Source organism: Phyllostomus hastatus, unplaced genomic scaffold, assembly GCF_019186645.2.
Source record: "Phyllostomus hastatus isolate PE091 unplaced genomic scaffold, TTU_PhHast_1.1 phas_contig_90, whole genome shotgun sequence".
Classification (NCBI taxonomy): Eukaryota; Metazoa; Chordata; class Mammalia; order Chiroptera; family Phyllostomidae; genus Phyllostomus; species Phyllostomus hastatus.
In genome coordinates this window covers 13,197,038-13,455,876 of record NW_025333984.1, presented here as the reverse complement: position 1 = coordinate 13,455,876, position 258,839 = coordinate 13,197,038, and the positions used below count along the sequence as shown (strand labels likewise).

At 39.6% G+C, this 258,839-nt stretch overlaps 4 protein-coding genes, 1 long non-coding RNA gene, 1 other non-coding gene and 2 pseudogenes across 16 annotated transcripts; 2 read left to right on the top strand and 6 right to left on the bottom strand.

Moving 5' to 3' along the window:
* Nucleotides 1-15,711: 15,711 nt before the first annotated feature.
* On the bottom strand, nt 15,712-16,249 carry LOC123827802. The gene is made up of 2 exons (XR_006787341.1): nt 16,182-16,249; nt 15,712-15,859 (listed from the first exon to the last, which is right to left on the bottom strand). It is a non-coding gene; the product is annotated as an uncharacterized LOC123827802 (long non-coding RNA).
* Nucleotides 16,250-28,029: 11,780 nt separating this feature from the next.
* Nucleotides 28,030-28,132, bottom strand: LOC123827864. The gene has a single exon (XR_006787362.1). It is a non-coding gene; the product is annotated as a small nucleolar RNA U13 (small nucleolar RNA).
* Nucleotides 28,133-34,349: 6,217 nt separating this feature from the next.
* ZBTB33 (zinc finger and BTB domain containing 33) lies at nt 34,350-42,048 on the top strand. The gene is made up of 2 exons (XM_045852256.1): nt 34,350-34,547; nt 37,125-42,048. The coding sequence occupies exon 2, from the start codon at nt 37,127-37,129 to the stop codon at nt 39,143-39,145; it is 2,019 nt and encodes a 672-aa protein (XP_045708212.1). The 5' UTR covers nt 34,350-34,547; nt 37,125-37,126; the 3' UTR covers nt 39,146-42,048.
* A 732-nt stretch (nt 42,049-42,780) lies between these two features.
* On the bottom strand, nt 42,781-145,789 carry TMEM255A (transmembrane protein 255A). Of its 3 annotated transcripts, XM_045852230.1 has the most exons (12): nt 145,734-145,789; nt 132,708-132,806; nt 92,270-92,440; nt 85,694-85,758; nt 76,431-76,493; nt 74,223-74,312; nt 69,287-69,355; nt 67,799-67,870; nt 67,303-67,391; nt 58,916-59,078; nt 52,029-52,172; nt 42,781-45,182 (listed from the first exon to the last, which is right to left on the bottom strand). In XM_045852230.1, the coding sequence occupies exons 1-12, from the start codon at nt 145,783-145,785 to the stop codon at nt 45,024-45,026; spliced, it is 1,236 nt and encodes a 411-aa protein (XP_045708186.1). In that variant the 5' UTR covers nt 145,786-145,789; the 3' UTR covers nt 42,781-45,023. The 3 variants fall into 3 exon arrangements, with proteins under 3 accessions (XP_045708186.1, XP_045708185.1, XP_045708187.1); XM_045852229.1 differs by lacking the exons at nt 67,799-67,870; nt 145,734-145,789 and having other exon boundaries at nt 85,694-85,836; nt 132,708-132,785; XM_045852231.1 differs by lacking the exons at nt 67,799-67,870; nt 69,287-69,355; nt 145,734-145,789 and having other exon boundaries at nt 85,694-85,836; nt 132,708-132,788.
* ATP1B4 (ATPase Na+/K+ transporting family member beta 4) lies at nt 127,358-145,754 on the top strand. Of its 4 annotated transcripts, none has more exons than XM_045852235.1 (8): nt 127,358-127,506; nt 131,657-131,906; nt 136,443-136,571; nt 136,826-136,930; nt 140,702-140,898; nt 141,507-141,563; nt 143,741-143,836; nt 144,549-145,754. In XM_045852235.1, exons 1-8 carry the CDS (start codon nt 127,444-127,446, stop codon nt 144,708-144,710), a joined length of 1,059 nt encoding a protein of 352 aa, XP_045708191.1. In that variant the 5' UTR covers nt 127,358-127,443; the 3' UTR covers nt 144,711-145,754. The 4 variants fall into 4 exon arrangements, with proteins under 4 accessions (XP_045708191.1, XP_045708190.1, XP_045708189.1 ...); XM_045852234.1 differs by having other exon boundaries at nt 131,657-131,918; XM_045852233.1 differs by lacking the exons at nt 141,507-141,563; nt 143,741-143,836; nt 144,549-145,754 and having other exon boundaries at nt 140,702-141,498.
* Nucleotides 145,790-154,459: 8,670 nt separating the features above from the next.
* LOC123827766 lies at nt 154,460-154,996 on the bottom strand (annotated as a pseudogene).
* Nucleotides 154,997-170,580: 15,584 nt separating this feature from the next.
* LAMP2 (lysosomal associated membrane protein 2) lies at nt 170,581-211,046 on the bottom strand. Of its 6 annotated transcripts, none has more exons than XM_045852161.1 (9): nt 210,853-211,046; nt 200,759-200,877; nt 199,434-199,647; nt 195,280-195,438; nt 194,116-194,303; nt 193,332-193,454; nt 189,007-189,073; nt 185,238-185,402; nt 170,581-172,999 (listed from the first exon to the last, which is right to left on the bottom strand). In XM_045852161.1, the coding sequence occupies exons 1-9, from the start codon at nt 210,914-210,916 to the stop codon at nt 172,857-172,859; spliced, it is 1,242 nt and encodes a 413-aa protein (XP_045708117.1). In that variant the 5' UTR covers nt 210,917-211,046; the 3' UTR covers nt 170,581-172,856. The 6 variants fall into 6 exon arrangements, with proteins under 6 accessions (XP_045708117.1, XP_045708118.1, XP_045708119.1 ...); XM_045852162.1 differs by having other exon boundaries at nt 189,007-189,070; XM_045852163.1 differs by lacking the exon at nt 170,581-172,999 and adding an exon at nt 175,458-175,975 and having other exon boundaries at nt 210,853-211,045.
* Nucleotides 211,047-253,906: 42,860 nt separating this feature from the next.
* LOC123827764 lies at nt 253,907-256,972 on the bottom strand (annotated as a pseudogene).
* Between the last annotated feature and the right edge of the window lie 1,867 nt (nt 256,973-258,839).

Sequence of the window (258,839 nt, the reverse complement as noted above, 5' to 3'; positions counted from 1 at the left end):
GGTGTACAGGGTGGAGGGGAGTGAAGGGTGCAAAAGGGGACAAATGTAATAGCATAATCAATAAAACATATTTTTAAAAAATCATAAAAAGAAAGAAAAAAAGTGAGAAAAATCTCAAACAATCTAACTTACACCTACAGGAACTTGAAAACGAATATAACCCAAAGTGAGTAGAAGGGAGGAAATAATAAAGTTCAGAGCAGAAATACATGAAATTGAGTTTTTTAAAAAATAAAGAGAATCAATAAACAAAGAACTGGGTCTTTGAAAAGATAAACAAGATAAACAAATGTTAATTTAACCAGACTCATCAAGAAAAGAAGAGGGAGGACACAAATAGATAAATCAGAAATGAAAGAAGTAACAATTGACACCACTGAAATACAAAGGATTATAAGAAAATACTATGAACAGCTATGTGCCAACAAACTGGACAATCTAGAAGAAATAAAGCCCTAGAAACATACAATCTTCCAAAACTGAATCAAAAAGAAACAGAAAATCTGAACGGACTAGTTACAACAAATGAAATCAAAGCAGTAATCAAAAAACTCCCAGCAAACAAAATTCCTGGACTGGATGGCTCCACAAGTGAATTTTGCCAAACATTCAAAGAAGAATTAGCACCTATTCTTCTCCATTATTCTAAAAATTCAAGAGGAGGGAAGACTTCCAAGCTCAATTTACAAGACCAGCATTATTTTACTTCCAAAACCAGATAAAGACATTACAAAGAAAAAAAATATGCCAATATCTAATGAACATAGATCCAAAAATCCTCAAAAAATTAGCAAATCAAATCCAGCAAAATGATAAAAATACATTCAGTGAACTATCAGAATTAAGTGGGATTTACTCCTGGGATACAAGGTTGGTACAATAGCTGCAAATCAATTAATGTGATGCACCACATAAACAAAATGAAGGATAAAAATCATAGGATTCTAGCAACAGATGTAGAAAAGTATTTGAAATAAAAAATCCAGCACCCATTTATGATAAAAAAACTCTTGGCAAAATGGGAATACAGGGAACATACCTCAGCATAAGAAAGGACATGTATGTCAAGCACACAGCCAACATCATACTCAAGGGGGAAAACTGAAAGCATTTTCCTTAACATCAGGAAAAAGACAGGGATTTCCAATTCTACTACTCTTTTTTTTTTAATATATTTTATTTATTATGCTATTATAGTTGTCCTGTTTTCCCCCTTTATTCTCCTCCACCCTGCACACCCCTCATCCCACCCGCATTCTCCTCCCTTAGTTCATGTCCATGGGTCATACGTATAAGTTCTTTGGCTTCTACATTTCCTATATTTTTAACCCCCCTGTCTATTTTCTACCTACAATTTATGCTACTTATTCTCTGTACCTTTCCCCCTCTCTCCCCCGCTGATAACCCCCCATGTGATCTCCATTTCTGTGATTCTATTCCTGTTCTAGTTGTTTGCTTAGTTTTTTTTTTAAGGTTCATTTGTTAATAGCTATACATTTGTTGTCATTTTATTGTTCATAGTTTTGATCTTCTTTTTCTTAGATAAGTCCCTTTAACATTTCATATAATAAAGGCTTGATGATGATGAAGTTTTTTAACTTGACCTTCTCTGGGAAGCACTTTATCTGCCCTTATAAATGGTAGCTTTCCTGGATGGAGTAATCTTGGATGTAGGTCCTTCCCTTTCATTACTTCAAATACTTCTTTCCAGCCCCTTCTTGCCTGCAAGATTTTTTTTTTTTGAGAAATCAGCTGATAGTCTAGTGGAAACTCCTTTGTAGGTAACTCCTTTTCTGTTGCTGCTTTTAAGATTTTCTCCTTATCTTTAATCTTGGCTAATGTAATTATGATGTGCCTTGGTGTGTTCCTCCTTGGGTCCAACTTCTTTGAGATTCTCTGAGCTTCCTGGACTTCCTGGAAGTTTATTTCCTTTGCCAGATTGGGGAAGTTCTCCTTCATTATTTGTTCAACTAAGTTTTCAATTTCTTGCTCTTCCCCTTCTGGCACCCCTACAATTCAGATGTTGAAACATTTAAAGATGTCCCTGAGGTTCCTAAGCCTCTCCTCACTTTTTTGAATTCTTGTTTCTTCATTCTGTTCTGGTTGAATATTTCTTTCTTCCTTTTGCTCCAAACTGTTGATTTGAGCTCTGGTTTCCTTCCCATCACTATAGGTTCCCTGTAGATTTTTCTTTATTTCACATAGTGCAACCTTCATTGCCTCCTTTGTCTTTTTTATGCTGTTGAAGTACCCAGTGAGTTCCTGGAGCATCGTGATAACCAGTGTTTTGAACTGTGCATCTGATAGTTTAGCTATCTCTTCATCACTTAGTTGTATTTTTCCTGGAGCTTTGATCTGTTCTTCCATTTGGGACATTTTTTTGTATGTGTGTCAGTGCACCTGTTACATAGTAAGGGGCGGAGCCTTAGGTGTTCACCGATCTGTAGTGACACTGTATGTGGGGGAGGGGTCAGAGAGTGAACAGTTGTGCTTGCTCCACTCTCTGCCAGTTTTCAGTCACTTCCCCCACTACCCACAATCAAATTGGGCCCTTCTGGTGCTGATTCCCAGGTTTGTGCACATTCTGGGACCCTGTGGGTCTCTCTAACAACCTCTCCTGTGAGGCTGGGAGTTCCTCCTGCTGCTGCCTCAACCCCCATGGGTGTTTTCAGCCAGAGGTGTTGAGGCTTTATTTCCCCACACTGGAGGCCTGGGTTGCTTGGTCTGTCTTGCTCCCTAGTTGTCCCTCCTGGCTTACCTGCATCCAAATGTGGAACCGCCCAGTCTACCAGCTGCCGCCTTGCCTGCCCAGGTCCTCCAGCTGTTGCCTTGCCGCAAGTCCTCTCCAACCAGCTGCCCATCTCTGCCTCTCCTACCAGTTTGGATTAATATTTCTTCTTTAACCCCTTGGTTATTGGACTTCCATACAGTTTGATTTTCTGACAGTTCTGGTTGTTTTTTGTTGTTGTTGTTTTTAAATTTGTTGTTGTCCTTCTTTTGTTGTAGGAGGAGGCACAGTATGTCTACCTTCGTGTCCATCTTGGCTGGAAGTCCACTTCTACTTCTGTTATTCAACATAGTACTGAAAGTCCTAGCCACAGCAATCAGACAAGAAGAATAAGTAAAAGACATCCAAATGAAAAAGGAAGTAAACCTGTCATTATTTGTAGATGACATGTGACTGTATATATAGAACCCTAAATACTCCATTAAGAAACTACTAGAAATGATAAGGGAATTCAGTAATGTAGCAGGATATGAAAATAAATATTGAGAAATGGGTTGCACTTTTATACACCAATAATGAACAATCAGAAAGGGAAACTCAGAAAACAATCCCATTTATAATTAATAAAAAATAAAATATTTTGGAATAAATTTAACCAGCAAGGTAAAAGACCTGTATTCAGAAAACTACAAGACACTGCAGAAAGAAACTGAAGAAGATAAGTGGCAGCATATGCAGAAATTAAGTGGAAGTATATGCCATACTTATGGGCAGGAGGAATCAACATCATTAAAATGTCCATACTACCCAAAGCAATCTATAGATTCAACGCAATTCCTATCGAGGTACCAATGTCATATTCACAGAACTGGAACAATAATCCAAAAATGTATATAGAACCACAAAAGACCCCAAACAGCCTCAGCAATCTTGAAAAAGAAGAAAAAAGTTGGAGGAATCAGGTTACCTGATATCAAACTGTACTACAAGGCCATAGTAGTCAAAACAACATGTTACTGGCATAAAAAAAGACATATAGAGAGACACAACAGGATAGAAAGCCTAGAAATAAACCCAGGCTTATATGGTCAATTAAAATTTGCAAGGGAAGTAAGAACATACAATGAGTTAAAGATGGTCTATTCAATAAATGGTGCTGGGAAAACTGGAAAGATATATGCAAAAATGAAACTAGACCACCTTCTTACACCATAAGAAGAAAACTCAAAATGGATTAAAGACTTAAATGTGAGACTTGAAACCATAAATTCCTAGAAGTAAACATAAGGAGTAAGTTCTCAGACATTTCTCTTAGGAATATTTTTTCTGATATATCTTCTCAGTCAAGGGAAACAAAAGAAAAACTAAACAAATGGGACTACATCAAACTAAAAAGTTTTTGCACACCAAAGGAAACCATCAACAAAATGAAAAGACAACATACTGGATGAAAGGAAATATTCAGCAATGATAGATCCAATAAAGGGCTAATATCAAAAATGTATAAAGATCTCATACAAGTTAATACCAAAAAACAAACAATCCAATTTAAAAATGGGCCTAGGTCCTAAATAGACTTTGCTTCAAAGAGTACATACAGATGACCAATAGACAGATGAAAAGATGCTCAATGTCCCTAATCATCAGAGAAATGAAAATTAAAACCACAATAGGATACCACTTCACATCTGTCAGAATGGCAGATTAATCATCAGATTAGTGACCACAATGAGGTATCATCTCACACATGTCAGAATGACTATCATCAATAAATCCAGAAACTGCAATTGTTGGCAAGGATGTGGAGCCAAGGGAACCCTTGTGCACTGTTTGTGGGAATGCAGACTAGTGTAGCCACTATGGAAAAACAGGACTGAGGTTCCACAAAAACTTAAAAATGGACTTCCTTATGACCCAGCAATTCTACCTCTGGGGGTTTATTTGAAGAGACCCAAAACACTAATTCGAAAGACTATATGCATGGGAGTAAAGGACAGAAAACTGTACTTGAACAATGATTAAAATAAAATTAGAAAAAAAAAGAAAGACTGTATGCACCCCTATGTTCATTATAGCATTATTTACAATAGCCAAGATATGAAAGCAACTCAAATGCCCATCAAGAGATGAATAAGCCCTGGCTGGTGTGGCGCAGTTGGTTTGGCATTGTCCCCCAAAGAGAAAGGTTGCCAGTTCAATTCCCAGTCAGGGCACATGCCTGGGTTGCAGGCCAGGTTCCACAGTGAAAGGTGTACGAGAGGCAACCACACATCGATGTTTCTCTCCCTCTCTTTCTCCTTCCCTTCCCCTCTCTCTAAAAATAAATAAATAAAATCTTTTAAAAATAAAAATAAAGAAAGAAAATCTTTTAAAAAAGAGATGAATTAAAAAGTTGTGTGGTATATATATACAATGGAACATTCCTCAGCCATAATAAATGAAATCTTGCCATTTGTGACAGCATGGATGACCCTAGAGGGTATTATATTATGCTCAGTAAAGCAAGTCAGCCAGAGAAAGACAAATACCATATGATTTCACTCATATGTGGAATCTAATGAACAAAATAAATGAACAAACAAAATTGAAACAGACTCAGACACAGAGAGCTGACTGGTGGTTGCCAGAGGGGAGGGGTCTAGGGAGACTGGGTGAAAGAGGTGAAGGGATTAAGTACAAATTGGTAGTCACAAAATAGTCACAGGGGTATAAAGTGCAGCATAGGGAATATAGTTAATTTATTGTAATAACTATGTATGGTATCAGGTAGGTACTAGAAATATTGGGGTGAACACTTTGTAAAGTGTATAATTGTCTAACCACTATGCTGTACACGTGAAACCAATACAAAATAATATTGAAAGTAAAGTGTAATAAAAAAAAAGAATCCTGCTTTTGTCTCACTTTAGGATTAAGTAACTCTAAACTGACCTTTGCAGACACCAGAATCAGCAATCCTCAGTAGTTAGAGATAGTATTTTGTAATGATGGTAATTCACTTGGTAAACTTGCTAAAATCCCATTATCTTTGGGGACACTAACCTTTCTTTCTAAGAGCTTGGTGTCTGTGGTCCACATCTCCTAGATTAGTGGTCCCCACCCTTTTTGGCATCAGGGACTGGTTTCGTGGAAGACAATTTTTCCAAGGGTTGGGGGAGGGAGGTGATGGTTTCAAGATGATTCAAGCACATTATATTTATTGTGCACTCTATTTCCATATTATTACATTGTAATATATAATGAAATAATTATACTACTCACTATAGTACAGAATCAGTGGGAGGCCTGAGTTTGTTTTCCTGCGATTACACAGTCCCATCTAAGGGTGATGGGAGACCGTGATACCTGAAGTGTGTTGCTTATGTCCAGTCTACTCCATAATCTAATTTTGGTTGCTGTCACTGCAGAAAACCCTGCTCCGCAAAGATAAAATGTTGGAAATGGAAGCAGGTTTTTCTGTGCTTTTGTAGGAATCTCAGGATATCCCGCCTTGACTTTAATCCAGAAGGTATGAAGATTTGAAGTTGTCTCAAACATACTTTTAAAGCCACCATCATTACAATCTCAAGCAGTTGATTCTCTTCTAGTACGGACAAAGTTGATTCACCTGGCTTATTCAAAAACGGGTTGTGGATCTTTTCTTTCCCAGTTTGGGGGTCTTTTGTGGTTGGGAAGTAATGCTCAAACCTTTTGAAAGCTGAGATAGGTGATCATGTGTAGGAGACTGTTCTGCAAGGTGTGGGCCCAGCTCCCACTCAGAGATGCACAGGACCCACGCCCACAGATAGGTTCTCCCATAGGAAATCAGGACTGCAATGTGCCTAGGCTGCTTTGAGTCTTGCTCTTGCTAAAAACTCCCTCACCGTGAATTGAGGACATTTACTGCAAAGTAACTTCCTAAAATCCATGCTAGACCTTCCAAGGATGAGTGTAACTGGTTCAACCACTTTTGCCTTTTCATTTGCAAATATCCGTCTTCTGTGATGTGACTAGCAGCAGTAGCTCCTTTGTTTTCTGTAAAAGGTAACCACCTACAGCGAACCTGTGCATAGTAAATGAAGACCATCACGTAGTGGACAGAAGAGAGAAATAAAGGCCTGTCATGGTGGAGGCCACGGCTTTGCTCCCCTTGAGGGAAAAGCTGTGCTGTCCCTTTTTCCTCCATGGGATTCGGTAGTCTATGTGAATGTCTCATTTCATCCATAATGACGTAGACACTGCGGGCCTGTGTCTGCATCAATCATGCACCAGCTGGGAGAAAGAAGGCCCAGGCTCAGGTTCTTTCAAAATCTCTGCTAATGTTTGAAACATGTCAAGAATCCCAATGTTCATTTGTTTCCCCCATAATTCCAGTTGGGTTTGAATGCAGCCACTTTATCTGCCAACTTGAAAACAGTTGTTCTCCCCCTGAAGTGACAGATTGAGTTCACTGAGAAGGTTGAATATGTCACACAAATAAGCAAGTTTTGAGACCCATTCTGTGTCACTGATATGTGCTTCCGGTGGTGATGTTTTTCTAAAACAAATCTCTGGAGCACCTCTCATAACTCAGAAACTGTTAAGTTCAGGTGACATTTTTCGGCTACCCAACATTATAGATGACACAGTACATAGACTCACATTCAGAAGCGACCTCTTTGACCCCAGTAGTGAACCAGAAAGCCATCCAGTCCTGGCAGCTACTCCAACTGTGCATATACCAACACAAAATGACCAATTCAGTTTTCCTATGTAATCATTCAAAGACTTGAATAGTTCTGCAGCTGTGGAGTTGGTTGGCAAAAAAAGTGCACATAACATATCCTCATGCACAGCCTCCTGAAAAATGTATTGCACAAAAACAAGCATCATTGCCTTATTGTCAACATCAGTAGACTCATCAACCTGGATTGTGTACCACAGTGACTCATTCATCCTCTCTAACAATTGTGCCTCAGTATCCTCTGCTGTTCCATCAGTCCATCTAGTTATGGTGCTGGCCAAAAGAGGAACACATGCCACCTTTTGAACTGCAGCCTCTCCTAAAAGTATACTACAAATGTCCTTAGCAGCAGGCAGGATCAATTCTTCACCAACAGCAAAGGGCTCTTCAGATTTAGCAATGAGGTTAGCCACTAAGAATGATGCTCTCAGTGCAGACACATTTGATGAAGTGGTGTCATTCAATAGTTGCTTCTGTTCTTCCTGTTTATGTTTTCTTTTTCCTTTTGAAAAACTGCAAAGGCTTGTCTTTTAGTGTAGAGTGCTTGGTCTCCATTTGGCAAAGCAGTTTTGAAGGTATCATGGCTTCATTGGATAGCTGGTCACCACACACTACACAAAGTAGGATTGGAGAATGTGAATTACTGGTTGCAATGAACCCGTAATTTAAGTAGAACTCTTGGTACTTTCTTTTAAATGCAGCTTTCCTTTTGCTGGCAATCTTAGAGTCTTCTGCTATCTTGTCATTGGTCTGTCCCCCTTTTCAAACAAGCTCTCCAGTGATGTTTGTTTTTTACTCAATTTGGCTAGGGTTAGCTTGTGGGCTTACCTAAACTGACTGAGACAAGTGCACAGTGCAGAAAAGAGGCATGGACAGAAGTGGTAAATAAAATAATATGTGGGCCACATGCAGACTAAAATAAGTGTCAAATTCTAACTTAAATTCTGCCACCAGATGCAGCTGTACAATTGAAGTGCATCAGCTCACTTGCCACTGTAAAGCCTGCCACAAGATGCAGCTTAATTTTCACTTGACACTCACTGATAGGGTTTTGCTATGAGTCTGCAAGAAATTGATTTATTATGGTCTCTGTGCACTGAAACCTCTCTGCTACTGATGATCTGTATTTGTAGCCACTCCCCAGCATTAGCATCACAGCCTCTGCTCCACTTCAGATCATTAGGTATTAGATTCTCACAAAGAGTATGCAACCTCGATCCTTCACATGTGCAGTTCACAGTAGGGTTTGTGCTCCTATGAGAATCTAATGCTGCTGCTGATCCGACAGGAGGCAGAGCTCAGGCAGTAATGTGAGCGATGAGGAGTGGCTGTAAACACAAATGAAGTTTTGCTAGCTCGCCTGCCTGCCACTCACCTCCTGATCTGCAGCCTGGTTCTTAAGAGGCCATGGACCAGTATCAATCCATGGCCTGGGGGTTGGAGAACCCTGGCCTAGATGGATTAAATTGTTTATTTACAGCATTTAAGCAAAGAACCAGCACACTTGGGTGCAATTTGAAGTGAGAGGGTTTTAAGTGTCTTTGAGCCTGAATTGGCCCAGAATCCTAAGGATTTCCTTATGTTGTAGAATCAAGGTCAAAACTGAATGGGAAGACACCCACCTTTGTTATGCCTTCTGCTTCCTTCCAGGTTAAATAGCTAGTATAATCCTGGCTAGGTTGCTCATTTGGTTGGAGTGTCATCCTGTACACAAAAACGCCAGGGGTTCCATTCCTGGTCAGGGCACATACCTAGGTTGTAGTTCTGATCCTTGGTCAGGGCGCCTATGGGAGGCAACCAATCAATGTATCTCTCTCACATTGATGTTTCTCTCTCTCAAATCAATAAGAATATTTTTAAGAAAAAAACTAGTGTAAGAGGAATAATTTGCATATTATAACCATTCTTCTCCAGTCCTCCTTGGACCTGATGGAAAATGTGGTAACTTGCTAATGGCCATGCTGTCAGCTGTGATAGAAGAGCCAGCTCTACCATGGGAATGTGTATCAGCTGCAGTTATGACTTCTATATTCTGTTCTAACTAGCCTACTGTAGTCTCTCCTTATAAGATGACTGCAGGTATGTTGAGATGTGTGAACTTGACAAACCAGAAAGAAAGCCCCTTCATTTTAATGATAATTCCATTGCAACATATTTGTGTGCCAAGTACGGTTCTAGGTCCTGAGGAATATGGTAGTAAACAAAAGACACAAAAACCTCTGTTTGCATGGTGCTTACATTCTATTGGTGGGGACACAGGCAATAAACAAAGTAAATAAGCATATTGTGTGGTGATAAGAGCTAACAAAAAAATGGAGCAAGGACATGGTATAAAATGTTTCCAGGAGAGGGAAGAGGGGCATGGGAGATGAAGTCTTGGTGTGGACAGAAAAGCTCCCTGTGAATTGTTTTTTGAGTAACAGCCTGAAAAAAGTGAGAGACAAACTACTACACATATGGGTGGGTGCATTCCAGGCAGATAATTTTCTACTCCTGAGCATAGCATGTAGATTATGGGCAACAAAGAGACCATACAAGCCACCTCTGTCTTGTTCCCATGACACGTATCTTTTGATCCTTAAGTACTTTCCCAAAGTCCCAAATATAGTCTCAGAATCTTCTTGAACACCCATATATTCATGTGTTATTGTGGCCAGAAGAAAATAACACAAACTTAGTCACTTAAAACAACACAAATGTATTATCTCCCAGTTCTGCAGTTGGCACTCTATGTGAAATGTAGCTCAGCTGGATCCTCATTTAGAGTATCACAGGGTGAAATCAAGGTGCCAGCAAAACTGTGTTTGCTCCTTACTGGAGGCTTTGGAGATGAATATGCTACAAAGCCCATTCAGGTTTTTAGTCAAATTCAGTTCATTGTAGTTGTGGAACTCCGGACCTTGTCTCCTTGTTGTCTTTCAAGTGAAAGTAAGTTTTTACTCCTAGAATCTGCATTTATTCTTTCTCATGCTTTGCATATGCCCTTCCTTCAGCAACAGCTGATGGAATTCTGCTAACATTTTCAAACTCTCTGACTGCTCCTTCTGCCACATCAGTCTTGCCTCTACTCAGAGATAGTTTTCTGCTTTTAAAAGTTCACATGCACATGGGCCAGGTAGCTCAGTTTGTTAGAGCACTATATAGCATAATCAATACAATATGCTTTAAAAAAAGACCCAGGCAGAAATGAAAGTTACACTAAATGAAATAAAGAAAACTTTACAGGGAACCAACAGTGAAGTGGATGAAGCCAAGAACCAAATCAATGACTTGTAACATAATGAAGGAAAAAAAACATTCGACTTCCAGCCAAAATGGAGGCATAGGTGGACGCACCGTACCTTCACGCACAACCAAGATTGGGACAACAACAATTTAGAGGCAGGATAACACCCAGAACTGATAGAGAATTTATCTGAATGGAAGTCGGACAGCCAGGAAGTTGAAATAGACCTGTTCATCTACACAGGTAGGAGGGGCAGAGACCAGCAGCCGGGCGTGGGTCGTGGCATGGAGAAAAGGGAGAGTTGGGCGCATAAGGCAACTGGGAGCACGTAAGGCATCTGGGGCGTGCAAGATCGCAGTGGGTGGACCCTAAGTACACAAGCGGCAGCTGGCAGACCCAGTAAGGCAGCGATTGTGGAGCAGGGCAGAGCGCGCAACCCAGGATCCCAGGGAAGGGACTGAGGTCCCACGGAGAACTGAGCTACCGCCATTGTTCCCTCTCGACCCTGCCCTCATACACGTCACAATCCAGCGACAGGGGTGCCCAGCCCTGGTGAACACCTAAGGCTCCGCCCCTTCCCATAATAGGAGCGACCAGACCAAAAAAAAAAAAAAGAAAAAAAAGAAAGAGAGAGAAAGATGGCTGAAACAAAAGAACAAATCAGTGCCCCAGAACTCATCCTATTGAGCGACCAAGAGATAGCTAACCTATCAGATGCACAGTTCAAAACACTGGTGATCAGGAAGCTCACGGAATTGGTTGATTTTGGTCACAAATTAGATGAACAAATGCAGGTTACCATAAAAAAAATGAAGGAAAATGCACAGGGAACCAATAGTGATGGGAAGGAAACTGGGACTCAAAACAATAGAGTGGACTAGAAGGAAGAAAGAAACAACCAAACAGGAAAGAATGGAGAAATAAGAATTCAAAATAATGAGGAGAAGCTTAGGAAACTCCAGGACATCTTTAAACGTTCCAACATCCGAATTATAGGGGTACCAGAAGGGGAAGAGATAGAGCAACAGATTGAAAACGTATTTGAGCAAATAATAAAGGAGAACTTCCCCATTCTGGAAAAGGAAATAGACTTCCAGGAAGTCCAGGAAGCTCAGAGAGTCCCAAAGAAGTTGGACCCAAGAAGAAACACACCAAGGCGCATTATAATTACATTAGCCAAGGTAAAAATGAAGGAGAGAATCCTAGAAGCAGCAAGAGATAAGGGGACAGTAACCTACAAGGGAGTTCCCATCAGACTGTCAGCTGATTTCTCAAAAGAGACCTTACAGGCAAGAAGGGGCTGGAAAGAAGTCTTCCAAATCATGAAAGACAAGGACCTATATCCCAGATTGCTCTGTCCAGCAAAGCTTTCATTTAGAATGGAAGGGCAGATAAAGCGCTTCTCTGATAAGGTCAAGTTAAAGGAGTTCATCCTCACCAAGCCCTTATTTTATGAAATGTTAAAGGGACTTATCTAAGAAAAAGAAGATAAAAACATGTATAGTGAAATGACAGCAAACTCACAATTATTAACAACCACACCTAAAACAAAAACAAAAAGAAACTAAGCAAACAACTACAGCAGGACCCAAAGCACAGAAATGGAGATCACATGGAGGGTTAGCAACAGGGGAGTGGGAGGAGGAGAGAGGGGGAAAAGGTGCAGAGAATAAGTAGCATAGATGGTAGGTAGAAAATAGACAGGGGAGGGCAAGAATAGTATGGGAAATGTAGAAGCTAAAGAACTTATAAGTATGACACATGGACATGAACTAAAGGGGGGAGAAGTGGGTGGGAGAGGGTGTACAGGGTGGCGGGGAGTGAAGGGGGGAAATGGGACAACTGTAATAGCATAATCAATAAAATATATTTAAAAAAAGAAAAAATCAATCAGAGCAGCAAGAGGAAAAAAGAATCCAAAAAAACAAGGATAGGCTAAGGAATTTTAGGACAACTTCAAATGTATCAACATTCAAATCATAAGCGTGCCAGAAGGAAAAGAGAAAGAGCAAGAAATTGAAAACTATTTGAAAAAATAATGAAAGAGAACTTCATTAATTTGGTGAAGGAAATAGACATACAATTCCAGGAAGCACAGAGAATCCCAAAGAAGATGGATATAAACAGAACCACATCAAGACACATCACAATTAAAATGCCAAAAGTTATAGATAAAGAAATAATCTTAAAAGCAACAAGAGAAAAGTAGATAGTTACTTACAAAAGAGTTCTCATGAGACTGTCAGCTGATTTCTGAAATCTAGCTGATTTGCAGGCTACAAGGGACTGGCAAGATTTATTTAAAATGATGAAAAGCAAGGACCTACAGTCTAAATTACTCTAGACTGTAACACTATCTAACAACGCTATCATTTAAAATTGAAGAGCAGATAAAGCGCTTTCCAGACAAGGTAAAACTAAAGGAGTTCGTCATCACCAGCCATTATTACAGAAATGTTAAAAGGACTTAAAGAAAAAGAAGCTAAAAACTATAAACATTAAAATGGCAATAAATTCACAACTATCAACAATTGAATCTAAATAACAAACTAAGCAAACAAGAAGAACAGAGATAGAATCATGTCATCAAGCGAAGTTTACCAACTGTCCATCGAATGAACTGGGTAAATGAAGAAAGTCAGTGAACTGTGTTTTTTAGGGCAAGTTTATGTATTTTCAGTGGAGATGTGAATTCTCTGTGTTCCTGATTTTGTGTGCCAAGTGAGGTTCATAGTGCATAATAGAAATTGCTGAGGGATGGCATGGAGGTGACATCCCTAAGTCGCTACCAATAGGCCCTCTACTTCTTGGATACATACATGTGCAAGATCTTGCAAGGTAAGACCCTAATGAGAGAACATTGTGTTCCAAGTAGGGGCACAGCTCCAGTCATGCTGAGGAGCTCAGACACCATCCTGGACTGTAAAGGAGTTTTCCTAAGAAGCTACTCATAGATCTTTATGAAAAAGTAGCATCCATCTCCCTAGCTGGTGTGGCTCAGTGGACTGAGTGCTGGCCTGCAAACCAAAAGGTCGTCAGTTTGATTCCTAGTCTAGGGCACATGCCTGAGTTGCAGGCCAGGTCCCTAGTAGGAGGCACACGAGAGGCAAGCATACGTTGATGTTTTGCTCCCTCTCTTTGTCCCTCCCTTCCCCTCTCTCTAAAAATAAATAAAAACCATTTTTAAAAATTGAAGAAAAAAACGACGATCTCTGTTTCTTCTTTTCATTTTTCTTGGCTTTCTTCGATCTCCTTTTTGTATCTTCATGTGCAAATTAAAGCAATTAGAAATTAAAAAAAATTTAATTCTAATTCCCCAATACTTTTGAGTACATAAATATCACATCACTGTTCTATTTGTTGTGACACAGAAATTCATTCATTTATTGCTACTTGTCACTGTACGAAGCACCGGGGACACAGATATTAAAGTCACATTAGGTATTTGCTGATATAGGGCATTATTATTAATTTTATCACATGAAATAATAGTATTGTGATTAAGTAGGAAAATGTCATAAAAGAGATGTATACAGAAATCCTTAGAGTGGCAGTGTGATGTTTATAATTTATATCGACTATCTCAACAACAAGAAAATACCGTATTTTGCTATGTATAATGCGCACCCACATTCTTGTGCGCATCTTACATGGCATTATTATGCCCATGGCATGTAATCATTATACCCATGTATAATGTGCACCCTTATTTTTCCCTCAAAAATTTGGGCAAAAAAAAAGTGTCCACTACACATGGCAAAATACAGTATTTGAAACAAACATGTGGAACTACTAACAATCGTTAAAATCAAGGTGATACGCATATGGTACTATACTGTTCTCTTTACTTTTCTGAATGTTTGGGTATTTTCAAGATGGAAAGAGAGAAACCTTTGTGTGTGTTTGGGGGGATGCTTTCCAGCAGCACAGTCTATTGCAGGAGACAGAGGTAAAGAGATAACCAGCATCCCGAGTGACAGAGGAAGCCCGGGGTGCTCTAGGCCTACAGAGGAGTCTCACAGTCAGGCTGATTTGGGGAGGGTGGTTGAGGAATGGCTGACCACGCAAAGGTGACCCTTAAGCTAGCTCTTTTTAAAATCCGTTCTATTACAAAAGTAATGCCTGCCCATTGTTGCAATGAGTAAGCCAAGCCGCATGCCGGGAGAGACTGGCATTGCAGGCAGACGGATTATCTGCATCAAGTAACAAAATCGAGAGAAGGAACATGGAACACGGAGGAGACAGAAAGTAGTCCTCAGGCTTGTAACTGAGGACATCACGAGAGAAAGTGACAGGGTATGTGTGATTAGAGTGGATCAATCAGGGTGTGAACTTTACTGTGAAGGCTATGGAGCACTACTCAAGGGTTTTAAGAAGGGGACTGACATGCTCAGATTTGTGCTTTAAGAAAGTTGGGTCTTCCAGCTGTGAGGAAGAAAAGTGACAATGGGGGCCAGGAAACCCAGGTGACATCAGAGGAGGGGACACCTTTATGTAGTGTGTCCCCAGAGGAGTCACCCTCTGCCAATCATCAGGCAGGACTAGATGCAAACAGGTGGCTTTTGTGCTGTGCCAGCCCACAGGGTGTCTTCCTTAAATGAGCTGCCAGCCTGAAGGGGCCCTTTATGGTGTGGCTTTTTGAAAATTGCACAAAGGTGCCCACTGAGTGTGAGAATTACACAAAAGAGCTGCTCCGCTGGGCTGAGGCAGTCCCGTATGGCTTGGTTTGGTACCACGTCTTGCAGCCCCACCCCAACTTGGTTCGGTGCCACATGCCTTGGACACCTGCACACAACCAATCTAGAGTCACCCTGCTTAGGTTTGAATCCCAAATGTGTGACCGTGATGCTCCATGCCTCCTTTTCCCCATCTCAAAGAACTATCCTACAGTTGCTGTGTGGATGAAATAGCAAGCACATAGCAGGGTGCCCATCCCAAAGTCAGTAAGTGTCCAAAAACTCTTGACTGTTATTGTTGTTTTTAAGAGCATGCTTCTGAAATGAGCTTTAAAATGTAAAAGAAGTTTTGAAGTGAGGCTTGCAGAATGATGTGACCATCTTACCAGAGGAGTCTGTTTCAGAATCAGAGTCACTGTCACTATCGTCAGAATAATTCTTGTGTTTTCTTTTAGATGATTTTTTCTTCCTTCTTTTCTTGGACCTTTCTTTTGAGTGACTATCCTTCTTCTTCTTCTTCCTTTCTTCTACAGAGAATACAAATAAAAAACTAACTTCTAAAGAAGTGTTTCTGAGTATTAATTTTATTTTATTTGAAATACTGAAAAAAGAGTATGTGATAGACGATTTGAAGAAAAGCAAAGTCTAATGTTTAACTATTTATAAACTTACTTTTTAACTTGTAAATAAAGAAGCTCCGTATTTGAAACATACCTTCTGAGGCAGTGGGGCCGGGATTTGGTAGCTGGTGTTGAAAGAAAAGCCCTTGGGTGCATCCTTGCCCTGGGACTGTGCCAGTGGCAGCTGTCACTCAATGGCACAGAGGAAAAAAAACAAAACAAAACATACCTTCTGAAGTAGAAGCTGAAGTGGTGCTTTTCTTTGGTTCCTCATCCTCTACTGGTGTATGTTCATCAGAGCTGAATTTAAAGAACATGGTTATTGTAGTGATCATATACTGCAAGTTTGAAAACATGTGGATTATACCTGGAATGGATGATTTCTCTCATCAGCAAGTATTACTTAAATAAAATAGGAGGTGCTTAAGATAAGATACTGCTCTATAGTAGTTTGCTTTTGAAGGATGGAATGGTAACTATTTTTTCCCATAGCTCTTTCTTTTGAAAGAAGAAAGTATTAACTGACCTCATCTTGAAAAGTACATTTCTGATTGCACATTGACTGGAATATTTTCTTTGTGCATATAGACTAATGATGTGATTTGTAAAATGATGGTTGAGGACTGCTCATACACAGACTTATGTCCTTGAAACAATTCTGCCACTTGATAAAATTCTCAAGGGCTCTGACAGTGTCCTTTAGAAGAACCAAGAACTTACCTAGAATTCATCCTTCACTGGGAAAAAATAAGTTACAAAAGCATTTCCCTCCCAATCTCACTCACAAATCTGCAGAATTATTTGTAGTTAGTACTATAAGGATGGCCAAAAGAAGACTTGTAAATAACATACAGTGATGTCTCAATGACTAAACAGTGGAAGGTACACATAAAGAGGCTCTTTGAAGTCACCAGATCAGCTGAGCTCACAGGCCCGAGGTTAAAAAGGCATCAGTCTCCCCCCACACTTTAATACTGTACAGTCCAAACCCGTAGGACTCATGAACATCTAAGCAGTTTTTGCTCTGAGCCACTTTTGGACAAAAATGGCTACATTTTCCCACTCTGTTGTTTTCTTAAACTAGTTCAATGTTTTATAATCTCCTAGTAATAAAGCAGCATTGTTTTCTAAGCTGTAACAGTTGACTTTATTCTTCTACTTTGAAAAATCTTGACTTGTTTGAATGTATATTATATATAAAAGGAGCCTTAATGTATTTGTTTTCATAATTAATATTTTTTGTATTTGTGCTTATATAAGTTTTTAATATAAAGTATTATAGAATTGAAGGTGGAATGCTTAGAATCAAACTTATTCATTTTTATTTTAATCCTCACCCAAAGGTATGTTAATTGATTTTAGAGAGGAAAGGAAAGAGAAAGAGAGAGAGAGAAAGAGAGAGAGACAAAGACAGAAATATCGATGTGAGAAACCTTAATCAGCTGTGCCCTGACCGAGGACTGAACCCACAACCCAGGTATGTGCCCTGAGCAGGAATCAAACCCACAACCTATTGGTGTATGGGATGACATCCCAACCAACTGAGCTACCTGGCCAGGGCAAACCAAAGTTATTCTTTTAAAAAAATTCCCCCTAATTTTTTTTTATTGATTTTAGAGGGACAGGAAGGGGGAGAGAGACAGAGACATCAATTTGCTGTTCAACTTATTATATGTATTCTTTGGTTGATTCTTTTATGTGTCCTGACTGGGACCGAACCCCCAACCTTGGTGTATCAGGACCATGCTCTAACCAACTGAGCTACCAGGTCGGGGCTCAAACTTATTCTTAATAAAAATCACTACATGCTTGGACCATGAAAAAAATAAAGAGCATGGTTATAAGAATCAGAAATGTCGGGGGCTGGTCAAGATGATGGGAGTACCTAAACACGGTACTCAGAACCTCACATGATCACATCAAAATTACAACTAAACTATAGAACAACCATCATTCAAAACCACTTGAAATCTAGCTGAAAAGAAGTCCTATAACTAAAAATAAACTGAAGAAGCCACATTGATACTGGTAGGAGGGACAGAGACACTGAACAGGCTGGTCCCACACCCACATACAGCGGTGAAAAACCGGGAGGGATATCTTCGCTGCAGAGGTCCCTCTCTGAGGAACAAGTGGTCCCAGCCCCACCCAGGCACCCCAGCCCAGGTTCCAGTACCAAGAAGAGAAGTCCCATAACTTCTGGGTATAAAAACCAGCAGGGATTGTGGCTGAGTGTGACATTCCTCTTAAATGGCCAGTGCACAGACTTACTCAGACTCACTCCCTCTGAGCTCCAGTGCTGGGGCATCAGGTCAAAAGGCACCAGAGGCATACGGGGAGGAACTGAACTGACTGGCATCACTGGCATCAGTGAGAGGGCTGGAGGGGCAGCTTTCTCCCAGACAGAAGTGCTGACAAAAGTCATTGTTTCTTTGCTGAGCCCTCTCCACACAGAGCTGGCAGGTGGGTGCCATATCTGAAAAACCATCAATATTTAACAAAATGGACTTTGAAACAAAAGCCATTAACAAGAGACAAAGAAGGATCCAGTACCTCCACTATTGGGTATTAATCCAGAGAAACCCAAAACAGTGAATTGAAAAAACATATACATCCATATGCTTACTGCAGCATTATTTACAATCACCAAGATATGGAAGCAACCTAAGTGTCCATCAATAGATGAATGGATAAAGAAGTGGTACATACATACAATGAAATACGATTCAGCCATAAAAAAGAATGAAATCTTGCCATCTGCAACAACATGGGTGGACCTAGAGGGTATTATGCTGAGTGAAGTAAGTCAGACAGAGAAAGACAAATGCCAGATAATTCACTTATATGTGGGATTTTAAAAAACAAATAAGCAGAACAGAAATGTACTAATAGATACAGAAAACATTGATAGCTGCCAGATAGGAGAGGGGGTTGGTGGGGGGTGGGTAAAAAAGGTAAAGGGATTTAGAAGTACAAATTGGTAGTTACAGAATAATCACAGGAATATAATGTATAGCGTAGGGAATAATGTAATACTATATATGGTGCCAGATGGGTGCTAAATTTATTAGGGTGATCACTATGTAAATTATGTAAATGTCTAATCATGGGATTGTATACCTGAAACAAATATAATATTGTATGTCAATTGTAATTTAAAAAGAAAAAAAAGAATCAGGAAAGTGATAAAATATGGACCACAGAGTATAAAAATATAGAGTTAAAAAGTTTTAGTATCAAACGATTTCCAAGAACTATTAAAAGCAAGCACTGGACTGCTTTTCTAAGAGTATCGGTTAAGGATTTACCACCTTCATGATAATATAGTAATCATTTACACTTGCATAATGCTTTAGAGTTTACAAAGTGCTATTCAAACTGAAATAAGCATGTAAGATTCATATTTTCAGAAGAAAGCACAGGACGAAAGTAAGGCAATGGGAGCCATAAGGAAAGATGAAAGAAAGTGGGGATAAGAAGGCTGTGGGAAGATGTCATAATTTTATTTCTATGTGTGTAAAGGACAAATGGCAGAGCAGCAACTGCTCTGTCTCCCCAGAGCAAGAAGAGCCTCACACACTATGGTATAAACACATTTCTTTCTGTTGTAGAGAATTCTGAAAATGAGTTATTAAAATTATATAACAGTTTAAAAATGAAATTTTCATATCATATACTCTTTTCCTCTGGTGGTCACACTTGAAATAATTTAGGTATCACCTAGAAAATTATTTTTAGGGTTCCTTCCAAATCTAATTCTATTTCAGGTTGTTATAAGAACATCTGTAAGAACAAGTTTCTGAAAATAATGCTTTATCACCCTGTTACAAATTACAAAGTTTACTTGTGAAGCACACTGTCTCAACTCAACCTAAAGTAGATACAGCAGTTTATGAACAGCACCAAGAAGAAAAGAAGTAAGGAAAAAGAAGTATTAAACCTTCAGATAATATTAGATATAGGAAAATTAACTAAACAAAATCATACTGGTATATTAATTTTTAATATTCCTTTGTAGCCCTGGCCAGGTTGGCTCAGTTGGTTGCAGTGTCATCTCCTTTGGATTCAACTCCCTGTCAGGGCACATCCTTAGGTTCTGGGTTCAATCTCCAGTTGGAGCACAAATAAGATGCAACCAATTCCTCTCTCACATTGATGTGTGTCTCTGCTTGCCCTCTCTCAAAATCAATAAACATATCCTTGGATAAGAATTTTAAACATTCCTTTGTAATGCTAAAATCTGGCATGCAATCTGCCATTGAGTTAGTTGAGAAAAAATAATTTAAAATAATATAAATATATTATTTACTTTAATATTGAACCCTTTTATGAATAAGAAATTAGCATCCCGTGAATTACAATGTAAAAAGAACAATTAGCATGGTAAAATCCATTGGCAACATGTTTTAATTCTTAGGTATGTTTCATGTTTTTAAAACTTAAGGGATAGTCCTGACTGGCAAGACTCAGTTGGATGGGCATCCTCCCACAAAGCAAAAGGTCACTGGTTTGATTCCAGGTCAGGGCACATGCCTGGGTTGTGGGTTCAGTCCCGGTCAGGGTACATACAAGAGGCAACTGATCAATGTTTCTTTCTCACGTTGATGTTTTTCTCCCCTTTCTTTCTCCCTCCCTTCCCCTCTCTAAAAATAGATAAATGTTAACAAATGTAAGGGATATAAGAGAATAAATCACAGGAAAGAAGAAAGTGTAAGATATACTTAAAGCTCTTCACTGAATAAAAATTTATCAATAGATTCTGGATTTAACAAATGTTTAAAATTAAAAAATAATTCCACAAATTAGTCTGGTTTAGGATCATATTAGTTAGCTAGGGTTGCCATAACAAAATACCACAGACTTGAGTTGTTAAACAACAGAAATTATTTTTCCTACCATTCTGGAGGTTAGAAATAAAAGACTAAGGTGCCATCAAGGTTGATTTCTGGTAAGACCTCTCTTCCTGACTTGTAGATTCTGCCTTTACCCTGCGTCCTCATGTGGTCTTTCCTCTGTGTGTACCTGTTGACGGGAGGGGTGGAAAGAAATATCTGTCTCTGGTATCTCTTCCTTTCCAGATAAGGATGCCAGTCCTTTCAAATAAAGCCACATCCTTATGTCATCATTTAACCTTAATAACCTCCTTAAAGGCCCTATTATCAAACCCAGTCACTTTGAGGGCTACAGCTTCAACATACTGGGGATGGGGGTGGGGGGGGCACATGTCACAATTCAGCCTTTAACAAGAATTTTTTGGAGAAAGTCCCCATACTTCAGGAGCTCCCAATTCTCCAATCCTCTCTCAATATAGGCTTGTCAATAATTCAATGGTTGAATTCTGTTTCATCCATTTATGTGTATGTGTGTGTGAAACTCAACAGGTACAGTTAAGTTTCCTTTCATATTTTAAACTTTAAATTAATAAAACTTGGTATAAATGTAAACTCAACATTTAGGATTTGATGTTCTGATATCAAATTGTACAGACTACAGGCAGCCCGAGAGGCTGGGCCAGATATGCAGCATGGGAGGCTGTCAAGTGCATCCTCTCTGTGGCATACATGACAATAGTGCCCAACTGCTCATGCCATCTTCTGCAATGTATGACAGAAACAGTTTTACATTGGGAAATAACTTCATTTGTTTATGCATGTTTATAAAAGAAAAAAGGGATCTTTTCAGTTTGGTTAAAACTTCAGTTTTCAGAAACCTAGGAATTAGTAAAGATAGCTTTTTTTTTTTTAAATGAAGCATTAGAAGTAGTAGAAAATAAACGGAGCTCTAAAAAAAAAGTTCCATGTGACAAAAACTGAATTCTATGAGATTCAGGGTTTCTTTTCTTTTTTTCCTTTAGCTCCTTTATGTTTGTCATTTTTTGTTTTAATTTTTGCACTTATTCATAAACCAAAAACAAAACAAACAAAAAAAGAACAGGGGCTCAATTCTCCAAAGTGTAGCTGTTCATGTCTTGTTTTTTTTTTAAATCTTTACAAAATAAATGTATTTGGTTTCATTGTTTGAATACATTATTTTTACTTCTTTATTCAGGAGAAAAGGTACAACTATGCACAGCTGGAACTCAGAGCAATTCCTACCTCAAGAAGCAGGCAATCTCCTCCGGGGGCATCTACTCCCTGCAGTCTCAGTTCTGGAGAAGTGGTCTCTCGCAGTCTGCTCTGTAAATGGGTTCCTTGGTCTAGCTCCCAGTCCCTGCCACCGTGAATGCACCCACAAGAGGTCACTGCAGCTGATGTTTTCACCAGCCCACAAATAAGAGCATGACAGCTATCCCCTCCAGTGGCTTTCTTATGGCCACCCACAGCTACTACCAGCACTGCATGGGCTCCCCTTCCAGTAACAGCTCCTGTGGAGGTGTGAGTCCACTGGGGAAGCCAACCTCCACCACCCTGGTATTCCCAAGGATGAGCTGGATTACTGGTGGGCAAGCTTTTTGGGGATGTTCACCCTCCAGTTCATGACCATAGTGTTGTGAGTCCCAAGAGCATTCAGAATCTCCTCAGGACTCTAGCAGCATGATCACCTGTGACCTGGGTTGGGAGGCCAGAACCCAACAGCCCAAAGGCCAGCCTGGCAAAAACAAAGCCAGGCCCCCATACTGAGCGGCCACCACCAGTCACCAGACTTCCAGAGGCGCTAGGCTCCTCCCCCACTCTCCTCTTCTACCCCCTTGTCCCTCCCCACCCCAGCATAGACTTGGCAGGCTACAGCTGGCGGAAACAGCTGGGTTTTTTTATATCAAAACAGCAAAACACCAAAAAGGAGGTGAGAGAGTCCTGTTCTTTGCTATCCAAGCCACATGTGAGCCTTCCTGACACCCTGTAATGGTGTGCTTTTCACCAAGTGGAAAATAAATGACAAACAGCCAGCAAAGAAAAAAAAGAAGGAAAAGTAAACACACAAATAACAGCACTTCTAATATATGAGTATAAGAGCCAATGGAACCTACCAGACTGTAAAGACACAGAGTCCTTAAGGCATAAAGCATAAAATTAAGGCACACTATTATGTGCTGCCTACCTAGACATTTGCAGTCAGGGCCTCCAATGGCCTAACTGCAAATTCCCCTCCCCAGTCAGCTCCTGCAGATGTGGGCCCCTAGCCAAACAACCCTCTTTATCAAAGGAACCAGGAATAGTTCCAGATTATCCTTGGGTAGTGAGTCTTAATACCTTGCCAGCCTCTGGATCTCATTGGTCGAGTGTCAGGTGTCCTGTGTTTAGTCTCCCCATAACCCTAGGGAAGTCATCCCTTCCTCACCAACAGGGTGAATAGGACACCATTAAAATGGTCCTTACTACTAACTGGTTTCATCTGTACTCTTAAGATAAATTATTTATCTTCTACATGCACAAATGCAAATTTCATACATGTTGTTCTTACATATTTTGGTTAAGATTCTAAAACAAGTTGTTTGATTTTTGATTGACAGACTGGGGGCAACTTTCTGAAACATTTAACTTGGAGAGGTGGGTCTCCACTAATTGAGGGCAGTTTTTACCATTTCTGCTCCCAGGCATGAAACCCTAATAGCTAATGTGCAACCTCCAAAAGCTAAGGAAACCATGGAAACCTTCCTAGTACATTGGCAAAACCCTTCCCCAGGCCTGCGTGGCTTGCAGCCTACCTGACAGGAGTGTGGGTATTAGTGTAAACAAGCCGCCATTACAATTGTGGAATATGTATTACGTTCCAGGTAGTAGATAATTACAACACTAAAAATGTCAGCACTATTTTTATCTCCTTTTTACAGGTGAAGAAATGAAGCTTAGAGAGGTTAAGGAACTTTCCCAATGTTTTGACTTTGTTAATTAACATTTGTTAAGTGGATGGTGAGGCAAAGTTCAACAACAGACCATAACAGTAACTGAAATAGTTTTTATTACTCACAGATCTGGGAGGAAGTACACAGTGTGACTGGAGGGTCCACATAGGGAGGTCAAGACAGAGTGTAGGCAGAGAATGGACCTGGGCATATACCTTTATTAGGGTCTATGAGTGGCGTGCTTTAGGCTTCCCAGGCTCGGACCAGATCAGCCCATTTAAACCAAAAGAGTGAGATTTTGCTCAGCCCTGGGGGATCATATTTAAGGGGCCCATACAGCATACAGGTGCTGGGAAGCAGTGGAGACAGTTGACCACAAGGGTTGCTGGGGAAGTGGTATCAGGAATTACATTTGCTTGTGACTCTGGCAAGCTGCTATCTAGGGCATGTGGTTGCATGAGGGAGGTAATGTCAACGTAAGGTCCCTGAAAGTCACTTGGCCAAACAAAATGGATGCCAAAGTAGCAATACCATGGAGTAGCTTAGCTAAACTGTCCACACCCAGTCACACAGGTATTAAGTGGCAAAGCAGGGCTTCAAACTCAGTTATAAACCTGCAACTATCCTTTTTCTCACTATGCTTTATTACCTCTCACTGACAGAAGAAAAAAGAACCATCAAGACATGTTGCAACTGCTGTAATTTCAACCTACCCCTCAATACCTGGAATGTTTTTAAATTTCTCATTTTTAACACATTCAAGGCACTTAGTATGCTACCTGACACATTCAATAAACATTAGATATGAATACTTACACAGCAATAATTATAACTCTTTCTTCTCCTTCTTAAACTATTTTTCCACTCCAATACTCACTTTCATTAAAGAAAACTAATCTCACCCTCCCCTCCTTCCTCTAGTGGAAGATAGAGACAACTTAACAAGATCTTTCTCAGGGTAGCCTCCTCTGCATTTTAGCACATCACTTTCCCAACATTCATCCAATCATGTCTTTAGAGGAAGGTTTTTCTACTTTCCAATTTAAACCTTTAACTTCAATTCTTCCCAACTCTCTACAAAGAATTTCCATTTACACATCCTGTTATCATCTGCAACCAATCAATATTCATTCAACAAGCAATGGTTGAGCTCTTACTAAATGATAAATACAGCAAATTTTATGATGAATAACTCACAGAACTCCTCCTTTCCACTAAGTGTAGTGGAAAATAAAAACTTGTTCAAAAATAAGAACACAAAACAAATAAATGCTATACATAGGTCTGCAAGCCTTGTCCATGTCTGCTGTAAGACCAGAAGTGGAAGGGGGTGAAAGGAGACCAGGGCACTGTGTGAAGAAGGGGACCATGGGTAAGTGAGAATTAAGGAAGGAAAAAGGCAAATAAAGGGCTGCCATGGACAGACTGAAGAAAAAAATGAAAACGGGTGCAAGGAAGGTAGAAGGAAGCGAAAGGCAAATGGTCCAAAGTCGGGGGAAAGATGAAACAGACTCAGAAGGCAGGTGCACTGAGCAAAGGCGCATCATTCTCACCGACCTCCTCCCTGTCCTGGTCCAGGAGGCTAGGCCAAGGCTTGTAGCTCCTGCAGGGATCGCAACAGGCAGTCGAGGAGGCAAAAGCGAAGCAGGTGTTGCTCGACACTAAGACCTATTCTCCCTAAAGATAACTTGAACCAGGGCAGTAGAGCCGGTTTTGGTAACCTTGGCTGCAGCCACCCAGCTGAGGCCTGAGGCCATTTGGATCCCTTGACCAAGAGCAGGAGTGCCTGGGAGAGTGGTAGCTCCCTCAGGGGAACTCGTGGACTTGTTGCACTCCAGGTTCCTGGACAAAATGCGACACTTTGCCCAAACCCTGGAGCCCGGAGCCCTCCCACTATCCCACCGGGCAGCGGGCAGCATACCAGCGCCATTGTTGTTGCGAAAATAGGGAACCGCCTCCTAAGCCTGGGAACACGCCTAATTCTCAGAACCCACCACTGCGCAATCTCATAAAGCTAAGGAAGCCGTGGAAGTCTTCCCGGTACATCAGGAAAACTCTTCCCCAGGCTTACGTGGCTTGTAGCCTACATGAAAGGAGTGTGGGTATTAAACAAGCCGCCTTTACAATCGGTTCCGGGTATCCTTTTGGTTCCACCTAGGGCCCGCTAGCTCCAAATTGAACTGGAGACTATGTCTTCTGAGACTTGTACTTGAAATAACTGAAGAGAAGGATGATCACAGAATGTGTTTCACAGAATGGCCCTATCAACAATACAGTCAATTTTGCTTGTGTTTCAGGTGCTTTCTGTGCATACATGTGTTACATATTCTGTACTATTGGGTGCTTACTGTGTCTCATATATGCATATTTATATATATGTATGTATAAATAATATAACAATATGTATAAATAAAGTATGTGCATACATATATACATGGTAGAAAACAGGATGGGGCAAAAGTAGTTTTACAGTTGTTTGTATGGAAAATAATACAATAATTAGTAACTAATACAAGAATAAACTGTGTGTTTCATGTATTCACAAACTGTAAACCTACTTTTGCCCCACCCTGTATATAGTAATGGCTCAAATCTAATTACTTATACGTGAATTTCAAAGTGCCTGGGAGGTCCTTACCCCCATACTCCCCACACATTGTTCAAGGGTCAACTGTACATATTTTTAAAGTCTATCTTTAATTAAAAGACAAATCTAAATGGGATAAGAAAAGCCACAAAGTATTCAAAGTATTTCCTAAGCAGCTGACAGTGTGTTTTAGTGTAAAATTTAGCAAAAAGAAATAATACAGTAGGCCCACTTACCTTTCAATTTCAGGCATACAACAAATAATGTTTCAGTATAAGTATTCCCATACAATAATAATGCAACATGACATTTGCACTGGCTCTTTCCCTTAGTTCACTCTGTTCTCAGCTCATACATCATCTTTTCAGAGAGGCAGTCCCTGAACACACTATCTGCAATAGCATCCTCATCATTCTCTATTACTTTACACTGTTTACTTCATAGCACTCATTACTTTCTATATTTAGGTAATATGTGTATTATATGTCTCCCTAAGTTTCATGAAGACTGAGAGTTTATTTTGATGACAACGGTATCCACAGTGCCTAGGACATTGTGTGGCATGGAGTAGATACTAAGTGATGTGTATTTAATGAATAAATGAATGGATTTTTGTTGTGTCAGGGTTTATAGGAGTTTCATTCCGTCACATATTCATAATCAACCTTGTTGTTTAGTTTTAGCCCTTCATTTAAATATATTGACTCACTGTAAAATGTCCACTCTTAATTCTTTATTTTGACTCATTTCTTATTTTATTTCATATTATTAAGTAATTTTTTCACAAAGGACTCATGGGTATTATAGTCCCTCAATTTTTTTTCATAACTGAAATATCAAACTATTTGCTTTTTTAGATAGAATGCATTATTACAAGCAATCATCAACTCCTTCTTTACCAGAAGGGTTATATATCCCTATCCAATTGACTCCGGAATGTTTTAAGATGAAAAAGAGAATTAATAATATTAAACAAGTCGCTTAAACAGAGAGTTGTTGGGCTTAAGCAGAAAAGGGGCTGGTGATGAAAAAGCAAACATATTTAGCACTTATTGGGTTCCAGACACTCATTCATTCAACATCAGGTAACCATATCTGTCTACCATTTATTGGGTCAGGATAGGCTTCACAAATAAGATAGTGCTTGAGTTGTGTCTTTACAAAAGATCAGACACTTACCAAACAACAGGAGAGGTAAAATGTTGATACAAAAGGAATGGTTATTCCAGGCTCAGCTGCCAGGTACAGACACGGAAGCATTAAACACCATATCATATTTTGGCAATCATAAGCAGTTTGGCACTATATGTATCCTCAAAACAACTCTATAGGAAAGAATTATTACTCTGGCTGATGTGGCTCAGTGTATTGAGTGCTGGCCTGTGAACCAAAGGGTTGCAGGTTTGATTCCCAGTCTGGGCACATGCCTGGGTTGTGAGCCACGTCCCCAGTGGGGGCACACGAGAGGCAACCAAACATTGATGTTTTTCTCCCTCTCTTCTCCTTCCCTTCCCCTCTCTCTAAAAATAAATAAACAAAATCTTCTTGAAAAATAAAGTGTTATTATCCTTATTTTATAAAAGAAGAATCAGGCCCAAGGTTATACTGCTATTGACAATACCAGAATCCCAACCAACATCTGTTTCTCAAGTCTTTGTTTTTTCCAATATGCCCTACCGTGGTTTCTTTTTTTTTCTTCTCCTTTTATGCCAGACCGGTAATATGCTAATGTCATAACAAGGTTTGAGAGAGGCACATCCTACACAGATCATTAACATCTAACCATCATGCTTATGAATTAGAAAAGGATCATAGTTTCTTCTTATACTTGTGTAGTGGCCCTACTAAATCTGTGAAGCTAAGTATAACTCAGAGGAAGGTCTTTAGGATGAAATGAATGTCATTTTTTCTCTATCATCATCAATTAATATATATTAAGCACCCACAAGATTCCTGACATTTTAATGTAGGAAAGGACAGTTGCCACCTTCATAGAATTCATAACAAAGTTCAAATAAGGCAAGGAAACACATGGTTCTGAAACAGATTTCATTATTAGCCAGTCAAAAACCTTTCTAGAATGTCAATTGATACTTCCAAATCTATTTGATATAGGTTCTTCTTTTTTAAACCTACTGAGTGTGAAGTGGGGCTAAGCCTGAAGATAAAAAGAAAATGAAAGGCGAAATTAACTTCTTGATAATCAGAAAATTAATGAAGCTTTCCAGAGACCTTGTCCCAAAGGCAAATATTAAGGCCACTCAAGTTTCTTGGACTACTCTGCCTTCCTACAAAAAAATTCGTTTCCTACTCATTGGATCCCCTTTAATTATAAGTAGCTTTTAAACTTTAGTTTAGTTTTTGCTAAGTTATGGGTGAAGAACATGGATAGAAGGGAAAAGAAGGTTTCCTGTGCTTTGAATTAACAAGTCTTCATCATACTTCAGCTGAGTCTCCACACTTTTAAAGCCTATTCAGAAAAAGGACAAAAAAGCAAGGCAATCCTGTGGGTGGTCTTGGTGCTGTTCATGCTGGTCAGCAAAAGAAGTTGTATTGTGTCTTCAAATTTACTGAGAGGTAAGCAACACAATTTGATATCAAGAGTGGCAGCTGCTGCCACTGTGATCTGTATTTCAAAGTTAAGTCACGTTTTAGTTTTAGTCAACTTTGCATTTTAGTTTTAGTCAACTTAGCTGCTTAAAGATAAATAGATCCTAAACTTTTGAGATGTACTTTATCCTAATACCATATGATTTCACATATATATGGTATTTAAATAATAAAATAAACGAACAAACAAAATTGAAAGACTCATAGACACAGAGAGCAGACTGGTGGTTGCCAGAATAGAGGGGTGTTGAAGAACTGGGTGAAAGGTGAAGAGATTAAGAAGTACAAATTGGTAGTTACAAAATAGTCAAAGGTATGTAAAGTACACCATAAGGAATATAGTCAATAATACTGTAATAACTATGGATGGTGCAGGGTGGGTACTGAAAATGTAAGATGGAACACTTTGTAAAGTATATGATTGTGTAACCACTATGCTGTATACCTGAAACTGATACAAAGTAATATTGAATGTAAACTGTAATTGAAAAATAAAATTTTAAAGTTCTTTTAAAAAGATGTACTTTGTTTTATTTCCCTTTTTTGCTACTAAATTTTGGGGGAGTATGACTCAAGAATGGTTATTAATCTTCTAAGTAGTTTTGTTAGGTACTCAGTTGTCAGAAAAATACTACCATTTGGTTTAGTTTCCTTTATAACAGTACACTCTTATTTCCCATGAAATGTGTTTATATTCAACAATGAAACTTTCATAATTTTAAGTCCTCATAAAAAAAACCAATGATACAACAATTACCACATGATTTTTCCCAAAATATAAAATTTTGGAGAAGAAACTAAAGAACATTATGTGAATTTTTTATTTCTGTGTGAAAATGCAACTGTATTATACTACTTTGATATTGTGCTATGTGGATTTACTCTATTGAGGAGAATGTAGAATACACTGGGTATGGATAGATGATTATATCATTGTCTGATTTTATGCTGAAGAAAATAAGATATAGTTAGGTTTGTTTTTATCCTGATGGACATTTTCAGTAAGGTTTTTGTAGGAAAGAAGCACAGGGATTGACTGAAAGGTAAACAGGTGCAAATTCAAGTTTTTAGAAACTGATGCAATATTATTCTATACATATTTTTTAAAAAGAAAATGATACCAATGAGTCCTTTTATTGTCAAAGAAAAAAAAAACTACTATTTTGGTTCCTTAGTTGAATATGATCATTAACCAACCTAAAGGGAACTATTTTACTCTCCAGACACCAATCCCCTTGCATCATTCATCTTAGTACTCAGTTGGAAGGGTATTACTTAAAGATTTTCTTAAAATTACCATAACTCAGTTATTCATTCATTAAACAATATTGAACACCTACTATGTGTCTGACACTAAAGCTCTCTGAGGAGGAATGCTATGTAAATAAAAATAATAAATCAGGACTTCCTGTCAAGAGGGCAGTATAGGTAAACACGGCTTGCCTCTCCACACAACCACATCAAAATTACAACTAAAATATGGAACAACCATTACTCAGAACCATCAGAAATTGAGTCAAATGGAAGTCTGGCAACTGTGGAATTAAAAAGCCGCATCCATCCAGACTGGTAGGAGGAGCCCAAATGCAGAATGGGCTTGTCCCTCTCCCATGTGTGGTGGATAAAAATTTGGGAGGGATATCTCAGTAGTGAAGAGTCCCAACCCCACAACAGGGCCACCACCCCAGGGTTCCAGTGCCAAGAAGATAAGTCCCTACAACTTCTGGCTGCAAAACCAGCAGGGACTGAGTTGGGGAAGAAATTGCTGGAGCCCCAAGCAGTTTCTCTTAAAGAACCCACACATGGACTCACCTACTCAGACTCATTCCCTCTGAACTCCAGAATTGGAGTAGCAGCTTGAAAGGTACCAGTGACATAAAGGGAGGAACTGAAGTGTCTGGCATCAAGGCAAACAGAGGCCATTGCCCTTTTTCTAAACCCTCCGCTCCCACAGAGCCAGTAAGCTGGTGACATATCTGAAACTCTGCCAATCTTGCTAACACTGTTTAACCCACCTTGGAGATCTCCAGAGACTCTGCCCCACCCAAGTTATGGCCCACCCAAACTGCCTTTCCATATGAATGGCTGGTCTTGGTTCATGCTTCACAACTTTCTAAATCCTCTCAAACAAGGAACAGCTGGGCTCAGTGAGACCCAATCCTAGCATTAGCAGCAGCCAGCCTATATTCACAGCTTGATTTGCCTGGGAATCTCCAAGACTCGCAGAAGCAGCAGCCTTCTCAGATTGTTTTATAGAAGGCAGGGTAGCCCTGGGAAGAACACAAGTTAGGACTGACCTTGGTCTGCACCACTCAGGAAACCCCAGGGCCAGTGCACCCAGTGGACAGCTACAGACCATGTCAGAGAACCACCACCCTGCCCCTACACAGCTGATCCTCCACAAAGGGCAGAGGTTGGTGGTAAGTGGTCACAGTCGATCCTTGCATCTGACTGACCTGGGTAAATCCCTCTCCTTGACCTGCCAACACCAAGGCTCAACTACAAGAGGAGGGTACACTCAGCACGCAAAAAGGGCGCACCTTGAGTACCCAGTTTGGGTGATGGGGAGGCTGTGCCACTGGACCCTACAGGACACGTACTACATTAGACCCACTACCAAGACACAGAGTCATAGCTGCTCTACCTAGTACAAAGAAATAAACACAGGGAGGCTGACAAAATGAGGAGACAAAGAAACATGGCCCAAATGAAAGGACAGAACAAAACTCCAGAGAAAGAACTAAATAAAATGGAGATAAGCAATCTATCAGATGAGGAGTTCAAAATGTTGCATCCAGCAAATGCGAGAACAAATATTGGAGACTTTCAGGGTATCAAAGATGTTGCTTTATTGGCCAAGTTTAACCTGCGCAGGGGCGAACTCTCAAAGTGTCCGGAGACACGGTACCCACAAGGGCTGCAGACGAGAGTCGCGCCAAGCGCTTACAGCTAAGTCCTTATATAGGGGTTTTGGCACGAGCAAGCAAGCGTTTCACAGAAGCTGATGTGGCAGTTAGCTATTTGCTTACAGAGACCGTGCGCGGGAACAGAGTAAAATTCAAATTTTTAAAACTAAACAAAGCATTGCTTATCTAGCATACCCAGGGGAGAACATCTGCACAACACAGGACGTTTGCTCAACTACATCCTGCACTCTGTCTCCCTTGTTAGTTCCTTTTAGCTACAATGCGGTTCCTGTTTACTAAGGTCACATTTAGTTCTTAATTTCCTTGTTCCCAACACAAAACACTGGTTTTAAGGATGCTCAAGGAACTTAGTGAGGACCTCAGCAGCATAAAAAGGATCCAGTCAGAAATGAAGGACTCACTAATTGAAATAAATAACCATTTACAGGGAAATAACAGTAGAGTAGATGAAGCTGAGAATCAAATCAATGATTTGGAACACAAGGAAGCAAAAAACAACCAATCAGAACAACAGGAAGAAAAAAGAATCCAAAAACATGAGGATAGTATAAGTAGCCTCTGGAAAAACTTTAAGAGGTCCAACATTCGCATCATAGGGGTGCCAGAAGGAGAAGAGAAAGAGCACAGAATTGGAAATCTATTTGAAAAAGTAATGAAAAAAACCTTCCCTAATTTGGCATAGGAAGTATACATGGAAGTTCAGGAAGCACAGAGAATCCCAAACAAGAGAATAAAAAGGGGCCCATTCCAAGACACATCATAGATAAAGGGTCAAAGGTCAAAGATAAAGAGAGTATCTTAAAAACAGCAAGAGAAAAGTAGTTAGTTACCTATATGGGAGTTTCCATAAGACTGTCAGCTGATTTTAAAAAAATGTTGCAGGTCTGATTGGTAAGACATATTCAAAGTCATGAAAAGTAGGGACCTACAGCCAAGATTGCTCTACCCAGCAAAGCTATCATTTAGAATTGAAGGGCAGTTAAACAGCTTCCCAGACAAGAAAAAACTAAAGGAGTTCATCATCACCAAACCATTATTATATGAAATGATAAAGGGACTTATTTAAGAAAAAGAAGATCAAAACTATGAACAATAAAATGGCAATAAATACATACCTATCAACATTTGAATCTAAAAAACAAACTAAGCAAACAAGAAGAACCAAGACACAATCATGGATACAGAGTGTGTTTTGATGGTTGCCAGACAGGATGGAGGTGTGCGGGAATGGGTTAAGAGGTGAGGGCACTAAGGAGTACAAATAGGTGGTTTCAGAATAGCCATGGGGATGTAAAGTACAGTATAGGAAATGGAGTAGGCAAAGAAGTTATACACATGACCCATGGATATGAACAATGGTGTGGGGACTTCCTGAGGGAGTGGGGGGTGCTGGGTGGAGGGGTGCAAAGGGGGAATAATCAGGACAACTGTAATAGCATAATCAATGAATTACAATAAGAAAATAAATAAATATAAGCAATAAATTAATGCCCTGGCCAGCATGACTCAGTTGGTTGAGCATTGTCCCGCAAATCAAAAAGATGCTGGTTCAGTTCCCAGTCAGGGCACATGGGTTATGTGCCTGGTCCCCAGGTGGTGTGCATGAGAAAGGCAACCAATCAACATTTTCTCTCCCTCTTTTTCTCCCTCCCTTCCCCTCTCTCTAAAAATAAATAAATAAAATCTTTAAAAATAATAATATAAATCAACAATGAAGGTGTTAACATTATTCATCATTCAAAATACAGCTGAAATGTTAACATTCAGTTTGCTATTCCCTTTTCTGTGTTCTATACCTTGTACAAACACTTCTGTCCATGTTTGGGTGTCCCTCTACTGGGCTCTTTGAAAAGGTAGAGATCTTGGCTTATTCATTTTTGCATTCCTCAGAACCTAGGATAAGATTTGGTATAGCTCAAACAAGCTGGTCAGTGCCAGTTGAAATTGAGGAATTAACATAGTACTGCATCATTTAGTTGTCAATTGAGAAGATAGTACTTGTCCAGACACTAGATTGACTTCTTAAAAATAGTTAATGTATTTGTTGTCTTGTTATCGTAGTTTTACTACTACAATTTGATAAAATCTATTTTACTTATTAGGTTATATTTCAACGTGTTTTATCATCTAAGAAACAGGCTAATAGAGCAGTTTCCAACTTGGAGAAGAAATGAAACCCAAACACTTTCAAAGTTTTTACGCTGTAGATGCTTACACTGAATTTAGATTAAAGTGTCTAGCGCCCCTTGCATCGCCATCGCAGTGACTGCGCTATCCCTATTTTTCCCGTTCCTTTTTCCCACTCTTTCGCCCTCCGGAAAAGGCCGAATATTCCAAGAGCTTCCTAGTTTTCCTCTAGCCCCTTACGGAAGGAGCCGAAGGGTGAGTGTGGCTCCGAAGCAGGCGCGCCTGGAGCTGGGGCCCTTCCGGAAAGACCCGAAATGTGCTCGGAAGTGTAGGGAGACTTCGACTTCAGTGCTTCGCCCCCGCGCTGTGCCCTCTGTCGGCGGCGTAGGGCAGCGGTTGCAGCGGTGGCAGCAGGAGGCGGCAGCCGCGTCGACGTCGCCCAAGACTGGAGCGACGTTTAAAGAAGGAGCCGAATAGCCGCGGAGTCCGGCCTCTTGTTGTTGGAGGACTCCCACCCATCGGCGCGGCCTGACGAGGAGAAGCGGCGGCACGGGGAAGCAGGTGAGGACCCGGCCCCGACCCGGGAGGGGCGAGGGGTGCGCTGCTTCCTCCATCCCTGGGCCGTGCCTGTGTCTGCATTCTCCCCATTTGAACCAGGAAGCGCCCAAGTTGGAGGCTTCGCTTCTCTGGTCCTTTCTTTGTGTGGGCCCAGGAGTGAAGGAGGGGGCGAACCAGGAAGGCCGCGGCGCGGTCCCCTTCGCCGTCAGGGGCCCGGGGGCTGCCGGTGCCCTGGGTAGGCCTGGAGCGTGGGGAGCCCTCCACAGATATCCGCTTGGCTTTTTCCTTGCCCCTCTGCCTGCCTTTTTGTGCTTTCTTTCTCCTTCTTGCCCCTACTTTGATTTAGAGCCTTTCTGCCGGGCCCACCCTCCCTTCCGTCCCCTTCCGTCCCCTTCCCAGGGCACAACAATGCCGCCTGCTCGGCCTTATCCCCTCCCAGCACCTCCACCCTCCTCTTCGCCACCTTCTACTTTCCCCAGCTCGTCTTATTACTCCCGCCCTCACTGTGCTGCTCCTACCGTTGGTGTTTGCAAGAAGCTACCTTTTTGCTTGAATTGGGGTTAAAAACCTAGGTTGCAGCCAACTGGGTGTAAATGGGGAAGAGGGGGTGGAGGAAGGAAGATGGGGTTCAGCTGCCGCAGGGAGCCGCGTGTTGGTTTGTTTCACCCCTCGCGCAGGGCGTTTTGGCTTTTCCACCATCGCCTGCCCCCAGTGAAGGATTTCTCTGCCAATGTTGCGGAATGGCTTTTGCAGTCAGGTCGCAAATCTTAGGGTAGGTTCAGACTGATTTGTGTTGTTCCTGGGCCCACCCTAAGCGGGAGGAGGAGGAAACCTAAACAAAATGAAACCAACTCCCAGTGTCACCGGGACACATCCATTTAACTCCTGTCTCCATTGGAAAAAACCATTTGCAAGTGACAAAAATTGTGGAATCGTGTTCAGAAAACCCATCTATTGACTAAAAAGTGACTTCTTTCGCAATTCCCGTATTTCTGAAGACCTGGTTACTGGCTCGCTGTCCAAAGGTCACCCTTTCTGATGAATTCATTTATAGTAACCTGGAATTCCTTGGTGCTGTTAATGGGCAATGTCTTATTATTGATGATGATTTAAATCCTTGCTCTCTAGACTTCTCATTTACTTTTTGTTTTTAAGCTGTAATTTTGAAATATTGAGAAGATATTTGAGATGCCCTGCCTTCCACGTGTATATAACTTAAAGCTCTGTAACAGTGGTACTATTTTGGTAACTCTAAAGGGACAGAACATTAGCAATAAAAGTGTTTCCTTACCAAAAGTACTTATCAGCTAATGTGAATTAGCTGATAACTGAATATCAGCTGACACACAACTGAATATAATTATTATTTGGAATATCTATTGAGAAGTGCAAAACACGTTTTGGGGGTGGTACACAGCAATGCCATTTACTGACATCCCCTACCATATTTCTAAAGTAATGTCTGCTCTGTTCCAATAAGTTTGTTTACATTCTCACTAACCCATTTGATGTGAAAAAAGTTCTCATACCAATGCACATAATTCTTTATAAACAAAATGTATTTGTGCAAATAAGAATTAAGAAATGGTAAACTTTCCTTTTCCTTTGTCTTATTTTTTAAGTAGCATTTGTTTACTTCATTTGGCACTCTTTAACATTCCACCTCTGGAGATTGTAAGAGCAGAGAGGTGAGGGGAAAGAGAAACGGGAGGAAGAAAGGAGAGGGTACCGAAAGGTGTTTAATGGTGCTGAGGCACTGCAATTTAAATAAGAACAGAAGCATAATGGGAAGTTTAGAGGTAATACTTTTCAGTGCTTATAAATGCTGATTCAGTCGTTGGCTGCAGGGAGTAGCTTTTGAATATGTTCTTGAAGATAAGTTCAAATTTAAGAAGAGTATATATTTCAGACACCAAGATTTTCTGACATTTAAATCATTCATTTACAGGTGAAATAAGTTTTATGTGTTCATGAGGCAGATTTTTCTTAAAGTTTTAGGACAGCTAAAAATGAACTGTTCTTGAAGAAAAAAAAAGAAAATTGGAACTAAGGAAATTAATTCTAATCTTTAAAAATTGCTTAGTGGTGATGCATGTATTTGAGATTCAAAGGAAGAGATTACTGTCCACATCTGTAGATCAATTTAAAACTTGCTTGTTTCTTCATAGGGTGAAATCATGAAATTTGATACATGGTCCAAAACCCAATCCATATGAACAATTTATATAAAAGCCAAAAAGTTTTGCCAAACTTTGGTTAAAACTTGCACGAACTGACCTGACTAGTATGGCTTAGTGGGTCCCTGGTTGATTCCTAGTCAGAGCACATTGCCTGGGTTACAGGCAAGGTTCCTGGTTGGGGGCATGCCAGAGGCAACTGATTGATGTTTCTCTGGGGTATTAATGTTTCTCTCCCTCTCTTTCTCCTTCCTTTTTTCAGTCTCTAAAAATAAATAAAGGAAATATTTTTTAAAAACGTGAGCAAACTATTTAATGATGCTGCAGCTAAAATTCTGAATGATAAAGTACTTTTGTTTTCTTTCCTAATCTTCTTTCATCCTGTCTTCCCTTTCTCTTACAGGCATGGAGAGTAGAAAACTGATTTCTGCTACAGACATTCAGTACTCTGGCAGTCTGCTGAACTCCTTGAATGAGCAACGTGGCCATGGACTCTTCTGTGATGTTACCGTTATTGTGGAAGACCGAAAATTCCGGGCCCACAGGAATATTCTTTCCGCTTCTAGTACTTACTTCCATCAGCTCTTCTCAGTTGCTGGGCAAGTTGTTGAACTGAGCTTTATAAGAGCAGAGATCTTTGCAGAAATTCTCAATTATATCTATAGTTCTAAAATTGTTCGTGTTAGATCAGATTTACTTGATGAGTTAATTAAATCAGGGCAGTTATTAGGAGTTAAATTTATAGCAGAGCTTGGTGTCCCATTGTCACAGGTTAAAAGCATCTCAGGTACAGCTCAGGATGGTAATACAGAAAACTTACCTCCTGGTTCTAGTGACAAGAACCTTGAAATACAAAAATCAAAAGACGAAGCCCAAGATAACGGGGCCACTATAATGCCTATTATAACAGAGTCTTTTTCCTTATCTGCTGAAGATTATGAGACAAAAAAGATCATTGTTACTGATTCAGATGATGATGATGATGACGTCATTTTCTGCTCTGAGATTCTGCCTGCAAAGGAGACTTTACCAAGTACCAGTGCAGTGGCACAGGTCCAGCCTAGCCCAGGCTCTGTTGCTATTTCAGATGTCACACCTTGTGCTAGCAATAACTCTCCCCCCTTAACAAATATCACACCTACTCAGAAACTTCCTACTCCTGTGAATCAGGCAACTCTGAGCCAAACACAAGGAAGTGAAAAATTGCTGGTATCTTCAGCCCCGACACATCTGACTCCTAACATTATTTTGTTAAATCAGACACCACTTACTACACCACCAAATGTCAGTTCTTCACTTCCAAATCATATGCCTCCTTCAATCAATTTACTTGTGCAGAATCAGCAAACACCAAACAGTGCCGTTTTAACAGGAAACAAGGCCAATGAAGAGGAGGAGGAGGAAATTATAGATGATGATGATGACACTATTAGCTCCAGTCCAGATTCGGCCGTCAGTAATACATCTTTGGTCCCACAGGCTGATATCCCCCAAAATACCACTTTTGATGGATCACTGATACAGAAGATGCAGATCCCTACACTTCTACAAGAGCCACTTTCCAATTCTTTAAAAATTTCAGATATAATTACTAGAAACACTAATGATCCAGGTATAGAATCAAAACATCTAATGGAGGGTCAGAAGATCATTACTTTAGATACAGCTACTGAAATTGAAGGCTTGTCGACTGGTTGCAAGGTTTATGCAAATATCGGTGAAGATACTTATGACATAGTGATCCCTGTCAAAGATGACCCTGATGAAGGGGAGGCCAGACTTGAGAATGAGATACCAAAAACGTCTAGCAGTGAGACAGCAAACAAACGTATGAAAGTAAAACATGATGATCACTATGAGTTAATAGTAGATGGAAGGGTCTATTATATCTGTATTGTATGCAAAAGGTCGTATGTCTGTCTGACAAGCTTGCGGAGACATTTTAACATTCATTCTTGGGAAAAGAAGTATCCTTGCCGTTACTGTGAGAAGGTATTTCCTCTTGCAGAATACCGTACAAAGCATGAAATTCATCACACAGGGGAGCGAAGGTATCAATGTTTGGCCTGTGGCAAATCTTTCATCAACTATCAGTTTATGTCTTCACATATAAAGTCAGTTCATAGTCAAGATCCTTCTGGAGACTCAAAGCTTTATCGTTTACATCCCTGCAGGTCTTTACAGATCAGACAATATGCATACCTCTCTGATAGGTCAGGCACTGTGCCTGTGATGAAGGATGATGGTATTGGGTATAAGGTTGATGCTGGGAAAGAACCTCCAGTAGGGACCACATCCACTCCTCAGAACAAACCAATGACCTGGGAAGATATTTTTATTCAACAGGAAAATGATTCAATTTTTAAACAGAATGTAACAGATGGCAGTACTGAGTTTGAATTTATAATACCAGAATCTTACTGAACTCTTGAAATATCAAAGTTTTGTATTGGATTAAGGGGAAAGGCTTTCAGAAGACCTATAAAGAAAATTAAGGATTTGATCTGTCATGTCATCTGAAGGTAGTTTAGTTGGATTATTTGTTGATAATTTTTAGAAGCAAATTATTCTGAAAGTTTAAGTAGAGATTGAAAAGTCCCACCTCCCAGGTATCTGTTTATATAGTTAGCTTTCAGCTCCTTTAAAAGAGGCAAAAAGGCTTGGAGAGATAGTTTCCTGAATAGAATTTGAAGCAGTCTGAATGTTCTTTGAAAATAACTGGAGTTATTAGCATACCTTAGTATATCTTAAAGTTTCCCCTTCTGTGTTAGCACTTTACTGCTGAATTCTCAATTTTCTTAATATTGAGACTATAAATGTGTCATGTCTTGTAGATGGCATAAAATGTAAACACGAACTTCTAAAGTTGTGGAAAATTTCAAAATAAGTCTCCATGTGGTTCCGCTAGTCCAAATGGATAGCAACCTCCTGCCTCCCCCCATGAAAATGGCCATGCAGACAAGTCTCATCTGAAGAATTAGTTTTAGCTAATTAGATTTAAATCTTGCTTTTATTGTCATAGTATGGAAGAGAATGGTGGCTGGGACTGTGTATATATACCTTTGCTATGTGGTCTTTGTGGGCAAAAATACTAATCTCTGTAATGCAGATAAGAGGAGATGAAAAGTTCTGTTGCTGGGTTTTTGTTTTTGTTTTTGAATTTTTGCTCTTAAATAGAGACAGAGAGTGTAAGTGAATGGAGATTGCCGTTTTGCTCATTATGGTTAAAAATAGTCCTATGGAAATTTTCAAATTTTTAATCTGTAAGCCACCAAAATAAATCTTTAATTCTATATAAATCTTTATACATGATAGATTGCAGAAATGAGACTCCTACATATTTTGGGTAGGAGGCTACTGGCATATATTTTTCAATGTTCATATTAGAATCTATAATAGGAAGTTTTTATTTGAAATAGTTGAATCAGTGATCTAGTATTTTCCTTTCAGCAGGACCTTTTAAAATAAGTTCCATTCCATCTGCAAATTGCTGCAATATTATAGCAATCAGACTATATATGGAATGTAATATAATATAGGCTTGTTGATTCCCATTTATCTCGAGAACAGTAAATACCACCTTTCTTCCTTTTAAAATGACACATATTTAAACACTTAGAAAATAAAGTAAAAACTTATTGAAGTGCTAGAACTAAAAGGAAGCAGGTTGGAAAATATAGCCTAGCATTTATAACAGGATTAACTTGTTGAACTCCTTCTGTAAATGACTTTGCAAAGGAAAAAATTTAATAGATACAGAAAAAGATTGTCGTGCATAGTTATTAGTCATGTGTAACTTTGCTTAAGTATTGCTTAATTCAACATAGGTATTTTCTTTCTCCTTAACCATGTATTTTTTAAAAAATAGTCTATTTCTTGACTTTGAACTTAAAGCTTTAATTGTAATTTCTCACATATATGTCATTCTTCTGATGGTAAGCTGGATTTGAAGATAATGGTCTCAGTGTTTCTTAAGTTGGTGGCTGAGGGTATCATGTATCAGTATTTTCAATAATACAAGGAGAAAGAAAAAATAATCCTTTGCTTACCAAGGACTAGAATGATGTGCATCTGTTTTCTGTTCTGTGAGTCTAGACCTTCAACAACCATTTAATAAATTAATCCTTGGAAAATTTTAAATTACCTTATAACTTAAGACTCGGTGATCTCTGGACTCACAATGTGTTTCCTTTCTGTGTAGATATTGATAGCATTACTCTTTGGCTATAGGGTGCATTCTGAAATATTTTTCAGTGGAAATTTGGGTTTCATTAATGCTATTTCACCAGTTAGACATAATTCCACAAGTGTGAATGATACCGATGCAAGCAGAGCTTCCAGACCTTTCAGACTTCTAGGTAAATTAGTTTGTCATCATAAAACTTGGTAGTTTCTACAAGGCTAGTATGATAAACCAGGAATTCTATAATGGAAAACTATCCAGTCTGAGTAATATGGGTATAATTTTTTACTGCTGCTGTGCTATATGTAAATCCTGAGTATGAAATTTAAACTGTGCCTATTGAAGGTATCTTCTGGAGTTTGTGGGGAGGAGGAAAACTGGAAAGTTAAATTGTATTTTTGCCAGAAGACTCTTAATTGCATGTATGTCTGGGTCTTCAGTTTTTCTAGAAGTTTCTATATTCAAAGTTTGGAATTCATGTGGAATATTCCTTTGGGGCTAACACCCTTTACGTCCAGTATTTATTGGGTTGAAAATCTGCAGCAAGACACTGCTTAAAACTTATCATGGGGTTTTCCTATTTTATACTTAGTTTTCTGGCTATTGAACTTCACTTTTTCTTTCAAGTTGGCTTCAGATTTGCTCATATGATAGATTACCTGTAAATATTCTGGATAGGAACTGTTTGAAATAGCAATTTGTTAAAAAGATATGACAAAGTGAAACTGCTGAAACTAAGCAAAGATTTTTAAATGCCACAGCAGTCTTTCAAGATTCACTTTAAAATATATTTTAAATGAGCATTATCATTTTGGTGGTAATGATTCCCCACATGCAACTACTATGAGGAATTGATGCTGCATTTTTCCTGTTGTACCAAAAAGATAAAACAAATGATAAAAAACACCAAGGTATTTTGTATGGTCAAGGCATGCATATTCTAAGAATTAATTGCTAATTCAACAGCACTGGCTCCCTCACCTCTGTCAACCATATGAAACCGTGTTCATTTACACCTAATGCTGTAATATTCATACTTGTACAATCTTCCCTATCATGACTTTAAGTTCCACTTTTCATTAACTGTTACCTGATATTAGTTCGTAGAGCTTCATACAGCAGAAATAAAATGTTTTAATTCTGATTTTTGAGTGCACTTTGTACAAGATTATCTTTCATAAATTATATAGACCTTTGTATCCTGTTGTTTTTTAATTTTTGTAACAGGAGGTTAAAGCTATATTTCTGATGATGGCATGACAAAATTTTCCATTGGGTTTATATGTTGGTTATTTGCATGCCCAATGCATCTTGAACCCTAATAGTCAAAAGTAAGTCAGCTGCTGTCAGTCACTTTAGAGCAGTGGTTTTCAACCTTTTTCATCTCAGGGCACACATAAACTAATTACTAAAATTTTATGGCACACCAAAAAATATACAGGGTCCGGCAGAAGTAATGCCTGCTTGAATGTGATTGGTAGGGTAATAATACGGGTATAATCATTTATAGTTTTAATTTGAACATTTCACCTAAAATGTCTTATGGTGTGCTTCAGTGTGATATTGTTATGTTACAGAATTACATGCTTATGATTTTGTAATAAAAGATTTTGTAATAAAAAAGGGGTGTTATTTGTGCCGGACCCTGGTTTTTTGTTTTTTTTGGTTTTGTTTTGTTTTCTCCTGATCTGACAAAACAAAATAGGTATAATTGATTCATTCACACCGGTTGGCTGTTGTGTTGGCTCTTGTCATTTTTTAATTTGACAAACTAAGGGAAAAGAGTGTATTTTAAAAATTCTTGCAGCACACCAGTTGAAAATAGCTACTTTAGACCGTTTGTGACACTTGTAGATTCCATGAAGACATATATAAGTAGATAAGGAGGAGGATAGTTTTATTAATTTGAAACATCACAAAAGCAGTCTGGGTTTCCAACATGGCAGTGATAAAGATTTTAAGCAACATCCAGTTTATATAGATTCTGGATTAATATTTTAACGTTTCATGCCCAGTTCATTACTTTAAAGCAGAATTAAGAATAAAGCAGTAAATATTACAAAATGCAGTCAAGGTACATATTGGAAATACAAATTCCTTCATTACAGCAAATGTTTTGCAAAAGAGTAAAGCAGCAAATATTAATTTTTCTAAGGTAACATGCACTTCATATAATTCAATGTAATAAAAAAAGAAGCTGCTCAAATTAAGTGTTACAAAATCTGTACTGTTTCAAGTTATTTTGTAAAGTAAGAAAAATACATAGAAATGAGTCATAGAATCTTAACACTTTAAGAAATATGATAAATGTAGGATATATATACTGTGTAATGGTGCCTTTTAAAAAATTAATAGTTATACACAGTCACTAAAGCAAAAGGTAAAGTGTAAACAGCACAAAATTTCATTGAGTATTACAAGTTGATATTTGTCTTGTAAGTCAATTGGTTATTAGTCCTTTTTTGAAATCCAATAGAATTTTAATATGCTCAGAACTATAGAAAATAATAGTAACTTTACCTAACTGGATTATAGTTTTTTAGATTTGAAATCTGGATGAGACATCATTCATGATGCTGAAAGTTAAACTGAATGTCTTGCAAACATTTACTGTGAACAGTGAGTGCACTTGTGCCTTGATAATTCTTGATGGCTGGATGTCTACAAGGTAGATGGGAGCACCAGCATTTGCCTGCTACCTCTAATCAGAGTTGGGAGGTAGCAAAATGGGCTGGAAAATTTTCCAGTATGCGTTCTGTTTGCAGAACTGTCTAATTAGGTACCCTCCTATAGCCCCTGTATTTTGACATGATACAATTGTAGGGTTATCAATCTTTCTTTAAATCAATCATTGGGGTAACAAAAGATTGCAATGAAAGTGTTCATTTTGAAGTGAAGGCATGTGTGCCAAAATGTTAAATCCATCAAGTTGATGGTTTAAAGCCATGTCTAATTAAAATAAGTGTACAAATGTGTACCACAATGTGCCAGATGGATTTTAAATCTACAATAACACTTAAGAAGTTGTCAAGTTGGCTACATTTGAGGTTTTGCAGATTTAAAGCAGCACTGTAACACTTCCATAATCTTGAACACTGTCATGATTGGTCTCAGCAGGAAAAGGGACCAATAAAAGCAGTGGCATTAAAACACAGATTATTATTTTGGGGAAGGGTGCAAGATACGTGCGGTTCGCTGGGGTTGAAGCACAATATTTGAAGATTAAATAGTCAAAGATTAGTAACAATTCATGTCACGACCCAAGAACCTAATCTAGCATTTTAAACTGAACTTTAACTATAAGATTTATGTCTGTAGCAAATGTATTTTTGTAATACTGCAACATGTAGTGGAACCACTGTCTCATAAGTTATCAGATGTATAACAGATCTACTTAAAACATCTCACGTGTTGCTCTCTATGTATTCCAATGCTTCTGGAACAATCAACCCTGTTTCCCACTACTTGAGGGAATATTGCACTTTTCCCTTTGGGAGGTACCAATAACAAAAGCCGAGCTGAATAATCACGACAGCAACTTTTACAATACTCATAGAGAAGAAAGGAGTAAGAGATGGGGACAGCTTTTTCCAACATCCAGATACAAGCAAACAAAATCCTTGTCAGGGCTCTGCATTGGAACTACTATGCAGCCCCATCATCTGGGAAATTTTCCTTAGGAACTGACTTTAGTGGTAGGGAAAGATAGAGCTTATAAGCCAGGTACTTCAACTGAGGTGCTAGGGTAGCAATCTGCTAAGGGCCTGAGGACAACACTCGATTTACATCAAATGAAACAGATGGCAACCACACTTCCGAATACAGAAGCAGAGCCATAGAGTAATGCATGTCCAAACATGATAAGCTTCTTGCTGGGCTGGATCCCCAGTCTTGCTTAGAGCATGTGCAGTGTTCCTCTTGGAAGTCCCGGGTTCAGTGTAGCCACCCCTGCTCTGCACTGATAATGAATAAGCTTCATTCCTATTTTTCCCTAACCTGGCAGGCCATTGTAAAACTCAAAACTGCGTAATAATCACACTTTAAATTGTGTACCCTAAACACTTCCACTAAAGCAGAAATACAAAAGCTACAATTCCAATAGCCAGCAGGCATTCCTCTTTAGGGACTGTAAGGTGGTGGCTTTTCAAAAGGCGGGTAGTAGGGTGGAGAGTAACGGGGTGGTGCACTGGAGGACCACATGTAGCTGGGTGAAGGAGAGGCAGACTGGGGCTCATCAGAAAGTCCAGAAGGAGGGGAGGATGGAAAGACACCAGAATGCTGTGTAATGAAAATAAAACATCATCATTTTGGGCAATGAGGTTGCAATTCCCCGAAGTCAGTTATTTAAAAATGAGTATGGACCAATTTTTTTTCTGTTTGGAACAACAAAGAGCTCCTAAGACCTCACAAAGTTAATGAGGGACATGAAACTTGGCTGGTCCCACTTTCTCTCAGTCTCTCAGGCTGTAAAGCTCATGCAGAGATATCTTGGACTCCTCTTACCTCTCTTTTTAAAGCCCCTTTCCACATTTATAAACCAAGCCTTCAATACTTCTGAACTATGGAAATAGGATCCCAACTAGTCTTCACAAAGGTTGTTTGGGCCTTAAGAACATTTGAGGTTAAGTCATTAATACCTAGGGAAGTCTTTTCAATAAGAATGTATTACAGAGCCCATCTTATAAATAAAACAAAACAAAAACTAAGGTCAGAGAGGTTAAGTGGCTTTCTTGGATCTGGAGTCTTAATCTAAGTGCAATAATTTTGATTTCATCTTAGCAAGGGCAGGGTAGGTTTGAGAGCAAAGAAGAACAAAGGTATGGATAAAAGGGAGGAGCAATCTTTCAGGTTGCCAAGACACTCAGGATTCCATTTTACTTTGTGTTATCTAACTTTGGTGGTCTTTGAGAAGGGAGTGGTTTTGGATTTAAGAAATACCCAGGGAATTGGTATGTTAGGAGTCATTTGCCACTTCTCTTTGCCTGGCTCATGTATACCCTGGACCCTAATGATTTTCCTGCTCAAGGAGAGTTGGCCTGTTTTGTTTATTGCTGTATCCCCCAGAGGTCAGAACAGAGCTTGGCGAGTAGTAGATATTCAGTAAATGTTGAATGAGTGACTACAACTTCAGGAGTATATAAGATGAACTTGGCATATTTTTAAAGAATGATATCTATTTTCAAAGAATATGGTCACACCTCATGCAAACTGTTGCCTTACTACAACGGTGGAGCATAACGGAGGCCTGAAGGCTGGAGGGGGCTACAGAGGTAGCAAGAGGCAAGAGGCCAGTAGAAAAGCAAACAGAAGGCAACAAATAGGCTGGAGAATGGCAATTTTCTGTTGTGTCTCAACTCTAGGAGGAACTGGTATATTTAAAAAAAGACCCACTAACACCAAAATTTCTCAAGAGTTCAAGTACTGTTAGGGGAGGTCACACCTTTACTTTGTTCTGCTGGCCAGAGTCTGAGTAGATCATGTCCTTTTCCCAAGCCTGGGGCAATCTAGAGTCAGCCTTAACATGAGGTTTCTGGAGCCTGAGATCGGGTGGCTGATTCTCTTCATTCCCTGTCCTGACCACTGCCCGTTTCTATGCTTTACTGAAAAGAAACAGTAGCTGCAGTCTTCCCCCCTCCTGCCCTGCCCCACCCATTGTTTCATCTTGAATGAAGGAATGACAGGGTCATACAACCTGCAGAGCTGTTCAAGGCAAATCAACTTGAGACAGTGGACTCAAGACAAGCCAGATTCCTTTCTAAAATCTCAATTTTCTCTTCCCTCCAAGAAAATGTGTGTTCTTAAGACATCAGTATCGTGATTTCCTAGTTTTCTATTCCATCTCTAGAACTCTTTCTCCTTCTCTCCCTCCTTCCTTTTCTGCTGCTTTCTTCAGCTAAGAACATTGACCACTTAATCAGAGAGGAGAGCAAAAATCCACCAGGGACCAGATTCAATGCTGGGGGTGTGGTCCTCTGCCTTTTTAAATCCTGCTCCAGGATGGTAAGAGTCGGGAGGCCATTTTTATGTGTTCCCAGCCATAAAGGGGAGGGGCGAGTTTCCTACAGTGGAGCTACAGACAGTTCTGTCCTGAGAAGCATATAAAGGCTTTTGTGGGCAGCAACTGCTGTGGGTGGCAGTTGTACACTTTGATAATAAAAGGGGATGGTATAACGGCCTTTGGTTTTCACTTCTCAGTTTCATGTTTGGGAAGTATTGGGGGGAAGGGGTGGGATGATTTTCACTTCCTTTGAGGATGCTGGGAGTCTAAAGGATAAAATTGAAGAGTTCCTGGCAGAGCTACAGAGCTCATTGGCTGCAGTCCACACACCCTTGGGGTTTGAGTTGTTGAAGGCGGGGTGGGGAGAAGGCCCACACTACCAGTGTATAGTTTCCTAGCAACAGGCAGGCACCTTGGGAAAGATCTGGCTTTGTTGCAGCTGGGGAACTGGCCTGGTGCATTTTGGTTCCTGCCTAAGAGTCGACTTTACTAATGAGGCAAGCAGCTCAGAAGAGCAGAGCTTTGAATCCTTGCACACCACAAAGCGAAAAAAAAAATCTAAAGAGCCTACTTGCTAGGTCTACTCAGCTCAAACTTCCTGAGCTGCCTTCAGGCTGATGGCACTAGAAAAGGAGCATCACCTTTTCAGGACACACACAGCTGCCCTCTTCCATCTTAGCCTGCCCCCTCTCTGCAGGATGGCTGACCTACACTCTACAGAACCAATGTACATTTCTGTCACAGTGGCCTTCCCTCTTCAGGCGCACTGGGAGGCAGTGACTCAGAAAATAGCCCTGACAGTGACCAGGTAATACGAGTTACCAGCAAGAGATGCTGTGTCCCCAAGGGAAAATCCAGGATCTCCTGGTCTTTGCATTCCCCCTTGGTTTCTGCCCCAGAAAGCAAAGCCAGGGAAGATGGAGAGAAGAGTGGCTAAAAGGAAAAGGAAGGAAAATGGGAGTCAGAAACCAGAGAAAGGTGGAGAATAAAGGAAAATCTTGGCAGGAAAAAGAGAAGGGAAATAAAGGGAAGAAGTTGGGTGGCAGCAGCAACACCTTCTAAGGCTCTCAGCAACCTGTACTGTACACTGCCTCCCCCCAGGACTAAAGCAAGCCTTTCATTAAATAGGTCCAATTTATAATGGGTCATTTTTTTCACAGCTAAGAGGAAATCTAGTATATACCCTCATGTGATTGAATAAAGAGCATAAACAGAGGTGCTTGCATTTTTCATAGGCTTAGACTTTTGTTTTAAGCTAAACTTGGCAATTCACCAAATGGACAGGAAAGGGATCAGTCCATGATTAGACTAAAGTAGGGGGACTGACCCAGCAGGCCAGACTGGGAAGTATGGCTGGAATCCTTAAGGGGTTTATATAAAGCTACACTGGGTTGACTTTCCCAGCAGAGGTGGAAATTGATACTATTGACCTGAAAGACTTTGGACTACTTGGCTGAAGCTAAAGGACAGGTAATGGGAAAATGAAGGTGAAGGGCAACAGGAGTGTTGGGGAGTTGAGCAGGAAAGCAAATGTAGTCTTAGTTTATCTACTTCCTGGCTTGGGGGATGGAGAGTTCATTAGAAGCAAGGATACCTTGGAGCCCAATATTTGAGAAAGTGTTGTTTCTCCAAGCTCAGCACTCACTACATCCTCAGGGCCAACTGACCACACCCAAGTGTTCACTCATGTCTGACATAAAGAAATGTTCCCAAACTTCCTAACTGAACAAATACATAGTAAGCATATGACTCTGAGGGGTTCAAACAAAACCCTTTCTTCTCTTCCTTCTACCTGCCTTGGGGTAAAAAGGAAGCAGAAGTCTTCAAACTTTAAGTCACACAAATAGTCCTGTTTGGGAATGGCCAGAATGGGGAACTCACCTAGGAGAAAATCTAGAAAGGTCAGCTTTCCTGCTATAATTTGAGCCCTTTTACAATCTGAGAAGAGCTCTGGATTTTTTGGTTTTGGCAGGGGTGATTCTGGTGATTTTATTGTCAGAGCTAGTATACATTTTGCTAAATACTTTCTATCTATCTGAGAACATAAGCAGATGTTCCTCTATCCTATTGGCTTTCTTGGGTAAAGACTGGCATTTCCTCCTATGAAACTATAAGGGAATGGAATTTAGTAAACAAAACAAGCTCAACTCAAACACTGGGACAAAACACCATTTAAGTTCTATAGGGAAACAAATCACGTAATATCCCCCTCAAATCCCCACCACACAACTATAAAGTCTCCAAACTGAAAATACAAAAGACAGCTTGAACCTAGGGAAAGAACCTGGAGAGATATCAGTCCCAGCAGTCTCTGCAGTGCTGAGCAATTTAATAATGTAATAAGAGACCCTTTCTGACTCATGATTAGGAATCCCATAATTTAAACCAGTAGAAAGTATACATATCTTAAAATTAACTGGAGGAAAGATCTGTGTGGTGTTCAAATTTACAGCTTTTCCAAGGAACCCTCAAGCCAATCTCTGGAATCAGACCTGGATTCAAATCCTTGCTCTTCCCCTTACCATCTCTTTGCCGAAGTCACTTAACTTTCGCTGACTTAGTCATCTCATCTTAAAAATAGCAATGACAAGGATACTTCCTTCAAAGGAATAAGTGAGATGATGTATGCAAAGCACTTCTTAGCACAGTACCTGGCACATAGTAAGTGCTCAATGTATGGCAGTTATTATTTAAAAGTAGAGGTCTCAGCCCTGGCTGGCGTAGCTCAGCGGATTGAGCACAGGCTGCGAACCAAAGTGTCGCAGGTTCGATTCCCAGTCAGGGTACATGCCTGGGTTGCAGGCCATGACCCCCAGCAACCGCACATTGATGTTTCTCTCTCTTTCTTTCTCCCTCCCTTCCCTCTCTAAAAAGAAATTAATAAAATCTTTAAAAAAAAAGTAGAGGCCTCCTCAAATGTCTGGAGACCCTGCTATGAGCCCATAGTGTAGTTTAGGGTGAGGTGGCTATATTTGGATTCCTTTGCTGGGTTAGGTACCCTGTTTCTGTGTTTCCATAACACTCTTGGAAACAGTCTATTTACTTTTTGTCCCCACTGCTGTCCCCTAGCACTCCCTCAAGGCTACGGACTATGTCTCATTCATAACACAAGGCCTATGCCTCATTCAGTTTCTTTATCTACAGCTCCTAGCACAGTGGTTGGCACATGCAAATACAAAGTAAACATTAACTGAATGAAAACCAGCAGCCTGAGTCACCAGCGGCATTGTCAATCTTGCTTTCATCCCTAGGGTAGTGTTTGAATGAAAAATAATGGAGAGAGAGAGAAAGCTCCATATGCTGAAATAGGGCTTCTCAGAGTTTGCAACAACCATCACTAGGGAGATTATTGTTCCTATTTAAGGGACTCATTATAAAGTGAATGTTCCTAAAATCAATATAATCTATATAGTTTACTTTGATATTAAAAAATGGAGACAGCCTCTTTGGCTAAACCCATGTGTTGCCCCTGTATCTCAGGATGACTTTTTATTATAGGGGCCCCAAGAGAATGGTGACCCTCCTTGTGTTAGCTACAACATGCTTGCATTCTATTAAAGGGTTCCTCTTTTGCCTTTCTTACCAATGAACTTTCTTATCTATGCACTTTTTGAATATATTTGTGTTTTCCAGTTTACATCATCTATTTGGGTAACAAGTTCCCTAAATTGTTTACCAGTGAATAGGTAGGTTTTAAAACAAGTTCTAACATTATATGTTCCAAGCTTTAATGGACACCTTCTTGTTCTAGTACTGTATTTTATAACAGTGAGCAAGTCCATATTCACACTATGTGTACAGGTGCCCCTTGATATCCATTGAGGATTGGTTCCAGGACCCCTCACAAATACCAAAATCCTTGGATGCTCAAACCCTGATATAAAATGCCATAGGACAATGCATAGAGTTGTCCCTCCACATTTGCAAATTCTCAGTGGCAGAGAGAAAACACTGTTCTCCATCTGTGATTGGTTGATTTTGTGGATGCAAAATCCTGGGATACAGAGGGCCAACTGTGTATTTCTTGAAAAAAAAAATACATGTATAATTGGACCTGCACAGTTCAAACCTGTGTTGTTCAAGGGTCAACTGTACTACTATTGCAGAATCCTAGACATCCCCAAACAGTATCTAAACCAAAGAAAAATATGCTTTGTTCAACTAAGTGGTCTTTTCCAGTTTCAATTATTTTGTTAATCTGACACTGAAATTAGGTAGCCCAAGGGCTTTGCATTTGTAAACTGGCTGTTTAACTGGAAGTAACCCTAAACACTCATAATTTTATGTCCCCTTGGAGCATTTATGGCCTCTTAGTCAACAGAAGTAAATTCATTATGAGCCTCCATTCCTTCAAAGATGTTACCTTTGGTTCCCAGGTTTTGAATTAACCAGATTTTAGTGTAATTCCACTTTTCTGTGGTCAAGTGTTTACCATCACTAAAAATATCTAAAGGACCATTTCATTTGTTTTCCTGAAGTGTCTAGTTAAGTTCTATGCACACAATGAACCCATTTTAATTAAGTGCCTTTTTTGGTTCTGTTTTTCTGTGCTTAGTCTGGGGAAAGTGCAAATTTGGTAACACTATTCCTGACCTCTTTGGTAATAGGACAACAAATGGGAAGACGTTGTTATAAAAATATTTTTTTCTGTGTAGTCCTAGTTAGGAAGTCTGGAGAAAAAGAAAGGATTGTTACAGATTTGATTAAAACCCTGTGTAGCTCAGAATGTCCTTGTGCTAAGGAGTAGGACTAGGCCTCACCCTGTGGCAGAGAAATGGAAAAAGCCATTTTTGGACAAGGGTTTATGGTGAAGTACTAACAATACCATCTTCTCCTTGGTATAGGTCAAGGCAATTTGAGACACCTTGATCCTATTTTTCTCTCCCCTATTCTTCCATCTCTCTATTTCTTCTGGTGTCACTCTCACCCTTCCCATTCATCCTGTCTTTGCATGCCTACATAGTCTTTATGCTAGTCAGCAGTACACACAGGCTGCTAAAAAGCCATCAGGGATAGAGAGCCTGGCTACCTCATACCTCTTGGGGAGGTTCCATGATTAAAGAGAGAACAAGAGAGCATGAGTGAGAGCAAGGGTAATGGATAGTTCTTTTTTTCTCAAAACATACCTGAAAGTCATAAGCAGAATACGGTGGCAGGTGAGGAGGGCTATGGTAGTAAGTATTGTAGGATGCCACTTGAGGACGAGCATAGTAAGAAACAGTTGGATGAGCATTCTCAACAGAACAGTTCAGCGCTGGGAGAGTTGGATTCTGGAGAAAACCACACATTATAAAACAACATTAATGTTCATCACTAGGAAAATGGTTAAATAAACCAAAGTATATCCATACTACAGAATACCTTGCAGCTCTTGATAAACAATTTAGTGACAGAAAATGTTGTCCAAGATATTTTGTTAAATAAAAAGCAAAAACAAGCCACCAGCAAAACTATGGAAACAAAAATCAGTGGTTGCTCAGGATTGATGTTGGAGGAAGGGATTAGTAGGTAGAGCATAGAGGATTTTTAGGAAATGAAAAATACTCTATATGATTTTATAATGATGGGTAAGTCATTGTGCATTTACCCAAATCCTGGAATGTGCAACACCAACAGTAAACCATATGGTAAACTATGGACTTTGGGTAATTATGATGTGTCAGTGTATGTTCATCCTTGGTAACAAATGTACCACTCTGGTGGGGAATGTTGATAATGGGGGAGGCTATGCATGTATGAGAAGGGGATATATGGGAAATCTCTGATTCTTCCTCTTAATTTGGTTGTAAACCTAAAAGTGCTCTAAATTTTTTTTTTTAAAGGAAGCCACTACATCTAACAAATCACTACCTGGAAACATGAAAATATCTGGGAGATACACAATGGATTGACTCAGAATAAATTATTTTCAAAATCAAAAACATAAAAAAATAAAAAAGAAGCCACCATGTTATATTAGTATAGTATGATCCCAATTTATGTAAATATACAGACCTAAACAATTATATGAGTATAGTATGTTTTTAAATGTAAAGAAATTAATCTGGAAACATTCACAACAAACTGTTAACTGTGGTTATCTCTGGGGAGGGGAGTAGTATTAGGAGGTAAATTGGGACTCTTCACTTTTTGTTACACAGCCAAAGTTTTCACAACTAATAGGTATTACTTGTGTCATTTCCCCCAACTTATTTTTTTAAAATTCAAACCTAGCCCTGGCTGGTGTGGCTCAGTGGATTGAGTGCTGGCCTGTAAACTAGGGTATCACCAGTTCGATTCCTGGTCTAAGACACGTGCTTGGGTTGTGGGCTGGGTCCCCAGTTAGGGGTGTGGAAGAGGCAACCACAGAGCCAAGTTTCTCTCCCTGTCTTCTTCTCTCCCTCCCCCCTCTCTGAAAATAAATAAATAAAATCTTAAAAAATTAAACTTATAGAAAAGTTAAAATTATTTATATATATGATTTTCTAAAACAACAACAAGACCCAGAATACACAATGTCAAATACACAATATACAAGGCTGAACAGGCTACTACTCTTGCTGTGACAAAGATGTGATGAATCACAAAGGGTTTGTAAAAGTTGTGAGGATTCTGGTAGACTCCAACCTTGCGAAGGAGCTCTCATATAGACACAAAGTGTATTTATTTCTCAACAGCCCTGTAGGCTAGAGGAAAAATCCTAGCAGTGAAAATAAACCATGAAAGACCAAGCAGAATATATTATTCTTTTTTGCGAACAAAACAATGCAGAAAGAAATGAATACCATTTTTATAACATGGTGGAGTGTGTAGCCCTTCAAGGGTTAAAGCTAATGTTGTCCAGGATAGGAGTCCTGCTCCCAACAGGGCCAAAATATTGCTAAAGGAAGTCACCACTGCTCATTAGTTCCCCAAAAGACTGTGATTTATATCTTTTCAGGTCCACATGGGTCAAGGTGTGGGGCAAATATTTTTTTCCATTTTCCATGTCATTGACACTTCCTCCATTTGTGTGGGTAATTGAGAGCTGTTTACAAAATCAATGTGTCTTATTTCTGGTACACATCTACTCTATATTAACAGAGAGCAGAAGCTTCCTCTCAAGTGATAAAAATGTGTGGGCAGGCTTTGGCAGTGGCATAGGCAACTGTGTTGGGGTGTTGGCAGGGGAAACTCCCTTACAGCAAGTTTCAACACAGTTCTGTTGCTCTCTTCCTTGGAGTGGGTTACTGTTTACATTTCTAATAGGTTTGAAGAACTACAAGTCTCAGTCACTATGATGCAGCCCATAGACAACCAGAGAAATGTTTGTCAGCCTCTCTCATGTGTGGGAGAGAGCAGAGATATTGGCCATTCCAAGGGTTGGCTCACATTACAGAGGAAGAGTGTCAGAAATGTCCTTACCTCTCCACCAGAATTCTAAGAAGAAATTTCATCCCTGAGGAAGTTCCAGAAATCATGTTCTCTAGGTCTTCTGTCAATTAAAAACACACCCTCCATAATAAAAAGAGAGATGACTAACCAAGATGGATTGGTTAGTCATTATCCATGTTTATCAGAAAACATTCTTATACTTGGTTGTTAACACTTTGGGTGCAATAGCATGGTTTATCTAATACATAATAATGGATCAGTGGTTCATTGTGTACTTTCTCAGAACAACAACAAATTACTTCCAAATCTCTTTCCCAGTTGAATAGCTAACATATGGCCAACTTTGATTTCTGCTGTAGTAATTAATTAATTAAACAAATAATGCATGAATTATTTGTATTGAGTTAAAGATATAAGAAGATAAATAATATTTTTATAACTTGCTAGCCAATTAGAGTATTTCTGGGTTCAGTGCTTTATCATTCTTATTACTTTGTTTTTGTAGATTTCCTAAAAGTGAAAGGTTACCAATGAAATCTCAATAATATCCATAAAAAATAAATACACACCTTCCAGCTCTTGCAAAATGAAACAAAATAAACCATATCTTCCATGCAAATAAGTTAAGCCTAACCATAGAGAAATAATCATACAATGTAAATTCTATCTCTAAAAGTTTATGTGTGGGGGTTCAGCAAGGCCAGGAGGCCAGGAAAATCTTTGAAAGGAGATTGACTATTATAGAGAAAGAAACAGAAGAAATGTTAGAGGAAGATTCAATGAGCACCAAAAAGCCACAGAGAGAAGACAGTCAAGAGTAGAAGATATAGAGAAAATAGACAGGGCAGCAAGATTAGATGAGGGATCAAAGGGAGGTGAAGTGCAGATCTGGGCAGGGAAGGAGCAAAAGAGATGGCCCCAAATAATGGCCTGGTTATATTTTAAAATCAATAATTCTGATTTTACAATAAATTCGGGCATTGCCTCTATTTGTGTGTGCATACAGGAGTGTGTATGTATTTCTGTTAAAATTCTGGCATTTAAGTAACGAGACCCCCATTACTGATCAGTAGCATTCTGAGCTCCAGTGAAACAAAGGTGACTAGATAGCACAGGATATGGTGAAAACAATCTTGTCTGGAAAAAACTGAGTCTGTTTTGAAACAATGATTACGGACTTTGGAAAGAATGCCACTTTTATTCCTCTCCACTTTACTCCAAACCAGAGACAGCAATTAGGAGAAAATGACAAGATATAATCACTTTGGAAAAATTCATCTCTAATCCTTATAGCTTTGGTGAACAAAAACTTTATCAAACATTTTCTTTAAGATCCTTTTAACCAAGCATCTCCGCTCAGGGAATGAAGACATTCTTTTTCTTTTCAGGGTCCCACAACTCTGGAAATGGTGGCTCCTAGCTGAGGGCTGCCAGCTTGCAGTCTTTGGCTCCTGTCCTCACTCCCTAGGGAATGGCTTTCATCAGCCAGCGCCCCGAGTCTCTCTGCAGACCCCAGGGCATTCCACTTAGAGGGAGGTACACCACAAGTCACCAACCACATTTGAACCAAGGCTGAGGATTTTATTTAGGTTCACTTGGTTGATGTTCCAGGATTTTCTACACCATGTCTCATTTTATATTTTAATTTTTGTAAATATTTTATTTATTTTATTTTTAGAGAGAGGGGAAGGAAGGGAGAAAGAGAGAGAGGGAGAGAAATATCAATGTGTGGCTGCCTGTTGCATGCCCCAGGCATGTGCCCTGACTGGGAATTGAACTGGTGACCCTTTGGTTTGCAGGCTGGCACACAATCCACTGAGCCACACCAGCCAGGGCTAATTTTAATAAAGCAAGCTAAATAGTTCCTCCATGGTGCCCCCTTCTCATACTCCTACTAGTGTTCCCTCACCTCATGAATCAAATATCTCGCCCCCCTGATCTTTGCTTTCATCTTTCATTTTCCCCACTTGTCCTTACCTGAGGTCCCAGGCTTGGTTGGCATTTGCTAATCATCAGAACTTTTCTTGCCCTCCTCCTTTACTGTTAAAGAAGCTCAACAGTTGGAAACAACTTGCTTTAACTTTTTTTTTTTAATTAAAGCAGTGAAACAAAGGAGGTAATTTCTGTGAAAACACTTGTAGAATCAGAAAAGGCTAACCAAATCCTGGTTAGGGGGAGCTGGGATGGAGTAGAAAGAGCAAAGGCTCTGGCATCTGAGAAACTGGGCTTTAGTCCCAGTTCTGTTGTTTAGATCTGGGCAAGTCACTTGACCTCTGTTGGCCTGTTTCCTCATCTGTGAAATGGGGGCAGTAATACTTACCTCACAAGCTACTAACAGTGGTGAGGAGTGGAGAAAGTAATTGTGCAAAAGCACTTTGTACAGAGTAAAGGGCCATTACTACCACTTATGAGGACAGACTGTAAACAAACCCCTCATTCCCCTTAGAGAGCAAAGGTCACAGTGAAATTATGAGTACAGAAATAAGCCTAGACATCCATGGTCCACTGAATCTTGACAAGAGTCCTTGGCGGAACCCCACTGAACCTACCAAGTAGCTATCACCCACTCCATTTGTGCCTCAGGGTAGCTCTGCTACCACATCTGAAAGCTCTAGGAATGATTCAGAGAACTCTTTACACCTGTCCTGATGTCCCATCTCCTCAACTCACCAACCCTGGAGCTTCTGAGCCAGCCAGCCAGCAGGCCTGTCTCACATTCAGCTTTCACTTGCACCCTGGGGGAAGTCTCCAAGAACAAAGGGCATTCTTTTCTCCAAAGAAGTCCCGACCCAGAAACAGCTTTTCCGCTTTCTCACCAAAAGCTCCCTCAGGCCCAAACAGGAAATCCTTCTCCCTCCTCCTTCTCCTCTAGGGCCCCACCTTGTTGACGCTTGGCCTACTCCTCTGTGCTTGGGCTTTCCCGAGTGGGAGGAAGAGCATGGGAATGAGAAGAGCACTTATGAAGAGAGGGAGAGAAAAGAGACAAAGAGAGACAGACAGACAGAGCAGGAAAGGGTTTCTCTTGACTTAGGGTCACCAGCAGGAACACTCAATACTTCCAGTTAGCCCGGTTCTGCCAGGGACTTGCTGCCCCAAACTGCAGTTTTTTCTTTAGCCCACCTTTCATTTTCCATTATCTATCCTTTGGATGGTCCAGAGTCAAATTACCAAGTGCCTTTTAGATTCCTGTTCCTCAGGGACCCCAAAATGGGAGAGAAATTGCCAAGGGCCTAGACAGGGGTGTCAAACTCATTTTCACTGGGGGCCACATCAGCTTTGTGATTGCCTTCAAAGGGCCGAATGTAATTTAGGACTGTATAAATGTAACTACTCCTTAACAGTTAAGCGAGAGCTCGGTGATGCTGCCTGGTAGGAACAAGGTGCCAGACTAGATAAAACAAGGTAGAGGGCCAGATTCGGCCCTTGGGCCTTGTGTTTGCCATCTGTGGCCTAGGGGCTATCTGCCTCATTTCTGGGGTCAAAGGAAAGCCCTTTTTAGGGACAAAATAATTCCCTAAACACATGAGGGACATTCCTTCAAAGCAGTGGTCTGCAACCCCTGCTGCAGATCACAATCTCCTGGGCTTCAATTTAGACCAGTTAAATCAGAATCTCAGGAGGAGGGGCCCAGGAATCTAGGTTTTGTAAGCACCACAAGTGATTCTGTTCTCAGAGGAAGTCAGGAGGCTAACCATAGCTCTAAATCTATTATCTTTATAATTTGAGATCAAGGTTTATTTTTTGTTTTTCAATTTTTTTATTGATTTGGGAAAGAGAGAAGTATTTATTTGTTGTTCCACTTATTTATGCATTCATTGGTTAATTCTTGTTTGTGTCCTGACAGGGGATCAAACCTACAACCTTGGTGTATTGTGATGACACTCTAACCAACTGAGAGCTACCTGGCCAGGGCAGACATCAGGGTTTATTAAATAAGCAAATAAATGCTTAGAAATGCCCTAAAAACAAAAGAAGAAAAGAGCTCACTATTATGAAGCACCTACTGAGTGCAGAGTCCTGCTATGCCTTTGCAGACACACATGCAAAGATAGAAAAAAGTTGAAAAGGAAGATAGGGAATGTGGGGAGGCTGAGATTGTGGTTGAAGTTGAGGTTGAGGACAAGACTGGCAAGCAGCTTAGTCTAGGGCTAGCTCTCCAAATGCAGGGAGTGGGGGGAGAGTCCAGATGCTCATTCTGGAGAAACTCCAGGATGAAATTCCTGAGAGGGGGAAACTAGCATTAATCTTACCTGTAGCTAAAAAACCTCTTTCCTTCTATCTCTCCCCAAGTCTGTTAGGGGAAAAACTACCCAAAAAGGTTTCTGCTAAAAGTCTGTGTGTGGGGGGCCTGGGGAGGGGAGAGTTTGAAAAGGCTATGTTTACATAATGGCATGAATCAGAGAGATAAGAACACCCTCCCTCCCACCCCCACCCCCAGAATGTGCCTCAAGAACATAGGCAACTGATGTTAACAGGAAATATTTGCAGACAGATAGCATTATCTGGCTCCTTCAACTTGAGATGTTTGAAGGCAGTTATATTCTTGAAGCAATTGCTTCTGATTCTTCCCTTCAAAACATGGGTCCCCATGCTCCTAACCGCCCAGCCTGGCCCTAGCCTCCAATAGGGACCTCTGTGGAATGGGAAGACCCTGCCTTACCATGTCCTTAAAGCCTCCAAGAACAGCGGCAGTGATGATGCCCAGGAACAGGCCGACGATGTTGAGAATGGTGGCAGACCAGAGCAGGTGGTAGAGGTGAATGATGTCCTGGCAACTGCTGACATCGATGTATTCATAGTACCCACCAGTGATTTCCACCCGGCTGGACAGGGAGAAGCATACTTCAGTCAGTCCCAGGGTGCAAGCTGGCCCTTAGGGCATTGACTAACACACAGATATCATACCCATGATTGCACATGGGGAGCAAGACACTACAATAAATTCAAGTGTGATGGCTGTTTATAAAAAATACTACCTGCCAGAGAAACACTTATTACCATCACTAACACATCCTAGATGACATTTATTGACACTTGCAATGGACCAGGCACAGTGTACATATGTGACTTCATTAAACCTGTGCTAATATGGCAGATACTAGTCAGATGTGGCTATATAATTTTTTTATTTTTTATTTGTTTATTTTTAGAGAGGGGAAAGGAGGGAGAAAAAGAGGGAGAGAAGCACCAATGTGTAGTTGCCTCTTGTGTGCCCCCCACTGGGGATCTGGCCTGCAACCCAGGCATGTGCCATGACTGGAAATCAAACTGGCGACCCTTTGGTTCACAGGCCGGCACTCAATCCACTGAGCCACATCAGCCAGGGCTATAAATTTAAATTAACTAACATTAAGTAAAATTTTAACGATTCAGTTCTTCAGTCTCATCAGCCACATGTTATGTGCTCAATAGCCACACTTGTAAGGGCCACACTAGTGGCTGGTTACTGTACTGGACAGAGCACATTACAGAACATTTCCATCATTGCAAAAGTTCTATTAGATGGCACTGTAAATCCTTACAGCACTCTATGAGGAAGGTTCTATCACCATTCCCTTTTTACCAAGGAAGAGACTGAAGCATAGAGAGGTTACGAACTTGCTCAAGTCATAAGAGGTAGGGTTGAGATCTGAATTCAAGCTTCAAATATTTCAGTGCTTCCTTTTACAAGACAAAACAAAACAAATAAAACACCAACAAACAAAAAGCAATGTCCCAATAAAGAACTAAAGCTGAGTTGCTGGAAAAAAAACCTATTATCTCCTTAGAGAGGCCTTCCCTGACAACTCTGTTTAAAGACACCCTCCTCCCCTCCAGCCCAGTCATTCTCTATCACATTACTTGCTATGGATTGAATTGCACCCCTCCAAAATTCATATGTTGAAGCCTTAACTCCCAATGTGACTGTACTTGGAGAAGGGCTTGTAGGAGGTAATAAAGGTTAAATGAGGTCATAAAAGTAGGGCCCTAACCAATAGGATTGGTGGCTTTATAAAAGAGAGATAGAGAGAAATCTCCATACACAGCCACTGAGGAAAGGCCATGCGAAGGAAGATAGTGAAAAGGCTGCCATCTTCAAACCAGGAAGAAAGCTCTTACTAGAACACAAGCATGCTGGAGACCTGATCTCAGACTTCCAGCCTCCAGAATTGTGAGAAAATAAATATCTGTTGCTGAAGTCACCCAAGTCTATGGTATTTTGTTATGGCAGCCCAAGCTAAGACCTTCCCCTTCCTTATTTCCTCTATAGCACTCATTCCTTACTAATGTGTCTGCTTCTATTATCTGTCTCCCCACACAAATGCAAGCTCCATAAGGACATAGACTTGGTTCATTTTGTTCACTGCTATGCTTGAGATGTAGTTGGTGCTACATAAATACCTGGTGAATGAATTAAATGAAAATTCTTGTTATCTAGGCTGTTGTAAACTGATTTACAACTTGACCACAGGAAGCAATAATGAATCTAAAACACAGTGATTCTTAAAATGAAAGTCACAACCAAACACCGTGGCATCAAGATGGTTATTACATGTGACTACCCTGCTATAAGAATGCTGAAAATGAAAAAGAAGAAAAAATTAAAAGTTAATCTCCAGAATGAATCAGGGAGGGATTAGACATGCAAGGAAAGACTTTTAAACTTGACAGATTAATTTATATAAGGATTCTTTAAATTCAGTGTTTCTCTAAGAAGTTGAAATCAGTGTGATTACAGGACAGCCTGCATCAGAATCATCTGTGTTTGTGTTATATGTGCCTCCCTGTGTGTGTCAGTGCATTATTTGTATGTGCCTATAGGTGTCTGTGTGTGTATGTATGTGTCTTTGAGGAAGAGCTGGTTAACAGATTCTTAGGCCCAATCCCAGTCCTACTGAGTGTGGCAGAATTTTAGGGGGTGAGGCTGAGGAATCTGTGTTAACATGCTCATTGCTATTAGAGAACCACCGTTTTACATAGTAAGCTTCCATAGTGGAATTTTTTTTAAAAAGATTTTATTTATTTATTTTTAGAGAGAAGGGAAGGGAGGGAAAAAGAGAGGGAGAGAAACAGCTATATGTGGTTGCCCCTGGCGCATGCCCGACTGGGAACCTGGCCTGCAACCCAGGCATGTGTCCTGACTGGGAATTGAACCAATGACCCTTTGGTCACAGGTCTGTGGTCAGCCCACTGAGCTAGAATCCACCAGCCAGGGCCCATAGCAGATTCTAAAGGTGTTTTAATTAATCAGAATTTTAATTGGATTTCACTATTTTCCAAAACATAGCTGGAGAGACCACCTCTAGCATACTATGAGTGTCTCCTGTTAGTTTGCACTGTACTCAGACCTGGGGAATGGGGCAGGGAGGAAGCAAAGATTATTTATGCTCAAAAAGGCACAGCTGGACAATGATTATCCACTGGAAAGGGCAGGTCTGTGTGTAAGAGAAAGTGTGGGCTTGTAGGGAACCAGGAGAGACTTGAGAGTCAGCTTCTGACTGCCCCCAAATTATCTTTGCCTATCTCCTAAGACACTGGGGGCAGTCTGGCAGTACATATAGATAGGCAGTATGGCATAGCAGACTCTGGAGTAGGACTGCATTTGAACCCTGGCTCTGTCACTTATTTGCAGTCTGATCCTGAGCAACTTTCTTAACCCCTCTGGGCCTTGGGAGTATAATTAGAAAATTCATGAAAGCATTACTCCAGTACATAATAAGAGCCCCCACCAAACATGCAGCTATACTTTTTCCTTTCTAAAAGCAAGCCTCTGGCAACATGATTCAAAGCTTTGCATCTTGTCCTTAAAAGGCATTAACACTTTAAAGTCACAGGCCACAACATAAGGATAGATCAGTAGTTCATTTAAAAACATTCAATAGCTCTGGCTGGTGTGGCTCAGTGGATTGAGTGCTGGCCTGTGAACCAGAGTGTCACCAGTTTGATTCCCAGTCAGGGCACATGCCTGGGTTACAGGCCAGGTCCCCAGCATGGGGCATGTGAAAGGCAACCACACGTTGATGTTTCTATCACTCTCTCCTTCCCTTACCTTCTCTCTAAAAATAAATAAATAAAATCTTTTTTAAAATTAAAACATTCAATAACTGTAGAGGATATATGTTTGGTTTCAGTTTGAGCAGATTCAATAGCTATTGAAATATTTTTTACTGAACTATGAGGCAAAAGAACATTAATACTTATATCTGGTTCAGGATTTAGCAAATTAATGTGGTTTGTTTCTGTTGGAGATTCATGATTCTATTTGGTTTATTCTCTGGGCAGAGCTTCCTCTGAAATTCCATCTTTTGCATTCTCAGCACTCCTACCCTCAAGTCCTCCATGACTGCACAGCTCTCCTGCCAGATCCTGCCACTGCCTGATTAAGCTTCCTACACATTTAAAAAAAAACTAAGTCATTCATTTAATCAAAACCTTTCCATGGCTTCCCATGACCTTTAGGAAAATGGATCCAAATTCCTCAGCCTGCCATAATCTGACTCCAAAGTGTAGTCCACAGTTTAGCCAGGCTGGAATTCTGAGAAGGCTGAAAATGGCCACGTAGGGTGCTTATTCCAAACCTGTGTTCAGATTTCTCCCCACGCATGGTAGGTACCACCTTCTGTTCTCTGCCTATCCTAATCACTCCCACTACTCAAAGCTTCCATACTCACCTCACTAGTACCTCCTTCAAGTACTCCAGTGCCCATTTGTTAGCTTTTTCCTTGGGCTCCCATAGCCTCAGAGAATCTGTTTTCCCTAGTTAGGCACTTTGCATATGTCAATAATTCAGTTATTTATTTAACCCAATGTTCATTGAGAGTCTACTCAGTACTGAGTACTGTGCTGGGTACTGAAGCTACAACTAAGGCCAAGGTGGACATGATGTCTCTGTCTAAATTGTAACCTGGAGGGCATGGGTCATCTCTTACCTACATTTGTGTCTCCCTTACTGCCTACAGTGTTAGAAATGTTATAGGTCATCAATAAATACTTGGTGAATGAATAACTAGTTCAAAGACTGAGCATTTCATTGATCATGGATTGATTACCCAATATGGGCTCTCATCCCCATGCTCTCAACTTGCTGGGTGTGCCTGGAGAAACAGGAACAGATAACCTTTCTGTGTTTCAGATCCCATTTAACGAAGTAGGAGACAACTGATCCTGGATAAGGCAGAAGGGCATGCTAAGGGCCTGGAACCTTTTGCCATCTCTTCATGGACATGTAGTGCTCTTTGCATTTCTCTCACTGCATGTATTCTGTCTAACCAACCCTGCTTCCCACAATCTCCCTGGTAAATTGAGTTCCTTACGGACAAAATTATGTTTTACTGATAGGTATTCTTCTAGAATAGTCCCTGGCACATAGTAGGAGCACAATAAAAGTTTGTCAAAGGAAAAAACGAATGAAAATAACCTATGATCTTTCATTTTATTGCCAGCTGAAGCAGTTCATGAAGCACCTCCATTTCCTTTCATTTCCTTCAGGTTATACACTGACAACCAGTGGTATTGACTTGACCTCTCCAACGCTGAGTAAAGAACTCTGAAAGGCTGCTGCTGAGGAGCTGTGTCCTAGAAAAGGCTACCATCCTGTACAGGCTAAATGAAATAATCTGTGCTTGATATTAAAACCTCACTGCCCCTGACACCAGAGAAAGTCTGGATTTGAGGGGACAGTAGAAACTCTGTTTCCATAGCACTGTACAAATGTCTGCCTGATGTGTTTGTTCCCACTTTTTTTTCTTGGCCTCCTTTCCAGGAAATGGACTGGAGGAGCTGGCAATTGATTAAAAATAGGCTTTATGTGAGGAAAACAAATACACATTCGGCAAAATTAAAGTCTCTGAGCTTTAGAGTGCTTGTGGTTAGCTATATTTAGGCCTGGAGTTTAGGTCTCCTCATAGCTGGTTGAAAAAAAACCTCGGGTCAAGATAAAACTTTTTCGTCCATTATAGGATCATCCCCTCTTAAGTCTCATGGCCTTGGGGATGGTTTCCTGATGAAAAGCTTAGTAAGTGCTTTTCTAGTGGCCTTTCCCTTGCAATCTTAGCACAACAGACTTTGCAAAGGGTCTTGACTGCTGCTCGGGGCTGGTTACCAAGCATCAGATAGTTGAAAAACATTTCCAGGTTTCAAGATTTTTAAGAGCAATGTCCCTGTGAAGCCTGTTGTCACCTAGTCCCATAATTTATTTCACCATGTCTGCTCGTGCCTGGTCCTGTGCTGGGGCCTAGGGATATAGATAAGATGAAGTCATGTTCACTGCCTTTAGGAAGCCCAGTGTTTAGTACAGTTTCTAATAAAATTCCTTTAGATCCTTCAGGATAATCCTGGAATAACTTGCTTTAAGAAAGTTAGAAAGTCATTATGAAGTTCAGATTGGCAGAGAGATAAACTGGGCTTGAGTATCCACTTTCAAAAAAATTCTCCTAAAGGCTCAGCTAAATGGAATTTAAAGTAGGATTTAGTTTATTCAAACCTTCATCAGAAACACACCTAATTGCAAAGAGAAAGGTGTGTCTGCAAGGAATCACTTCTCAGCCTCCTCAGTTGGCTCCCCTCTCCTCAGATCTTAGGCGCCATTCTGGCCAGGTTCCAGCCCCTGCCCCAGGAGGCCATGAAGCCAGAAAGGAAAGGGGAGCAAGAAGAAGGGAAGGGGAAGGAAGCGGGGGTGGGGGGATGGAGAGGGAAGGGCACAGCAGGGGAGGGAGGAGTAAGAAGAAACAAGAGGAAAGAGAGCAAAAGAACCCAAATTCCCTCAGGACCTATTTTACATTCCTTTGATCATTTCTGGAAGGATGGGCTCAGGAAGTACAATTATAGCCAGCTCTCAATCACTGCTGCGAGGAAGGAAGTCCTTTACAAGTGTTAGTTATTATTATAACATGAATAATTGAACCTCCCAGATAATCCCCAAACCTCATTTGAGTCTTTAAGTTTCCTTTCCTCCGCCAAACCTTTTAACAAAATGAGACTGGTGCTAGTGAGGAGGGTAAAGGGCTGATGTGGAATTCCTCCCTTCTCCTCCCCGATTCCAGTCTGTCTATGTGTCTAGTCTTAATCCTCAATCCAGAGAAACTGCCCCCATCAATACAGACAGTAGGGAGTGTGAGTGAGGAAGAGACTACACCCACCTGACCCTCTGGATCTAGCTTCATTCAGCCCCTTTCTGCCAATTCCTCTCTCCCTCTCTCCCTCTCCTAACCCTCAGAACTTCTGCACTGAGAGTCTCGCTGGAGTGTCCAAACTTTTGGAGTCTCTGGGCCACACTGGAACAAGAAGAGTTGTCTTGGGCCACACATTAAATACATTGTGACACATTATTACAAAAAAATCTCATAATGTTTTAAGTAAATTTACGATTTTGTGTTGGTCCACCTGCATAGACATCCTGGACTGCATGCAGCCAACGTGCCACAGGTTGGGAACCCCTGGTAGAGAAATGTGCATGGGCAGGCATTGGCTGACACACCTCACAGGCAGGGCTATTCATTCATGCTGTGTATCTTTTGCTCATGCATTCCTGCTGATTCTACTTTCTAAAGTGCTCTAGAAAATATTCCTTGCTTTCTATTTTCTCCAAACCAACTTAATCCAGGCTCCATTCTGTTTGGCCTAAACTCTTGCAGTGACCTCTTAGCTGCCTCCTCTCTAAGCACTCAAATCCATCTTCCATGCTATACTTTCCAATGGCTCCCAATTGTTTACAGGGTCAAGTCCAAAAGCATTTCCATGGTCAAGGAGCTATCTGTGATGTGATGTGTGACCACAACTCTGCTCTTACCTCCTACCCTCTTGTATAACTGCACAATTCCCACAACTCCTGGGAATAGCCTCACCACTTCCACCCCCTTTTGGTTTGTTTCCTAACTCTCTAATTATCTTTTAAGTCTCAGCTCCCACATCAACTCTTGCTTGATATTGACCGCACACTAACAACTCTTACTTTCAGTCATTAAGGTTGCCAGTGTCCTCAGTATATCCACTGATTCCCCACTACACTTATCACACTATATTGCTATATTGCAATCACTTGTTCACATGTCTGTCTTCCCTACTAGTCTATGAGTTCCTCAGCAGTAGTCTCTGTATTCTTAGCTCCTAAATATGTTTTGAAAGAAATAATAAATAATGTTTTCACAATTGGTCGGCAGAGAGTCAGAATGGTTGTAGTAAATCTGGCACCAAGCCTGTTCTTGCCTCAGGGCCTTTGCACTTGCTATTCCCTCTGCTTGAAACACTCTTTCTCCTCAGGTACCTACTTGGGTTGCCATCTTACATTACTCAGGTATCTGTACAAATGTCATCTCCTCAGAGGCTTTCCCTGGGTACTCCATCTAACCTAGCACACACATTGCCCTCCTGTCACTATCTATTTGACTTTCCTACTTCATTTATTTTTCCCAGAGCTTCAATCAACACTTGGCATGTTTTACAGGGCAGAGCACAAATAGGTTTACAGTTGTGAGGACATCAACCACATCGTTTATTCTTCTATTATTATTTATTATTGTATTATTTTCCATACAGACAACTGTAAACTTACTTTTGCCCTACCCTGTATATTTATATATTTATTGACTGTCTTCCTTAATAAAATATAATCTCCAAGAAGGCAAAGATTTTTGTTTTGTTTGCTGTTGAATCTCCAGTGTCAAGAATAGAGCCAGGTACAGAGAGTGGTCAATAGCGTCTTGTTCAGTATTGTTGAACTTGAACTTACACAGAACTGCATTTGAACCCTATCTCTACCATTTTCAAGTTCTGTGTGACCTTGAGCTAGCTGTCTGTTTCCTCTGAGCCTCACCCTTATCATCTGTAAAACAGGGATAATAATTCTACATACATCATAAACAAGAATTAAATAAGATCAAATATTTGAAAGCACTTGGCATGCTGCCCAGTACAGGAAAGCAGGTAGCACAAGTAAGCCAAAATCTGCTGACCAACCAGTGTCTTCCACTTCTCTGATCCCTATACTGTGTCTTTTCCCCACCCTAGCCTTTTTATCATCCATTGTGATCAAACCGTTATTAGTCCTGTGCCTGGGGGCTCTGCTCTTACTTGCCGCAGTTGTAGAGGTCACAGCAGAAGCAGGTGTTGCCCCGGATTCGAGGTGTGCAGAATTCACGGTTGAGATGAGGGCAGTTCACCTGAGGGCACACAATAGTGAGGAAGATGAGCTGGCACTGCATGGGAGGCAGGACCCTTTGGGATTGGAAATGTGAGTTAGTGACAGATGGAGATGGCAAAGATGGCTGTGAGATGAACACACCAATGCATGGGAGGGATGGGGCTGGGCAGGGGCTGGCTGAATTGTGCATGAAGCAAGTCACTGTGTAGCTGAGCTTGAATCCAGCCTCAGCCACAGTGCTCAGTGCCCCATCTCTGAAGGGTGGAGAAGGAGGGGAGGATGAGTGGATGGAAGGATGGACAGAAGAACAAATGGACAGTAGAAAATGAGGATACAAGGGGGAGGCAAACTGGGGTACAGGAAGAAAGGGCACCAGATGGGAAGGAAGACAGGGGCTGTCACATGCACTCTGAAGTACAATGGTACCTCTCTAGCTGCCTGGGTAAGGTTCCTCATAACCCTCGCAGAAGGAGAATTTTTGGTTGAGGAACTTATGACCTTATATAGGAAAAATAGGATTAGGGGGACCAGGGTTACCAGTGAACCTATGGAAGTCATTATTAATATTTTTACAGTCATCAAGTTAACACAAGAAAGTGATCACGATGAAATCAAGAAAAGAGCAATGACATTTTACACATCTTGAGTTAGCAAAAACTTTTAAAGATTAATTTCCATTTATCATATCTATTAGTAAGAAATTTTCCAGGCTCTTTCCCCCATATGGATACAATGAGTGCTTGTAAGTTTATTTTGTTGTGTTATAGAGAATATTCATAGTAAATGACCATTCTTTTCTATATTGTTTTTTTTATCCAAATGCTCACAGCCTTTCTGATAAACATACACATTTCTACGCATCCGTTGTCACCTGAGGATAATTAGAAAAATGGTAAGTTTATGATTGGGGAAATAAAAAGAGGCAAGAGGATGGTGGGGCCATTAAAAAACTATTTGCCCTGATGCCTTGCGAGTGAGGGTATCACACCATTCATGTTATATTTTATGTAAAATGACTTTCCTTGAAGTTGTGCAATGCAGTGGCCATTTTATATCCATTCCCCTCTCTTTTTTCTAAATCACAAATTAAAAATTTTTCTAACTATTGAGTGGGGCTGACTTTCAAGTTGAGGTTAACAGAGAACCAAATTGTCAAGGTTCCTAGAAGGACACAGTAGTGTTTCCTATGAAAATGATCTCTGGGTTGGGGGCTACTGTTGGTACTATTATGTACTGAAATGAAAGCTCTATGAAAATGACCTGGAGTCATGCTTCACCTCACTGTCCACCACCTCCAGTTCTGCATGAAGGGACATGGACTACAAGGAGATCTGTATGAGGCAAGAGAGAGAGACTTTTCTGTACCTACTCAAGGATTATCTGACTAGACTCTTGGGGGTGTCATGAAATGGGCCAGGCCAACAGTCCAGCCCTCCCCAGAGACTCTAAGAGAATCATATCTCTCAACAACTTCATTTGGCTTCCTGACCCCTCATGTGTGTGAGACTCAGACTTTGTCTCCTTGTCTAGGCCTAGTGCCTTGGTGGGACTCTTGCTTTTCTTCCAGCTTTGGTACCTGAACCACAAACAACTGAACCATTAGGGAGGAACCCACCCTGTGGCCTCTATACTCTCATCTGTACCTCTTGGAATCAAAGCCACACACTAAGAGGCTGCCTGAGGGGTCAGAGGGGCACTCTATGGCCAGAGAACAAAGTAAACCTGATTAGGCCTCATGAGGCTCCAACCTATGACCATGGCCTCATTAGGACTATGCTCTGATCCACTGAGCAAATCAACTACAGATACTTAGCAGCCAGCTTTAGGTCCCTGGAAAGGAGTAGAAGAAAGAGGTTTTAGGCAGAACAGGAGACTTTCCCGAAAGGCAAGACAAATAGCCTCATTCTGGCTCACCTCCTCAGCTTCCTTCTGGGATGTCTTAGGAACATAGTGGCACCGGTTAGCGTAGAGTGGTTTCAGATCCTGGAAAGGAAAACACCAAACCAAAGGTGTTTTGGCTTTGGAAAATGAAGCAGCAAGTGCTCTGATCAGTAATAATAAATTTGAACACACACATACACCAGAGCAGGCAGTGGGTTAGGTTAATTTCTGAAAGCATCTAGGAAGCCTGAGAATGTGAGGATCAGATAAAAATGTTCTAATAACTGTGTTGCACTGGACCACTTAGTTAATGGGACATTAGGAAATTGATTGAGAAATGGGTTTCTGAAAATTTCCTCTCTGGTTTCCTTTCATTTCTAGTCTTTATCTTCTTGGAAAGAGTCTCCATGGAATGAGATTCAAAACTCCAGATTATTGCAACATCACACTCCGAAAAGGGGGTGGGGGCAGCTCTAACAGTGAGGTCTCATTATCACCTGAAGACAGAACCAAGGTTGGCGGACAGGTCAGCAGTCACAAGGTCACAGCTTTTCCAAAAGGAAAAGCTGAGGAAGTAAGCCCCAGGGGGACAGGCAGTTACTGTGATTTTAACTCAACTGAACTATGAGCCATTTTCACTCAATTACATTTAGATAAAGACAGTGAACTCCAAAAATACTGCTAATGCCTAGAAAACTAACATGGGACTCAAGGACAGTTAATTTACTCCATTGTTTTGGCCAGTTTCCTGGTAAAGGAGTTCTCAGGCATGGGGTGCTGAGGGGTGAAGCTTGGCATAGAACAGATAGACACAATCCAATGCTGCCCGGAAGCCTGCAGGCAAGGGACGTTGTTCACTTTCAAGGTGACACTGAACATTCCTTGAGTGGGACCTGGCTTGGCCCAAAAGCAGGTTGGGACTGGACAACTAGTTTATGCAAATTGACCTTAGAGGTTTGGCCAAAGCACACTGGCAGAGGGAGTTTACCAATTGCTCCTTGCCCTGTCCCGACTTCTTTCACTATTTCCAATAATCCTGGTGTTTGCTTTTCCCCACACATGTGATTTAGCATCTATTGTTCCTGCCACCCAAGTGCCTCCTGCCTCCTGGCTTCCCATCCCATCAAGGACCTAGGACTTTCCATCAGCTGCTTGTACACGAACCTCCTGGCTGCGTAATGTTCTAAAAGTACATTGTCCTGTTGCCTTAGCCTGGGGTCAGGCTGGAAAGGAATGAGAGTTTTCATGTTCACACCTGGCAGGGTTTATTTTCCATGTTTGGGTAATGGCAGAAGTCATTATTGTCCCGCGGAAGGGGAGGCTTGATGTGCTGGTCACAGCCCTCCTGACCTCCTGGTTCTGCAAAAGGGATTCAGCCACCAACTGCCCTAAATGAAAATAGACATGTGTGATGGTTGCTCATTTGGTGCTTCTAGCTGTTATTCTGCATTGAGACCCCAGAAGAGGAACAAGCTCATGCAATTAAGAGGTAAGAAAAAGTCACTCGCAAGGGCTTGACAACTTTTTTTAATCTGAAGAGCCACCAACCCTAGAGTGAAGGGATGTAAACAGCAATTGCTTTATGGTGAGTGTCTACTCTGTGCCAAGCCCTCTTAGGGCATGTTCGTACCCATGACTTCATATTGTCCTCATACTTAGCCTGAAAGTTAGTTTACGATTATATCTATTTGGAAGAGAAACTGTGGCACAAAAAGATAAAGTGGCTTTTCCATCTAATTAATGACTATATTATGGGGAGGGATAAGGAAGGAAATAGACAAGGGAGAGAAAAAAAGAAACATTTAGAGGAGTTTGTAGGAAGGTAGGTCTTGAGAAGTACACATGCTCCCAAGCCAAAACACAGGGCAACAGGACATTAAAGGGCCTTGAAAACAGTAAAGCTGGTTCTAACACACCCAAGCAGTTCTAAGGTAAAAATGTGCCTTAACTTGCCAATAGATTGCATCATAGATTAATAAAGCCCCCTTCCTCAAAACTTTCTGGGTGTCAGTGAGGACTGGCAAATGTCTTAGGACAGGTACAGTGGATGCACAAAAGTTCTCTTAAAGATTCATCCAGCCGTATCCCAAACCCCTGAATCAAGTGCATTACTTCAGGCCACTAACTGTAGGAAGTACACAGGGCCTGGAGACAGAGGAAGGTAGGGGTATTTAGAGGAAACTTCTAGTAAATATAATTTGGATTCCCCCCACCATTGCCTTTGACTGAGGCCAGTAATAAAAAAACATTGAGTTTCAGGGAAATGCAAATCAAACCCACAATCAGATACCACTTCATACCCACTAACTCACTATAATGGCTGGAATTAAAAAATCAGATAATACCAAGAGTTTTCAAAGATGTGGAGAAACTGGAACACTTGGACACCTCCAGTAGGAACGTAAAATGACACAGCCACTTTGGGAAACTGTCTGGTAGTTTATCAAAAGGTTAAACATAGTTATCACATGACTGAACAATTCCATTCTTAGATATATATATATATATATATCTCCAAGGAAAATAAAACATGTCCATACAGAAATTGTACATGAATGTTTATAATAGCATTATTCATAATAGTGAAACGATAGAAACAACCTAAATGTCCACCATCTGGACAAAGAAATGTGGTATATCCACACAATGGAATATTATTGGGCCATAAAAAGAAATGAAGTACTAGTGCATAGGACTAGGGGAAATAGGTAGATGGGGAGGCAATAGCTAAAAGTTATGGGTTTCTTTTGGGGATGATGAAAATCTTCTAAAATTGATATGGTGACAGTTTGCACATTACTGTGAAGATGTAAGTGCCACTGAATTGTACACTTCAAATGGGTGAATTATATGGGATGTGAACCATATCTCAATAAAAATGTTTTAAAAATCAGGAGAGGAGGAGGAAAATGGGGGAAGTCATTTTAGCTCATGATGCCATAAAAATCTGTTGTAGGCTTCTTGGCCACAAGACCTATGTTGCCATGGAGACTGCCTCAGAGTGAATACTGCTTGTCAAATGGGGATCATAATGCCTGTCCTACATACCTCATAGGATTGCTGTGGGTCTCAAATGAGATAATAGATGTGAAGGCATAATGAAAAGCTAAATGTACTACACAAAAACAAGGCATTACTGTTTTCAAGATGGCTTCTGTTGAATACAAAATAGCATGCATGCTATGATTGACTGCAACCATGCTACAAAAATAGGTATCTGCTCTGAGGATAGTATGCAAACATCATAAGAATTCATATATTAAGATAGTCAGGTTGTGGTTGTTATAAATTCCTGGTGTGTCCTTTGCCTTTTTAAGAAGAAAAAGATGAACAAGATGGCTGCTCTCATCTAAAATCAGAAGGAGTGGGTCTAATGTAAGGGCCTACATTTATATTCCTGGCCCTAAAAGAAAATTTGGCAAAAGGCCCCTCCCTTCTGCCTTTTTCTTTTACCTCTTCCCAAAAGTTAATGCTCGAGATGTCCTTTCAGAGATGGCGTGGGTGGCAGCACTGATCATATGAGTTCCTCCAATCTTGGCAAAAAGGGACTAACTTTTATGTTTGGGAGGAAGTTCCAAAAACAAGTTGAAATTAAAATAATAATGTTGCAAATCATCCTTTACTTGATCCAATCATACCTATGACACTCCCTTAGGATGACTGCACTATTAGCCAATGACTGAAGTGGAATAAAATATCATTGATCTACAGAAGATTCTGATAACACAGTTTTGCTCCAATTAAATTGTTTTATAAAAAATTTTTCCAACTAGTTCATGAGATGTTTTCATTTTCAATGTTGGTTCACTTGACATCAAATGGGTATTTGAATTTATTGTGGAGGCTCAATAATTTACTGTGGCTTGATTCTTATTTGTGGACCAGATCAGAACTACAGTTTGAGTTCCTTGGGACTTAGGCACTTCTGCCTTTGTAGGCCCCTTACCCCATTAAGAAATATTGAAAATGATATTGTATTTATTTTAATATGTTATGACTGCATTGGTATGTATATTTATATTCCAATAGTATATATTCTAATATTATATATGAAAACTTTCTTTGGACCTAAAAGTGCATCTTTTCTTCTGATTTGAAAAGAAATGTTAATATTTTTATGTAACATAAAGTACTGTGGATCATAGGCACTGTGCCTATTGTGCCTTATGGGGAAGTCAGCCCTGGGCCAGATGTCTAGAGTAGTATGAAATGAGAAGTGCTGAAAAGGGGGAGAGGGCTTCTGTAGAAAGCCACATGGAAGTGTCCTAAATCCTTGGCTTCCTCAGAGAATGAGCACAGGTTTGGTATTAGGAATAAAGTGGCCTTTCTTGAGGCACAGATTCTCCAGAGTAGGAAGCATTTGGCATTTTAACAGGACTAGGCTGTGAGTGGAGGCTTCTAGTTCCGGGGCTTTCCCCAGACCACAATCACATCTCTACTCTGCAACCACTGCCATAGGGACAGCAAAGTTCAGGCATCTGAGAAAGGGTGACTGTGTCCTTATGGTCTGTTCCTGTTGCTGTTGAAGAGGAGAGAGGCCATCTACTGAAAACTTTAGTCTTTCAGGAAGTCATGTGGCTTCCTTCTCCTCTTTCCCTACCTCCTACTACCAACAATGGTTCCGAGCCATTCCCCTGGTCCCACTACCCTTATCTTTGCCTTTCCAAATCTCACCCATAGGCCAAAGGCTTAGTTCCAGCCCCAATACCACTGGAAAGCCTGCCCTGACCTCCGGAGTTCGAGATAAGCCACTGTGGCACTTAGAGTCTGTACCCTCAGCTTAGACCCAGTTCTCTAGAGGCCTGTGTTTCCATGGGTGTCCTCATATAGACTGTCAGCTCCTTAAGGCAGAGATCCTGTCTTCTCCCTCTTCTGTTTCCCTCACAACACTCAGCACACATCCAGCACTGACTCAATGAAGCCTTGCTGTAGTGCACATTTACTTTAACCCAGGACTACAAATACTCACAATGTGTCTGGCAGCAAAGACCCCATCAACTATGGCACAACAAAAGGCTGCAATCACACCAAAGCTGATAAAGACGATTGAAGCCACCAGCTGCGGAGGGAACAAAAGTGTCTGTTAGCTTTCCACTCTTGCTGCTTCTAGAGACTAGGCAATCCCCAAGAGACTGCCACCCAAAGCAGAACTCTGGCTTGCTACCCCATGAGGATGTTCTTTGCACTCATGCAAGATTAGTGGGAACTGAGGAATGGGGAAGACAAAGAAGGGACCAATGAAGCACTTTTTACATTTTCAGAGCAAACTAAGACATTTACTCCATGAGTCTGTGAGCACCAAATGAAGAGGAAGGAGGCTTCCTGGTATCCAGCATACTGTCCATGGCAGAATTTGACTCCATTCTCAGACTCAGAAAAAATTTGGACCTTTGACATGTACTCCAATCTTCTATTTTATTTATTGTGAAATCAGAGGTTCAGAGAGAGGAAGCGGTGTGTGTGTCCAGGGTCACCATCTAGTCTATGGAAGAATCTGGTACCCACCAACTCCTAGTCCACTGTCTTCCCAACCCTTCATAGTGGGCTCTGGTGAATATAGGTATGATTCTGAGGGCCCACAAAAACCTACAAAGACTTCTGCAACTTAACACTTCAATGTCAAAGACATTTTACAAGGGTTGACGTCTCTGAAATTGATCAACTCTGTGTGGTACATATGAAAACTTTTCAAGTAAGAAAAAATGTTTGCTTGAACCAGACTGCCCTATTCCCTGACCATGTTAACTAACAGAAATGTTCCTGATAACTTCTCTCTCATTACAAGGGTGATACTACAATCCAGCGTGGGTGTTGGTGTTTCAAGGAATTTCCAGGAGCATGGATAGGTGCTGCCTGAGCCCACTATCTGCCCATGTTGACCCTAAGAATTACATGAATTCAGTGTGTTTCTTCCTTGAAGTATTTGGGGGATAAGAAGGAGAAATAGCATGGCATTAAGCAGCTCTCCAAGGAAAAGTAGGAATCAAAGTTAAGGCCACCCTAAGTTTTTCCCACTTCAACAGGCTACAAGGAAATGCTTATTATCTCCTTTGGGAGTTATTCAGAAACCTCTCCCCATAAATCTCATTTCACAGCACTACAGAAAATTGGTAAATAATGGATGAACAATGTCATGAAATTGGCATTATTAGCTATGCTATGATAGGCTCTACAACTGAAACTCCCCTATTATTCTGAATAATTTAGGTCCAAAGTGCAAACACTACTGGTGGGGGAGGGGCAGAGGGTGGGTAGAGTCCAGGTGAAATGGAAGAAGAGAACTATTAGAACTCCCCTGAGGGCGATTTCCACATTGCCAGGGGTGGGGAGAATATATGGTTAGAGTTCTCTGTCCCTAGAGCTATTACGTTATCTGATTAAACTTGCTGTTAAATAGACCCCCTTATCAAAGTCAAGTTGCCACAGAGACTTATACTGGGGGAGCCTAATCAGCCCACCTCTGACCACCTACCAGGCATCTTGATTTACAAGCCCTATAAGCTGCGATATGCTTATAATTTGGTCTGTACCTTCTTTCTCCTGCCCTCTAGGAAGCTTACTCAGACTGAACCAGGAAAATACAACAGCTTGCCCTTGTGCACTCCCATTAGGACATAGTTTCCAAATTTTACTTCCTGTCACATATGGTCATCTTCCCTTTCAAACGTAAAACATATTTAGGTTTCAACTATGGGGAATGGAAATACTTTAGGGCTTCATAATTTTATGCTGTGCTGTATGTGTCCCAAGCATATTTGTTCTCTTAATCAAAGTACTCTAGATTATAAGCTAAAAAGTGGGAACCCTCTGCAAAAACTTCCTCAAAAGATTATGCATCAGAAAGGAAGTTGTGAGAATCACCAGTAATCCAGGGCTGTGGCAACAAAAATCACAGAAGCAAAGGTGTTCTAGGTGAGGACGGTTGCCTGACTGATTAGGCTGGGGCACTGCTTTGGGAGTGGGGAGGAAAGCTAAGGGCAAGACTAGCTAGGCCACTGAAGGACCATCAGAGAAAATGAGAACAAGTCCCATACCACAGAGTCACTGAAAATCAAGTTCCCTGGAGGCTTAAGAGAAAAGACAAATTAGCAGTTTCTTTCGTGGCCCAATTTGGGCAAACTTAAGAAACATGCTATTTTCAGATGAAGAACTTGATTCTATAGTAATGAAAACTTACCATTTGCCGTTTGTTTTCAATAAGGTTGGATCCAATGATTCCAAGGAATGATCCAAAGCCGAGCTGCAAAGCAACATGGCACACATAGCATGTGGGGAGGTGGTCAGCCTGACCACACAATCATTCAGCTCCTGGATATAATTCAGGATAATGGAAAGTAACTGGGGTATAGATGCTAAAGCCACATGTAGTTGTTACTTACACAAATAAAATATGTGCAATAAAAGTATTTCTCCCACCATTTGCCAACTTTTCCTTGTAGATATGAGTCACACCTAAAAAGAAATGCATGTGCCCAAAAACTAAAAATCAAAGTCAACCATAGCTTTTCAGAGCCTGCTTATTTCAATTTCAATATTCATTACCTAGCATGTGACTGGTGAATCAATAAAGACATATAATGGTAAAAAGCATGCATTATATTTTGATCTTTATCCTTTTTTAAAAAGCAAACTTCCAGTTTCATGCATGGATTACAAAATAAAAGTTTGAAATAGCAAATTTTTTGATGCATCTGGCACACTAACAAAACCCAGGAAGTACTTTAGAAATCAGCAAGCACCTTAACCTAAACTTAAAAAAAAGAACTATTTTTTGAAAGCCTGTATTTGTGGTTGACCCACTGCAATTTATGTTAGCACTTATTCACCTCTTCCATCTCTGCTTCATTTATGGACAGAAAGCATTCATTAAAGGGTGAATAGAAATGGCAGAGTAAAACCCTGAAAAACAATTTCCCTAAGTGGCTGGGATGATGGCTCGGTGTAGCAGATCCCACTTTCCTCTCAGTTCTGCCATTAGTAGGCAGAGTCTGCCAGTGTCAGCTGAAAACAATCACTAACTGATGGCTGTTGATAGGGATGGAAATGAAAGAAGTAAAAAATAGTGAGAATGGACCAATAAATCTTAACAAAAGTCAGTGATGTAGTTACATATTTCTTTAGACTCACTAATGGTCTAGGTTTCCATCTGTAACTTTAGCTTGGCTCACAGGGGCATCTATTTCAATCTGACTCCCCAAACTTTATGCCTAGACTTGGAAATCAAATTGACCCGTGGCTGGGCAGGAGTTTGGTTGGGGCAGTGTAGGGGGACTAGGTGCTTGTTCCAGAAACCTGAGAATGAAAGAGAATGAAGGGAAGGAATGAATACAAATTTACAAAGACTCATTCTGCAGGGTCACTTAGCCAGCAAACCCTGTTGGGAAATAGAAACTGAAGTTCATAAAGGTATACAGATCCCATGTCACCCAAGACTTTATTGAGAACATCCTCATTCAGTGGTTAAACTATACCTGTCTCCCACCTGATTTTATTATAAAGGTCATTAAAAATGCATTGTCATAAAGTATGCTGATTAAAACCTGGTTATCAAAAAAAGATGAAAACAACAACAACAACCCTGGCTATTACACTAGTTTGGCTTCCAACCCAAGCTCATGTGCCACTTATGTTTGTGAGATCTTGAATAAGTTGACTGACCTCTCTAAACCTCAGTTTCCATATCTGGAATACGGGAAGTATAGTAGTGGCCATGTTATAGGGCTTTTGTAAGGATTAACCAGGACAATACATTCAAAGAACTTTGCACACTGCCTGGCACAAAGCAAGCACTCAGTAAATATTAATTACTCTTCTAGTGATCATTATTACGACTTTGAGAGACATTTAACTTTTGAGCATCTCTGACCTGATTTGAGCTGGAAAATCCTATTGTTATTTTCTCTTCATAATAGACTTTCATGTTCTATCTACCCATCCCCTCCAGGATGTTCCACAGATTTTATTGTTTAGCAAAAACTCCAGGAATATTTTGTGCTATGGCACTCTGGGCCACTTGTGGAGACTGAGAGAAAGTTGGAGGCAGCTTCTTACATGGAAAATAAATTCTTTTATTGAGGAGTTCATAAGTGCCCACAGATATTCACTGAATGTCTCTTGAATGCCAGTAGTAGTCTGCCTTAAGACACGAAGCAAAGGCACTAGCTATGTCTGCACTCTCAAATGGCTCTACTGGCAGTGACCAGAAGAGATGGGCTGAAGCTTCACGGAAGTGACTTTCAAGACAAGACACTCTGGAACTGGAAATCCCAGGCCAGCCAGTTACTTCATTCAGTTCCCTCCCCTTTCCTTCCCTTCTGTTCTATTCTACTTCAACCCATTCAATTTTCTAACATTCACTGAGTACTTTTGTCAGATAAATAAGACATGGCCCTTGCCCTGCAGGAACTCATAATGTAGTGAAGAAGAGATAGATTGTGGGTTAAGGATTACAGGTATAAACAAAATGTCATAGGAGCATAAAGTAACACATTTTTATGATATCCCTGGCTGTTACTTATAAACAGTGTGACCTTGGGCTAGTCCCTTTACTGCTCTGTGCTTCAGTTTCCTCATCTAAAAAATGGGACTCATAATGGTACCTATCACACATGGCTGCTGTGATGATTAAATGAGATAAGGTACAGGTATACCTCAGATATATTGGGGGTTTGGTTCCAGACCACTGCAATAAACAAGAATTGCAGTAAAGTAAGTAATAATCTACTTGCTGGTGGAGGATCTTGCCTTCAATGAAAAAAAAATGCAACATCTGTGAAGCACAATAAAGCAAAGTGCCATAAAATGAGGTATGCCTGTTTGTAGTTGTGACTTGCATAAGGGAGGCTGCTAAATACATGGTAAGTCTAAGATTTTACAGAGCAGGAGACATTTTAACATGAGCTCAAAGGAGAGGTAGAGTTCACTAGTCAGGGAACTAATATCTATTGAGTCCTGGCTAGAAGAATTCACTTTGCTAGATGACAGGTTGATGAACTCACCAGTGTCATTAAAACTATGTTACATTTGAAAAGCATCTGCCCTCCATTTTGCTCACAGTAATGTTATGAAGTTTGGTGGAACTCATATCATTCCCATTAGACAGGAAGGAAAATGGAGGCCTAGAGAATTATATGGACATGGCCCCTCTTATAGTAAGTTACTGGCAGGGCCAGGACTAGCCCTCAGGTCCCCTAACAGCAGGGGTGCTTTCAACCATGCTTTGCTGCATTAGCCAGTGTTTGTAAGAACAGTGACCTTCATAGCTGCCCTCCAGGGAAGAAAGTCTCTGTAGGTATGGAGTGAGAAGTTCTACTTGAGGAAGAGCTGAGGGGCTAAAAGTAAAGAAGAAAAAAAATCCTGAAACACCAATTCAAAAGAACCTATGCACCCTGATGTTCATAGCAGCACCACTTACAATAGCCAAGTGCTAGAAACAGCCTAAGAAGCCATCAGTAAATGAGTGGATCAAAAAGCTATGGTACATTTACATGGTGGAATATTACACAGCAGAAAGAAAGAAGAAGCTCCTACCCTTTGCGACAGCATGGATGGAACTAGAGAGCATTATGCTAAGTGAAGTAAGCCAGATGGTGAAAGACAAATACTATATGATCTCACCTATAAGTGGAACCTAATCAACAAAACAAACAAGCAAGCAAAATATAACCAAACACATTGAAATAAAGAACAAACTGACAGTAACCAGAGGGAAGGGGGAAGGGGGATTATGGAGGAAAAAAGGGAAGGTTTGTCAAGGAACATGTTTAAAGGACACATGGACAAAGCCAAAGGTGAGTAGGATTGAGGGTGGGAGATGGGGATGGGTGTGGTGGGGGGAGTGGTGGGTGGAAAATGGAGACAATTATACTTCAACAACAATAAAAAATTTTAAAAAAAGAAGAAAAAAATCAACAGAAGTTCCTAAAAATGGGCAGCTGCTTCTAATCAACTGCTTGTGCTCCTAAGGCCTCAGAAAGGTAATCTCTGTGGTCACCCTCGAGAACTGTATGTATTCATGGAACATTCAGACCTTTGGACCTCCATCTTGATTCCCTATTACCTGAACAAATAACAAGTTTGCTTTATTTTGGCTGCACTCCACTTGCAGAAGAAAAAGGACAAATCATTAGAAATCCGAGTCAGAATCAAGGACTCTTTTTTAAGCTAGGCCCTATAACCTATGCCTATTTCCATCTACTGCCCTAGATGCCCAGTACTGAGGCTCAGAAGGAGTAGTCATTCAATACATATCAATTGCACACATACTCTGTGGCAGGCACTGTGTTGAATCTGTGATTTGGAGGTTAGGAGGTAAGGTGGGACATGTATGATACCAAGATCAGTAAGACTAAGCAGTCAGGAGCTATAATTAGGTAAACAGGTCCACAATCTCTTTAGATAATCCTGAAATCTATAAAGCTCTTAAAACCAACTACCTTGATGACAAAATTGGACCTTAAACTGATGTGAGGTTTTTCAAAATATCATCTTTATCCACTTAGTGTAAAAATTCAGTTTATTGTAGAAAAATAAAGGTACTCAATTATGGGGTATTTCTGAAGACTCCCTGGGATGTCAGGTAACATATGATATATTCACTATATCATTTTCTAAAATAAGTGAGGTGTAAATTCTTGAATACATCTGGCCCAAACCAAGAGTCCAGATAAGGGATTGTGGACCTGTATAAACAAAGCTAAATGAGAAGATAGCCCAACATCCCATAAAGCAGGATGTGAGAATTTTCTAGGAATCATGAGTAGGAGGAATCTATGATAGGAAGTTCAAAGACAGTAGACACCACTGTGGACCCTAGAAGTTGAGAAATGTCCCTGCTATGTCTTTAAGTTGGGATAGGACAGAGCATTTAGATAAACAGAAAGAGAAAGCAGGGTGGATGGTCCAGGCCAAGGGGAACAATGAGAATGATAGCATCAAGGTAGAAAAGCCCATGTCGTTTTCAGGGGATTGTGAATTGACAATTTTGGCAGAAGGGAGTTAATGGGAGACCAAGCTGAGGGCATCTTCAGAGTGCTTTGAATGACAATGTTAAAGAGGCAACAGGGAGCCAAAGAAGGTTAGAACCTTCTGGCATTGTAAGTCTTATCTAGCAAATCAAGACGCAAGTCTCATCTTTGAAATGCACTTACTAAAGTAGGAACTTTGTTTTAGAGTGATTTAATATTTTAGAAACATTTTCAACAAGAGGTGGACAAAATTTCTGTCAAATAATAAACCACCAAATCCCACCATCCAGAGCTCCTTATATTTCCTGAGCATTCAAGTTAGTCAAAACTTGGTTGGATTTAGTCAGAATCTTTACCTGTGAAGCTCAAGTCATACTAGACTAAAGAACGTTTGTGGGCTATTGATTGTTTTGAATGATCTTTGTTGTCCCTGTTTCCTGATATAATTGTCAGGTAACTCTGGTATGACTGATATAATTATTACCAGATATAAAATAACTGGTAACTCTGATATAATTTTCAATTAACTGACTCCACATACCCTGGGAAATGGGACCGAAACTACTAAAATCCAGGCTGGTGTGGGCCCTATCAGTACAACAGTTGGGGAGAGGGTTCGAGAATGAAAGCCTTTCTGTACTGATCAGGTGGCCAACTCCATCTTGTGGGTTGCTTGGGGAACACATTTAGAGGCCTCCTCCTTCTGGATCTAAAGTTTGAGAATTATAGTGAACGAGCAGGTTCTCTCCCCTGTCTTTTTCAGCTTCATACAACTGAAGTTCTTATTTTTTTTAGGTCTCCAGAATAAAAAGTTCACCAGAACTCTTTTGGAATGACTACATCTTGAATATCTGAGGACAGTAAAAATCCTAAGTTGGTTTCTTTCTTTGTGGGTTTTAATTTAAAAAAAAAATTAAGATTTTATTTATTTATTTTTCAGAGAGAGGGGAAGGGAAGGAGAGAGGGAGAGAAACATGTCAGTTGCCTTTCGCATACCCCCTACTGGCGATGTGGTCCATAATCTAGGCATGTGCCCTGACAGGGAATTGAACTTGCAACCTTTCAGTTCGCAGGCCGGCACTCAATCCATTGAGCCATACCAGCCAGGGCTCTTTGTGGGTTTTAAATTTTAAAAATTGTACAATTCAGCTTGCATAGATAAGCATGTTTTTAAAGATGCATGTGTACATGTGTGTCTTAGGATGATGATACTACTTTCTAGCTCAGGTAGAGTAGCTAACACTCCATTATAATGCATCTCACTGTACAAGGGCCCCTCTTTTGGCAAAATAAATATGCTCCAGAAAAGTTTCACGTGATTTACAATTATGCGAATGCAATTATATTTAAAAATGCCTGAGATCTCAATATTTACATGAATTGAATGCTAAGCCTTCTTTTAATCTAATAACTACTCCCTAATCTATTTTGAAATTTAACATCTCATATACATTAACACATTTAACCACAGTCCAAAACAACAGGGCTCTGAATAATTTAAAATTATTTCACAGTTCTATACATCATATTTTATATTCAAAGTGACTAATTTGACAGCGTGGAATCTTAAAATGCCACATTATTCTCATTCTGGTTTTATTGCTAAGTATACTTTATTTATTGTGTTTTAGTCCTCCAGATGGTTGCTGGTCCACCTGAATTAGACTCCCCTGGGGTGTTTATTAAAATGCAGATTCAGCATGCCTCACTTTTTCAATCAAAGGTTAGCTCAGGAAAAGAAAACTCAGGTCCTTGAGTCCCACCCAGAGTTACTAAATCAGAATCTCTGGGGGTAAGGAGCAGAGCTCTGTATTTTCCACATGCTCAGCAGGTCATTCTTATGCATGCCAAGGTGGGGAAATTACAGGTTTGGAGTTTATATAGTACCTCCCTAATAACCAAAGTATTCAATTAGTAAAAGTGTCCCGTTCCTGGACAAATCTTGATTCTCAGGTGTTTACTGTTTTAGAGGTATGAACTGTAATTGTATCTGTTACAGCATGATCTGACCTATAAACTCAAAATGGACTCTTCTGCTTTTCAATGCGTAATCTTCCCCCTTCACTTCCTTTAATTAAATCCCCCTTAAAATAACAGGAACTATAAGAACAAGTTTTTAAAGGTTAAACTATGGGGCACACTGTCTGTTAACCATGGCTTTCCTATTAACATTTCCAGATAAGCTTTTAGTGAAAAGTGCACACACAGACACACACCCCTATTGCTTCAACTTGCAGCCCTAGCTGAACATCAGATACTCAAATAACAACAATTATGTACCTTCATTCCTTTGTTAATGCATTCCCACCTAGCCACCCACAATCAGATATTCTACAAAGAAGGTTCATAGCCACCCTTTGTAAATAAGAGTAAATACTCTTAAATAACATGGAAAGTGCCTTCCCCTCACCCATGGAGAGTCTGAATCTTGGCTTGAGCCTTATTAGCTCATGAGTCAGAAATATTTCACTAAATGCAGCTTACCTGAAGGACACAAAGTCACACAGACCCTATATATTGCTTTTCCCAGCCACCAAAATTCAACCTTTCCCCCATTTCTGCCCCCACTCCCCGCTTGTGTTTAAAAATAAAATCCAATTCTGCTGACTAGTGGTTTTCTTGCCTCACCACAGGAAGTGGACTGGGTGAGTTTTCACATCACATGTTTAACAGAAGACACAAAGCTGTGTCTGTGGGACACCTGACCTTGGCTAGGGGGAACCCTGCAGGCCAAAGAGCTGCAAAGGGACATCTCTGGGCAGAGTTCAGCTCACGGGAGTCCAGCCCATGTCAGACCCCAGCTTTGCTAGGGTACTTGAGATGGCTGAATGTGGAACTGGTGATCTAGGCCACAGGCACCAGGTTTGATCACTGCTGGCTTGTCAAAGGCATCCATCTTTAATCCCTTTCTCTCTCTTTGCTTCTCCCTCTCATTCCCACCTCTCAAAAGAAAAAAAAAAGAAAAGAAACAAAACACTAACAAAAATATGTCTGACCTCTTTACTATCCTAAAATATTTTTTAAATGAATCATCCTATAATTCCTTCCTGTTCACTAGCAACTACAATTTGGAAGTCATTTGATATTAAAAATATGATCCAACCTTGAGAGGTAAGTTTAGGGGTTTAACAGCAGTGTGTGTAGATCCAAATGAGGTTTTTGTTTCTTTTCATTTTCTTTTCCCCCAGCTTTATTGAGGTATAATTATAAATGAAATTGTATATACTTGAAGTATCCAATGTAACGATTTAATATAAAATGAGGTTTTGTATGTAAAGAGTGCAGCAGCTTCCAAAGTGGATTGCATGCACCCTGGGAGTGAGTAAAACAATCCACTGAGGTAAGGAAAGAAACTATTTGAACTCTTCTTTCTTACTTATTGTTTGACTAAAATAATAAGAAAGGAATTAAGCATCACAGATAGTCAGTAAACAGATTGTCAGTGGCGCCCTCCCTTAGTGTGAATGTCCGGCCACAAAATGAGCTATCCTCTGGGAAGAGGGCAAGTTCCAAGAAGCAGAGGGTTGATGATGGGGCACTTTCCATGTGCCCAGATTGTCTTATCTAATTTTAATTAAATTAGTCTCAAGAAAATGGACAAGTAGTTTAGAAAGCCTCCTTCTGAGAAACCACAAATTGAAGATGACCCTAATAATGTAAGCAGAAGCCAGCAACAAGAATATGGTAGAGGTGACATTTTTAACTCTCAGGGTGAGCTTTTTGTCAGCCACATGGTGAGAACGACATTAAAAAACAAAGATACTAATAGCAATCTAATCATACCTGATAAGAAGTCAGCCAAAAGTATTCGAAATTACCTAGTAGGCTATTTGAAACAAGGATTTATAGTCACTATCTTTAACAACAGACTTCATGTGATGTGCATATCATTCTTTGAAATTTAGATAATGTTAATATGAAAATATTAAAATAATTGTTGATTTTACTCTTATCTAATTTTTATTTTTCTACTTTGTATGTTTTATAAATCACATAATTTATAAATTAATAAATATACTTATTTTAGGAGTAAATATTCCAAGTATTTTTCCTGATAAGAGCGAAGGATCACTTTGGAGATCAGTGCTGTTGGTCACATAGTGTCAGACTGCCAGTGTCCTCAGATTTCAGGTAACATCAGGAGACTTCTATTATATATTGGAAAGCAGATTCCCAGAGAAGAAATGACCTTCACCTAAAGTTAACACTGCTAGTTAGTAACATCTCCAAACCTAGGTCCTAAAGAGTGAGATGACTTCCTCAGGATCACATTGCTAGTTAGGAATGGAGATTCTTAGTCCAGTGCTCTTCTTAATGGGCCCAGAATTGTCTTTGTATATAAATATACAGATATATAAAGAGGGCAAATGAAGCAAACAGTAGAAACTCAAACTGAATAGAAAACCATCAGAGTGGAACCCAAATGTCTATAGCCAGCAACCTACTGAGACCTACCTATGCCTTTTATACTTACAATAACTCCAGGGTAATAACCTCCAACAGTCACATTCTGGGTCCTGGTGGTTGCAGCAAGTCCCACTGTGAGAATTAACACGGACACAATAAGCAAAGTCACGGTGACATAGATGGAGTTTCGTTTCCTCCGATTGAAGGCTCCTGAAAGTACAGAGAAACTGAAATTGCTCATTTCAGCTGGGGAAGGGATGGGCTCAAAGAAAAATCACTAGGAAGGATTTCTTTTCCTATTCCAATTGGTAACTGGGGTTATCTCTGGGGAGTGGAATTATGGGGGAGTTTTAGGTTTCTTTTGGCAATCATCAGGAGCCACATTCACAATAAGAATAAATATTTCCAGTTTGAAAATAAACAACAGAAGAAATCTTACCAGTTACAAAAAAACAAAAAACAAATTTTTGTGCTTTCGACATTCTATACAAGATGTGTCATACTCACTTAGTAGAGAGATGTTTTTTAGGCTAAATTATAAGACATATGATAAATGGGAAGTGTATGTGTGGAAGTAATAAATGAAAATATTTTAAAGCCAATATGTAAGTAAGAAAGGTTTTTTTTTTTCATGAGCTGAAGATACGAAATTTCATTTTCAGTGTAAATATCAGAACCAAGCTAGGAACTGTTTTTTTTTTTCATTTATTTATGACATTTGCCACCTCATGTATAAACTTTAAAATGGTGTGTTGACAAGATTTGTCACATAACAAATATGTGTAATAAAGTAAGGGTTTGGAGGCCATTAGTCCACAAAGATATGTATCAGGGGAGGTAGATGGGGAAGATTATATCTTATACACATATAAGCTTATTTGAGGGTGGCATAAATATAAATGAGAAACCTGTTCTACTCAGTGCTTATCAGATATGATAGTGCAAACCAATATTTTTTCAAAAACAGGCTTATTAAGTCAAATAGAAAAATGATATCTAGACTCGTTTTTTGATTTAATTTTTTTAAAGGAATCGAATGCTGTTGCCTACTCTGCATGTGTTTCTTTGGCCTGGGGAGGGGGTTCTTAACAAAAATACCAGGGATGAGTTACCCTATGAGAGTCTAGTTCTTTAATGAGGAGGATGAAGCAGTAGGAAGCCTTATGCTGGGGTTGCCCACCTAGTGGCTTGACTGTCATTTATGGGTCTAAAGAGGCCACTTGGGTCTGTTCATTGGACCTGGTCATTCATGGAGGCCTCACTGCAGCCTCAGGAAGCAGCTGCCGAATGAAGCCTCCCAGACTGCACCACTGGGAGGGAGGAGATGAAAAAAGGGGGAGAGAAGGAGGAAAAAAAAAACAGCGGAGCTCTGGACACCTGCTGGTGGTGAGAGGGAGGGATGGTTGCTGACCCTGAAGCCCCCAGCATAAATCTCCTCCTATAGGGAAGAAAATCATCAACAGTGCCAGTCTGGTTAGCCTCATCATCTATCTTGTCTTCCCCAGTGCAGTCCCTGCAAGGCTCCAAGGGAGGTGGGAGGGACTGGTGGTATGCCCTGACGTCAGCCTAGAAAGTGAGGGATGTGACTCACCAGGGTCATTTAGACTACGACATTAGTCCAGGATTATTTTACATTGAAATGTAAAAGTGATATGAGCGTTTACAGGCACCCACATGCTAAAGTGCCCTGTTGTACTTGGGGAGGAGAGGTAAGGAAACATGAAATGAGGCTCCTCTCCAGTGGGACCTACACGGGAAAACAGAAGGGCCAGTAGAGACACCTGTGACAGTAGGGCCCTTCTTGTGACTGGGCTATTTGGGATGCAAATGGCAAGCTGACAGGATAAGCGAGCATGGGAGAAGCCAGACTGCAAGTGGTGGGGATGGGGAAAGCAGGATTTATTTCATCTGTTTATCCTTTCTCTTGATTCTGAGGAGCCCTAAATGAATCGCCAAACCATGGTCCCCAAGTCTGTTTGATGATAGATCCTTCTCAGTGAATCTGAGAATTGGTTCCATAGAGGGGTTTTAACCTAAACTTACCAATATCACTTCCCATTCCTGTCTGCCTTTCTGCTTTGTCACTCATACCATCTCTGCCCCAAATTGGCAAAAGAGAGTGAGGGAACATCTGGATACACCACAGGGGTCTTTGTGGCACATGAAAGTGTCTCAACACCTCACATGTAACCTTAGAGACTTAATTGGGGGAGTGTACGTGTGCACAATTTTTCTGATTTTTTTTTGTATCCCTAGCTTGGTCATTTCCCACCAACTGGCTTTTGATTCTATTCACAGCTGCTGGGTCTCTTTTGCAAATATCACTCTAACTCTTAAAAGCACAGGAGACAGGTCACAAAAGTGACTCAGCAAACCACATGGTGTCATTTGAAAATCTATTTTTCCCCCTGCTTTAGAACCTGAATTGAAAACCCAATCAACTGAGAAACCCAGGCAAAGATCCTAGAGCTCCACGATGGCCTTGCCTCTAGATAGATTTACTTTGGGTAAAATTCCTAAGAAAACTGTCCCATTGCTGGGTTTTATATCCATTCTCTCTCCCCTTCTCCTCCTTCATGTCACCCCTTATTTTATAATATAAGCACCACACTTGTGTAAAATGAAATTATTTCTAGTTGTACTTGAGGAGTAGACCATTTTAAGGAATGTTGCAGGGGAATCCTTTTGAAAAGTGAACAATCACCCCTCCATTTATCTTTAATGTCAATTTTACTTAAAAGTCACATCTACATAGAGAAAGACACACCTGTTCTCTGAAGGTGTGGCCCAGGCTCCTAAAAGGCAACTCATTGTGTCTGCTTAGGACGTTTTCCTAGTGGCTTTATTTTGGAAAGATGTAGAATGCTGTTCTTATTAGGGTGCAATTTGGGATCCACCTTAGATGTTCCTGTAAACACAGGAATATCTAATTCCAATTTTGCTTAGTAAATGAACATATCAAAAAGCCTCAGACACCATGAGGTACTTAAATACAGCAGCAGGGACTTGAAAACAGTGCCTATTACAATGTTTGATACCCAGTGAGTAGTCAATACTTGTTGAATAAATACGAGGCAACATCTCAAAATTGCTTCCTTCCTAATAAAAAAGTCCACAGTGGGGATTGTGTGAATAAATAATTCCATAAACATTCATGGAATTGATTTTTTTAAAAATAGAGTACACCTGAGGGCTCCCCAGAACTGAAAGCCTTCTCACCAGCTAGTGTCATAACCCCAATGCCTCTCACTAGCTTGTCTACTAGGTGACCAGCATATTTCAACAACTACCCCTGTAACCGACAGCAGTGGGAGAGTCTGAAATCCCATCATTGGCATTGCCTGCCCTCAACAGCCACCCTGCAGAACTACTGCAGCCCTCCCTCTCTGCAGTGCTCCACCTTCACCCCAGATTTGTGAGGACCAGGATGCTCAGCTCTAGAAGTGCCCAATTATTTGTTGTCCCCACCCTTCCAAATATAACCAGTTTCTCCTTCCTCTGGGTTTCTCCACCCTCACCCCATCATAGTCCCATTCCCCACTCTATACTCCTGCAATACAGTCTCTGAATCTTGGTCCTTCTTTTCCTCTGAAACCTGCCCAAAACTCACTTCCTCCTTCAAGTTTTTCTTGACTAAGCTCACTGTACTGAAATCACTCATTATTTCATGTCTCTATTTCCCTACGTACTTTACTCAATAAGTATATTTTTAATTATAACTGCTACAATTATAATTGTGATTGTAGATATGGCCCACAACCCATCTGATGTCCACCAGTTTCAGGATTTTGTATCCAATGGGAACCAAGATGTGGGTTGCCAGCAGGTAGCATGGTTGTCTGCTCACTTGCGTTTTACCTCGTACATGTTCTTGATTACCCTCTTGATTATAGGGTGTATAATCTGAGTGCAGAGAAGATGGGCTCCCAGTATCCTGTCTTGTGCACTATGTTGTTGATGACCAATTAATTCTCAACGCTGATCTTTTGAACTGATTAGGATTTGCTTACCTTAGTCAGCTTGGCCACACAGGGTCCCAGGAAGTCCCAGCCTTGAACATCCATGGAAAGAGATGGCTGCCCACAGAAGAGCCTCAAGGCTCTGCCAAACTCTCAAATATTTCCTTAAAGGTACTGAAATTACCCCCACTTTGGCAAATCTTTGACCACTGGCAAATTACAAATGTGTTATTTGGAAGGGAAGGAGTGCCCTGATGTAGTAGCAGTACCTTAGCACCTGGGAGCAGTGTTGCTAAAAGGAAGAAGAGGGTACTGGGAGGGGATGAAGGGACGCTGGAGTCAAATTAGCATCTTTCTATTGCCAAGCGCTCGCTCTGATCCAAGCTTTGAACTAATCGCTCATCCCCAGACAGCCAGTAAGCATGCAGCGCAGGCACCTTGGTTCAGTGTATCTGTATTGTTTTCAATTTTATTGGTTTGGCTACGGTTATGTCGTGCCTGTAGGGGGAATCCCCTCAGAAATGCTGACCTTGGAGGCTGAAACACTAACACATCCCCGCCCCCTTCTACTCCCCCATGCAAAGGAGGGTGGCGTTGCCAAAGCTGAGTTAAGTGGGAGTAACTCCTAAGTAGCCTAGAGGCTGATTCAGGCCTGGGCTGCACGGGACCAGCGCCAGGGAACTCCAGGGAGACTCCCTTGTCCAAAATGTGGAAACCCAGGGTTACCACTCCACTCAGGAATTTGCTCGCGCCCTGAGTCTGCAGACTTTCCAAAGAGGGATGCACAGAGCTGACTCCCGAGTCCTTAAGAGATCCATGATTCTTTCCCCGCAGTGTCTGGACGAAGCCCACTCTGTTTCTTGTTGCGCAGACCTTTCAGGAAATGGAAGATTGGCTGAGGACCCCTGGGAGCCTGAGACAGAATCTCTTCATCTTTTTCCCCAACCTACAGAGCAGTGTGGCAAGTAGCGACGTTTTACACCGTGGGCTACTAACCTGTCCACTCCCCCACAGGCGATGGCCCGGCGAAGAGGTCCTGCTTTGCATGTGGTTGCGGTGGCTGCAGGTACGGTGCTGCAGAGCCCTCGCACTCTTCCCCCTTAGCCCTCCGGCGCAGCTGCCTGGCGTTGGGAAGCCAGGGCTGTGTTAGCGCCACAGCTGGTCAAAGTGAGGAGTGCATTGTGTGTGCGTGTATGTGCGTGTGCGTGTGCGTGTTAGGGAGAGAGACCTGGGAGGAGTCTGGTACTGCTGTGTTCTGATTCGGACCCGAGTCCTTGGCCTCATTTGTACCACATTGCAAACAACTAAGCCTTTAAAAAAACATAAGATCAAATTCTTGTACGGAATATGTAAAACCAATAAAAATACGGATCTTTCCACCATCTAAGAGACTGTACTTTCTGGGGTCCCTCTAGTGAACGAATTCTGTTGAGACTGAGTCTTTTGCCAGAAATAGGGAGCTCACAGAGGGGGTGCAACCCTCTCCCTGCCCCTGCTCCTCCCCTTGAGATGTTCCCGCAAATTCTTCAGAGAAAATCTGAGCAGACTGGATGGCATGAATTGAGGATGGAGGGATTTTGCAGAATGCAAAGTATGTTGGCAAGAGAAAATTCGATTTGGTTAAAGTGTATCTTAAGCGAATTTTAATATTAGATGGGATCATGGTTTGACGATCCCCCTCCTGCTCTCCTGGGCTCCAAATTAATTTCTCCGCCCAGTGAAATCATAGGGCTTGGGAAGGTGCCTAACAGTTGAAGAGGACTGGGTTTGTATTTTGTTTGTAACTACTAACAACAGCGTCGAGGGGCAGCCAAGTTGGTGCCGGAGGCAGTTGTCCCCCAGTTTTGATGAGGAAAGGTGTTGAACCAAATCAGGCTAGTGGGTTCCCCCTCCCCCTCTATTCCATCCAGAGAGGGAAAGCGCCACTTCAGAAGATGCGCGGGCTCGCGCTCGCTCTTTCTTTCTCGAGCTCTCACTTGTCCTCCCCCACCCCCACCCTTTCATCCTCACGCATATTATATTTCCTGTATTTGGAGCAGAATAGGAATCAAATTCTAAGAATGTCTATTCTGCCACTTCAGATGGCAGTACTGGGCTGTCTTGAGTGATTCTTCAGGAATTCCCCTCCCGCCAGTCCCCCTCTTTTTTCTCCCACACGCCCATCCCCCAGGGTTGCGCAAACCCCCAAGTCAGCACCCCCCTCATTTCTGCTCTATATTTCAGAGCAGCTTCGACAGAGTTGGGAGGGGGCGAGGTTCCTGCTTCTTCTAATTATCGTTAGTCTTGAGCTTTTAGAAGTGACGCGGACTTTGCAAAGAGGGAGCGTCGAATGGCAAGCGAAGGAGCAGGTTGCAGGGAAGTGTTTTGATCCCCAGACAGCTGGGATTTACCACTGGCTGCAAGTCTGTCGACACACGCACACAAACACACTCACACCGCCACTCTGGCCAGGGAGATTCCGACGCAAACTGGGCGCTCCAATCTCAGCGCGTCCCCCCGCCCGCCCCCGCTGGGCCGCTCCCCTGGGGTTCTGGTTCCTGACCAAGGCGCTGGGGCTTGAGGACCCGCACCTTTGCCCCGCTTCCCGCTCCCAGGCTCTCCAGGTGGTCAAGGCGCTCACAGTCCAGACAGCAGTGCACTTACCCCTTGCTGCCGCCGCCCCTAGAAAAGGCGACGAGACTTACCCATAGAATCAGGCAGGGACATGTCGCTGGACCGCTGCTGAGTCAGGGACTGATGCATGATGAATGCTGCCCCGTTGCCCCGGCCAACGAAGCTGCCACAAGCGCCCCCAGGCTCAGGACGCCCCGCAAAGCATCTTACTCCGCGGCAGCCGCTCCCCGTCTCTTCCAAAGCTGAGAGAGAGAAACTGCCTCTGTTTGCGAGCTGCAGCCCAAGTGCCTCCTCCTCCTCCCTTCCCCTGTTCTTCCTCCCTCCTCTTGTGCCTCTCTCTGCTTCGGGAGGCAACAGCATTGGCGGTCCGAGCAGCGACGTGCGCTTGCGCAAGACCCCCTTCCTCCCCCTCCCCCCAATCCTAGTTACCCACCTCCCAGCCTCCCAATCCAGACAGGGAGCTGTTTTAGCCCCTTGGGGCTAGGGATGCGAAGAGAAAGAAGGGGAGGTTACAGCCTGAGGCTAATTGGCCTTCTATCTAGTTTGGAGAGAGGGTCTTAGGCAACCATCCTGTTCTAGGACTTATAATTGGGGAGTGGGAAGAGTCAGAGGTTCAGAGCTGAGACACACACACATATTTGTGTAGGTTTGGTGTTAGTGCTTCCAGAATGGCATAATGGAGCTGGAGATGATCCAGAGAAGGGCCACTCTATAATCAAGGGGATGGAGGAAGGTGGAGGGGACTGCCATATGAAGATAGATTAAACAAACGCAGACTCTTTAGTCTAGAAAGATGAAAGCTGGGAAGGGATGTGACCAGAGTATAAAATTATGCAGAGGTGGAGAGAGGGAACACAGCCTTATTCACCAGATCTGAGAATTCTAGAACCAACAGCACCCTAAGAGCTAGAAGGAGATTCAGCTAAAACAAATCAGACTCTGCATCAGCACCATAGTTTGTGCTTTTATTGAAGGAGCTTTTGTGTCAAAGATCTCATTTTTCTCATCTTAGCAGCCATGCAAGGCACAAAGAAGAGGTATCAAGAACCCCATTTTATAGATGAAGAACTGGGGTCTTAGAGAAGGGATGAAAATTTCCTGTAGTCAGTCACCCAGCTAGTAAGTAGCAGAGGTGGGATTTGAACTTAGACCTGTTGGATTCCTAGGTCATTGCTCTTCCTGCTAGGGCAGCTGAAAAAAAATATTACTCTATATACCATATTGAAAACCTAAGGAATTCATTATCCCCAAGAGGTGTAAGAGGATGAAAACGGAGTAACTTTGGAAAGAGTAAAAAAGTCATGGCTGAGAGATCCACTGTGGATTGCTAAGGGAAACTGGGATGAGGTGGGAATGTCCTTGATCTTGGATGACAGCCAAGTCCTTCCCCAGCCTGCTCTTCCAGACCCCATTAGGATATTGGCCTGGAAGCACTATGTTGTTGGCCTAGAAAGGTGGTTCTGATAGTCTCAAAACAGCCACAGAACAGGATGAGGCCTTGTTGGAGTGCCCCAAGACATCTGCCTGGTGGCCAGTGGAGGTGGAAGATGAGCAAGGGGATAACAGTGAGCACCAGCTCCTTCTGGAAACTCAGCCCTGTGCATCCCAAGGAACTGACCTGTTTGGAGGCATCCATTCTTTCCTAGCAAGAGCTCCCAGTTTTCAATTGCCAGGTCTCCTTCTAATCACATTTCCCTGATGATGGCTGCAGCCCTTTTTCCATGACTACCACCCTCACCCCACCCCCCACAGACACAAAAAATCCACCTCAGAACCAAGTATAAAACTTTTCTGAGAGTTGATGAAGAAGAGTACTTGGTTTTTCCCACCTCTGGTTTGTTAATCTATTGTGAAGCTTTGTTTTCTTTTGTAGGAAATGAAACCAAGGGCCCTTTCCCTTTCCCATCTTCCAAAGGAAGAAAAGATGCCTCCTGAAGATTAAAAAGAAAGCCCTTTGTAAAGAACTTGGGCATATTCGAGGGACCAGCCTGAACGCTGTGTCAGGTATTATTAGTAGCCCTACACTATAGATGTTTAGAAATCTGTGATATATGTCATAGATAAAGACAAGATACCCACTGTTGTAGAAGTGTGTGTCTTTATCATGCTTGGCCTCTGTGTCAGTCTTCATGAGCTCCACAAAGGCAGAGGTAAATCCCTTACTTACACTCTTGCCATCTTTGTTTTCAGGTCTGTCTACTTATCACTTCTTCTCCCAACTCTAAATATCTCATATATTTAATGTAAAAAACTGGCAATCAGCACTACATTTCCAGGAGCACTTTATAATTACCGTATTTTTCGGACCATAAGACGCGCCTAGGTTTTAGAGGAAAATAGGGGAAAAAATTTGAAGCAAAAATTTATGTCCTTAAAAAACATTTAAGAATGTAAACAACATAATATTTCACCAATGTAAATGTAAACAAAACTCAACAGCAGCATGAACAACCATTATTCCCCCCAAATTTGGGGGGTGCGTCTTACAGTCCGAAAAAATATGGTAACTGATTTTGTTTCTGTGAAAGTAGCCTCAAAGAAAAGAAGGTCTTGTACAGGCTGGGAAAGACTGTTTTACACCTTCTTTAGAGATTTTGACTTCCATATAGCATCCATATAGTTAGAGATCCCTAAAGAAGCCAAATAGAAACTTGTTACCATGCTGGTTTCAAGGGAGAGAATGAGGCCTTTTCATTGTAGAAAGAAGCATATTAGTCATCAACTGACATAGAGGGTGCATGTAATTTGACCTTTACAATCAAAGCCATAAACTAATGAGGTGCCCTTAATGGGGGTGAGTCTTGCTTTATGCAGCATCTCTATTCCTGAATCCTGAGTGAAGATTAAACACTGATTTAGAAATTGCTAGAGGAGCTGGCTATTTAAAAGAACTGCACACTGTATATTTCCTTTGGACTGTCTCTTGAGGTACCTTATGGTACTTGGACCACAGAAAGCTCTCAGTCAAGTTAAAAATGACTTTGAGATCAGTAGCAATGACAATAGCAGCAGCTGCAGTGGCTCAGAGAGTAGTAGGAGTCTTCTCCCCAGAGATGATGTGCTTGTTTAGACAGAAGAGCTCTGATAAGGGGAGGGACTAAAATGGCAACTTGGGGAAATAAACTTACTTGTCAACCAAGCCTGACACAGAGATCCCCTGTCCTCCAAAAGAAAGTTAATTTTAACTCAGGGTGAGTCGGACAATTAAAAAGCAGAGGCAATTTGTTCATGAGCTCCATTCTGATTTTATTCAAAACACATGTGGATTTGGTACATTAATAGACTCATAGCAAAACTGGCCAATAGGCAAGCCACCTAGATGAAAGAACAGGTTTTTCATGCCAGTGAAGGCTACTATAAAACTACTTGGCTAGTTTCTGATTAAAAAAAAACCCAGAAATATTAAAATGGCTTAAAATAAATTCTTCCACTTCAAGCTTAATCAAGCTTATAGTGTTGCCCTAGGTTGAGGCTTCTCTTCGTCTTCTTCAAACCAATGATGAGAGCACTCCCCAGAAGCCTTCAGATCACTAGAAAAATGCCAGATGGCATTCTGTCACTAACACATTCACCCTGGGAATATCCATAGCACTCAGGCTATTTTGATGATCAATTTGATTAGTTAAATTACCAAAGTACCTTCCTGATTCCCAATTTTGGGCTGTGGGTCAGAGAGATGATGTCTACATGGATACATACATGTACATACATATTTTAAATGGTGGCCACACAAGTATACATACACACATCCCAGCCATTCTCTCTTCACCCTAACTATCACCACTCACCTCTCAGCTCTCAGACTTGAATTGACCAAGGATATAAAGGAAGCTTCAGAATAATGGAGCACCTTAAAGAGTCTAAACACCCTAATTGAGGTTGGCATTGTGCCTACTTGACTTCCTTAGGTTAATGCCTGGTACCCAATGCCCACACAACAAACAGCTGAATTTTCATTGAAGAGAACAATGATTGATGGTGTGATTTCAGCCAGATAGCTTGACTGGTTCTCATTGTCAGCTGGTAATTTTCTTTAGGTACTAGGAAAATAACCGTAGCATCAGGGAACAAAACTGGTACTTGTCTTTGCTTTCTTATTTTCTTCTTATTCTGCAACCGGCTTCAGTTACCAAACACCATGTCATAAATGTTTCCAGTTCCGATAAAAAAATTTTGATGACATGATTTTAAATGAATGGAGCATCATTTCTTAACCATTCCCTATTATTGAATATGTTAAAGGTTTTTAAATTTTCAACATTATAAATAGCACAATGAGCTAGATTTTGGAATCTTTATTACCATTTAATGCAATATTGTGGTGGAATTATTAATTCAAAAATTCCAAATATATTTTTCTAATTAAAACATTTTTCAACATGTATATAATTAAGTTTCTTAAGTGTAAATATTGATGCTTTTTTAAATCCTCACTTGAGGACGTTTTTTCATTGCTTTTAGAGAGAGAGGAAGAGAGAGAGAAACATCGATGGGTTGCCTGTCCTATGTGTTGCCACCAGGAATCGAATCCAAAGTTCGTTTGCTTGTTTTTATATAGCTGTCCAAATTTCTTTAATGATCACTACATACTAGGCACTTAAAATAGTTGGTGAATATATGATACTTTTAATATACTGTTTTTTTCTGCTTATGAAAAATAACATGATACTGTAAAACTTCCCCAAACCACAGAGGTATACAAAGCAGCGAGTTATCCTCTCCCATATAATTCTCCTCCCCAGAGATAACAACAATTTTTCTCCATAAATGCTTTTGTTTATTTGTTTTGAGAGTTAATTACTCTTTTTAAAAGGTAAACTTTTTCAGTAATTAAATATATCTTTGTTAAACATTGTAAATTGCATTTAATCCCTTTCAAATACACTATATCAAACTCCACTGTAAATCAATCAAACTCAACAGTAGTTCATTGTTGCACAATAAAATCCCCTTCAATTTACACTACAATACCTACCTAGCTCTCATGGGCAGGGAATTAAAACTGCATCTTGTTTATGATCACTAATGCATGAGGAAGAGAATCAGGAGAATTTCACAAAAAATGAATATAAAGAAATCATTCTGACTTCAAAGCGCACTGTTTGCAAACATTAACAAAAACATCAAAATGATACAGGTATACATACTTCTAATAAATTCTTCATAGGCAAGTTCTGAAGAACAATCTGTTTCTTACTACAGAAAGTAGGTAGTTTCTTTTAAAGATCAAAGTCTTTTTTATTTTTTTATAGAATTTCACATTTTCCTAATTTGAAGGCATAAAACATCAACAGAGAACAATAATGCATGTAGAAATGAATACACTAGGGGAATCTTGATATTCAAAAAGGCTAGATAATGCTTTTTTGAATTTTAGAACAAATACAACAGAGGTTAATAATCACAAATGTTGCCCTGACCAGTGTAACTCAGTTGGTTGGGCGTTGTCCAGCAAAACAAAAGGTCACAGTTTCAATTTCCGGTCAGGGCACATGCCTGGGTTTCAGGTTCAGTCCCTTTGGGGGTGGAGGGCACATTGAAGAGGCAACCAATCGATGTTTCTTTGTCACATCAATGTTTCTCTCCCTCTCTTTCTCCCTCCCTTCCCCTCTCTCTAAAAATACAAACAAATATTTTTTTTAAATAATCACAAAGATTAAGGTTAGAATAAGGTCAGTCAATGCATAAACACAATGAACATATTTTATACAGTAAACTATTTATTGAAATACGATTTATACAGAAAACTTCACTATATGTATACTTTTTAATAAGGATACAAAGGCAGGAGATGAGGACAAGTGACCTTAAGCCCACGGGAATGGGTTGGGAGATCACTAAAGGTGTCTCACAATTTAGATGGCCTGATTTACCTGCCAGAGATGGCAGTTGGTGATGACAGGATTCAGTTAAGCTATAACTGTCCTGTTTCTTTCCTCTAATTAATTAGAGCTCAGTACATCCTTTCTTTACTTCCATCAAAAAACATTCATTAAACATCTAATTAGATGTGGCATTTTCACAGGCTGGGTATGTACGTGTGTGTGTATGTGTGCCCAACTGCTTGGTTCATGTCTGGACTAGAGAGGATTTCTGTGTTCAGTAGTTTCTGGGAATCAATAGATTTGCTCCCAGTTCAAACTGCTCCACAGATCCTGTAAAAATGTTTACATTCTGTGACCTAGTAATTCCACTTCTGGGAATCTGTGCTTAGGAAAGAGAAATCTGGGCTAAGATTTATGTGCAAGGATGTCCATGGCAATGTTATTTATAATATGGATAAAAATTGGAACCCCCCGAAGTGCTCCAAATCAGGGGAATGATTAACTAGATGACACCGCAGCCATAAGCTGCATATATTATATACAGCTATTACAATCGTGTTTTCAAGTGGCAAGGACATAGAAATATCCATAATGAGTGAAAAATCAGGCTAAGAATTGCATATATAGTTTGATCTCAATTTTGTTTAAAATTGCATATATATGCAGAGAAAAAATGAGTAGAAGCAGTCATAAAATATTCACTGTAGTTACCATGGGAAGTGGAATTATGGTGACTACATTCCTCTTTATATTTTTCTGTATCTTTCAAATATATTTCATGAGCATGTATTATTATTAAAACTAGCAATCTCCCCAAATTCTATTTCATAAATAAACAAGTGAATGTTTCATTAATTCTACTCTGTTCTCCCTGAGGGCTGCTCAAGACCTGTCTCTCTGTCTCTCTGTCTCTGTCTGTCTCTGTCTCTGTCTCTGTATCTCTTTCTGTCTCTCTCTCTCTCTCTCACACACACACACACACACACACACACACACACACACACAGCTCTGCTTTCAGTCTTCCTTGCCTGAATGTAATTTTCAGGCAATATTTCACCTCTCAAGGGAATTTGTGTTTTTCTTTCATTGTGTAATTAAAGCTTGTTGGTTCTGGCGGGTGGGCAAGTACTTTTTCTGGTCCAGCTCTTTCTATGCCCCTGGAATTACACCGGTAGGGGGCTGTCTACTCTGTGGATTCAGCTTTCTGGGAAACTGACTTGTCTGGAAAGATAAGGGAACTCTGCGTGTGGTGGGATGGGGGAACTTGAGAGAAAGACAGTATATAGAAAGGAATGAAATGAGCAACTTGGTTTATTGGAGATAATCCTTTGGTGAGATTTTATTTCAGTGTCTTGCTGTTTAAAAAGAAACACCTGCATTGCAATTCAGTTGGACCTGTAAGAAGTTCTGCAGAAGGTGAAATGCATCTAACTCCATGCCCACTCCTCAGCTCTGCCCAGGTACCCAGAATCCTGCTATAACGAAGAGGAGGTTGTTCAATAAAGGCAGCTGTGCTTTAACAAACAGCCAACAATTATAAAAGTAAAATGTGCATCTAAATTTCAAACTATATAGAAGCATATAATTTAAAATGTACAAGTTTTTCCCTCCCCAATCTCACTTCTCAGAGGTAACTTCTATTAAAATTCTGGTATACATTTCCCCATACTTTCCCACTTTTCTTATGCATATACAAATATGTTCATACACACAGAATTATATAGTGAGGTATTGAACAAAAATGTAACCAAACTATAAATATTATCCTGTAACTTACCTTTCTAAAAACCCAATACTGTTTCATGGGTATATTTCCATGTCAGTATATATAGATTTTTTAATATAATTTTTTAGCAGCTGCATACAATTCCATTGTGTAAATGTTTCAGAATTATTTAATCAAGCCACCATGGTTGAACATTTAATTTAGTTCATTTTTCATAGTTACAAACAATACTGCAATAAACATCCCTGTACACATACCATGGAGTCAATTTAAGGGAAAATCTTTCCATCCACTGTGCATTATCTAACCATTTGCAACTACTTTCCTGGACTCTCAAGAACAGTTTTTAATGGCTATGCCAAATGTTCTGTAGCGTCCTGAATGGTCCAATGCATCTTTTCCAATTAAGTTGCAGTCTACTACACACTGCATTTTAAATGACATTATGCTTTAAGGACAGGGTACTGTCTTACATTACTGATACAGTGTTATAATGCTCTTATATTCACTCAAATGCCCTGGAATTGAATGGGTGCCACCTGAAGAGAGTGGGCCGCCAGAGGCTTACAGTACACATCAAGGGCAGCCAAACCCAGGAGAACAAAAATGTGTGAGCTTCCTGCCTCCACTGACATCCAGCATCTCTCGACCACTTCTGGCAAGAAGGCTCAACTTGAGATAAGGCACTTTATTTTCCATCTACCAGTTTTGGGAAGGGAAATAGGGGAACACTAATACTAATATCTGAATTGAAGGAGATCAGGCTGATTTCCACCCCTCTTGCCAACTTATCTTCCCCTCCCCCCTTTACCCAGGTGCTCATTGTCCCCACCAATCTTCCTGGCTGTTTTCAGGCCCTTGCTCTGACACCCTCCTTGGAGGTGACGTCAGCCATTGCCTGTACTCCCATCAAAACAAACCTGTTTTTAGAATTCTCATTTGCCAGTATTCATTTGTGTAGTGTGACAGAGAGTGCTTAAGGCTTGGCATCAGGAGACCAATTTTTAGCCCTAGGCCTTTGACCAAATCAATTAATCTCTCTGAGCCTACATTATGACATCTGCAAAATGGGGATAATAATAATAACTTCTTCAGAGGGTTGATGTAAAAATGAAATAAGATAGCATGTGAGAAAGTACATTGAAAGCAAGGAGCCCTGGATAGTGTGGCTCAGTTGGTTGGAGCATCGTCCTGTAGACTGAAAGGTCACAGATTTGATTCCAGGTCAGGACACATACCAGGTTGTGTGTTCGATTCCTGGTCAGGTTGCACATGGGTGGCAACAGATATCTCTCTCTCCCTCCCTCCCTTCCTTCGTCTCTCTCTATAAGCAGTGGAAAAAAAATGTCCTCAGGTGAGGATGAAAAAAATCAAGGAAAAGTGCTCTGTGGTTGTAAAATTTCATGATTATTTATGGATTCTTTCTTCCAGATAAACTTGTTTTATTTTATTTTGTTTAAACTGGATTTCTGGGGACCACAATAGTTTAACTTGGAGGAGTGATTATTAGAGTGAAAATGTCAGGCAGTGGAGCAAACTAGTGGGGAAGCTATTCTGAGATGGGGAAACCCTTCTAGAACTTCAAGTCCACATATGTAGGGGGTGGCTGGCACCACCAAGACAGAAGGCTGGCCAGAGTCCCCCAGGCAAAATTGTCAGAGAAATCTGTTACCCTTTTTATGTCTAGGGAAGATAAAGATCAGCTGGAAGGGGGCAAGAACAGTATAGATTTCTATGGGCTGGCCCAAGGACCTGTCCTCCCTAAGGAGATGTGTTCTAGCAACTGTTTGATATATTTTTAAAGGTCAGAGAGGTTTTGGCTCTATAGGATGGAGTGGCTGTGACACCTGATTAATGTCTGTCCAGTACTTTCCAGAATGAAATTTAATCAGCAGAATGATTGCAGCAAGCAGCTGCCTGGAGGAAAACTATCCTGTTCTAATGGTGGCTTGTTTGATGTGTTGGCGTTGTAGTGGGGCACGTACATTATTAGTTCAGACCGGGGGGCCCCAACTAGGACACTGGATCAACCAGTAAGGAAATGCAGCAAACGCCAGCATCCCCTGTATGGCTCTGTGTGGGGTCATCACTGTCAGATTGTCAGTTCCTCCTTACTCCAAGGACCTTTATTGTCAGCCTCCCTCCCACCCCAGGGTCTTCCCTGTTAGTTCCTTTGACTCCCCTCCTATCATCATTATCTATTCCCTGAGTCCCCTCAAATCTACCACTCTTAGTAACCACTCCCCCAGCTTCAAGGCCTTCAATGACAGCTTCTTCCAATACAATTACACATACATTCCCCTTTCCCCTCACAGGTGTCCTCAAGGCTTAAGTGAAATAAAAAATTGCCTCTCCTCACAAAATGACTAGAGTCCCCTAGTCTAATGAATCCTTCTTGGCCTATTTTTCCATCAGAAACACAGGAGTTATTATACTGACTTGCAGAAATTCTGTACTTGCATCATACTCTTTAACAGGTAGAACATACAACAGAGACCTAAGTGACTGCCATGTACCATTACTGAAATGACATGGTGTGTTTTATATTCAAGCTATGTTGGGCCTTCCTCACTGTGATCTGTGTTTTGAGATGTTTCCTAGTAGTGGAGATATAGGTTGAATAATCTAGTCACATTTTCTTGCTGATTTTTATTTCCGTAGTACGAAAAACTTTCACCTAAGCCTGCCAGAGTGTACCCCAGGATCACCACAAGGATATGACCCAGGATGAGGGCATTGCTTGGAATTATTAAGGCCCAAGATTATAGTGTAAAGGATAATCTTTGAGGACCAAAAGGAGAAAAATGGATATAGCTGCAACAACTCTCTCTAAACTCAAATAAAATGCTGAGCAGTCTCTTCTCTGTAGGCAGCTGAAAATACTTCAGGACTCCTAGGTTTTGTCTGAGGCACCAACCCACAGCCATATGTATAAGATAAATCTGAATCCAGGAAAAACAAAAAAGTGAACAGTGTTGTGAATGTGTGTGGGAGGGCCTAGAGGTGGAATTGAACCAGAGAGTGTAGAGATGGTATTCAAAGTTAGGAAACACCTTGAATGGTATAGAACTATCACTGAGCACTTGCTATGTGCCAGGTCCTAGAAATAAATAAGATTCAGTTATTTGGGAGAGAGAAATTTATAAAAAAGATAGGACTGAGGAATTCCTAACTAACCCAGGCAGAAGGAATAGGGGGAAGTGGTGTCTGATTTAACTGTTAAAAGATTTACCCATTTATTCATTAATTCTCTAGGATATAAGTTCTGTGAGGTCAGGGACTGTGTTTTGTTCACTGTTGTAGGTTTAATGCCTTAGAATAATACATGAAATATGGTAAGAGCTTAATAGTTACTGATTAAATGGGTATATGCCCACTATATGCCAAGCACTGTGCTAAGCACTTGGGATACATGGGGAAAGGGTGATGGAATCAAGGAAGGTTTCTCTAGGTTTCTGGCTCAAACACAAGGACTGGCGTTAATTCTTTAAGTGCTTAGTAGAATTCATCAGTAAAGCTCTCTATTTTGGGATGGGTTTTTTCTTTGGTGGGAATATTTGATTAATTGCTGACTCAATCACTTTACTTGCATAGGCCTGTTCAGGCTTTTTATATCTTCTTGAGTCAGTTTTTGTAACTTGTGTCTTTCTAGAAATTTGTCCATTTAATCTAGGTTATCTAATTTGTAGACATATAAATAGTATGTTTTATATAGTATTCCTTTAAAATTTTTCTTTTGTAAGGTTGGTATTAATGACCCCAAGTTTTATTGTTGAATTGTCTATTTCTCTCTGAAATTCTGTCAGTTTTCGTTTCATGTATATGAGGGAGGGGTATGTGTTTTCTGTTTTGTATATATTTATTATGGTTACATCTCCTTCTCTGACTTATTGACCTTATCATCATTATAAAATATCCTTCTTCACCTCTAGTAACAATTTTTTTCTTAAAGTTTATTTTGTCTGATATGAGTATATCCAATTACTATTTTCAAGATACAGTTAACCCTTGAACAACACAGGTTTGAACTGCATGAGTCCACTTATATGCGGATTTTTAAAATGTATTTTATTGATTATGCTATTACAGTTGTCCCATTTCCCCCTTCTCCCCCCTCCACCCTGTACCCCCTCTCCCACCCACGTTCCCCCCTTTAGTTCATGTCCATGTGTCATACTTGTGAGTTCTTTAGCTTCTACATTTCCCGTACTATTCTTGCCCTCCCCCTATTTTCAACCTACATTCTATGCTACTTATTCTCTATACCTTTTCCCCCCCTCTCCTCCTCCCACCCCCCCCTGCTGCTAGCCCTCCATGTGCCCTCCATTTCTGTGGCTCTGTTCCTGTTCTAGTTGTTTACTTAGTTTCTTTTGGTTTGCTTTAGGTGTGGTTGTTCATAATTGTGAGTTTGCTGTCCTTTTACTATACATGTCTTTTTCTTTATCTTCTTTTTCTTAGATAAGTCCCTTTAGCATTTCATAAAATAAGGGCTTGGTGATGATGAACTCCTTTAACTTGACCTTATCTGAAAAGCACTTTATCTTCCCTTCCATTCTAAATGAGAGCTTTGCTGGATAGAGCAATCTGGGATGTAGGTCCTTGTCTTTCATGACTTGGAATATTTCTTTCCATCCCCTTCTTGCCTGTAAGGTCTCTTTGGAGAAATCAGCTGACAGTCTGATGGGAACTCCTTTGTAGGTTACTGTCCCCTTATCTCTTGCTGCTTCTAGGATTCTCTCCTTCGTTTTTACCTTGGCCAATGTAATTATGATGTGCCTTGGTGTGTTTCTTCTTGGGTCCAACTTCTTTGGGGCTCTCTGAGCTTCTTGGATTTCTTGGAAGACTGTTCCCTTTGCCAGATTGGGGAAGTTCTCCTTTATTATTTGTTCAAATACGTGCTCCATCTGTTGCTTTTCTCCTTCCCATTCTGGTACCCCTATAATTCGGATGTTGGAGTGTTTAAAGATGTCCTGGATGCTCTTAAGCTTTTCCTTGATTTTTTGAATTCTTATTTCATCATGCTTTCCTGCTTGGTTGATTCTATCTTCCTTCTGGTCCACTGTACTGTTTTGAGACTCAGATTCCTTCCTTTCACTATGGGCTCTCCTCCGCATATCTTCCTGCATCTCTTTTATGGTAACCTGCATCCTTTCATCTAAATTGAGCCCAAAATCAACCAATTCCGTGAGCTTTCTGATCATCAGTGTTTTGAACTGTGCATCTGATAGATTGGTTATTTCTTGGTCGCTCAAAAGGATGAGTCTTGGGGGACTGATCTGTTCTGCTGGAAGCATGTCTTGTCTTTCCCTGTCTCTCCTATTTATTTATTTATTTATTTATTTATTTATTTATTTTCCGGTCTGGATGCTCTTGTTACGGTGGGGGGCGGAGACTTAGTTGTTCACCGGGGCTGGGCACCCCAGTCTCTAGATTGTGACGTTATATGCGGGGGTGGGGGCGGGGGCGGGAGGGAACAATGGCGGTAGTTCGGTTCTCCTGGGCTCAGACCCTTCTTTGGGATCCTGGGCTGCGAGCTCTGCCCTGGTCCACAATCGCTGTCTCACTGGTTCCCCCAGCCGCAGCTTGCATACTCAGGGATCACCGCTGCATTCTTGCGCCCCGATGGCTGTCTTGCTGATTTCGTGCCAAATTTCCCCCGACCTCTGCACGCCACCGACCCGCGCCAGCCCCGCGTCCTCCCGTCTCGTCGTCCCCTACCAGTCTGGAGGTACGGGTCTACTTCAACTTCTTGGCTGTCCGACTTCCATTCAGATAAATCCTCTGACAGTTCTGAGTGATATTATATTTGTAAATTATTGTTGTTCTATTCTTGGTTGTGCGAGGAGGTACGGTGTGTCCACCTATTCCTCCATCTTGCCGGAAGTCCCAGATTTTTTCAATAAATATTATAAATGTTGTTTCTCTTTCTTATGCTTTTCTTAATAACATTTCCTTTTCTCTAGCTTACTTTATTGTAAACACATATACAGTTAATGTGTAAACACAAATATATGTTAATGCTATTTATGTTATTGGTAAGGCTTCTGGTCAATAGTAGGCTCTTAGTAGTTAAGTCTTTGGGGAGTAAAAAGTTAAACATGCATTTTTAACTGTGTGACAGGTTGACTCTCTTAACCCCCATGTTGTTCAAGGTTCAACTGTATGTCTTACTTTCAAATTGTGTCTTCGAATCCAAAGCATATCTCTTGTCTAAGCACATAACTGGATCGTGCCATTTAATCCACTCTTCCAATCTCTGCCTTTGTAATATTTAATCTATTTGAATATAATATAATTACCAAAATGGTAGGATTTATGTTTGCTATTTTGCTTTTGTTTTTTATATTTAATGGCTTTTTTGTTTATTAATTCCTCCATTGCTGCCTTCTTTTGTGTTAATTAAGTATTTTCTAGTTTACCATTATAATTACCATATTGTTTCTTCATTTAATATATTTTTAGTTATTTTATTTAGTGGCTTCCTTGGGGTTGCAATTAACATGTTAACTTATAAAAACCTAGTTGAAATTAATACCTTTTTAATTTCATTATTATTCAAGAACCTTGCTCCATGATAGTTCCATTCTTTCCCCCCTTATTTGTGCTGTTATTATCATATATCTTTATACATTGTATGTCCATTAACACAGATTTGTCATGATTGCTTTATGCAGTAGTCCTTTAAATCAGAAAAGGAAAAAAAGAATATGGTGTACAGCCTAAAATTAATATTGTGTTGCCTTGACATCTGGTAAAATCAGTAGTGCCTCAAATGGTCTAACTGAAAATTCCCCACCACATTCTGCTTCCACAGATAAAGTCCTCCAGCCAAAAAAACCCTGCTTATCATGGAGACCAAATACAGTACCTGCTTATATAGCCAAGCAGTGGTCTTCAATTCCCTGCCAGCCCATAGAATTATTTAAATTATCCAATCACACCCTCCCACGACCCCATCTTCTTTTAAAAAAGATGTTATTTATTTACTTTTAGAGAGAGGGGAAGGGAAGGAGAAAGAGAAGGAGAAAAACATCAATGTATGAGAATCATTTGCCTTTCACACACCCCCCAACTGGGGATCTGGCCCACAACCCAGGTATGTGCCCTAACTGGGAACTGAACTGATGACCTTTTAGTTTGAAGGCCGGCTATTAATCCACTGAGCCACACCAGCCAGAGCTCCCCATCCTCTTGATACTACAAAGTCTGCTTCCTGTGAACCCAGGTTGTTGACTCTATTTTCAAGTGCAAACTTTTTGTGGCTCTTTGTGACATGCAGTTTCCTCCTCCTTCAGGGCTGTGACTATATGTGACTAATAAACTGCTGCCAATCTCATCTGTCCAGTGTTTGGTGTTTAGTCATCCCCACAACCCGAGGGCAAGGTCTCTCACCAATGGGGTGAAGAGGAGGTGATCAAAACAACTGGCATCATGAACAGGATGAACCAACCATGACCAAGGATATCTGATCAACATTAACTAACTGCTCATGGCTAATTAACTGGTTCCATGATATGGCAAATGCTGTCTAGCACAAAACTGCCAGTTACTGGTGGACTTGCATTTTGGTTTGCATGGCATTGTGTTGTCTTTGCCAGGTATTGTCATCTCTTTCCACTCTAAATGTTCTAATTCTCAAGACAGGAATTGTTGCTAATTGACTATATCATGTCATAATATGCCATTGAGTTTTGCCTGCTTTTGGCAGGTGGTCTCTGAGGCTCTGGCCTGGGAAAGCAGTACACATAACATCTTAACCAGTTGGCACTTGAGTCCCAGTTATCAAGGGTGGGGCTATAGCTCTCTGGTCACTGTGTCTAGCTTGGGCAGCATGCAAACCTTATTTGTGATTGTGTATTGCCAGGAAAGCTCTGGGAACATGTCTTTGTGAGGTTTGTGGAAAGGAAGGAGACCACCATCATGTGAAGAATTAAGCATGACACCCAACCTGCCTAATATTCATTGTTGTTCAGGCAAGGGTAGCATTCTTGCTTCTCTCCTGTGTTGCAGCTTCCTTTGCTACTGCCGTGTGTGGTCTCCTAAACCTCTAAGATATTAGTGTGCACATCCATGGTGACCCATGGTCCAAGTACTGATAACTTAAAAGAAATGGAAAGGAGTATTTCATACTTAATTAGTCTCCCAATGGCATAACCCCTACCCAATGCACCTGGGCTTTGATTAGTGCTGCCACGTACCAGCATACCAAAGTACTAATCTGTGATCCTGGGGCATGATGGATCCCTATCCAGGCCATAAACAAAATAATTTTACTAGATGTGGATCTCTAGTCTGGGAAGATTGACTGGCATTTCCTGGAGGAAGAGACAGCCACCTATGAGCCACTGAATCTTTTCCAATGACCATCAAGAAGGTCCACATCATAGGTGATTGGGCAGACACAGAAACTTAAAGCTACCTGGGGACCCCTTTAGGATTAACTGAATGATCAACGATGGGGGTGCATATACTTTATAGATGGCATTGCACCTCATGTTTGATAGAGTTTAGTAAGATGTTGCTGCTTTTCATTCCTTAACCAGAAAGTACCTGAAAAAGATACCACATAAGTGTCAGCACAATTGGCCATGACTAGAAATTTAAATTATTATGAGGGAATTTATACAGCGAGAAAAGAGGTAGAAAAGGAAAGCCCCTGTGGGGGAAAGAGTGGGGCCATAGCAGAATTGTGGTAAACACTCTGCTGCTTATGTTTCCATGGCAACAAAGAGTTCAATCCTCAAAGTTGCTGGGGAAAAGATTAAATTGAAACAAAGGTCCACAATGTGACATAATTGGAAATACAAAATTTAAAAAAAAACAAAATTTACTAAAGTAATTTATACAAAAAAAACAGAAGGCCATTTTTGCATCTCTACAATGTAGGTTCTGAATGAATTTCAACATTTGCTGAAATGCACCAACTGGCAAACCTTCATGGACTTAATCAATACTGGAGCTCAGATTGCAGTTTTACCTGGGAACCCATTAAATTTAAACAAGGTACCCTTTATAATCTTAGGGGACTCACTGAATATAAAATAGGAAAAAAATAGATATGTCTAATCTTAACCTTTAGAATTATTTTGCCGAAGTTTCCCATGGGCACAGCATCATTACCATAAAACTATCTTGTAGTGGGCATGGACACTCTGACCCAATGAGTAACAAATTAAAATTAAATAAAGTCTTTAGCACTTACAAATTTCCTTGAAATTTGATGCCATGGATTCCCCAGTTAAAGTATTTAATATGGCCTAATGTAACTTAAAACAGGGTCTTCAAAGATGAAAACATATGGAACCTAATTATTAAAGGGGTGATTATCTCCACTGCCCCTTGATTTAACATTCCAATTTGGCAGGTTCTTAAGCTCTGAAAGGATGAACTATGCCTCACAGTGAATAACTGCAATCTCAATGTTGTGGCCCCATCCATTAAGGCCCCCATAGCCAATATCCAGTATTATTGGAATTACCTATTCCATTCACTCAGCAACTTGTAAATATTTTGCTATTATAGATTTGGCTAATGTATTCTGTTCAATGTCTATTTCAGCAGCTTCTCAAGTCCAATTTAGCTTCACCTACAAAAGGACACCTTTACCAGGCTACCCGTGGGGTTTCTCAGCAGCCTTGTCATTATATACAATCCATAACTGCATCAACTGTTCTCTAGGAACACAGATATTACATTACATTGATGATATCATCCTCCAAGGAAATTCATTTGACACATATTAGGGACATACAAATATTCACAAAGGAGCTCAGAAAGAGGATAGACCACTGCTCCATGCATATTGCAAGGTCCCACCTCCTCTGTTACATTCCTAAAATTATTTGATAAACTGAAGGCAGCTCCATCTTTGACACTGTCAAGAAATAGCTATTGACTCTTTCAGTACCCACAATGTTAACACAAGTCCAACATCTTTCAGGTTTTTTTAAGTTCTGGAGGTACCATATTGTTATTTAGAATAATAACTTGCTAGTTGAGCTAACTTTAATGGAGCAATAATAAGCTCCAGAATCTGTCCAAATTTAAATCAACAAGCATTTCTGTTAGTGTCTTTGAGATATTTTTTATGGTCCCTTTAGCAACATCCTTTCATGACTCCTATAATCTCTAGGCCACTTATGATGACCATAAGTGTCCATAAGCTTCTGATGTAAGAAACTGTCCTTCATAGCCCTGCAATATACATATACCATTAGGGCAGCAATTGCGGGCCACATACTGAGGTCTGAGAGTCAACGTTCTTACAGTCCTTGAACCCATGACTTTCTATACCCAGCTGTTTATTATGCCTTGTGTCATGGAAGCAGCACCCCATAAGCATATCACAGCTATTGAAGCCTCCTGCTACAGGAAGGAGCCAAACCTGGGCTCTCTAGTAGACTTCACCAAAAGGAGGGGTAACCTCCTGTATCCTCAGTCACTTGCTAGATGTCATGATGCTGGAGGAGTTCAGTCCTTTCCCAGACCCCTGGCTACCTGGGGACCCCTTTAGGATTAACTGAATGATCAACGATGGGGGTGCATATACTTTATAGATGGCATTGCACCTCATATTTGATAGAGTTTAGTAAGATGTTGCTGCTTTTCATTCCTTAACCAGAAAGTACCTGAAAAAGATACCACATAAGTGTCAGCACAATTGGCCATACTTTAGGTAGTCATGTTAACATTGGATGCCCTGGCCAAAACAAAAAACAAAAGACAAAAAAAAAGTCCCAACTGCACATATTTGCAAAGTCTTTGAAATTTCTTGCCTCATAAATATAAATCAAGGTCATGAATGTCTCTACATGTACTAAGACCACAATAGAAGGCCTTACCAGGACACTTCTTATCTCCTTTGGAGTTAGAGACATCACCAGTAGTGACAAAGGTACTCATTTTACTTCTCAGAACCCACAATACTGGCTCTAAAAGAAGATAGTCAGTGGAACTTCTACCTCTCCTATAGGCCCCAGGAAGATGGTTTAATTGAAAGGCACACTGAGCTCTTCAGAGAAGTCTTATTTAAGTTCTAAAGTGGGAAAATGGATCTCCCCACTGGGTGTCACAATTACCACAGACATTGATTAGTCTAAATTTCTTCCCCCTGGGGACATGCATTCCCTGCACAAGTCCTTCAAATGCCTTTTATTGGGACACCTCTAAAGTTAATGGCTTTTGATAATCACATCACCACGTGGCCCTCTTTCTTCTGGTCAAGTGCCTACTTCTTTTCCTAGGGACGCACTTCTCCTACTCCCTAAGAGTCCGTTATAACCAAGATTTAAATTGTTGCCAAGACGTTCAAGAGGTCAGTTGTGATGTAATTCCTAAAATTAATATTAAGTGCTGCCTTGACAGCTGGTAAAATCAGGAGGACCTCAAATAGCCTAACTGTGTTTCCCTACTCACTCTGCTCCCATGGATAATGTCCCCTTAGCCAAAAACTCTGCTTATCACATAGACCAAGCACAGCTCTTGCTTATTCCTGAGTAGCAAGGGATAAGCAATTGAATAATTCCATGAGTTCCCTGTCAGCTCATAGAATTACTCAAATAACTACATCCTTCAGTGGGAACCAAGTGTCACTTCACCATCTTGTTATACAAAGTTTGACTCCTACAGGCCCCATTTGTTCACTCTGTTCCCAAGTACAACCCCCTGTGGCACTGCATGGCCTTCCCCATTGGCTGTGAGTATATGTGACCGATAAACTGCTGTCCATATCATCTTTCCAGTGTTGGATGTTGCATGTTTGGCCATCCCCATAACCCTAGGATGGGGAATCCATCCTTCACCAATGGGGTGAAAAGAAGGTGATCAAAACAAGAAGTTAGAAAGACAAAAATACATTTAATCATCTTTTATATTTACCTATGCAATTAAATTTATCAGTTTATTTTTTCATGTAGATTTGAGTTATTACCTAGTGTTCTTTCACTTAAGCTTAAAGGTCTCCTTTAGTATTGCTTGTCTAGCAGTTCTGCCAGCAATAAATTGTCTTAGTTTTCGTTTATCTGGGAATAGCTTAATTTGTCTTTCATTTTTGGAGGAAAGTTTTACTGGATACAGAATTCTTCATTGGTAGTCTTTTTCTTTCAGCATTTTTAATGTGTCATCTTACTGCCTTCTGGTCTCCATTGTTTCTGATGAGAAATTAGCTGTTAATCTTGTGGAGAAGCCCTTATATCTAATGAGTCACTTCTCTCTTGCTCCTTTCAAGATGATCCCTTTTTCTTTGTCTTTTGACAGTTTGATTATGATTTGTCTAGATGAGAGTCTTTTAACATTTATCACACTTGGGTTTTTTTGTTTGTTTGTTTCTTGTATATGTAGATTCATGCTTTCTGTATGATAAAATTTGGGAAGCTTTCTGACATTATTTCTTCAAATACACTTTTTAAAAAAGATTTTATTTATTTATTTTTAGAGAGAGGGGGAGGGAGAAAGAGAGGGAGAGAAACATCAATGTGTGGTTGCTTTTCATGCCCCCCACCACTGGGGACCTGGCCCATCACCCAGGCATGTGCCCTGACTGGGAATCAAACCAGCAATCCTTTGGTTCAAAGGCTGGCACTGAATCCACTAAGCCATACCAGCCAGGGCCAAGTATACTTTTTATCCCATTCTTTCTCTCCTTTCCTTCTGAGTCTTCCATTGTGCCTATGCTTGGTGTATCCAACAGTTCCCTCAGGCTCTGTTCATTTTTCTCTATTTTTTTCTTTTTGCTTTTCAGATTCAAATACCACAACTGACTTATTTTCAAGTTCATTGATTCTTTTTTAGACCTGCTCAATTTGTTGTCAAGAGCCTCTAGTGAATTTTTCATTTCATTTATTTCACTTTCCAACTCCTTAGTTTCTATTTCATTCACTTTATAATTTCTATCTCTACTGATAATTGGTATTTGGTGAGATATCATTTTCATATTTTGCTTTAGATCTGTTAACTCGGGTTCCTTCATATGAGCATATTTAAAATATCTCATTTAAAGATTTGTCTAGTAATTCCAATGCCTGGGCTTTCTCAGGCACAGTTGTTCTTGTTTCTTTGCATGTCACATTTAAAAAAAATTTTCTCTAATGTAATGTGAGAACTCTGAAAATTAGATTCTGTTATGCCTGTGGTATTTTATGGTTTGTTTGTTTCTCTGTTTTTATTATTGTTGCTGGGTTTTTTTCTTTAATTACTTTTCTAAAGTAACTCTGTGAAGTTTGTAGTGTTTGTCATGTGTGACCAGTGACAGTGTTGTCAATCTTCTATTTTTTGAGCTGGGTAGTGGTTTCCTTATGGTGTTAGCTTTTTAAGACTTTTCATTAAGGATGTACAATAACATTTTATGCATCAAATTTGTATATAATCAGTACTAAAAAGAAATGGACTAACCTTAAATGCATATACTTAGTGAGAGTAGCCAATATGAAAAGGCTATACATTGTATGATTCCAACTATATAACATTGTGGAGAAAGCAAAATTTTGAAAATAGTGAAAAGGTCAGTGGTTTCTAGAAGGGAGGGAAGGATGAATAATGTAGCACAGAATAGTTTTAGGGCAGTGAAGCTATTCTGTATGATACCATAATGGTGGATATGTGCCATTGTACACTTGTCAAAGTGCATAGAAAGTACAATGTCATGAGGGAACCCTAACATAAACTGTGGACTTTGGGTAATAATGATTCTTCATTGTTGGTTTATCGATTGTAACAATGTACCACTGTGGTGTGTTATTTTGATAGTGAGGGAGGTTGTGTGTGAGGGCAAAGGCAGGGGCATATATGAAAACTCTGTACTTTCTATTCACTTTTTCTGTAAACCTAAAACTCCTCTAAAAATAAAGTCAATTTAAAAGTCTGTATGTGTATTATATTTCCCATTTTTAAATAAAGGAAATGGCTAGAGAGAAATGATTATAGTTATAGTGCTCTAAGTTTCTCACTTTTAGGTACATCAATATATTAATTTTAAACTTAATTAAGTATACTGGGCTGTCAAAGTCCAAATTCTATGCATTTTTCATTACACCATTTTCCTCTGTAGAATCAATTTGGAATTACTAACTACCCAAGGTCTCCTAGGTCCATTTATGATAAGTGAACAGTCATATTCAGTTCCTGGGCCAATTTTTGCTGTTGTCATAGAACTTCTTTCTCTTCCCTACTTGTGAGGATCTCCTTGCTGTCACATTTGAAAGTTTCTTCCAATATCATTCTCTCCAAAGAGTTGGTTTCTCTCCTTGACCTCCAAGTTACAATGGCTGAGAGGTAATGACCTCTTCCTTCATGCCCTCCCCTGAAGTTAATCATCCTTTACCCTCTGCTCCAGGGAGGAACAGTGACAGGAGCCTTGGCATACCACTTGGAAAGGTCCCTGACTCATGACTAAAGGGATTAGACTAAGAAAGAGGTCGAACTAATGATTAAAGAGAGAGTTAGGGATCATGTTTCCTTGTTTCTATTCCTAGCAGTACTGTACTAGTACAGGATTGGTTCAAATTAACACCTGACTTCCTATCTGTGAAACTAGGGAAATCAATCTATTTAGGCTCACAAAATACTCGGGGAAAATGTTTTTGTTTTTCCATAAGAAAAAAACATACCATAAGAGTAACTGACCAAAGCAGTCTAGGAATTTTTATAAATAATTACCCATGAATCAGCTTGTAAACACCATATCATTCTATGGCATCATTCCTTTTTTTAGCTAGTTATTTTTATTTTTAATTTTTTTAAGAACAGATTGTGTCACTGAACAGATGCAGGCTTTTCTGGGAAGGAAAGGAGTGAAAATGGGTTAGAAGAGAAATGTAAGGTACAGGTCTTGCCTTCAAGGCTCTTAAAATCTAATCGGAGACAAAAAATATTCATATAGGAGGAGGAAGGGTGATAGTAAACCAGTGAAACATCTCACTGGCTTGTGATGCATGATCATTGCTTTATAAACCAGAGGTCAGGCTGTACTTGGAAGAAGAGGAGGAAGGATCATGTAGCTAATTAATTGTAAAAAAATAAGTTACTATGTAGTTTCCTTAAAAATAAAGGCCAAAAGGTGTGCTTTCAAACACTCCTTTGGCAGCTGTGTTTTCTCTTAAAGAATGACACCATTAATGTCAACTGGAATCTGTTCTTTCAAGTCCTCAGCAGATTCTAAAAGGCTTATTTCCCTGACTCTCCTTTTTATCACAATGCTGCTGCCTATCTTGGAAAGTAATAGGACTCCACTCCTTGGACAGTGTTCTACATCCTAGCTGCTCCACAAGTTTAGACTGACCTTTTACCTAGTTAGGGCCCAGAAGTAAAGTTTGACTCCATCAAGGAAAAGTGGTTAAGAGATACAGTCCTTTGTGGACAGTGTGTCTTAGTGAGGAAGCTCAGATTGAATGAGGGAAATGGGGGTAATCTTCTCTTCCATATGTTATGTTTTCCTGATGAGCAATAATTTTGATTTATTTGTGCAATATCTATCTTCCTAACTAAATACAATACTCCAGGAGTGTGGTGAACATGTCCTTTTCATTCTGTGTTGTATCTCCAATACTTAGCACAGTATGTGACACATAGTAATTGTCCTACAAATATTTGTTAAATTAATAAAGAATTAATTAATTAATTAATTAATTAAGTGGGACTTAAATCCTGACATAATGTTAATGAAAACTAGCAAATTAGTAAGAAAAGGTGGTGAGATGTAAACTGAGGTCTTTTTTGGGGAGCCATGGAACGACTGCAGAAGTAGAACAGTAAGTGTGTAATAGCAGGGCCTTCTGGTAATAGTGGCAAAAAAGTGAGAGTGGGAGGAATGAAGCTAACATTTGTTGAGCATCTTCCAGGTGCCTGGTGCTTTAACATGTATGAACTCATTTACTCTTCACAACTCCACGAAGTATGTACTATTATGATACACATTTTATGGATAAAAAAACAAGACCTGACGAGATTAGATAACTTGGTTGTGATCACTATTGTAAGACAAATTCCTGTGGATCTTTTGTGTTTCTGCCTGTCTTTTGAGCAGAGACACTGGCTGACAATTTTCCAGACTATTTTTTCAAGGTATTTGTATAGTGAAAAGCTTTGGAAGATACAGTGTCTCCCTTTGAAGCAAGGAAGGGCATACTTATTGTCCATTTTAAATGTTCATTCAGCTCAAATCAGATTCATTAAGCTTAATGTTCCTTTCCTGTAACACAACCTATAGCATGCGCAGCTGTCACCTGGCCCTTTTCAAGTAGCTCCTATGACACTTGGGGGCAATGGGAATTGAGTAGGTTCGTGGGATATACAGTGGTGGGAGTAGCAGAGAAGAGGTTTAAGCAAGAAGAAAATTTATACTCTGGTTGTTACCATTGTTGTGAAAAATAAGGTCCCTTATGTCTGATTCAGGAGTCTTATGTCTTCTTCCAGCATCCACGAAAATGTGGCAGGCTAACTTTTTGGCATATATATGTATATATATTCAGTGGAATATTAGTCAGCCATAAAAAAGAATGAAATCCTGCCATTTGCAACCACATGGGTAGACATAGAGGGTATTACGCTAAGTGAAATAATCGTGCAGAGAAAGACAAATACAATATGACTTGATTTATATTTACAATGTAAAGAACAAAACAAATAAACAAAATGAAAGAGAAACACACTCAGATACAGAGAACAAGCTGATGGTTGCCAGATGGGACAGGGTTGGGGGACAAGTGAAAAAGGCAAAAGGGATTGAGAAGTACAAACTATCATATAAAACCAGTCATGGGGATGTAAAGTACAGCATAGGGAATATAGTCAATAATATTGCAATAACTGTGTATGGTGTCAGATGGGTACTAGACTTACTGGGTTGATCACTTCATAAGTTATATAAATGTCTAATCACTATGTTGTACACCTGAAACTAATGTAATATTGTATGCCAACTATAATTTTAATTTTTTAATTTAAAAATAATATTGTAATAACTATGTATAATGTCATATAGGTAACTAGACTTATTGTGGTGATTACTCCATAAGGTATATAAATGTCTAATCACTATGTTATACACATGAAATTAATATAATATTGTATGTGAATAATAATTTTTAAATGAATTTTAAAGACCTGAGAAACATCACATGTCTTGACAGTCACATAGGTGAAAAGTATCAGAACTAGGAATTGTACCCATGCCTGTTTGACTCTGGAGCCCACACTTGTCCCAGGATGGTGTTGCTTCTTGAGTTGTACTCAGGGGTAGTTACTGCATCATATAATGTCATTCCTCCCTGCCCTTTCCCCACAACTATGTCACTGGACCTGACCTTACTTCTCAAGCTGGATAACTTAGGTGTCTTAATAAGCAGAGAAGAGGTTTAAAGCATCTGATTAATTGTCTCCTAGGTTAACAGAAGTCCTTAGTCTATTATCCTATCTTCTTAGTCATGCAACTTTCCCAGGGCTAGGGCTTTTGCAATAGTCAGGCTTTTGTCAGGCAGATTCATATTGGTGGAAAGGAATTCCCAGAGGAAACAACTAAAGCACCTTAGATACCTCATAAATAACCAGCTAAGTTTAATTCTTTGCAGGATACTTATCAAACTCTACACCAAAAGCACCTAAGTTCGCAGGGTATACAGTGGTGGGAATCCAAGATCACATTTCCATGTATTCTTAATCCCCAAATTAATTGTAGAAATTGGTTTCAGTAGAAATTTCTAACCTTAGGAGTCCCAAGTATCACTTTGTTCATATAGGTATTTTACCTTTATAATATACAAACTCTTTTTATTTTTAAAAATGTTGGGATGTTAGACAACAATCCGCTGCTCACTAAAGCTGGAGCAACAGCTGCGAGCCTAAGGTTGGGGAACAGAGAAATAGGAAGCTGTGGAGGAGTGAGACCATTCCTATTTAACATGTCTCCAGATGACTGCTCTACCAGAAGGCCTGATGATTTGTCTAGCACTTTAAACAAAATGATTACATACTATCCTCACAACAGCCCTTTGAGGAAACTAAGGTCCAAAGAGTTGAAGTGACTAGTCCAGTATCACACTGTGTCCATTTAGAGCAGATCTGGGGCTAAACTTCCTCTCCTTACCGTGTAAACTTAGTGACTTCAAAGACCAGTGACCTGGTTTCAAAGAGGTAGAGGAGTGGAAACTTTAGGATGAGGATTCTTTATTTTGACAGCTTCTACTCACCCTGGCCAGAAGACATAATCTCAGGTGACAAAGAGCAAGGCAAAGTCAATGTCAAGCCATGCCATGCTTCCTTTTACAACGATAGAGTGAAAAAGTGGCTTAAAGAGCTGAGGCCTGGGAGCCCCAAAGTCTGACTGGACCGCAAATTTTTCTTTTGCCTCCCTACACCTAAAATCTATCATGTGTAGGTATCTTTGGGCCTAAGATGGTAATCTTTCTCTTGCCAAAGTCCAGCCAGATGGCTGATCACCCTGGCCAAATGGCCCACTAGCAAAGTTTCGAGGATTGGAAACAACTTCCCACAGCCTTCAGCTATCCCCTCCGTGACCCTCTCCAGCAGCTGTTGCTTTTGTCTGAACAGAGAATGATTTTATCACTTGTTGATTTTGGGGCATGGATTTACTAAGCTGGACTGTACTTGGGTTGGAGTCAGAAGTGGTGGGAATAAAACAGTTTAAGAAAGAACTACACAAGCTGGGGTTTCCACCATCCTGAACCAAGCAAGGAGGACAAGAAATGGGGAAGGGAGGCATTTGGGACGCAGGCATCTATAAGATAGGGAGGAACTTGAGAAAGTGGGCTCAAGGTTTCTTTTCTTCAGTTGTATGTCTACTTGAAGAGGCAAGAGACAAGGAAATAACTAGCTTATTTCTGTCCTGCCAGCTCCTCAGGTGAACAGCAGCATGTGCTAGAGACACTTTCTTTTTTCATGTGGGCATTAGGATTTCCCTAATAACTTGGAACCTCATAGAAGGGACATTAATTTAATCCTCTTATTACAAATAACAAAAGCTCACTTAGGATACCTCAAGAAAGAAAAGGTTATGGTAAATATAGCCTGGAAAATTATGAGACTCCAAAGCAGCTTTAGTTATCAGTGTCTTGTTATCTTCCTTTTGTATAATGCCCCTGTTTCCCTCTGTAAGTCTGTTCTATTCTTCTCTTGCCACTGACTGGAAAATTCCCTCCATATTCTATAGGAAGAGTTTCACAGGGTACTAGTTGGATTGCCTTAGCTCGTTATTATCAATCTTATTGCACAGAGCTCTTTGTGCCTGGCTACCTTATCTGTCACCAAATTGTTGGACCCATTCCTGGTACAGTCAAGGTCACCTCTAGGCCATAACTAGCTTGATTTGCTTTCCTGAGCAGGAGGCAGTGAGCAGAGTATTGTACATGGCAGACACCATGACTAACAGATCTAGTACAGAGGACTTTTTTCTGAAGGTTCATGTCAGCCCTGGTGGCAATTTACCTATAAGAGATTCAGCTGAACAGGGTAGAGGACAGGGCTGGCTCTCTGTGTATGTGGAATAGGTAACTGTTCATGCCAGTGTTTCCCAAGTCATGGTCCTGAACCCCTGCATCAGATACATCTTAGTGATTTTTTTAAACCTTCAATTTTCTGGGCTCTACTTCAAACCTATAGAATCAAAATTTTGGAGATGGGATCAGAGAATCTGCATAGTTAACAAGCTCCTCACATATTCTGTGCACACTAAAGTGAGAACCTCTGCTATGTATTTTTCATGTTTCACTTGAGTTGTTGCTTCTTTCTGGAAAGTCCTTTCCCTGTTATCTTTGCTTGGCAAAATCCTGCTGCATCCCTGGAGACTAAGCTCAGATTTAGTTGCCTTCATGAAGCTTTCTCTGATTTCATGTCTCCTTAACTCCAACTATCTCCAGTTGTTATGGGGTAGGGAACATTAGGAGGTGTACAAGAGCTGGGGTGCAGGGGAAGTTTGGGGATACGAAAAAGCACATCTGGGACAGAGATATAGGAAAGGATTTGTGTTTTATATCCACTTTATTTTTAATTTTTAGAAAGAGGGGAAGGGAGGAAGAGGGGGAGAGAAACATTGATGTGAGTGAGAAACATCATTCAGTTGTCTCTTGCACATGCCCTGACTGAGTACTGAACCTGCAACCCAGTGCCCAGACTGGGAATCAAATTGGCTACCTTTTTTTGCTTTGCAGGATAACACCCAAACAACTGTGCCACACTGGCCAGGGCTACACCCAATTTTTTTATTTGGAAAAAAAAATTGTAAGTAAGCTATTATGAATACCAACATGCCCTTCACCTAGAAATTGCTAATGTTTTAGATTTTCACACATGTTCTCTCTCCATACACAAACATACCAATATGTAACACAAATGTGTATGTATTTGGCTACAACATTTGAAATTAAATTGCAAGTATCATGTCAGTTTGTACCTAAATATTTCGGTATGTATCTCCTAAGAACAAGAGCATTCACTCATTTTCTTGCATAATCATAACACCATTATCATATCTAAGAAAGATAACATTGATAGAATAATATTATCCAGTATCAATTCCATATCAAAAATTTTCAAATTATCTCTGAAACCCCCTAGCTGTTTGTGTCGATACATGAACCAAGAATCATGCATTTCATTTGATTGTCATTTCTCTTTAGTCTCTTTTAAACTAGATTCTAGAATAGTACTTTTGACTTTTTTCTTAATGATACTGACATGTTTGAAGAGTCCAGGTCAGTTGTTTTGTTTATACTCTGGATTTGTCTGATTGTTTCCACACGATTAGATTCATATTAAACATCTTTGGCAAGAATACTACAGAAATAATGCTTTTACTTCCTATTGAATCACACAAGGAGGTTCAGATGCTATTGCTCTGTCATTGGTGTTACTACTTAAGGTTGTATCTTCTGGAACTTTTTACTGTAAAAAACATTTTCTCCTTTGAAACTAATAAGTAATCTGTGAAGTAATCAGGAATACACATAATTAACAAGCTCTTAGGGTGATCTTTGAGTGCACTGAAGGCTGAATCACTGTTTTACACTGTGTGGTGTGAATGAGGGTCCTCAAAGGCCTTATCTATCTTCAAAACTTAGCTGTGACTCACCCCAAGTTTAGCATGTCTGCCTTCACCGTTTGCTTCTCACTCCACCTCCAAATACTCCCTCTGTTTTGCCTGGCTCCAGATCCCCAGCATGAGAGACATTAGTAGGCTGAATAGGGTCATTGTCTTCAATCTGAGGGGGCTTGCTCCCTTTACCACTCAAGTCATTGGCCTTGTGACAAAGAGCCATTGGGAAAAACAAGGTGTGTCTGTTTGTCTGTATTGTTATCAATAATAATAGTTATTATTATCGAGTGAAATAAGATAAGCACTTTATATTAATTACATTATTTTATCCTTATTCCAATCCAATAATTTTACAGATGGGATAATTAAGGTTCAGAAACATGATGTAATTTTCCCAAGGTTACACAGCTATGAAAATTGGAACTGGATTCAAATCTGTGTCCAATTATAGAGCTCATGCTTTTAAACACTGTGCTATACTCTCTAATGAGCCACAACTCCATCTGACTTCAGATTTCTCTGGCCGTTTTCTTCTGAAAAGCTTTAGGCCCATATCACTCCTAAGAATGAAGAAGCAGGGACAGTGGACTTATTCTCTTTCAAGATGGAGAGATAGTTGCAACACAGAATTCAATCTGCATTCCTTTGGTCTTACAGCAAATGAGTAACTGAGCAGGGCTGTTGATGGAGAGACCTTAAGCTCTTGCTTATGAATTTGGTTTTGATTTAAGAAGCAGCTGAGAGGCACTGTAAGTTCTGGCTTTTGCTTGCTGAACACAGAGTGGGTTCTGGTGGATAGATATCACTGCCTTTGTGGGGGAAATGCTGCTGCTTGATAATAGACAGGTTTGCGGGGTTTGGTGGAAAAGACCCACATTGCCTAACAGCCCCTTCTGTGCTTGGTGCACTTGATTGATTGTCTTTCAGTTTAAAGATCTCTGTCCAGCCTGTCACAGTGGAAAATGCCACCTCTTAGATTCTAATTAGCTCAAGAAAACCTCTCACCCCACTCTACACCCTCCAATTCCAATAAACAGAATAAAATGCTGTGTAAAGCTGCTCTGGCGGTTTGTATAGCCTACAGTTTTTTCTAGTCTACCAATTCTCCCATGAGAAAGCCAGTCAAACACTGCAGTAAAACAAAACATTACAAAAATGAAGACTCTCTCCTGCTAGCAAGAGTCATTTGCAATTTGGGGGGAGGGAGTTATTGCACAATTTATCTTTAGTATCAGGTTGCCAACTTCTTAGAGACAGAGGTGTCAGGAAAATATTGCTGCACCTGTTGCAGTTTCATCTACTGCTGGAGATAGACACAGACAAATACATATAGAGTATCACCCCAATTTTAGCATATGTGCTGTTGGAGCAAGCACATGTACATATATAGTATCATCCAAGTTTAGCATATGTTCAGATAAATGAAACAGCATCATATATAGACACAGAGGAGTTCAAATTTGGAAGGCTTGTAAGAGGTCATCTAGCAAAGACCTCCATTGTAGCCCTCACCTCCTAGCGGTACATACTTAGAACATCTCTACACTGAGATAAAGCAAACTTTGGGCAGCTCCAGTGACAAGTTGCTTACCAGCTTTCAGAGGCAGCTGGTTCCTATGGTCATCTTTTTTTGAAACAAAAGTCTTTTATAAAATAAGGTAAAATCCATCCCGCTAGCACTTCTAGACTTTGAGGGCTTCTTCCTTCCTCTGGAGTCACTCAGAACAAGTGATCTCCTTTCCCACTCAAACCCTACCCCCTGACCTTGGAGAGACTAGAATTTCTAGCATCACAGTTCCCAGCTCGGACCCTCTCTGCAGTAACTCTTCTCCCCCTCCGACTGTTCTCTTTCTATAGCAGGTGTCTCCAAGTTTCATTTTCCCAGTGGGTGCTATCCCACCTGTATTGTTCTGCTCCTCCCTGCCCACCAAGCAAGCACAAGGTTTCTGGGAGACTGGGCCTCTGCAGACCCACTGCAGTGCCATCACTCTGCTTGCCAAAAGTCATTTGATGCAGCAAGTAAGAAAGCAGTTTGAGAGGTACATTGGGTTTCTGAGAGGCACCAGTCTAGCTAAGGCAGAAATAGGCTCTAACTTAATAATCTGCTCATCATACACAGTAAGAGACACCCTGACTTATTCAAAGACACCGTGGGCGGTGCAGAGGATGAATAAGCATGACTCACTGCCACTCTGGCACCTGGGGCATGAAGAATAATAAAACCCAAAGAATTGTACCGGCCTGAGTAGTAAATTAAGAGATCCAGCTCAGCTAGACTCTAGACATCAATGTTACCATGGCAATAAAGGGCCCTAGCTTTCAGCAGCTATTACAGAGCAGGCATCTAATAGGCTAGTCTATGTCACAGCCAAAGCTCAAGGGGCTAGCAAAGAAGACCAATTAGCATATCCATTCATTAGGGGCCACTGTACACTTCTTCTCTTAATTCCAATTAGTTGTTTGTTTGAACTAACATATCTTCCCTGCATTATACTCATTAGTGCCTTTTCACCACTGGAAATAAGTTTGAATCTTCACAAGGACCTCATAATTTCCCAAGCCTTCATTTCCCCCCCTAGGAGTCTAGGCTTATACAGTCACAAACCTATGGTCCTTGGTCCCTCAAAATGAAAGCATCTCTCACAGTGCAGCTGTACTCGACAGATGGAAACTCTGTTCAGGAATGTGATGCGCTAAGGGTTCTTCCTGGAACCCAGTGAAATAGGGATCTGGGGCCATTATCTGGACTATTCAGGTCAAGGAAACTCTCTGGCCTTAGCCAGTAAGCCTACTGGCCACGTCTGCTGGCCACTACTCAGAGGCTAGCTGTTCGGGAGGGGGAACTTTGGGCACTGGGGACCATACTGGCATTATCAAAGTCGGGCAGTAGCTATTCCAGCTTGAAGGACTGCCACTCAAGGTCCAGCCTAAACCCCGCCTATTCCGGGAAGCCTTCCCTGATATTTGCAGCCACAAATGAGTTTCCCTCCTCCATGCACTTTGAAGATGACACCCTATGCTGGGCAGTATTCACAGGAAGCCTCAGGCCCTAGGCCAGCCTGGAGTTTATTCACCCATGACTTCAGAGTCTACAAGGTCATGAGTGCTGGAAAGGACTGGGGTTCTAGAGAGCACTCAACAATGCCTGGGTGACTCCGATGGCAAACAACTCTTTTTTTTGTAAAAATTTTTAAAAGATTTATTTATTTATTTATTTATTTATTTATTCATTCATTCATTCATTCATTTTAGAGAAAGGGGAAGGGAGGGAGAAAGAGAGGGAGGGGAACATTAATGTGTGGTTGCCTCTTGCACACCCCTAACTGGGGACCTGGCCTGCTACCCAAGTGTGTGCCCTGACTGGGAATTGAACCGGTGACCCTTTGGTTTGTAGGCTGGCACTCAATCCACTGAGCCACACCAGCCAGGCCCAGATGACAAACAACTCTTAAGCTCCATTGTACATGATCTCCCAGAGATTCCCTGAAGATTTAGCCAATCCCTAGTAGAAGTACAAAACTGCTCTTTGATGGCTCTGGGACACATTCCTCCCCCCACAATAGTAGAAATGACCCACAAGAACAAATGCCATAAATTAACTCATCGTATGGTAGAGGCAAATATCCCTGAAGAGTGCTACCATCTCTTTCTTCCTTTGGAAACAGAAGGACCCAATCCATGAGATTGTTTGTGTTCCCCATTAACAACCATGTGGTTTTATTGGAACAGGCAACTAGGAAAAGGGGCTTATAGAAGCAGCTGCTAATACTTGTGCCTAGGGACTGGACATATATGTGTAGTTTTAGAGACTTGAATCATTTGCCTTTGGATCTACTTTCACATTCAAAGTGTCTCCTTTCTCCCTCCTCTCTTGCCACTGTAGCCACTGCTGCGTTTACAGTCCCACTGGCTACTTATGGCTCCAATCTGCTGCTGCATTGTTAACCTGATTGCTCTTTTCCAAAACTGGCAAGAATGTTTTCTCCTTTAGCTAGAGTTTTTTAGTGCAGACTGAAATACAGATTTTTCTCTTTGAGATCCTATGGGATTTTGTTATTTTATCCCACCCAACAACTGGCATTTCAGAAGGCAACCTGGGCTATCATCAGAATACATTGCAAATAGATCAACTATATAGCAAACCCTAAATTACCTACAGTGCTAGGGAACAAGATAGTCTGGAGAATGAAGTATTTTGTTACCTGAGGTCACATTACTCCAAGTCTCGTTTTGTCCTCCCACCCTTGTTTTTTTTCCCCCAGCTTTATTGGGATATAATTGACATAAAATATTGTGTAAGTTTAAGGTGTACAATGTGATTTGACACACTTAAACACCACAAAATGGTTATCAGCATAGCATTAGCTGACACGTCCATCATGCCATATAACTACCATTTATATTTTATGGTGAGAACACTAAGATATAGTCTATTAGCAACTTTTAGTTTATATAAAATAGTACTATTAACTATAATCACCTTGCTGTACAGTAGATCCCCAGGACTTGTTCATCTTACAATTGAAAGTTTGTACCTTTTGACCCACATAGTCCCTGGTAACCACTATTCTAGCCTCTGTTTCTAGGAGTTTGGTGTTTCAGAATTCCACATATCAGTGAGATCATATAGTATTTGTCTTTCTCTCTCTGATTTATTTCACTTAGCATAATGCCCTCAAAGTCCACATTGTCACTAATGGCAAGATTTCCTTCTTTCTTGTAGCTAAACAATATTCCATTATATACATGCCATATTTTTATCCATTCATCTGTTGACAGACACTTAGGTTGTTTCCATATCTTTGCTATTGTAAATATTGCTGCCTTCCACTCTTGTTTTTTGAAATCTTGCTAACATGATTGTGCTCTCTTTTCTGGCTTAGTGAGACAAGACCAGTTAACCTAGCCTTTGTTTGTTTTTTGAGGCTTCTGAGGGCTTCAGAAATTTCACATTTAACACCAAGAATCACATAAAAGGCCCGAGTGGAAAAAGTGTAAGAGGTAGAGCTTGATATCTACTGAGATGAGTTTATTCCTTGGAATATATTTTGCTTTTATTAAACTCCAAAATGGTAAATGCATCTCTCTTTTTTTGATACTGGCCTCTTTGTCTTCAAATAAGGATATTGGAGGAGATTCTGCTAAGGAGGAGTCCCAATTAGTAACAATCTAGTAAACGGGGTCTTTATTTTAAATTAACAACTGCTGAAGCTATCTGCATCAGGATAGCTGAAGTTTGGAATTATGAATAGATAGATAAATCTATCTATCTATCATCTATCTATCAATCTATGTATCTAAACTATTATGCTATTTTTCTTTGTTCTTTTTTTTTTTTTACTTTCTTCTTTTTAAAAATCCTCACCTGAGGATGTGTTTACTGATGGGAGGGAGGGAGGGAGAGAAAGAGAGAGAGAGAGAGAGAGAGAGAGAGAGAGAGAGAGAGAGAGAGAGAGAGAGAATGCGCAGGAGAGAGAGATGTGAGAGAGAAACACAGATTGTACCCTGACTTGGAATTGAACCATCAACCTAGGTATGTGCCCTGAGTGGGGATTAAACCCACAACCTTTTGGTGTATGGGACGATGCTCCAGCCAGCTAAGCTACCCAGTCAGGGCCATTGTGCTATTTTTCCTGATTATGAATCTTCCCAGAATCTCAGTATACACAATATTCCAAGTCATCTGGATGTAATGGGAGGGGGATGATTTGTGAAGGAAAGATTACAAACTCTACCTAGGCCTTTTAGCCACCAAGGCTCCAGTAGGGTGTATCAAACAACCAAAAATGCTATACAATGTTTTTGGCTGTTTCTACTAGTTATTCTTTAGTTGGGTCCCACATTGGCTTCAGGAGTTATATATGTCTGGGAAACTGACACTGCAAAGTTCTGGCTTATTCCTTGCCCTGATGCTAAGGGATAAATATAGATCTAAACCACTACAGAAATTTGGCCAGGATTCCAAGGGGTGTGTGCGTAAGGGGCAGTGAATGATGGGGGTATTCTTACATGTGGCTAGAAAAGGGATTTTTTATGTCCAAGACCCTCTTTGGGGTGGGTAGGGGTAAAAGAAAATCCTGCCTCTAAAATCAGGATTTATTATCCACATTTTCAGGATTGATACAAATAAGGAATATTGTAGGTGGCTTAGTGTGTGTATGTGGGGTGGGGAGAGCAAAGGAAATCTTTCCTGACACCCTAGATCCTTTTGCATGAGATCAGCCAGATGAAAAAAGAAAGTTATTCTTAGCCATCTCCCCTCACTCCCAACTCCCACCCATGCCCCACCCCCTGCACACACAGATATCCAACTCTCAATTGAGAAGAACACAACTTAAGATTTCCATTGGGCTCATAGTATCTCAGGCGCTAGAGAAGGGCAGGGGGGTGGTGAGTTACTCATCCTTGTGACCCAGAATATCTCCCTGTAATGATGAGCTTGCTTTTCTATAGGGCTTTCCTTTGATTCAAGGAGGAGGCCAACCAATGAGAGAAGAGCATGTTAGATTATTTTGGGGAAGAGCTCATGCTAGAAGGGTTCACTTTTACTAGGCGCCAAGTGGCCCCAGCAACCAGTGTCTCCTGTACCAGCAGAAGCTCCAGAACTTTCACGCACTTGCCTGCCTCTGCTGCATATTTGCCCACTGAACAGCCATGAGAAGGCAGCTCCGGTCCAGAAGGGCTCCGGCCTTTCCTCACAGTTATCGCTACAGACTTGTGAGTCCCAGGGAACAGCATACTTTGCTGCCCCTTTTTAGTGGGGTGGGGTGGGGTGGGGGTTGTGTAGGTCTTCGCTTATGGCTGTTTCTCCTTGGGATGAACAAGAAGAGGAAGTTTAAGAGAGTCCACAATTTCAAGAGTGAACAGTGACTCCCAGCACCCCATTTCAGTCTAAATTTCTGGATTGAAAGAGGAAGCCCCTCTTCCTATGGAAGAAAATACAGGAAGGGGAAGATGCCAGAGAATGACAGGAAATTTTCTTGGGAGCCTAGAATTTAAAAAGACCTTTGGGAGTCTGGGAGTAAAGGTTTTATTCTGATAACAGGAAATGTAACCAAGAGAGAAGGGAAGGGGAAGAGGAAATAAAAGGCACTGACTACCTACACATCATATTTCCAGAACCCTTCATGTAAAGAAAGCTGCTGGAGCTCAGAGCACAGGAGTGACTTACAAGTTAGTAGACAAGCCAAAGTGAGAATGCAAGTTTTCTCACTTCTAATCTTGTTGGCTTTCCATTATATTTGCAGTATGCAACCCGCAACCCCCTGACACTCCACCACTCATTGCCATCTTGCCTGCCACCCTGCCCTGACCAACACACACACACACACACACACACACACACACACACCTTTGATGTTGCCATTTATCTCCAGCGTGCATTGCAAATTTCTTTGAACCCAAAGTTTCTTTGCATTTACTTTGCTATAATTCATTAATATATATAAAAAAGTACATGTAGTATTTTTTTGCAAAGAGGTATGTTATGAAATCTCCCTCAAAGAGGATTGTGATCTGAGCCCCAGGAAGAAACAAAGCGTAATCCATTTTTCTTTGGGAATGGCCACTTATTTAATCAGAGAGTTAAATGAAGACTGTCAAGAGCCAGCAGAGGAAAACATGAATTCTTCTAACCTCATATCCACCTACAAAGGGTTTTCCTTAACTTTCCAGCCACAATTTGTAGAATCTTTCTTTGGACATCCCAAAGTTCTTTCCAGCTCTTAGAATAGTCACAATCTGTAGGGCATATATAACTGTTCCTTACTTGATTTCTTTTCTATGTAATGTTTCTAAAGTGTTGAATATAATTTCAATGATTTGTCAACTGGTTTGGATCTTCTCGTTTTTTATTTTTTATTATCCAATTACAGTTTACATTTAATATTATTTTGTATTAGTTTCAGATGTACAGCAAAGTGGTTAGACAATCATGTACTTACTATACACAGTGGTCCTCGCTGATATTTCCAGTACCCACCTGGCCCCCTACATAGTTATATGATATTATGAACTATATTCCCTATGCTGTACTTTATATCTCTGTGACTATTTTGTAAGGACCCATCTGTACTTCCTAATCCCCTCATCCTTTTCACCCAGCCCTCCAACCCCCCTGTCCACTTTAAACTGTCAGTCTGTTCTCTGTACCTATGAGTCTGTTTCTATTTTGTTCTGGTTTGGATTTTTCAATGCATCAGGGGGCCTTGCTCTTTATAGAGAACACAATCAAATTTAAAAAGAAATGGTTTGATGCAGTGAATAATTGTGTACTAATTTCTCTTTTAAAATTAACCAATTGTTCAAATGTTTACAGGGTATTACTCAATGCAGGACAAAAATTTGTCCTTTGGGTTATACTGTTTGTTTATATATTTATTTATATGTTTATATATTTAGAGTGCTCAAAATGGAGTTACCCTACATCCTTCAGGCTCTTCCCTTTTAGGGCAACATGATGGCCCCAGCACATACCTACTACTATATCCCAATACACTCACACTATCACATGAGGGAAGTGCCACTTTGGGAAACTGATGAGAACAGACCCTTTTATTACCAAAGAATCCCCTACTGGATTCCATTAAATAGTTGCATGAGAGCACCTCTCTTGTACATTGTGAGGTTCTCCTATACCTGCAAGCAGGGGAGAGGAAAAAGATATTTGAAGTTTTTTTTACTACTGAGGCATCATGACAGACATGGGGAAATCAGCTCTTAGAAGGTTAATTCTTCCCACAAGGGTAAAGCTTTAATGACAAGCCATCTTTAATAGGATTATCATGAAAGCTCATATCTACAGGTAAGATAAGGCTGAAGCCACAGCCAGTTGCCTCCTCTGAGGAGCAAAAGTGGAGGGCAGGCATATAGGCAACAAGGTGAGAAAAGGAAGTGTTCAGGAAACAGAAAGGGAATGTAAATCTCTCCATGATGAAATGTTACACTTCAAATTCTCTGAGATTCTCAGTTGCAGTAGATTTTCTGGGGCCATGATGAGTACTTGCTGCAGTTCACATCACTGCTGAGGTGAGAGTGATGAGTTCTGTGAGAACATTTCTCCAGACTCAGGCAGTTATCATCAACAATTGTTCAGTACCCACCCATTACTTAGCTGTGGGCTGCACACTGTGGCGGGACATTAAGGAGTAAGAAAATATAGACCCTGCTCCCTGGGTGCTCAGAATGTACTTTGGGAGGTCAAATGGGTACATATGTTCACACCCAAGTGAGATTTAAGAACATTTATTAATCCATTTAACATTGAGTAATAGAGTTAATTTTCCTAAGCCTTACACTATGAATCCATGTCAGAGTCAGAAATCCTCATTTATAAGCATATACAATATTTTTGGGAGCACAGAATGTAACACATTGTTGTTTTCCATAAATCTGCTAAATCACCTTTAGGCACCTGTGCTCAATGTGATAGAGTAGAAACATCATTGTCCAAGGTATCGAGAGACAAAAGTGCTGAGACTGACAATTTTATTATGAACTTGCTGTGTGGCTTTGTTCTGTTCCTTCTCTGAGCCTCAGATGGGCAAGTGAATCTCCAAAATCACTGTCAGTTCTGATATGGTGTGTGATATAAAGCTGTACATTTGAACAAATTAGAGAGTAATTCAACGGTGCTTATAATCAAGAGCTAGGTAGTGCTGGGCAGACTGAATGCTGAGACTATAGCCTTATCATTCCATATCACTTTTACCGATTCTGAACAATCCAATTTTCTGAGGCCCCTCCTCACTAATGGCAGAATTTTTAGTCAAGTGTCCTCTAAATGGCCTTTGAGGAATCAGGCATGGAGAGGGCAGCAAGGAGCCCCTGGCCTCTATCATTTGACACATCCAAACCCAACAGGTGCACAGGCCCTGCCACTCTTCAGCTTTGGACAGCAGAGACAAGGGAGGGCGACCTCATTTTCTGCTGCTGCAGTGAGCCTTGGCAGACCCACAAAGAGCAAAGATCCAACTCTCTGGCCTATGACTGGGAGGCATTTGAAATACCATTTGGTGAAGTCTGGGTTTTTTGTTTTGTTTTGTTTGCTTGGTTTAATTTTCTTAGAACCACTCAGAGAAGATTACAGTTTCAGATCTCAAGTAATGGCTGCAATCCATCAATCAATAAATATGTGCTGAGCACTTACTATGTGCCAAGATGTTTGCCTAGGGGGTTTGGGGTGGTGGAGACTAAGGAAGTATCAATTGGGGTCCCAGCCCTCGGGTGGTCTGTTCAACTAGGTTAAGTCAGAAAGAAGTTCCAGATCATATAACACTCAAAGAAGCAGCAAATAGCTCCCCATCACTTGTTTCTGTTGGGAAGGCAGTCTAAGTTTTGAGAAGGGGTACAGCAGTTGGCCTCTCCACCTGATATCTACCCAGGGCTATTTTTAACCACAACTTGGGGTGGTGAGGTGGAGCAGCTGAAAGTGTACTAGGTGTTATGATAAAGCTAGTTTGGACTGAGAATTTACCATCATAGACACAAGTGTCTGAAACTACTCCATCCTCCAGCATTGAGCTCAGCTCTGTCCTGACAAGCCAGACAAAGTGAAGCAGGAGGCCAAGGCCCCAGGACAGAGTAGGATAGAAGCAGTCTTAGGGAAAGAGCTCAAATGCCTAAAGCTGATAATAAAACTTATATCTCTATGGAAAGGATATTGGAACAAAATGGGTCATAGGAAGGATGTTTCTTACAAAATAACAGAGAGAAAGAAAATACACTTTTTGTAACAATGGGTATGTTTATGGGGAAGTGAAAATTTGAAGCATTTCCAAATATTGAGTTGTTTTCCATTTATATTTGGCTGGTGGCATGTGCCACTGGACATTTTTAAAAGGGGAATTGTGTTTTGTCACTGTTCCAGGATGATCAGGATGAAGTGAACCAGAACTACTTAGCAGATGAAGAGGAAGAAGCAGAAGAAGAGGCTCGGGTGATGTTGGTACCCGATTTGGAGGAGGAGGAGGAGGAGGAAGAGGAGGGGGAAAAAGAGGAGAAAAAGGAGAAGGAAGAGGGTCAGGGTCAGCCAACAGGCAACACCTGGTGGTGGAAATTGCAGATCATGAACGAATACCTGTGGGATCCGGAAAAAAGGATGTTTCTGGCCCGAACAGGTCAGAGTTGGAGTAAGTCCCAGTTGTCCCACTGCCCCTGTAGGGTGTCCTTTCCTTTTGGCTTGGTGTCCAGGACTCCTTTACCATATGTTGGATGGTCTTGTATGCAAAGTTCTCTTAGATATCATGTAAAAGGATCAATGCCTAGGGAAATGCCTGGACTATGGGCAGATCCCATCAGAACAAACTCTAAGGAGGTGAAGAAACTTGATTGTATATCTGAAATCCACTTGGCTCAAAATCATTTGCAATGCAGACAGACAGTAAGAATGAGCTGGAAAACCACAGAAATTTTTTTTGAAGTCCCAGCCCTAACACCTTCTATCTGTGTGGCCTTGGGCTCATTATTTACCCTTGCTGAGCCTCAGTTTCCTCACTCACCAAATGACGGAAATAATCCCTGCCTTGCCTCTCTCACAGGATCAGCCTGAGGCTCCAATAAGGTGTTACAATGGTAAAGTTGAAAGTACTCTGAAAACTATTTCTAGTTTGAAATATGAGACCTAGGTCTGTGCTAATCTGACCAAGGATTTATAAATCCTTATCATTTCACCTAGAAATGCCAGAGAAGGAGAGTCAGGAGACCTGCCCCTGACCCCAGCTTGTTGGTGCTTTTCGCTCCCCTGGTGTACACAGAGAAATTAGGTTTAAAGGGACCATCTCTAGAGATTAAGACTGAGCCCCCACATCGTTTGATCAGTGGGAGAATCACGTGCCTTAGTATTTCCTCTTTGTGCCACATGCTGCCACCACTTTCACTTCACAATTTCCCCAGCACTCCTCTCCCAGGGTCCTACTTACCTCTTGAACTATTAGTGTTGAGCCTTCTCAAGAGATTTTGCCTGTGGTCAAATTCACACTTGACACACTCTGTGCAGCCCAGAAAAAGAACAGATCCTGCTTTGGAGAAGAAAACAAAATAGAGGATGCCATGGATGAAATAAGAGTTCCCTAGTGCCAAGGGTCTAAGTTGCTGAAGTTGATGGTCATGTCTTCTAAAGGCTCCTTTGGCTAAGAATTCTCTCCCGTATCATGCATGTTTCTAATTCAGGTCAGTCAGGGTGAAACAGCCAGTCCTGCTTCTTTCACTCCTCCTCAGTTTTCAGCCCCACTCCTGCCCACCCCTCAAGCGCTCAACTGGAACAAATGTACCATTCAGGGAACATTCTGACATTCTGGAAGCTGCAGACAAATTCTGCACATTCATTGGGGCTCCAAAGGGGGCACAGCTGTTTCTCCCTTGCCTAAAGTGGACTGGAAAAACAGGCCTTGTGAAAGGCAAGTGTGATTCTGGGAGAGGGTGTCTTACATTAACCCACAAATAGCCATCCATTGGAACTTCAGTAGATGAGCTGATCCAAATTGCTCCCATGAAGAACAAGTGATAGGCCAGTAAGTAGGGATGAGGGAGGAAGTTTCAAGTTCCCCAGGGAAGATATGGCAGTGGGAACACTTCATAGTAGGCCATATCCATGCCTCTGGGTAGCAGGTCTAAGGACAGTCCAGGAACTCTGGCTTCTTCTGTTCAGCTACCCCAGAGCAAAGGGAAAATTATGATCCTAAAATCTAGGCCACTAAGCATATGCCTTGCTGCCCTCTTGCTTGAGAACTAGGTGCCCACTGGAGCATGGACAGCAACATGACCAACATATTCACCCACCTATTATTATATTCTGAGCTTTTCCTTTGGTAGTTGGGCAACCTCTATTCTTAGGGATTACATGTTATTTTACTGGGTACTGACAAGGACCATATGAGGTAGTAATATTATCATCCCAATTTTACAGATGCAGAATCTGAGGCTTAGAGAGGATAAGTAACTTGTCTAAAGTCACATAGTTAATAAGTGGCAGTACTGGAAGTCAAACCCAGGTTGGATGAACACTGGAGTTTATTCTCTTGCCACACCATCTTCCTGAACTGTAGCAATGAGCCCTGATAGGTAGGGCCTCAGAACTGACGGGGGTATTTTGGTGTGAGGAGTGAAGAGTTGTAATCATGGGTACCTAGTCTTTCCAAGATATCCAGGTCTACCTACACTTGGGCGAGGCATTCAGAAGAGAAATTTAGATTACCTACAAGAGTAGCCAAGTAAAACTTGGACATCCAGAGCAGAAAGGGTTGGTGGGGGTTGATGGTTCAGATGGGTATGGTGCTTGGTTTTGCCTGAGGGTGCTTGGCTGAGTTAATTAGCCTATCACAGACACATGAGTAAGGCTGAGGGGACTCATTGCTAGTGCCATTCTCCCATCTACAGCTTCCTGGTCACACAAACAGAAAGCTATTTCCAAAGGAGTTTACTTGTATTCTATTGCTATCCTTTCATCCATGAAACTGAATCTTCCGGTCCTCCAGCTTGGCTTCAGCTGTTAATCCATTCCTAGGATGCAGATGAAGGTAAAGGAATGGAGAAGACGGCACAGGGCACATCCCATTAGGACAGCCAGTGGGCAGTAACCAAGTATCACTGCCACATAGGTGCTGCTGTTTCTTCTCCAGGGACTCCAGCTGAACCAATGTGTTCATAATCCAGTTATGCTTTAGTTTATCTTTTTAATTGTTCTATTATAGTTATCTCAATTTTCCCCCATTGCTCTCCCTTGCCCTACCCACCCACCACCCCGCTTTCATAGGCACTCTTCACCCTGTTGTCCATGTTATATTTCCAGTTGGATTACTAAGGATTTTTTCCTCTCCTCCAGTTATTTTTTGGTTAACTCTATTTAGTTCATGGTTCAATTTAAAAACTAGTACTTGGATTTGGCTTTGGGTACAGCAAAGCTGTGTGCTTTGTTCCAGTTTCTGGTTCATGATTCAGTTCAAATGTTTAGCTGCAACATCATGTCAGTGTTGTGAGTGGAGCTGAGAGAGCCTCAAGGAAGACTTGAAAAGAGCTTCTCAGCAACAATCTCACTCTCATTTATCTCACTCTGTACTGGCTAATCCTGGGCAAATCTAATACAGCCCACAGAGGAGGAATTCACATAATTATGCTTCTGGCCCTATAGCAATAATAATATTAATAATAACAATGATGAAGACTATCATTTATAAAGTATTTGGTATCTGCCAGGCTCTGTGGTATGCTACTTACATGCATTATTCAAGTACTATTATTGTCCTCACTTTATAGATGAGGAAATTGAGGTCCAGAGGGGTCAACAGCATGTCTAAGATTAAACAGTTAGGAAGTAGTAAGGTAAGGATAGGATATAAGGGAAGACTGAATTCCTGATACAGTATTCCTCCCTTACCCACACAGGATACATTCCAAGACCCTCTAGTGAGTGCTTGAACCCTATATATACTATATATTTTTTATATATACAAACATATGACAAAGTTTAATTTATAAATTAAGTACAGTAAGAGATTTACAATCATAACTCATAATAAAATGGAACAATTATAATGATATGCTATAATAAAAGTTATGTGAATGTGGCATTATTAAGTAAAATAAAGGTTACTTGAACACAAGCACTGTGATATCCTGATAGTCATTCTGTTAACCAAGACGGCTACTAAGTGACTAATGAGCAGGGAGCATATACAGCCTGGATATCCTGAACAAGGGATGGTTCACATCCTGGGCAAGATAGATCAGGAAAAGGTGAGATTTCATCACATTACTCAGAATGGTGCACAATTTAAAACCTATGAATTGTTTATTCTGGGGATTTTTCATTTAATATTTTTGGACCACAGTATTGGCCATTGGTAACTAAAACCACAGAAAGTAAAACTATGGATTAGTGGGGACTACTGTACTGTTACAGATGTAGAGAAGGATATAAGGCAAGTGCTAAACTTATTCCCATTTTACCTGCTAGGAATCTGGGGTGCAGAGAGGTTCTGTAATTTGCCCAAGCTCACAGGTAGAGATTATGGGTACCAAGTGTCAGTAATTAAGGGGTTTCCTACTCCCTCCTTTCCTATACTGTGTTAGTGTTTTTCTTTTAAGCAGAGCCACTTAAACTTTTGCTAAAGATGAAAAAGATTTGAAATAAGTAGGGTGAAACCTTGCTTTGCCTTGATTAGAGGCAAGTCCCATGGAAATTAATCAAAAGTTTGAATGATAGGCTATATGACAAGAAATGCTGTTTCCATCCCTTGGAAATACATATAATCACTGTAACCAAGCTGCTAGGACTCTTCAGGACACCCGCTTTAATGAATAGTGAAGAATGATTTGTACTTAGGACATCAACTGTTGTCCAGAGGACCCCCAAGCAATTTTCCCTCTGCAGTACTTTAAACTCCACTCCTCTGTAATCTTGTTCATGGTCATTTGTTCGGTGAGCCCTTCCGTCAGAGATGCTATAAAGGTAAACTGCAATCAGCCTTCTGACCCAATTCTCACTAATTCCAAATTGGTGAAATCTGAATGAACAAGGACAGATATACTGAATCTGAGGAATTATAAAAAAAAAATGCCATCTACTTTGTTTGGATTGGTTTCGGTTTACAAGTTCAAGTAAGGAGGCAGAGCTTGTTGGCAAGCACTGACCACTTTTATCTCTGATTGTTCTGCAGGCCTGATTTTAGTCATTTACTTCTTCTTCTATGCCTCCCTGGCTGCTGTGATCACTCTCTGCATGTACACGTTATTTCTGAACATCAGTCCTTACATGCCAACCTTCACTGAGAGGGTGAAGCCTCCTGGTGAGTGTTCAAATGCCCTGTGTTATCAGAACTTGCTGGAAAGAAATCTGCTTGCACAGCATGTTCAGCCTCAATTAACTTTGGCTCTTCCCGGTAATGACTTAGAGATTCAATTATTAAAAGTAAAATGGTACTTGGCAAATTATGGTCCTTTTCATTTTCATTGCCTGGGGGGAAATGGTTTCATGGGAATCAATACTAAAATATTATCCCAAGAATGGGTTAATATATCCAAAGCCTTTTTCCATTGCCAGGAGTTATGATCAGACCCTTCGCCCATAGCCTTAACTTCAACTTCAACGTTTCTGAACCTGACACTTGGCAGCATTATGTGATTAGCCTAAATGGCTTTCTCCAGGGTAAGTAAGTTCCTCTGAATGGTGCAAATCTCTTTGGAAAGATTATAGGTCGGAATTCAAAATTCCCCTGACAGACTCTTACTAACTCCAGCCCATTCCGGTCTTTCCTTACCTTGCATCCACCTCAGAACCCATACATATGATCAAAACTGCTCTAATTTATGGTTGCACATTGCCTTAAAAGCATATCAGCTAACTCTTCAGCAATATGAGAAGTCCATTGGGGGAGAGAACTTGTCTTCTCTTCTTGAACACCCTATAGCACCTAGTTATGTCCTGGGCACATCCAGATGGCTCAATATGATCAATTATAAAAAAATAATAATTCGGGGGCAGGGCAGGAAGTAGTGGTAAGAAAAGAAGAGTGTTCTCCAGAACTGGAAGATCCCTGTCTCCTATGCCTTCTCAAGGTAAGATAATTCATTTCTTGGAGATGAGCCATCTTGAAGTAAGAGAGCAAGGGTCTTCATTTAACAGCATTCCAGAAGGGAGTTAGAGGAAGCATCTCTGGGTGGCAGTCACTCCTACATGTTCATCAGAAGTGTTCAAGATGCCTATCTCTATAACATCATCATATTCAGTTTTAGGAACTAATGAATGGCTTTTTGAGAAGCCCTTTCACATGATGAAATCTGAGGTAGCAGCTTGGCTAGAGTTAAACACAGAGCACACAGCCTCTGTATTTATCCAGCTATCAACGAGGAGATCCGGTGATTACCTTTTAGTCCCCTTATACCCCTTTCCCCTCCCCCGCAATCACTACACTTGTCCATGTCCATGTCCTTTTTCCTTTTTGCTCAATCCCTCCACCCCTTAACCTGCCCCCCCATACTAGCTGTCATCCTGCTGTCCATCTATGAGTCTGTCTCTATTTTGCTTGTTAGTTCAGTTTGTTCATTAGACTCCATATACGAGTGAAATCATACGGTATTTGTTTTTCTCTGACTGGCTTATTTACTTAGCATAATATTCTACAGACCCATCCATACTGTCACAAATGGTAAAATTTTCTTCTTTTTTTTATGGCTGAGTAGAATTCCATTGTGTAAATGTCCCATAGTTGTTTTATCCACTCATCTACTGGTAGGCACTTGGGCTACTTCCATGTCTTGGTGATTGTAAATAACACTGCAATGAAAATAGGGGTATGTATGTTCTTTTGAATTAGTGTTTTGGGTTCCTGTGGATATAGTCCCAGAGGCGGAATCACTGGGTCAAAAGGCAGATCCATTTTTATTTTTGTGAGGTATCTTCATACTGCTTTCCACAGTGGCTGAACCAATCTGCATTCCCACCAACAGTGCAAAAGGGTTCCCCTTTCTCCACATCCTCACCAGAACTTGTTGGTTGTTGATTTATTGATGATAGTCATTCTTACAGGTGTGAGATGGTATCTTATTGGGGTTTTAATTTGCATTTCTCTGATGATTAGTGACATTGAGCATCTTTTTGTATGTCTATTGGCCATCTGTATGCCATCTTTGGAGAAGTGTCTATTCAGGTCCTTTTCCCATATTTTAATTGGGTTTTATAAAGTAAAAAACAACAAAAAAGAGAAGCTCCAATGAGGTTACCTTACTGACCTATTATTTGGGGGTGGGGGAAGACAGTTAGACTAATTTGGTTGGCCTGGCCTGGCTGAAGTGGGGCAAGGGAGGTGGAAGTGGCCAGTAGAATGTACACTGAATTAAGAGGAAAACAACCTCTTATGTGATAGGAAGTGTTATTAAAATGCACACATTTTTCCATTTAATTTTAACATTGCATTGCAGAGTTTATTGTCCCCATTTGTAAAATGGGGACATTGAGGCTCAGAAAGGGGAATTAACATGATCAAAGTCTCCCAGCAGTAGAATCAATGTTTAAACCCATGTCAATGTTCTTGACACCTTTGCTACTCAAAGCGTGATCCAGGGACCAGTTGCATCAGCACCACCTGGGAGTTTGTTAGAACGGCAGACTCTCAGGCCCCACCCCAGACATGTTCAAGCAGGATCTGCAGTTTAACAAGATCCACAGGTGATTTGTATAACATTTAAAGCTTGAGAAGTGCTGCTTTTCATAATTCTTTGCTACTAGCATATGACCAGGATTAGAAACTCAACTTTGTATAAGTAATGCTCAGTGTTATTTGGGGTAAGTCTAAACTTCAGATGCCTCACCTATAAAATGTGGGGAGCTGGGTTCATTCTGAGTCCATGTAGTTCCATTTTGGACATCATAGCCAGAACAATATCTTTTTTACTTTCAAAATGCTTGTGAGCTATTACAAATGTACTACTGGAACCTCTGCTGAAGAAATTCCTCTGAGAAACTAGTAGGTGGAGAAATACCAATTCTGACCTGGTAACAGAGGTGGGGAACATGAGGAAAGGCATTGGGTTTTTTGTTCCTAAGCATAGATAATGTGCTCTATTTTAAATGAATACATCTCTGAAATAGAAATCCCAGAGTATCACTTTCATTCCCATGAGGCCTGGGATTTTGCAATAAGGGTCATGCCCCTGTCACATTATTTTTGATGGAACTATCTCAAGAGAAACAATGAGCATGTGATTATAGAATCTCCTTAGAAAGTTATTATTTGAACATAGTTCTTGCTCTAAAACATTAAAACAAAACTTTGAATTGAATGTAGCTTTGTCTGAGGAATAATAAAGGCTTAGCCATAACTGGAATAGATTTAAAATTCCCAGTTGCTTCCTAATAACATCAAACCCAGGCCACAACCTATCTAGATGAGGATCCAGCAGTACATTTGGAGTTTTACCTCTGGTAGATTGTAGGTACACAATCTCTTCTGAAAAACTGAGCTTCTTGGAACATGAATGCATAGGGGCTGGATCTAACAGGAATACCTGACACTATCATGTAGAACCAAATTAGAAATAATTGAATTAGTAGTAACTTCTAAAGCCTAGATCTATGACATCTAGTAACCCAAAGAGTCAGCTCACACATAGACCCTTTTAGCTCTCTCCCTAGTAAGTATACCTTGGACACACACATATTGCATTCCATTCAATGTAAAGGGACACTTAACTAGAAGTGCTTCAGGTTTCAGTAGACAAGATCTCACCCTCTCACCCTCTCAGTGAAGACACTATGATTGTCATTGGTTTCTGCTTTCAATCTAAGTTTCTATTTTGCAGTGCTAACTTCCCTCTGTAAAGAATGAAGAGCTAGTTTATTTCCTCCTCCTGCTCTTCTTCCTCCCCCTTCATGGGTTCTACAACACATACTTCTCACTCTCCTGCATCAGTGCCTCTCATTGACCTCAAAGGAATATGTCTCCTAGGCTAAACTTAAAGAGCTTTAACCCAGCTTTGCTGCCTTATAATATGCCATGCCTTGACATGACCTAGTCCATCTTCCAAAATTTGCCTACTATGTGCCTACTCCTCTCCTAGAAGTAAAAGAGGCAGAGCTCTACATTTACAATTTACCATATCTGAAAAGAAATGATGAAAAGTAGAAGTTATAAAGTGACCCAGAGATGGATATCCAAAAGTTCTGAGGGAATGAGAATCAAGGGGGCAGGCAATCAAAGTGGGCTGAGGGGACTCCTGGAAGGCTTCCCCAAGATATATGCTAATGAAGGGCCTTGGGCACCTAATCCCTTATCTCAGAGCCTAGGGCAGATTTAGGGGGTTTCCTGAAGAGCACAAATAAGCTGGAGGGAAAAAAACTAGGAAGGAAGACAACTGAAAACATGGCCTTCCCCTATATCTCCTATCTAACATGGCCCTTTGCTACCTATACACACTTTAGGTTATAATGACAGTCTTCAAGAGGAAATGAATGTAGATTGTCCCCCGGGGCAGTACTTCATCCAAGATGCAAATGAAGATGAGGACAAGAAGGCCTGCCAATTTAAGCGCTCCTTCCTGAAGAATTGCTCTGGCTTGGATGACCCTACTTTTGGCTACTCTACTGGACAACCCTGCATTCTTCTAAAGATGAACCGGGTATATTGGCCCTTGACACTCTGTGATGATAAGTGGATGAGTAGGGTAGGAGGGCTCTGGAAACTCCATTTCTCCAGGGCTCTGTCTTCACCTACTACCAGTTTGGTCATTTTTACTGACAGCATCAGTAATATAAACAATCAGACAAACTATCAAGCAATAATTTTTTTCTCCTTGAACACTCCCTATTTCCATTCTTCTCCCACACCCCTAAACTTGCCCCTTTTGATGCCCTCTGTTGGGAATGAGATCCTGAGCTGTTTGGAACAGAGGATGACATGGGGATGGGGTGAGAGGCAATGCTCATATCACAAGAAATGCATTTTCTTTCTCTGCTGCCATGCCTTATGTTTGGCAGAGCCTTACCAGGCACGCCCCTCTTGAAACCAGAAAGTTTACATCTTCAGTGTTATCTTACTACAATTACCACTGTAAAAATATCAGACACAAATACAAGGAGTAAGCTGAGTTGCACAGCTCTGAAGATATTTTTTCCTTTTTGTAACATTTCTGAGAAGGCAGAATAGGATTTATAAAAGCCCAGTTTTTACTGTCAAATCTGTTTGATTTAAAAAAAAAACACACACACACTGGTTTTCTTTTGATAGATTGTAGGCTTTCGTCCTGAGCTTGGAGATCCTGTGAAGGTTTCCTGCAAAGTTCAGGTAAAGTGTCTTTTTGAGTACGCATTGTTAGCACATCTACTTCATGCAAAAAGGTGGTTCATCCCTTCCAAGGTTTTACCGTGGATGGTTGGCTATGGGTTAGGGAAAGAGTTAATCTTTCTATACCTACACCTCCTGTTAGTAACTTCAGGGCCTCCCTATTTCCAGAAAGCATTCAATTCCTGTGTGTTGGTGTGTGTAGTGTGTGTATGTGCTGATTTATACCTGAGAAAGCCAAAGACTGAATGAACCTCTGCAAAGGGCCACAGCAGGGAACAACAATATACCAAGTCATTAATTGGGATTCTGTTTACACTTTTGCTTTCAGCTCTAATTACTTGTTTCTTTGAACTAAACAAACAGCTTTCATTACAGTCATTAGTCCCTGCTTTTAAAACTAAATTTCACTTTTTGCAGCATGGACTAGTGGCACTTGTGTTGCAATAACAAATGACTACAAGGGAGTATAAACAGAACTCCATTAATATGCTAATTAACTGTCCTTGAAGGGACCATTAACTCCTATCTCATCTGCCCCAATTAGCTCCTTTGTAGGAAAAAGCCCAAGATCTAAGGTTTGCTTCTTAAATTGGCAGTAGTTCCCTCCTGTTTGACAACATTAACTGCATCCCAGCCCTGGACAATTGTCTTGCAAATGTATGAAGCCAGGTAATGCTATCTCAGTAGTAGAAATACAGCTCAAAATTCCAGTCTTAATGGTGGCAGATCAGAAAGCAGCAAAGGCAGCATTTACTGATCACTTATTATATATCAGGTAGGTACTTTGCTAGGTGTTGGGAGTGTCAAGGTAAATATGCCATTCTCTGAAATTAGGACAATCAAGTATTACAGGTGCTATGGAAGGTGCAGTGGAGGCATTGACCAGGGAAAGATTGGTTCCAGACGGTGGGTAGGGAGGGGTTGGATGTTGAATATGACCTTTGAAAAGTCAGGTCATCTCTGCCAGGTGAACAAGGTAGAAGGACATTCATTCTGTTCACTTGTATGTGAGTATGTGTAAATAAATATACACATATGTGAGGTGTGACCACAAACTAGTAGAATTGATTCCACATACCATTCATGAAAAACGAATTTCATTGCCTTTTAGAAGAATGTATAAATGAATCATAAAGACCAATTTGGTCTAAAACTAGTATCTTAATTGGATTGAGTGCTGCTTATAGTTCCGTAGTAGAAGCCATTCATTTTCAACCTAAATCAAACCTTGCTGAAAACTGTCCTTTTATTTAAAAAAAGAAACATTAAGGATCTTTATGAATTCTATAATAATAAATACTAGTCAAACCCACACCCACTTGTGGAAATCAAGCAGAATGAGGTAATTACTAGAATAAATTAAGGAGAGTCGTTTATACTAAGAATGATATACAGAAGTCATCAGATGACCCTAGTGAGTGACTTCCTAGTAGTGATACACAATTTGCCCCTTATTAGCCCCCAGACCTCTGCTTCTTAGGGCAAAATAAATCCATAGGTAGAATGGGCAATCTCCTACCTGGCATGTTATGATGAGGGTAGACTTGTTTATTTAATCATTTCCAGTACCGGGCCCCACTTGTTTATCTTCCTGACTCAACCTATTGTTATTAAGCACTACAGAGAATGTGGTCAGAGACATGAGTTCAGGTGAGCCAATTATAAGCTGTGTCCCTGTGCATCTGATCTGTCTTCCAACAGAACTGAATCCACAGTGGGTAAGTTGTTGTGGGTGGGATTTACTAAACATGTTCCAACTTATACCTGTCTCAGCTCCAAAGTCCAACACTGAGTGCCAGGCCCAGTCTGATTCTTTGGATAGGGGCTGGCATGGTAGGTCTTCTTGCCGGAGCAGTACCAGGTACTACAAGCCCTTTGGAGCCCTTCTGTCTGGGTTCCCTAAGAGCCAGCACAGAGCCATACTGAGCACCTTTGGCCTCCTCAGTCCAGGTGTTCTAGCCAGTATTTTTTGAACTGAAAGCCAAAGCACAGTGTCTCCCTGGAAATGCTCCTCTGGTGATAGGCCTGAGTTGAGCTCTGCCCCATTCTGCTTTCATGGTCTTCTTGGGACAGGTGGTTGTGGATCACACAGTGACTTCACCTGGGGTACAGATCCTTTTAGCTCAGGATCCAACCGAGTGACCCAGCACCCCACATATGCCTGCTTTTACTTACAGAGAGGTGATGAAAACGACATCCGATCCATCCATTACTACCCAGAGTCTGCTTCTTTTGACCTCCGCTACTACCCTTACTACGGCAAACTGACTCACGTAAGCCTGTAACCCCTTCAGTCTTTGCTGTTAGAAAGGGATTTAGAGGCAAAGGAAATGCTGGCTGGGATCTATATGAATTAGGGAGCACCAGGTAGTAACAGTGGAGTGAACAGCTGCTGGCCAAGACCAGTAGCCCACTCTACCAATTCCTATCACAATCACTTCTTTCCACCATATCTAAAGGAATCTCAGATATTGTGTGTTGTCTAACTCCTTCAATTTACAGATGGAGAAACTAGGATTCAGAAAGAAGTGACTTGCCCAATGTCACATAGCATTGTGACAGAGCCAGGAACAGACAAATCACTGCCATTGCACTAAATTTTGCCCAAATAATCCCACTTCCCTGTTTCTCCTTGGGGTAGTGAAAGCTTCATCTCTAGCAAAGACTTGACAAACACTAGTTCTGATTTGATTCATGGTCTGATATCCAGGAAATCATATCATACAGAGTCAGAATTGGTTTTCCTCAGAGGACAATCAGACATCTGACAGTGATTTATGAGAGAAATGTGTTTCCCCGCTGTCCCAGGGCAGAGAGAGCACACCACTTGCTTTAGCCATTTGTGACTTGGAATCATGGGATTTACTCTGTTCTCTTTTGGAGGTTATCCTATCGTGCACTAAATATCTGATCACTTTCATCCTATTGTCCTCCCACACAGCCACCCCTTCTCACACTTAGAATTCATTGTTCTTCCACCTACAGGTTAACTACACCTCCCCGCTGGTGGCAATGCACTTTACAGATGTGGTGAAGAACCAAGCAGTGCCTGTGCAGTGCCAACTGAAGGGCAAAGGCATCATAAATGATGTCATCAATGATCGTTTTGTGGGTAGGGTGATTTTTACTCTGAACATAGAAACCTAAGAATTTCAGAAGACCACACCCACTAGTTCTGTTTGTGTTTTATTTTATGTTACCCCTGGTAGCACCTGAATTCTTTTTCTTCAATCAGGACACAGCCAGATGGACACCTAAGAGCAGATCCTCTTTTTCTGCCTTTGACATATGTATAAAATGACATTGTGGGAGCTGTTTGATTTTTTAAAGGTGGTCTCTCCTGATGACAAATAGATTATATTAATTTCCTTTCCCCCACTTAAAAGTAAAACACATTCTTGCTGCTAGGATCCTCACTGTAGTGCAAATATAGTATATGATAAAATTTACAGTAACTATGAAGGAGAATTTCTATGATGACTTTAAATTCATTGTGTTTTCTAAAATTTTGTTGTTTTTACAGGTGAGATTCCCCCAACCAGGCTGATATTTAATCTTTTCTTTTTCACCTGCCTGGCAAGGTCCTTCCATGGGAATCACCAATCAGACCAACCCAGAATACATCTAGGGCCACCATACCTAGGGAACTCTATATCCAGGGATGCTTGAAAAACTGGCTGCCTTGTGTGGGCAACTAAATACTCTTTCAAAGACTAGGGTATCTTCAACTGGGTCAGAAAGCGGTGCTAACTAGATATTGTTCTGATTAGAAATGAAGACTTTTTGGGGGGAGATAGGGCCCACTACAATTGGGGAAAACAGCTACTATATGACTGTGATGGGTATTTGATTCATTGCTCTAAGGTGTAATCACCCAAAGGCAAACATTCCTGCAAACATGGTTGTCTCAGCTGTAGGCAGAGGACAGAACAAGGAAGAAGATCTCTACCAGCTATTTCTTCTTGGGCTATTTGTTTGACAGTAGTGTGATGTTCTTTGAGACCATGAGGGATGGTTGTATTGACCGCCCAGCTACAGCTCTAAGGATTGAAATCAGAGTCTGCCATCTGATAAATGATAAGACAGAAAGCTCCTCCCAACCCACCCTAAATTCAAGGCCCATTAACCACCTTTTCATTTGCTTAAAAATGATATGAGGCAGATATTTACCCAGGTTGTGGATCAGCCAGCTGCTCTGTCTTATCTTTGGCCATGTGACCATTCCACTGCTTCTTAACACCTCCACCAGGGGGAGGGATGGGACTAGGAGAAGAAGCAAACATTAGAGAATAGCATAGTGTCTCAGGGTCCAAAGCAAGCTTAAATGCCGTCTAGAACCATTCAAAGTCTGAATATCCTCTATAATGTTTACCTTCTTCCCAAACAGAAAGCTGGCAGTCTGGTAGTAAAGACAAACAAGTGAAAAAGTAACTATGATATAATGTGACAAGAGTTATAAAACTAGTATGTGGAAATGCTATTGGAATGTGAAAAAAAGTTACTAACTTGAGCTGAGAAAGTAGCAGGGGAAATTTCACATGCAAAGCCACAATCACAACAGACCATGGTGTGTTTGGTTAACTCTGAGCAGTTCATGTCATTGGAGTGTAAAGGGCTCAGGGAAATAGTAGGGAGTGGCAGGGGATTGGACTAAAAAGTTATGCAGGTACCAAAAGAGAACTTTGAATTTTATCCAGTACGTGAAAAGGAGTCATTAAAGCATTCTAAGTAGGGAAGCTCTGTGATCATATTTGCATTTTAGAAAGAGCACTTTGGCAGCCACAATATGAAGGGTGGATTGGAGAGGGATAAGACTGGGGAATGGGCAATGAGGGAGAAGAAGGAGTCAAGAATGACTCCAAGATTTCGAGCTTGGCTAGAGCCAGTGGGATGGTGATATTGTTGATCAAGACTGGGAATAGAGGAGAGAAACAGGATTGGATAGGAAGATGTTGAGATCAATTTTGGACATTTTAGGCTTGTGATTTCTATCGGTCAGACATTGATGTAGAGATGTAAACACTAGTTGGGTTGGGAAAAAGGAAATCTGAGAACAAAAGCAATATTTGCTTTAGTGAACTCTCTTAAGAAATTCTAAACTATTTAATCTTGGAAATTTGAGCCAGTTATGTAAACATGTCACACCAATCTAGTTGCTCGCATAGTGTTTTTCTCTTGCCTTTGTGGCAAAAAGGCTGCTGCTCTTCGGAATCTCCTTCTCAGATACCTTCCAACTTCTGCCAACTGTTAACAACAGAGTAGAGGGGCCCTGACCACTATTAACAAGTAATAATGATATATAACAACAGATCTGTGGAAAATGCAAAAAAATGAAACACTCTCCTCTCAGACCCTTTTCTTACCAAATTCGATTTGTAAAACTAATGCTAAAAAAAATAAGATGCCTGAAGACAACAACTTGAAAACCATTTAAAAATCACCTCAGATAAATTCTCAAGATTCAGTAGTAAAATATAATAACATTAAATCTGGAAAGGATATTAGAGAGCATTTAGTGAAAACAACCTGCATTGCATCTGACTCCAGGTCCAGTGCTCTTTCTACTCTGAGCTGCTGCTTACCAGGAAGTACCATCTTTTTAAAAATCAATGAATGATATCCCAAACATTTTGAAACATATGTCAAATTTGAGTTATAATAGTTAATATTTCACAGTAATTCAACTATTGGTGCTATACTTTATACATAATAATATATTATCCTGTTAAATATGTTAACTATTAAACAGACAAGGAATTATGAATCTTTTGCCATACAGTGTTTCTCATTCAACGGAATCCATCATTTTCACAGTTTCAAAGAAGTATTGAAAAGTACTAGGATACTTTGGGTTGTCAGCTGGGACATGAACAAATACCTTTATTTTATAGAACTGGATATTATAATATAATCACTAAAATTGAATTCTAACAGTTCAGTAACTTCTGGTGGATTAATTTAAATAGTCCCCCATACAGTGCTGTACCAGTATTTGATTTGTATACAATTTGTTGCAATGCACTTGGTTTTACTTGATTGTTAATGAGAAATACCACTTCAAGATGCCCTCATGGTTTTGTCCATGCTTAAACTTACTACTTTTCACCCCTCACCCCTCTGAAATCATTATCCTAAATTAATCTTTCTTAGGCATTTAGTTGCTGCAAATCTCATGAAGAAAACATTAGTGTTGTCTTGGTGACTTGTTGACAACAATAAATGGATATAAAAAAGAAACGTATGATTTTCTCTTTCTAGACTGTACCACTGATTTTCCCACAGTAATATTGAGCAGCTATATGGGTGGAAAACTTGACAACTGACAGTGTATTAATTTAAGACTTTTTCTAATCCCCCAGACCTTTTTTCAACCCTTGGGGTTTAGCCACAAGAGAATGAAATTTAAATGTTGTTTCATTATGAGCATTATTCCTTTTACAGTCTCAATGCTCTGGTTTTTCAGAAGACTACTTTGGCAGAGTAAACTTCCTTTCTTTAATCAAGGTTGAGTCCAGGTATAAGTCATTCTATGTATTTGTGTAGGAGAGGAATACTAAGAGAAAGTTTGAAGTTGGGAGAAGAAAACAAAATCTAAAAGAAACTTCAATTGTTTGATGAAAGATTGGCTAAGTGACTTTAGTGCACATCTGGCCACAAACTGTCTCCCAAAGCTAATCTCTAGTGGTAACTACAATTAATGACAGAAATTTTTCCAAACCCTTGTTTTACTCAGAGATAAGGCTACAGTACAAATGCCTTCTTTCCTTGGAAGCTGCCCTGGCCTAAGGTCTAGTAGGCTGATATGGTTTGACTGGGAGGAGGTCCATGATCCCAAATATATTTCCCCCATCTAGGTTCTTTGTTAGAATCATTTTCCTTACTGACTTCCTCTTAAAATATTCAAACATGATAAAGTAATTTAACCAAATCATACAGAAGTGTGATTTACTCTATGACTTTATCCAGGCAGAAAATAGAGGGTGTGTGTGTGTGTGTGTGTGTGTGTGTGTGTGTGTGTTGAGAAGTGGGGGAGGAATAGGACAGATGAAGGCAAATGTCAAGGAAAAAGAAGTTGAAAGGCTGAATAGTCCTGCCTATTTCACAAAGTTCTTTAGTTTCAGGGTAAGAGGGAAGAAATGCTGACAGGGGGATCCAAATGGTTTAAGAAGGATGTGATAGGCTCTCAATCTAGCAGCTTAATCTTCAGGATGTACTTCCTTGCAGACCCCTGTGTGGGCATAGCATCAGTCAGCGCTCCAACCAAAAAAATGTATTAGGTTGGCCAAAAAGTTCTTTTGTTTTTTTTTCTGTAAGGTGGCTCTAGTGGTGCTCAGTTGTCTTTAACTTCATTCAAAACAATTTTGCTAGATTATATTGTGACAGCTGTCATATCATGTGCATTTAAAAATTATCAAAATTGGTGAATTTTTCAGTATACATTTTAATATTGAAGATGAAAGAAAATATGCAACATTTTTGGCATATTATGTTTTATTATTTCATGAAAGGGAAAAATGCAACTGAAATGCAAAAAAAAATTTGTACAGTGTATGGAGAAGGTGCCATGACCAATCAAACATGTCAAAAGTGGTTTGCAAAGTTTTCTGCTGGAGATTTCTAGCTAGACAAAGCTCCACAGTCCAGTAGACCAGTTGAAGTTGATAGTGATCAATCAAATGGAGACATTAATTGAAAACAACCAACATTATACCACATGGGAGATGGCCAACACACTCAAAATATCCAAGTCAATAAAGTTATTGGTGAAAATGAAAAGTGTGTCTTTTATTTTATGGAAAAAACTAAATGGACTTTTTGACCAACCCAATACACTTGACAAAATGGAAAAATTGAAAGAGGGGTTATTTACAAATAGGTTACTTATAAATGTATAGATGTAGGGAACCACAAAGAACAGCACAATGACCCAGGCTAGCATAAGCTCAACTCTTACTTTCCCTAGACCCTAAGGGACAGGGATAGGAAGTGGTTCCCAGAGCCTGAAAAACTGAGTTTTAGTACAGTTGACTACCTTGAAAGGAGTGGTGACCTTGTGGAAGGACTAAAGTACTCCAAGGTGACCTTGCAGTGAGGGAAACATGAGAATAAATCCCTTGATTTAATTTTTCTCCTTCCCTCTGATCTCCTGATGGTAAATTCACCAAACCCAACCAAAAGCCAGAGGCAAGGAAGATCACTGATGTCCATATAGGTCAGCCACTCAAGGAAGAAAGCAGAGTGGAGAAGGGTAGAGAGTGCATTTAGAGGGGCAAACAGGTGATCTCTGACACAGCCACCAAGTGGAGGTTCTGTGGGCAGACTCCTTGGGGTCTGGTACATTGCTGGACACATCTGCTGAACCAGCTCCAGTGACTGGGCAATTTTATCTTCATGCATACTCTTCTCTGTGGCTATGGGGTCATGGCATAAGGCTTTCCCATTATAGAGACTCTTTTCTCTAATCTTTAATATTCATTCCCTTTTCAATCCTCCTTCATATTTTCTTAATCTTGTATCCTTGGGTATACCATTTAGAACTCTTTTGTTTGCAAGTGACAAAACAAACAAATAAATTGAAAAAACTCAAATTGACTTAAAGATAAAAGGACATTTCCTGAATTACATAACTGAAAAGTCCAAGTGTACTTTGGCTTCAGCCATAGTGAGGTCCAGAAACTCAAAGATGTCATCAGGAACCAATCTCTCTCCATCTCTCAATTCTGCTCTCCATTATGTTGGCTTCATTCTCAGGCTCCACAAGTCAAGATAGACTGCACACAAAGGCAATCACTGCCAGACCTAAATCTTTAAAGGCTAATGCCCACTTGAAAAGATCACTTCTCTTTCCTAATAGTTCAAATAAAAATTCTGACTTTCTCATTAACTTGCATCGGATTCTGTGCCCATCCCTGAACCAATCTCCATGGCCACAGGGAGAAACTTTTCTAATTGTCCAGGCTTGAGTCACATGCCCATTGCCAAAGCTTGAGGTGATATCACTACCACTGAACCTGCCAGAATTGACAGTCAGGGAGAGACAATCCTCCTGAGAAAAACTGAAGAGATATTACCAAAAAGGGTGAAGAGATGTGAAGTAGGCAGTACAATAGATGACTACTACATTTTTGTCAAAAACTGTTCTGTCAAATCCTACACTTACTTACGGTTGTCTCAGAACTTTTAGACTGAAATCTTTTCACAATTTTAACATTAAGATGTCCAAAGAAGAGTTCTTTCACCCCACCATAGCATTTTGTCAACTATTTTTGCTTGGAAGAAAAGGAAGGTGGAGAGTCAGAGAAAGAAGCCACCTTAATTTATTCCATATTGTCTTTACCAAAGAAAATTCTATAATTAAATTCAGCATTAGAAGTCTGGCTTACATAAAACATTTTCTTTCCAGAACAGAATGATACAGCCATAATAAAACAATTAATTTGAATCAGAAAAGTATTTGATTACATCAGGAACAAACGTGTTCATAAATGAGAAGCAGGATGAGCATAACATCCTTTCCCACCCCCCTCATCCTCTAGCTGATGAGATGTACATAGGAAATCCCAAGGAATGCACTAAAACAGTACTAGAGCTAAAAATAAGGTTGCAAGATAAAAGATCAGGATACAAAAATCAGTTGTCTTTCCATATACTGGCAGTGAACAATTCCAAAATCAAAATAACAAAACAATTACATTTACAATAGCATAAAATAATAAAATGCTCAGGAAAAGATTAACAAAGAAATGCAAAACTTGTGCAAAAAAACCTACATAGTATTTTTGAAGTAAATTAAAGTACAAAATAAATGGAGAGACATCTGTGCTCATTGACTAGAACAGCAGTCTCCAACCCTTTTGGCAGCAGGCACTGATTTCATGGAAGGCAATTTTTCCATGGATCGGGGGTAGGGGATGGTTCTTGGATGATTCAAGCGCATTACATTCAAGCTCACATCCTGCTGTGAGGCCTAGTTCCTAAAAAGCCTGGACCAGTGCTGGTCGGTAGCCTGGAGGTTGGGGATGCCTGGATTAGAAGATTAATGTTGCTAAAATGGCAATACTTCCCAAATTAAACTACAACTTCAATACAATCCTTTCAAAATTCCACTTTCCACCCTGGCTGGTATAGTTCAGTGGACTGAATGCCCTTCAGGTTGCTGGTTAGATTCCCAGTCAGGGCGCAGGCCTGGGTTGCAGGCCAGGTCCCCAGTTGGGGGCGTGTGAGAGGCAACCACACATTGATGGTTCTCTCCCTCTCTATCTCCCTCCCTTCCTGTCTCGCTAAAATAAATAAATAAAATCTTTTAAAAATATCCAACTTCCTCTTTTACTCAGAAATTGACGAGGCAATATTAAAATTCACATAGAAATGTAAGGGACCCAGAAAAGCCAAAATAATCTTAAAAAATAAGAACAAATCTAGAAGGCTCATACAGCAATTTTAAAACTTGCTACAAAGCTAGAGTAATTAAAACAGTGTGGAACTGTCATAAGGACAGACAAATAGATCAATGGAATTAAATTGAGAGTCCAGAAATAAACCCATAAGGCCAAGGCCCATTGATTTTTGAAAATGGAGCTACATCCATTTGATAGTGAAAGAATACTCTCCTCAACAAATAGTGCTGTGACAATCCACATGCCAAAGAAAAAAAGAAAAGAATTTGGACACCAACCTCATGCTATATGCAAAAATTAACCCCAAATGAATAAAAATCTAAATGTAAAAGCTAAAACTTCTGGTCAAGGTGGCAGCATAGATAAAAATAGCGGGCCTCCTCACACATCCACATCAAAATTACAACTAATTTATAGGAGAATCATCACTTAAAACTGTCAGAACTCAAGATGAATAGAAGTCTGACAGCTATGGAATTACAGAAACCACGTCCATCCAGATTGGTAGGCAGGATGGAGAGGCAGAATAGGTTAAAGCCATAATCACCTGTGATGCATAAAAATTCAGGAGGGCTATCTCAGGAATGAGGAGTCCCAGCCCCACACCAGGCTCCCCAGCCCAGGGTTCAGTGCCAGGAAGATAAGTCCCCATAACTTCTGGCTGCAAATACCAGCAGGGATTGAGTTGGTGCAAGAAGCTTCTGGAGTCCCAAGCTGTTCCTCTTAAAGAACCCACACACAAGCTTACTCAGACTCACTCCCTCTGATCTCAAGCACTGGGGTAGCAGCTTGAAAGGCACTAGTAAGATATGGTGAGGAACTGAAGTGTCTGGGATCAAGGTGAGAACTTGGGGACAGCTCACTCCCAAACAGGCAGGCAGAGTCACAGAGTAGGCAGGTGAGTGCCATATCTGAGATTCCATCAACCTGGCTAATACTGCTTGCCCTGCCCTAGAGGTCCTCTGAAGCTCCATCCCACCCAACTTACAGCTGTTCACAGTAGCTTTTCTATATGAATGGCTGGTCTTGACTTTTGCTTCACAACTTCCTAAATCCTTTCAAACAAGCAACAGCTAGCCTCAGTGAGTTCCCAGCCCACATATAACACTTGATAAGTGGTCCTGGGCTTGGCACTAGCAGTAACCAGCCTAGATTCACAGCTTGGCTTTGCCTGGGAATCTCCTAGTACAGCTCAAGTAGCAGCCATCTCAGATTGCTTTATAGCCCAGGCAGCATGGCCCTGAGGCAAAACACAGGTGAGGGATGACCTTGGCCTGCACCACCTGGGAAACCCCAGGGCCAGCACACCCAGTGGACAGCTACAGACCACACCAGAGCACTGTCATTGTGCCCCTGCACAGATGATCCTCCACAGAGGGTGGAGGTTGGTGGTCAGTGGTCACAGCCAATCCTTACAGCTGACTGACCTGGGTAAATCCCTCTCCTTGACCTGCCAACAGTAATCAAGGCTCAACTACAAGAGGAGGGTCTACTCAGCCCACACAAAGGATGCACCTCAGGTACCCAGCTTGGGTGATGGGGAGACTGTGCCACTGAACCCTACAGGGCACCTACTATATTAGGCCACGCTACCAAGACACAGAGTCATAGCAGCCCTACCTAATAATAAAACAAACACAGTGAGGTTGCTAAAATGAGGAGACAAAGAAATATGGCCCAAATGAAAGGGCAGATCAAAACTCCAGGGAAAGAACTAAACAAAGGGGAGATAAACAATCTATCAGATGCAGAGTTCAAAACATTGATTATAAGGATACTCAAGGAACTTAGTGAGAACCTCAGCAGCATAAAAAGGATACAGTCAGAAATGAAGGATTCACTAATTGAAATAAAGAACAATTTACAGGGAAACAACAGTAGAGTGGATGAAGCCGAGAATCTAATCAATGATTTGGAATATAAGGAAGCAAAAAACAACTGATCGGAACAACAAAAAGAAAGCAAAATATTTAAAAAAACCCAAGGATAGTATGAGCAGCCTCTGGGACGAGAAATCACTAAAGGAGTTCATCATCACCAAACCACTATTATATGAAATGTTGAAGGGACTTATTTAAGAAAAATAAGATAAAAACTATGAACAATAAAATGGCAGTAAAATTTCAGATATCTTGTGTAGCAATATTTTTGCTGATGTATCTCCTAGGGCAAGGAAATAAAGGGGAAAATAAACAAATGGGACTACATCAAATTAAAAAGCTTCTGCACAGCTAAAGAAAACAGCAAAATGAAAAGGGAACTGACTGTATGGTAGAACATATTTACCAATGATATACTGAACAAGGGTTTAATTTCCAAAATATATAAAGAACTCATATGATTCAATAACAAGACAAATAATCCTATTACAAAACAGGCAATGAACCCAAATAGACACTTCTCCAAGGAGGACATACAGAGAGCCCATAGACATATGAAAAAAATGCTCAACATCACTAGCAATCAGAGAGATGCAAATTAAAACTGCAATGAGGAGTTTTACCCCCATCTTCCACACAGGGACGGCAGTAAGATAACCAGATGGATGGGATCCGCATTGTGTGCAACCACTACCAGCTGGGCCTTCTTGTTCTCCACCAGGGTGGTGACAGTGTTAACTCCTGCTCAAAGGTCAGGTGGTCTCTTGGTGGGGACATCCCCTTTGCTGGCATCTTTTTTCTTTTCCCTAGGCCATCAATCTCTGCTTCTTCTCTTGCTTTGCCTCTGGTCAGTACTTGTGAGCCAGCTTGAGCAGCTGCATAGTTGTTTGGTACCCAAGGTCTAGATGAACTGGTTAATGGCAACAGGCACTTTCAGATGCTTATAGAGAATGGCCCATTGCCTCTGCAGTTGAATGTAGCAGGGCCATTTAACAAAGTGGGTGAGGTCCCTTTTGGGCTGGATATCTTGTGTGATGACAAAATTCTTAGGACTTTTCTCAAAAACAGGATTCACCGCCTTCTTGGCCTCCTGCTTCTTCATGACAGCAGGGGCTAGTGTCTCCTTTTTTCCATTAGCCTTCTTTCTCTTTAGCATCTTGGATGGCAGGAGGAGAGAGCTCGTGCATGATTTTTAGAAACTGAATAGTATTATGTTCTATTCAGAGTGTGGATGCATCAAAGTTTATTTAATCAATTGCAAATTGTGCATTAAAGTTGTTACCTATTTTTCATTGATATTACAAATCATATAGCAATGAACATTCTTGTGCAAAAAATCTCTTTACATACTTCTGATTATTTCTTTAAGATAGTTTTTATTATAGGAAAATACACATAACATAAAATTTAACATCTTAACCATTTTAAGTGTATAGTTCAGTAATGTTCAATATTTTCACATTGCTGTGAAACAAATCTTCAGAACTTTTCCATCTTGCAAATCTGAAACTTTATACCCATTAAGCAACTCTACTTCCCCCATCTCCTTAGCCCCTGACAAAACCATTCTACTTCTGTTTCTATGAATTTAAATATCTCATGTAAATGGAATCATACAGTATGTCTTGCCTTTTTGTGTCTGACTTATTTCACTTAACATAATGTCCTCAAAGTTCATCCATGTAGTACCATGTAACAGGATTTCTTTCATTTTTTAAGCTAAATAGTATTTGATTGTATGTATATACCACATTTTGTTTATCCATTCATTCACCAACAGATATTTGGGTTGCATCTACCTCTTGGATATTTTGAATGGTACTGCTGTAAGCATGGGTGTACAAATCTCTTGGAGATTCTGCTTTCAGTTCATCTGCATATATAACCAGAAGTGGGACTGCTGGATCACATGGTTGTTCTATTTTTAATTTGTTGAAGAATCTCAATACTGTGTTCCATAGCAGTGGCACCATTTTACAATCCTACCAACAGTGAACAAGGATTTCAATTTCTGCACAAGCTTTCAATCACTTGCTATTTTCTGTTGTTTTTTTGTTTTTGTTTTTGTTTTGTGTGTGACAGTAGCCATGCTAACTTGAATGAATAGATAGCTTGTTGTGAGTTTGATTTGCATTTTCTGATGATTAGTAATGTTGAACATCTTTTCACATACCTGTTAGCCATTTGTACACCATCTTTGGAAAAATGTCTCTTCAACCTTCACTCTCTCCTGTGCTCCCACATTTGGGCAAGCTAATAAGAAAGCCTGAGTACTTCATGCTTTGGTGCCAGGAAGGGTTACCAACCACATAAGCCTGTCCATACACAGAAACTGTCACCCCAGCCCCAACCATAACCACAATTAAAATCCCAAGCCAGCCTCCTTTCTATGGTTTCTCAAGCCATTTTTGGACCAAGCTGGGAGGCCTGGCTGCTATCCCCAGGAAGCCCATTATGTAAGTAATAAATAGTTTCACACCTCCTTAGTGTGTATGTGGTATGATCAGTCTTGACATGTGAACTAAATTTGGGGTGAAGGTTCACCCTGTTTCTGCATAATGGTCACAACAGATGTCTACCATGTTCTCCTCATGGTCTCAAAGTAACTATTGCAGCTCTAAACAACACATCCTCATTCCAGAATTGCCAGGATGAGGGCCTGTGGTGGAAGGTGTTCACTTCATTGGTCCTCTAACTCTTACAAAGGAAAATCCTTCCTGGTAACCCCCAGCAAGTTCCCTGATATGTCTTATTGACCAGCAGTGGTTTATATGTCCACCCCTAAACCAATAATTGACAAAGGAAAACAAGATTGGCTGAGACCAATCACTACTGACATATCACTGTATAAGCAATGTTAGAGGTTCTGTTAGTAAGGAAGAAAGTAAGATTTGCTGTTAGCTATTAACCAACTCACATCTGCCACAAGAATGTTGATACAGTCCTTTTTCAGATATTTTATGTAGAAGTTTTGCATAAGGGTGAGTATATTGTATACTATATTATTTTGAACACTTTTTTTCCTGATGACTATTAAAATTGTACTGGCTTCACAAAATGAACTGAAGAGCTGTCCATCTTTTCCTGTGGTGTGGAATATATAACTTTAACTTATGATATGCATCTTTAACTTTTTGCGATATATACTTAAAAGTTATTATAATTCTTAGTGTATAATGCAGGAATCTCACAACAAAAAATTGCTCTTGGATTTTAACCAAAAGTAACATAGAAATGTTAGTATAACCTCTTTGCAGCTGTATTTGTAAATAGCATTCCTTTTAGTAATATCTTCTTCTCATTGAATATTATATATTTTTTAAAGATTTTATTTATTTAGAGAGAAGGGAGGAAAAAAGTGAGGGAGAGAGACATCAATGTGTGGTTGTCTCTCATGTGTCCTTTGTTGGGGACCTAGCCTGCAACCCATGCATGTGTCCTGACTGGGAATTGAACCACCAACCCTTTGGTTCACAGGCCAGAGCTCAATCCACTGAGCCACAGCTGCCAGGGCTGAGTATTATATTTTAATGGCTATACAAAATGATCTGGGGAGCTTTTCATATTTTTCTGTGGCTGAAATGGTATATAGGTTAATAGGAATTAGCATGGAATAATTTTTGTCCTTCAATAACTAACTACACTCTTGTGCTTCTGTAAAGTGTATTGCCTTAGCACTCAGTCCTCTGTTTTCTACTCATCTCTCTTTCCAGGGGATCACATTGAAGTCCCTGATTGTTAAACACCATCAATTCACTACTGATTTCCAAGTTTACATTTTCAACTCAATTTCTCCCTTGTCCTCCAGACCAGATTACTAGAAGAGATCACAAACCACATCCCTGATACAGTACTCTTGCTTTTTGCTTTCTTCTCTATCTCAGAAATGGTACCACCATCCACCCACTTATTGTTCAAACCTAAACACTAGGAGTCATTCTTGTCTCCTTTCTTTCTCTCAATTTTTGCAACCCCCATACAAACAACCTAAATACCTGTCAATTTTACTCCCCAAATATATTCTCAATTTCTCTCCATGTGTCCATATCCACTAACACTGCTTTAGACGAAGTCAAATCATGATGACTATTTCTTGTTGCATCAACTGCAACAACTTCCAAACTGTTATCCCTATTTATACACTTAATCCCCTGTACAAACTAGACTGCTTCTTACACCATACACAAGAATAAGCTCCAAATGGATTAAAGGCTTAGCCCTGGCTGGTGTGGCTCAGTGGATTGAATGCAGGCCTGTGAGCGGAAAAGTCACTGGTTCGATTTCCGGTCAAGGCAGCCTGGGTTGCGGGCCAGGTCCCCAGTAGGGGGTGTTCAAGAAGCAACCACACATTGGTGTTTCTCTCCTTCTCTTTCTCCCTCCATTCCCCTCTTTCTGAAAATAAACAAATAAAATCTTTATAATTTTTTTAAAAAGGAATTCAGTGTAAGACTTGAAACCATAAAACTCCTAGGAGAAAACATAAGCAGTAAAATCTCAGACATTTCTCTTAGCAATATTTGTTTCTGATATATCTCCTCAGGCAAGGGAAACAGAAATAAAATAAATAAATAGGACTACATCAAAATAAGCTTTTGCACAGCAAAATACCCCAACAAAATGAAAAGAACCTACTGAATGTGAGAAGATATTTGCCAATGATACATTGATAAGAGCTTAATATCCAAAATTTATAAAGAACTCATACAACTCTACACCAACCTTCCCAAACAATCCAATGAAAAATGGGCAGAAGACATGAATAGACACTTCTCCAAAGAGGACATGCAGATGGCCAATAGACATATGGGAAGATGCTCAATGTCACTAATCATCAGAGAAATGCAAATTAATGCAACCATGAGATATCACCTCACATCTGGCAGAATGGCTATCATCAATAAATCAACAAATGAAAAGTGTTGGCAAGGATGTGGAGAAAAGCAAACCCTCCTGCACTGTTGGTAGGAATGCAGACTAGTGTGGCCACTGCAAAAAAATTAAGAATGGAACTGTCTTATTACCCAGCAATTGCACTTCTGGGTATCTGAAGAAACCCAAAACACTAAATAAGAAGAATATATGCTCCCCCCATATTCACTGCAGCATTATTTACAGTAGCCAAGACATGGAAGCGACCCAAGTGCCCAACAACAGATGAGTGGATAAAAAAAAGTGGTGGTACATTTACACAATGGAATATTGCTGAGTGATGAAACACAATGAAATCTTACCATTTGCCACAGCATGGGGGACCTAGACTATATTATGCTCAGTCAAATAAGTCAGTCAGAGAAAGACAAGTACCGTATGATTTCACTTATATGTGAATCTAAAGAACAAACATAAACAAACAAAATAGAAAAAGACTCATAGACACTGAGACTGGACTGGTGATTAACAGAGGGAAGGGGTTTTGAGGCTCTGGGTGAAAGAGGTGAAGGAATTGAGAAATACAAATTGGTAGTCACAAAATAGTCATGGGGGTGTAAAGTACAGCATAGGGAATACAGTCAATAACATTGTAATAAATATGTATGGTGCCCAGAGGGTATTGGAAACAATGGGGGAGCATTTTGTAAAGTACATGATTGTCTAAGCACTATGCTGTACACCTGCAACTAACACAAAATAATATTGAATGTAAACTGTAACTGAAAAATAAAATTTTAGAAAGAGAGTCTAAGTTGGAAACACACAGTTGTGATAGAGGTAGTATTTAAAATTATGGAAGTGAATAAGCTTATCCAAGAAGAGTATATAGAATGAAAAAAAGAAGAGGTCTAAGGACAAAACTGGGGAAACACCAACTTTGGGGCCTAGGGCAGAAGAACAAGCAATTCAAAGAAACTGAGCAAAATAAGGCAGAGCGATAGGAGAAACATCAGTAGAATGTGATGTCACAGAAACCAAGATAGGGTGGAGTGTCAAAGATGGAATGGTCAACAGAATCAAACCCTATTGAAAAATCCCATGAAAACTGACTTTCAAAGTATCCAGTAGCTTTTGTACTGGGGTAGAGACTTCTGGTGACCTTATCAGAGAATTTTCATTAAATTTATTTGGGGGCAAAACCCAAAGTGCAACAGCTTAAATAGTGAAACATAATGAAGTGGACATAGTATAGACTACTTTCTAACAAGAAGAGAGAAAGGCCAGACATAGAGTAGAGGGAGGAAATTATTCTAAGATCAGAGGGAACTTGAACAGTTTTACTATATGGGGAAAAAGTACGCACTAGCACCGGAAAGGGGGGAGGTGCTGGAAATACAGGGGAAATAGCTGTATTGAAGTCCTTGAGGCAAAGGAACAGGAGGGACTGGGATCTAGAGCATGAAGATAGGGTTTAGCAAAGAAATCTCAAGGACTTTATGGCTCAATCGCTGGATTTTCTTTTATATATACATATAAAATATATATATATTTTAAAGATTTTATTTATTTTTAGAGAAAGAGGAAGGAAGGGAGAAAGGGAGGTAGAGAAACATGATTTGCCTCTTACACGCCCCCAACTGGTGACCTGGCTTGCAACCCAGGCACATTCCTTGACCAGGAATCAAACCAGCAACCTTTCGGTTTGCAGGCTGGCACTGAATTCATTGAGCCACACCAGCCAGGGCTGGATTTTCTTAATTGAGAGGAACTCCAAATTTATCTACTTAGGATGAGAAGGGAAGCGTGAAGGTATCTTGAGACTGTATGGAAAGTTTGATATAGCAACTGAGAGTTATGGAAGAGGAAGCTGAACCAAAAAGAGTCCTCCTTGCACCCACTCACTCATCCATCTCCCAGGTTAGAAATTCATTCCGCTTGTCTAGGTATTGTCTATCAGAAACTCTTGGAAACAAAGAATCATTTCTGGCTCATGAAATGCTCTGTGAATCCTCCCAGCCAGCCGACCCTGTAGGAGGCGTTATATTAAGAAACACAGGTCCCAGGCAGAGCTCAGTGAGCGCCAACGCTCCCGCCAAGCAGGGGGCGTACTGCCAATGCTGGTGGGTCCCAACGCACCTCGCGGCACAACTCAGAGCTCATATCTGTGACGTGCTACCCCGTCCCTTCTAGCAGATGTTCCTGTGGTAAGCGAATTGGCTTCACTCTTTGTTAGGAGAGCGAGTGGGTGAAAAAGTGAGGAGTCTGAGGAGGCCAGGACTGGGCAAGAATTGAAGTGGGACTGAGCAAGGAGGTGAGGGGCCTATCGGTAGGTGGCCACCGCTTATTACAGCACAGGCGGGGAGTCTGCTGACTAGGCCGCGTCAGCCATGGCCCTGGCCTTAGGGGACGCTAAAAGTGGTTTCCGCTACAGCGACGTACTCCTGTTCATTAATGAAGAGGTGCTCAGTAATGGCGGCGGCCCGGACTTCTATTTGGCCTTCCGCGAACGGCCCTGGGACGAGATAGAAGACCGGCTTCAGGCCATCCTGACTGACCCTCAGGTGCCGTTCACCCTCAAGAGGGCATGCGCCTGGAGTGCGCTGGCTTTGGGTGTGCGTGTGGCCGCAAGGCAGCGAGAGCAGCGCGGGCGCAGGGTCCGCCGACTGCAGGAGCAGGTTCTGGAGCAGGAGACCGCCTCCAGGTCTCTGGCTTTCCAGCTGCAGTGGCTGCGCAAGGAGCGTGATTTGCTGGTCTTGCAGTTGCGTCGCGCGCGGGAAAACCTCCAGCAGACGCTGGACCAGCGCGAAGTGGTGCGCTGGCAGCTGCTCCAGGCCGAAAGGCGGCTCCAGATGGAGTCTCAGGCCAAGCGCTTCAGTCATGCTACGTGGCCTCCGAATGTGCAGGAGCGGAACCAGGTGCTGCCCAAAAGGTGGCGACGTCGGTTGGATGCAGGTTCCCAGAAGGTGACCCAGAGGGCGACCCAGACGGCCTCAGCAACGGGTGTGCTTTACGTGCCAGGGTTTCCAGATCCCCAGATGCCTACTGGGGTGTTCTATCCATCTGGCACATGCCCTGCAGTTGGGTCCCAAGAGGGAGTAGCCCTGCAGTGCTACCAGTGGAGCCAAGGCCAAGAGGAAGGTCCCGTGGGGCCCTACTTCATAAACCCCTCAGGGCACAGCCAGAGTCAAGAAAACCCAACCTCAAGAAGCAGAAACCTGAGGGATAGGTGCCCTGTCTACCAAAAGGTAAGAAAGCTTTTGAATCCCAGAAAGAGGGGAAACCCAGACCTCATGAGAAGGGATTGGGATTGTCTATAGTATAGAGTGTGAATAATTTTTTTCCAGACACTTGTCTTGCAATAAGTGCAAGAAAATCTAGATGCAAAGTGAGATGGGAAGTCTTGGCCCAAAACAAGCTCCTTACTTGAGTTTAGGGATGTAGAAAAAGAATGGACAAATACTCCAAAGGGAAATGAATTTCTGGAGGCTCCTTTGTGATTGAAAACTTTTATTTACATAATAGAAAATTTGAAAACCTAGCAAACAAAAATTGTCATTGTCCTACCATCAAGCAATAACCATTTTTAACATTAATATAGCTATTTCCACATATTGATCCAGTTTCACATTATACATGTATGTATATGTGTGTATATTGTGTGTGCTATTTTAAACAAATATGAAATTGGCTATGTTCCTTAATCTTTTAGAGGAAAATTTCTGTAATTGCATTTAAGTTCACAGGTGTTGGACTCTGGATGGCTGCTACCAATTGGTTGACACTATATAGAGGCCAGCATGATGAAACATTCTTTTTCTCCTTTCTGTATTCTGCTTAACCTCCTTTCTCCCATAATACCAGGTCTTCAGTTGAGAATAGTGATACTTTTAGAACATAAGATAGATTATATTCTGGAAACACTGGTTTTCTTTGAGAATGTGATTAGTATGCTATAACCTGCAGCAATGTTCATATCTGTTTCTTGATTTGGTTTTTATAACATTCATAGGTGAGGGCATGTTCTTTGTGTCTCTAACCTCCAGAAACCTATGTGAAGCTGAAGAAGCTCTGGCTCCCAAGTGTGTGAATGTTCATGAAATACCCTTCTGGCTCTGAGCAAGCAGCCTGCACTGCACTGAAACCTCAACTGGCTGGAGCTAAAAAGAATGTGGAAGAATCAGGGAAAAGGAGACATTCTGGCACACATATTTTGGAACAAGGGAGAACAGACAGATTTTATTAGAACTTAATCTTTCTGTTGGGGAAAAGGGATTAATATAGCACAGTTCAAATGGGGGTTGGGGTGTTAGTAGTACATTTTAGAGATTATAGCAATTTTATTGAGTTTTATTCATTAATTGAACTAATAGTTATTGTCTAATATTTCTTAGGAAATACAATTATATGTTATTATCTGGTTCACACATTATAACCTTATTTAGTGAGTTTGGTTAGATTACAGGAGAGAGCATAATTTGAGATACAAAATAGATCAGAGGTGACCTCTTTGCCTTGCATGTAATACAACCTTTAGGTAAACCGAACTGAAATAATATCCAGATAGTTTTGCAGTCTTGAGAGCAACATCAAATAGAGTTTCATGAAAGGACTTGAGTAACATAACTGCTCATCTCGTTGGTCCCAGGTGAGACAAATGAGCAGTGGCAAATATTGGGAAAGTGGCCAGAACCAGGACTTTTCTGGTTCTGCTTATTTCCTCCTTTGAGAGGGACAGCTATCCTCTCAAGGATAGGGAGGGAGGGGGGCTTCCGTGGGGCCTTCGTTTTGTTGTTTGAAAGACCACAGGGTGACTGTCTTAAAGAAAGGCAGTGTTTGGGGGAGTGTTGGTTATATATGTAAGGCCTGAGCCTTGGCCACTTTCATCTCAAGTCCCTGTCCAGTCAAGAGTGGATGAAGAACAAAAGGAATTCCAAGGACAGACGTGGTGCTTCTCTTGGGAGGACTAACTGGATTAAAGAATAGACCGAACTGGGTGGGACAGGCACACGAGAATGTCTCTGTGTTTCTTGTCTTCCACATGGTGTGTTCTCTGTGGGCCCCCAAAGGCCGTTGGAGCCCAGGGGGTGGGAAGTTAGATCAGCCTCCAGTTTGAACAAAAGATGTCCTAGAATTTCTCCTCTGAGATCTGCCCAGTTCACCAAGCTCAACCTTTGTCAGGATTTTCTGATTCTAACTAGTAATAAAGTGTGCGTTTTTCTGCTGTGTCTTCTGTGTAGTGTGTATCTCAGGGCAGGCTTGCTCATATGTTGCAGCTTAAATCTGCATCTCCCTCCATCCCACTGAGGTGAAAGGTCAATCTCATTCCCTTTTGAAGGGACCTTCCTCTTTCATAGGTTACTTAAGAATGGGAGGGAGGGGGGCTTCTGTGGGGCCTCCAATCATTTTGTGATAGTCTCTGCTACACTCACTGTTCCAGTCCCTTGAAGGTGGGCATCTCTGCTGCTCCTGGGCCTGTGGGGTATGAGAGGTGAGGTGGGGAGGAGGTTTCTGCCTAGGCTAGGAGACCTAGTGTTTGGGGTCCAGGCTCCCTGTGTGCACCATCTCTCTGAGGCCCTGTCCCTCTCAGTATAAATTTCCCTCATTTTTTTTAAACTTTATTTTTGTTGACACTATTACAGATGTCCCCCTTTCCCCTCCTTTGCTCACCTCCACCCAGCCCCCATGCTGCCTTTCATTTCCCTTTTCCAAGGCATTGTCCCTTCCTTCCTATGCATGATCCCATCAAGGTGCTCAGGATTCTGGACAACAGCCAGGCTCAGTCTGCTAACAAGACAAATGTTCCCTGAGGCAAATGTGGGTAGCTCGTTACCTGATTAGGGACAGAGATGGGGCAGAGCACAGAAGTGATCCTGCCCCCACCAACTTTTTCTTCCCTCAGAGGCCTGATCACCAGGATGCTTTGGTTACTTGGGAAGGCACTGGGGAGGCAGGGGGACAAGGAGGGACATTGAGCTAAAACTCTTTTATCAGTGCTGACTTTAAGATACTCTTGTGTGTGCTGACAGCTCCCTGGGATTTTGGGAGGATGGTACACAGATGAGACTTGGGAATGGTATCATACATTTTAATCTGGTACTTCTCGAAGTGTGGTTTCTGAACCAACAGCATCAGGATCACCTGGGTACTTGTTACAACTGCAAATTCTCATGCTCCGCCCCCCAGATCTGACTCTAGAAGTCCTGGGGTTGAAGCATAACAGGTGTTTATGATGCCCCTGGAAGTTTGAGAACCTTTGTAATCCATAGTGTAATAAGAACAAATTTCATGGTTTGTTCATTTAGGGCCTCACAACACTGTGATGTCCACTGGAATGTCTGTAGATCTCTGTGAAAGCAGACCCAGCCCTGGGCACGTTCTCTTCTACAGCTCAATGTGATTACCCAGTATTTCAGGACTTTTTTCATAGAAACCTGCATGAATCTTTGGCCAGAATCATTGATGTTGGCTGTCAGTTATCCCTTCATTCGGGGCTGGGCACATGCAGGTAAAGGCAGTAAGTTACTTAAGGGAAGAGTCTGGGCTTTGGAGCCAGAGAGACCTGGTTTTATATACCTGCTCTGTCATTCACTAGCTGTGTGACCTTGAACAAGTCACTGAATTTCTCTGATCCCCCCAAAGTGTTTAGCTTCTTACCTCTGGTTCTGCTGTGATAATGAGGTAACAAATAAAGGATACCTATTTAGTAACTGCTCACATCACTAAGTACCTACTATGTGACACTTTATGGTCATAAACCCTTTGGTCACTGTCACAGCTCTGTACAGTATAGGTATTATAGATACCCTTATTAATAGTTCTTCAAGGAGGACATTTTATTCCCATTTTACAGATGTGGTAACTGAGTAACTCAGTTGGCAGTTGGTGAAGCCTGGGTTTTAGCCCTTATTTGCCTGGCACCAAACTCCACGCCCTTTCTACTGTATCACAGTGCCTCAATCTTTTGCCATTACCAATGAATAGAAGTTAACACGGTCTCCCAATACCTTGACTAATAGGACTGATTATAATGGAAGGACTCTGAGTCATAGAGGCAGTCTAGGGGAGAGGAAAGTGGGTGGAGATGGTGAAAGAGTCAGGCAGGCTTGGTTGCTGTGGAGTGTTGGTGCTAGAAAAGAAGGTGCTGGAAGAAGAGGATTGTGGACATAGCTCCTAGAGGTGTCATCCTGGTAAAACTGGCAGAGACAGAGATACAGGAAACAGAGCAGCACGTAGTGGTTGGTATGTTTACCCCCGCCCCACCTCCACAAAGCACCTTGCCATCAACATGTCCATTCCCATTCATCTCAACTGCAAAAGGTAAGTAGTGGTTTCCATCCTGGCCCTTCTTGTGGGGGCCTCTGCAGGCAGCATGTGAAAAAGTGTAGGGATGGGGAAAGAGACTCTCGGGTGTCACAGGAAGCAATAGCAGACCAGTGATAAGTGTGCCTCTGCATTTTTCTGGGGGTGAGAAAGCTGTGCATGATGCATGGTAAAGGCCAGGTGACTGGACTAATGAACAATGTAAAATAATCTTTCTTTATAAAAGCATGTTTCAAATGAAGGGAGAGCCCTGATATCTGGTAGGAGTGGAGGCTTTGTCCTCTCATGAAGCCAGCTGTCCTTTACAAGCAGAGTGCAAGAGAGAACCAAGGAGATTAAAAACCCACTCTCTTGGGAATTTATCTTCCTGAGGCCCTGTCTGATTAGCAAAGTAAACTGGATTCACCAAAGCAGAAATATAAAAAACAATTAAAACCATCCACAATCCTTAAACAGGGAGGTGACTACTGTTTATATTTTAATGTGTTTTGTATACATACACACATGTCCATGTATACATATACATACCAAGACAAGATGTGGTACATACTTTTTTTTGTCGCCTCCCTGACTGTAGTAGTAGCTCCAATCTGGACTATTCTTATAGTGGACTCTACACCTAGCATGGGTGTGTGCGCATATACATGCGTACACACACACACACAGAGTATATATATATATATATATATATATATATATATATATATATACACCAAAACAGAATAGTACATATTTTTCTAACATTCATTTTTCACTTAACAGTACAAGTATATTCATATTATTTGAGAAACTGTTTTTAAATGGCCATGTAACATTTTCTGTCAATGTTTCAATTTGCTTAACTAGTTCTATTTTATTGGGCATTTAGATTGTTTTCCCATTTTTATTTTCAATCTCAAAATTATGTTAGCGTGCAGCTTTCTGTACCATGACCAAGAGTAAATATCATCATTAAAAATACCTCAATGTGTTTGAAGGATATCTTGTTTTAATTTATATATTTTTTGTTTACTAGGAACATTTTTTCAAGTTACTTATTCATTTGTATTTCTTCCGTCATGATTTAGTTATTCACATCCTCATTCAAGTTTACTCATGGAATATCTATTTTATCTTGTTTTGTATTTATTTGATAGTATGAATACTATCCTAACCCTTGTCATATTTAAGATTGCAAGTATTTCCCCTTGTTTGTAGTTCAAATTTTATCTGGTGGTATTTTTATAGTCAGAAGTACTAAACTTTTATATATTGAGATTTTTCCTTTTCCAGTGTTTTTTTTTTCTTTTATTCTTAGGAAAGGCTTCTTTATTTTGAAATAAGATATACAACCATCTACATTTGATTCTATATCTTTTATAGTTTAAAAAATTTGAACTCTTTAATCATCCTTACATTTATTTTGGTACTTATTATGATGTTGGTGTCTAAATGTGTTTTTCCCCAAAATAAATAACCTTGTATCTCAGTGTTATCTTTCAATGTTCCATTCTTTCCCCATTGAGTTGAAAAGAACATCTTTATCTAATACCAAATACATATCAGTGAGTCTGTGTGTATCTTTTTCTTGTCCGTTGAACTGTTGGCCTTTTCTTATATCCACCTAACATTTGATTCTGGTTTTATAACACATTTTAATAAATGCAGTACAAGTTATCACTCATTATTCATCTTTTTTAAACTTTCCTGGTAGTCATAACCTGCTTATTCTCAGCTGAAGCTTTATAATTTAACTCTCTATTCCTTAGAGCCCCAGATATACTTCCTTCAATTAGGTTCTATAAGACTTACCCTATAGTTTCATAATTTATTTCTTTTTTAAACCTAGTTTGAGTGGATTTTTGTTCCTCTGTCTCAGCCCTATTCTCACTCTTCACTTCCTCCTTCCATGATCTTGTCTAGACATTTGACATCCATCATCTTTAGGAAAAAGATCCCAATCTATATTAAAAAAGTTCACATTTATTGCTCACTACTATGTACTTGGTAGCATTGTGTTACATAATTCTCTTAAAAACCCTATAAGATCATCTCCATTTTACTGAAGGAGAAACTTTGGCTTACAGGGGTTAATAACTTGTCCAAGTTCACACTGCTACTGTGTAGTAAAAGCCAGGATTCAAGTTCTGTTCTGACACACCTGCCAAGCTATCCTACATAGCATTCAAAAGAAGGAAGAATGAATATCAAATATTCTGTCTGCTTTAAACTTGAATATTATAGCAACTATAGACACAGAATTCTGTTTTTGGAATTGAAACTGACACAAGAACCAGTCTGTTATGCTAAATGGAGGCTGTAATAGCAGAGTGCTTAAAGACATCACCTCCAAAGACTTGGCTCTGAATCCCAGCTGCATTCAATGGATTGATGATAAATAGATGATATAATCCACATACAGCACTCTCTACAGTGCCTGGCACACATCAATTCTAAGATGTACATTTTTTTCATATCTTAACATCTTTGAAACCAGTAGGCCTCTCACAGCCATAGTTTAATTGGCAATATTTGTTACAACTGTGGATAAAACAAGGTACTAAGTGCTCAATAAATATTCAGCTATTACACAAGATGACCACTCATTCATCGTGCAAATACTTATTCAGTATGAACTATGTACCAGGCACTGTTCTAGGGACTGGGACAGAGTAGTAAACATGGCAAAAATTCCTGCTCTCATGAAATTTACCTTCTAGTGGGAAACATACATGAAACACAGATTAAGTAAAATATATAAGGTGTCAGATGGTGATAGGTGGTAAAAAACAAAACAGTCGGGGGAATGGACAGTCCTGGGGATGGGGAGTGCTCTTTTAAATAGGGCGGTCAGGGAGTGTTTCGTTGGGTGACATTTGGAAAGAGAATTGAATGGGATGAGAGGGTAAGCGTGATAGCTATGGGAAGATCTTTCCAAGTAGAAGTCAGAGAAGCTTTAGGGCACAGGTGGCAAACACAAGGCCTGTGGGCTGAATCCGGCCTCCACCTTGTTTTATCCGGCCCGGCACCTTGTTTCTACCAGGCACAGCGCCAAGCTCTCACTTAACTATTAAGGAGCAGTTACATTTATACAGTCCTCAAGTTACATTCAGCCTTTTGAAGGCAACTAACTGCGAAGCTGATGTGCCGCCCCCCACCCCCGCCCCCAGTGAAAATGAGTTTGACACCCCTCGGTGTCAAAGGCCTTTGAGGAGTAGCAGGAGTGCCAGTATGGCTGGAGTGGAGTGAGTACAGGAGAGCAGATAAGGTGGGTAGGGGAGCACTGCAGATTAGGGCTGGAAACTGGAAGTATGTGGGTAAGGATTCCTTGAAATCCATTAAAAAGGCTCTATATGGGACCATAGAAACTGTGTATTGGGGCTCAGAACTACCTAGTGAGGATTGTTGTCATGGTCATACTGCACTTAAAGCCACAGGATGGCTCAGGGTAGGAATGCATTCATTTAGTGAAAGTGAGGAGACAGTTCCATTTAGTCTCTTAAACACACTGATGCGGTCAAAATGAGTCATGGTGCAGAACCGTTTGAGGGCAGAATGATAATGGTACATGATCAGAATAATTAGATGAGGCTACTCTGAAAAAAATGATATTCAGGGCTTAAACATTACTGATGAAGTACAGAACAAACCAGCCTTGGTTTGATCTTTCAGAAGGCATGCTACCACAACATCCGTCTGGCCCCTCAAGTGGGCTGGACAAAACTCAAGTTATTTTAAGAATATTGGGGGCCATTTATAGAGTGACTACATCACACAGGATAGAAGAGTACAGAAGACCAATTGCTGTAACCATTTAATGTAAGGTATACATTTTTTAAAAATTGATCATTTCCTAGAATCCAGGATACAGAGCAGTTAAGAGCATGGCTTTTGAAGACAGGCAGAGCTGGGCTCAAATGTCAGTGTTGTCACTTACTCTCTGTGCAACTTTGGCTAAGTAACCAACTCAAGCCTCAGTTAATACTTTATCTATAAACTGGGAATGATACTGCCCAACCTCAGAGCTGCTGTGAGGATTAAAGGAAATAATGTGTGTAAAGTGCTCACATTTACTATAACTGCTCAGTAAACTATAGCTGCTTTATGCCCTGGCTGGTGTGGCTCAGTGTACTGAGTGCTTGCCTGTGATCTAAAGGGTTGCTGGTTCAATTCCCAGTCAGGGCACATGCCTGGGTTGCAGGCCAGGTCCCCAGTAGGGGGCAGGCAAGAGACAACCAGACATTGATGTTTCTCTCACTTTCTTTCTGCCTCCCTTCCTCTCTCTAAAAATAAAATCTTTACTAAAACAAAAGGGTCATAAAGTTAGATTTCCAGATTTTATTCAGAATGTTTTCTTGGAATTTTCATGACCAGATAGGCCCCCATATTTGAGGCATCTGAACTAAAGGTTCTAATGCCTTCTTAATGATGGCAATTGGTTAATTTGCAGACCTATGACATCATATGATTCCTATTGACAATTCAAGAGACTAGAATTTGAGATTATACAAATCAATCTAAGCTCTTAAACCTAAACACACAGAATAAAAATGAAGTTATCCACAGTGATCTGGATTATATGATCTTTATTATTTTAGAATTCATTGATCTAAAAATCACACATGTCAGATCAAACAGGAGTACCACAGTTATGTTTTACTTTGCAGGTATTAATTAGTTCATTAAATTGATATATCCAAAATTTGACTTAGCAGCAAGTATCGGTTCTCCCAAAGAAGCTTAGGTGAAAACAATTATTTTTATTCATGAGCTCAAAGTCCTACTACTCTCTGACCCACTATTGTACTGCCATAAAAATGAACTCAGTGAGTAAAGCTAACTGAACACTCAGATCCCAGATTTGGGGCTTCCTATATTTAATTGGAGTTGAAGCAGTGTTTGTTTTAACCCTCTGTTAATATTTTGTTTTTTAATCTTAGTTCTCAAAGAAGATTAAATGCACATTTCGTAATTATCTAAGATAAAGCCATGACACCTACTAAAGAATTAAGTGATATTAGTCCCCTACTCTTCATTTAAAGGTAGAACACTTTTAAATGAACCTATAATTTTGAATGTATTTGAATTTCCAATTCATATACCTAGCCAGGTCACAATCTGATTTAAATAATCTGGGTTCTAGAAAATCATCTCAAAAATATTTATTGAAATGAAGCCACCATTCTTCATGGTGCCATCATTTTGACCAAATAACAAATAAGCAATTGTTTTCACAGGAGACCATTTAAAAAAGAAAACATTCTTGATTTACTTAGCAAGTAGGGGAGAGCTTGAATCTGCGTGTCACAACTAGAGTGTTCTAAGGGAGAATTGAGCAATCTGACTTTCTACTCCCATTTGGAATATATGCTTTTGAGATTCACAGTAGGTAAAGGTAGTAAAGAAAGATGTTGATAAATTTTCTTTCTTTTTTAATTCCAGTCATTGGTAAAGAGTTCTGGCATCAGCTAATGGCAACAATAAGGTGGTGAGCATCTGCATTGTGCTGAGAGGTAGATGGGGACTTGATCCTCGGATTTAATAACAAACTAACTTAAGGTTTAAGCTCAATTTAATATTCCATGGGACATTTTGGAAGTGAAGGCAGATCTTTGGAAATTTTTGTTTTTAGTTATATAGAGATAAAATAGCTTGATGAAATTAACATCTGCCTTATACTAGTAACAGGTGTGCAAAGCAGCCATTTGGCCCCTGGAGAAATACAACACTGTGCTTCCAAATCGAAGGGCAATTCAACAGCCTAGCCAATCAAACAGATATTGGGATGAGTGGTCTCTACAGCCTTACTCTAAAAGCTAGAGCCTCTAGAGGTCTTGACTAGGATATAAGTCTATATTGAGATCAACAAATTTACAGAATAATTCCAGTCCACCTTTGGCTAGGCAGTTGATGACACTTTAGGGTCCACTAACCTCTAGAGATAGCTCTTGCTGCTTTGAGAAGTTGATACATTTAAAATATCAATTAGACTTCACATAGGAAATGGGAGAGTGCAGGAGGCACACAAAGTATAGAACTTTGTTTTAGTGGAGGATGAATTAACTTTCAGAACAAGTTAAGGCTCTAAGGGAAAAAAACATTCTAAATCATAACCCTAAAAAACCATAACCCACTCTGTATCAACACCTTCCAAAAAGCCAAAGATCTTACTACATCCTTCATCTTAAATGTCAAGCTAGGTAATCAGTATATTCCAAACTCCAGGAGGAAAAGAAAAAGACAACTTTGTTAAAATATAGAAGTGAAGGAAACAGCCAAACTTTTGCTATTAAACAGAGTATTGTGAAGACATTTCCTTCTTTCTTTAACTAGCAGAAAAATACAGATTTAAATAATCCTGATCAGGAGGTTGAGAAAGGAAATCTTATTACGGACCAAATTTTGTGTTTGCCTCCAATGAAAATGAATTCATTACTTTCTTGAATTTATTTCCTGAAGCAAGTTAGATTCTCTAACATCTTTGATTTTGCAAATAATGTCAAAGTAGCCAAATACAAGTAACTGCAACATATAAAATTATACTTCAGTAGAAATGCTATTATAAGTAGATCCAGAGGGTTAAAATTATTATTTACTAAAGAAACATTCTAAACCACATTTTTTCTCCCAATTACACTTTAACAAAGGAAAGAAAAATAGGAAAACAAAGGAAATTGGTCCTAATACATTTTTTAAAAAATAAGTGCTACTCATGCCCAAGTTAGCTAGCAATTCACTGAGGTTAGTCTGCTTATCTTAATCAATTGCACAACATTTCCTGGCTTTTAGCCAATGGAAACATAACTTCTGATGGCTGAAAACCAAAAAATGCTGGATTTAACTGGCTACACAGACTGATACCCAGTTCGACTTTTCCTTCTTCCGATCATGTAAGAGATAAAGACAACAATTATAAGGAAGCCCAAGGCCACACCCACTGCAACAGGAATAAGAAAGTTGAGGTCAGAGTCTGCGGAACATTCTTCAGCTGTTAGAAAAGAACAGACAGAATCAAGGAAAGGAAATTAGTAAGGAATGCAATTAAGCAGAAACAGCATTTTGAAAGTGTACATAAGTTAGTCGTTTAGAACATTGCCCCACTTCTCTTATTTTCTCTATATCCACCCAAATATTTCTAAGCAACCAATCTTCTTATAGTTCTCATCAATTCATCTCAAATCACAGCAAATGCCTCCGTACAAAAAGCAGAAGTTAAGGGAAGAACAGGAAAAGGTCTAAAACACAGAATTGCACTTGCCTAACATGGGGAGAGTTTATGTTTGTGAAATTACACTGGGGAAAAGAGCTATATCATCTATTCCTAAAACCACTTCCTGAATATTTCCCTGTTCCCTTTCTCCCTCGCCACCATTATCATTAAAATAGAAATAAGAATTCTGTATGAGTAATAAAGTATAAGTTGAAACAAACTTAGGATAAAAAATGCAGTATAAAATTGTTCACACAGGCAATAGGTAACTATCAGGTTATACATGCAGAATCCCATACATTGCAGTCCTTTCCACTGGACCACCAGGAAGGCAGGGTGTGCAATGTAGATTTTGAGCTCTGGATTCAGACAGAACCAAGTTTGAATCTTGATTCCATAAATTACAAAGGGACCCTAGGGGGTCAAGTTATTTAAACTGGGCCTCACTTTCCTCATCTGTCAAAGGGGAGTAATATCTGTATTATAAGGTATTTGAGGATTATATACAATGGTACTTCTAAAGCATCCGATACATATCAGGTGATCAACAAGTGTTCCTTCCTTTCTGTTTTCCTCCCATGTTTGTGATCCCATTCAAAGAGGTTTAGGTTTTGAAGTAGCAAATAGAGATCAACATAAGAGTGTTTCAGCATATTATTATTATTATTATTATTATTATTATTATTATTGAAAAATCTAATATTTAGTGCTTTAAAAATACTTAAAGTTGAGATCATATGTTATTATTTATTGAAAGTAGTGCAGAAGCTCCAAGTGCTCCATTTTGGTCTCATAATTTCATGTTTAAATTAGTTTTACTATTGAGTGACTAGATTTCATTGGGACAATTTTTATCAAAATGCTAATGGTTTTGTTGACCACTAGATATGTAACTTCAGTGAAGTTACTTCCCTTTCTGTGAAATTATAGGGTTAGTAAATAACATTCAAGGTCCTTTCCAGTATGAGTCTAATTCAATTAACAAAATGTGATATTTGGTATGATTTATGATTAAGCAATAACTTGAATTTTCCTCTAATTTTATCTTTTCCTCCTCTTGCACTTTTGTCATTCATAAAAAAGAAAAACAGTTGCTATGTTTCTGAGTATATGAGTTTCAGTTATTAAGGTAGCCTATGTTGAAAGAATTTATATTTTAATGAAAGCTTTCAGAGACTAATAGCTGGGTACCAAAATACTCTAATCAGTGAGTTACAGAAATTCTGAACCAGCTAATATATACATAGAAGGAATAAAATAATTCTAATGTGAAAGTCTTCTCAAGTCTATTAATTAAGCTTCCTTCTTATTTGTTCTTACATTCAGTATCTGTGCTGCACTTATAATAAGGAATATGCCTCAACAGGGGCTGATTATCTGGCTCATTTTAATAATGCCAACAGCTTCTCTCTATGGCCCCCCTTCCCTGTCTATGCTCTGCCTCACAGGGACTGTCTTGAAAAAGCAACAGCCTAGTTGCTATGCTTCACTGCATCCCTTCTGAGATTGCTGTTAGCTTACATTTCATAAGTACCAGTCTGATGACAACACTAAATAGATTTTAATGCTCTAGAGAGTAACAAGATGAGGTAGAGAAACACAACACAATCTGTCCTAATTAGTTCATAGAATATTTCTTTCAATGCTAATCAGGCACCCAAAGACTAACACAAGAAAAAAAAAAGGCAAGTGGTTAAATATGCTTGAATCTTTTCCGTCTCTACTGGTGAAAAAAATAAACAATTTTTAAAATAAGTAATTAGAAAATACTGTGGCCCTGGCCGGGTGGCTCGGTTGGTTGGAGTGTCATCCCATACACCAAAAGGTTGTATGTTTGATTCCCATAGGTAACTTGTGGGTTTGATCCTCAGCTGGGGCACCTATGAGAGGCAAGCGATCAATGTCTGTCTGTCTGTCTCTAATCAATAAACATATCCCTGAGTGAAGATTTAAAAAAACTAGTTAGGTTCTACTGTGGCCTTTTGGCTCTATTATTTACCTAGGGGGGAAAAAAATCACAAGCCTAAGATCCTGACTTATCCTTAACTTGAACTCAAAGAAATCAACAAAAAGTCACATAACCTAAAAAATGCAGTGGTCCTGAGGACATTCAACTGAAAACCAAGTTTGCCTATATCTGATGGGCATTTATGCCACATCAGTATTTAATAAACTATATGCAAAGGCACTGTGATGAGTTTAAATCAGTATCGTTCTTATACACTGAAACAGAACACCAGGAGTGAAATAGTATTTATTAATTCTATTAAGAGACAGCTACATATTTTATTCTTATAGTGGCCATGTTAATAAATTTAATGTATCTTAGATTAGGATCAAAATTTGGCCGAGGCTTCTTAAGATAGACCTAATAGACCTAAAAACATTGCACACCAATGTTCTTTTTAACAAGTTTGTCTTCAGGCCAGTAAGGACATTTTTTATTTTAAGTTGATCAAAGAGAATAGTGTTGTGTTAATAAAGATTTATCTCAAATGCTAGCACTGATCAATTTCAACAAATCAATCTTAAGGAGTGAAGTGTTTCAAAATTAAGAGGCAAGAAAATCTTGTTATGTGCATGTGTTTTTATATAATCAATCAAATTGCAGGTTCTAAAACTGCTCATATCCAGTGTGATGGCGCTTGAGACCAATAAAGTAAGCCAGCAACACTAGAATAAGTACTCCTGCCAATGCTGCTCCCACCGCTATGGGCACAAGGAAGTTGTCGTCATCTGCACTGCAGTCTTGAGCTAGATGTGAAGAAAGGACAATTGAGAACAGAAACAATGACAAAATTTCAAATCTGTAAAATTTAACTTAAAATCAGCACTTCCCAACACATATTTTTTTTTACACCAAAGTAACAAGTCATTGGCATTCATTACCAGCAAATGAGATATTCCACAAAAGTGATTTTCCAAATAACCAAATCATACACTTTTAAAGGACCCCCAAAATGCACTCCACTCATTTTGGAAGATACATAAAATGACCACATACTTCCCAGATTCCTTAAACAGAAGATAATGAATAAATATAGTAACTCTTTTCTGGACTATCAGCCTGTGAGCTTTCAGAGTGTTATGATGCTGTCTCAGTGGAACACTGCAGTTTGTAAAGTATTAATGAAATGAACCAAGTGAACAACTATACTACGCAGACCAAAGAACTCAATGCATGGCAATCTGGGATTATTTAGTAGTGGGGAAAGACTTAAATTGGCCAATGGTATAACTGTTTGCCTTAAGATGTTCAATCCAGTATGAGAGACAAGAAAATCAGTGGTTATAATTTCAAAATGGGCTATAATAGGGGCAGGCAACACAGAAAGTGTCACGGAAGTATTTCAGAGGCACACTCAACTCAGCCTGGTTACACAAGACATACTTCAAAAGAAGCGAACCTGGAGTTGTGTTTTAAAAGATGAACAGGAATTAACCATGCAGGTAATGGGAAAAGGGCATTTCAGGTCTAGAGAATGGCAAAGACAAAAATAAGGAAGGTAAGAAAACACAGCACTTCAAGGGAAATGCAAGAAGGTTGGCATGGGGAGAACATCGGATCAAGTACTCTCGGCAGGAAAAGCAGCAGCTCACAAAGGCCCTCTATGCTGTGAGCAGCTTGGCCTTATACTGAAGGCCACAAAAGAAAGTGCAGCAGGGCTTGAAGCAGGATATTGCTTCAGAAGTTGTGGCAAAGATGACTAGTGATATTAAGTTAGGAGGCACCTCTATTGCTACAGTCCAGATGTCCAATAATCCAGTCCTGAACTGGTTTAACGGAGTGCAAATGCGTAAGGGACAGACTAGAGATACAATTAGAAGGCAGAATTGACCGAATGGATGTCAGTGGTGTGGTAGGAGAAGATAATTGAATGGTTTCCAATTCCACCCATAGCTTAAGTGACTATGTAGATGCTGGTCCCAGTTCATGATAGGGAATACAGGAGGAAGAATATATGCATTTCAGTTTTGTTTATAGTTATTTTTGTATTTTTTTTATTTTTAAAATCTGTGTGTGGGGGGTAGGGTGGAAGAAGGGCATATTCTATTTTAGATCTGCTGAGTTTAAGATACATTTCCCCAAGTTGTTGATGAACCTAAGTTGCAGTTAAAACCACAAAGATATTTCTTAGTGATGGCAAGTAGTAGAAAGAGGACCAGAGGCAAAACCCTTGGGAACACTAATATTTGAGGGATAGAGGAGCAGGAAAAAGAAGTAGAAAAGGCAGGTAGAAAATAGTGCCAGTGAAAGAAACAGTTTCAAGTAGTGAGGGAGAATTGTGTAAAATGTTAGAGAAGTCTGAAAAATGCCCATTGGACCTAGCAATACGAAGGGTGGGGGCTATGAGTCAAACTGCTGCAGGTTTAAGAGTAAACAGGAAGTGACTAGTGGGAGATCAAGAACTTGGGATGGGGAACATAATACTCATTTCAAGAAGTTTAGAACAGAGAGGACAGTAGGGAGGTAATTATAAGGGAGACGTGGGGTTGAGAAAGCGTATCTTCAAGGTGAAAGAGACTTAAATATGTTTATAGGATGAGGGAAAGAGCCATTAGCATTTGACAGGTTGGAGATGCTGAATGGTACAAGGTTTCCTAAGAGGTAGGAGAAATGGGATTCCAGAAGGAGTGGAATTCCCAGGAAAAGAAAACCTACTGAGATTGGAGAGGAGGAAGGAATGAATAGTGCAGATGGAGATAGATTTACAAAAAGGGAAAGGCTAGGATTTTGAGTCACCACTTCTTACTATTTTTCCATTTCCTTGACTCTAATTGCCCTAGTTCTCCTCCTAGCTTGCAATCTACCAGGGCTGGATAAATCAGATAATTAAGCTTATTAGAATTTGGGTCGAAAATAAGAATGAACAGGCTGCAAGGCAATTCTGATTGTGCCTGCGTTTAAGAAATGTGCCAGGCTAGCCTCCAGGGCAATAACTAGGAACAAGATGCAGTCCTGGACTTTATGACATCAACTCTGGCTTCCAGCTCAATGTTCTTTCTTACTTGCTTCTCAGTTCTATTAAAAATCCAGAAAGCTGAGGTTGCCAGATGTGACTTGTGACTATATGGCATTTGTTAAGAGTACCCAGTTAGCCTCCCCTTTCAATTTCCCAAATTATTACCCAGCATATAAACTATTATGTGACATGTACCATACAGTATTATGCCTTGGACTTAATGTAACTTTAAAAAAATTCATTAGTAGATCAATTTCTAATTCTGACAACAGATTCATAACCATCTTTCCCAAATTGGGTATTTAACCTAGTACTAAAACAACTTTCATAAATACTGCTAAGAAGGCTTTCATGTAAGACAAACAGTTGCAGAGTAGATCAAAAAGGTAATTCCACTAATACAAAGATCTTTCTTGCTGCTGTCACTGATTTAAAATGCTCTCAATTAGCATGTGAAGTATTAATTTATAACTAATGATGTTATACATTCAACCTTTATGGATCCTTTAAGTAATGGAAAGATATTTTGGAAAAACTAATTTTAATAGGATCACATCCTGAAGAGAAGAAAGTATCACTTTGTGAGTCATTCTGATCTGATCTGTTTGTCTAATGTACACTTGAGACCAAATATTTTGGGGCAAAGGAAAAGTGTACCTGTGGAAGAGTTCAACAGTCACAGAAGCAGTGAAAATTTTTAAAGATAAAAAAATTCACAGCCATTGAAATTTCAACAAAAAGTTTCTTGTTGATTTAAAAATACTGTTATCTTCAGTTTTCTATTAGCTCAGAAATCTTTGAAATATGATATTCAGTGTGAAAGCTGAGACATACATTTTAACAAAATGTAAAACAAAACTCCTTTTAAAAACCAATTGTGTTAAATGTCTCTTTGGAAAAATCAGTGTTAGGAATCACATTCTTATGTGACATCTTTTTTATTATATACCTTTTAGATATACAACCAAACTGAAGTACATCAATATGTGAAAAGTGTGAAAAGACAGTTGAAGCTATTTAGTATCATGTCTAAGTATACTACTTTCAAAAACAAGATACGGAAATTATTGATAACAGAAAGTTAGCTACCAGGGTAAAAGATAGGAAGATGAGAGGGACAGAGATGAGTCCAAGCCAATTTAACATTATCTACCTAACCAGAGATGAAATGCTATAATCTTAAAAATAGCTGAGTCTTATAAGAATTCCTCCTAAAAAAATTAAAGAAACTTAAGATGGTGCATTTTACACTGTATATAAAGTATGTTCTTGATACATAACAAGGAACTTATCAGATTCCTTCTAAATATGCTCAAATCTTCACTGAAATGGAAAACTAGTACCGAAAAGAAATAAAGTAATGGGATTTTAAAGCCCTTAGGTTTAAGGGACCCCAGAAGTTAAGCAGCTTGGCAAAGAAGTCACGTGGTAGCTAGTAGTAGAGGTGGGAGCTGTGAAATTAACTGGCAGTCATATGGTTTAACTGGGTAATCCAGAGGAAAGTTATGAGCCATATAAGCCATATGAACCTTATGAGCCATTCATTTTAGGGAATCTGAGAGAGAGATTGCACACAACCCTATTTTGGTTCAGATCAATAGCTTGGATCATATGGTCACAAAGTACAACTGCTATGTATAGATATTAAATATCAGACTTAGCTTAGGAGTTGATGTGCCTAACAAGATACTCTGATGCTTTTACTATGAAATGAATACTCTTGATCACTGATTCCCCAGTTAGCTACACACCAGATTCAGCTGGGGAGCTTATAAACACACACACACACACACACACACACACACACACACACACCCCTCATCCCAGACCTGTTCAATTAAATCCTCTAGCAATGGAGCTTAGAATCTGAATTTTTATATAACAAGCTTCCCAGGTGATTCTTACTCTGTAGCCAGCCCATCATTAGTACAGATCCATGTATGTGACCACTCTTCCAGATAGTAATACTATGACAGACAATTTTAGAAATAATTTAGTTCTACTTCTGAGCATTTGTAAAGTTTTTCCTTTTGGAGGAAATGGTCATTATGTGGCATACCACATCTTGACTTTAACCAACAGGAAAAAATGTGAGCAAATTTCCTTAAGAAATAAAACAATCTTTATTATTTGTTTTAGAAGCAATATGTTGAGCAAATGGACAAGCAAATATCTAAAGAGAAACACCATACATCAACTAGTGGCTTACACAGTTGAGAAAAAAAACATTAGAAGTATTTACATGGACCAGTTTCTTTATACAAATGATAAAACATGCAAAACACGCAGAACCATATAGTGTTAGACCATCAAGGTGTATACCCAGTAAAGCAAATAAAGCTACAAAAGGTACAAAGAATATGTGGCTACAGGAAATAATAATGGAAATAACCGTATATAAACTGGCCCATGTAAAATACAAAAAATATTCAATGAAGTCAGATTTCCTAGAAAACAGTGCTAATGAGAGGTATTTTAGTATGAATCAGGTATATAGTTAAATGTAGAAACTTTTAGAAATATTAACAGCATTAAGCCACTGCCACCCACTTGTGCTTCTAATTTCTATTTTTTTTTAAAAAGTTGCTTTATTTTGACTTATGAGAAATATCTAAGGTCTACTTCTTATAAGCATTATCCATTCTTCTAAAGTTAATGCTCTTACACTAAGATACTATTTAAATAAACAACAATTTTTAAAAATCAGATTTATATTTAGTCCTTAATAAGTGCTTAAGCTGGCAATGCAGCTCAATGTAGCTTTAGGAGAGGGGCTGATTAGGCATCTGATTCTGAGCCAGTAAGACTTTCAAGCTACCCTAAACAGAGAGCAAATTTAAGTGGGAGAAGATATTTAGCACTCCAATATAACTCGAAAGGTAATTATAGACATACACATACTAACATGCAATTGTTTGTGTGTGTGTTTGTGTGTGTGTGTGTGTGTGTGTTTTAGCTAGACTACCAAATTAATTCAACATCAATAATATTTTGGAAACCCAGACATTTTCTAGTGAATAGGGGTACACATAATCTCCCAACCAAAAAAACTCAGACACCTTTGGTATATGGCTGTATATTAACAATTTCTAAATATCTGCTCAGCCATTCCAATAAAAAAAATCTAGAAACAGCAAAAAATACTTGATGTGTTAACTATGAAGTTGAAATGTTTTGCTTTCTCATATAAACATTAGGTGGTGTACGGTAAATGGACAATTGGTGCCTATCCCCAGAGGACAAAACTGAACATAAATACATAAATTAATAATGATTCTACCATAATGAACAATAATAATGTAAGTTTTGATTAGCACAGAACCATTTAAATGGGAAAGCCAAATTAGTAAATGTTGTAGCAATCAGTGCAAGCTGGAAACAAAGAATAACTTTTTAATGGAGAAGACAGACTTTTGGGTTAGGTGCAAATTACTTTAAGTGGAAGTGCTCTTCTTTATCTCGATTCTAGGACATAATGGCATTTCTTCTTTAAGGAAAAGGAAACACAAGAAAGGAATAAAACATACTACCACCACCAAGGACACTGGAAGTCTAAAGAGAAGTCTACATTAACTTTAGCGCTGCAGGTAGAGGCCAATTTACGGGTACAAAGGACTAATGCCCAAAATTGGCACTGCCTAGCAATTATCTCTAAAGCACCTAGAAAATGGATTGAAATGTCCAGCTGGAATAGTCTTGTATCTTGCAATTTAAAAGATTGCAATATCCAGTTCTTTTTTAAAAGGATTAAACAATAAGCTTAACACCTACTTTAAAATTTCAAAAGCTTTTGTATCTTTTGTCATTACAGCCACATTAAATACAAATGTATTAAAAAAGCATAGGAAAGCAGTCGTGGCTAAGAACAAACAATACTAGACTGCTGAAAACTGGCATATATCTCATAGGTCAAATATGCAGCAATGTCAAAGCAACTAAATTAACCTGCAAACAAAATCACAGAAAAAAATGCAAAGGAGCAAGTACAAATCCACTGTAGAATGTATTGTCTCAATACAACCACATGCAAGAAAACAAATATCTTTTTTAAAACTGTTTTTCCTAAACTGTAAATTTCTACTCAGAACATCTAAAATAAAAATATTAAAACATTAATTCAACCCAATAAAATAGAACTTATAATTCAGGTGATTTTTGTATATGTTTTTGCTGTAGAAATAGCAGATTCAAATACTTTGGTTGGGGAAACCAAATTCATGTGACCAATTTATAGTTTATAGTTTTGATGTCTTTGCATTTATTAAAGAACGAAACCTCTCAAACCACCAGTTCTAAGATCAGAACTACAACTAAATATACCTTAAATTGAATAGTATTGCATGTTAGAACTTGTACTTGCTTTATTATTTTGGAACAGAGATCACATATGGATTAGTGTTACAGAGTCTGATATCCAGCATAACTTTTTCTTCTGCCAATTAGGTAAGCAATCACTATAACGATAATCAAGCCTGAAAGACCAGCACCAACTACAATTGGTATTAGAATGGTGTCATCATCCAGCGAACACTCCTGGGCTGTAGGTGAGAGAAAGTGTGTAACAAATAATGAGTATAATCAAAAAAGAATGTCTAAAAGTTAAAGATGTTGATTCAAAAGTCAGAAATGCTCTTACAAGTTCAACTTTAAGTAACTGAGACAAGTATATTTTAAAGATAATGCTACAGAAAATTACAGATGGTTCTGGAATTAAAATCCTAAAACTTATTTGTACTTTCATTCATGTATGTGTGTATATATGTTCATATATGAATACATATATACTCATATCTATGAGTAAACACATATGTTTGTATGTGTTTAATTTATTTACATTCAAAGTCCTTTGTAAAACAGGAGTATTACTTTATCAAACATGAAGAGAGCCAATCTAGCCCATTTCACATAGTCAGATGAGCCTCTTAGTGGTAGAGTGAATGCCTTTTGGGACACTGGGACCAGATCAGGAAGGTTTAATCATGGAATTAGAAGGGACAGGCTGGTTCTAAAATCCTCTAGAACACAGACTGACAAACTACAGCCCATGAGCCAAATTAGCCCAGATAAAAATGGCTTTTAAAAATTTATAAATGGTTGAAAAGAAACAAAAGAAGAATATTTTGAGAAATGAGAATTATATGAAATCAATTTTAATATCCACAAATAAAGTTTTTTTGGAACACAGCCACACTCACTGGTTTATTGCCAATGGCTGTTTTCATGCTTCAAGAGCAGAGTTGAATAATTGTGACAGAGACCATATGGCCTTCAAACCTAAAACACTTACTGTCTGGGTCTTTACAGAAAAGTATACAGATCCCTGACATAGAGTACATGACTTTAGTGACTGCAAAAGTCAAGAAACTGGGAACTCTTACTAATTTGATTGTGTTTATTACATTTATCAATGTGGTCAGGACTGGCAGTCCACAGGGGCTATTTACTCTATTTCTAAGGAGTAGGTAGTGTGATCCAGTAACATCCAATCGACACCCATTTACCTTACTGCAAGTGTATTTCCTCCTCCTATCTAGTCAAGTATTACTAATGTGTCGTTTTTAAAGTTACCCACAGTCAAGAGCCTAACCTCACATATTGATGATGCATTCATTATCAATCAATACAACGGTTGACAAAATTAAGTTTACAGTTGTTCATATGGAAAAATACAAATTACTAAACTCTGTGTTTCATGTACTCACAACTATAAACCTGCTTTTGCCCAGCCCTGTATTACATGTTTATATTTGAGTGACATTTTAAATTCTAAGTACATAAAAACCAAAGTTTCAAATTAGAGTAAGAACAGAGCTCTTCTCTTATTACAGCCAACTAGCTATACAGGCTTGAGCTGATATTACACTGCATGTGATTTTAAATTCTGAACACAAATCTGGACCTAAAATTAAGGTAATAATATAGAGGAACTAGATAAAGTCTCAAGGAGAAAACTATTAAAGGATCAAAATAATTGAAATAAAAAAAAACAGACAAAAGGGAAAATGAGTTTTTTGAAAAAGTTTTTAAGTGTGATTAGCCTCTCATGTCACATGAATGGTAAGGTGAAGAACCTACTTTATTTTGACCTCACCAAGCCAGGCTAGGTATTCAGCACTACTGCAAAAGTAGTTGAATGGCACAAAGCATATATTTACTTTTAAACACAGCTTCTACATTTCCTTCTAAACCATGGAATTATTAAAATTTCTGTGGATGTGGATGACTGGAATAGCTGTGTTCAGCAGAGCTGCAATCCACAAACCCCCAATTTTAAGTAAATAGTTTAAAAGGACAAGTCAATTAAAGAACTTTATCTACTTTTTTCCTTTGTGCAAATTTTAATCTTATAATGCCAAATGCATCTTTAATATTCATATAAACACACTATACTTAGCCCTTCACAAAGGCTTGGGGAAAAGGCAGAAAACTGTACTTGAACAACAATAAAAAATGTTAAAGTAAAAAAATTTAAAAAATTAATAAAAATAAAAATCAGAGAAACACCATCATTAGGCCTGAGTAGATCTTCAAAAAGACTCATTCATACTGGCACATGCTTTTAAAACTCTTCAAATAATTCTGGCTGGCCAAAACACAGTTCATGATACCAGAGGCTTTAATATCACAATCTTTCGTTTCAGCAAAATATGACCGAACTGCTTTCATTCGAGTATGAAAATGTTTCCAGCTAGAAGATGGCCCCAAGGCAGATGAGAGATGCCTAAAGTTGCTGCTTCCAAGTGCCATCCTTCCCACAAACTAAAACTGTGGGGAGCACTCCTACCTTAAGTAAAGTTCACTTAAAGCTTATATCAGTTTTCAGCTCTTAAGAACTTTGTTGCAAATGTTTTTCAGATCACAAAAAAAATCTACTTTGAGCAAAACGATGGTCCAAATATAGAGTGACACAAGTTGCCCAAGGCTTTGAGAATTCTATAGCGGAGTCAAGAGGTGAATCCATACTTCTCTATGTCATTGCTTAAAGTTTCCATGACTCAAAGGAAAAGTCAATGTAAACCATCAATTATTAATAAAACTCACTTGATTCTTACCTGTAGAATAGTTTCCTTGTATTACACTGAAAGGCTGAACCCATAGATCAAAGGTATTTATCTGAAATGCTTCAGACACTGAAACCGTCTGCTCTTTATTGCACATGTAAGAACTTCCCAGGGGGGCATCCCAGTAGCTGAGATTGTTATTTGCAAAGCTGAAAACTTTAAAGGAAAAATATGTTAGTAACTTCTTATCCTATCAACATAAAAAGTGGGACAATCCTCAAGATATTTCAGTGAAGTATAAAGAGCTTGGAGCACAAGGTCTACCCACAAAAAACAATTCTTCCAATCACTAGGTTCCCTATCTTTCCTTTTTTTCTTTTTTTAAAATTTAAGTATACTTGGCATACAATATTATTCTAGTTATATTAGTTTCATGTGTATAATATATTGATTCAATATTTCTATACCTTACAATGTGATCACTCTACTAATTCTAGTCACCATCTCTCTTTCTATAGATGTTTCTATAGTCTGAAAATCAGTCACATCCTTAACTATTATCCAACATGGTTCAAAAATGCAAAACACTGCAAAATACAGAATACTATAGTTTTAAGTTACTGAATTTAAATTGCGATCAAAGTGGGATTCATCCCAGGGATGCAAAGACAATATTTGTAAATCAATAAATGAAATACATCACATAAACAAAAGGAAAGAAAAATCACATGATCATACCAATAGATGTGAAAAAAGCACTTGGTAAGGTACAGCACCCATTTATGATAAAAACATTCAGCAAAGTAAGAGTAGAGATAGCATTCCTCAACATGATAAAAGCCATATATGAGAAACTTACAGTCAACATCATACTCAATGGGCAAAAACTTAAGAGCTTTCCCACTAAGACCAGGAACAAGACAAGGATATTCACTTTTACCACTCCTATTCAACATAGTATTGGAAGTCCTAGTCACAGTGATCAGACAAGAAAAAGAAATAAAAAGCATCCAATTAGAAAGGAAGAAGTAAAACTGTCCTTGTTTACAGAAGACATGATAGTATACATAGAAAACCTTATGACTCCATCAGAAAACTACTTGACCTAATAAGTGAATTTGGCAAAGCAGCAGGATACAAAGTCAATATTCAGAAATCAAAGGCATTTTTGTACACCAACAATGAAATATCAGAAATGGAAATCAGTACAAAAAAAATCCCATTTGATACAGCAACAAGAAAAATAAAGTACCTAGGAATAAACCTAACCAAGGAGGTAAATGACCTGCACTCAGAAAACTATACAACACTGAAGAAAGAAACTGAGGAAGACACAAACAAATGGAAGCATGTACTGTGTTCATGGATTGGAAGAATGAACATCATCAAAATGTCCATACTGCCCAAAGCAATTTATGGATTCAACACAATCCCTATTGAAGTACCAATAACATATTTCACAGATATAGAACAAACATTTCAAAAATTTATATGCAACCATAAATGACCCCAAATAGCTGAAACAATTTTGAGAAAGAAGAATAAAACAGGAGGGATCACAATACCTGATATCAAACTATATTACAAGGCCACAATAATCAAAACATTCTGCTACTGGCATAAGAACAAACAGACATCAATGGAACAGAATACAGAGCCTAGAAATAAATCCAAGTCTCTACGGTTAATTAATATTCAACAAAGGGGGAAGAAGCATAAAATGCAGTAAAAATAGCCTCTTCAAGAAATGGTGTTGGGAGATGGGGACAGCTATATGCAAAATAATGAAACTCGAGCACCACCTTACACCATATACAAAAATATACTCAAGGTGGATAAAAGACTTAAATATAAGTCATGACACCACAAAAGTCCTAGGAGAACAAAGGCAGGAAAATCTCAGATATTCCAAGCAGCAATATTTTCACTGATATGTCCCTAAGAACAAGGGACATAAAGGAAAGAATAAACAAATTGGACCTCATAAAAATAAAAAGCTTCTCCATGGCTAAAGAAAACATCAGCAAAATGAAAAGGGAACCAACCATATGGGAAAATATATTTGCAAATGATACCTCAGACAAGGGTCTGATCTCCAAAATATATAAAGAACTCACACAACTCCACTCCAGGAAGACAAACAAACCAATTAAAAAACGGACAAAGGACCTGAACAGACACTTCTCCAAGGAGGACATACAGAGGGTCCAGAGACATATGAAAGGATGCTCAGCATCACTAGCCATCAGAGAAATGCAAATTAAAACCACAATGAGATACTACTTCACACTGGTCAGAATGACCATCATAAACAAATCAACAAACAACAAGTGCTGGAGAGGCTGTAGAGAAAAGGGAACCCTAGTGCACTGTTGGTGGGAATGCAGACTGGTGCAGCCACTGTGGAAAACAGTATGGAATTTCCTCAGGAAACTAAAAATGGTACTGCCTTTTGATGCAGCCATTCCACTGCTAGGACTATACCCTATGAATCCTGAAACACCAATCCAAAAGAACCTATGTACCCCAATGTTCACAGCAGCCCAATTTATAGTAGACAAGTGCTAGAAGCAACCTAGGTGCCCATCAGTAAATGAGTGGATAAAAAAAACTGTGGTACATTTACAGAATGGAATACTATGCAGCAGAAAGCAAGAAGGAGCTCCTACCCTTTGCAACAGCATGGATGGATCTGGAGAGCATGATTCTAAGTGAAATAAGCCAGGTGGTGAAAGACAAATACCATATATCTCACCTATAAGTGGAACCTAATCAACAAAACAAACAAGCAAGCAAAATAGAACCAGAGATGTGGGAATTAAGAACAAACTGACAATAACCAGAGGGAAGGTGGAAGGGAATAATGGAGGGGGAGGGTTGTCAAGGAACATGTTTAAAGGACACATGGACAAAGCCAAAGGGGGGTTGGATTGAGGGTGGGAGGTGGGTATGTCTCAGGTTGGGGGGAGTAGGGAGGAAAGAGAGACAACTGTACATGAAATATTAAAAATAAATTAATTAGCCCTGGCTGGTGTGGCTCAGTGGACTGAGGGCAGGCCTGCAAACCAAAGGGTCCCCGGCTCGATTCCCAGTCTAGGGCACAAGCCTAGGTTGCGGGCTGGGTCTCCAGTATGGGGTGCACGAGAGGCAACCACACATTGGTATTTCTCTCCCTCTCTTCCCCTCTCTCTAAAAATAAATAAATAAAATCTTTAAAAAATTAATTAAAAAAGTAAGTTGTGACCAAGGTATGATTTTCACATGAAATCTTCTGTCTCATTAAAAAAAGGCACCATTAGCCCTGGCTGGTGTAGCTCAGTGGATTGAGCTCAGGCTGTGAACCAAAGTGTTGCAGGTTTGATTCCCAGTCAGGGTACATGCCTGGGTTGCAGGCCATGACCCCCAGCAACCACACATTGATGTTTCTCTCTCTCCCTCCCTTCCCTCTCTAAAAATAAATAAATAAAATTTAAAAAATACACATAACATCAAGTTAAAAAAAAAAAAAAGGCACCATTTGGCCCTGGCTGGTATGGCTCAGTGGACTGAGTGCCAACCTGCAAACCAAAGGTTCACAGGTTCGATTCCCAGCCAGGGCACATGCCTAGGATGCAGCCAGGTCCCCAGCATGGGGCGCACAAGAGGTAACCACACATTGATGTTTCTTTCCTTCTCTTTTTCCCTTCCCTTGTCTAAAAATAAATAAGTAAGTAAGTAACATCTTTTTTTAAAAAGACACTATTTGGCAACAAGACAATCATCGTTTCTCTTCCTTCAGTTTAACCCACACTCTTTTTCCCAAGGCCAATAATTTGCTTACCAGATCCATTAACCAAATACATGCTGACGTTCACTTCCTTCAAATAGAATCGGTTTTCATTTTTCTGCTTAAAAAAGAGTTTGCAGTTAATCAACACATTACAACCGTGTACAGGTACAATTACAATCTATAGAAGTAAAACAATCTAATACTATTACCCAAAAGATAAAAAATACTATGGATTAGACCTGGTCAGTAGAAGAAATTGTAACTAAGAGAACTGAAAATGTGACAGAAACCCCTTCCCTCTGCATTTTGTTTCCCATTCTTTGACAAGAGGTGTAGTCATGTGGTTCTCAGACACTCAACAATTCATTCCATTTTATTCCCCCTGTCACTTGCTAAGCCCTCACCACCTCTAGCCTGGATCACAATAGCCTCTTATCTAGAGCTCTCTGCGTTTCAGCCTCTCCAGCTCAGTCTTTCCTTCACTGCTATTATTTTTCTGAAGCACTCTGTCTTTCCAATTATGTCAGAGCTTAGTATGTACAAAGTAACATATGAAGTGCTCAAGGGAGCTAGCAAAATGAACCAGACTTGAATCCTGCCACCACGTTTGCAATCTGCCAAGAAAGATAAATACAGTAGTCCCCCATTATCCAATTTCGTGTTCTATAGTTTCACATTCCACCACATTTCCATGATTTTGCTTGTGTGCAGTCAACCACAGTACAAAAATATTAACTGGAAAATTCGAGGTGTTTGGAGAGAGTGAGAGAGAGAAATCACATTCACATAACTGGTATTACAGTATATTAGTCTAATTGTTCTATTTTATTCTTTATTGTTGTTAATCTTTTACTGTGACCAACTTATACATTAAATTTATCTTAAGTATGTATGTATAGGAAAACACATAGTCTATATAGGGTTTGGTACTATCTGTGGTTTCAGGCATCCCCTGGGGGTCTTGGAATGTTCCAGTGGGTCTTGAAATGCCATATTAATTCACTGGTCATGTATGTAGTATAACAGAAAAATGACTTGAATGTTAAAAAAGGGAGAATTTTTCGGTACACCTTTCCAAAATATAATAAGCTATAATCCTCAATTATTCAGCATAGATCCTCCATAGAGAAAAAGAGGTTTTAGACCGAAGAAACCAAGTTCAGATATAAAAAAAAAAATTAACAGACCTAACTTTAAATAAATGTATATACTATAGCCCTGGCTGGTGTGGCTCAGTGGCTAACTGGCAAACCAAAGGGTTGCCGGTTCAATTCCCAGTCAGGGCACATGCCTGGGTTGTGGTCTAAGTCCCTGATAGGGGTCGCGTGAGAGGCAGCCACACAGTGATGTTTTCTCCCTCTCTTTCTCCTTCCCTTCCCCTCTCTCTAAAAATAAATAAATATCTTTAAAAAATAAATGTATATATTGGAAATATATATGTGTGTGTGTGTGTGTGTGTGTGTGTATAATAACCATGTTATAAAAAGTGATACGTTATGAAAATTAAAATGGAGAGAAATTACTTCAAACTAAGGGAGGAGCAAAAGTGATGAAAGCCTAGGGATGGGCCATTTGAATTGGGTAGAATTCAATCAAGAAACAAGCAGAAAAGGATATTGAAGAGGGTAACAACATGAGTAAAGATAGAAGATAAGTGTAATCACAAGTATACTGAAATCTGAGGATTTACTAAACACTAAGCACTGTTCTTAAAACTTGACATATGAAGCTCATTGAATAATTACAACACCTCATTTTGAGATGTGGTAATTAAAGTGAGTAGATGTTAAGTAACTTCCCCAGAAGCTATATGGTTAGTAGTCAGTGAGCTGGGATTTGAACCAAGGAAGTCTGGCTGCAGAGCCCATGTGGTGGTTACTACCATGCTTTCCTACCTCACTGGATTATATATGGGGAAACAGGGTGAAGGAAGCATGAGATTCATCAAGAGGGAACAAAGGAAACAAAGCTGGATATGCAGGTTACCTTGCACAGTGGTGGGGTGGAGTGAGGGGCTACAACTACCCTGCCAGGGAATTTAGATATTAGCTTGCTGGCAAAATAGAACCACTGAAGGTTTCTGTCAGGAAAGGCTGTGCTTCAAGAAGATTAAACTGACACAGAACATTGAGGGAGGGGAGGAAGTAGAGGGACTAGTTAAGGAGGCTGAACAGTCGAGGTTAAGAGGTAATGCAGGCTGGAATCAGGAGAAAGGCAGTGGGGAATGAAAACAAGAGGACAGACTGAGAAATTTCAGAAGAAAGCATAAAGGAATATTTGACTACTTTATCACATCTCCCCTGTGCTTAGGCTATGTCTCGGCTTGGCATTCAAGGCTCTCCACAATCTGTCCCAAGTACTCTTCCACATTTATCTTTCACTAAACATGTTACGTGCCTCATTTTCCTGGCTGGTCTTGATCATATTGTTTTATCCACGGATAACCTGTACTTTTGCACTTTCTCCCCTAATATACAAATCTGACCCATCCTTGAAGTTTTAGCTCAAATGTCATCTCTTCCATTAAACCTTCCTGACCCACCACCAGCCAGAATTAACTGCTCCCTCTCCTCTATACTCACTCCCACAGCACCTTGTCTTTTCCTCTGGTCAAGCACTCATCCCACTTTGTATGCACCTTCAGCAGACCACAGATTCAAGGCCAAAAGCCTCAGCATGGCATTCAAGGCCTCCCACAAAAACAGTAATTTTTTGTCCATTTCTTATCCTTGCCACCAAACTGCGGTCACCTTAAGAATACAGGCCTTCTAAAAAAAGGAACACAGACATTTTATACTACAGTAGCATTGTGCGCATAACACACTCAAATTCAACAAATGCTTAGGAAGCACTCTTGTGACAGGGTTGAAGGTAAGATGTATCCCACTGAATTGTGGTGACATTACAGGTGTTCCCTGAGTTTTCAAAATGCCTACAGCATGGTTAAAATATCACTATCTTACATTACATTTTAAAGTAGTCTGCTGTGCAAATTAAATGTCGTAATTATCTAATATTTCCACATGAAAGTCAGAAGAAACCAGGGGCCTTTTAGTATCTTACCAGAGCTAGAATGATCAAACGCAATCACTCAAAAGGGAATGAACCTACAGTAGTAGTTTCCTCATTCTTATTGACTAGAATATAATCACCATGCAATAGCTTTAAAAGAAGGTGTCTGCAGAGGCCTGCTGTTACTACATTGGAAAGGACAGGCATAACTAGATGGTTCTAATAGTAATTCACTGGTCATATACGTACTTTAACAGAAGAATGATTTGAATGTTAGAAAAAGGGAGATTTTTGTAAACCTTTCTAAAATATAATTGTCTAATATAATCCTTAATTCTTGGCATAGATAGGCCATGGAGAGAAAGGCTTTAGACTCAGGAAACCAACTTTAGATACAAAACAACAACAGACCTAACTTTTTCTATATCAGGGGTTCAGACTATTTCCACATCCCTTAGATATACTATGTCATTTGAAAGCAGAACTGTTTTCTACCCACTTATACAATAAATTAGTTTGAGAACTCTTGGTGGCTCAACATTTTCCATCACTGATAACTATCCCCTCTTTTCCATTCCCATTTGCTATAATATGCGTATGTGTATATATGCATGCACAAACACACCTCAAAAATGTGGGGATAATAATTCCTTCTGAGAAAGTGAAAATAAAGGCTCCCAATGATTCATTTATGCTAGCGAGAAGTAGAGAAAGCATGCTTAACCTGGAACTCTCTGTTTCAGATTCAGCACTTGATACAAGCATGAACAACAAAAACCTGAATGCTGGCTGCCATTATAAACTGTCCTGATTTAAGGCATTAATGCACTCAAAGTACTTATACAGAGCCTTGTACATACCAAGTATTCAATAAATGTTTGCTGTTATTACTGATACTATTACAAACAGTATAGCCTCCAAAAAGCACAAAATATTATAGTAGACAAGAGTTTTCTAATAACAGAAAAATCATTACATTATAGATATGACTTTACCTTTTATATATTTTATATATGTAATAAATATACTTTCTAACCTGTCCATATATACTTTACATGTATGGAGAGATTAGAAAGTTTTTTTTTTTGATGTAGGCTAATTCTTGCTCCTACCCTAAGGTCTACATAAGAGCAGAATAGCCACAACTGGTGAACATTAATATAAGAATCCAGCCCATAGACCACTGAGGTGACCCTGAGGGATTAACAGGAATCAATGGACTCCACTCTATAATTAAGTAGTGCTGAAATGGAAAATAGAGCTAAATATCCCCCCAACACATTCTCTCTCTCTCCCTACCTATTTTTACTATCAGATGTGTTTCTAAGAGAATGAATCTAATTTTAGAAAAATCTATTACTCACCACAGCAAAGACAAAGTCAAGATACTTAATGTTGCGGCTGTTCAGCCTAAGTAGAGCAGTTTGAGGATGGCAGCTGCCAGTGGAGTTCGTTGTATTAGGGATGATGTTAATAATTGAAGTGACCTTTAGGGAAACATGAGGGGAAGGGTAGAGATTAACCATAAATGTCAACAAGAAACCCTTACACTTTAATAAGACCAACTTTAGTGGGGAACAAAAAAAATCCTTTTGCCTCGATACTTGGGTTTATGGTGTCTTAACATTCAAACAAAGTTGGCACAGGCCCTCAAGCTATGAGTCAGACGACTCAAAAAAAAAAAAAAAAGAAAGAAAAACAAAAGAGAAGCTTCCTTAGTAGTGAGCCAAACACAAAAACACTTATTTTATGGAGCATAAGAGCCATTTGTCTGGCTTGTTTAAGTCATGGGACTCTGGAAATGGGATTTGTTTGTTGCCACGCCTTCTGTATCCTCAGTGGAACACTGCAACTGGAAGTGGCACTTGAGCATATCTGTATGATTCAAGCCATCGAACAGCTGAAGAAACAGATAGCTAGCAGCACTGTTCCCATACATCAACCTACAGTAACTCTCATGATTCCTCTAACTCCAAAGTCATCAAAACTCAATGAGTCAACATCAAATTTCCACTTAAAATGCTATCATTCTAGTAACACTACTCTTAAGCTGAATGTAGCATATATGGTTTGAAAGGAGATGCAAATAGAATGTGCCCATGAAAATAAACAGTCATACTTTATCATCAGTGATATAAACAACTATACCTTATCTTGAGTTAGGTTCAGCTGCAGCCCCATCCTAGCCAGAAGACAAGTGTTGCTGCCATTTTTAACTGAATAGGATCCAACCTCTGGTTTTTCCTTTGGAGTAGGTGTTGTAGTAGGAGATGGCAAAGTGGTGGGAACAATGGGTGCCACAGTGGTTGAAGTTTTATCTTTATCACACAGAAACTCTATAAACAGAGGACAGAATAAACTAAAGAAGACATTTTCCTAATTCATAAGGCCAGGGAATAGTTGCCAGGGAAAAGCAAACTATTGCTCACAATAAAGTCCGAAACGAGGGAAGGGAACACCTTCATAGTGTATTTTTAAGTAAATGAGGCAGAGTTCTAAAACTGCTGTTTCATATGCAGACAATGTCTAAGAGTTAGGACACAGCAGACAGGCTCCAGACACTTCCAAATGCTTTGTATTCTACCCACACATGGCTGGCCGCACATCCATCTTTTCAGAACCTTAAGTCCCTTTGTTCCCACAGAACTTCACCTGCCTCTTATGTGAATGTAAGAGATTTCAGTTTCAAAACATTTTGCCCCAACCTAGGCCTGCCCTCTTCTCTTTCACATACCACCACTATAAGGATACTGTTTACCAGAAGAACATTTAGAAATGATGGAAGGATTTAAACATAAATGAACCTTTGATTTGTGTTACCCCTACAGCAAACCATAGGCATTTCGAACCTCTTTTTAGGAAGTGTTGGTAGTTTCCCAGAACTGGTGGGTGAGAAATTATTACATTTCCATAAAGTCACATGCAAGTTACAAATCCCATGAATAAAATTCAAGATTAGTACCCAGAAATCTAATTGCTATGCTTTTGTCTTGATCATCAAAAGTGAAAGAGCTGAGGATCAACTACAACACTATTTGAGGATTTGTTTAAACAAAGAGTAGGTTGGATCAGCTGAAAACCCTATGGGCAGAGCATTTTAAAATACCATTCCACAACAGGTACATTATAATCTTAAAATTACAAATTCCATAAGAATAACAATTGCTATTTATAAAAATTTTACAGTCTGGTGTAAACTATGAACAAGTCATAGAACATGCATATTTGCAGGTAACAACCTCAACTAAAGCTACCTGGTATACTCATCTTAAATAGGACCCAAGTATAGAAATATATAATTTAGGTAGTCACCTTTTGTGCTCACTGTGTTATTTTGGACAAAAGCTTGTACATGAACATCCCAATAGTGCTGGCCAACATCACTCCTTTCTAAGGTCAATATACTATTGCATCTAAAGATGTCATCCAATGGGATTTTCAATGCCACAGATTCATGAACAGTAAACACTCCTGCAAAACAAAATTAACAACAGCTGTTTTCAAGAAGGAAGGAAAAATGATAATACAAATATATATTGGACTTCTCTTCTGTCTGCCTGCCCCACCCCATCCCTGAAGTGACAAAGGGCATGGCATCTTCAAGGAACAACAGATTCATTGCGGCTGATTCTTCATTGCAGCTGAAACACAGGGCAGAAGAGCAAAGACATAATGGGGTTTAGGAAGGGAAGACAAGCCGCAGGTGGTTACACCCTGAAGCATCTTATCTGATGGAGGGACACGATCCTTGGGTTTTATTTTGTTAGCAATGGAAGATCAGCTTGTTTTTAAAGCTGGATATAAATAGCACATGCATAACTTATTTTGAGGGAGATAGCAAAATGTAGAGGATAGACACAGGAGGGAAATGTTAAGTCACTTAAGAGGAAAACCAGTTAGAAGGCTGATGGCATGGTTAAGATCAAAAGTAAGAAGGGGGATGCCTCAACTAAGATGGTGAGGGGCAGGAGGAAGAGAACAAAGAGGCCAAACTGAAAACATATGTCTAAGGCAGCATGAACAGGACAGTGACAAAACAAGGAAGAGAGATGCATCAATCAAGGATTTTATAGTGAATCCTTCTTTTTGTACTACTATCCCAGAGTAAATTACAGCAACTACATGAGTCTGTGGAACCTCTTCTTGGGTAGAATTTAAAGACTATTTCATTTCATGAAATCTTCAGAATGTGAAAGCGGTAAGTTACAGCCATTCTATACAGAGTATTTATTATAATTCCTATAGTAAAACTTCAAAAGACGGTGATCACACTTATCCACCACAATGGCTCAGTTTCTTTTTGAGAAGCAGCAAGGGAGGAAGGTATTATTCAAGGTCCATAATATAAGCTGCCTTCTGACCCTCTCAATCATGTAGCAAGGCAGCCAATTACTGCTGCCTTGGCACCCCCTAATGGCCAAAGGAAAAAAAATTTGTAATCAATGAACTTGAACGTTTTTCTCCAAAACTGTTTTCACCTTTACCGTAGGTGAACAGATTCATGAACTCACTGTACATACAGAGACCTCAAAAACGAGTGAAAAAGCAAGATGTACAAATATTGGAATCACACTATAAAACTATCTTTTTTAAAACTATGTATTGTTTATGAATATACATGTTGACATATGTATTCGTCAAGTATAAACACATAGACAGGAAAGCTAAACCCCAAATTTATGAGAGTGATTTTTCTCTCAGGAGGCAGGGGGTGGGGAATGGCTCTGGAGACTGGGTACAGTGGAAACCTCAAGTGTCTGTAAGATTTTAGTTCTTTAAATAAAGAGATGGGGCAAATGAAAGGCAATGGCATTTACTAATTCTGAGTAATGGATACATGCGGGCCTGCTATATTATTCTCTGTATTTTTCTGTATTTTAATCATGAAAAAAATTAAAGAAAACAGCAGTTTCAAAGTCACTTCAATTATCAGATGCCTAAAAAGAAACTGCTAAGTTATTTCAAAAACCATCAACATTCCTTTTAAGGAAGTCCTTTTAAATTCCAAATGGTTTCCAATATTACACAGCTGCTAGTAGTAAAAAAAAAAAAAAAAAAGGTAGCATCCTCCCTGCTCTGGCTGGGTTGCTCATGCCTAGGTTATGGGTTTGATGCCAGGTCAGGGCACATATGGGAGGCAACCAATCAATGTTTCTCTCTCTCCCTTCCTCCCTCTGAAATCAATAAACATATGGTCATGTGAGGATTGAAAAAAATATTGGGATCCTCCCTTGTTTAAAATAAAAAGTGGAAGAGATAGGTGTGAATGTTTTCGAGTCCAAAGTTTTTCCATCAAATGTGTCATATTAAACTCCACCTGCTTTTCCTGTTACCCCCTCAGTCCGGGCACTCATTACACCATATCCTAATTATTGTAACAGTCTCTTAAGTGGGCCTCTCTGCCTGCAGTATCCTCACTTCCAAATTAATCCCACAGACCATTCTTTATAAATTACTGCCTATGCTTTTGATACAGCATTCTCCTGTTTAAAAACTTTAAATGGTTCCCCAGTGCCTACCCCATCAAGCGAAATGCCTTTCCTTGGCTTCCAAGGCCGCCTATAAGTTAGACTCACTGCCACCTAGCCAACTTGATTTTGTTTCTGCTATACGCACGGCCTCTATTTTAACAGGGGACTCTCCAATTAATACTGCACATGCTGTGCTTCCCCCTACTGGAAATACCCTGCTCAAAGTTCTCTGCTTATTCAAATTCTACATTACAAGAGTTTCAGCTCAGGCCTTACTTTTCACTTCTCCAACACAAAATGAGTTCTTTCTCTATGTACTTTAAAATTTTTTTTGAGAGAGAGAGAGAGAGTGAAAGTGAGTGAGTATGAGAGAGAGAGAGAGAGAGAGAGAGAGAGAGAGAGAGAGAGGGAGGGAGGGAGGGAGGGAGAGATGGATGATATGGATTTGTTGTTCCATTCATTGAGGCATTCATTGGTTGATTTTTGTATGTGCCCTGACCAGAGATCAAATCCACGACCTTAGAGTATTGGGACAATGCTCTAATCAACTGAGATACCCAGCCAGGGCCTCTGTGCTGTTTCTGAATCAGGACCCCTTGTGAGAACACTTTAAATCCACTCTCTTAGCCACAGGCCTGCACTGCACAGATGGGTTTAAGACTATGTATCAACTGCAAAGTGCACTCTGTATTTTGAGAGAGTCTAGAGCTCTGACATTGTCAGAAAACATTTATGTGCCCTCCACCCGCCAAGCACAAGCAACAACAACAAATTCACATGGATCTCAATGCTTTCCAATTTTTCCATATCACTTGAAAAAACAATTTCACTTTGTCTCTCCAACTAGTTTTTAAGCTCCTTGAAAATGAGGAGCAAGCCTTATACTAGTTCTGAAAGACAATGTAGGGCACAAAGCTAAAATATGTAAGATATTCCACAACAAACTTGCTGTAGTTATCCTTTCAAATTAAGAGATTAGTAGAAAGAAAACTAGGATTTGATTTCCAAGTCTCAGTGTGTGATACCTCCCATTTTCTATAAGCACATTCACTTCTGGGTCTTTAAAATATGATCTTTTGATATCCATATATCCAAATGAATCATTTATCCCCAGGTCTAGGCAACTGAAGCATGTGTACCTGTTTCTGGGGTCAGAATGAAATATTATCGGTGAGAACTGCTAAGCAACTAAAAACACCATGTTAACTGTAATCTCAACAGAGGGAGAAGAAAGGAGAGAATTATATCCCTAACACAATGGAAATCTCCACTACCCATGCCTTCAAAATATTTCAATACACATTTCAGTTCTAGTAGTTATGAGGGACCTAATTGCCAATGCTTTTTCCGAAGTTCATTTTGACCTGAAATTGTCTCAAAATAGCAGCAAATGTTGACTCTACTCATTTTACATTTAATTAATCGTCATTTACCTTTCAGTCAAAATCCTATCTAAATGGTAAAAAGATTTGAAGATGAAGCATTTCTGCTGGTTTCAGGTTACTGAACTTGTACACATTTAATACATATTAGTAAAGGATTTACTCATCGATGCAACATTTGCTGAGTGACCATTATAGAATGACAGAAACACTAATAGTTAAGTGTGTGAACTCTGCAGCGCACAGATTTTGGTTCAAACACCAGCTCATCCACTTAATAATAGCTTGTGTGACCTTTGGGAAAATTATTTAATCTAATCAAGCCTCATTTTTTTACCTGTACAGTTGGGATAATATCTACTTCTCAGGTTTACTGGAAGGATTAATGAGATGCTGCTGGTAATACAGTTAGGGTACTATATGGTACAAAGTACAGCAAATATCACGGCTGTGTTGAACAATGTGCTGTACATGGAGGTGAAGAGGATAAAAAACATAAAGTTTCCATTCTAGCTCGGAAGACAGACATGCATAAGGATGATTTTTAAGTTATTCACATTCTTTACTAATAAACAGCAAGAGAATATAATACAAATCCAAGTATTAAGGTTACCTTTCTCTTTAGCATCAGGAAATGTTGTGTTATCTCTTGTGTCATAGGAAAATGAGATATTTTCAATTGAATAAGTAGACACCTGCTTTGTGAAATTCACAGTCCAGGAGAAACCAGATCCAAATTGCACCTCAATTCTGGGACCATTCTGACCATCCCCACAGAAGCTTCCATTGTATGTTGCATTGACAAAGTCTGAAATGGTCACGGTTTTCTAAAAGAAAAAGAAGTTTGATTGGTGGATGACTGGATAAAGAAGATGTGGTACATATATACAATGGAATACTACACAGCCATAAAATAGATGAAATACTGCCATTTGCAACAACATGGATGAATCTTGAAAGTGTTATGCTAAGTGAAATAAGTCAGGTGGAAAACGACAAAAACCATAAAATTTCTCTCATGTATGGAAGATAAAATAAAATGTAACTAACAAAACAAAAATAAGCTCATAGATACAGACAACAGAATGGTATGGAGGAGGGCAAAGGGGGCCAGATATATGGTGATGGAAGGAAACTACACTTTGGGTAGTGAGCACACAATGCAATATACAGATGTTGTATTATAATTTTGTGCACTTGAAACTTATGTTATTAGACAATGTTACCTCAATAAATTTAATAGTAATATAAATAAATAATTAAGTACATACAGACATAAATAAGAGAGATGGAGCTGAAAAGAAGTTTGGGGGTAAGGAACACACAGGCAGTAATGAGCACCAAGCAGTCCCGCAGGATGTACCACTCAGTTTACATCACACATCCTCCATGGCTAGGTGGCCCTTTGTCTGATTTGCTGTGAAAACCAGTCTCAGATTCCTCATCTACACACCAATCCTCTGCACAAATTAATGTACTATGTCTAAAAGGAAAAGGAAAACTGGCCTGAACTTCTGTTGATTTTTTTTTTTAAATCAGGTTGTACACAAGCAGGACCTTAACTAAAAGAAAATAAAAAGGCAAAGGGATTGAGAAGTAATACCAAAGAGGGAGATTTTTAATAGCAAGCTATTAAAAAGGGAACAAGCTTTGATGTTAGTTCATGTTAAAAATATTACAGAGGTAGTTAGGACACCATAGAGTCTTCAGATCATTTGCCCTTAAGCAAATGCAAAAAACACTTCAAAGAACCAATGAATTAAAATATTATTTTCCACACTAAGAATACCATCAAGTATCAATGTTTAAAAAACTCACAAAATTTAAGTGTTAGGTCAGTTAACATATGAAATCTTACTTGAATAAATGTAGGTAAAGGAGAAAAAGAGTATAATTAAATTCATGCTATAAAATTCAAAGAAAAGTAAAAATACTTACATAATTTTTGCTTGTAGTCTCATAGCGTATTGTGAAATTCATCTGCCATTTTGCATAAAGGCAAGTAGCGTTTTCTGCATTCATCAAATTAAGTTCTAATGCATAAGATGAGACAGCTCCTAGATAAAAAAGAATAAGATTTTAAAATTGTACTACAAAAACATATATAAAACAAGCCTTACCCACTACTGAAGTTCAACCAGCTCTAAAATAAAACAAATGTTTTTAATAGATATGGTATCTTGGTGATTATTCTTTCTTGTATTTTTAGTGGAACGCTATTGATAAAGTTAGCATTACTTCTTCCCTTGAGAGTGGTTACTCAACCTTAGGTAATGGCACAGACTGGTGACATTTCCCTTTTGCATCCTAATAGTAATTCCCACACTCATCTGTGCCTCACTAGTTTTGTTGTAGGCTATTATAGTTTGTCTGTTCAGATTTTTGTCCTTTAAGGTAAATGAGGTAAGGAGACGCTTGGGAAGGGTCTTGTTAAACTCCTGTTTCTCTCAAACCAGCTCATGGAACCTTCTCTGCAAAAATTAAAGACAGAGCTCATGTTCTGTGGTCTTTCTGCCTTAAAGCCTGTCACAAACTACGTGAAGTATGACACACAGATGTCTTTGCAAACTACTTTCTTTTGATGTGAAGAGGTGGGATTTCACAGTATGTGTACCATGTGAGCAAAGGAGCAGAGTTGCAAAAGTTATTCCACCCATAATTTTTATAGATGAAATATTGGTTCATCACTTGTTTTCACTTTAAAATCCAATTGATCAGTTCATAGCAGCACAATTTACAATAGCCAAGTGCTAGAAGCAACCTAAGTGCCCATCAGTAAATGAATGGATCAAAAGACTATGGTACATTTACACCGTGGAATACTCCACAGCAGAAAGAAGGAGCTCCTACCCTTTGTGACAGCATGGATGGAACCAGAAAGCATTACGCTAAGTGAAATAAGCCAGGTGGTGAAAGACAAATACCATATGCTCTTACCTATAAGTGGAACCTAATCAATAAAAAAAACAAGCAAGCAAAATAGAACCAGAGACACTGAAATTAAAAACAATCTGACAGTAACTAGAGGGGAGGATGAGAGGGGATAATGGAGGGAAGGGTTTTCAGTAACAACTATAAAGGACACATGGACAAAACCAAAGGGGGTGGAATCAGGGGAGGGAGGTGGGGATGGCTGGGTTAGGAGGGGAGTGATGGGGGGGAGCAGATAACTATACTTGAACAACAATAAAATGAAAAAATAAGAAATTAAAAAAATCCAATTGATTAGAAAGGCTGATGGATCCTTTGACATGGACTCAAAGTCACTTCCTACATTCTCAAACTGTTACCTCTTTATGAGGCAGAGAAAACCATACAGAGACAGAAAAGCCTTGAGGCTTTTCCACTAACCCGACTCAGAGCTACACTAGGGTAAACACAGGAAGGACATTACCTTATTACACTGGAGAGCCAGAGAACTCAAGGTACTATATGCTGGCAATCATCCCAGCAGTGTCAATGATGGGCAACTATCTAAGGATTTTCTTCAGTGTCTCACACATTACCCAAGAAATGAGCTGTTTTTCCTGTTAAGATAGCTGCAGATCCTTTAATGATATCTGAGCAAATCAGCATCATCTACAAGCAGGGACATGCTATAGACAACAGAGAATAAAGTCCTAAGAGGAATACTAAGAAGGCGTGCCTCAGCAACACACAAAAGCCTGTCGTCAGGCTTCAGAGAGTCTGGGCTGCCTTGCCAAGCCTGTATATTATGCTAAACCTTGCGGTTACTGACAGTGCCTGAAAGTACAGGCTAAGGCTTGAAAAGGCCTTGCGAGGCCTAAGTAGGTTTTACAGCCATTCTTTTCTAAGTACAATATGGAATGGAGCTGTCATCACTGACCCAAGCCTACCTGGTAGTGGGGCTGAGAACTCCAGGTCATAATTTTTCTAATGAACTGGAGGCCTGCTTCTTATATGCTGTCTCTTTCAGTCTTGTTTAAAGTCCCTAGCTTTAACATAGTCTCCCTGTATTCAAAGCATTCAAAACTATTAGGAATTACCAAGAGAAGCCTCATATGGATTAATCATTTGCTTTTCAAGGATGTTACAGTAATAGAAAGAGCATAAAATAATGATAGTACAAGGGGGGCCGAGGTGAAGCTTTACGAAGCAGAAGGTACAGATTGCGGTCCAAATTTTCCACTACATTAAATTTGCCACTACATTAGAGCTGAGATCTGACAACACCCCTGAAGGCTCTGGCATATTTGTTCCAGGCAATTCACATTCTCTCTCCCTGTGAGAGCTATTCCTTCCACAGACTTTACTTCACTGTTGGGTCCGTATCTCCAACTACACAGGGGCTGCTTTTACTCAAAGACCTACTACCTCAAACTATTCAAAACTAAACTTCCAAACTCAAATTCCAAAACTAAGCTTAACACTTCCACTTCCTCCAAACCACTCCCCTTCCCAGCCTCTCCAACTCAGGCTCAAAAGTATGAGAATTACTTTCTACTTCCCTTTCTTCATTAAGTCCTATTGATTTTTTTCCCTCTATCTTCATCTTTTATTTCTACTCCCAATCCAGCACCCAACCCCTAAATTACTAGACATCTCCTAAAAGTGCTTCCAGATTAATGGTCCTTGAATACCTCTTCCTCTCGGACACTTTCTTGTTCACAAACTTCTACTGGCTCCAAAACTCCCATATTAAATTTGAATTCCTCTGCCTGGCTTTCAAAGTAATCCATATTTTTTCCCACCCTATCCCTTCAACTTTTCTCCAACCATTTTCCCAGAACACACCCTTTGATCTGGTTAAACTTGTTCTACTGGACCCACTTGCCACCTTAGAGTCAACCTCTACCCTTGACATTGTACCTAACATTTGAAATTGACTCTCTTCTACTGACGTAAATGTTAACCTCAGAAGGATTTCCTCTGAAACACCCACTCCACTACTTGTTTTTAAAAACAATTTCTGGCAGATAATGCTGCATAGTTTAAAAGCTAAAAATGTCAGATATTTGCTTTCCTCCCTTGCAGCAAGGATGAGATCTTGTGCTAGGCTCTACCTAACAAAGGCATCCACACCAGATTTTGAATAGGAGAGCTGGGGAATGGAGCCAGGAATGTAACTATTACCCCCAGGTGGAAGTAGCTATATCAGGATCAAGCTCCCAGGGAACAAAGCAAACAGAGCTGGTTCGCTGCACCAGTGGCCGTGGCCAGTGGTGCAAGCTGCAGTTCACTGATTGGCAGTGGAAATGCTGCTCAGGAACATGATTTGGGATATTAAACCAGACACTGGGATATATAGCCAGGAACTCCAGTAATTCTGCACTACCTAATATGCACATTTTCTAAAGGACAATTTTATTAACGTGCAACATGCATATGGAAAAATGCACAGCATAACATATGGGAGGGAAAAGTATACATAATATTAAATATACAACTCAAAGATTTTTCACAAACTGAACCCACTTGTGACAGGAAACAACATTCCAAGTATTCCCATTACCATTTCCCTCCCAAGGGTATCCATTATCTTGACTTCTAACAGGATAGGTGAGTTTTGCCTCATTTTCCACTTGATATAAACGGAATCACTTACTATGCTCTCTTTTTGCATTCATTAATAATGTTTATGAGATTCACCTCATGTGTTAACTACAGTTTGTCCATTCTCACTCTGTATGTATAGCTTTCTATCACTGGATGACTACTCCACTACTCATCTATGCTACTGTTGATGGGCATTTGGATAGTTTCTAGTTTGGTTCTATTATAAAGGGACACATCGGTGAACCCATGTGTATGTGTGTCTGTTGGGTATATATATAAGAATGAAATTGTGGGGTCAAAGCATATGCATGTTCCCCAATATCTTTTTAATAAATTCCTTTCTGCTTAAAGAGCAACCAGATTTTATTTCTCTTGCCTACAGTTAAGAACCTGGACTGATATACTATCCATTTTTCAGCCATTTTCTGCACAAAGATTTCCTTGATTATAAAAGCCCTGGAGGGGCAGTCATAGTGCATATCCCAACATTTCAGTACATCTCATCCTATCCTGAATTATTCAGTTATTTTATGCCTGCAAGCCCTGTGTTCCCTATTGTCATAAGCTCCAAAACAGTTTTCAGCTGTCACTTTGCAACAGACTGATGAGCCATGGTAAATTATAGCATGCAACAAGTAATTTGTTACCTAATAAAAAAAAATACCAAAGTCTGTGAATGAATGATATGCATGGATTCAAGATTCCCTTTTGATGCTGTCTCTGCAACTTGTTTGAATTCCAATATGCCCCGTTAAACAGATGATCTTATCCATGCCACAGCCCCTAGGAGTTTGTCTTTTATATGAATGTCATCCATCATGGGTGTCATGGTGGGGAAAATTATGTCTATTACCTCTACTCTATCTACTATCATTCCTAGTAGTGCTGAACACATATTAGATTCTCAATAAATATTGATTGATTATATCGAGGTAAAAATACCCTGCAATAAGGACCTGAATGAAATACAGCTTTATCTAATTACAGGAAGGCCAGTCTTTTAGTTCTTCCAAATCATGAACCCGACTTATCAGTCTTCTGGATACTCCTTCAACCCCCCATGTCAGTTTTCTGAACAAATTCTGACATGGATTCCAATCTAGGAATAATGCTTTTCTCATAAGGCAAGTTTATAGTTGAAACATTTACACTTTGGTAAAAAATCTCCAGCAAGCCATTTCCATCCTTATTTCTGTGTTTAATTTTAGAACCAAACCATTTTTGTTTAAAGTCTTTATGCCATTAAAAAACCACAGCTGAATATATCCTACAGTGTGTAATTATAGAGCTGAGAGTTTATTCTCCAAACAAAAGATAAAGGCAATCCTCAAAATCGACTTTCTCAAATTCAAATATTCTCTCAATTTTGTTTCCAAAGAGATCATTTCTAGGTTCTTTTAGAGCTCAGAACTTATTTCCTGAACCATAAGATACTACAAAAATGCCTAGGTTTTTACAAGTCTGTTTGACCCAATGCAGCTGAAAAACACACATTTGTAAACAAGATGGGGTGGGTGGGAACATAATACCGATGATAAAGCAAAACAAAAACCAAACAATGATCTAAGTGGTAATATTATGAGGTGATTAAGAGCCCCATCCCTGGAGTTGAAGAGCTAGAATTCAAATTAGGCCATCCAATTTACTGGCTGAGAGACTCTGGGCAAGTTAACCTTGTGAAGAATTGTAGTGTGTGTATTTCTCTAATAAGTTCTTCAAAAGCATGTAAACCCTTCAGAGCTAAGAGAACTTTGCCAAGCAAGCTAGAGGTTCTAGCTTACAAGTTTCCCTTCTAGTAAACACAGCACCTAAAAGGATCCTTCCCAACTTTTAGGTATATGTTTATTTCATCATATTAATTTATGAATTCTTGTCCTCATAGTTATCAATTCAGAATGATGTTGAGCAAAGCGTCTTAGAAAAGAACAGGACATAGGCATATACTATCTATTTACTCTTTCTTTTCCATTCATAGGTTTGTTAAGTCAGATCAACAGTTCCTCATTTACATATAATTCCTCACAACTCCTAACAATAGGTACAATCATCACATTCAGTTGCTGATACTCTTGATTTCTGGTAAATCTCTTAAAAAAGAAAATAATGATTTCAAACTAAAAAATAATTTAATTTTTTTAAGGTCAGGGAGTGGGTAAGGAAGTAAGATTCAACACTATTCAACTAATGGTTTGTTGCTGAGTGGTATTTGGCAGACTTTCAGAACAGTCTTACAACACAAAGCAGGATACCAGCAAGTTCTTAAAAAGTGTGTTTTTGGATTGGAGATCTCTGATCACTGTAATATGAAATCATGATCAGAATGCTTTTGTCACTACATGCGGAAGAGCAGCCTTCCTGCACCAATAGATCACTTAAGTCAGGTGCAGTACTGTGAAATAATCCTTGATCACAAATTCCACCCAAGAATATTAAGGAAGAAAACTGCATTCTTGGGAAATATTTGAATATCTATAATCCTATCAGATGTGATAACCAATGAATAATGGACAAATAATAAGCCTGTCCTTTCAAGTAGCTCTATTACAGTTATAATAAATTTAGCAGAACCATGAAATCAAAGTTATCAGTTTAACCAAATGTGGTACAGCTACAGAAAAATCACAATGCTTTCATTCCCTTTTAAATCACCTCCAAAAGGAGACGGGTTGGTTCTCTGTGAGAACCAAAGACTTCCTTGTTCTTCATGTTAACTTTCACTACTATGTAGGTATATCTGAAGGGTTATAAGTAAGATACTAGCATTATTATATTAGTTTATACCTCAGTAACTTGGTTTATAATTATCTGCACTACTTAGCACTGATTTTGAAGTTCTTAATATGAAGACACACACACACACACACACACACACAAACTTCTTGCAAAACATAATTTAAGATTCAAAAAGAGTAAGAAGACTAAGCAGGTGTGGTTCACCATCATATACCCAGTGCCCACCAATGAATACCCTCAACAAAAATTTGCAGAGGGTTAAATATGTACCCAGCCCTGTGCTAGGTAGGCATGGGGAAGTAAAAGTACACAAGATAGTCTCCACTCTCAGGAACCAATACCATAGGGGAGACCTGACTGGTACTGTTAGGAAAAAAAGAGTAGGAAATAGGCTAGTGTAATAACCTAAGAATTCGGGAAAGTCAAGATTTACTCCTATTCCCCCAGATGCTCACCTGGCTGGCCTCCTTCCAACAGAAATGCCACACAAAAATGGAAGGCCTTCTGATCCCATCACCCACTCCTATCACCTGCTCATTCCTCTTCCACATTACCTGCTGCATTTCTTCACATCACCTACCACTATCTGAAATTCTATTATTTACCTGCTGAGCTGTCTTCTACTGCTAAAATGCAAGCTTCCTGAGAGCAGAGCCCTCATTTGTTGTTCCCATTGTTCTATCTATCCCTTTCACCTAGTGCGGTGGCTGGTACACAATAGGCATTTAATAAACATTTGTGGGAAGGATAGGCTCCAATCAGTGAACCACACACTCAGGATATTTCTATGAGGTTTTTCACTTCCAGCAAAGCCTTAATCCTATAAAAACCAGAAGTCACTAGTTATAAGAATCAATAACCACAGAATTCTGAAATCTCTGATGTCACAGAAAAGGAACACAGTTAGGCAATGATGCTAGGAAACGACATTCATTTAGCATTCTCTTTATAATGCCTGTATATGGCTCTTCTCCAAAAAGTTCTCTAGTCAGTTACAATTGAAATAAGTATCAGCAAAATTTAATTTCTCTGAAAAAGACCAATACATAGATTCAGAGAATTATTTTCTATATTTACACGAAAGCAGCTGTTTTTAAAAAGCAAACTTACTGGTGAAGCTGGGGTAGAGTTAGAAAATCACAAAGTGGCATAGCTCAAATGGTAATACTAATGGGACTGTAAATTTGGAAGAGATCATCCTTCAAGGGTACCCTCTGTAGTACTCAGGAACAGCATGAGATCCATAACAGCTACTTTACAAATACTTATTGAGTTTTCAAAAACCTATTCTTGGTAGCCATTTTGATACTTAAAAGCAACATGCAAAATTTAACACGCAACTGAAGACCTGCTAAATTTTCAAGAGGCAAAACCACATGGAAGGAGTAAGTACACACTGAACCAACAGCTGTTAGAAAAGGCAGCTATATAGAAGAAATGGTTCCTATTTCATCCTGGTACCTTTGAAAAAAATCTGATCTGGGTACATTATTATTTTTCACTCCTCCAAATCCTGTTGTGATCTTGGAAGTGGAGGGAATCAATCTTGGAAATCTTCCAAAAAGGATGATTCTAGTTAGTCCCAATCAATAAATGGCAAACTAGCAGATGAGCTGATGGGTTCTTTTATGTTTCTTTTTGCCCGTTTATTTTCTGCAATGAGCAAGCATGGCTTTTGTAAAAACAAAACAAAAAAAGCTTTCATCAAAAACAACAAAATTAATGACATGAAAACCAACAAGTAGGACAACTATTTTTTTTTTACTTTCTCTAAACAATAACAGTGTTGTGTCTGTGCAGATTGAACTGGCAGTGAATTAATTACTGGTTAACAGATGCCTTGGTCAGATGTGTTCTAGTCACTGATAAGGTGCTTTTCTGGTAAACAATCCTCTCTTAGGGTCTCTCACCCCTCAGTAGCATAAAAGCTTTGAATTGTGCTTAAGCAAAGCCTTCACAGTCCCCTTTCAGAAGAGCTACAGAAGAGTTTCCTGCAATGTGAGGACAGATCAGGGATTCACAAACATTTGTGTCAAGACCCCCTTTACTCTCTCATCCATGAGAACCTCAAAGAGCTTTAGCTTATGACAATTGTATCTATTGGTATTTGCCATAGAAGTTAAAACTGAGAAGTGAATAAAACACATCAGAACCACCAAGGTGATGCCATTACTCATTATGTAGCTTCTGGAAAACTCCATTGTACACTGGCGAGAGAATTAGAATGAAAAAGACAAATAATTTTATTATTTTTCTGGAAATAGTTTTGATCTGACAGACTCACTCAGCAAAGATCCTTGAGAATAACTAGATTAGACCATCAAAAATCCTTCTATGTTATGGCTCTGTAGGATGATTTATCAGCTTTGTCACTTTTGCCATTCTGAGATAAGATAGTTCTTTTTTGTCGGGGGTGGGGGGCTGTCCTGTGCGTTGTAGGATACAGAAGTATCTACACATTAGATTTTAAAAGCAATCCTAGTGGTGACAACCAAAAATGTCTCCAGATACTGCCAAATATCCCCTAACTGAGAATCTACTGTTCTAGTGGGTTGATTTTATTCTACTGAAATGTGACTTATAAGATGTGTACCTCTCACTGTCTTCTCAGGTACCTAATATATCTATTTCCTCTCCACTCCCATCTGGTCTGTTCCTTCAATTTTTTTAAAATTAAGTCACAAATAGTAAGAGCTATTGGGTAGCAACAAACAGGATGGATCAGGTCAGGAATAGACATTCTAGTCAAAGTTCACCTTTCAGGCATTAAACTGGAGGGGGCGTCAAAGCACAATCAGCCAATATTTCACCCAGCCATCCTGAGGACATGGTTAACAACCCAATCCTTAGGAAGTTACCTACCCTCCCCCTCTGAAAATCAGGTAATAGGCCAGCTGTATAACAAGGAAGAAGAAGAAAAACTTCTGAAGGCAAAGAGGCATACAAGACTCAGATGCATCCCCCGAACCTCTCATCTGGGAGGTCCTCCCAACTGAAACATCCGGGGATTCTTTTGGCTGGGAGAAGTAGCAAAACTGGTAGAAAACTGACATCTTCAACGCCTCTAAGTCACATATTCACTCCCCACTGAAGTTCCCACCCCTTTACTCTCCAGAGTTTTCTTGCTTGGAAATGGTCCAGGCACTCTAGGTCCCTTCCCCTTCAAAATTCCAACTATCGAACTCAAGTCCAGCATTCTCATGTCTATTATCACCCTTCCTCCACAGCCTCCAATTCCTATCCACAAAAGCCCCCAACCCTCTCACTGCCCCTCAAAGTCTACTACCATACCTGCTTCCTTCCCCCAAGTTCTTCACGCAGGCAGTCTTTTCCTTCTCCAATTTTCTCTCTTACCCCATACTTTCCCACCCTCTTTAAAAGTCTTCCCTGATCCTAGGAAACCAGGACTTTCCTAACTGTCCCTGCCACCCCAGAATCAGCACGTACGGCCCTCCTAGACTCAGTCCTTAGTATCTTCCCCAAAGGACTCTTCCTACCCGGATCCGCTCCACTCTTCGCTCTTCCCTACTTACTCCCCTGGCGTCCAGTCCCCCACCCCCCTTACTTGCCCCTTCTTACTCTCACTGGCCCTTCTTCCCCCTCCATCCCTCGGTCAGGTTTTCTCTAGATCATTGCTTGCCACATGGGGCAAGCGCTGCCACCCAGTGTCAGTTCAGCCTCTCAACCCCTTCCCCGTGGGACCAGTCCTGCCAGTTGTGGCCTTTGAACTGGGCGCCCCGGGCCCAGGCGGAGGGACTAAGCAGGAGGGCCCAACAACTCACCCAGGACGAGGCAGAGCAGAACAAGCCCCGAGCCGGGTACCAGGGAGAGGCGGAAGCACACCATGACTCTGCAGAGCAGGAGGCGACAAGAGAACACCACCACGGAAAAGGCTCGGGGGAAAGGAGAGGAAGACAGTCGCTGACCACCGACCACAGCGCTGCAAAAGCCGGGACTGAGAGCTTCAGCGGGTCATAAGACTAGGGGCGGGGCTCTTTCTTGTCTTCAGCCAATCTCCGTGCTTAAAAGCAGCGAGGGGGTAGTGATGTAGGGGCGGGTAGGCGGGGCGACCACGCCCTGGCTTTTTGGTTCTCGATCGCCCTTACGTTATTAACAGATAAGCGCGGACGGCCTTATCTGAGTTGAAAGAGAGGATGAACTTTTGGGGGACGTCTGCGGTAGAGATTATTTCAGTTCAGACTCCTTGAGGAAGAAGAGAATAGTTTTAATGGAGCAGAAACTGTTGCTAGGCATCACAACGTACTACATACAAGAATCATACACGATGGTTATCCGAATACTGTTGTTGCCTATGCAGTGCATACTATTAAATGGAGAAGGGAGCTAGGGGGTAGTGCGGAGTCACTAACCGCTAGAGCAGGACGTGGTCTTGAAGTTCACTAAGTTACAACACTGTTTTTCACAAGGGGAAATTGAACTCAGAAAGAGGAAGAGTCTTTTTTAAATACGGAAAGACAAAAATGAAATATAAATAAAATAGAAAGGTGGGGGGAGGGCTCAAAGATCATTCATATTCTTACTACTCAGACACACTATTTATCTATCCATCCACCATCCTTCCAATTGTTTTCCCTATGCATATATACATGTAAATATCCTTTAATGAATTAATACTAAACATACCATTTGGTATACCTGACAGTTGAACAGATGAAACCTCAACTATTTAACAAATGAAAACATTCAAAAACTATAAAAATGTTAAATCAGAGTAAAGCACTACTTCTGAAATATTAGTTTCCAAAAGAATTATCTGGGGATTTTTAATAATGCACAGATTTCCCAGAGTTTCTGAAACAGTAGATCCTGTCTTTTTGTTTTATTTTGTTCTGTGTTTTGTTTTGTTTTTGTTTTACCAAAAGCTGTTTCTCAATCCTGGCTGCATGTTGAAATTACTTATGGGGCTTTAAAACTAGAGATGCCCCCTGGGCCTCACTGCTTGAGATTCAGATTCAGTTGGTATGGAGCATCATGTTTTTCTCAAAATTCCAGCTTTACAATTGTAGGATTCTTCAAGAGTAAATGTTCTTTTATTTAACATATACAGAAACAAAGTGTCTCAATGAGTCAAATATCCAGTTTAATGAATTGTTGCCCATAATCTCTTGCAAATGTCATCAAATTAAAAAAATGGAAAACAGTGAGATAGAGTAGCCTTTTCTGCTCTAATGAAAATCCCCCCATCACAACCATTACCCTTGACGAAACAAATGCTGGTTCTCATGAACATGAGACAGAACAATGTTTTGAAAGTGGTAGGTAAATGGTGAGTATTTTGTCAGAAAAAGATAGACTAACAATGCTCAGAGCTTTGGTCTGAGCTTTCATAGCCACCGTTGTTTAATGGTTCCCCCCAAACCTTGTGAAAACTGCTTCCTTTTGTATGCACTGTCTCCCCTTATCCCAGCCCAGTTGAAGGAGCTTTCCCCAGGCCCTTTCTGCAGTAGAAGAAGTGTGTGGGACTAGGGTCGACATTGGAGGAACTCTGGAAAAATCCCTTCCAATCTGAGCTTCATATGTGTTGACTTGATTGTTTACACTGGTGCATCCACAGTGCTTTTATGTGCACCTCCTCTCCTACCATGCCTCACATTTTCTCAGTGGGCAAAATTTCTCAGCAGGCGCACACACACTCACATACCACCTAGCACCATAGGTAGATAATGACTCTTTGGAGCAGCTTTGAGAGCTCATGACTCTTTAGCCAGGGAACAGGGATCAATGACAGACACTTCCCTGGTGTGAAGACACTGAATGGTGTAAGAAATAATTACCTCACCACAGTTGGTAAATGTTAGACAATGAAATGTGTGGGTCAGGGGAACAGAGAGAATCAGTCCACCCGGCTCAAGCAGAGCCAAACACTAAATGCTGAGAATTCTGGTGGAGAAATATAGGCTATTTTATTATGAATGGTGATGCCCAGGAGAACAGGAAGCTAATGTTCAAAACTCCCAACTCCTCGATGGCATGACAAAGGGCAAAATCACAAAACACTGTGGATTAGGATTTTGGGGTTGTGCTCAGAGCTGATTGGTTGGAAGTGAGGTAAGAGTAATAAATAATTTCTTCAGGTCTTGAGGACAGTTTCTGAGGCCTATTCCTGTGTTCTCCTGTCTGGTTTCACGGGAAAGTAGCCAGAGGTTCAGGAACTGAAACATAACTTAGGTGAAGATGTTATCTTTACCCTGCCAGAGGTTCCAACCTTGTGACATTACTCAAGACTGACTGCCTTGTGAGTTGCTGATTATGGGGGGTTGGGGGGATGATAGGTCCCTGAGGGGTATTCACATATATATAGAGACATATGATTTCTAGAGCTAGGATTTAAAGCTAAATTTAATCAAAATCATAAGGATCCTTGGTTTCATAGGCATGAAATATGTAGGTCAGAGGAAGGAAATGAACATAAAGATAACAGATTTAGAATTTAAAAATGACAAACACTTATTAATTCAATGAATGAGTGGCCTTGAGGTATTAGTGTCACCTACTTGCCATCTTACAATTTTTTGTCATCAATGTGCGGTTGCTGGGGGCCATGGCCTGCAACCCAGGCATATGCCCTGGCTGGGAATCGAACCTGTGATGCTTTGGTTCGCAGCCGGAGCTCAATCCACTGAGCTATGCCAGCCAGGCACGATTTTTTAATGTATTTTCTTTCTCTGCCATTTTTCCTTTCTTGACTCATTCTCATTGTAGTTTCTTCTACACACCTTCTTTTTCCTTTCTTCTTCCCATATAGTCCCCTTTTCTGAATAATGCCTCCAAACTGTGGTCATCGCTCAACCCCAACAGACAGGTCACAGTGAGCTAGGGGCCGCCAGCCCTTGAGCTAGAGCTCTCTGGGTGAATGGGGATATGTTATTAGATTTCCCCAGTAGGATTCTTCTCAATCCTCCCTGCAACACCACCACCAAAGATCTGGTCTAACCTGCTTAAAATGAAATGGTTCTCAATTGTGAGCATGCATCAAAATTACCAAAAGTTGTTTTTAAACACAGATTAGTAGGATTCATGATCATTTTGAGCAAATCTGGGGTAGGGCACATTAATCTGTGTTTCTACCAACTTCCCAGATGATCCTGATGCTGTTGTCCTGGAAACTACACTGAGTAGCAAAGTCTCGAATTTATATCCGTGATTACCTGTCCTCTGGGGATTAGATTAAGAGGTGGAGGAGCAGAAACTTTCATTAGCTTCTGCTATATTTACATTTTTACAGCATTTGGATTGTTTCTGTATTAATGATTTTTAAATTAATTTTAAACAATAATAGTAAATAAGTCATTTAAAATAGAAGTATTTTTAGAAACGTGTAAAATCAGCCCTGACAGGTGTAGCTTGGTGGATTAAGCATGGACTCCGAATCAAAAGGTTCCTGGTTTGAATCAAAAGGTTGCCGGTTCAATTCCCAGTCAGGAAACATGCGTAGGTTGTGGCCCAGGTCTCTAGTGGGGGCACGTGAAAGGTAACCACACATTGATGTTTCTCTTCCCCTTTTTCCCTCCCTTCCCCTCTCTCTAAAAATAAATAAATAAATATTTTTTAAAATGTATAAAATCAAAGGAAACACACTTCCCCCTCCCTTGGACCCCAGTCCCATTCCTTAAAGTAATGTGTGGTTGCCTCTCACGTGCCCCCACTAGAGACCTGGGCCACAACCTAGTCCCATTTCTGTTAACAGTTTGTTTTTGTATACTCTCAGGAAAAAATCATGCATATATCTGCATAGGTATGTATATTCTTTTTTTAAAAAATTAGAAAAATAAGAGCCTACTCTTCTTATTATTTAGTGGCTTACTTTTCTCACTTATTTACGTATCTTGAAGATGTTCCCTAAAAGTCATATAGCTGTACTTCATTCTTTTAGATGGCTGCATAACCTTTGTGAACCTATATCACAATTTATAAAAATATTACAAATATCCTTAACTCCCCCTTCCCCAAATTCCTAGATTTGTCTGCAGCATCACCATGTGGTTAAAATAGGAGTTACATCATGGAAGAACACTATTAATATAAGGGAATTTTAATAAAGCTTTTGGATTTATGCAGCTGATTTGAAAACTGGATACTTTACACAAGATAAGCTTTGCTGCTGTGACCAGAGCAAAGTGGGATCCACCAGCTGTGATGCTGAAGTGTATTTTTGGAACCCATTCAGCCATCAGATTGTTGTGAAACCTTAGGAAAATCACTTTATGCTCTTTGTGCATCTGACCTCTTTCTTGGCACACACATGAAGACTATTCCTTGTCCCACCCAAAAGTCAGCTGACAGCAAGTAGTTGGTTCTTGTATGAGGGAGAAGTTAAAATGGTGGTTGGTCTCTATGTGTATCGATTTAATCATGTAAAGAGGAGCCACATAGTGTAGTAGTTACAAGCCAGGGCTCTGCCATTGGACTACTTGGATTTGATTCCTGCCTGCCTCTACCACTCAATAATTGTGTGACCTCTGAGCCTTAGTTTCCTCATCCATAATTGAAGGTGATAATAGTTGTGCCTATCATGGAAGATTATTGTAAGGATTAAATGAGGTGCCTGGAAAATGCTAATATGTAGCAAGTACTCAACAAATATTCTCATTAGTGTTACTAGTGGTAGTAATTGCAGTGTTCCTTTATCACAAACCTAAGGAGGTTCTCATTGAGCCTCCATTAATTCTCTCGATTAAGAGAGCACCATTGCTAATATCACTCTGCCATAAAAAGGAATGAAATCTTACCATTTATGATAGCATGGCGGACCCAGAGACTATTATGCTAAGTGAAGTTAAATCAGTCAGAGAAAGACAAATACCATATGATTTCACTTATATGTGGGATCTAATGAACAAAATAAATGAACAAACAGAACAAAAACAGACTCATAGATACAGAGAGCAGACTAATGGTTGCTGGAGAGGAGGAGGGTTGGGGGACTGGGTAAAAACGGTGAAGGGATTGAGAAGTACAAATTGGTAGTCACAAAATAGTCATGGGGATGTAAAGTACAGCACAGGGAATATAGTCAATAATATTGTGATAAGTAGGTATGGGGCCAGGCGGGTACTGGAAATATCAGGAGAACACTTTGTAAAGTATATGACTGTCTAACCACTATGCTGTGCACCTGAAACTACACAAAGTAATATTGAATGTAAATTGTAATTGAAACAAAAAAACTTACAAAATTTAAAAAAGAGATGGCCATTGTTATTCTTCATGTTTTAAAATTCTTTCTATATAAATGTAATATATGTCTAATGAAAAACACTTGTAAAACACTGCTAAGCACAAAGAAAAATTAAAATAACCTGTATTCCTACCTATGCCTAAAACACTCCTTTTCCTTCCACTTCCTCCAACACCAGGCTGGTTTTTGCTTCTGCTTCAGGTGACATGACTTTCTCCAAAGAAACCTTTTTTAATCAGCCAAGGCTGAAGTGGGGGCAGTGTTCACTTAATACCTTGGACTCCCCACATCATGGCATTCATCATACTGTAATAATTGGCCCAGAACCCGTAGCAGCCTGTGAACTTCTTTAGAGCAGAGAACATGGCCATTTTTTTCTCACTAGTCTATTCTCATAGTAAGTGCTCAGTAAATGTTTATTGAATTAATGAATGAATGGAAGATCTAAGAATACATTCTGGCCTTTGGAGACTATATAACGTTAGTGCTCAGCTGATGGAATGGTTTTCCCAGCACAATGTTTCCCAGGAGTTTTCCATCTGTCTCACACCAGAGAAAGTGGCAAGACATATGTTTTCTTTCCACTAGACTATCCATCTGACTGTTGACACACTTCTGACTTCCACTTCCACCACTTTCTCCTTGTCCATAGGTCTCTTTTTAACTGCCTCTCTCTCTTTTTTTCTGAGTCGTTCTTTTTTAATCTCTCCTTCCCCTGTCCACACACACACACACACACACACACACACACACACACACACTTGCATGCCAGCCTTATTTATCTCTCTATTGTAATTTCCAGCTTCTCCTTCAACTCAATAGATTATGAAGGAGAGTGATCCCAGGACATTATGACCCATGAAACTGAACTAATGTGTTGCTTAGGAAATAATCTCGTATTGCTCTCTTCTTTTGCAGTAGGGGTTTAGAGGAGAAGGTTCAGATTCAGAAATTCTTACCTACCACTTATGACACTAGCGATGATGTCAATGACCTGATTCTGCAGGTGTAACTGAAAGGGTTGCAGCCAGCTCTTTGGTATAAGGTGACAGCAATTTGTTGCACACTCTTGATATGGAATGATAGACATTTTAAAATCAGAAGAGCCCTTCTCTGCCTCAACCCTTCATTTTGCCCAGGGAGGTCAAGTAGTTTGACCAAGTAGGCAGCAGAGCTGACAGTAGAAGTCTTACCTCTGTATTCCTTGTCTAGTGCTCTGTTCTCAGCTGCATCAGACCCCATGCTCTAAAAGGTACTCTTCTTTAAAGTTTCATATCAATGGGAAAAGCCAGGAAAACACTGAGGGCCCTGGCGGGTTATGAGGTAGAACTTATTAGATGCAGACCTTAGTACTCATGGATTGAAATGTGTAAATTTCCTAGCAACTTTGCTCTTTCAAATGTTATTTATTCCATGTTCCAGCTGACTGTTCAGGAAAGTACTTGCTGGCTTTAAAATGAGCATTCAGGAAGTCAGACCATCCCACCTACCCTTAATTAGGGGTTTACTAGAAATTAATAAAAGTAAGCACAATTCACTTGATTCCATCCCGTTCTTTCCATCCATATTTACCCATCCTTTCTCTCAAGACACAGTGATTTCTGAATGCCAAGGTGGCTTTCACGGGTAGACACATCCAATTGAAGACCTATAAGCCAGGATAAAGACACCAACCATGCAGATAAAAACCTAAGTGATGGTTGTCAAAGGACCCAGCTAAGGCCTCCCCCTACATACTGCCACATCTAGTACAGTGTGCCTAACAGTCTCTCACTCTTCTCAACATAACAACCAGGAAAGCAGGTTTCTGGTCCCACTTTGGCCATCAGTCCCTCTGTGGCCTGTTCAGATCACAAAATCTCTTCGGCTATTTAATCACACTTTCCCCTACTGTCTAAGTGTTTGAACTCCATCGGTGTTTCTCAAAGTGTCTTGCATGGAGTCCTTGGGTTCAGAGGAGGCGCCTCTGAGTGTGTATGAAGGAGATCGGCTGAGCAGGATATTATGCTTTTCACCCCACACCAACCAGAATGACTCCAGTTTTCCCTGTTTTAGATCATGGGGTTTCATGCGAACTTTTGTTTGAACAAGGGGCTCCATGGCTAAAACATTACATTAAACATTGGGCTAGAAAATCACCATGGTCTCTTTCAGCTTAAATAGTCTAAAATCCTAGTTTCCTTCTGGGTTTTTAAGATGTGCTTGTCTTATAATAAAAGAGTATGGTGTATTTTACTCTAAAATAATACCTCAAATGAGAACACTCAAAGAGCACATCCATGGCAGGCCTCTAGGATAACCTTCCTCTAAGCTGGTGACACCCAAAAAGTAATAACAGCTAGCACATCCTATATACAAGGGACTGTCACAGCCTTTTATATGTATTAGCTCATGTAATTCTCACAACTCTATGAAACGGGTATCATTATCTGTGTTTTACAGATGAAGAAACTGAAGCCCAGGAAGGTTAAAGAACTTGCCTGTTTTTATCAGTTCGAACTGCTATGACAAATTACCATAGACTGGGTAGCTTAAGCAACAAACTTTTATTTGTCATAATTCTGGAGGCTGGGAAGTCCAAGATCAAGGTGCCAGGAGATTCGGTGTCTGTTGAGAGTGTGCTTCCTGGTTTGCAGACAGCCACCTTCTTGCTGTGTCTTCACAAGGTGATGAAATTATTTTGTGGAGCTCTGGAGAGAAAACAGGAAGATTAGTTTGAAGTTACAAGGAGACAGAATTCAGTTCAGTAGAAGGGAAGAGTTCCTAACAATAACATCTTAAAAAGTAGTAACTCGTAGTGACCTGTTCTGCGTCAGTGGAAGTGCTTAACGAGAAGCTGAAAGAGCATTTGTCCAGAAAATGTCAAATGAGTTTCAACACTTAAGAAAGGTTAGATAAGATGACCTGTGAGCACTCTGTCAACTTGAATCACACAGCTTTCTGACATTCCTTGTGCTCCAGTAGCTGTTAAAGGAGGGAATTTATAGTGAATGAAAATACAAAGGACAGTGATATTATAAAGGTAAAAGAACCATGAGATAAGGAATGCAAGCAGTCTACATAAACTAGAAAAGTCAAGGAAATGGTTTCTCTCCATGAGCCTCCAGAAGGAACACAACCCTGCTGACACCTTGATTTCAGGACTTCTGACCTCCAGAACTGTAAGCTAATAAATTTGTGTTGCTTTAAGCCACCGAGTTTCTGGTGATCTGTTAAAGCAGCAGTAGAAAACTAATACACTATTATTGACTACATTCCCCTTCACCTTTTTCACCTATCCCTCCACCTCCTTCCCCTCTGGCAACCACCAGTTTGTTCTTTGTTTCTATGAATCTGTTTTTGTTTTGTTTGTTCATTTGTTTTTTAATTCCACATATAAGTGACCTAGTTAATATTAGTGTAATAATTTTGCATGGTAACAGATGGTCACTAGACTTTGTGTGGTGATCACATTGTAAAGTATATAAGTGTGTGTGTGTGTGTGTGTGTGTGTGTGTGTGTGTGTATATATATATATATATATATATATATATATATATATATGTCAAATTGGTGTGGTATACACCTGAAACTAATATACTATTGTATGCCAACTGTACTTTAATAATAAATTAAATTAAATTGAAAAAAAAACCCCAGCCCTGGCTGGCGTAGCTCACTGGATTGAGCGCGGGCTGAGAATCAAAGTGTCCCAGGTTCGATTCCCAGCCAGGATACATGCCTGGGTTGCAGGCCATAACCCCCAGCAACCACACATTGAAGTTTCTCTGTCTCTCTCTCTCTATCTCCCTCCATTCCCTCTCTAAAAGTAAATAAATAAAATCTTTTAAAAATTTCTTAAAAAAAAGAAAAAGAAAAAAACCCTAATACAACAAACTCTGTATGAAAGACCAGTAGGTTTTAGATAGAAGAAGAGGTGGGTCACTGAGCATTTTGTTCCGGAAGTCAGCTTCTGTAAGATTTTGATAAAAACTGTACTCTGTTCTTTTTGTTTTTTGGTTGGTTTGCTTGCTTCCTTTGCCACTTAAAAGTCCTGGAATAAGAGTATATGCCAGTATTCAGTGGTCTCAAGACTTAGGTTTCTCATCTAGCCCTATAGAGACCTGCAAGTCTGCACAATGATTGTGGGGCAGTTTGAGGCCCTGGTTCTATTTTATAGGCCCTGTCCACCCTCCCCTCCCTTCCACCATTCAAGTTCCACAAAGTCTATCTACAACTGTCTTCATCTGATAACTTCGTTCCAACTCAGCAGCTGCTCAAACACTCATACCTTCAGTTTGCAGTATGGGTAGGGTTTTTTTCATACTTACTAACATCTTGCTTTGTAATCACATATCTAGCCATTTATTCAGTTAAGCAATAAGCTTTGCTCCTCTCTATCCATGTTCGCTGCCCTGCTGTTCTTCAGTCTTACTGCAGGGCCTTTATACCAGCTGTTTTCTCTGCCTGAAACACTCTTCCCTCAGATGTCCAGATGGCTAACCCTCTCACTTCCTCCAAGTCTTTGCTTACCAGTCACTTTCTTAATGAGGCCTACTCTGACTACCCGATTTAATACTGAAACACACACACACACTTTTTCAAATTCTCTTTTCTTGCCCTTTTTTTAAAATAGAACTTATCTCTTCCTAACAGAAAGAACAGTGTGTGGTACATAGTAGATACCTGGTAACTACTGTTGAGTGAGTGAATTTATTCCCTTCTCTGTGCTAATGTTAGGCTGGATCCTGGGACATAGCTATAAAAGAATAAAACACTGTGTGATTTAGAATCTTCCTGCCCAGTACTGCACATGGGTTTGACTTTATTGTGAATGGTTGGGCTCTAACACTAGTCCCCTCGAGCTCAGTCCCATTCCCCTCTTCTCCCCAACCCTAATTGCTAGTGATTGCCCATTGCCTCCAAGTTTCCTCTACTCAGTGGAAAGGATTGAGTGGGAAGGGAGTTAAATCATTCCTTTCTCTGATGGAGTTACTTATAGATGCATAAAGTGTTGAAGCACTTCGGAAAAAAACACAAAAGATGCTTAGAACAATAGTTTTATAGTTTGGGGGCTATATCAAACATACATTTGTAGGAAAACCTCCAACAACTCCCAAATTTTAAAAAAAGTTCAGGTGTGCTTTACCTTAAGCAATCCCAATAAATGAGAAATCAAAAACTTCTGCAAGGAAACAGAATAAGCTACACCAAAATGTACCACTTTGGCAGGTGGATTGTTTTGAGCTGAAGGCAGGTAAAACCCAGCAGACTCAGGAAATGCTTTTTGCCTCCCCATTAACTACCTAAAATAATCTAGGTAGGGGCCATGTACAACGAAGAGAGTTATTAGCATAGGAACTTTTTTAAAAAATCTTTTACTACAGTTCTGTTCATTTCTTTTTTAAGATTTTATTTATTTATTTTTAAAAGAAGGGGAAGGGAAGGAGAAAGAGAGAGAAACATCAATGTGTGGTTGCCTCTTGCATGCCCCCTACTGGGCACCTGGCCTGCAACCCAGGCATGTGCCCTGACTGGGAATCGAACTGTGACCCTCTGGTTTGCAGGCTGGCACCCAATCCACTGAGCTATGCTAGCCAGGACAGAAACCTTTTTTTTTTTTTTTTTAATACCAGAAAGACTTATCTACATGGCATGGCAAAGATTTGTTTACCAAACATTTGCTCTTCTCATCTTCCTATGAATTGTTTTCTTCCCTTTTGAAGCCCCAGACCCCCTACCACTTTCTCCTTAGCTCAGAATGACACGTAAGCCTCAATTGCCTCCCTGTGGGTTTCATATTCTTATGGGACCCCTACATATAAAATTAAATGTTTTTCTCCTGTTAATCTGTCTTTCTCCTGTTAAACGTCAATTTTATTATTAGGGCAACCAAAGAACCTAGAAGGGAAAAGTTTTCCACCCTACACTTATAAAAATAAATTGAGTCTGGGAGCCCTGGCCAGGTGTCTCCATTGTTTGGAGCATCATCCCATACACCAAAAAGGTTATGGGTTTGATCTGGGTTGGGGCGCATATGGGAGGCAACTTATCAGTCTATCTCTCCTCTCTCTCCAGCCCTTCCTCTCTCAAATCAATAAAAACATATCCTCAGGTGAGGATTTTAAAATGTAAAATAAAATATAATAATGTTTGGTCTGGGAGTAGCTATTCACATTTCAAAGGATGCCTCACTACACAGAAAGAATTTACAATAGGGTTATTTTAAATAGTTTGCTAATTGAAAATATGAGGGGGACCCCCCAAAAAACTGGAATTATCTTCTAAAGGGCGGGTCCCTTGTAGTACAAGCTTCCCATGCTAGGTGGGTGTTCTGGGAACCCATCTGTATCAGTGTACGAGCTGGTGTTGTTGTGAGAGGCTGTGTTCAGCTTCAGTGGATCTTTTTGAAGAGTCAACACCTTTGCCCATTTCATGATGGGTGATTTATAACTGCACCTGCCCACACCATGCTGAGTGTTCAGCAGTTTTTCACCAAAAACCAGCATGACCCCCGTGCCCCACACTTCCTATTTACCATGTCTCAACCCGAGTGACTTATTTTTGCTTGTTTTCTGGAAGAAGAAAGTCCTCAGAGGGAAACGTTTTGCTGATGTGGAAGAGGTAAACAAAAAATGGCAAAAGCACTAAAAGGCATCAAAATTGATGAGCTCAAAAACTGTTTTGAGCAGTGGAAAAAACATCTCAATAGGTGCATTGCATCAAATAGAGAATACTTTGAAGGTGACTGAAGTTTAAATATGCAAGAGTAATACATAATTTTTATAAATACATTCTGGGTTTCTTTTGGGTCCCCCCCATATTGGAGCTAAATGTTCCAAAATGAAAGAGTAAGTGATGCATGTTACATTCATACAATGGACTATTAAAAATTATGCTCTTAATACAATGGGAATATGCTAATGTTGTAATGAGGGAAAATAAGTTGGAAACACTGATGAGGATGTGAAGGGGACTCTTATATGCTTTTGGTGGGATTGTAAATTGGTGCAGCCACTATGGAAAATGTTATGGAGATTCCTCAAAAAGTTAAAAGCCCTGGCTTGTGTAGCTCAGTGGACTGAGTGTGGGCCTGTGAAGCAAAGGGTCACCAGTTAGATTCCCAGTCAGGGCACATGCCTGGGTTGCAGGCCAGGTCCTGGGTGAGGGGTGCGCGAGAGGCAACCACACATTGATATTTCTCTCCCTCTCTCCCTCCCTTATCCTCTCAAAAGAAAAAAAGAAAGAAAGAAAGAAAGAAAGAAAGAAAGAAAGAAAGAAAGAAAGAAAGAAAGAAAAGAGAGATCTTATCTTTAAAAAAATTAAAAATAGAGCTGGCATACAGTCCAGCAATACTACTTCTTGGTATTTATCCAAAGAAAACAAAACCACGAATTTGAATAGATACCTGCACCGCTATGATCATGGCAGCATTCCTTACAATAGCCAAAATATGGAAGCAACCTATGTCCATTGTTAGACAAATGGATAAAGATGTGGGACATTTACACAATGAAATCTTATTCAACAATAAAAAAGAATGAAATTTTGACATTTGCAACAACATGGATGGACCTAGAGGGTATTATGTTAAGTGAAATAAGTCAGAGAAAGACAAATACCATGTGATTTCACTTATATGCAGAATCTAAAAAAAACAAAAAATAAACAAACAAACCCATAGGTACAAAGAACCAGCTGATGATTGCCAAAGGGGAGGTGTTGGGAGATGGGTGAAAAGAGGGAAATATATATAATGTTGGAAACAAACCTGTACAATTACAATGGTTTTTTAAAATCCATAATAAAAAGACTGGAAGGCAAGACACCAAATAATTCACAGGAATAGTTACCAAGTGTCGAGATTGTTAACAATTAACTTTTTGTCTTTTGAATTGTCTGATTATCCACATTTTATAAAATGAGTGTGTATTATTTTTATTATAAAGATTAAAATAAACCTTTAAAACAAAATCAATGTTTGAGTTCTAAATATTCAATTTGCACACAACTTTTTAGAATTGTCACTATTGGGGTGTACCTGTGGGAGAGGGAGAAAAAAATTTCAGGACAACTGTTTAACAAGTCTTCCTCTAATTCTTTTCCTTGTTTAAGAATGGGTCTATAAAGCCCTGGCTAGGTTGCTCAGTTGGTTATAGCAACGTCCCCACACTCCAAGGTTGTGGCTGCTATCCTGGGTCAGGGCACAAAGATCAACCAATGAATACATAAATAAGTGGAACAGCAAATTGATGCTTCTCTCTCTCTCTCTCTCTCTCTCTCTCTCTCTCTCTCTCATCAATTTAAAAAACGGGTCTATAATCATCTAGAACTAAGGTAGAAGAGTGGAAAAGAATACTGATGATCCTTTTAACGAAATGTGTGGCAGTTGCTCCCCTGGGGAATGAGAGAGGAGACTGTGTCAAGTGATTATTTAAAGCCCCTATATCATTTTGCAGACTTGAAATGAATTTAACAGGTGGTTTCTTTTTTATTTGTGTCAAATGGGAAAATTCTGCTTAAATGTTCAAAACTAGTAGGGAGGGCTATACAAGAAAAGGTGAAGGCGGTGATGACAAACCAATAAATTAAAGGAGGCTGAATGGAGAAATCGCTGAGTCATGAGTCCGGCAATCACGTGAAGTTTTTAATAAAAACGAAACTTAACCAGAAGTAGTTGGCTTCCCCTCCCATTCCCACTCTTTCTGGGTATTGTTACTGGCACCCAGAGCGTCGGTTCAATCAATCGTTTGGATCCAGGACTGGGCGGACCCCGACCGGGCCACAGCCAATGGGGTGGCAGAAGGAGGGGGCATCTGGGCGGGCTGGCACGCCATTGAACTTGTGAGTCAGCGTTTCGGAAAAGTGAACCTATCGATCTGAGCGAAATGTTAGCTTTTTGTGTTTCCTGCATTTGGTACCTTTGGAGGGCCGGCTGCTTCTGTGGGAGACCGCGCTTGCTGCCAGTGGTCAAGGCAAGCGACTGTTGTACCTTGAGCTAGTGACTCCAGGGGTTTTGCCTCTGTCTAGGGATTCCTTCACGAACTTTTCCCCCGGAGGCCTAGCCTATAAATGCAGTTTGTTTTTGCAGTGGAATGCTGCTTTATTCTTGCCGTTGGCAACAAGAATAGCATGTGATCCTTACCAGTTAATGATGGACTCTCAGAGGAAAGAACAATGAAGTGTTGTCCCTTATGTCTAAAGTTGGTGCTTCTGAGTTCACTGGCAGTGGTTGCTTTGAAGTTTCCTGGTGACCTTTATGACAGCAAGAACCTTCACTAAAACCTAGTGCTGTCCTGGGTTGGCTATAGATGACTCAGACGTAAAGAGACACCACAATCATTTCACGCATATGCGTATGTCAAAACTTAACGAATCATACAATTTAAATGTGTTGTTTATTGAATGTGAATTATACCTCAGTAAGGCTTTTTTTTATACTGTGAATCACTTGCTCACATCGTTGCCTATTTTTATTATTAATTTGTAGAACCTCTTTATATATTCCAAAAAGAAATAATTCATCTGTTATAATTGTGGTAAATAGTGTCTTTCAGACTATTATTTTACCTTTTGTTTATTGTGTCTTTTGTAAAAACAGAAGTTTCGAATCTGACAATCTTTTTCTTTATAACTTCTGAGCCAAAGAAATAAGTGAAGGTGTAAAGGTTGTCCATCACTATTTACAACACACAGTTTTTTCTTTTTTTCACCGATCCCCTACCCCCTCCCCTTTGGCGACCATCAAGTTATTCTCATAATGTGTCTGTTGGTATCTTTTTTTTTAAATGCCATGTCTAAGTGAAATCATACAGCATTTATCTTTCTCTGTCTGACTTATTTCACTGAGCATAATATCCTGAAGGTCTTATCCCTGTTGCCACAAATGGCAAGATTTTGTTCCTTTTTATTGGTGAGTAATATTCCAGTGTGTGTGTGTGTGTGTGTGTGTGTGTGTGTGTGTGTGTGTGACATCTTCTTTACCCATTCATCTATAGGACATCAATAAGACTATATAAAAAGATAATTCAGAGGATGAAGTAATAAATGGTAACTGATAAAATACAAAAATATATTTCCTTTATCTATGTCACTGACTAATGAAAAAATATCTAAAGCCCTTTTTTGGTTAGTTAACTGTGCTTTATTTTAAAGCCTTATATTTCTGTAAATATAGGCACATGGTTTTACTGCAGTTTTTCCTAAATAAGGATATTTCATTAATATTTTATTTACTATGGCTGTGACACCTCAGAAAACACACAGGCATCATGCCTCAAAAAAAAAAAAAAGAAAAAGAAACAAAACATCACAGCCCAGTAAGAGGTAACACAGCACCAGAGTCAGAGGAGCCTGTCTAGGGAGTCAAGCTGGACTAAGTCTAAACTCAAACTCTGTTACTCATTAGCTGTAAGAGCAGAACTGAGCCCTCTATTTTCTCTGAGCCTCAGCGTCCTCCCAGAGTCCTGAGTGAATCAGTCAGCAGAGGAGGAACAGAAAGAGGACATCACTTGGCTAGAGCCTTGAGACTAGGTGGGCCTCACATATGGATTGCTGCCTTATAGTAAATTCATGTTTAATTGCTGGGAGAATGATCATCACAACGTTGATCCTAGGCAAAATTCATGGAACCTTGGCACTAGAGGGTTGGAGGTTAGTGAATGTCTTCAAAATCTGAAATCTTTCCTGGCCTTGAGGACCTTTAAGGAATTAACGAGATAATAGTAAATGGGAAAATTCAGAACAGTACTGGATACATAGTAAGTACTACACTCAGTCATTGGTACTTGTTTTTATTATTGTTTTGTGATTACTACTGGTAGTGAAACCACCTATGTAATAGTATACCAACACTGCAATTGGTATCTTGAGCAGAGTACCAATGAAATAAAGCAAGTGAAGTTCCTAGCAGAGAGGCTGGGACATGAGGTGCTCAGTAGGTATTAGTTCTCTTTCTCCTTCCTGTTCCTTACTTTAAAGTGTTCACCTCAAATTCAGTCCATTCCATGAAGCTTTCCCTACTTCATGTCCCCCTCAACACATGTGGCTTTTCCTGTCCCCATAGGGCAGAATACAGGGAAGCATGCTGTGGGAGATGTGGATTGGGTCACCAGGTACTGACCTACAGGGAAGTATCTAAGTTTGTACCGAGATTGCCCTGGACTCTGTGGACTTTTTAAAAAAGTTTTCCAACTTTATATTTTTAATACAAAAAAGTTTAAAGAAGAGTACAATGAACATCTAAATGATTCCAACTAGATTCAACATCAACAGAAAGTTAACATTAAAATTTTAAATATTAATACCAAAATAAAATATTTTTCAGTATTATTTTGTACTGGTTTTAGGTGTATAGCATAGTGATTAGAAAATTACATACAAGTGTTCCCGCTAATATTTCCAGTACCCACCTGGCACCATACATAGTTATCACAATATTAGTGACTATATGCCCTATGCTGTACTTGATATCCCCATGACTATTTTGTAACCGCCAATTTGTACTTCTCAATGCCCTCACCTCTTCACCCATTCCCCTAATTGCCTTCTCCTCTGGCAATAATCAGTCTGGTCCTGTGTCTATAAGTGTGTTTGAATTTTGTTTTTTAGATTTCATATATAAGTGAAATCACATGTTATTGTCTTTCTGGCTGATTCACTTCACTAAGCATAATACTCTCTAGGTCCATCCAAGCTGTTTTAAATGGTAAGATTTTATTCTTTTTATGGCAGAGTGATATTCCAAGGTATATATGTACCACCACTTTTTTATCCACTCACCTATTGATGGGCACTTGGGTTGCTTCCATTTCTTGACTACTATAAATAACACTGCAATTATATATTCTTTTTTAAAATTGTTGTTCAGTTACAGTTGTCCCCATTTTCCCCATCAGTAAATGAGTGGATGAAAAAACTATGGTACGTTTACACAATGGAATTCTATACAGCAGAAAGAAAGGTCTCCTACCCTTCATGACAGCATAAGTGGAACTGGAGAGCATTATGCTAAGTGAAGTGAGCCAGGCAGTGAAAGACAAATATTGTATATTCTTTTTAATTAGTGTTTTAGGTTTCTTCCGATAAATACCCAGAAGTGGAATCACTGTGTCACAAGGCAGTTTCATTTTTAATTTTTTAAGAAAGCTTCCTGTGAACTAAAGGGTCACTGGTTTGATTCCCAGTCAGGGCACATGCCTGGGTTGCCAGCCAGGTCCCCAGTGTGTGGTGTAACAGGCAACCACACATTGATATTTCTCTCCCTATCTTTCTCCTTCCTTTCCCCTCTATCTAAAAATAAATACATAAAAATAAAAAAAAAATAAAGTGCTATTTCACAAATTTAAAAAAAAAGCTGCATAATGTGTTCCACAGTGGCCGCACCAATCTGCATTCTCACCAACAGTGCCTGAGGGTTCCCTTTTCTTCACATCCTCCCCAACAGTTGTTTGTGGATTAAGTGACGATGGCCATTCTGACTGGCGTTAAATGATATCTCACTGTGGTTTCAGTTTGTATTTATCTGATGATTAGTTATGTTGAGCATCTTTTTATACATATACTGGCCATCTGTATGTCCTCTTTCAGGATGTGTCTATTCAGATCTTCTGTCCACTTCTTAATTAGGTTACTTGTTTTTCTGGTGTTGAATTGTATGAGTTCTTTATAAATTTTGGATATTAACCCCTTACCAGATGTATCATTAGCAAATATCTTCCCCCATTCAATAGATTGCCTTTTTGGTTTTTTAATGTTTTCCTTTATTGTGCAAAAATTTTTTAGTTTCATGTAGACCCATTTGTTTATTTTTTCTTTTGTTTCCTTTGCCTAAGGAGATACATCAGAAAAATATTAGTAAGAGAAGTGGCTGAGATTTTATTCCTTATGTTTTCTTCTAGGGGTTTATGGTTTTAAGTCTTACATTTAAATATTTAATCCATTTTGAGTTTCTTCTTTTATATAGTATAAGAAGGTGCACTAATTTCATTTTCTTGCACCTATCTGTTCAAATTTTCCAACACCATTTATTAAATAGACTGTCTTTAGCCATCGTATATTTTTACCTCCAGTGTCAAATATTAATTGACAATGCAGACATGGGTTGATTTCTGGACTCTATTTTGTTCCATTGATCTATATGCCTGCTTTTGTGCCAATACCATGCTGTTTTGATCATTATAGCCTTGTACTATAGTTTGATATTGGGTAGCATGACCTCCAATTTCATTCTTCTTTCTCAAGGTTGCTCTGGCTATTTGGGGCCTTCTGTGGTTTCATGTAAATTTTTTGGATTATTTGTTCTAGTTCTGTAAAAAATGCCAGTAGTATTTTGATAGGGATTGCACTGAATCTATAGATTATTTTGGGTAGTATGGATATTTTAACAATAATAATTCTTCTTATCCATGAGCACAGTATATGCTTTGACTTATTTGTACCTTCTTTAATTTCTTTCTTCAGTATCTTATAATTTTCTCAGTACAAGTCTTGACTTCCTTGATTAAATTTATTTCTAGGTATTTTTGATACAATTGTAAATGAGGTTGTTTTCTCTAATAGTTCATTATTGGTGCATACAAAATGTAACCAATTTCTGAATATGTATTCTGTATCCTGCTGTTTTACTGAATTCACTGATTAGTTGTGGTATATTTTGGTGGAATCTTTAGGGTTCTATCTATACAGTATCATTTTATCTGCAAATAATGACAAATTTACTTTTTCCTTATAATTTGAATGCCTTCTATTTCTTTTTTCTTGTCTGATTGCTGTTCTAGCACTTCCAGTGATATGTTAAATAAAAATGGTGAAAGTGGACATCTCTGTGTTGTTCCTGATAAATGAAATACTTCTAGTTTTTTCCCATTGGGTATGATATCAGCTGAGGGTTTGTCATATATGGCCTTTATTATGTTGAGATAGGTTTCCTCTGTTCCCACTTGACCAAACATTTGTATTATAAATGGGTGCTGTATTTTATCCAGTGCTTTTGCTGCATCTATTGATATGGTCATATGATTTTTATTCTTTATTTTGTTTATGTGGTGTATTATGTTAATTGATTTGAGGATATTGTACCAACCTTTCATCCCAGAAATAAATCCCAATAGATCATGGCATATTATCTTCTTAATGTATTGCTGAATTCAGTTTGCTGATATTTTATTGAAGTTTTTTTGCATCTATGTTTATCAGGGATATTGGCCTATAATTTTCTTTCTTTGTAGTATCTTTATCTGGTTTTGGAATTAAGATTATGCTAGCCTCATAAAATGAACTTGGGAGTCTTACTTCCTATTGACTTTTTTGGAAAAGTTTGGAATGGATAGGTGTTAGTTCTTCTTTGAATGTTTGATAAAAATTTACCTGTGAAGCCATCTGGTCAAGGACTTTTGCTTGCTGGGATGTCTCTTTCATTTCTGATTTTATTTATTTAGGTCCTTTCCCTTTTTTTTCTTGATCTGTCTGGTTAAAGGTTTATCAATCTTGTTTATGTTTTCTAAGAACCAGCCCTTGGTAACATTGATCTTTTGCATTATTTTTTTAGATTCTTTTGTTTATTTTCACCCTGATCTTTATTATTTCCTTCCTTATATTCACTTTGGGCTTTGTTTGTTGTTCTTCTTCTAGTTCCTTTATGTGTAAAATTAGATTGTTTATTTGAATTTTTCCTATTTCTTGATGTAGGCCTCTAGCACTATGAATTTCCCTATTAGGACTACTTTCACTGTGTCCCATAGATTTTGTGTTGTTGTGTTTTCATTTTCATTTGTCTTAAGGTATCTTGATTTCTTCCTTAATCTCATTTGTTGTTAACCTATTTGTTGTTTAGTAACATGTTATTGAGTCTCCACATCTTTGTGTGCTTTTCAGTTTTTTCTTGTGGTTGATTTCTAGTTTCATATGATTGTAGTCAGAGAAGATCTTGATATCAAGCTTCTTAAATTTATTGAGACTTGTTTTAATCCTAACATGTGGTCCATCTTAGAAAATATTCCAAGTGTGCTTGAAAATAATGTACGTTCTGCTGCTTTGGAGTGAAATGCGCTGAAAATATCAATTAAATCCATCTGTATCATTTAAGGCTGCAGTTTTCTTGTTGATTTTCTGTTTGGAAATCTATCCATTGATATCAATGGGGTGATATCCCCTATTGTTAAAATCCCCTATTATGGTTGTATTACTGCCTGCTTCTCCTTTTATGTCTATAAGAATTTGCTTTATATATTTAGGTGCTCCTATGTTGAGTGTGTAAATGTTTATAAATGTTATATCCTCGTGTTGGTTTGATACCTTTATCATTATGTAGTGTCCTTCTTTGTCTCTTACTATACCCTTTCTTTTTTAGTCTATTTTCTCTGTTATAAGTATTGCCACCCCAGATTATTTTCATTTCCATTTGTGTGAAATATCTTTTTCATTCCTTTACTTTAAGGCTGTATGTGTCTTTCATTCTGATGGGTGGGTGGGTCTCTTGTAGTCAGCATATATATGGGTCTTGTTTTCTTATTCATTCAGCTACACTGGGTCTTTTTTAAAAAAAATATTTCATTTATTTATTTTTAGAGAGAAGGGAAGGGAGGGAGAAAGAGAGGGAGAGAAAGATCAATGTGTGGTTGCCTCTCATGTGCCCTCTCCTGGGGACCTGGCCCACAACCCAGGCATGTGGCCTGATTGGGAATCAAACCAGTGACCTTTTCCTTTGCAGTCCAGCACTCAATCCACTGAGCCACACCAGCTAGAGTTCCCCTGTGTCTTTTGATTAGAGCATTTAAACTACCATATTTCCTGTGTATACTGCACACCCACATTTTTGGCCCAAACTTTCAGGAAAAAATCCTATGTTTTAATTTTTAATCCAATTATTTACTTACTTATATTTAGAAACAAAACCAATTATTATAATCCAGGGTATTATTTTGCATACAGATGTTGTTATTGCTTTCTAGAGTTATACTTTTATTTTTTTAAGGTTTTATTTATTTATTTTTAGAGACAGAGCAGGGAAGGAGAAAAAGAGGAAGAGAAACATCAGTGTGTGGTTGCTTCTCACACCCCCTTTATTGGGGACCTGGCCTGCAACCCAGGCATGTGCCCTGACTAGGAATCAAACCTGTGACCCTTTGGTTCACAGGCTGGCACTCACTCCACTGAGCTACACCAGCCAATGTTAGAGTTACACTTTTAATGCATAATCATAAATAAAAGAATTTAAAACATTTATACAGATATGGAATTAGTACTACCCATGTATAATGTGCACCCTTATTTTTCCCTAAAAAATGTGGGCAAAAACAGTGTGCATTATATATGGCAAAATATAGTATTTACATTTAAACCAATTACTGATAGGTACGCATTTATTGCCATTTTATTCTTTTAACTATGTTCCTCTTTTTTTGTTGTTGTTGTTCAAGTCTTTTATTTTTTTCAAGCCTCAGTTTTTCCCATGTTCCTCTTTTTTATTTCTTCTTAAAGAAGTCCTCTTAACATTTCTTGTAATACTGGCTTGGTGGTATCAACTCCTTTACCTTCCGGTTCTCTAGGAAGCTTTTTATTTCTCCTTCAATTTTAAATGATAGTCTTGCTTGGTAGAACAGTCTTGGTTGTAGATCCTTGGTTTACATCACTTTGAATATGTCATGCTAATCCCTTCTGGTCTGAAATGTTTTTGTTGAGAAATCAGCTGCAAGTCTTATGGGAATTCTCTTGCAGATAACTAACTCTCTTTCTCTTGCTTCTTTTAAGATTCTTTCTTTGAAATAGAGAACAGGCTGACAGTGACCGGGGGGGAATTTCAGGGGAAAAGGGAAAGGGTATACAGGAACAAGTATAAAGGACACATGGACAAGAACTAGGAGGGGTGGAAATGGGAGGGAGGTGGCGAGGGCTGGGTGGGTGGGCTGGGATGGGAGTAAAAGATAGAAAATTGTACTTGAACAACAATTAAAATAAAATTTAAAACAAGAAAAAAGAAAATGTAAAAAAAAAGATTCTTTCTTTGTATGTAACATTTGCCACTTTAATTATGATGTGTCTTGGTGCAGGCCTCTTGGGTTTATCTTGTTTGAGACTCTGTGCTTCGTGGACTTGTGTGTCTTTTTCCTTCATCAAGTTAGGGAAGTTTTCATTCATTATTTCCTCAAATAGGTTCTTGACACCTTGCTCTCTCCTTCTCTTTTTTGGTACTCCATATGATGCAGATATTGTTAAGCTCATATCACAGAGGTCCCATAAAATATCTTCATCATTTTTATTTTTTATAGTAACAAGGGTTTTTTGTATTTTTATTTTTTAATTTTTATTTTCAAAATTATTTTTAAAGAATTTATTTTAGAGAGGAAGGGAGGGAGAAAGGGAGAGAAACATGAATGTGTGGTTGCCTCTCAAGTGCCCCCCACTGGGGGCCTGGCCTGTAATCCAGGCATGTGCCCTGAACAGGGAATCAAACTGGTGACCCTTTGGTTTGCAGGCTGGCACTCAATCCACTGAGCCATACCAGCTAGTGCTTAAAATCATTTTTTAATTGTTATTCCTTTACAGATGTCCCAATTTTTCCCCTTTTCTCTCCTCCACCCATCCCACCCCCTGCTCCCACAGTCAATTCCTACACTGTTGTCCATGTCCATGGGTCATTCATACATGGTCTTTGTCTAGTCCCTTCCCCTTCTTTCCATCATTATCCCTCTCCACTGTGCCCTCTGGTCACTGTCAGTGTCTTCCATGTTTCCATGCTTGTGGTTCTATTTTGTTTGTTAGTTTATTTTGTTTATTAGATTGCTCTTATAGGTGAGATCATATGGTATTTGTCTCTCACCAACTGGCTTATTTCACTTAGCATAACATTCTCCAGTTCTATTGACTCTGTCGCAAAAGGTAAGAGTTTGTTCTTTCTGCTGCATAGTATTCCATTGTGTAAATGTGCCACAGTTTTTGGATCCACTCATTTACTGATGGGCACTTAGGCTATTTCTAGCACTTTGTTATTGTAAATAATGCTGCTATGAACACAGGGGTGCATAACTTCTTCTGAATTGGTGTTTTGGGATTCTTAAGGTATATTAACCAGCAGTGGGATCACTGGGTCAAAAGGCAGTTCTAGCCCTGGCTGATGTAGCTCAGTGGGTTGAGTGTGGGCTGTGAACAAAAGTGTCCCAGGTTTGATTCCCAGTCAGGGCATATGCCTGGGTTGTGGGCCAGGTCCTCAGTAGGGGTACACGAAAGACAACCACACACTGATATTTCTTCCCCTTTCTCCTTCCCTTCCTCTCTCTCTAAAAATGAATAACTTTTTTTTTAAAAAAAGCAGTTCCATTTTTAGTTTCTTGAGGAAACTCCATACTGTTTTCCACAGTGGCTGTACTAGTCTGCATTCCCAACAACAGTGCACTAGGGTTCCCATTTCTCCACTTCCTTGCCATCACTTGTTGTTTGTTGATTGATTAATGATGGTCATTCTGCTGGTGTGAAGTGGTATCTCGTTGTGGTTTTAATTTGCATCTTTCTGATGGCTACTGATGTTGAGAATCTTTTCATATGTCTATGAGCCCTCTGTATGTCCTCCTTGGAGAGGTGCCTATTCATGTCCTTTGCCCAATTTTTAATTTGATTGTCTTCCTGGTGTTGAGTCATTTAAGGTCTTTATATATTTTGGAGATCGAACCGTTGTCTGATATATCATTAGCAAATATATTCTCCCATACAGTCAGTCCCCTTTTCATTTTGATGATGGTTTCTTTAGCTATACAGAAGCTTTTTAGTTTGATGTAGTCCATTTGTTTATTTTTCCCTTTATTTCCTTTGTCCTAGGAAATACATCAGCAAAAATATTGCTACATGGAGTATCTGAAATTTTACTGCCTATATTCTTCTCTAGGGCTTTTATGGTGTCATGACTTATATTTAAATCTTATATCCTAATAACCAGTCTCTACAAGATATTTTGGATGGCATTGGATGTCAGAGAAGTGAACAGGTAGGTAATCATGGAAACAATGGTTCTGCATGAGAAGATGGTACTGTGGACACTACAGAAAACTTTGGTTATGTTTTCTGAAGGTTCTTCCAAATGCGAGCCTCATCCAGAGCAAGCTGATGTGGTCTCCACACTAAGAGAAATAAGACAGAACTTAAGTAACACCACCAGAAACCACTGAAAGAACCAGTATCTGGTGCTCACCCTGAAATGTCCAGTTTTTGAGGGACAGGAAGACATGAGCTAAACAATAATCTGACTTAGGAAACTATAATTTGAGATTAGTCAGTTGGGTGTATTATTCAATTATTTCCTTCAAAGCATTTTGTTAACTGAGGAAAACATACCTATTTGTGACAATGTTATTACCCCTCTTTGATGGTGGCTAATTTCTTGCATCTAGCCTGACTTTAAATATATCATTATTTTAAATTTAAACCCCTCTTGTGTTCAGGTTCAATTCTATCAGAGTGGTTCTTATGTGCACTTTTTTCAATGATACTTTGAGTCATCTGTGAGGTATTTAACATCAAAACCGATGGGCTTTTTCCTGAGTCATCTCAGATTCTTTCCCTAAAGTGATCTGTCTTCCTGAAATCTTCAAGTATTTGTCACTTTTCTAAGTCTGGAGTCTCTATAAAGACAGAATCAAAATTCAATTTAAAGTGAAAAAAAATCTTATATCCATTTTGAGTTTATTTTTTGTATGGTATAAGTTAGTGGTCTAGTTTCACTTTTTGCATGTACCAGCCCAGTTCTCCCAACACAATTTATTGAAGAGAGAATTTTTACTCCATTGTATGCTCACGACCCCTTTGTCAAATATTAATTGATCATAGAGACATGGGTTGATTTCTGGATTCCCTATTCTGTTTCCTTGATCTATGTGTCTGTACTTATGCCAGTACCAGACTGTTTTGATTACAGTGCCCTTGTAGTATAATTTGATATCAGGTATTTTGACCCTTCCTACTTTGTTCTTCTTTCTCAACATTGCTGAGGCTATGCAGGATCTTTTTTGGTTCCATATAAATTTTTGAAATATTTGTTTTAGATCTGTAGTACATGCCATAGGCATTGCTATAGGAATTGAATTGAATCTATAGATTACTTTGGCTAGTATGGACATTTTAATGATGTTAATTCTTCCAATCCATGAACATAGTATATGCTTCCATTTATTTGTATCTTCCTTAATTTCTTTCTTCAGTGCTCTATAGTTTTCCCAATACAGGCCTTTTACCTCCTTGGTTAAAATTATTCCTAGGTACTTTATTTACATGCTGGAAGCAACCTAGGTTCCCATATAAATGAATGGATAAAAAAACTATGGCACATTTACACAATGGAATTCTATGCAGCAGAAAGAAAGAAGGAGCTCCCCTTTGCGACAGCACAGATGGAACTGGAAAGCATTATGCTAAGAGAAATAAGCCGGGCAGTGAAAGAAAAATACCATATAATATCACCTTTAACAGAAACCTAATCAACAAAACAAACAAACAAGCAAAATGTAACCAAAGACACTGAGATAGAGAACAGGCTGACAGTGACCAGAGGGGAGAGGGAAGGGAATTTCAGGGGAAAAGGGGAAGGGTTTGCAGGAACAAGTATAAAGGACACATGAACAATAAGAAGGGGTGGGGGACATGGAAACAGGAGGGAGGTGGGGAGGGCTGGGGGAGTAGGCTGGGCTGGGAGTAAAAGGCAGAAAACTGTACTTCAACAACAATTAAAATAAAAAAAAATAAATAAATATGATTTTATTCCTAGTTTCTCTTTCTGATATTTCATTGTTGGTGTACAAAAATGCCATCCATTTCTGAATATTGACTATATCTTGCTATTTTGCCAAGTTCACTTATTAGGTTGAGTAGTTCTTTGGTGGAGACTATAGGATTTTCTCTTTTATTGGACATTATTTATTTATTTATTTAGACAGAGGGGAAGGGAGAGAGGGAGAGAAACATCAATGTGTGGCAGCCTCTTGCACATCCCCTATCAGGGATCCAGCCCAGCAACCCAGGCATGTGCCCTAGGTTGGAAAATGAACTAGCAACCCTTCAGTTCTCAGGCTGGCACTCAATCCACTGAGCCACAGCAGCCAGGGCAGATTTTCTATGTACAGTATCATGTCATCTGTGAATAATGACAGTTTTGCTTACTCCTTTCCAATTCAGATGCCTTTTATTTCTTTTTCTTGTCAGATCACTGTGGCTAGAATTTCCAGTACTATGTCGAATAAGAGTGGTGAAAGCAGACACTCTTGTCCTGTTCCTGATCTTAAGAGGAAAGGTTTTAGTTTTTGCCCATTGAGTATAATGTTTGCTGTAGGCTTCTCATATATGGCTTTTATTATGTTGAGGAATGCCCTCTCCACTCTCAATTTGCTGAGTGCTTTTATCATAAATGGGTGCTGGATTTTATCAAATGTTTTTCAGCATCTATTGATATGATCATGTGATTTTTTCACTTTTATCTTGTTTATGTGGTATATTATCATATTTTTTGGAGTATAAGATGCACTTCCCCCCCCAAATTTGGGAGGAATAATGGTTGTTAATACTGCTGTTGAGTTCTGTTTACATTTACATTGGTGAAATGTTATGTTATTTATGTTATTAAATATTTTACCACATTTTTTGCTTCAAAATGTTTTCCCTATTTTCCTCTAAAACCTAGGTGCATCTGATAGTCTGAAAATATGGTACATTTATTGATTTGCAAATACTGTACCATATTTGCATTCCTAGGATGAATCCCAGTTGATCATGGTGTATGATCTTTTTAATTTCAGTATTTCTGAATCTGGATTGCCAGTATTTTATTGAGGATTTTAGCATCTGTGTTCATCAGAGATACTTGCTTGTAGTTTTCTTTCTTTGTTGTGTCTTTTCCTGGATTTAGAATTAGGATGATACTGTGTTTGTAAATAGTTTGAGAGTCTTTCTTCTTCTTGGATTTTTTTGGAATAGTGTGAGAATAATAAGGGTTAGTTCTTCCTAAATGTTTTGTAACATTCACCTGTGAAGCCATGTGGTCCAGTGCTTTTGTGTGCTGGAGGTTTTTTCATTACTGCTTCAGTTTTGCTAGTTGTTGTTGGTCTACTCAGGCTTTCTGCTTCTTCTTGATTCAGTTTTGGAAGATTGATTTTTTCTAGAAATTAGTCCATTTTGCCCAGGTTGTCCAATTTCTTGGCTTATAGCTGTTTGTAGCAATTCCTTACAATCCTTTGTATTTCTATGGTATTGGTTGTACTTATCCTCTTTCATTTCTGATTTTATTTATTTGCATACTCTGTCTTTTTTTCTTGATGAGTCTGGTAAAACGTTTATCAATTTTGTTTATCTTTTCAAAGAACCATCTCCCAGATTTATTGACCCTTTGAATTGTTCTTTTAGTCTGTACGTCACTTGATTCTGCTCTGATCTTGATTATTTCCTTCCTTCTACTCACTCTGGGCTTTGATATTGTTCCTCTAGTTCTTTTAGCTGAAGCTTTAGGTTATTTATGTGAGATTTTTCTCTTTTGTGGGTAGACCTGTATTGCTATGAACTCTCAGGATTGCCTTTGCTGTGTCCCATAATTTTTGGGTTATTGTGTATTCATTTTCATTTCTTTCCAGACACTTTTTAATTTCTTCCTTGATTAGGTTGCTGACATTACATTCATTATTTAATAACATGTTATTCAGCATCCATGTATTTAAATATTTTTGAGTTTATACTTGAGGTTGGTTTCTACTTTCAATCCATTGTGATCTAAACCCATGCTTCATATTTCAATTTCCTTGAATTTTCTGAGGCTTCTTTTGTGTCCTACCATGTGGTCTATCTTTGAAAATGTTCCGAAAGGGGGCTAAGATGGCGTCGGCGTAGGAAGGAGCAGATTCGGCTTCCCTCTGCTCAGGGGAGAAAGTCCTGACTGATCTATGGAGTAGAGAGGCAAGCAACCAACATACTTCAGCATATGTGAAAATAGGGGACCAAGGATTGTGGCAGAACTGAAAAACCGGACCCTAAGAAGAGTGCTGCAATAAGACAAAAAAGAATAGGTGGAGGCAGTGAACACCTGGATACCCACTGGAAGAGGAAACCCAACAACAAAGGAATCACTGACAGATAACAACAGAAGAAGGTAAAGGAGGGAGTGGTAACCACACCAACCTCAATCCAAGACCTATCTGGAAATACAACTAAACATTAGAGACAGTACCCAATACAAACAACTGAACAAGAGTAAGAGAGAATTCTTTAAACCTTATACACATGGAAGAACCAGCTTCAACACAACCTGCCCTCACCAGCACAACAAAATACAAGAGGTGGTGGACAGAGTGACCCTCAATTAACCAGCTGGTGGGAAGGAACCACCAAAGAAAGACCCAACAACAATCAAAACCCAAAGGCAAACACAAAGACAACTTAAATGACAGCCCAAGACCAGTGAGCTTGGGAGATCAAGGAAACTGCGTCACTGAAATTCACTGCTATTCCACTAAAGAAGTTCACACCACAAACCCAGGGAGCCAGAACAGACCAATTTAAGAACCTGAGGCTAACAGGAAGAGTCTCACAAACAATGGGAAGACAAAGAAACAATCCCCAAATGAAAGGAAAGGAGCAAGCCTCAGAAAGAATACTAAATGAAATAGAGGCAATTCAACTATCAGATATTGAGCTCAAAGCAATGATTGTCAGGAAGCTCAATGAGCTCACAATGAGCTATCAGAAACTGGAGGGAAGCTACAACGATCTCACTGCAAACTATATCAACATGAAAAAGGAAATAGAAACTATCAACAAGGGCCAAGAGGAAATGAAGAATACAATTTCTGAACTGAGGAACACAGTAGGAGGAATGAAAAGCAGGATTGATGAAGCAGAAGATCGGATTAGTGAGCTAGAGGACAAAGTAGAAAAGAACACCCAGTAAGAAAAAGAAAAGGAAAACAAGCTCAGAAAGAATGAGGAGGGATTAAGAGAAATGCAAGACAATATGAAACATAATATCCGTATAATAGGGATACCAGAAGGAGAAGAAGAAGAGCAAGGGATAGAAAACCTATTTGAAAAAGTAATGATGGAAATCTTCCCTAATTTGATGAGAGAAAAAGTCACACAAATCCAGGAAACACAGAGAGTCCCAATTAAGAGGAACCCAAAGAGGCCCACCTCAAGTCACATCATAATTAAAATGGCAAATTTTCAAGACAAAGAGAGAATATTAAAGGCAGCAGGGGAAAAACAGGAAGTAACATACAAGGGAGCCCCAATAAGGCTAACAGCTGACTTCTCAATGGAAACACTCTAAGCCAGAAGAGAATGGCAAGAAATATTCCAAGTAATGAGAACCAGAGGTCTGCAACCAAGGTTCCTTTACCCAGCAAGGCTCTCAACCAAGATAGAAGGCTAAATAAGAAGCTTCTCAGACAAAAGAAGTCTAAAAGAATACATCTCCACCAAACTAGCTCTGCAAGAGATGCTAAAGGGACACTTTAAGGAAAGGAAGGAAAAGAGAGAGAGAGAAAGAGAAACACACGTACATAAAAGACAATGAATAAATACCTATCAATAATAACCTTAAACGTAAATGGATAAATGCTCCAATCATAAGACATAGAATAGCTGAATGGATAACAAAAAGTGACCCACACATATGCTGCCTACAGCAGGCCCACCTCAGGATAAAAGACCTGCATAGGTTGAAAGTGAAGGGCTGGAAACAAATTTTCCAAGTAAATGGATAAGGGAAAAAAGCCGGCATAGCAATACTCATATCTGACAAAATAGACTTCCAAAAAAGGGCCATAAAGAAAGACCCAGAAGGTCATTTCATAATACTCAAGAGGAAAATCCACCAAGACATAAATATTGTAAATATATACGCACCCAACATAGGAGCACCCAAATACATAAAGAAAATCTTAGAGGACTTCAAGAAAGATATGGACAGCAACACAATTATAGTGGGAGATTTTAACATCCCACTATCAAAAATGGACAGATCTTCCAAACAAAATATCAACAAAGATATTGTGGCATTGAACAATACCCTAGATGAAATGGGCTTAACTGATATACATAGAGCCCTCCATCCCAAAGAAGCTAAATACACATTCTTCTCAAATGTACACGGAAAATTTTCAAAGATAGACCACATAATAGGACACAAAACAAGCCTCAACCATTTCAAAAAAATTGAAATCATACCAAGCATTTTCTCAGATCACAAGGGACTGAAGGTAGAAACCAACCCCAAGGGGAAAAAAAAACAAAACACTCAAAATCATAGAGATTAAATAGCATGCTATTAAACAATGAATGGGTCAAGAATGATATTAGGGAAGAAATCACAAGGTTTCTGGAAACAAATGAAAACGAACTCACAGCAACCCAAAACTTATGGGACACAGCAAAGGTAGTCCTGAGAGGGAAGTGCATAGCGATACAGGCCTACCTAAAAAAGTTAGAAACATTTCAAACAAACAACCTAACCCTACATCTACAAGAGCTCCAGGAACCACAACAAAGACAGCCCAGAGCAAGCAGAAGGAAGGAAATAACCAAGATCAGAGCAGAATTAAATGACATAAAGACTAAAAGCACAATTCTAAGGATCAATGAATCCAAGAGCTGGTTATTTGAAAAGATAAACAAAATCGACAAGCCTTTAAGCAGACTCATCAAGAAAAAAGAGAAAACCCAAATAAACACAATCAGAAATGAAAAAAGAGAAATTACAACAGATACCACAGAAATACAAAGCATTGTAAGAAATTACTACGAAGAACTGTATGCCAAGAAATTTGAAAACCTAGGGGAAATGGACAAATTTCTAGAAAAATATAACCTTCCAAAACTCAATGAAAAAGAAGCAGAAAGCCTGAACAAACCAATAACAGTAAAAGAAATTGAAGCAGTAATAAAAAAAACTACCAACACACAAAAGCCCTGGACCAGATGGTTTCACAGGAGAATTCTACAAAGCATTTAAGGAAGAGCTAACCCCTATCCTTCACAGACTATTTCAAACAATCCAAAAAGATGGAAGACTCCCAAACTCTTTTTATGAGGCCAACACCATCCTAATTCGAAAACCAGATAAAGACATAACAAAGAAAGAAAACTTCAGGCCAATATCGCTGGTGAACATTGACGCTAAAAATCCTCAACAAAATACTGGCAAACCACATCCAACAGTACATTAAAAAGATCATACACCATGACTAAGTGGGATTCATTCCAGGGATGCAAGGATGGTACAATATTCGCAAATCAGTAAATGTAATACATCACATAAACAAAAGCAAAGACAAAAGCCACATGATCATATCAATAGATGCAGAAAAAGCATTTGATAAGTTACAGCACCCATTTATGATAAAAACACTCAGCAAAGTGGGAATAGAGGAAGCATTCCTCAACATAATAAAGGCAATATATGAGAGACCTACAGCCAACATCATACTCAATGGGCAAAAATTAAAATCTTTTCCACTAAGATCAGGAACAAGACAAGGCTGTCCACTTTCACTACTTCTATTCAATATAGTACTGGAAGTTTTAGCCAGAGCAATCAGACAAGAAAAAGACATAAAAGACACCCAAATCAGAAAGGAGGAAACAAAACTGTCACTGTTTGCAGATGACATGATAGTGTACATAGAAAATCCTATAGACTCTACGAAAAAACTGCTGGACCAAATAAGTGAATTTGGCAAAACAGCGGGATACAAAGTCAATATCCAGAAAACAAAGGCATTTCTGTACACCAACAATGAAACAGCAGAAGCAGAAATCAAGAAAAAAATCCCATTTGAAATAGCAAAAAGAAAAATAAAACACCTAGGAATAAACCTAACCAGAGAGGTAAAAGACCTCTATTCAGAAAACTACATAACACTCAGGAAAGAAATCAAGGAAGACACAAACAAATGGAAATATATACCATGTTCATGGATTGGAAGAATTAATATCATCAAAATGTCCATACTACCCAAAGCAATTTACACATCCAATGCAATTCCTATTAAAGTACCAATGGCTTATTTCACAGGCATAGAACAAACACTTCAAAAATTTATATGGAACCATAAACAACCCCGAATAGCTGCTGCAATTTTGAGAAAGAAGAGTAAAGTAGGAGGGATCACAATACCTGACACTAAACTATACTAGAAGGCCACTGTAATCAAAACAGCCTGGTACTGGCATAAAAACAGGCACATGGACCAATAGAACAGAACAGAGAGCCCAGAAATAAACCCAAGTCTCTATGGTCAATTCATATTTGACAAAGGAGGCAGCAACATAAAATGGAGTAAAAATAGCCTCTTCAACAAATGGTGTTGGGAGAACTGGACAGCTACGTGCAAAAAAAAAAAAAAATGAAACTAGAGCACCAACTTACACCTTATACAAAAATAAATTCAAGGTGGATAAAAGACTTAAATATAAACTGTGATACCATTAAAGTCCTAGAGGAGAACATAGGTAGGAAAATCTCAGATATTTCACGCAGAACCTTTTTTACTGACATGTCCTCTAGAGCAAGGGACATAAAGGAAAGAATAAACAAATGGGACCTCATCAAAATAAAAAGCTTCTGCACAGCTAAAGAAAACAGTATCAAAATAAAAAAAGAACCAACTGTGTGGGAAAACATATTTGCCAATGATACTTCAGACAAGGGTTTAATCTCCAAAATATATAAATAACTTACACAACTACACTCTAAGAAGACAAGCAACCCAATTAAAATATGGGCAAAGGACTTGAACAGACACTTCTCCAAGGAGGACATACAGAAGATCCAAAGACACATGAAACGATGTTCAATATTGCTAGCTATCAGAGAGATGCAAATTAAAACCACAATGAGATACCACTTCACACCAGTCAGAATGGCCATCATAAACAAAGCAACAAACAAGTGTTGGAGAGGTTGTGGAGAAAAGGGGACCCTAGTGCACTGTTGGTGGGACTGCAGACTAGTACAGCCACTATGGAAAGCAGTATGGAACTTCCTCAGAAAACTAAAAATGGATCTGCCTTTTGATCCTGCAATTCCACTGCTGGGACTATATCCTAAGAACACTAAAACACCAATAGAATAGAACCTTTGCATCCCAATGTTCATAGCAGCACAATTTACAATAGCTAGGTGCTGGAAGCAACCTAGATGCCCATCAGTAAATGAATGGATCAAAAAACTATGGTACATTTACACAATGGAATTCTATGCAGCAGAAAGAAAGAAGGAGCTCCTACCCTTTGCAGCAGCATGGATGGAGCTGGAAAGCATTATGCTAAGCGAAATAAGCCAGGCAGTGAAAGACAAATACCATATGATCTCACCTTTAACAGGAACCTAAACAACAAAACAAAGAAACAAGCAAAATATAACCAAAGACACTGAAATAGAGGACAGGCTGACCGTGACCAGAGGGGAGAGAGGAGGGAATTTCAAGGGAGAATGGGAAAGGTTTACAGGAACATATTTAAAGGACACATAGACAAAAACTAGGGGGAGGATGGTATTGGGAGGAAAGTGGGGAGGGCTGGGTGGGTGGGCAGGAATGGGAGTAAAAGGGAGAAAACTGTACTTGAACAATTATTAAAATAAAAAAAATTTTAAAAAAGAAATGATAATGCAGTGAGAAGTGGTGTAACCAGGATGACTATACATTCTTGGTTTCTGGACGGTCTTAGTTTACACCATTTTCCTGCATCTCATCCAATTTAGCATTTGTCTCACATTTTATAATTTATTTTATTTTTATGTTTTAAAAGATTTTCCTTATTTTTAGAGAGAGGGGGAGGGAAGGAGAAACAGAGAGAAACATAGATGTAAGAGAAAAACATTAATCAGTTGTCTTTCATATGTGCCCAGACCAAAGACTGAACCTGCAACCTAGGCATGTGCCCTGACCAGGAATCAAACCCACGATGATTCAGATTACAGGACTACAACCAACCAACTGAGTCACACCTGTCAAGACTTACTTTTTTTTTTCATTTTTTAAATTGCTATTCTGTTACAGTTGTCCCAAATCTCCCCCCTTTGCACTCCTCCACCCATTCCATCCCTGCACTCACAGTCAGTTCCCACAGTTTTCCATGTCCATGGGTCATTTATACATGTTCTTTGACTAGTTCCTTTCCCTTGTTTCCACCATTATCCCCTTCCCTCTGCCCCTCTGGTTACTGCCAGTCTGTTCCATGTTTCCATGCCTATGGTTCTATTTTCTTTGTTAGTTTATTTTGTTCATTAGGTTCCACTTATAGGTGAGATCATATGGTATTTGTCTTTTACTGCCTGGTTTATTTCAGTTAGCATAATATTCTCCAGTTCCATCCACGCTGTGGGAAAAGGTAGAACTAACTATTACAATTGATAGTTGTGCTAAAATAATGTGGTTTGGGTTTATTAGGTCTCCTTGAACTTGCAGTTTCTACAGAATTTATTCTCTCTTTGGTTCTTACATGATTAAACCTGAAAGAGAATCAGTGATAATCCTCTTTTCCTAACCCTTTCCAGATATAACATAATTAACCTCCTCATATTGGAAAGCAGGCACTGAGCTCACTGATAAAAGGGATGGTGCCCAGATAACAGCAGCTAGGGACAGCTACTAACCTCAGTTCTCAGGTAGTGGTGGAGAAGGAATTTGACATTGTCCAGCTGCCTGCCACTTGGTATATTGGCCAGTTGTTTCTTGGCATGCAAATTCCAGATGTAAGTTGTAGAGGTTGTTGGGTTGCCGGTTGGCAGGGTTAATGGGAGATGTGGAGAATTACAGGTTAGATGTATATGAAATGTGTTTAGGAAATAGGGGATAAGCAGTCCTGCATACAGTATAGACAGCATTCTGAACATTCTTGCAATAGTGGTTGTGTAATTTATGCACGTGGTAAATCCACAGCTATTTATTTTATTGTTTGATAATGCTTTTCTATTTTGCAATAAATCCTCTTAGCAGTAATGAGTACAAATAAATGAAGACATGTGTTTATGAAAATTTAGGCACTAAATTTGATGATGTACATGGAATTCATGAAAATGTCAATTGCTGCCTAACACCCATGAAGACTACAGTGATATAACTGACCACACAATAACCAGTATACCTGTCTGCTGAAGAAGCATCTGCATCTATTTCAGAAGATGTATTTCCCTGTGCTCAAAAAACACACATGCAGATACAGAAGGTTTACATATAACTCTGTGAAGCATAACTTGTCATGTAAATCAAATGGTTGTTCTTCTAAATTTATTTTGCTTAGTTTTATTCTCAATTTCCTTATGCATATATGAAACATGAAGCAGTAGCTGTTAAAGTGTTGGCTGAATTAGCCAAACAAATGGCTCCATGACACCAAGTTTATATCAGTGTCTTCATGTGCTTCAAATAGATGAGAAGTGAAATTAATAATGGTTTAAGTATTACATCCCATGTGTGAAATCAAATAACAACTTTGGAAGTTAATTCAGATGAAAATGATACAAAAACACTGAATTCAGTAACAAAAGTTACCATTGAAAATAAAAATATTTGGTTTTTTATATTTTATTTATTTATTTTAGAGAAAAGGGAAAGGAGAGAGAAAGGCAGAGAAACATTGATGTGAGAGAGAAACATCAATTAGTTGCCTCTTGTATGTGCCCATACCAGAGACTGAATCCATAACCGAAGCATGTGCTCTGACTGGGAATCAAACCAGTGACCTTTCACTTTGCTGGACAATGCCCAACCAACTGAGCCACACCAGTCAGGGCAATATTTGTCTTTTTTCAGTGATAATAGGAACACACATTTTAGCAGAGGAAAATTTTTATATAAAAATAAAGTTCTTGCTCTGGTCAGTGTGACTCAGTTGGTTGGAGCATCATCCCATAAACCAAAAGGTCATGGTTTCAATTCCCAGTCAGGGCACACACTTAGGTTTGGGTTCGGTCCCAGGTCAGGGCACAGTATGAGGCAACTGATGTTTCTCTCTCACAATGTTTCTCTCCCTCATTCTCTCCCTTTTTTCTGTCTAAAATCAATAATCATGTCCTCAGGTGAGGATTAAAAAAGTGTTCTTACTCATTTAAGAAATCTGTACAAAAGGACTATCCTTGAGATTGCTTATAGTGCAGATATAATTGATATGTGCATCCAAACCAACTGCAATATTAATCCAATTATGAAAGGAGCTATAGTGTCATTTTTATAAATATATTTTTCTATAGACACAATTAGTATCTGAACTATATTTTTGGATGTGACAAAGTTCATGTTGAGTAGCCAAAAAAATAAGACATAAAAACAGCATGGCAGCATGTGCTTTCTCTCTTCACTATGCATCATCAGATTCTAGAAATATTTGAGCATTTGAATAACTATTTTGTTAGTCCACCTAAGTGTCCTACAGTGATACTGGACTTTTTTTAAAAGAATTCTCTAAATTTTGGGTTATTCTGTTTAACATCAGTTGGAAATGTTTAATCAAAATGTTCAACAAATACCGGCCAAGATGGAGGCATAGGTAGACACACTGTGCCTCCTTGCACAACCAAAATAAGGACAGCAACAATTTAGAAACAAGATAACAACCAGAACTGACAGAAAATTGAACTGTATGGAAGTCGGACAACGAAGGAGTTAAAATAGACACATTCATCCAGACTGGTAGGAAGGGCGGAGTCAGGCAGCAGGGCAGAGAGGGGTCGAGGCACAAAAAGCAGTGGCACCCGGCACGCAAGGCACCCCGGGTGTGCAACACTGCAGCAGGTGAACCCTGGGTGCACAGGCAGCGGCTGGCAGACCCCAGGCTCCGGGTGGCAAAGGGAAGACCCAGTGAGGCACTGTGTGCAAGGCAGCTGGCTGACCCAGCAGTCCCAGGGTCCCAGCGCCAGGAAATAGAGCCTCCGGGAACTGAGTGAAAACACCTGTGGGGGCTGAAGTGCAGAAAGAGACTCCCACCCTCACAGGAGACTTCTTTGGAGAGACCCATGGGGTCCTAGAATGTGCACAAACCCACCCACACAGGAATTAGCACCAGAAAGGCCCAGTTTGCTTGGGGGAAGTGGTGGAAGGCACTGAAATCCAACAGAGAGCAGAGCTAGCACCATTGTTCCCTCTCAGACCCCGCCCCCACATACAGCATCACAACCCAGCAACTGGGTTGCCCCGCCCTGGTGAACACCTAAGGCTCCACCCCTCAATATGTGACAGGCATGTCAAGACAAAAAACATGGCCCAAATGGAAGAACAGATCAAAGCTCCACAGCAAATACAACTAAGTGACGAAGAGATAGCCAACCTATCAGATGCACAGTTCAAAACACTGGTAATCAGGATGCTCACAGAATTGGTTGAATTTGGTCTCAAATTAGATGAAGAAATGAAGGCTAGGCTAAGTGAAATGAAGGAAAATGCACAGGGAACCAATAGCGATGGGAAGAAAACTGGGACTCAGATCAATGGAGTGGACCAGAAGGAAGAAAGAAATATCCAACCAGAAAAGAGTGAAGCAACAAGAATTCACAAAAATGAGGAGAGGCTTAGAAATCTCCAGGACATCTTTAAACATTCCAACATCCGAATTATAGGGGTATCCGAAGGGGAAGAGAAAGAGCAACAAGTGGAAAAGTTATTTGAACAAATAATAAAGGAGAACTTCCACAATCTAGCAAAGGAAATTGACTTCCAGAAAGTCCAGGAAGCTCAGAGAGTCCCAAAGAAGTTGGACCCAAGGAGGAACACACCAAGGCACATCATAATTACATTAGCCAAGATTAAAATGAAGGAGAGAATCCTAGAAGCAGCAAGAGATAAGGAGACACTTACCTATAAAGGAGTTCCCATCAGACTGTCAGCTGATTTCTCAAAGGAAACCTTGCAGGCAAGAAGGGGCTGGCAAGAAGTATTCCAAGTCATGAAAGGCAAGGACCTACATCCAAGATTTCTTTATCCAGCAAAGCTGTCACTTAGAATGGAAGGGCAGAGAAAGTGCTTCTCAGGTAAGGTCAAGTTAAAGGAGTTCATCATCACTAAGCCCTTATATGAAATGTTAAAGGAATTTAAGAAAAACAAGATAAAAAACATGTATAGTTAAATGACAGCAAACTCACAATTATTAACAACCACACCTAAAACAAAAGCAAAATAAGCAAACAACTAGAACAGGAACAGAACCACAGAAATGGAGATTACATGGAGGGTTAGCAACAGGGGAGTGGGAGGAGGAGAGAGGGGGAAAAGGTACAGAGAATACGTAGCATAGATAGTAGGTAGAAAATAGATGGGGGAGGGTAGGAATAGTATGGGAAATGTAGAAGCTAAAGAACTTATGACACATGGACATGAACTAAAGGGGGGGAATGTGGGTGGGAGAGGGTGTGCAGGGTGGAGGGGAATGAGGGAGGAAATGAGACAACTGTAATAGCATAATCAATAAAATATATTTTAAAAAATATTCAACAAATAGAATGCTAAAAAATCCCTTTGGCTTTTAAAGCTTTTAGCAAATTGTAGTTAATGAAAACATCAAAATGTTTTCATTTTAGGAAGCTCAGGGAGGCATTAAAATGTATCTCTAAAAAAAAAGGTTTGGAACAAATTATGATGAACAATGAATGGAATTTAATTGTGAAATTGTGTAGTTGTGCTTTGGGATATCTTGACTTCTGGGAAAACACTTGACATTTTGATAGAGCTCCTATTTCTGTCTGTTTTATCCTCACCCAATGACATTGTTTTCATTGCTTTTAGAGAGAGGGGAAGGAAAAGAGAGAGAGAAGGAAAGAGAGAGAAATACCAGTGTAGGAGAGAAATATTGATTGGCTGCCTTCTCATAGGTGCCTGCTAGGGATAGAACCTGAAACCTGGGTATGTGCCCTGAGCAAGAATCAAACCCATGACCTTTCAGTCTACGGATGATGCTCCAAACAGCTGAGCTATATCAGCCAGGGCCAAGTTCATATTTCTTAATTGGATAAAAATTTAATTGGATACATTTCTATTCTGTAACCGAATGGAATGAAATTAAGAGGGCTTATGATTTTCAATATATTTAATTGATGATACTATTACACTTGTCCCATTTCCCCCCTTTATTCCTTCTGCCCTGCACACACCCTCTCACCATCATTCCCCCACCTCTTTAGTTCATGTCCATGGGTCATACATATAAGTTCTTTGGCTACTCCATTTCCTATACTATTCTTAACCTCCCCCTGTCTATTTTGTACCTACCATCTATGTTACTTATTCTCTGTACCTTTTCCCCATTCACTTCCCATCCCTTCCTGCTGATAATCCTCCATGTGATCTCCATTTCCATGCTTCTGTTCCTATTCTAGTTGTTTGCTTAGTTTGTTTTTGTTTTTTTTTTAGGTTCAGTATTGATAGTTGTGAATTTGTTGTCATTTTACAGCTCACAGTTTTGATCATCTTTTTCATAGATAAGTCCCTTTAACATTTCATATAATAAGGGCTTGGTAATGATGAACTCCTTTAACTTGACCTTATCTGGGAAGTACTTTATCTGCCCTTCCGTTCTAAATGAAAGCTTTGCTGGATAGAGTAATCTTAAATGTAAGTCCTTGCCTTTCATGAATTGGAATACTTCTTGCCAGCCTCTTCTTGCCTGCAAGATTTCTTTTGAGAAATCAGCCGATAGTCTTATGGGAGCTCCTTTGTAGGTAACTGTTTCCTTTTCTCTTGCAGCTTTTAAGATTCTCTCTTTATCTTTAATCTTGGGTAATGTAATTATGATGTGCCTTGGTGTGTGCTTCCTTGGGTCAACTTCTTTGGGACTCTCCAAGTTTCCTGGACTTCCTGGAAGTCTATTTCCTTTGCCAGATTGGGGAAGTTCTCCATTATTTGTTCAAATAAATTTTCAATTTTCTGCACTTCCTCTTCTTCTTCTGGCACCCCTATGGTTGGAATGTTGGAATTTTTAAAGTTGACCCGGATGTCCCCAAGCCTCTGCTAATTTTTTTGAATCCTTGTTTCTTCATCCTGTTCTGGTTGAATGTTTATTTCTTCCTTCTGCTCCAAACGATTGATTTGAGTCCTGGTTTCCTTCCCTTCACTGTTCGTTCCCTGTACATTTTCCTTTATTTCACTTTTCATAGCCTTCACTTTTTTCTCTATTTTGCGACCATACTCAACCATTTCTGTGAGCATCCTGATTACCAGTGTTTTGAACTGTGCATCTGATAGGTTGGCTATCTCTTCGTCTCTTAGTTGTATTTTTTTCTAGAGCTTTGAACCGTTCTTTCATTTGGGCCCTTTTTTTTTTTTTTTTGCCTCGGCACAACTCTTATGTAGTAAGGGATGGAGGCTTAGGTATTTGCCAGGGCAGGGCAACCCTCATTGCTGCATTGTGGCCCTGTCTGTGAGGAAGGGGTCTGAGAGGGAACAGTGCCACTTGCTCAGCTCTCTGCCAGCTTTCAGTTACTTCCTCTGCTACCCATAAGCAAATTTGGCCCTTCTGGTGCTGATTCCTGGGTAGGTGGGTTTGTGTATGTTCTAGGACCCTGTGGGACCCTCCAAGAATTCTCCTGTGAGGCTGGGAGTTTCTCCCACCACCACAACCCCCACAGGTTTTTTCCATCAGAGGTTTTGAGGCTTAATTTCACCACATAGGAACCCTGGGTTGCATGGTCTATCTTGCTCCCCAGTTGTTTCTCCTGGTTTATCTGCACACAAATGTGAGACTGCCTAGTATGCCAGCCACCACCTTGCCCACCCCAGTCCTCCAGTTGCTGCCCTGCTACATGTCCTCTCTGCCTCGCTGCCCATCTCTGCCCCTCCTACTGGTCTGGATAACTGTTTCTTCTTTAACTCCTTGGTTGTCAGACTTCCATGCAGTTCGATTTCCTGGCCATTCTGGTTGTTTTTTTGTTTTTAAATTTGTTGTTGTCCTTCTTTTGGTAGTGTGAAGAGGCACAGTGCATCTACCTACACCTCCATCTTGGCCGGGAGTCTCACATTCAGTGAATTTTTTTAAAGAAACATAGAGACAAAATTTTTTAATTAAATTGATTTTGGTGACATTAGTTAATAACATTATATAGCTTTCAAGTGTACAAGTCTGTAATACATCATCTGTATATTGCATTGTGTGCTCACCACACAAAGTTAAGTCTCCTTCCATCACCATATATTTGACTCCCTTTATCTTCTTCATCCTCCCCCCATTCCCCTTCCCTCTGGTAACCACCATACTGTTGTCAGTGTTTATGAATTTTATTTGTTGATTTCTGTTTTATATCCCACATAGGAATGAAATCATAAGGTTCTTGTTCTTTCACATCTGACTTATTTCACAGCATGATATTCTCAAGATCCATCCATGGTGTCAGAAGTGTCAGTATTTCATCTTTTCTTATGGCTGAGAAGTATTCCATTGTATATATGTACCTCATCCTCTCTATCCAATCATTCTTCAGGGGACAAAGGTTGTCTCCCTGCCTCAGATACTGTGAATAATGTTGCAATGAACTTAGGGATGCATATATCTTTATAAATATGTTTTTAAAAATTTTGGGTAGATACCCAGAAAAGAGATTGCTGGGTCATATGGTAACTTTATTCTTATTTTTTTGAGGAAACTCCTTACCATTTTCCATAGTGGCTGCACCTGTTTATATTCCCACCAGAATTATATGAGGGTTCCTTTCAGAAACAACTTCTAAATGAGTTTTGTCTTGTGAAAATAATTGTTGAAGAATGATATATTAAATAGACAATTTCTGTGAGAAGATCTGAGATTAAATATTTACACACTTCAGTATTTTTAAAAATATAATTGTAAATGTCCTCTATTTAGTAGTCTTGATGATATACAGGGTATTTCAGCACCTGCAGACATAGTATTGTCTCAGTTAAAAATACTCTATGATTTACAGATTTAAACCAATCAGAGGTGTGAACAACTTCAAATATATTAGCCGTAAAATGAAAGTTTGGAAATGATTGCAGGCAATTTTATTTTAAAAGTTTAAAAATAATAAAATCATATTGAAAAGTACATTGTTTTAAAAATATCAGTGATTATTATAAAAAGAAGTGCTAAGAAATTGATCAGACTATGTGAATATATAACAACAATAATTACTTATGATAGTTTAAAATGTTTAGATAATCAATATATTGTGAATAACTTATCTCTTGCTTAAATATACACAGATTGTTTTAAAATGACAGCTATTATTTTTGACCATGGTTTTTGCACACCAATATAGTAAAACTAATATAGTAGTATTTTTAGCGCCATCTTCATTCTCAATTATCTCAGTTTGGACAATTAATAACCCTAACTGTGACATACTTAGCACACTAGCTTTGGTAGTAGCCAGCCAGAGTTTTAATCCCAGCTCTGTGATTAGTAGCTATGTAACCATAAGTACATTGTTCAATCTCTCTCAAACTCCGTTTCTTCATCTTTAAAATGGAGATGATAAAAAATAGCAACTTTCGTATTGGGTTGTTGTGAACATCAAATAAGATAACATGTATGAAGACACTTAGCACAGCACCTTGGCATATAGCGCTCCCAAAAAACATGAACTATTATTATCACTCTTGTTGTTATTATTACTAAGAAGTTATGGTCATGATTGTTGTCAGATGTTTTTCCTTTTCTGTTTCTTTTCTTTTACAGAAAAACACTCTCAATAAATTTTATGTTGAACTGATGGAGCTTCAGGACCTCTTTTCACCCCCTGTAAAAGTGCTCACATCATACGCCCACACTGTCTATCCCTGCTCCCAGTGACCTGGTCTGGGGTCCAGTGAGGGGGTGAAGTGAGGGAGATGGGAATAGAACCGGCAAGCATTGACTCGAGGGTCATCCTCAAGTTTGAGCTCAAGTTTCTTCTCCAACTGCAGCATTATGTGAATCACCCCCAAAATGACATTTCAGTACTATGAAAAAGTAACCTCCCACAAATCTGAAATATAAGGTTTGGGTGAGTCTTGTACCCCTTCTCGCCAAGCATGGTATCTAGAGTACCAAATTAGCCATGAGTTTAATTCATAACCAACAACTCTGAATCCTTCCTCTTCACAGCTATCACAATCCGTTTGTCATCACCTCAAATGTCCACCAGAGGTCCTCTTCTGCTTTGCAGCATTGTCACATTTTCGATTTGCTTTGCAGTTGCATGTAATAAAAGGCAAATTTTTCAGAGGGCTGATGTTATAAATGCAGTGGCCACAGGCATACACACAGGCACTAGTGTCCCAGCAACAACCCCAGGAAATAAGAAGCCCCAAAAGCTTTTCTTTAAACTGTTGGCTTCAAGACATGTAGGTAGTACTATCCTGACTGACTTTCTTTAAGGTGTTTCTGGAAGTGTACCTCCTCCTCTGTTGTCATATTTTCCTTATCAATGACTTGGTGTTCTAACTAACATTAGCAGAATGGTTGCCTGACCTTGGCTTTATCCAGAAAACAAGACCAGAGATCAAGAAGATTCACCAAATAAAATTATGGTACAGACCAGCATTTTCAAGAGTATTTTCCCTAGAATATTGGCACTGCAAGATGCTCTGCCAGCAAAGGTTCTGCAGTCAACTGATACTGGGAAGCCATAGCCATGGCTTGCAAATTCATAATCTTGTATTAGCACTGCCTATACTCTGCGAAGTCCTGTAGTTAAAAAAAAAAACAAAACAACACAGTATTTTTATTTTGTTGAACCCTTGCTCCCCAAATTTACATGATAATGCAGCCTCTCCTTTCTAATGTGTGTGTATGTGACACCTCAAAATTTTAATAGAGTATTCTACAAAACATATTTTGTGAAACATAGATCTAATCTAACCTTTTCAGTTTAAAAATGGGAGGCCCAATTGGGAAGAGGACTTTCCCAAGACTACATAGTAATAGTGGGTACATAGACCTTGATTCCAGGTCTTCATATCCTTGTGACTTTTCTTTTAGGAAAGTCTCTCTGCATGTAAACATCTTTGTGCACAAATACATTTTTGTGGGCTGTATATTAGTAAGAGTGTGATACATTTGAAAGTTCAAAGACAAGGACATTTTATAATTTCCAGAGGTTTTATATTGTGAAACCTACAGTTTTATGAGCCCTCAACCTCTCCTAGACTGAGGGTTTCTATTCATAGCTAATAGGCAGGGACCATGACCACAATTAATGGGACATTATCTGTTGCAGTGATAAAAGTTGAACACCAGAGGGCGCTCGTTCCTCAGTATATCAATTAAAATTTAAGAAGCAGGAAGGGACAGAAGCAGCACCTTTCAGAAGACTGAATCATTGGGTCCTAACTCAGTTCCATTTTTAATTTTTTGAGGTAACTCCACTTCTGAAAATGTATCTAAAGGAAACCAAAACACTAATTCTAAAGAACATATGCACTCCTGTGTTTATTGCAGCATTATTTACAATAGCCAAGGTTTGGAAGCAGCCTAAGTGCCCATCAGTAGATGAATGGATAAAAAAAACTATGGTACACTTGCACAATGGCCATAAAAAGAAGAAGCTCCTACCCTTTGCAACATCATTTATGGATCTGGACAGTGTTATACTGAGTGAATAAGCCAGTCAGAGAAAGACAAGTGCAGTATGATTTCACTTATATGTGGAATCTAATGAACAAAATAAGCTAACAAAATATAAACAGACTCATAGATAGAGAGAACAAACAGACAGCTGTCAGGTGGGAGGGGCCTTGGGGACTGGGTGGAAAAGGTGAAGGGGTTAAGAAAAAACTCATAGACAGCAGTATGATAATTACGAAAGGAAAAAGGGGGATAAATGGTGATGGAAGGAGACTTGACTTGGAGTGGTGAATAGGCAATACAATGTACAGATGATGTGTTATAGAATTATACACCCAAAACCTCTATAATTTTATTAACCAAAGTCAGTCCAATAAACTCAATAAAAAAATAAACATAACCCTGGCTGGTATGGCTCAGTTGACTGAGTGCCAGACTGCAAAGGGTCGCTGGTTCGATTCCCAGTCAGGACACATGCCTGGATTGCAGGCCAGGTCCCTGGTGGGGGGAGAGCAAGAGGCAACCACACATTGCTGTTTCTCTCCCTCTCTTTCTCCTTCCCTTCCCCTCTCTCTAAAAATAAATAAAATCTTTTTAAAAAATCAAATAAAATTTAAAAAATAAACATAAAGAAGAGTGAGAAAAACAAAAGACACTGTTACTGTGAAGGCAATGATAATGGTATTATAAGCATGGAAGACAAATTAGAAAAAAAAGGAGGCCAAATAGAACTATGTCACGTGTAAAATCTCTGTTTTATAATCAACAAAAGTAAGATAAAAAAAGTAATGTGAAAAAAGTGTGTTTGTGTGTATATACACATACATACATACATATATCCTGTACAAATCTATGAGACCACCAAATTGCCAAGAACCAAAGTATATCAAGTTCATATTAGATAAAATAATATACAAATGATAACTGCTAATATTTATTGAGCACCTTCTATGTGTTTGGTATCTTATGTGCACTACCTCATTAATACTTAAGCCTATGAGGTAGGTATGATTAGAGTACAGTCCTCATTTTACACATGAGAAAGCTAAGGCTTAAAATCTTAAGTAATTGGCCCAAGTTCACACTACTAAGTAAAACAGACAGTTGAAACCCTTAAGTGTCTCCCTCCAGAGCACTCAACTACTCCTTGCTTCATTCCCATGGCTTATAAGGCCCAGTGAAGCCTAGGTCCTACTTACCTCTCCAGTCTTCCTCATTGCAATTTGTATCCGATAGAATGGAAGTACTTTCAGTTCCTTGAACAGTCTGTGTTCCCTGCATAGGATCTTCTTCCCTCCATCTTTACCTGTCAGTTAATTGTACTCATTCTAATCTCAGCTTAGATATAACTTCCTCCAGAAGCTTCCTCTCCTTTCCAAGTCTGGGTAGATTACCTGCTTCTGTGCTTCTATAGCTCCCCATCATTTCAGCACACTGCATGGCAAGTGCCCATTTCCTGATCTGTGCCCTTTGTTACATTGAAAATTTGGGGAGAGCAGAGAATAAGTGTGTCTTGCCTCCAGTGCATTCCTGGACCCAGGCACAATGCTTGGCATATAGTAAGTTCCCTAGACATACAGAAACTCCTCTACTTGAGACATTTCTTAGAGCCACAAACTTATATGGAGGCCAAATGTCATCAACTCTCTGCCACCAGCAGATGATTATTGACTGTCATTTTGGTCTCTGGCATTGGTGTTCATCAGGCCTGTTTGCAGTGATTTTGCTTAGGTTTGAGCAGTTTAAGGAACATTATTAACATATATCTGTTACATATAAAAGCAGTGAGGATGTTGACAGTTCCACTAAGAAGGAACATAGAGTTACAATAGAAATGAAATGAAAATAAATATGTATGAAAATTACCAGTGTTTCACAAAAATATACACAGGTAATTGTAGAGTAGTAAACATTCTAATGGGCAAACACTCAATCATGCAACATGTGAAGAATGCTGTGCATATGAAGTTAAAAAAAATAAAGACCATGCCCTGACCGGTGTGGCTCGGTGGGTGAACATCTTCCCACAAACTGGAAGGTCGCCCAGTTCGATTCCCAGTCAGGGCACATGCCTCAGCTGTTTTCCAGGTTCCCCATTGGGGCGCATGCAAAAGACAGCCGATTCTCCTGCACATCCATGTTTCTTTCCCTCTCTTTCTCCCTCCCATCCCCTCTCTCTAAAAATAAATAAATAAAACATTTTTAAAAAAGAACCATGTATTTTGATTGAGGAAATGAGATCCCTAAGCTAATTCCTAAAGGACCTTATTTGGGAGGTGGATTACAGGGTAGAGTTAGAGGTTTTTGCCCACTTTGCAGACATCTCTTTTCAATCCTTTATAACACACTGCTATCCCGAGCTTCTCTGAAAACTATTATTGTGAATCTTGAATTTAAAGAGGTAATGGTCAAGAGCCAGAATAATCAGTTCTTATAAAGAAGGGTCACATTCTTAAAGAAAAAAAAGCAGGAATTCCTCCCATTGTGCACCCCCCTGGTCTATTTGTACGTAATTTTATAAAATATTATCACCTATATTTGGTAATATAATTATCACTACTTGAGTGACTATTAGAGGCCAGGTACTTCGAAACACTATGCCATTTAATCCTCACAATGTCCCTATGAGACTGATATTACTTATACAATCTACAGGTTAAGAAACAAAGGCTCTGAAAAGTTAAGTATCTTCCCCAACGTCACACAACTGTGAAGTATTTATGTTGGAATTGGAAGTGTCATTCTGTTGGGTCCAACATGCTTATTACTCAACACCAGCGTGTCTTCCCTATTATCTAATTTTACCCTCACAACAATCATGTGAATTAAGGTAAGAAAACAATTTCCCCCATTTCCAGATGAAAACAGTGCAACCCAGAAATGCTCAAGGTCTCACCACTAGGTAGTGATGGAGCTAAAAGTAAACTAAGATCTTGTATCTCTAAGTCCATGTCACCATACCTTCCACATTGATTTCTTTAAGGCTTAATGGTTTGAGTCTCGACAAGTGTTGGACCTTCTTAAAGGCCCAGGTGTATGTGCCTGGGGAAGCGGTAAAGGAAGGGCTTGTTTGCTCTGTGGGAT

Bases quoted from the DNA above. Each gene is read 5' to 3' on its own strand.
- ZBTB33 (XM_045852256.1), top strand. From the start codon at position 37,127: ATGGAGAGTAGAAAACTGATTTCTGCTACAGACATTCAGTACTCTGGC.
- ATP1B4 (XM_045852232.1), top strand. From the start codon at position 127,444: ATGAGAAGGCAGCTCCGGTCCAGAAGGGCTCCGGCCTTTCCTCACAGT. The intron at 127,507-131,656 runs GTGAGTCCCAGG...TCACTGTTCCAG, and splicing joins ACAGTTATCGCTACAGACTT to GATGATCAGGATGAAGTGAA. The intron at 136,572-136,825 runs GTGAGTGTTCAA...TTCCATTGCCAG, and splicing joins TGAGAGGGTGAAGCCTCCTG to GAGTTATGATCAGACCCTTC.
- TMEM255A (XM_045852230.1), bottom strand. From the start codon at position 145,785: ATGGTCACATGGCCAAAGATAAGACAGAGCAGCTGGCTGATCCACAAC. The intron at 85,759-92,269 runs GTAAGTCTCGTC...TAATTCTCACAG, and splicing joins GTCCCTGCCTGATTCTATGG to TGGGACTTGCTGCAACCACC. The intron at 69,356-74,222 runs GTGAGTATTTGT...TTTCCTTTCCAG, and splicing joins TCTTTGCTGCCAGACACATT to GATCTGAAACCACTCTACGC.
- LAMP2 (XM_045852161.1), bottom strand. From the start codon at position 210,916: ATGGTGTGCTTCCGCCTCTCCCTGGTACCCGGCTCGGGGCTTGTTCTG. The intron at 194,304-195,279 runs GTGACTACCTAA...CTCTGTTTATAG, and splicing joins TAACACAGTGAGCACAAAAG to AGTTTCTGTGTGATAAAGAT. The intron at 193,455-194,115 runs GTATAGTTGTTT...GTTTCCCTAAAG, and splicing joins TGAACCTAACTCAAGATAAG to GTCACTTCAATTATTAACAT.